At 41.8% G+C, this 288,358-nt stretch overlaps 3 protein-coding genes across 14 annotated transcripts; 1 reads left to right on the top strand and 2 right to left on the bottom strand.

Annotated features, from left to right (window-relative positions):
- Positions 1-52,240: 52,240 nt before the first annotated feature.
- PCNX1 (pecanex 1) lies at positions 52,241-139,053 on the bottom strand. Of its 12 annotated transcripts, XR_008973760.1 has the most exons (37): positions 138,706-139,052; positions 130,654-130,862; positions 125,012-125,117; positions 121,928-121,973; positions 120,920-121,009; positions 117,680-119,377; positions 106,475-106,607; positions 101,651-101,835; positions 94,482-94,572; positions 92,706-92,763; positions 90,375-90,592; positions 89,182-89,335; positions 88,400-88,432; positions 87,179-87,350; positions 83,696-83,806; positions 83,135-83,226; positions 81,821-81,930; positions 80,053-80,158; positions 78,591-78,683; positions 76,943-77,093; positions 75,101-75,242; positions 73,535-73,712; positions 73,026-73,134; positions 72,450-72,579; positions 71,375-71,433; positions 70,482-70,697; positions 69,798-70,051; positions 68,611-68,841; positions 66,520-66,620; positions 65,144-65,294; positions 64,079-64,309; positions 63,426-63,700; positions 61,468-61,709; positions 59,918-60,354; positions 58,357-58,497; positions 54,391-54,680; positions 52,241-53,091 (listed from the first exon to the last, which is right to left on the bottom strand). XR_008973760.1 is itself a non-coding variant. In XM_057421366.1 (36 exons), exons 1-36 carry the CDS (start codon positions 138,856-138,858, stop codon positions 54,540-54,542), a joined length of 7,047 nt encoding a protein of 2,348 aa, XP_057277349.1. In that variant the 5' UTR covers positions 138,859-139,052; the 3' UTR covers positions 53,506-54,539. The 12 variants fall into 12 exon arrangements, 11 of the variants coding, with proteins under 11 accessions (XP_057277349.1, XP_057277351.1, XP_057277350.1 ...); XM_057421366.1 differs by lacking the exon at positions 52,241-53,091 and having other exon boundaries at positions 53,506-54,680; XM_057421368.1 differs by lacking the exon at positions 52,241-53,091 and having other exon boundaries at positions 53,506-54,680; positions 90,375-90,577.
- A 19,980-nt stretch (positions 139,054-159,033) lies between these two features.
- Positions 159,034-216,762, top strand: MAP3K9 (mitogen-activated protein kinase kinase kinase 9). Its single transcript, XM_057421359.1, has 11 exons — positions 159,034-159,518; positions 164,611-165,024; positions 192,039-192,219; positions 199,410-199,558; positions 202,686-202,861; positions 204,927-205,167; positions 206,346-206,468; positions 207,196-207,349; positions 211,570-211,682; positions 212,318-213,133; positions 214,365-216,762. Exons 1-11 carry the CDS (start codon positions 159,218-159,220, stop codon positions 214,844-214,846), a joined length of 3,150 nt encoding a protein of 1,049 aa, XP_057277342.1. The 5' UTR covers positions 159,034-159,217; the 3' UTR covers positions 214,847-216,762.
- A 38,257-nt stretch (positions 216,763-255,019) lies between these two features.
- Positions 255,020-284,653, bottom strand: TTC9 (tetratricopeptide repeat domain 9). Its single transcript, XM_057421360.1, has 3 exons — positions 284,272-284,653; positions 260,838-261,020; positions 255,020-255,846 (listed from the first exon to the last, which is right to left on the bottom strand). The coding sequence occupies exons 1-3, from the start codon at positions 284,636-284,638 to the stop codon at positions 255,767-255,769; spliced, it is 630 nt and encodes a 209-aa protein (XP_057277343.1). The 5' UTR covers positions 284,639-284,653; the 3' UTR covers positions 255,020-255,766.
- Between the last annotated feature and the right edge of the window lie 3,705 nt (positions 284,654-288,358).

Here is a 288,358-nt window from a genome sequence, read left to right as displayed (position 1 = left end):
GGCAGCACAGCACCATAGGAGAGATACAACATATAGCAACATGCAGTCAACAAGAGGCTCTTTTAGACGCTAGGTCTGCTGGGCTCCATCCATGTTGCCAGTCCTGGGGTACCCTGGAGACACCAGAGAGTGGTATCAGGGCACACTGTTCATGTTCCCCTGCACAGGAAAGCAACAAGGGCTCCCAAAGGCCAAGAGGAGCGAGCTCTGTGCCCGCCCACCTCAGGGAACAAACAGAAAAGGGCACGTCAGCCCTCTTGGTTTCTGCTCACATCCCAGGCACAAGTCTTTTCTTTCCTGCTCCTACATGCCACTATGCGGATATTAAAGCAACTGCTCAGAGGCAGCTAGTCAGAGATGCACTGATTTATGTCATGCTAGTGGTGGCAGAAGCAAACTTGGAGGTGGAGGCAAGAGCGATTCAGTGGCAGCATTTCAATGCCAGATTTAAAAATCAGGGCTTAATGTTTCTGTAAATTAAAATGACCTAATTAGTCAATGGGCTAAGAGAGTCTTCCAGCTAGGAAAGGACTAAATGTGAAGCCCTGCTCTGAGGTCAGAATTAGGAGGCTAGCAGCATTCACAAATCTCCCATTACAGGGTGTCAGTGGGTTGAAATACTAAGGAGTGCCTGCAGATATAGGTGCTAAACTATGCTTTAAGCCACCTCCTGCCACAGATCCCAGGGGAGTTCACTAAACGGACCTTCTGCCATTGTCCTTGCCAGGAAGGAGAATTAATACTGTTAACTGAAGTCTACAGGGATTTTATCTGTTTTATGCTTCGATAGTCCTTCATGCCACCTGCCTTGGGAAGGATCTCAGGGAAGCTGCCAAGCTACAGAGCTGAGATTGTGCTTGCGTTCTGAACTTATCATGAATATCTTTGCAGTTTCAGGCCCCACAGTTTTTAGAGGTCACTTATTCAGCATGCCTAGAAACGTAGGGCATGGAGTAGCATTGTAAGAGGCAGCCCATTTCCAGCTAAATCACTGGAAAGTACTCATTTCTTACAACAAAACTCACAGTAAGTTTTCAAATGCCAGACATCCTGGGAGGAGAGGAATGCATGCACAAAAGGGGTATCTGAGACCCATCCTAAAGATGAAGATGTAATAGCAAAAACCAAGGCCAACTGTAGAGTTTGAATGCTCCATGAACTGAAGAGCCATGCCACAGAAAGCCTGTCACTGACTGTTCTGCATAACTGCATTCCCAAATGTTTTCTGTAGCCAATAGGTTACTCCCATTTTGGCATGGGAAGTAATCCGACCCACCCTGCTTCGTGTGAGTGGGGGGCAGCTGGGCATCTGAGTGTGTGACTTGCTAAAATAAGACATAAGCCCTTGAAAAGAGCTTAATATAATCTTTCAGGGGGTTGGTCAAACCTTCTAATGAGGAACTCTTATTTTTTCCCTTGCATCTGGCCAGGACTGTGCTATTACTAATGATGAAAAAAGATCCCCTTCCTTCATCGATTTGTCATCATGGTAAGCATCCAGATAGATGAGATTTCAGGCAGCAGTACAGTTTCCCCAGCCCACGTATTTTTTTTCTTCTCCAGGAAGATACATGAGGAGGATCAGGGAGGAGAAAGTGCTTTTCACTCCAATGATCTAGGAGGGATAAAGAGAGAAACAATTCAGAAACAAAGCTATCCCGGGCTGGAAAGCAGAGGTTTGTCCTAAGAAACACAATGTGAAGAGATCGCTAAACTTCTGCTGAAAATAATGAAAAACACCTGCAGTGCAGCTCCCCAAGGAGGTTAATTAAGTAAGAAAGATTGGTGCTTACTGGAACTTTCAGGCCCGCAGCAGAATTTAACGTATTGGATCTCACATGATGTATTTGCTTGCTGGTTTAGGGAAATATTTTTCCTCTGTTATACTAATTAGATGACAAGATTCATTGACTTCCTCTGTTACCTTGAGTGACTCACATGTATCTATAGCCTCCAGAATAGGTATGCACTTATTTATTTACACTTGCTGCACATCAGTGCCCAGAAAAGCCCATTCCGGTGTTCAGCTGCGTGTCCAGGAGACTGTGCATTCACAGATGGCCTCTTTCCTTGCACAAATAAGAAATATGCAATCATTATAACCCCCTTTTTTTTTATTAGGCCCCATACTTTAACCTTCCCCTCCTCTAAAATGGTGATGTTTGCCTATCTTACAGGCTGTTGGAATCATTTTGAGCATATGAAGGGTGCTTTGCAAATACAGAAAATGACAGTCCCAGCACAAGAGGTGCAGTGTAGAAAGAGTTAACACACACAGTGGAGGAGAGCAAAAGGACAAATGTGCAAGTAAGCAGAGTAATCACACTGCTAATGCATACCTCACTGTTCTGTAATGTTTGCAACATTTATTTGGCACTACTTTTTTCAGTTCACTGTACTGCTGTATTAGCTGATGCTTTCCTTGCCCCAGTAGCCCATGGCAATGCCCCTAGAACATATGTTACATGATTAATGAGATGAGGGACTGGCTGGTGTCATGGTTAGAGGCAGATGAACATCAAGCTGCATGAGTACATATTGTCCTGGTCTGTGACACAGATTTTGTGACATTATTTAAGTAATTTGAACTTTTCAGAGATGGTCAGTAGTTATGTGTTCATTATCTTTCAGGTTCTGACTCAAGGCTTTGAAATTGCAGGAGGTACGGAAAAACTAAAGGCAAAGTAACCTGGAGCTAGAGCTTGCAAAGTGCTGTGAGTCACCAAGTGCTGTGAAACATGAAGTCCTACTGTAATACGAACACTTGAAATCAGTGACTTCAGCCTCTGCTCTCCATTCCTCAGCTCTGCATTCAGGAATTACGGTTCTGCATTCACGAAACACAGGTAGTGCCTTGCCATCTGTGATGGGAAGAGAGAAAACAGATGAGTTAGTGTTTGTGAGGCGCTGTTACTATAGCAATAAGCATCACAGAAAAACTCATGAGGAAAGTAATTGCCTTCAACGTAGATAATATGTAGTCAATAAGGCATGGAGACACACTCCAAACAAGGGAGGGAAGAAATACTGAGCAGCTGCTCATCAAGTGAGCACCATCCATCTTGTGTGCTGGGTGGGGCCAGGGTCCTGTGGAGCGCTGTGGGATCATACAGTTAACGGCGGTCCTTTAACGCACATGTACAGGCATTCTTAACTCTGGTATTTCCAACTTTTAAAGGACTAACTTTGAAATCTTTCTCATGAGGACAGAAAGTGTGCAGTCTATAGCTATCCAGATTATAAAAGTGGAAATTCCATGTTGTAGCATCAAGCTGATACACATCAGCTGGGACACTTAGGTCACCTACACAGAGCTCTGTTACGTAGACCAAGAAATAGACTAACTGACTGCAATAACAATCCCTCATCCTTGCATTGTGGAGCAATGGGAAGGTATCTCGGCTTCCTTTGGGGAAGGTGATTACTTACAGAACAAGATTCTTCACCCGATTTTTTCCCTCTGCCCCTTCTTTCCAAACTGTCTGTGCCCTTCCTTCTCTCCATCTCCTTGCCCACATTTCCCTATGACTTTATGTGTGTTCCTGTTGTCAGCTTCAGCCCCATGTTCTGGCTAATGGTTCTGGCTAATGCCCAGTTTCCCACCTTGTACAATTTTGTTACTCATCCCACACAGTTTCTTAGTTGCCTCTCCAAAATAACAGGAACTCTGCATCTGAATCTTGGCTTCTTGCAAGCTCTGACTTTCTAGCTCCTAATACTTACTATCTTTGCCAAGTCAGCTTCAGATTTCTCTTCCCCATCTCCTCTGATTCAGTTTTCATGACCACCCATGAGTTTCTATTTCCAGAAAATGGAGATTCTTCTAAGAAGTTAATTGTGGCAATTCTGGCTAATGAAAATACGTGGTATTCTGAGATGAACTGAAAGTCACATGTATTGGCAGCGCTGCTAACTTTGACAAATGTATTTTTACATGCTAAAAATACACAAATAAGTCTTGAGATCAACTCCTGTTACAGGGTGTTGTGGCAAGGGCTGCGTTACAGCAGTTTTCTGTGATTTTTGGTAGGCTTCTTTGAATATTATGAGTGTGAGGAAAATCACTGCAGGCACTCAAGTAATTAGCTCTATGTGGGTTTCCTTAAATACAGTTTCAAGGAAGAAAAGTGCTTTACTAGAAACTGCAAACTACATAGCTACATTTGTTTTTGTTTCCTGATGGAGAGTGTTACCTAACGCTCCCTGATTTGGCTCCTAAGAGCAGGCTGGTGGTGAGGTGAAAGGGGAAGAAGTGTCCTTGTGACCCAAGCCTGCCTTCCACCTTCAGGATAAGTACCTAAGATGGTGAGCTTAGCCAGACAGGGTGCCAGAAAGTCCAGGCTCTCACAGACATAAGGGATGCTTAGTGAAGGGCAAGCACAGGGTTATTCTGTCCCCAGGACACTCTCTAGAAAGCTGCAGCTTAAGGACTTCTTGAACTTTGCTGTACCTGCATTCACTGAACTGCCCTTGATAGACTTTTCTACCATAAATCTAGCCAAGATAGTTTTTTGGTTGGTTGGTTTTCCTCCCTTTTGTTTTTTTTTGGTTTGTGTTTTTTTTTTTGTATTCTTCTAGGATTGAGGGCAAACTGGAACTCACAGCCACAATTAACATGCTGTGGGAGAAAGCATTGCTCTCTGTGCTTCTTGAATGGGCAGATTGGCTTGGCTTGTGCTTCAGTGTGCATCATAAGTGAAAACAAAGTTGTAAACACTCAAGAGGTTCAGGGCAAGAGGGATGCAGTGGCCATGAACTCACCGGCCTCCCTTGTATTGTCACTGATGTTCCGCTACCAAAAGATAGTCCCAGGTCTTCTATCCCCAGGCCTATCACCATTTTGCTGGGAATTGCTACTTCTCAGGGTGTTGTTTCTAAGTCTGAGACTCTTGGCTTTGTGCAGTCTCCAGGTCTGCCTGTGTCCTCATTCCCCCATGATCTTATATTGATCTTTCATTCCCAGTCCCAGAAGCACTACAGTTATCGTCTGGACATCGACCTGAAAAAATGATGAGGATGTCCACCATAATGACTAACTCATTACAGCAAAAGAGCAGAGAAAAAAGGGTGCTCATAAGTGCAAAAACAATCTTTTGTGAATGCTTCAAACTTTATTTACATCCAGCATATTCTACGACTCTATGATTCTATATCCAATCTGATGCTTTAGTCAGGGTGCTGGAGGAGCAAACTGCCAGAGTCTCATGTAGCTGTTCCAGCTGCCAAATTCATTTTTGCATTTTACAGCTAACAATCAATCATACACTACTGAGTTGTTAACTTCTTTTGTTTAGATCATTTGGATAATTAAAGTACCATGAATTCCATGGTGTCAGCGGGCCTCAAGTAAAACTCCTGCTGGCTCTGCAATCTCTTTCAGGGATCAGAAAATAAACCAATGAATAACACTAGAAGGACTCCAAGTAACTCATATTTTATGTTTCATGTTTTCCTAATGACAAGGTCATATAGTCAGCAGTGTGATCAATGCAAATACAATATGCCTTTGGAAAAAGGCCAATGTCTGCCTGTGGAAAGGGCAATCAAGGGAACTGTTTGGTAGCTATGCACTTTATGGGTAGACAGCAGAGGTCCCAAAGCTCTACCAAAAGCAGCAAAAGACCAGTGACTCAAGCTGCCAAGTTAAAACAGCAAGTTAATGGCAAGTCCCTGGATATGTGTGCATGGGCATATCCTATCCTTTGAAAGCACATCTCTCTGTCACACATACTGCATTTGTGTCAGCATCATTTTGCTCTGGCTCAGAAAGCCTCTCCTCAGCAAATATCTAGAGCTACTAGTTGACATGCACATGGCCATGTTAAGCCTGGCCAATCACTGCTATCTCTGATAAGACACTGGCGAAGAAGAATAAAACCCCACAGATGTTAAATTGTGTCAGCTTTTCCTAACCACTTGATGCAATTAATTCTTCAGACTATTTTTGGCTGAGTCTACAAAAACTACATTATGTGTCCTTATTGCTTGTTCTTTGCTTATTGTGTATACTGCATCTTTCAAAATCATAGACAACACACAATTGCTGCAGCACACATGACACCCTCTGCAAGCAAACTTGCTGCTTTTCTTAGTCCCCTCTGTGGCTTTTGGTGATTATGAGTACGATGCCTCTTTTTTGTCATCAGGAGTCTGTCCACGTGAAGAAGATTTTGAATGCAGCTAAGATTCACTTTTCAAAATGTGGATAAAATAAAAGCAGCTGATGACAAAGACAAAGCTAGGGAAAAATAAAGCAAATCTATAGTGAAAAGTAACAAGCTACAGAAAGATGGACTGTGAAATCCAGCAGAGCTCTGGGAAGCCTCTGGAAGCAAATTAGGAGCTTCTGGTCATTTATAAGACTGAGTAAAGGACATCAGTGGAATAGACCGAGGGGATTTTTGACTCTTGCATTGTCATTAATAAGACTATACCAGCTCAGTCCTTGGCTCATTTTTTTCTGTCCTTATGCCACAAAGAACTCACAGAGAATATAAGGAAGCAGGAGCACTACCCCCACACTGCAGCGGGACAGAGCTCAAGTTTAATGAGCTCTGGTGACCTTAAAATAAGGACTCAATATAAAGGCACGGTTGAGTTTCTGAGTAAATGAATCTGTGCAAGTAGACAATATTTGTAATCACATCTGCACACTCCTGGCTCTACCACTGACCACAGGCCACTAGAGTGCAATTACACGTTCGCATGCTACAGCAATCGATATGCTCACACTCTAAGGGCAGTCCCTGAAGTCCAACATTTTTACAGCCTTGTTGACCTCAGGGCCAACCAGCTGCGTGCCTGCGCAACACCAGCTCCCTGGGGCTCCTGGGCAAGATGGTCCCAGCTCCCAGCCTCAGCCACAGCATATACTGCTGTGCTCTCGCTACAGGGAGCCAGCAGAAAGCAGCCAGGGCAGCACCTCTCACAGGATCTCCAGCTGTCCTTCTGGGGAGGACTCAGCTTTTCATATTTGCTCAGTCACCTACAAAATCAGGCACTGGATGCCTGGACCATTTTCACATCACTGTTTCTCAGCTGTGGGAAGGCTGCTCACCAGTTGTTCAGTCTCCTCTTTCGACTTCAGCCCTAGAGATTGTCATTAAAAAAGGGATTATGGGCTGTCTGCAGTGCCTCGGCAGTGCTCCCACAAGAAACAGTGCTCTGCTCTTTGTAGTTACTGAGTGATGAAGTAGTTATGGGCATCTACAAGCAAGAGGTGAAGCTCTAACAGACCTTGGGAAGGAAGCTGAGGTTCAGAGAGAAAACCACCACTGGTGTTTTGTTTTGCATTGTTATTTTAAGGTGAGCTCTGGAGTTGAGAGATTTTAGTTCGGCTGAACAAAAAACCCTGCGTTCTCTTCCCATGCCCTAGACTAGGTAACATGAATTCTAAAAACTCATATGCAGAAATCAGATACAGAAAATTTCCCTCCCTTGTCAAAGTCTCCCTTTTGTCTTTTTTTGATCTATGTTTGTATTTGCCACTGCTGAAACTTACATTCACTGGACTTTTCCCCTAAGTGCAGAAGGCTGAATGAGCCACCCAGGAGCTGGAAAGTGGCCGCAATGGCCATAACTAACACCAGCAAGGTAAAAATCACTGTGACAGTTATAGTTTGTGGTCAAGATGTAGTGTTCAACTTGAATAGGAAAAGAGAGGATGCAAAAGGCTCTTCCTTTGATTAAGTACTGGGTCAAAAAGCTTGGAACTAACGAAGAGTTAACTTTAAATATGAAAAACTGAGGTTTGAGTTCAATTTCTGTTTGATTCTCCCCACTGTTTTTTCTGGAAAGCTAATTTCTAGTCTTTAGCTCCAACACTACTGGTTGCTTTTTCCTGCATTATATGTCCTTTCATATGATTTCTTTTTCAGATGTCTGTCTTCCTTCAGCTGTCTGCAAACTTGAAAGTTCTGACCCTGTGTTGTGGTTTCAGCCAGCAAGTGAGCACCACACAACCAGTCACTCACTCCCCCACACTGGGACTGGGAGAGAGTTGGGAGAGTAAAAGTGAGAAAACGCATGGGTTGAGATAAAGACAGTTTAATAGGTAAAGCAGAAGCTGTGCACACAAGCAAACTGAAACAAGGAATTCATTCACCACTTCCCATCACAGGCATGGGTTCAGCCATCTCCAGGAAAGCAGGACTGCATCACATGTAGTGGTGACTTGGGAAGACAAATGCCATCACTCCAAACATCTCCCCCTTCCTTCTTCTTTCCCCAGCTTTATATTGGATAGTGTGAGACCTGAGCATATGGTATGGAATACCCCTTGGGTTAGTTGGGGTCAGCTGGCTGTGTCTTGACTGTGTCCCTGTCCTGGGTTCAGCAGTAGCAGTCATGTTTTTTCCTTTGTGTTAACTGGTGCAGTGCTGTGTTTTGACTTCTAGTTTTGAGAACAGCGTTGGTGAAGCCGATGTTTTCGGTTGTTGCTAAGTGATGTTTACCCTGACCAAGGACTTTGTGAGGCTCATGCTCTGCCAGGGAGGAGGGGAAGCTGTGAGGAAGCAGAGACGGGGCGCCTGACCTGGGCTAGCCGGGGAGGTATTCCATACCACAGCACGTCATGCCCGGGGTGGGGGGTAACTGGGAGTTGCCCGGAAGGACAGGGGCTTCCGGGTGGAACTCGTTTTCTTGGCCGGTGGTATCGTATTCTCTTCCCTTGTTATTTTTCCCTTATCATTGTTTTAGCTGATAGTAGCGGTGGTGATTTGTTGCTGGACTGTTCTTGTCTCAACCCGTAGGAGTTGCACTCTCTCGATCCTCCTCCCCGTTCCTCCGGGAGCGGGGAAGGGGAGAGCCCCGGTGCAGGGAGGGGGGGAGACGAACACGGACCTTGATTGTTGTCAGCTTGGCACCACTCACTGGGAGTGAGTGAACAAGTTACCTGACTGGGTTTAAACCACGACAGTCCCCCACAGCCTATTTGCTGGTCGGGTGAGATGCATAACAGCCCTTAACTCTGTGTAAGCGCTGCTCAGCAGTACTGAACACACCACTGTGTGATCAACACTGTTTTCAGTACAAATCCAAAACACAGCCCCAGACCAGATACTATGAAAAAAATTAACTGTATCCCAGCCAAACCCAGCACACCCTGATTCTCCCATCCCCATGCACAGAGCAAGGCTCATATGCATCTCAAAGTGATATTGCAAACTTGCATTATTCACTTTGGGCAATTATAGAAAGAAGACAGGAGGAGAGTATGAGATGGACCAGATTGGTCTAAAGTATATTCACACGTTTGTTAATGTTTAAGGGAAACATGGGAATGCCTTTGACCAGCCAATCATCAAGAGGCAGAAAAGCATCAAGAAGCAGGTCTGTGTGTGGAAACACAGGATGGTCATTGAACACACACCTTAAATAGCCAGTGCTGATCCTTCCTGACCATCAGAAAATCAAAGAGGTCAACAAAAATTTCGCTTCCTTTAATAACTGTATCCAGTCCTTTATTAGCAATGGAGACCTATTAGGAAAGTGAAATGGGAGAAGCTTTGAGACACGTGTAACTCTGTAGAATTAAAAACCCAAACAACTCCTATTTTCCTTATGTATCATGAGGGTCACCCTCCAAAGCCAGAGGGGTTTCATGATGTTAGTGCACATCCTTACTCGCGTATGGAGTACCATGCTTACCAGTCCAGCAGATTGCATGCAGAGCCCAATCCAGTAGGAACTCACTCCATCCATCGTGTGGAGAAAGCCCATTTGAACACTTGCAAATTCCATACCTGTATTAAACAAGACAGAGGCATTATGTACACCTGGGGTGTAAAACCTGGACTGTAAAAAGCAGTCCATATGCATGTAAGGATGTTGAAAAGCAAGAAGTGCTTTTCAGATTATCGCCATAGCTAGGCAAAAAGCAAAACATCCATGCTTACATGTATAGCACACAGGCACTGGCATGGCAAGCCTAGAGATACAAGCCTGGGGCTTGCAGCCTTCGCTACTATATTTGGAGTGGCAGACTTTTCATTTTCTCTGACATTGGCAAGGACAAGAATTTTTTGAAGATTCCCACCCCCAACCATTACATCTTTGTTTGGTTGAAGCTGTCGGCATCAGGAAAGAACAATTCAGTCGGGGTATTTGACATGTAATGCATGAAGCAGCTGATAACCTTGAAACTGTGGCCCCTGGAGGCAGCCCTGCCTTGAGAATTAAAACATTCCCACAGGATGGAGATAGGACTGAGCAGAGGGAGGAGGGTTGGGAGCATTACTGAGGAGGAGTATGGTAAAAAGGCCCAGGCAGGACAAAACAAGGTTTTGCAGGGAGGAACTGCAGAAGATAAGGATTCTGTCCCCTGTAGGCAACCCTTCCCACAGATGTGTCTTCTGCAAGGGTGTTTTGTACATAGGTGCAAAATGCCAGCCTCCTTCCACTGTTACAGACTGTGGGCCTGTGAGGCAAGAGGCTTGTCTTGCTGTAACTTGTTCCCTCTCTGTCCTTATAAGAATCATAGTATAGTTAGGGTTGGAAAGCACCTTAATATCATCTAGTTCCAACCCTCCTGCCACGGTCAGGGACAAGTAACACTACTTACAAGTAGTGTGTAGGATGAGGAGCAGGCACTTCAGGTGCCTCCGCAGGCTGGCTGAGCCAACCCTGCTCATTACTGCTGTGAGATACTGCAGGGCACCAACACACAGCACCCTCGGCAGGAACACAGCCACACATCCTCTTCTTTCAAAAGCACAAACAGCACATCGCACTCTTAACTGGCTGTGCCAGGGCTGGGGAGTCCTTGGGAGCTCATCAGAGGAGAAGGAAGCGTGTGCATTGCGAAGAGACCAGAGACAAATGAGTTCATGAAGGCTCAGCCGCGCAGCTGCTGAAGCTACAGGAAGTATAGTTAGCAACACGGTTGAAACTCAGCTCTGAATTGGCACAGTGCGTGCCTCCGAACTGGGTGTTTCTTGTAGCAGCTGGCCGTGTTTCTGTCCTATCAAGCCTTCCCTCTGCATGCTCATATGGAATACATCAGCTTCATCTCCTGTGGGTTTCACAGGAAGCCTGATGCAGAGAGCTCTTTGCTGGGCACACAGAACCTCAAGTTACCGCTACAAGGCCAAAGCACCCTTATTTTGTTTGGTGGAAAAATCCATCGGAGAGGGCCAGGAAAACTGTGTGGCTTCTGCAATAGCTTTATGACTCAGAATTTTAAACCATTCTTCCTCTCCACAGGCTCACAAGCCAGATTTTCAGTAGAGCAGGATTGCCACAAGCCATGCTTCTGGCTGCTACCTTTTTGGAGGATCATTTTAAGAGGAAAAATAAGGCCGTAGCAATTTGAAGCAGATTCCCAGTTGGTGGCCACATAGAGGAGCCCACAGTTAGGTCCCAAATCACTACCACTTCTTTCTTTCTCTGGATCCTTTACGCTGCTGAGAGGAGCAAGGAAGGAGAGCTGCAGGATGGTGGCTGAAATCCAGGTCTCAGAGACTTAAAAATTCCTCATTTCAAATTTTGCCTAGCAATTTTGCATTGATTCAGAGTTTGGGCCTTTCCTGGTGAGTGCTGTTTTTCCACAATCCTGAAAAAAATGTGTGACTTTATAAAAGAGTGTCAGACAGGTTTTCAAGTTTTGCTCTTTTTTAATCCCTTACTCCATTTGAAAAACAGCAGCCACCAGAAGAAATGACTAGTTCGGTCTTCAGAAGCATCCGTATATTACCTGATAGATTTTTCAGGGCATTTTGTGCTGTTTTGCTAGGCAAAGGGCTGCAGTTTTGTGCCATTAGTCCTGATGTATATGTAACTATGCAGATACCCACCATACACCATGAAGATGCTTCTGTCTCGTCAGAAAGAGGACTGAGATCTAGGCCAAAGGTGCTGTTTTGCTGCTACATGAGATCCTGGCGCAGCCACAGCAGCTGGTTACAGCTCAGGTCTCCACGTCTCAGGAAGGATGTGGCAGGCTTAGAGAAGAGTGACTAAAACAGCTGAGAGGATGAAGATCCCCTGTATGGAGAGAACACTAAGGCTGAATATGATCGAAGTCTATAAAACCATGGAGCAATAGGTAAAACAGGAATATGGATGTGTTCACAAAACCCCACAATACATGAAGTCGAGGGTGAGAGCGCTCAGTGAATCCCGTAGGAGATCCATTTCAGTTAGATTTTTGAAAGCCCGTCTTTACACAGAGGGTGGTAATCTTCTGGACCTTCTTGCCACAGGAGGGTGTGGAGTCAGACAGCATCAAAAAAGTACGAGACAAATTCATAGCCTCACACATAGATACAAAAAGGTATATATGCACCCCAAATATAACAACTGTGATTGCTGGGAAAGTTCAAAGGGGAGTGAACTACACAAAGAGACCAGGTCCACACGGTCTTATTGAACAGGATCTCCTGACATTGCCAGACACTGGGCAGAGGGCTAGGGAGATCAGTGACCTGACCAGTGGGGCATTCCTCATGTCTTCTGTTTCCCTGGGAAAAAAAATACATTCTAACCCCCACACCACCCATATATGTGTACGACAGGATTTCCATACTGTCCAGGCACTGGCCTGCCCATTAACACCAGAAACAACACATGTAATGTTGATTTCTGTCCTTCTGGAACAGGAATAAGACAATTTAATAACAAATAAATAATTGCCACAACCAAGGCTAGGTGAATTTTGACAGATATCCTACAAATTAAATTGAATGTTTTATTACCAGTGTCCTTAAGGCTTTTAAACTGCCACCTCACAGAAATCTGTTTTGAATTCTTTTCCAACAAGTAGCTACATCAATAGATTCTAACAGATGCCTCAACTGGTTTGTGTTCTCAATGGGAAAATTACATGAGCTAAAAATCAAGGCTTTCATAGTTATGGAAAAATGTAAGTGATATTAGGTTACTGAGTAGAAAAGGATCCTTCGGCAGTCAGACCTTAGTTGAAATCCTGCAATTAGGCAAGGTGGGCTCTTACAAAAGGTCTCAGAGGAAGACATGCCATTCTCACCATGAAAATATGCTTCCAGCAAACAAATTAGAGCCTCTGTGCTGCTGTTGCTGCACAGAAAGTGAAATAAAACAAAGTATTTTGAGTGTATTGGTGAGAAAATAAAAAAACCCAAACCCAAACTACCAAAGCAGATGCCCTTGGAAAGACTTCTAGGCCACAGTCTTTTTGAAGGAGCAAAATGAAAACTAGGAAAGAGTGAAGCAGCCACCCCTGTGCCCATTGCTCTGCTGTTGAAGCATATATAACCATGCAGACTGTGCAGCAGCAGTGTCTTCACTGATTGACACATTTCTAGAGTGTACATTTACTGGAGCTTACTGCACCCTTTCTAGCCACCTTTACAGCAGAAATAAGAGCAACTTCTAATTTGCTCTTACTCGCTTCAGACATCCCACTGGCTTGGGAAGATACAGGCCAGTCCCTCCAACTGCATGCTGCAGGGCAGGAGCTTGTCATTGTTACCTGTCTATCAAATGTCGTCATTTGTTGTTGTCATGACATTTTACCAGTTGTACAAGTAATTAGCTTCCTGTAGACATGGTATTGCCAACCCTAGCAATGTTTAATGGCTCATTTATTAGAGTCTTACAAGAAGCATTGTGTTCATTGCTGTCTGAGCCACTGTGTTTCACCTTGACTCTTGTCCATGTTCAAACAAACTTGGAAACAAGCAATTGAGCTGAGGGGCTCACCACGTCAGTTCTCTGCAGAAGTTTGTCTTCAAGGAAAACCATCAAACTCAGTGCATCTTACTGAATATCTTAACAAGAGAAACCATCATTATAAGCATGGATTCAGCCATCTCCTCCCAAACTTACTCATGGTCAGCCTATTTGTAGCTGATAAGAGCATCCTTCTATCCCTCTGCAATCTCTCTCACACAAATTGACCCTAAAATGGAGCCCAGATCTTAAACGGTATAAAAAGCCTTGTCCAGGCGCTCTGTAGAGGCACAGATTTTGCCCTTAAAGCCTTTAGGAGGCATAAAGTGTGATTTAGAAGCCTGAACCTCACTGACTTTCATAACTTTCATAACTGACTAACATAACTTTAGCATCAAAACCACCTGAAAGTTTCTGAAAATATCATTTATTTGTAATATTTTTAAATGGTAAACTTTTTTTCCTAAATAAAAGTAAGATGATTTCATCTTCATGTGAATTTTATGTTGCAAGACACATCAAACCTTTAATGACACTGTAGATCTTGATTTAAAAAGGGCCAGTTATCAGGTGATATTCTGTGACAGGTTTAATGGAAACAGAGGAAAATGTAAACTTTTGGATCAAAATCAGACAGAAGAATCAGTACATCCTCAATCTTCCAATCAAAGCTTTTATTTGCTGCATTCAATTCTCTATTGCTGCCTATCCCTTCCTAGATAATAAACAACTGCCTGTTTAGCAAGGGTTTACTGTGACATATCTGTATGTTCTGTTGTTATAGAGACTTCTGTAAAATACTTCCCCAAAATTATTTTTAATCAGCATGTTCATTACAGGCTGATTGTAGCACTGCCACCTGCTTCATAAACAAATCAGAACAAAGAAAGTGGGGAAAAAACAAACCCCATCATAGCCTTGTCTTCCTGGCAACACTGAAACCAATGTTACGCACTACTGCTGTAGTAAGGGGTGACAGTAGTCAATCTGTCTTTGCACTAGGTAGTATGACATTGAATTGCTGGCCAGTTTATTCACAGCCCAGCAGAGAAGCAGTTGCAGATTAAATAAATACACCCCTCATCCCCCTAATAAGCTCAAATATCTGCCATCTATCCCAGATAATTCATCTTTGTCTGCTGTAACATACATGTCACCTCTACCCCACTCAGGGACAGTATATACTCATTGTAATGAAGAGGATTGCCTCTGGCAGTTTAATTGCTCTGACACCCCACCTCCTCCTCCTCCTCCTCAAATAAAACACAGTTTCTAATTTTTTTTCTGGACATGCTATTTCAGCACTTTGTCCCAACACCTGGCAGAGGGGCAAGTGCCCTAGAAACTCCCAAGACCAAGCTCCTTATCTTATGCAGTATTTCTGCAGGCTCAGGTTAAACAAATGAAGTGCTCTACAGAGCTGTGGTTTCAAAGAATTCTCTCTATGATTTTTTTTCTTACTTATGATCATATCACTGACCTTGAGTGAGCCTGGCACCCATGACAGCAGAAACACTGCATGGTCTGTATGAGTTCTGCATGCACTCTCCTGTAATACCAGGACTAGCATGAAACACAGCCATCTAGCAGGCTGAAATGCACATTAAGGGCTTTTCATAGCACTTTGGGACTTATCTTTTCTGGACAGCTGGCAGGGAATCCTGGGAAGGCCATGGAGGACCATGGGTGGTCTATGGCAGTAGCCTGCAGACACTCTACAAAGAAGTTTGGTATGCCTACTTGACCATCTAAGCCAACCTATCAAAGCTACAGAAGGGTTTTGTGTGCAGATGGCAGCTAAAGTAGGGCAACACCTGTGCTCTAGATTAAGTTCACAATGCAAAGAGAAACACTTGAAATAATAGATAAAGGAAGCTTGAGAAGCCATATGGTCAAATGATGACAAAGGAACTGGGTGGTGGCATTGTGATTATCGATCGTCAGCCCCACATGGGACATGCTTCAGTGAGTTATAGGTGAGCATTCATGTGGCTTACTTTAGTGATCTGTGGAATGGTGCTATCATGTCTGCTTGTCTTGCAGAGCAAGTAGGGAAGGCTAATTCAGCAATGCAGGATTTGCAAACCTTCTTTAAGCCTTTGGATGGAAGGTGCACTGTCATGTGTGCAACATTTGTTCCCTGTTCTCAATATTGCCAGCGCATATGCATAGGTAGCCTCAGCTGATGGTGCTTTCTGCTTTCTCTGCAGTGACAAATGTCAGTTCCACTTCACTGGTACAGGGTGCTGGCACACTCTGTAACATAATTCCTCTTCCTAACCTGTGCGCCTCAGCATGGCAGGGCAGGCTACAGCGTGAGAGGCAAAATAACCCTTTGCCTCTGGTCCCTCACGCCAGCACAGCCATTGAGTCAATTCCCTAAGTGGTGGGAATCTGACAGACGGAACCACGCCCCAGGACATCACTCTTCCATAGCACATGAGATTGGAAGGAGAAGCTGAGATCTTCTCTGGTTGTACAGAGAACCTCAGTAGCTGGGGTAGTGCTTATCCCTACCCTACTCTCTTACACAAATGAATAACACTCATTTTGCTACCAGCTTAAATTCGCTACTTGCCTGACTTGGTTTGTAGCAATCTCCTGAGGAGATAGTCTCTGAATTTCATGTGATTCAGCAAAGCAGTTCTGTGCTCTACTCAGTACAGCAGAAACAGTCACTGGCACAGCAAGCTGGACCCCTTACTGGCAGGAAGCTGGCTCTGCTGAGAGACCAATCCTGCTCCTGTATGCAATGAAAGGATACATACCTCATACATCTCTGTACAAGGCACCTTCTGCATAGTCCAACAGCAGAATGGTTTTTTGCCAGTGACGTGAAACATCATTATATAGTGAAGAAAGGGATTGTTAAGGATGATTCCTGTGCCATAAAGGGTACAAGGAAATTGGCATGCACCATAGGAAAGTGTTAAACAAAGAGACTGTTGGATGTGCAGGACAACAGGACTCACCTCCCCTGGCTGGTCTATTCATGGCCCTGTGCTACTGTCAGGGCAGACATTCCTCTCCTCCTGACCAAGAAACGGGTATGGCTGCCTAACGGGGGAAAACAGAAATCTTTGGCTTTTAATGTTGCTTTGAGGTCTGAGGACCACAGGACCATTTTGAAAGAACGTTGTCCAAAGGGTGACTGGTCTCTGTGGGGTTTCCTGCCAGACCTCTCCAGGACCACCGGTAGCACAGAGGGTGCAGCTCACTCCACTAATGGTGGTGGTCTCTGAGCAATCCAACGTCGAGATCTTAGCAGCAGCACAAGCACTAGCAGTGTTAGCTCACAAACATCAAGCCCAAACATCCTCTGGGCCACCTATGCCATGGATGATGACACCTTCTGGAAGCAGGCAAGCTTCCTATGAACTTCTGAATGTTAAAATCCTCTTAGAAAAACAAATAGGCTTCAGAGAAAGCCCAAGGGCGTATTTCAGAGCACTTTGGATTTTAGCCTGTTTCAGCTTCTACTGCCAGCTATCCATCTGTCTTCCTAATGTACTTCATTATGCAGCTAGGTAATGAGCCTGCATCTCCTTTACTGGTGGGATTATAATTATGAGGGTACAGGGAGATAAACTTGTTATCTAGGTCTCAGGGGGTAAGGACCATAGTGGGAGTTTTATAATTTTTCATTGAAACACAGTTAGAGTACATATCATTCCAGTGAAGTTATCCCCATTAGTAAGAAATATGTCCCTTTTCCTTGCCATGGGGAAGCTGGACTCTGGTTCAAAAAGCTTGCCACAGGGGCTCTCAAAGGTGATGTTTCACTGACATGCAGTGGGTGTCTGGGATCTGGCCACTGCCTCAGCAGAGCCTGGGAACAGGCAGACCGATCAGGGCCAGAGGAACATGCTTTTTCTATTATATTTTCCCTGCACATTAAAAGGCAGAGATTTTAGATACAGAGCTCAGAAATGCTCCAACTCCAGCAGTCACAGCTTGCCTTTTGTTCAAGTCTGGAAACTACTCAGCTGGCACAGGTGGCTTCTTAACGTCCAGCCAGCATGGACAGGATACAGCAGGATCGAGCTCTGGCCAAGCGCCTGCTCCTTCACGGCTCCAGTTGCCTTCCACTGTTTCCCTTGCTGCCTGAAGGGATCCCTGCAGGTCACATTTACATGGGTCAGCCTTTCCTGGGCTGCTCTGGAAATCTTCCCTTTTTACAAAGCAATGCTAGCAGCAGACACATACACCCATTATCATCCTTTACCATCCTCCACAATGGGTAAAAACAGATCTTTGTAGTGGTTTATGGCTTTAAAAGCTATTGTGCTTTCAGTTAATTCCTTGATTTTAGCTGCCTGAGTCACTGATGACCTGACTGTTTTGATTTTAGCTGCTTTTATTTTGTCTCCCTTGGAATGGCATCACCCTGTGGTAGGCAGTTTACCATCTAAAAGGGCTAAATATGTGAAAAAGTTGTTATAACTTTCAGTCATGGTGGGGAAAGAGGATTTGTTTTATTTTGATGAGTAGTCTAAATATTTTTGGGTCAGATTTTGGCATTTCAAATGCAGGAAGGGCTGCCTTTGAACTCCATTTAGCTAACTGAGAAGTGGCTCTTCTGCTTTATGTCACAGAGGTGTCATCTTCTATAGATTTTGAATAAGGTTTAGGTCTGACTTACTGTGAAATCACAATTTCAGAGTAAGTTGACTGTCAAGTATATTTCTCATGCAAATGCTTGCTTTAGTTTAAAACTAATAGCGAAGCTGATGTTTTAGTAATTTTAAATTTCTCTTTGATTATGAGCTTCTTGTGGTTATAAAAGTCAACTGTAAGATAGTCATGGGAGCACATTTATATGAAGCTGGTGTAGCAAAAACGAAGGGATTGTACGCATGCTCAATTTCTAGAAGCAGCCAAGAATAATAGAAGCTGAAAATTGTCAGCAACTTTGACAATAGAAATCAGAGCCTTCAGGAGATGCATGCAAAAAACCTGTGACTTCCAAAATGAAAGGTTACTCAGAAAAGAGCTTGTTCGCAGTGCTTTTCTCCAGGACACATGCAGGTTGACCCCACCAGCAGCTCAGGTCTCCTGACAGTCAGCAGCACTCCAGTTTCAAGTAAGAGTCTCTTTCTCTTACGCTATAGTGCTTCAAATGGAATTGAGTTTCCTCTAACCTTTATGCTTGATGGAGTGAAATAATGTCCTAATTGTTGGAAGATTGGCTATTGGCCATAGTATCTTTAAAAAAAATAAATTAAAAGGAGTCTGAATTATAAGATAGACAAAAAAGCTTTGACTCAGGCTGGCTTTAATGCCACCAAGCAGACTCAGTGTTAGCTGTGACTCCGCTTTTAAATATCAGCTTGTATCCAGCAGCATCAAAGAAATACCCCCCTCAGAGAGCCCTATTCTGCAGCAGGACCACTCTGCTGGGTAAAACGTTGAAGAACAATGCTCAGGCAGAAATAAAAGGCCAAACTGTTGTGGCTGCATTACTTGAAAAAGAGAAGCTCATGCTGAAAGAGCAAGGGCTGCCTTGGACTGTTTGGACAGGTGTAATTCTGCCATCAGCTACCCAGTGTCATAGAGTACAGTGGTGATCACATTACTGAAGACCCATTTATCCTGTATTCTGTTTTTTTTCATCAGGATAAATGCCTTTTCCTTTTTTTTTTTTTTTCATTTTTGGGAAAATAATGACATTTATTGGTTAACTGGGTTAATAAATAAATGTTGCATACTATGTGTGAGATAAAACCGAATGTTTTATTTCCCTTTGAACCTAGTTATCTCCTCATCCTTTGTACATAATAAATCTGATGTCTAATGACCATCACTCTTCAGGCAGATGTTAAACGTAAACGCCCAGGCCATGTTGATGCAGGCACCCATGTAGCCCGCATTTTTACACAGAAGTCCCACCACTCATGAAGCCCAGGAACCAGAGTCATCCCCGAGAAGTACCTCACATACAGCAGCATCTCTGCTTTACTAGGCTGGCCTAGCATTATGGAAGGCTTGGGATGCCTTACCCAGCAGGGCAGCAGCTCACTCACACACTTGCTCAACCCCTTTTGCAATTACTGTGCAAATTATTTCTCACCATACCAGAGCTTTGTGTGCACTCTAACAAATACCTCACGGCTTTGGTAGTGTTTGCACATTAAGACAGAACTATTTCCACCTGGATGGATAAACCCTGGGCCTTGAAGCTTTTGGATTTTATTTTACCTTTTCAGGCTCATTTCTCATAGGAAGGATGAATAATCCCCACAGTCATTTTTCCCCTTGTTTTTCTCTCAGCTCAGCTTGTCAGCTTGTCTAAGCTAGAAACAGGATCAGCAAACATGCCAGGGCAAGTTCCACCACAATTTCCTTAATCCAATCCAGCAGAGTTGAGCTCCACAGAGAATTACTTCAGCCAAACTGCTTTAGGCCTGTGCCAAAGGCACCAATTGCTCTCAGGACAGAAAGCTCAACAGTGCCAGCACTGCTGAAGTTTGATCTGCCACAGATTTGTATCCTACACCCTTCAGCCTTCCTGTGATTTCCCCTGTGTCCCATCCTTGACTCTTCCCAACCTTTTCCCAGCAAGAGCAGGCTGGAGAGGACAGCCATGCTGTCAGGCTGGCTAGGAACTGCCTTTGGCACAGACCAGGGCTGAGATATTGATGCCTACCTGCCAGTGACAGGCTCACCAGCAGGTGCATATGTGTCTTTTGTCTACCTACACATCAGTGCCATGAGTTATCCTTCACAGCTCCAAGACCTCTGCTCCCTAGCACATTTGTTTAAAATTAGCATATGGATGTAAAAGCTACAAGTGCTTGCATGTGAGGGACAGGCTGCAGAGACGTAGTTGTGTAAGCATAATTTACTTTGGAACATAGGCTAAAAATAGTAAAGCTACATCATCACATTCTTTTACAATGCTTCAGAAGCACTGGAGTGGTGCTTACAGCTGTGACAAATCCCCATTAAAACCAAAGGGAAGTAGGTGAAGATGGAAAAGTAACCTCTGCATCCTGGTCAGTCTGCTAAGCAATACTAGACCAGGGTGCTGGAGCCCCTCACCCCATCTCACTCCACACATCCCCACTTACATGCAGGCTGTAGGCAAGGGTGCTGAGCAAAGTCCCCAAAACCCCACTCTGGATTAGCACCCAAAGGCCTGGTTAAAACCTATCAGCTGAAAGGCTTCTCTGCCTCCAAAACAGGTTTCTGAAGACAGCTCTGTCAGCAGGGATGGAGCCAGGTGTTAATCTGTGTTCCCTCCCAGGCACCCTGACTAATTAGCTAAGTTCACCGGCTGGTGCTCTGGGAGCTCTTACATTTGTATGAAGGTGAAATGCAGCCCTTCAGGAAAGGAAAGGTGGTTGGAATAGTAGGACTGTTCAGACTAAAGCTTTGCTGAAGTTTAGTGTAGCTGAATGCAAAATTGTGTGCATACTCATCCTAGTTCTGGCTTTTTAAAACATTGCTGCCCTAAAATGATTATTCCCATTATCGCTAACTTTCAGTATTTTGTGGTTCAGGAGCCTTTGCAAATGGAGGTGGCTTAAACACACAGGGAAGGTTCCTGCTGCAAACAGCTGACATGTTGAGGATAAGATGATAGGAAGAAAAGAAAGATACAGGTAAGAAAGAGACCACAATGAACTGCTGAGACTGTTCTGTCAGCACACCAGGAGCTGAATCACTGCAAAACATTGTGTGGTAGGGTGTAGAGATGGGCTGAGCAGTATCTTCTTCAGCAGAGCCTGTACAAGGTTAAGACAGAAGCTTTGGCCATGGGAACCTGGGACAGCCTTATAGGGGAAAGCGCTTGGCTGAAAATAAACCAGGAGGGCAATGCCCAGTGGCATTGTGGGCAGTTCAGAGGTGGAAATCAAACTCTCAGTGAGCAATGAAGAGGTAAGAAAGGCCACTCATTTATCTGCTCCCATTTTCTGCCCCTTTGCCACACGTGGAACTGTGTTGGCAGTGCCAAAGTGGATGGAAGTGGGGCTGTGGCTGAGCTGCTCCAGTCATGGCAGCAGTTGTGCTTCAGAATTTTGTTTTCCCCTTGAACACTTGCTGTACCTAAGATAGGTGGACAATTTGAGGACATGTTACAGTTAATTCTTTTTCTGAAGTTATGTTATTCTGTGGTGACCCTCAGCTGGTCCCATCCCGTAAGCAGTATGGGATACTGTTGTAGTGGGGGCGCTTAAGTCCCTTGTTCACATCCATCTCCTGGGGGTGTCTTTACAGCAGGTTGGTTGATGCAAAGGAATTGAATACCATGCTGGGTGTCTGTGCTACATGGACCTGAAGGAAAAACAGGACAGATACTTTCTGGTAAAGAGAGGAAGAAAAGGCTGACAATTCACGTGATGCAATGCTGTGAGGGCTGCAATAAAAAACTGAATCAACATTTCTTTTTGATGGAGCCACGTTCCAGTGGCTAAACAGGCTTTCTATCCAAGAAAAAGCCACACTTATGCTGCAGCTGAAAATAGTGAGTGTACACTTTTATTATCTCATTAACACCCTCTCCCCCATTCCCCATCATCATTTGGCTGCAAGTCTGTCAGTAGGGTGCAATAATGTTCCCAGCAGAAACAGCTGGTACGGAGCCGGGATGTTGTTTGAAACGGCCTGAGAGATGCTGTCGCCATGTGGCATTTATCAGCTGTATGCAAACACCATACTTGAGCAAGGCGGCTGAGAAAGTGGACATATCAAAGAAACATAAAAGCTAAGTACAACTTCACAAAGAGAGGATTTGTAGCTGAAACCTCCTTTTCGGCAGAGATGGAAGGGGAGGGAGTAATAAACAGCCCTGTTAAGCTAGTCTGTTGGCTTTAAACCAAGGTAATGAGGCATGTGGGTGCTTTGACAAGGAGTCAGAAACTGAATTTTGCCACCAATTTGACTTCTACCTTTTTTGTCTCTCTTAAGCTGACAGTAAATTCCTCACAGTCCACTGAGCATATCAAAATGGGGCTCAGGCTAGGACTAATGCCTTTTAAAGTACTACTAGGAAAATAATTCACTTAATTAAATATTTCCAGTTGTGGAAACCACTCTCTAGGCAAATTGCACCATCTCTTCCCCCTTTGCACACACAAAATGTAGAACAAAACCGCATTTGCTCTTTTTCCCGCAACACCATTTCTCCCATTCCTTCCTTCTCAGCTGTCCTTTCTAGGGCTACTTCAACAGGAAGGAAGATTACTTTAGTGATTGGGTCAGAGAAGTCAGAGGGTGAGCTCCTGGCTCTGCTGCCTGCTTGTTTTGCAGCCCTGGACAAATACCCTAACCCCTCTTTGTGACAGTTTCTGCATCTATATGGCCTGGAGACAAGCAGTGTCCTTCCACCACATCACTCTGCTCATTGATTAAGCATGCACAGAGCAGCTTAGGCCTCCTTTGGTAGGAGATGTTAACCAGAAGAGGATTAAGAGTTTGATCAGGCCAGAGCACTGCTGGTGTATTCTTTGGATATGAGATTGCTTAGCTCTCAAACCCCTGCCTTTGGGGAACTGCAAGCAGCATGACTGTAGCACCACACTGAAGGTGCATGACCATACCAAGGAGCCACTGGTGGCCTGCATTGGCAGAGTCCCTGAAGGAGGACAGAAGTGCACAGAAAATGACACCCAGTCATTTTGTGCCAATCTGCCTGACACCTGCGAGAATCTCACTATGAAAGAAAGTCTGGGTCTTGTACAGAGACAAGCTGTATTTTGTCCAAGGGCATGTCTCTGCTACCACTGGTATCTGCTAATTTTTCTTCTTTATGACTGAAAAGTTTCCCCGTCTCTGTACGTTTTGCCTGCCTCCTGCTAGGTACCACCACAAGTATTTACTGATGGTGGCTTGTAAGTGAGGAAGGCACAGCAAGACATGCATTAGATTTGCTGCTCCAGGGGTGCTCCACAGCCCAGGTTTGAAGGCAGCATTAAAAGCACTTTGGGGCACTCTGAGCTGTCAAAGGAGATGCTCACCTCAAACACGCTCACTCCTCACAGCAGGAGAGCTGGCCAGCTACAGCACAGAAACTGCATTTCAAACTGCTTCCTCAAAACCAAGGAAGAAAGCAAAGGGGAAGCAGGGAAGCCACATTTATGATCTGGGTAGAAATTTTACTATCCCCTCCAATGGGAAGGGTGTTTCTGACAGGCTCTTCAGGACACCTGCTTTTTGCTGAGTGCACCTCCCAGCAGTGCAGGCTCTATCACTCACTGGTGTGTTTTGACAAGGAGCCGCATTCCTTCTGACACTATAAACTCTGAAGAGGCCAGGGTGATCTCCTTGTCTGGCCTCCTGCCTCATGCTGGCCACAGAAGAGCCCAAGTTCATTCAAAGCTGAGCTCATTCTACGTGAAAGTTAGTCTGGACCTCAGAAATGAAAAGCTCTCAGAACAACAATGTTCTGCTGTCTGAGGGTAGCAGCAAATATCTGATTACATGCGATATTTCAGACCTGTTTTTATGTAGCTATTAGGAGTTGTCCTAACTCTGACTGTTTCTGGGTGAGTTTTAAGCACATGAATTGATGCCACACACTGCCTCCATAAGCAACATATGAGTCATTTGTCAGATCATGTGAAGCCAGTAGGTGGGTCTCAGGCCAGGTCATAGTGGAGAGATGTCAGCATCGCAGGATGCTCCCAAATATCCATCCCACAGTCTAAACATGTGGGGACCCCCACTTTGAAGAAGACCTTTGTTACAGAGGTTTATGTAACATCTGGATAGATGCCTCTGTTCTCAGGCATTTCTCATCACACTTTCTCTGTCAGTGTGATACCTTTCATTTGCAATGACCTGAAGCTGTTTTTAGGATTCAGTGAGGAAACAAACCTTCTAGTGGCCTCACTGCTTAATTGCTCTCTGTTGCCTTAAGTACTACAGCTAACAGCTAAAATGGACTTTGGGGTGTTGCCTACAGAGCTCTGTAATGGTTTCCTGCTTTTTCTTTCTATTTGCAAGCTATTTTAGGTTGTTCTACCTTTCCTGGGCTGCCCAAGAGGAGCTGTGTTGTGCACTTTCATCAGCTGATTCTGGGAAATGTCAGTAATGCTCTTCTGTTAGTAATACATTTCTTGAAAGATTTAAAAATAGCACAGTATGAAACATTTCCATCTTCTCTCTTCTGAAGGACAACTAAGGGGGAGTTAACTCTTCAGCTTTGCTGGAGCAAGAATTTGTACCACGTACAAGAGTTCTGGGCGTGGAACCAGCTATGGGTGCTGGCAGAGGCAGGGCCTGGTCAGAGCCTGAGCCAAAGCAGGCCCTTGTCATTGCTGGAGCTGCCAAGCAGTGCTGGCTTATGTGGCAGCCGTGTCCGTGCAGGATGTGGCAGGACTGGGCATCTGAATGCTGACCTGGCTCGTTTCAGGTTAGACATATAGAAGTTCTTTACTGTGAGGGTGTTGAGGCACTGGAAGAAGTGGTAAATGCCCCACCCCTGGCAGTGTTCAAGGCCAGGCTGGACAGAGCCTTGGGCGACATGGGCTAGTGTGAGATGTCCCTGCCCGCAGCAGAGGGGTGGGAACTGGATAATCGCAGGATCCTTTCCAACCCAAACCAGTCTGTGATTCTATGATTCCCTCTGCTGCTTTTACAGCTGGCTCAAAGGGCTTACCTGCCAGTACCCACACGGCTGATCATGTTAAAGCTCCTTTCTGTGAACTGCTCCAACACATGCAATTGTAAGATGGAAACTACATCTCACATCAGTCCTATAGTACCACCCCCTTTTGAATCCCTGTTGGAGCACCTCATGGTTGACTTGATCTGTGCCTTGTTTTGTTGGCGTCTCCTTCCTCAGCTGCTCATTTTCTTGTTAACCTCCCCTCCCATCTTGTTTTGACCTTCCAGAATTTTTTCCCTTTTTCTCTTGGTCTTCCACCCCTGCCTTATTCCTTTTTGCTTCTCCACCTCTGACATTCCCTCCAGGGGCACCTTCTACTACATTCCCCATCTGAAGGCAGCTTGAAGGACAGTCATGTATGGTGGTGTCCCAGAGAGCTGCTTGTCAGCAGCCTGTTGTGATAAACCTGTATCTACGTATGTTAGAGGCAGGGAGAGAAGAAAGATCCATTTATCACCAGGGCAGCAGAGGCATATATTCATCAGATGCAGCTCCCCCTATCCATTTGCACTTGCCATGCACTTTTCCTCCTGTTTGTGGGCCCTTTGGGATTACTCTGCTAACCCACAAGGTTGGGAAATAGTTTCAACTATAATATGCAGCTTCCTCTTTCAGATGACAATTAACTTTTTCCCGGTGCCTGTGGACAACCTAGAAACACTTAAGCAACTACTGGTCTTGGCCTGCTTGTGTGAGCACCTCCAGCCTGCCCGTATGGACACTGATTTTCTCCCTGGACACTCGTGTCCTCCAAGCCTCCCTGCTGAGTGGAGCCCCTTCCAGCTTTGCCTCCCCTGTGGTGTAACTGAGGCTTTCGAGCTGCAAGCAGTGGGTGCAAACACACAAGTGCTGATTGCCCACATCATCTGGAGTTGGAGGAACAGCAGAGGTTGACAAGAGTTTCCTGGCACATGGTGGTGGTGGAGGGGTAAAGAGGAGTAACAGTGGTGTGATTAATTACAGATGACTTGTCCTGGTTCTGGCTGAGGTTTAGTGCCTCCTTTGCTCCGTGCCACAGGAAGGGCAGCACAGGAGAGCATTTGCCTTGGAGCTGGCCCCATTGAAATAAATACAAATATCTCTACCAGCCTCATGAGCACCTCTTTTCACATAGGAATCTAGAGGCACATCAGGGTTTCAAACAGCTTCCAGAATGGTGCCATCTCATTTTGGTTTCTTTCTTTTCTCATGAACAAGTATTACTTGTGGTAAGTCACCCTTGCTTTGTCTGCCTGCCCATAACTGCTTTAAAGCACTGATTAGATGGTTCTAAATCACAAGGGATCTATGGTATTTAGAATCCCTCTGAACTCTGGCATTATAACTGAGGTCTTGAACATACTCTCCAGCAAATCCACTCGATACTGGTTTCTGTTTATTCAGCAGTGTTGTATCATACTTACTGAGGCACTTTGATGGAAACTTAAGTTTATTAAAAGAACTCTGGATAGCAGAGCCAAGTTTAGCTGCAGCCAAGTTATTCAGTAAGACAGCAAGTTGAGAAGCAAAGCAGAAGGTAACTCTCACCTCTGTGCTGGTGTCTGGCTTGAGAGCTTGCAACTGCTCCATCTGCAAACACTGCCATGCATGAGGGTCCATCCTCAGCAAGAATGATCTGCACCCACAGCGACGCAGGGCTTCGACCTTACCTCACGTGTAGAAGACACCTGTGTGCTTTATTTATGTCCACCTGAACATAACACTGGCCAAGATGCATTTTCCACCAAATAAGGACCCTACAGACATGAGGAGGAACAGTAATAAATTTTGCAAGAAAACGTTTCATCAGTGGGACAATTCTAAGTTGCTGACGTCTCTCAGAAACAACTTATTTCCCATGAATTTTCAAACAACATTAAGGGTGGTTTCCGAAGTTTCTTGGCAAGCAGCATTGCATCAGTGCCACTCATGGATTTTCCGGCAAGGTTCCTTGCTTTCAGGAACCCAACCAATATTTGCCGCACTTCTGCAGCCCTTCCCTGAGAGAGATGCAATAGTTGGGAATACAGGGCTTTTACACTCACTGATAAAGTGTTTCCTGGGAGATATGAACTTGGGAGGCCCTTGACAACTGCTGACTAAAACTGGCATGGTCCTTGCCATCTCCACCACTCTTTACGGCTAAATATCTGCACCCAAACCTCTCCATTGTAACAGCAGAGATTGTGTCGCTTTGAAGCAGCAGCTCCCCCAGGTCTGTGAAGTGTGTCTCACCAAAGGGAAAAACAAAAGTAGCTATGTCTGCAGTACGAATTTCCTGTGATTTCTGTTTCCTGGGCAATTCTGAAAGAGTTTTTTCATTTAAGCAGTGGAACCAAACCAAGAAGAGCTTCATATGAACAGTAAATCCCAAGTTTTGAGCAGCCCTTTGCATGTTCCCTGCCACACTTGATGCCCTCTGTACAGACAGATCTTCTCAATTAAACTGAAATACTAGCACTTCTTAAGAGGTGGGAAGTACACAGAAAAGGGTAAAATATTTTTAATGGCCTTTTGTAATGCACCTAAACCAAAGTTACCAGGACACACTACAGCCACAGCTTTTTATGAGCACAGCTTCGTTTCCCTGGTGGTAGAGTGTTGTGCTCCTCTAGCGGGTTGAAGTATGTTTAAAGTGCTTCAAACCTGTTCAAAATCCCCTGGGAATGCCATGAACTGGTGGCCTTGCTGAGCAGCCAGGAGGGGACAAATGGCTGCTCCTGGGTCAGGGCACAGCTCCTGTCCTGGGGACCCTTCTTTTGAAGGTTTACTGCACAGCCTAAGCCAAAGTACTTTGATGCTGCCTGCTAGGCTCTTGGGCAGTGTATTAGCAATAGCACAAACTGCCTCACACAGGGAAGTTAGGTAAAATTCAACATTTATAAAGTACAAACAGAATGTCCCAGGGCAGCATAAAATACTACCTTTTTTCCTTTATTGGTACTCACAGGAACAGTTAATGTTCAGTTTGAATAGAGCTGACAACTCAGCTGTTGTTCATCTTTTATCATCTCTAGATTATAGTGGTTGCAAATCATTTGGCTGATTTCTCTTTCTTTCTGTTTTGCAGATGGCAGTGTCTGTGGAACATGATGCCCTTGCAGGCATCTGACTTACTGCGAGGTAGAAAGCCTGAGAACCCTTAGGGATAAAACGACCCTCGATATTAATTGACCTCTATTCATGCATTGATGCACTATGATTTGCACTGTTGTCCCCTGTACAAACCCTCTCTGCCTGAGTCTCTGCTTGAAGACTGTGCTGCTTCCACAAGGAGCCTGCGCCGGTGGTTGTCCAGCATGCGTAAGAGTGTAATTTTATTGCTATGCTATTTAATGTTCACTCTTCAGCTCCAGTTCAACCTCTTCCAGGGTGGGGGTCCAATGCACTTAAGCTAAGGCAGCATGGAATAAATCCACCACTGTAACTTTACATGAAAGGGAACATGCAGAAGCTGTGTTTCTCCAGCTGCTGTCCTGTTTTTTTCCGGGGTGGATAGTGAACAAAGCTGAGCATCTCCTGCAGCTGCAAATGGAGGGTGTTTCCAGCCCCAAGACACATTGAATCAGTCAATGTGCTGTTCTCCTCCGGTGCCTTATTAGCAGTTAAAGACTAAGAAAACACAATGTCTTCCCCAAACATCTGCCTCATTTGCCTTCCTCTCAGCATAGCAACAGCCCCTGCCACAGACTAGCCCTCATTACAGCCACCCGGGGGGAGGCGTAGGTCAAATTCTTCTTGCAAAACGAGCTGCAACCCTGTGATCTTTAATAGGATTATACTGGGGGAAAAGGACAGGACTCAGCCTTGTTATTGCAGAGAAAGTTATGATTCATGGACATCAGTGTACTGTCTGGGGACATCCTGCACACTGCCTCCTCCTCCCATCCAGATCCTTTTGTGTAGAGACATGGGGTTTGTTCAGCTGTCCATAACCTCAGTCCCTGACCCTTCACAGCCACCACTGTCCAAGCTGCCTAGGGCTGGGCTGCATCCAGAGCAAGGATGGAACAGCCTAGTGAGCAACAGAAGTGACTAGCCATGCTCTCTCTGGCTTTGTGTTTTGGAGTTAACTGGCTCTTTAAGTGAATCATAGTACAATTCACTCTTATTTTCTTCTATCCCTATAAAATATAGCTTCTTTTTGCCTTACAGCTCTCCCCTGGATGAGCACCTTGGTGGCAAGATGCAGGCTGGCATGTGTTGCTGCACTAGGGACTCTAGGAGGCAAGTCTGGGAACGATGCCTCCTCTCTCCTGCACACAACTATTTTTGGTGAAACTTACAGGACTCTTGCTGGTTTTGAGGCCCCCTTAGTCAAATTTGGTTGAAATTGGCTCATACATAAGGGTGACATAATGGGTAGTCTGCAAGATTGCTTGAAACTTCTTTCTGTATGAAATGGGTCTAAAACATGTAAAACTAGGTAAAGGAGTGCCGTGTGTTAGAAAGAGGGGCAGATTTACAGGACAGAGACAGAGCATGTGCAGAGGCACATCCCCTTCTCCCAGGGGCATCCTGGACCACCCTCACAACCAAACAGCCCATTCCCACACTCATTTAAAGCTCTTCTGTTTATGGTGGACCTGTACTGAAGGGTAAAGACCCAGGCAACACTGATTCATGCATTTCCACCTCCCACTGTCACTAATGCACTGCACACCACTTAGGAATGAAGACTTGGGTTTTCTAGAAATAGAGTGAAATATAATGTCACGTCATCTGCCTGAAGATTCAGCAGCCCACGTGCTCTCCCACACATGCTGCTGTGAAGGTACCACGCTGGTGCTTTGAGCCGTCCTCAGGCTGGTCCTGCAGTAGCAGATCATATTCAAGCTCCAGCTCCTCAGCAGGAACATGCTTCAGAGACAAGCACTCACATTTACCTGAGGCAGTGATCCTCTCTGCACCTGAGTGAAGCCTGGGAGAGTTTGGGACAGAGGAGCGTCACCAGCAACTTTATCAGGACAGCCTTCATTTTTGTTTTGCAGGATGGAATGATCTTACTGTAACCAAGCCTGAACCCAAGCCCCTGGCTTCTCAATATAGCCCACCCCTTCACTACAAAACACAGAAGCTGGTAAATAAAATTCCAAACATGTCCTGGTAGGGAGAAGAGTTCCAGAAAGTGCCTATTTATATAACCTCTGCAGCGTTCAGATACCATGGAAATCAGTAAAGAATAGTATCCTGGTGAGCCTGTTTCATTGCAGCTTTATGTCTCTTTCACTGCTTGTTATCAAGCTTAAACCTCTACCAGGGTTTCAGCCCCCAGGCTCACCCTGCGTGTAGCCATATTTTGGGATCACATTGCATTTTCCACAAATTTCACCATATTCTTTCTCCCCATGTTCCCTTTCTCTGAGCCCACAGCTCATCCCTGCCCAGTACTCTCCAGGAGGAGCAGCTAGGTAGTGCCTAGTCCTTCCTCTGGCTCCTGCATGGGGATATTTCTGAATACACATTGCAGACTATTTAACATTGAGTATCTCAGCACCACCCCGCGATTCTCTTGTTCTCTCCACTGACACCTTGCTGCTGGCTATCCTTTATTAGCAGGATAATAAAGGCAGTTTTAAAAATTGCCAAGTCTTTATCAGAAGCAATGTGATGGGAATTATTATTTTTAATTGAGACCCGAATACATTTTGCCTTTTCTCATGGCCTCCACTAACCTTGCAATTTGAGATGGTAGATTCATTTAAGATTCGTTTTGCTGGGGCGTCTGTACATTTGTTAGGCTGCTTATATCATATTCTGAGAAAACTTCCTTTTAGACAAGCTTCTGTTGCTGAGAGGTCTAAAGACCATCGTCTGAAAGGGTTTAGTTCACATCAGCCCCCACAGCGGTTCACTTATTAAAACAGATTTCATTTCTGTCTGCAAACTTCATGCTGCTTGTTAAAGACTCCTGCCCACTGCTCATTTTATGTGATTAATCAATTGCAAGCTCCAAACCATGATCCTTTCCTTGCCAGAGTCCAGCAGGATCATCTGATTTCTCCCTGGCCCTGGTGAGTGCTGGGGAGCTCATGGCAGCTCAAGTCAGGCATATGGGCAGCATCCAGAAGACCTGCCTTGGGGAATAAAGACTAGGCTACAGCTTTACACGGCTTACTAACACATTTATCTGATGCCGGAGAGGTCACACATCCTTTATCATCAGCACTTAGAACATTAGGAAAAAGCTTTGGACTGTCTGTAAATATGTACAAAATAATAATTATTCAGCATTGCTGAAGATAGCTCTGTTACCCAGGGAGCAGTCCAATTCCAAAAGCTCTCAGGTGTAAAGAACTATGAAAGAAATACCAGAATAGAGAGGAATAATTTGTGCCTTAGGCTATGAACAGTCACGTTACCAAAACGCATGACAGGTCCTAGCCCTGGGCTTCTGGCCTGCTGACCACAGGTACATGTGTGTTGAAGGGGCAGCTGCACACCCTGCAGCGTGGGAGGGTTTTTTTTGCCTTGCACTTCCCACACCTTGCAGATTCCCAAATGACATCATTGCATTTGGTCCTTGAGCCTTGTAACCTAATCCATGTGCCAGTATCCACAATTATGGATTTTCTTGAAGCAGGTATCTTTGTACCCAGCAAATTTGTCAGGCATGCAGATATCCAAGTTGGGAAGTGACAGAAAGACCCAGAGGATTGCAGAAGGGAAGGCATTTTATTGGTAGAGAGGAGCAGATCACCAAATACTTGGATCCTGAACACAGTAAGGGTGAGAAGTTGATGACAAAAGGAATCCACCACCTCGCAGGCAGTGATTTCGACATATCACTCTTGATTATGGGAGATTACCTTCCAAATACCCAAAGTCCTCTGTCTGTTCTTTCTCTACAGCATTTCAGGGGCTTCTGTTTGAAGAAGCAACTTCATAGGTAAAGATTGTCCCAGCTATCTACTTCAGTGAGTAGTTAATAACAGCTCTGATCTCCTCACCCCTGTGTACTTCATACCCACTCCAAGAAACAAGCATCTCCTCACCATATTCACAATGATCTATTGTTGTTTCTCAAACAATAAAAAAGCAAAAGAAAGCTTTCATGCTGTAGGCAACTGCAAATGCTAGATCATTTGGGCTATTAATCTTCTTACTCATGGATGCTGCAAACATTTAAAGATCTCCCTGGCTAAGCGCCCTTTCATTAGCTCATGTAGCTGGAAGTTAGGGGAGATACATGAACAAACTAACAATGCTATGAATGACTGCAAAGAAGATCTAGGTGGTCTGCTAAAAACAAAGTAGCTTTATTTTGCAATTTCTAATCAAACCCAACATTTTTATTAGAAATTCATGTCCCCATTGACTAAATGTATTATTCCTCAGAAGGAAGCAAATTGCTCTATTCATGCAACACGACTTTCTCTCTTTTTTTTTTTTTTTAACAAGACAGTGAATCAAAGAACTATTTCCACCACTCTGCCTACAGGGCAGATTTGAAGATTTGCCGTGTTGCCTCCTAAATTGATGTCAAAACTTGAATCACCTGCAAGCAGAAAGAGACCAAGGCTGAAAGAGTTAACACTTGCAGCACAGTCAAGCAATGACAGGAAAGACCTGAGAGGGTTTAAATACTATGAAGAGCAAGGAGCCAATTAGCAGAATGGACCAGGACAGAATTAGCATTCAAGGGTAGAGATAGGAAAATGTGGAGCATCAGGAAGAACTTCATGGCAGTGAGATATGCAAAGTTATCTCCTAAGAGTAAAGTGGGAGAAGCTCTACTGCTTGGTACATTAAAAATTAAGTTGGACGAAGCGATAGCGAATGAATGCAAGATAACAGTTCTGCTTCAGCAGGAAGATGGGCTCAAGCTATTTTCATCTTCAGCTCCTTGGAGCTGACCGCTAGCATGACAGTTTCTAAGCAGGAAACAAAAAGTGCTCACACAGCAGGTAAGAGAGCTATGCCTATATCTACCACTAGCTCTGGCAATTTTTAGGCATTTCACCAGACAGGTCTCTGAAGAGTAGGAAGAACCATGAGGGCTGAGTCTGCTTTTCAACTCCATGCTAATTCATGAAGAATCCAACACAAAACAAAATCATAAAGTAAATAGTGTGAGAGAGAAATTCAGAAATAGATGGAAAAGCAAGCAATAGGATATATATATACACACCCATATAATGATATAATTAGTTTAATAGATAATAAGCAGTCATTGTAACATCCTAACTAGAATTTACACCTCTGGACTATTCATGACATTCCCCTAGTTTGCCCTGTAAAGGAAATGTATCATCAATACTTTTTGGTCCCAGACTAAATAAGGCATTTTTTACAGGAGATGTTGCAAAAAAGCCTCTCTGTTGTGATGATGGGGAATTCAGCACTAGGCTGTGATGAGTTCTACCACTGATATCCTGCACAACCCAAAACTGCTTCCTCCAGGGCAACACTGATAATGTAACAGTGGATGGGACTCTTTGCCAAGAATGCTTTATCTCGTCTCTTGCTCAAATCCTTCTGAAGACAAAACTTCCCCAGCTGTGACTAGATGTTAGTCATGCACAGAAACAAGGACGTGACTGAAGTGCAGTTAGCAAAATCACAGCCCACTACAGTGAGAACTTAATACAAGTATTTTAACTCCCAAAGGTTTTAACAGCTCCCTTGCACAGCAGCCAAGGCAGATGCTGAGTTGCAGGGATCTTTAATGTGGTGGTGAGCCCAGAAGCTAGGTGGGAAACAGCGATTGAGAGTAGCTCTCTGCAATCACATGCTGCAGCACCCAGTTTAAGGTATGATGTGACACGATGCAGATCTGACACTGGCTCTAGGACCCATGATCCAAGAGAGACAGAAAGACAACCCTTAGGAAAAAGGAAATTGTTGTGGAAGGCCACTACAACTCATTAAGGCAGCAGGCAGCTTTGAACTGGCACGAATCCTACATAATAACACGACCTACTGGTTTAATGCATTTCCTTCAACAATAGCTGGGAACTATAAGGCCCTGCTGTGCGGCTCAACACATTGTTGTACAGCCAAGTGGATACCTATAGATCAGATTTTAGCAAATTAGGCAATCCATTTACTGCCTATTTCTGCTACTACTGAGACTTTCACAGGGGCAGTGGATGTTGGGAGATAAAAGACAGTGCGTTAGATTTGTGCTGCTACCAAATTCTGTTATCACAGCAGAGAGGAACATCGTTTAGATACTAGTCTGTGTCTTGAGATCTTGGCCACAGTCATCTCAAAGCTGCAGGATAACTTCAGTCAGCAGTAGCATCCAGGACCAGCTGGGCTGACAGCATCACTGACATTACAGGGAAAGGACTGGCCAGATGGAAGTCAGGCCTAACATACTTTATGCTTGGCAAATGTCACTATTAACACTGATTGTGATCACTTTTTACTCAATCCACACTTCCAAGTCTCAGGCTTACTCTGCAATCTTGTTAAATGCTCAGAGGGGAGAGACAGTCACACACAGAGACTCCCTTATGTATTTTTCAAGAAAAAGTCACAGGGCTGTAACAGGAAAATGGAACAAAACTGAAACATTTCTCAGCTATGAGCCCTGGCCAAGCAAGGAGAATTTGAACTGTGGGACAGGCTTCAGGCAATAAGGACACAGCCCAGTTTCATACTTCGTTCAAAACTAGGTTACCAAGAGCATTGGAGAGCATGCTGTAGGCAACAGTCTTGCAGGGAGTCCAGAGGGCAAGCAAACAGAAACTCAACAATTATCCATAAAACCCCTTATTTCAGTTTCCTAAAGCTCCACAAAGCCAAGCACAAAACAAGGTGGCTTTTCTAGTAGAGGCAATTTTGTCTGTATTACATCTGTGCCTGATGTCCTGGAAGATCATCTGGAAGTAGCTGGTACTATGTTATCCATTGGGTTTTCATGGCTGAAAGATTAAAAGTACATATTTGTCACATATATTAACATTCTTATTACCTCTGCCATTAATCTCATTACCTTTCCTGGTTAAGCTATTGCTTTCTTAAGCAGCTGACTGTACCCAATTAAGAAGTAAGCTATGTATATCAGGTTGCATAGGTTGGACTTTCATTCCTTCTCTCAGGAAAGGTGATTTTAAACAAAAGCTTCTATTAAGTGAAGTTGGAAAGAAATTCATCCTGGCTTTTATCTTAATGGTCTTTTGAATGTCACCTTTCCATTTAGATCCTCTTGTGATAATCAGGGGCTTCCCACTGACACACAAAGGCTTTTCATAATACCTGTCCCTTCAGGCAGCGCTCTAATTCGGGGAGCTTGAGTGTCTATAGAAAGAAAAGCAGTGCTTATTAAAAAGAGCACACAAACTTCATCCACTCTGAGCCTTGCATATTATTCCCTGGGGAAAAGGATTTCCAGTTTCTCTTTATGGAAGTGGAGCCTCATGAATACAGAAAACCCAGTGGATCAGCTTGTTAGTCATGCTATGTCTCCTAGCCTTCCTCTAGGATAGGAGGAAGCCTCAATTAGAAGCAAAAAGAATTAGTAAAATATCAGCACAAATGATCAGACATCAGATATCTATGTGAGAGGCACTAAAAAAGCACGAAGAACTTTCGTCTAGAAGGGTGTATCTGTTATGGTTGCACGGCATTGCCAGTCCTGGCTGCAATACCCTCTCCAGACTTCTGCAAACTCTGCATTTAAATCCCTCCTACAAGTATTTTTTTTCCCTGTCCCTCCTACAATGAGAGAACAGTAGGTCCTTACTTATATGTATGTTTTAATATGCCTGCTACAAGGCCCATTAAAAAACACACCCTCACCGATACTAACAGATCTCGTTCTTCATCCTATCTTAACACTTCGGCATCATCTCCTGCTGTGACTTCTGAAAAATACAGCAAGCAGGCAATGGGAGGCAGACAGCAAACCTCACACCGCCTGTCCAACTGCCTGCCATTACAAAAGAGGTTTCTAGGGATTAGTGCTTACCCCAGAGTTCAGTGAGGCAAAAGACAAGACACACATGCTATTCTTTCAAGCAACATTGTGATTGTCATAGCTTCCTTCTATTTCTCTTCACAGCCTAACCTGAGAGGGATTGCTTTGATCATTGCTAGTGGTGTGAGCAATTAATCTATCAGTGGCTGCTTTGTGCAATGCTTTGAAGAACTCTGCAAATGCAGAGCCCTTCATCAGACATGAACTGATGTAGCTTAGCTGCAATGTGATGGTCTGGCATAACACAAATAAAAAAGTAAGCATAGCTGCATGTCAAATGGAAAGATTGAAAGATCAAGCTGAATTGCAATGTAATCCTCATCTAATACTGACACAGAGGCACAGTTCCTGCCTAACAGGGTACAGACAACCAAGAGCAGAGAGTTGCTGATTAAACAAATAGAACACCCCTGATGAGCAGAGAAATACCAAACGCTTCCATCAGCAGTTCATTTAGGCAAGCTCTCAGCACACAAGTAAACAGATGCCAGATGCCCCCCAGAAGAGTGCAATGATATCAAGAAAAATTCAGGTAATGGATGGATATCATTATTATATAAAACCAATCTATTTCCTTGCACCGCTTTAAAGCAATAAGGGAAGCGTGTCTGACACAGAAACTGGCCAGCAAGACTAGGAATGTTGCACTTGCTGCACTTTTGCCTGCGTTCTGCCCATTTCAGTTCACCGGCAAGATTTTCATGAAGGTCAACACAATTTAATTATGTCCTCCTGGCCAGAGAACAGAGAGTTTCCAAATTTGAGCAATTACTTTGGAAAAACTCAAGCTAGCATCACCATCCATTCACAGATCTGTCATTCTTTGGGAGAACCTTATGTAGAGTAGGTACTAGATGATAAGCTAATGAAAAAAACTTATTAGACCCTACCTGTGCCAAGAAAAGAACTGCTCTTTGCAAGGAGAACAGAGCATTTTCTGCCATTCCTGCACAAAGCAATGCATGGGGTGAAGCTGGCCCTGCAGCGGAGTCCTGCAGCTCTTGGGTTACCTTGTCCCAGGCAGTGCTGGTGCAGCTTCAGCTCATCTCTGCACATGTAGCAGGCTGGCCCTGTGGGGCAATGGATATACAGATTTTGGTCTTGCACTGCTCCCTGCACTTTGCAGTGCAAACTGTGCTAGTCTGCAAACACCACTCCATGTCTAGCTGTGCCATGTCCTTTCCAAAAAGGTCTATTGCCAAAGGCTTTCCTTTTCTCTTGATAGTAACATGCTATAAACATCCATTTCTCAGAAGCTGGCAGCAGACTTTGATCCAACCTCAAGTGCACCATTACCATCCTGCCCCTCATGGAGACCCAGGCAAAATATTCAGCCTGATAAGATATTCTTTAGAGGTTTTGAAAGGATTTTTGTGTGATTCTAGATATAGACCCCACAGGTACATGTGATTTCATCATTAGCTCACCCACCAGTGGCATAACTACTACAGGCACTAGTGAGAAAAACACAATCTCAGGCAGTAAACCTAGGAATTTCACAGATGGAAATAAATCATTGCTTTCCAACCTCAGCTCTCAGGAGGCCACAGCTGTCAAATGCCACCTTCAGCATTTATTGACATGGAAGACATCAGCCCAGCTTTCAAACTAGCTGCCACCTTGGAACAAGTGAAAGAAAATGCTCTCACACCCAGACTAAAAGAGATGCAGACTTACTTATTAAAGGAATTGGTACCTGACAGCAAAATGTCCTCTGTTTTTCTTACTCATTGATACTCTGGTTTATTACAAATCATGACAAGAAGGATAAAGGACCATTTTTCCTCTTATACCTGGACCAAAGCCATTTGAATAGGCTTAAATCTTTCCATCAGGTGAAACAAATGCATGTTCATGTAAGTCCCATTTACAGCTTTTAAACATGAGTCCTTATTCTTTTGTTGTACAGCTTGCATTGTTTATATCATGTTTGAGTTAGCCATATAAAGCCTAATAACTTCAATTAAAGGTATTAGATATAATATTTCATTTAAATTGTTGTCAAAATACACATAAATTATTTACAAATCCTAATACAACTGCATGCAAGTTTACTTTCCCCATTAGCAGAATGATATGAGCATTAGCAAACACAAGAACATCTTTCCAGTCTTTGCCTTGCAATACAAGGCACCTGATGCAGTATGTATGCACATGCATATGTAATATGCACACACACTGTATTATGGCATACCTGATACAGGTTAGTTAACAGAGGGTACACGCACTTGAAAATTGTGCAGCGACTAATTACAGTTTTCTGTGTTGCCATAATTCTTTCTCCTCGTGTGTGTCTTGTGAACTCTTAATGAAGCAGAGATCTAATGGGGGAAGAAAAAAATCTCTGTCATTAGAAAGGTGATGTCTGGGGGGTGGGGTGGGTTAGGCTGGGTATTAGGAAGAATTTCTTCACTGGAAGGGTTGTCCAGCATTGGAACAGGCTGCCCTGGGAAGTGGCTGAGTCATCATCCCTGGAGGTATTTAAAAGAGGGGCACTTAAGGACATGTTTAAGTATGTCAGTGCCAAGTTTACAGTTGTACTCCATGGTCTTAAAGGTCTTTTCCAACCTAAACAATTTTATGAATCTATGGCCCAGCTCACAGCCCAGAAAGCCACAACTGTATCCTGGACTGCATCACAAGAAGCATGATCAGGTCAATGGGTCAGCAGGCTGAGGGAATTGATTCTTCCCCTCTACTTAGCTGTGGTGAGACTCCACCTGCATCACTGCTCCATCTCTGAGGATCCCAACATAAGAGGGACATGGACCTGTTGGAGTGGGTCCAGAGGAGGATCGCAAAGATGCTCTGAGGGCTGGAGCACCTCTGCTATGGAGATAGGCTGAGAGACCTGGGCTTGTTCAGCCTGGAGAAAAGAAGGCTTTGGGGTGACCTTACTGCAGCCTTCCGGTACCTAAAGAGAGCTTATTATAAGAAAGATGGGGACAAACTTTTAAAGGGCATGTTGTGATAGGACAAGGAGAAACAGGTTTACACTGAAAGAGGATAGATTTAAACTAGAAATATTTTACAGTGAAGGTGGTGAAACACTGGCACAGGTTGCCCAGAAGGGTGATAGATGCCCCATCTCTGGAAACATTCAAGGATGGGGCTCTGAGCAACCTGATCTATCTGAAGATGTCCCTGCTCATTGCAGCAGGTTGCAGTCAGATGACATTTAAAGATCCCTTCCAACTCCAGCTATTCCATGACTTTATGATTCTATGACTCTGATTCTACGACTGCTCTGCTTATCTCCCTTTGCTGACTATAGAGGGATCCTTCAGGACTACGGATCACTGCTCACTGCAGCAATAGAATGGCTCATGCTGAGCTTTGAACCTCACTGGGTAACCAGATACCCAGCTACTGCTAACCAGAATAATGGTACCTGCAGTATGTACAGGGACATGGGATGATGCGTCCCTCTCTTGGGACTGGGGTAAAGAGGCAAAGCATATGCTATTCAACACAGTCACAGGCTCTCCTTCAAAGATTTGAGTTTTGCAAGTCTTCTATAGCTGTCCTTTCCTTGGGCAGAGGGGTGTCCACTGAGAAACAACCCCTGGTAAGGAGGTTTGCCTAGTGCTCATCAGTGTCTGGTGTGTGTTTATCCTGCTGCACTGGGGCTGCGCACGGAAGCCTTGCGGGCAGTTCTCTCACCCAGCACAGGCTGTGGTAAGTGGGGAAGTTCATTTTGCAGGGACTTTATTTTGTACAGAAGTGAGTTTATGTGTTGTAGCTTGGGCACTTATTTAAGAACTGAGAGCAGTTTTCCTGGGGCAGTGTGCTTGTTGGATAAAGACCTTCCTTAGAGAGGGCGGTTGGTATTACTTACGGCTTGAGCTGAACTAACAGCTTGTTGCCAAGGAAAGAAAAAGTCCCACTTCTCCCTGCCTGCATTGACACCAGCCCTGGCAGCCCTCAGAGCTGGCTCTGCTCCCTGAGCTGGCAGAGGCAGCCTCCTTAAGTCCCAGGGGAACAGAAATCAGGAGCTGGAGGACCCCTTGCTTGGGAGACGGGTCAGAGGGAAGGGAGCAGAGAGCTGTTAGATCACACTGGCTGCAAGATGTAGGTTCCCCCTTGGTGCTCAACAGAGGTGAGATGGAATCTGCTTGAAATGCTGGTCTGGCTTCTTGGTGCACACAAATAACAGGAGAAGTTGATTATAGCATTATTTTCCCACAGGAGGACACCTGCCTCATTCATGAGGCAGGATGGGCCGTCCAATGCTCTGTTTCATTCACTGCACAATATCCAGCACATTATGCAAGAAACATGCCAAGGAGACATATAATAAGAAATGAAGCACCGTTGTAACAAGTAGGCACTTAATGACAAAGTTAAGGAGGAAACCACAACTTTATTTCTGTAAATGCCTTCTTTCTGAGCTTCCATTGGGAAATGTGTCCTTTCAGATGTAGCCCTTAGCACAGCATTTTTTCATAAAGAAATTGTGTCTAACAGAAGGATTTACCAAACCAAAGCAATGCCCAGTTGTGCACAGTTATTTGAGAGCACATCCCTGTGGCACCCTCTATTGTAAGAAACAGTTGGGTCTTTTAGTTAATTGATCTCGTGCTGCTTGGACCATTTAAGGGGGAAGGAGCACTGCCAGAATGTCCTGTAGCTCTGGTTAATGGGCATGAACTTCTTTACATTCATCATCTTGGCACCGCATTTGAAGATCCAGACTCTGAGCTGCAGCGTCTGTAGTGACCAGTGGCATTTTCTGCCCAAGTACTTTTGTTGACCACATTTCAGCTCCTGTAAGTGCTGAATTAACCTATTTCCATGACCTAGAAAAGGCACTTTTTGTGCATACACAGCATTGCTGAGTCTGAAGGTTTGTAGTGTCTCTGAATATTTGGTATTTCTCTTAAATCTCTTGCCTGTGAAGAATATGAGCACCTTAAATTCCATCCAAAATGACCAAGTTTTGATTACTCTGGTTGCAAAGAGAAATTCGCAGCCCAGGTGCAGTCTGTAGATGCAGTAGAAGGCAAACCTTGTCAGGTTGCTTCGCTGCAGGTGTCATTCCCAGTGCCTGCTCTCCCTCCTCAACCACTTGCCTCAGTACAGAATAGCAGTACTGTAAGTGCCCTGCTATTTAAACATGTTACAGTCATCACCTATAAGCTGATGCAGTTTGCATTTAGATAAGTCGGGAAACTGAGGAATCGTGGTTTTGCTTGTGATCCTGGTTTCTTTCTGCACTGATGCTGTGACCTCAGTCTGCAGGCAGTAGTCAGAGACCTTCCAAAAGCTCTCTGTCTGCTCCCCAAAGTTTCTGTCTACCTCCCTGCCTGCACTGGCTTCCAGCCAGCAATGACAGTACGTGCCACTGGTTTGTAACACAGAGGGAGTATTTATAGTTTAGGGCTTTTGTACTCTCTGACATAGCTTAATTAGCAATACAATTTCCTATAGATCTCCCTGTACTTGTGGCAGTGGAGGAGAATGGCAATTACTGCGGAAAGCTAGGGGCAGCAGGGGGAGAGGAAGACAGACACAGACATACCCATAGAGCCATTTCTCTGCAAGTGGTGTAATGAGGAGATGGCACTGAGCTAATGCCAGCAGAAGGGACTGTCTGCAGTGGGTGCATGAGGCAGTAATGACTCATTTCATGTTCGACTTTGAGAAGGTTCCTGTACTGCACAGGAAGAAATCTGCATACAGAAGTAATCTGGCTTTAGTGTGCACTACCAGCACAGCCAGCATTACTGGTACTTTCAACATGAAGAAAAAGGATCTAAACAGTGTTACAACTGTGCCCAGGAAATCTGAACAGCTGCCAATGCCCTAAAACACTCATGTTACGGTAAGCGCCCAAGGGCATATTGTCTAAGAAGCTGAACAAACATGAAAGACCAGATCTGTGCACTGAAACTAGCTTATAGCAAGGTACAATAAGGGAGATGGAGGTTACAAACAAGGAGCAGTGATACAGGAAAGGAAATCCAGAGTAAAGAGTTCCTGAGATGCACCAGTCCTGTGGTGAAACCAGCCCGAGCCAATCCCCTTCCCCTGGGCAGGGCTTTCTCACAGAAAACCTGTTTCATAGAATTGTAGACCCAACCAGGTTGGAAAAAACCTTTAAGATCATCAAGTCCAGCCACAGACAACTGGACCAATGCTGCTGCATGGCCTGTTTGCATCACTCTGAAGGACTTTCTCCTGACCCCTGTGAAGTGCATCGGCTGCAGAGAACCCCCCACTCAGAGCTGTGTCTGTGGCTGTTGCAAGTGAAGGGGCTGTGACTGAAGAATTCAAGGCTGTGAGCTCGATTTCCAGTGCCCCTGAGCATGGCAGCACTTGCAGAGCTGGGCTGATTTCTTGGCTGGCTTCTAGATCTGTGTGGAGCGAGTTGATTCAAATACCCTGTCTCCCCCTGAAAATGAGAACATCTGAAGCTCACACTACATTGGTATTATGAAAATCTTTATAACATGACATATACATATATATAAATTGCTTCCCACCACACTTCTCTCCCATAAGGTGGATAAATCTGTTTTCACCTTTGAGAAGGTATGAAAAGGGAGGTGGAAAGAATTAAACTGATCCAAAAGTCACCATAGCAGCAGAATTTTGACTGCAATCCAGGCCCCCATGCCTCTCTGCTCAGCTCTAACCTCTGCAGACACCTCCCACAGCATCCTTGGCCCCTACTGCAGCAGCTGCCAGCTGAGTCAGAACTCATATTCTAAGCAGTTCTTGCTCAAGCAATTATGTATTTTACACGACTGTTGTGTAATTACGCACACGGCAGAGGCACAGTTCCCTACACTGCCACCCTTCACATCCTCCCAGGTGTCATTTAAAACCTGCGAGGAAAACATTTACAGAAGAGATAGCAAAGGTGAGTATCTGCGTGTTTATGAATGAGAGCGAGCCGGTGAAGCCAGGCTGGTCCCCAGGCATTGTTTATAACCCATTTGCAGGATGGGAATGAAAGCGTAGTTGTGGCTGCAGATGCAAGCACCTCGCAGCAAATCCCTGAGCTGGGCTCAGGCAGGAATGCTGAGCTACAGCTACAATTGTCTCCAAGCTTTCAGCTCACGCAGCCCACGAGCTTTCTGCCTAAATCCTCATGCGATGTCTCCTTCGCTGCAGACATCTCAGGGCATGGCTCTGTAAGGCATTCATTTCAGAAGCTAGTGTATATAAACTCATGCAAATATATATTTATATATATCTATATATAGAATAACGTGCCCTGGGATGTTTTCAGCAAACCCAGCACTGCCCCTGCACTACTCCGAAAGGCCCAGAGACAGGCCACAAGGCTCACCTTGACCCAAGGGCAAGGCTGGGTGGACACAGTCTCTCAGCCTGAACACACTGCCCCGTTAATGCTTTGCACAGTGCTTGCAACAGCCCCCTCGTCTTCCTCTATCCTCCCACCCCTGACCATGAGAACACCTCCAGCAGTGACATGCCAGAGCTGAAGCAGCTTCCTGGGGTGCAGATAGGGACTTACGTACCTTGGACATTTGGGTGCACGTCGGGCATGTAGCTGGCACTTGGGCATCTTTAAGTGACAGCACTTGGGCTGCCAATGGCTTTGGGGGTGGCCAGGCCATGAACAGCCCACAGTGCTGGGGGACTGCAGGGGGTGCTGGGGGAGACGGGTGGGTGGCGTTTTCACCTCCCTTCAAGGCACTCTTTATATAGGTGGTTACATAAAGCTGTGCAATTTGGCTCCTGTTGGGAGGGAAATGCGAGTGTAGGAGTACTGGTGCACCAAACCTGCCTGCAAAAGTCATCTGTGCGGTTTGGGTTTTTTTCCTGTCATTCACCACTAATCTCTAGAACAGTCGCTGCTGTACATTTAATAAAGCAGGGAATCACTTAGCAGTGAGCCATGGCATGCCTCTAAAAGCCCGAGCTGGCAGCCGGGAGATGGCCCCTGCACAGTTTTCCAGCCGTGCCTGTGCCAAGGCTTCCTGGAGGCACCCCCTTCCCACATCTGGCAGACCGGGGCAGCAAGGGGTGACGCGAGCTCAGGGGGGCCCTGCTCCCTCCCCAGAGGAGCCGCAGATACCAGGGGTGACAGAGGAGAGCTGGTGCTGCCTTCCCTCCATCCCCCGTGCTGACAGTTCCTGGGCCACGGGCAGAAGCGTGCACCTGTGCTTCTGGGCTTGCACGGGGTGGGAAAGCACCGCTCCCCCACACTTGACACGTACCCGTGCTCCATGGTGCGCTTCAGAGCCCAGCTCCGCTGTGCCCCGCTCAGCGCTGCCCGCGCCGCTGCTGGCCCCGGCAGGAATGCATTCCCATAATGACAACCAGGTGCGCTGAAAACAGGGGGCGAGCGGCGCAGTGGAACATCACGTGCAGATGAACCCGCAATCGTGCTCCGAGCCAAGTATTGACTACACAGGTCACTGCCATTTGTTATGAGCTGTGAGTGGAGCTTACAGCACAAAGTGAAGGAGTGGAGGCTGGATGCTCACAGCCATTCCCAGAACTCATGCAGGGATCCCACGGCCTCCAATGCCTGCTGCAACAGGCAAGGCCCAGGCACAAACATGTAGGGCCTCCCCCTAATTGCCGTTGGGTTGAGTGCACTTCCTTGTTTAACATCAGTCTTAGCTGTTTATCAGCTTCTCAAATGTAGCAAGTACCTTGGTTTTCTGTATATAAAGAGGGCTTATGAGAGAGACATTTCACCAGGGCCTGCAGCAACAGGAGAAGGGGCAATGGCTTTAAACTAAAAGAGGGCAGGCCTAGACTGGACATAAGGAAGTAATTTTTTACGATGAGGGTGGTGAGGTGCTGGCACAGGTTCCCCAGAGAAGCTGTGGCTGCCCCATCCCTGGCAGCGTTCAAGGCCAGGTTGGATGGGGCTTGGAGCAACCTGGTCTAGTGGAAGGTGTCCCTGCCCGTAGCAGGGGGTGGAACTGGATGAGCTTTAAGGGTCCTTCCGACCCAAACCATCCTGTGACGCTGCCCCATGCAGGTACGCATCCAGCACACTTGTTACGCAGGCACAATCTCCCAGGCGACAGCTAATCCTTACCTGGGCTGGAGGATTTCCATAGCAGATAAAAGACCTCCACGTGCACAGAGTGCCCACTTGACTTGGAGATCCCAGCAGTAGCATCATCCATATGATGTTAGGGCTGCCTCTTCTCACAGATGCTGGCTTCCTCAGTCTAATGCACCCTGCATGATGCCAAAATGCAAAAAATAGAGGTGAAGGCAAACCAGCTCTCAGTGGTGGCTCCTTGTGAGCTGGCAGTGGGCAAATGGGCTGGTGGTGAGGTGTGCTGATCAGCAGGGGAGTTGTGGGGTGGGATGGGGAAAGGCTCAGTGCAGTGAATGCACCAGTGCTGCTGCCCTGGCTATGGTTTGGGTCACCCTCCCTCTGCTCAACTGGCCCTGCAGCACCAACAGATTGTGCCATTTGCCCTGGAAGCAATGAACACATCTCTTCCAAGATGGAAGAGATGTGGAGCTGCGGAAGAGCACGGCTGCAGCTCCAGGGCACATCCAGGTCCCCAGGACCCATAAATCAGATCACCCGGGACACAGCCAGGAGTCATTTTCAGGGATCATTCTCACAGATTCAGTGACAAAAGACAAGACTGCTGCAGGAATCTGCAGCCCAGAGGTCTCCAAGCCTTACACAAAGATGAGAGAAGAGCATGAAACCAGGGTGCAGCAAAGAGGTTACCTTGCCATTCATGGAAAAGACCCTGAGAGACTGAAAAATACAAGCTGCTGTGCTCAGCTGTGGCTGGGCAAATAGCCCCTTGGGCTAATGTCTTTGCAGGTCCAGGGAGGAAACAGCCCCAGTCTTGCTGTATGCAGCATACATTGATGGAACGAAACGCCCCATTAATAGCAAATGAAGAGAAGAGGGGAAGCTGTAGTTTGTAATTGCTCCTAATGTATCAGAGCACTGCTTCTGCCAGAGAGCTGCATTTTGTAACCTGCAGGGGGACAAGCTGCTACTGATCCTGCTTTCCACAGGATGGAATGACAGCACCGGCAGGGAGGGATGTTGTGGATGTTGGTGGCTTCCTCCCAGCGGGTGTCAGGGAACACCGGGGGCCGATCGTTCAAAGCGCTGGTAAATATGAAGCCCACAGGAGAGAAAAGTTAATGTACCGCAGCAGTTCCAGTGCAGGGGGGAGCTGGTGTGCTCCAAACCTCAGATGTTCCCACAGTGAGAAAGCAGGAGGGCTGGAATCGCTACAGCTTCTCCATCCCGGGCAGCTGCTGCTGGGACGTGTGAAACAAGCTCTGCTGAGAAAGTAGGAAATGGTTTTCTACACAGGCAGCATTGATTTACTGGAGAGCATCCCCTGCCTGCAGAGGAGCAGGGATACTGTGCTCTTAAAACAAGGTTTCATCTGCAATTTTGCATGAGAATGATAATGTACATTTAAGATATGCAAAACACAGCAGTGAAGAAAGGGGCCTGTTATGACCTTTTGAGTAGTTTCTAAAACTGGTGCTTGGTAAATCAGAATTGTATTCAAAATCTGTTTGCACTTTTGAGGAATGGTTCACCTAAACACAGGGGAATTACTGGAAAGAGACTGAGAAAATATACTGGAGCTGCCTGCTTCAACAAGTCCAGCTTCCAGAAAGCTGAAGGCAGTCTCTCTCTTGCTGTTTGTTCCTTCCTTCTTCTTACTTCCCTGGCCATGGGATCACTGACAATCAGAGAGAGTTAACAGTTGTTTGTGTCTCTTACTTTCCTTTTGGCATCTGGGAGGCCACTATAAAACAGTGCCCCAGAACCCCAGATCAAACTCATTCATCCCTGCCCTGGTCCATGGTGGGAAGGACACAGATTCACACAGAGCTGGTGGGGCAAAGGACTCCTGAAGAACCACCCCAAGCTTGCAGCGGGGCTGTGCAGTGGCCGGGCACACACTGCCTGATCAGTGCAGGTTTTAGCCAGCCCCTGCCACCTTGGTACCTCAGCATCCCGGGATGGCGGACAGCAGTTCACCAGGACCCACACAGCAGGCAGCACAGCCTTCACTGCTGCCAGAGAGCACACAGTCCACTCCGCTCCCACTTTCCTACCAATTTTCACTGAGGGGTATGGGAGGCTCATCAATATTAATACATGGTGGCCCAGCAAGTTCCCAGGTACCTTACTTCAGACTGTGGGAGCCCCAGATGAAGTGTTCAGCCTCTGCCCTTGCTAGAGGGATTGCTGCCTTGCCTCTTGGCACATTCCCATCACAGGGCTGCTGGGGCTAGGGTTGTATTCCCATCCCGGAAAGAGCCCCCAGTTCTGCAGGGAAGGCCTGCAGGCAGCATCCTCTCTGTGCAAGATTTTAGACTGGATGTTAGGAACAACTTCTTCACCAAAGGGTGGTCAGGCACTGGAACAGGCTGCCCAGGAAAGTGGTGGAGTCACCATGCCTGGAAGTGTTCAAATGCTGTGCAGATGAGGCCCTCAGTGGTTTAGTGGTGGCCTTGGCATTCCTAGGGTAAAGGGTGGACTTGATGATCTTAAAGGTCTTTTCCAACCTAGCTGATTCTACGATAATCAGACAGCCCAGCACTGACAAACACTAATCGCTGTGAACACTGCCATCGGCTTTTGCCGTTTGACTTAGCAGAAACATCTGGGTGGTTTGACAGGGGGTAGAGATTAAACCGGCATAACTGAAAAACAAAGCCCCAGAGGCTCTGTGAACAGATGAGCAAGCAGAAAGCCAGGTGGGGGTGTCAAAGCTGGCTCTGCAATCACCAGCATTGTGCTCCACTGTGTGCTCTGTGGTCTGCGAGCGCGGGGGCAGTGGATGGGCTGCCCCGAACCCCCCCACTACCGTTTCCCCTGTGAGGGCCACAGGGGCCGGGCCCGGAGCGGGGCCTTGTCCGGCCACGGCGGAGGAGCCCGATCGCAGCCAAGACCGCGAGTACCGGGAGCTCGGCGGGCTCCTGCCGCCACCTGCCGGCCCCGCCACCGGCCTGTCCCTCATCCCATCACCTGAACGCGGCTGCGGGCCTGGAGGGACGTAACACTTCAGGCACAGATGTGTAACGGTAGAAAAGGGAGCTGAAAAGGGAGCTGAAAAGGGACGAAAACACGCAGCCAACCTTGTTTGCAGTCGCAGCATGACTTTGTGCGGCAAAGCCCAGGCTAAACCAGACCTCTTGCACATCATTGTAATGGTGCAAACTCAGTGCTTGAGTAATTTGGGTTTCCACCACAGCATTTGAGTGCTCTACAATGGGAGATGGCACTCTGCACTAGGATCTAGGGGAAAAACCAAACCACTTTCTAATGGGCCAGAGCTGATCTAACCAAACTGGAAAACTCTCTGAAGAGATGCTCAACACCACACATGGCAACATTCTGCTGGAATCCAAGTACTTTTCTACCCACGATTTTTTTTTCTCCCGAGGAAAAACAGGGTATAGGATAATCATGGCATTAGAAAGAAGCTGTGCGATAGGCATGATGCTCATACCAACTAGGTGCATGGTTCTGAAGCAAAGATCCTGTTCCCCGTTCCTAGACACAGGCTCACAGAGACACACATGAATTAGGTTCTGCTCAGGCCAAACCAAACTGAGACTATGACTGTGGCTCTGATGGCCCAGTTTTTACCAGCTGCAGGCTGACACCAACAGCAAGGAAGAGCAGAGTATAAATCTTTCTTCTTTGCTGTCCCCTAATCATGCGCTAAGTGCTGCTCCCATACTTGGATATTGTCACTACCGAGAAAAAAAATGCAGCTGGAACCACAGCTGGTGGTTGTAGGCACAGCAGTCACAAACATGATCATTTTAATTGAGATACAGTAGGTTTTAGTTGAAAGGACCTGGTTTTCCTTAAGAACACATGGTGTATTTGTACTCTCCCCTTTCATTCATAAATTAAGGCCTGTTGGGTTAAGTCACCTTGCCTAGTGCAGGCAAGAAGCAAATCCCAGGAGACGGACACTGTTCTGATTTCAAAACCAGGAAAGATCCACTCTTGCAGCACCCAGCCCTGTAACTCACCATCATCCTGACCTTTGAAAAATTCAGTCCTCATGTAGGGGGACAAGATGTTGTAACTCTCTGTACTAGTATGAAAAAGTTTGAGACCATGTACATAGAGCAGCCGAGTATTCTTAGATAAGTATCACTGCATCAGCAAGTGGTTCAAGGAAGTGTAGTGCTGCTCAGGACTTGGCACACTGGTGCAGTTGGCTATCAGATCCAGGACAGCGGAAAGTCAGAAATCACTGATTAGCCCACAGTAGGTAAAATAGTTCCCTCAGAATCATGAAGAATGGAAAATGACCGAGCATAAAGACAGCACAATAATTTCTGGGCTTTGAAAAAAAAAAAAAAGTAAATCAAGAGAAGGGAAATTATGATAAACACTGAAAAGGCTTCAACAAAGACAAGGGGAAAACATTTAAGTATAGAAGAGATGCATGAAAACAGGTATGATGAGGGCAGTAAAATAGGAATAGCTGAGGTTCTCCTTTCTATAGAAAGGTAAGAGAAGCAATTTTGAAGTAAGAGAATCCTTCATTAAAGAGTGATTTGATTTTAAAATAGTGCAAATGACTCAAGAGAAGAGAGTAGTGCAATGACAAGTGAAAAAAGTTTTTTTTTTATTTCTCAGTGTTTCTCCACTGTCAATACTGTCCTTTTGCTGCAACATGTTGCAAAAAAACTCTCTGCCTTTTCCATTTTAAACAGCTACACTATTTACAGGCCATTTCCAGTAACACACGCAGACACATACACGCTCACAGACACGCAGGTATGTATATCCCTATCCCTGGTAAGATATCTGTTTGCTGGCAGAGGCGATACATATTTCCATTGTCCACTGAAAACAAAACCCATCCTCTCACACTGTACTCGCCTCTCCTAACCAGCAGCTCAACGTTGGGTTCCTGGGGACATCTGTGTTAACACACTCAGAAGCCCAGCTACCTGATTGCCATCTCTCAGAGCTGTGGCCTAGGCGTACTGGGATTATTTATTCAAACTGTACATAGCAGAAGTCATAAAAATTGCTCATATTCAGATGTTTGTGACCAAGTGATATATTTATACTCCCAAAAATCTTTTGGGGCAGCCATCTTAATCACCTGTTTTGAAATAGGTGTATCATGCTGGGGTGAAACAAGCCACATGCTTTACCTTCCACCAAGGTGTTATGTACCCACTTTTTTACTAAGGCACCAGTAATTTTACCACTAGAATTTCTGAACAAGTCCAGTGCCACTGAATGTACTGCAAGAGATTATCAAATAGCAAGTCAGACAAGAATAGATGCCTATATAATAGGTATAAAAATCCTTAATAAAATTAAGTACATAAAACCTGTGGTGGTATAACCCCAAATCCAATGAGTTGAATAATATTTGAGTAACATTGTTAATGGTAAGAAATGCAATAGATCCTGCTCCATTCTGTGAATGGAGAGTTCTGCAATTGAAATCATTAAAGCAGTGTCTTTGTATTTTACACTCCTAGGTCTGTGCTGGTGTGCACATTATCAGAGAAAGAATTTGATGTTGAATCCGACTGTAAGGCATCTCTAGTCCCTGCGCACCCAAGACAAAGCTTTATGGCCACTTGCCAAATAGCCATTGGCAGGGACCTGTGCCCCAAGTCTTCATCTTTCACCTCACCCATCATCTAGGCTTCTCAGAGTTCTTTGATTCCAAAGACAGTTGTGAATATGGGGGTAAGGAATGCCTGGTGATGAACTATGCAGCTGACATGAAAATTAAGATTACCACGCAAACATGCCAAATGTCCCAAAGTGGCTACAGGAACATTCAACCTACTTAACTCCTCCCTTACTCTCCCCCCAACTCCAAAATGAGTTTGCAAATGCTGAATCATGAGAGCACACCCCTGAATTCATCACAAGTGTAATGGTGCAAGTGGCACAGAAATCTAGGTGTTGTCAGTGGTGTCACAAACATTTTAGGGTTTTGTTTTAATCAGAACATTTTAAAATATTTCACAGGGAGGTAAAACAGGGAAAGGATTTAAAAAATTAAGTAGCAGCCATTTTTACCAAAGAACATAATCTGATTAGTGGGGGTTTCCAGCATTTTTCTGTAATTTAATATTTGCTTTAGGGAGCAAGTATATAACGCATAGATACCACCGTTAAAGAATTCAGAGATGGAAACTACCTGGAAGCTAAAACAATGGGGCTGAACTGGAATGTTCTTATGGCAAAAGAATATCACATGATGCAAGTGAACAGAGATAAAGCACTCATCCAGAATGGGTTTTCATGAAAGCTTAGAAAGGTCTAACACCACCACCCTACCCCCCCCCCCCCAGTCAGCTCTATTCTGAGCTTAATCTGACTAACAGGACTGATCTGAAAATACCCATCTTTTCCATACTCGCAACAGGAGAAAAATATCATGCATTAAGACAAAGGCCAAAGAAAAGAAAACAGAAGATGAAATCATCCCTATCTAGAAAAAAGGTTTCCACAGACAGATCTGTGGAGTCAAAAGTAAACAAACATGGTTTGTCACTTGCACATAGAAACCAATGACACAAGCTTTGCACAAACCAACATGTAACTGTGATTGTTGAACTTTAAAGAGTTCAGAAAGAAGGAAAACTTCATAAAGTTTCCAAAGCCTTACAGAAAACTGAAATTTCAACTAGGTGGCTTCTGTTGAGCAAATCTGGAATTAGTATGAGCACTATGCAAAGACTTCATAGCAGGCACTTTCCAAGTATCCGAAACAAGGTATTAATCTGGCCACATTGGAATCCACCTCCTGAAGGCAACACACTGAAAGCCTTCAAATTGGAAAAAAAAAGTAGAAAGATCCATTAATTCTCTTTGCCCCTTAAAAAAAAAAACCCATCTTTTCCCCCAGTCAGCTGTTTGCTGATCTAATTCCAGGCAGTTAAACATTCTCTACAGATTTTTATGTTAACGACCCATTAATTCCTATCTATTACCAGCAATGGACACTGTCATTATCTTGTCCTGAAAAGACAGATTGTTCAAACCCAGGGTTAACATACAAAAAGTTGCTTCAGTCAAGTCTGATTTTTTATAAATAAAAAAATCAAAATAAAAAGCTCCCATAACCCCCACAAAACAACAAAAAACACCAGTGCATTTTGACTTTCAGTCATTTGCTTACCTCAAGGCTTCAGTACAAGAAGGAAACCCAGCCTTGTGCAACTAATATCAAACGGGGCCTATTCTCAAACTCCTCTCTCTAAAATGAAGCAGTATTTCTAGTGGTACAGAAAACCCTGTAATTACCGGATGGTAAAGACACAGAATAAAACCTCAACTAAAACTTTCAATTCAAAGTGTACACATTTTCTTAATTCCCGATAGCAACTTTACCAGACTGCTAAAGAAGGTTTATCTACTGTACTAAGTTTTCAGATATGCAGGAGATGAATTCAGCTACACTATAATGTGCAGATATGATAAATTATGTGGAACAGCAGAATTATGTCAAAGGTGGCAGACCTAGAACTGTGCATTTACACCAAGATTGAATTGGACTGCATATGCATAAACCAAACAGTAACACGCAACCGTAAGATGCACAGTACTTTGAGTACATGTTTGCATAGTATATAATGTAAGCAAAGTCCCAGTATAATTCACTAGGAACAGTATCCAGAATTGACTAGCTACCAGGCAAACAGACTTACCCTTTCATGGCTAGATGGCATACAGTGACTTGAGTCAGAATACATATGTTTCTTAGGTAGCTGTTTCTTTTTTTTTCTCAGCCCATATAATTTCACGCTTACATTAGGTACATAACAGACAATGTTCCTCTGATGTCAGAGAAATAATTGCAATAATCTCTGTGCTGAATCAGAAGTCTCTTCTGGTTATGTTACATACAAAGAAGTGGAGGTGACTGGGAAGAAGATGGCTGCTCCCAAAAGCTAGGACTGTGCGCAGTTTCCCCACAGAGTCCTAAGTAATTACAGGTCAGAAACAGGAAACAATCACAACAGGTAGATTTTTTTTTCTTACGGATTAAGAAAAGTGAGTCATAGGAACTGCAAGTCAAGAACAAACCAGTTTCCCCTCTCACACTCCCATGATAGAGTTACTTGTTTCCCTGAATACACACTTTTAAAAAAATACAATAAAACCTAGGATATGTAACACATGAGTAATTCAACTTCACAGTTATAAATACTCAAATTACACTTACATAGAATATATCATCACAGAAAATAAAATTCAAGTCATAGAAAAGAATGAAGACTAAAGGGAAAGAAAAGGCAAGGTGGTAAAAGAGATACAAGTTTAGGGCTGTGCCTTCTATGAAAGCTCTTTAAAAGTTGAAGTAATTTTTTTTTGTTGTTCTTGGGGATTTTGTTGTGCTATTTTTCCCTTCTAAATTGGATAGAATAGAAAACCTTCAATCATCCATGAAGTAATCACAGACCTGTACCTCTCCCTACAAAACTGAAACAACTGTCTCTGCCAGAGAAGAGCCAACAAAACAACAGTCAGCTCTGGGTGTAAAGAAGCAAAGTAGCCAGGGCCAGTGAAGAGGGAACAAATGAAAGGTAGTATTTTAGGATTCACTTTAAAGCTAGATGTGTTGTACAGATTTGAGGTACCACTGCCACCACAATAGTCTGATGTAGTACAGGGATACTCAGGTGCTTTTCTATATATGTTATTTTACCATTTATTGTGAAAAGGATGCAGCAAATGCACTTGTACGAAATACAGAACATAGAACCAAACCCATGGCACAGCCCTTACCATCAACATGTATATGGAGAGGGAGGGGATTAACCCCAAAGGCAATTTAAATAATGGTATTTTATATACTTATATTTATATATATAAATAAATGTTCTCAGCAATCTCAGGGTTGTTTTTAGTGCATTGCTGTAAAAAAATTAGTGCAGTTCTCATTAATGTTTAGCTCATAAGGAATAAGAATCTATACATCTGTTCAGTCTCTTCTTGCCACACCTGAAACCCTTACACTGTTTCACCAAACTGAAGGTTTGTAGTCAATTTCTTTGAAATAAGGTGGATGAACTCCACACACTCTTGTGACAAGACATGGCAATTTTTGGCAAAACAATTAGAAAAATATGAGGTGCTCTGATCTTAGAACTGAAAAGTTTGTTGATTTAAAGCATTACGCAATGCATAAACAAAATTTATAAACAAAGATATGTCTCAACAAATCTATCCTTCATGCAAATGTTTCTTCAGCAGCTAACAACTTAAAAAAATTCTTACACTTGTTTATTTGGGGAAAGGAACTTAAATATGTGTTTCAAGTCCTTTCCTACAACTGGACCGAAGTTTCATGTCCTGGGAGTTGCTTCTTCTGGACCCTTCTCTCTTCTGAACTGTTGGAGAAGGGGAAGTTTCAGTCTCAAAGAGATTTACACTTCAGCCCCAAGTTCAAGGACTCCAGTTTCAACAACAGCAACATATTTATCTTCAATTTGAACCAGCAGGATGGTTTTATCTATATGGGACCGACTACTTGGATCTCTGCTGCAAGGCACCCAGCGGTGAATCACCTGGGGGGAAATAAAAAAGAAGTGTAATAAAATGTGAAGTTCCATGGGAAAACTGCCATATCAGTCATGGCTGATAATTCAAGACCCTTACAGGGCAAAAGGAGCAATAATGTAAGTGCTATACTGATATAGTTGCTCACTTTTCAGGGGCAGCATACCCACAAGGTAAGCTTACCTACTTAAGCCTTGCTGAAGAGCTGCAGCTTACCTGAGAAAAGCCAGCCTTTGATTTGAATTTCATCAGCTGACCCAAATCAGACCAAAGTTCATGCAAAGTGAGTAAAAACTGTTAGAAGTGTACATGTACTGATTTGGGATATTTTTATATCCCAAAGCTGTAATAGTTTTAAAATACCTCAGTATTGTACAGCAATAGCACAATTGTAGTTTATCAAGAGTTGGGTACAAACTACTCTCAAATCCCTTGCCCTAATTCTGTTCACTCTGAATTCAAGGTTGATCTTTTGAATTAAATTATTCAAAAATAATTTAAAATGAAAAAAAATACTGCAGAGAGGAAAGGTTTCAGAAACAGTGCTACAAGCTACTATCCCATACTCCTGGTTATGCATAGAATCACAGAATAGTTAGGGTTGGATAGGACCTTAAGATCATCAAGTTCCAACCCCCCTGCCATGGGCAGGGACACCTCACATTAAACCATATCACCCAAGGCCTTGTCCAACCTGGTCTTGAAAACTGCCAGGGATGGAGAATTCACAACCTCCCTGGGCAACCCATTCCAGTGCCTCACCACCCTAACAGGAAAGGATTTCCTCCTTATATGCAATCTAAACTTCTCCTGTTTAAGAATTCATGTTCTTTGATCTGCTGCTACCAAGGATTTTGCCTGATACTGACCATTAGAAAGCCCCTTTTTCCATACAGGCCCTTGTATGTGTCTGCTCAGCTGCCTCCCTAAAACTACACCTTAAATTTTTGGGTGCCCCAAAGGAACCACAAGGATGTTCCAGTAACATGGTTTTAAGTACTGCCAGCTCCACAGAAACAGAATTCTCAAATTTGCTAAATTCAAGACAAGGTAAGGTAAAAAAATAAGTAAAACATAATCCAGGCCAGGACAGTTTGCAGAGTTCTAAAGATTCAGGTGAAGAAGAAAGGACAGAACCCCACAATTAACCTACATCTTTCAAGACCAAATTCAAAAGGCCCCCATAATCCTCACTAAACCCAACTGACAGCTGGCAGTTTCTCTAATGCTCAGCTTTCTCTACTGCAGGAGATACAGACTGCATTCACAGGAGGAGCATTTCACCTAGGGAAGCAGGGCATCTTCACTTCCCCTTTGTTTGATGCAACAGCGTGATACTCAAGCAGTGTGTTCAAGTCTGACTTCAAAGTAAACTTTTTATGCTGCTGTATGGAGTGAGGTCAGGAATATTCTACCTTCAAATATATAAAGAATTTCCCAATAAAGTCCAAGTACTACATCCTTGTTCAGCTTCAAGCTGGTGCCTCTGTGGCAGCTAAGGGCAGACTCCAAAAAAGCATCAGTATCATGATTCCTTAAAAACTGTGCTTATGGCAAGAGTTGTACATAGATTATTACAACTCACTGTAACCACCCACTCACTTGGTTTTACCATCTCTCCTATTATGGCCGGCATTTACTTGATGCCCCATGAGTGATAACATGCAAAATGATGTCACTAGACAGCAAAGAGGTGGTAAGAATCTCTTGAGAAGGAAAAGGGCTCTTCTGCATGCTACTGCAGGTATCACAGAAAGATAATGCAGAGTATACCTTAATCTCAAAAGTCCTGGAAAAAGTAGATACAATAGAATGAGGACTGCTAAATTTCATTTCCTTGAAGAAACTCTATAATGTCTTTGTGTATTATATATACTGCACACGTAGCAAAATAAAAAGCAAAATTAGGAAAAATGCTTTTTGTATGTAGTAGGAAAGGTTTAAAGAGCTGGATTTCACACTAAGAGTCCTGACATAAGGCTTTGGCTGGTAAATTGCTTGATGAGCAGCACTGTAGCAGGTAAGAATCATTTCTGCCTGTTTGCAGAAAGGACTGCAGCTGCAGGATCAGAAAGGGAAGACTGTCCTGAGAGCTTACGATATGAGTATGTTTAAGCACAGGCAGCTGAAGCAGGCAGTGGAAACTATGTCAAGTTAAATCCTGTCTCTCTAATCACACATAGGATAATCTGGTGCTTTCCCCCTTTCACCTTAGGTCAAAAATGAGCTTCTAAAAAACCCTGCCAGTATCCTGCACCAAAAATAGATGAGAAGCATTAGAACAGCTTCCCTTGTTTTAATTCTCTCTGTAACATCAATCACTACACGTCTGCATGCTGCAACTGCAAAATACACAAACTCATGAAAAGAAAAAAATTGTCCAGTGATATCAGGTAACAGGACGTGTTTTGATACAACCCTTCACATTCACCATCTTGACAGCATGCTTGATCTGCAATAGCTAACAAGGAAATTCCGAAACTATAACATCTAAACTGAACACTGTTTACAACAGCTTTCTACTCGGTACTGACATAAGGCTTTGGCTTGTAAACTGCTTGACGAGGAGCATCGCAGCAGGCAAGAATACAGCTGTAGGATCAGAAAGGGAAGACATACAAGATAACCCTACTATGGTACAGTTTTTTTGTGGAAGGGATTTATTTCCAGGGCTCTTCCTTCACACACGTAACAAGGTAGATTTGGCATATGCTGTATTATCAGCATACTCCCATTTCTTACCTGAGGCTTGCACATACATCCACAGTGATGCAGACCTTCAGAGAACAAAATCCAGCCCCTGAATTAAATTTATAAATAATGCCTCCAATTGAGGTAACCACTCAATCAAAGCAAATTCTTATAAACTGTCAGAACTAACGTGTTCCAAATAAAAACAGTTTTATTGATGAACCAATGCAGAAACAATGTCAGTGACTCTTCCCTTTTACTATTTATCACTGGAAGAATACTGACTAGAGTATCTTTATTGACACAAAGATCTAAAAAACCCCATATGCTTCAGTAAAAACCAAAAAGGTTCAAAGATATAGTTTTTTTTTACCCCTAAAAAGAGCTTTAATCAAGAGACGAGTTTTCTAACTAACGCAATGACTTTTTATAAAACACAGGTATAACCCTAGGAAAAAGAGAGACACAGGTTCAAGTCATAGGTGTTCGCAAGTTTTAGCCACAGCAGATTTCTTTTTTAAGAGAAAGTAAACACTTAGCATGTACCTATAATTAAGAGGCACCTAAAGACAATCTTGACTATCTTCATCAGGATAATTTAAAAACAAATACTGTTAAGCATTCAGTTAAGGACTCGTTGGTAAACTGACCTTCTGTATTTGCCCAAGGATAGACAGTTTAACGAAAGGAAAATGAAGGTTGGATGAATGAGTGCAATGCCTGAGAGTTCATGACAAGAGCTGGAAGAAGGCAAGGAAGCAGAGGTAGTTGACAATGCTTGAATCGTCACCCTGTGTCTTTTGGATACAGCGGCAGTAATATCCTTCTGCTTCAAACTCAGATTCTGGACCTGCTCTTCCAGCAACAGGGACTTGGAGCACAGCTCCTGATCCATCCTACATTTACCTTTGGTCTTAACATCTAGGCAGACTGCCATAGCATCAAGACACTGCCATTCTTAAAATTAGCTTGTCAGCTTCTGAGTAAACTTACATGGCCTTCCATGCCTTCCTGAGGACTCCAGTCTTTCCAGCTGTTTCTTCCAGCTTTTAGCCGTATCACCTCATCTGGCCACTGCAGCTCTTTCCTTTTTGACACGTTGATCCCTTCCAGTACTTGACTGGGATCCATTAACTATAAGTAGGAATTGAGTTTTGACTGTTAGTTCAGCCAAAATTTAAGAGAAACAGATAAAATGTAGCTTTTCCATACTTCCAGAGAAGTGACCTTAACCCACAGAAACTGATTTCTGACCAATTTCAATGGTGGAAATTCAAGCTCCAGGCTAGGAAAAAGCCTGAGCAGCACTGCATTTGGAAATTAGGCTGTGGTTTCACACACAGAGCTGACAATACATCAGGTCACTGCTGTCTGAAGCAGCAGCTCTGGTTCCCCTTCCCACCCTTTCTTTCAGTTACACTGGCTCATGGCAGGGTCTAAGAAGATACCACAACATAAGCATAGGCAGCACATGGTCCAGTAGCAGGGAAGAGTTAAGTGATGATGAACTGTTAAAACTGCCTCTGTCACTTCTTACAGAACACATTAAGAAACACCATCTTGGAGAATTTGCTGTTGGGCTGAAGATCTATTTATCTACCAGCATTGTCAGTTGAGACCCACCCTGTGTTTAAGTAAACTGGCCTTTCCACAGGGGCAGCAGGAAAAAACTCCTGAAAACTTCTTCTTATTTAAGAACAGAGAGAGAACCACAGTGTCCACTATCCAAGGGTGCATGACAACTTTGCCTGTATCCTCCTCCCACTGAGGAATTAGGCAATTTGATAAAAGGGCTCCTGCCTGCAAACAAAAATTACTAAGTATAGACCTGCAAAATTAATTCATTAACTTCACCCACTATGATGCAGTTTAATAAGGATTACTCTACAATGATGTGATACTAGCAAGGAAATCATGTTTGTTATAATTTACCCTGTTAAATCCACTTCTTGATGTTTCTCACTAATATACTGCCAAAGGCATACACGTGGGGCTAATAAAAAGCTAGAAGAGCAAGAATACAAATTTCTGGATTTGCACAAAACGAGTAAGGCTGCATGATTAACTTAGTCAATGGTGTATTGCTTGCTGTTCAGTAAACCCAGACTTGAGGCAATAACCAAAGAATAAATACACATGAAAATGAATAAATATGTATGAAAGTGAAAATTTTTACTTTTGTGGAAGATCTAATTGGTTTAAATGAAAAAAGCTACCTGCTTTCTACTTTGCAAATGAAGCTGTTCAGTTTTACATGTTGTCATGAATAAAGGCAAACTAAGTATGAAGTGGAACTAAGCTCAGTTGACATTCTCAAAGCTGCACTACAGCAAAACATACAAGTAAACAGGGATGTCTAAGCATGCAAGAAGGTTGGTTGTCCAGATATCCTTTTCCTCACATTAGCTCTCCAAATGTAACTGCACAATAGCTGTATACTGAGGCATTCCAGACTGTGTGTGTATTTAGGAAGTAGTGATTTCAATAACATCCAAGGTAAAACTAACAAAAGCATGTGGAAGCATAGGTTAACTTGTTCTTCTTGACTATTCACCTGGATTCTGTAAATAACGTCATCCTTTTTGGCTTGCATTTGATTTGCAGGGCTTGCATTGCCACCTGACTGCGTTTCAGTTGCATTACTCCCTCCTTCTGTCCCTAGAAAGCCCACAAGGGCATGCTGTTTACAGGCTGGGATGCTTTGGCTGGAGCTGCTAGAAGAGGGCAGTCCATGCTGCGTGCTGACCCCAGTCTGGCCAGTAGGTTCCATCTGGTTCACCATAGACAGGCGGGACTGGATGGATGATGGAAGGTTACGAAGGGATATCTGACTGGTGGAAGAGCGCCGACAAGGCACAAAGCCCGTTGTGGATGTGCGAAGAGATGAATGACGACTGCCGTAGCAATAAGATGAATGGCTAGCTACTGAGGCACGGGCAGGGGAATGTCTGACAAGGCTCGACTGCACAGAGTGAGAGCTGTGACTGGTGCCTAAAAGTAAAAGATAGAGAATCAGGAGTTTGATAAAGCCTCCCACACACATTAGACTGCTGACAAACACCTTAGCACTTACAGACAAAACTTCTGGGTCTAATCAACAACATCTGAAACAGCTGTACTGCAGAATATCTGTTGCATTTCATATAGCAGAGCATTTGAATACATTCCCCTCATCTTATTTTGGCATTTCATATTCTGTTCAATTCCCAATCCCTTTAAAACAAGTAGCCTGAAAAACACTTCAGTGTTGCTCTTCCTGCACCAACTGTTTGTTTCTTAATATTACACTTAAGTTTCCTGTACTTAAGGCATTAAGGCAGGTAAATGTTTCAAAACACTGTAAACATTATTTCTTAGTATGCTTGACTAGATGTTCAAAGATTGAGTCAGAAAATTTGTTGGAGCAAAAGCTGTATTTAAACAAGTTCAGAAACATTTAATACACTTGAAAACAGGAGTTGTTGTTTATGAGAATTGGTGGTATTGTTTTTCCAATACCAAGTGCTTGTGGATACCTTCCCACAGTTAACAGACTAATTATTTGTGTAAAAAAAAGTTCATTCAACTAGATGCACTTTCATACACTTTCTGAGCAAAGGTAAAGTTTGGAAAGCCTTTTCTCAGCTTTACTGTTTATCACCTCCCTAGCTACAAATCACTACAGACTCCTGGATAGGATTCAGCTAAAATACTATGGAAACAGAAAATCCATTCTACTGTATAAGTAAGAACTATAACAACACTCAAAAATACAAAGTTTAGCACTTACAGACAATATGACAGAAGCAAAAAAAAAAAAACAACAATGAACCATCCTATCTGTAGAAACATGTTATAAAAGTTATTTAATCTATTTTGCCAGCACAACTATACCCCTACTGCTCCAATCTGTCTGGGAACCTTGCTTTGCAGAAAGCAAGACTGTAGTTTGAGATGAATCCAGAAGGTATTAACACTACATCAAATCACTTTTGCTTGCTTTATCTTGTAACTTAGGCCTGATCCAAAGACCTGAAAGGCCAGTTCTGCCTCTGTACTTGTATAAAGTCATTAAATAATATTGTACTTGTATAAAGTCATTAAAATAAAACAAAGCAACTTTACCCAAGGTGGAGGGATGAGTTGGTGGATGAGCTGCAGGAAGAATTGTCGGATGAGCTGCAACAGGAGGGTGCTGTACTGCTCCAGGTCCCTGCCCTGTAGTTGCATTCCCTCCTCCTTGTGACATGCTGCTCTGAGACTCATTGATAGTTGCATTGTTACTTGTGCAAGAAGCTCCACCTCCAGCATCTGAATCCTCAATATTTCCACCGCTATTGCAGCCAGCTCCACAGCCTTTCCTTAGTCTGAAAACATAATGCAATTGACATATTGTCAGGCCTCCTAATCATTATGATTCTAAGAAATGCCTTATGATGACAGGCAAAAGGCTTTACTCAGCACAATCCACAGCATTCCCCAAAAATCACATAAAACTTGACTTTGTCTCAGAACATGCTTCACAAATATAAATGCTGCTTTCTAAGAGCTTGCAATTTTCTTCATGACAACTATTGAAGTAACAGTAATTTATAGTAAGCCAAATGCTCATATGAAGTAGGTTTTGAAAAATCAAGCCTCTTCTGAAATACAATAGAGATAAAATTCTAAATAAAAATGCTGGTAGAACACCTTGGTTATTTTGTAATAGTTTAGTAAAATTTACGCTCTTTAACACATCAGTTGTGTATTGTTAGACTGCAATAGACTTTGTCTATTCAGATGACCTGAAATGTTAGGGGGTTGTGTTTTTTGTTTGGTTTGCTTATTTTTTCTTTTGAAAGTATTTGGTTTCTTGTTACCTTCAGTAACATACAGTTGTTTGAAGCACATACTGCCATTATCTGAATCGCAAATTCTCATGTGAATTCTGAATATTCAGACAGCAAGTTAGACAATGTTTTCTACTGGATATAATCATACAGGCTTTTCACTGCATCATTTGCGTTAATGAACTTCAGATGGACAAAAAAACCACAGCACATTCCTCCTTTCTTCAATTCATACTTTTTATTACTCTTTTCTTCCTGTTGCACTCAAACAATTGAGCACTCCTTTGTGACTGTATTTGCCCCGAGATTCAGAATCCCAAAGCATATACAGCTTGGCTCCATACACTGTTCTGTGTCATACTTTCACCTGTTATTCTATCCATGTGTCAGACAAGCAGATGGCAAAAGAAGAAAAACACCACAGACAGTAGTAAGTGTGGCATATTCTGGGGTGAAGCAGCACCTTCTGTTTGATGTGCTATACATCTCCAAGTGTAAATATGACCATCAAAACAGCTACACGACTGGCAAGAACCAGCACACATTTCTGAATGCCACACACCGCTGCCACTGTTGCTTTTGGAGCCACAGTCGTAAGTGGCCAGACCTTCAGTACAAGTTCTCATGGCCTGTAAGATACAGCACAGGAAGAGTTTGTACTGGGTTACAGGGGGGGCCATGTAGAGGGAAGATTATATTATCACTCCAGTTACTTGTTCTGGCTCTGACACACTGGGTACTTCTAAGCACTCATGAAATTCTAAGCAGCTAACACGTGTGTTACTATGGATGAGTATAGTCTAACAGCATTAATACTGCATTTGCATGCTAAATATTTGCCAGACAGGAACCCTACCAAACAGTCCTGATACTGTAAAAATGATATTGTAGACTGCAAAAGCGATGGTACTGAAAAAAAACAGGTTGTATTGTCTCTCGTTGTCAGACCTGAGATTAGAACTGGAGCTGTAGCTCTTGCATCTGTATTTTCCGTCCTGTTTTTTTTTCCAAGCTCTCATTTACATAATTTGTGGTGCATTACTTCCATGCCTTGAAATTAATCCTGAACCAAAGCAGTTGCCATATGCTACAAATATGCTTAAAACAAAAAACAAGACTTATTTTTATGTGACTGAATATTACAAAATTAAACTGTGGTAGGCATAGTTAATAGCAGTAGTTACTGAGACTAGTTAATGGAATATGAGAGTACTAACACATAGTAAATGAGAACTCATTTTCTCAGCTCACCTGTGCCATGTAGACACTATGAAGTTTCTGATGTTTCCTAAGCTGATAGCTCCCCCAAGAATCTGCTTCAGCTGTTCATGACTATCTGAATAGGAAGTAGTCAAAGGTGAGACGTAGATTGGGTATCCAATTGGCTGGTCACAGGAGGAGTTGATCATGTTCCTCAGAGCTTGTTTTGCATTTTGGATACTTCCTCTTTCTGGATTACGATTACGCAGGAAGACAAGCTCCTGCTGTTGTCCTGCCCACAGGCCACGCACACACTCCTTATTCACCTGCAAAAGCCAAGTAGAAAGGCTGTGTCAGAAAAGGAAACAATGACCGTGTGCTTTGCTGTACCTAGGTCTCCATGAATTTATGTAATACTGCACTGCAGAACTGCAAGCATTTATATTTATTCTTCACAAAGCTGAACTTTTGGACACAGGCTGCAACAGCAAGAATAAAGCAAATCTAAGAATGGGATGAGAAACAGATATTTTAAGTCAGAAACTGATTTTCTGATTAGATACTTCCACTGTATGAGAAGAGGCAGCCCTAGCAATGACATTGGTAGTAAAAAAAAGCAGTGTTTTGAGTTGAAGTAGCGGTTTGGTATAGTTATTAAAAATACACAACATACCATCACATTGTGAAACATGCACAAGACTTACCTTGATGACCCTGAAACTGAGATACCGCTTATTCAGCATAATGATCTTATATTCATTGGTGCCATCGTCCATCACATGACGCAGAGCAAGGAGGGAGGGAGAATTGGAAAGAACTGCACTCCTCCAAGCAGGGTCACCTTCATGTGCTATAACTAGATTTTCTTCATGGGTTGTTATGGCTTCATAGAGGACAGAAGGATCGTCATACTCATCTGGAGAAGTGAAGTGATCCTGTTTCCAAGAATGCACATACGGTAAGATTTGGTTAATATTTCAGATGTAACTACATAAAAAAAATATCAAACCTTTCACACCTCAAACTCTTAGGAAGCTCAGTGAAGGCAGACCAAAAATTATCAGGTACCTACTAAAGGACATGGTTAAAGATGAGCTCTTTTCCAAACAGACTCATTCTCACAGAGGGCCTATCTTTCAAGTACATGCTTTCTCATACTTGCTGAGGTTAGTTCACAGATGGCCTGGACAGAATTTGTGATTGCTCATCTTTGCCCTCACTTCACTATAAAAAAAATCAATCCCAATTTCAGTTTATTGAAAAATCAACCTCATTCTTACCTAAATCTTACTAATAGCATCAATGAGTAATTCCAAAGTGTCTGTTACTAAAACAATTCAAAGAAAAGAGAACAAGAAAAACAACTCCCATTGGAGGAAAGGGCTGTGCAGCTTTAAACGGCACAATAACCTTCTAAACCAATTACATCTATGTGGGGAGGGGAAGAGTGCAGCAAAATTTCAGAGATGCTGTTCACAAGGGAATAATCTCCAGATGAATATGAGACAGGGCTTGACATTCTCTGAACATTTGATGTAATTTTCAAGCTTTGAGCATAAACTGCATTCCCTTTTCCTCAATATCACCTTCGACATGAGCTATAACGAAACAAAGGACAAGATAAAGATATTCCCTCGTTTTCAGTTGTCCATCACTATCATATGCCCTTCTGTTCTCTTCCTCTTTTTGCTCTCTCCCAGCTTATTTTTAAAATAACGACTGCACAGAAATAAAAAGAACTGCACATATCCTCCTGTGTAATCTCTCACCTGATGTAGCTTAAGTGACATCCGTATTCCAGGAACCACTACTTTCCTCAGCAGTTCCATGTCAGCAAAGATCCATTCATCTCTAATTGAAGATATACGAAAATCACCCTTAAATAGGGCATGCAGGCCATACAAGAAGGATTCCAGATTACTGGTAAGGGGGGGGCAGAAGGAAAAGAAGCAAACAGCACAAATATTAATAGAAATACAAACATACCCACAAGTTCATCACTGACAAGAGCAAAAGATACCAAACTGCACAAAAATTCACATTTTCTTCTCCTTAAGTATAACTTACAGGATAAGACAGGGAGAACATAAGAGCAAGGATGTGTGTATAAGCAAAGCTTGGACAATAGATGTTTATATGCACTGAGCAAGTAATGAATAAACCATACACGCAATAGTCTCTTTACACAGACTAAAGTAAAGAGGAACACTGTGAGGAAAGCCCGACTTTATTACAAACATTTACAAAAAGAACGCTTCTCAGGGAATATAACACCACAGTGGCTCAGTTAAGGAGACAATGCAGCTTCAGTTGTGCATGCTTTAGTATAATATAAAAATCATGACAACTGTCTTACTCAAAGGCATAGATTGCTCCTTTTACTATGCTAACTTAAAAATGAGAGATCAAATATGCTATGATCACTCTTGCTGGTGCATATCTGCAAGACCTTCAAGGGGCAATTGGCTGATATTTAATTAGTCAACAGTTTCCCTGAAAGCAAAGCAGAATAGGTTTCACAGTCAGCACCAAGCTGGCCAAGGGCTTCCACATCCATTTATGCTTCTCTATTTTCTTTTTAAGCCATCACCTCGTGATTTCTTGAAACGTACAGCTACGTTTTACATAGTCTTTCTAAATTAAGTTGAGGCCGTTAATCTGCAAGGAAGAGACTGCCATATGATGACAGAGTTGAGTTGAAGATGATTCTTAGGAAATGCAGCTGCTTGCCACAGAGCCAGCTGAACTGTGAAACTTACACACTATGGCCTGATCTAACTTGCATCAAGACATGTTCCTCATTTTAAGAAGCTGTCCTCTTCACTCTGTTTCCATACAGGGCACATACTTGAAGGATATGGAATTTACTTTTAGAACTCAGCCAGTTTCCATCAGTTATATAACTGGTTCTTACCCACACCAGAATTCCTATCTTGCTCACTAAAACAAACTACTCAAATTCAAGCTCTCCCTTATTTGCTGTTTGGTTACATTTCACGGGCTGATGTAGTACAGGCAAGTTGCATATCTGTCCAGTTTAAGATGATACTTAATATCTTTTTCTTTTCTAAAGAGGTACTGAATACCTAACCTAGGAAGCCACAGGGATTTTGAGGAAGAGAAGATCACAACAACACTTTATTACCTTGACATGTGATGTGAAGCTGTTCCCAATGCTCTCCGCCCCAGAACACACAGTCCATAACACAATGTCACCAGGGGGGAGTCTTTACTTGCATCCAGCGGCTTGTAATAATAGGAAAAAAAAGGAATAGTCAGGTGAACAAAGTAAAAGAATGGCCACAGAAAAGCTGTTCTGCCAGCAGTAAAAAGACCCAAACACATGCAAAGGTACACACACTCAAGTGTTGTGCATGTACTTACCACACCAGTTCTTCTTGCTCAGACTTTCAACAGGAGCTTGGATTTTTTTAAAAAGGTTTTGCAAGTACGTAAAATACTTGCAGAGGCAGACACACACATACTACGTTTGAAATAAGACAAATCCTAGGCTTAACAGTTGCCTGCAACATTCCTCATGGATACTGTGTACCTTGTATGCAAACTGTCAAATAGCGAAACTATGGGGTTAAGACAGTAATATTCTCCCGCAGCAAGTTTGCCGATGACACCAAGCTGTGTGGTTTGGTTGATACGCTGGAGGGAAGGAATGCCATCCAGAGGGACCTTGACACGCTTGAGAGCCGGCTAATGCCGACCTTATGGAGTTCAACCAAGCCAAGTGCAAGGTCCAACAGCTGGGTTGGGGCAATTCCAGGCACAGCTATAGCTTGGGCAGAGAAGATATTCAGAGCAGCCCTGAGGACAAGGATCTGGTGGTGTTGGTCAATGAGTAAATGAACATGAGCCAGTTTCAGTGTGCATTCCCAGCCCAGAAAGCCAAACATTCTGGGCTGCGTCAAAAGGAGCATGACCAGCAGGTCAAAAGAGGTGATCTTGCCCCTTTACTCTGCTCTCATGAGACCTCACCTGGAGCATTGTGTGCAGTTCTGGTGTCCTCAACATAAAAAGAGACATGGAACTGTGGGAAAAGGGGAAGTTTAGATTGGATATAAGGAGGAAGTTCTTTACTGTAAGGGTGGTGAGGCACTGGAAGTGGGTTGCCCAAGGAAGTTGTGAATGCTCCATCCCTGGCAGTGTTCAGGCTGGACAAAGCCTTGGGTGACATGGCCTAATGTCAGGCATCCCTGCCCATGGCAGTTGGGGCTGGAACTAGATGATCTTAAGGTCCTATCCAACCCAAACCAGTCTGTGATTCTATGATATTTTTTGTCAAAAAAGTGGATTTTCACTTACTGGAGTATGTAATTCTGAGTTTTCAGGAAACTTCCCTGGCCTACAGCTTTATTCAGGAAGAACTCAGCCTCAGCTCAAAACCATTAGTAACTGCATAGGGTATATAATGCCCTATATAATAGTAGAATTCATTTAAGTGATTAAACCCGATTTTCAAAACCTACACAAAATTTTTCACAAGACTGTACTTAGAAGGAAGCAATGTTCTTCAGCTATTGTTTGTCATGTGACTGCAGAACATTAAGTCTCACACCTGTTAAAACAGACTTCTAATTAATCTTTTACCTCCAAAGTAAAATTGAACTCTTAAGTCTCAGATCCCAAATTCCAATTATATTCCTGACCCTTTAATCTCATTCTCAAAGGCAACACTACTTTGACTTGACCACATAGGTTTTTGTATACAGTAAGAAGTCACAGTATCCCTCTACAAATGTACTGATGTTTCTGCTTAAAAGGTGGAAGGATATGGAGAGAGGAAAAGGGTAAATATGGGATGATCATTTTCACAAGCCAATAATTTCAGTGGTCCACAGGAACTTTAGAGTATGACCACTAAGAAAGAAGTGGTCACTCTTATAAGCTGGCAACAGATAATCAGTTGGAGTGGTCTGGGGTTTAAGTTAGGGTTGATTTGTAAACACTGATATCCAAGCACAAAAACATCAGTTCTATATTCTTTTGTAGGTAGACAAATGCCTGACTAAGGTTCAAGCTGGTAAATAAAAATTTCATTAAAGAACAGGTTAAATCACAGACTACTTACAGAATTTATTTAAACTCACATCTCAAGAGCAGATCAAAGCGACTAAACTTTAAATTAATATTCAATTAAAAATCTCATTTATTTTAAAAAAGTCAGTATTAAGCAGCCTGCAGGTCAAACCAGAGTGCACTTCCCTCACACATCCATACTCACCTTTTCTCTTCGAGAGCAGCAATATTCTATCCAGTTCAAATATATCATACAGAAACTCTCTCTTGAGATCCCTGCTAGACGGTGGTCATAATCCTCATCGATATTGGGGTTAAATGTTGGGTCTACATCAACGTAATTGCGGTCTGTGCACAACCGCAGTCCTTCCTGCATTGTCTCATTAGCTAACCATTCCTCTAGCTTGGGGGATGTTGTGACATAATAGATGATTCCCTGAAACAGCAGTAGTTAAAAATATGAGTCAGTACTGCAATAAAATAAGAGCCAGCAATCTCAACTGTTTCAACTCATTTGCATTATTTTCTTGGTGATGAACAAACCTCATACACAGTAGCATTTATTTGGCTCACAGATGCAGCAAGTTTACATGGAAAATAATACAGGTTTGCATGCAGACATGTTATTCAAAGACTTGAGATTTTTGAAGCATCCACTGAAGGAATAAGGAAAGGAAAAAAGGATGGGACAGGATTCTCACTGTAAATTTGCAGAAAAATACAAAGGAGTTTTTATCTAGTTAACATGGAGGCTTAGACATTGAATTTCTAAATAATTCCAAGGCCAAGTAAATGACAAGACAGTTTTAACATTCTCATGCTTGGGGAGAGGGGAGGAAGAGTGGGAAAACAACAACTTCTGTGTGAATAAATATCTTGGAAATATTTCAAATTACAAATTTTCAGCTCTCAAAGAGAGTAGCTTATGAAAGATCTCAATTAGTCAACTGATTATCTGAAGGAATCAGAGGCCTGGACGTCCTCTTGCAATTCTAGGACAGGTATTTTTTTGTATTTGAAAAAATAAAGAAAAAACTGGTTTGGACAGCTTCTAAAGACCAACACAGCTTGTCTTTCTCCAGGACAGAACACTCTATTTAACTTCTCTTAACTATTTACAACACAGCTGTTATGTTTGGGTAACAGCTCTCAAGTTACTACTGCAGCTTCAGCTAGGAAGACTACAGTCATTGTCCTGCTCATGCACCAAAGTATCATGTAATCAGCAGGACAGCAAACTGCTCTCCTTTGATGAAGGTATACATCTGTAATAGGTATCACATCTGTGATCCTTATATGAAAGGCACTAGAAGTTCAAGACATTAAGCAGTTTCTAGGTGTAATCCAAATCCAGTCTACCTTCCCCAACGGTTGTACTGATCTGAATCATACCTTCACATAGTAAGTGGTGAGAATTTTCCGGAGATCAAAGACTTGAAGCATGGAAGCCGCACTGTTGTCTGTGATGCTGTAACCCTCCAGAACATACTTTGTCACAAGCACTTCCCAAGCCAGCCAACGCTGCCCAAAGGCAGCATTAAAGGAAAGCATGTGAGGAAGGTGGCCAGGTTCACAGCAACAAAAGCCTTCATCTTCCTCTACACCTTCAGTGATGGCCTCTACTTCTCGTTGCTGGCAGTAAGTCCCTTAGGAGAAAGCAGAGAAAGAAGAAAGAGTTGAACACTTTATATGATTGACTTAATGTTGACATGTGTTCGAAAGTGTTTAAAATACCACCCATCTCCAATTATGTTCCTGTAGCACCAAGTGACCTATCTGCCATTAAACACAAGATTTGGATAGCTTGCTTAATCACTCTAGGATCACATTTTAATTAGGTGTATCTAAGACTCAATTACAGTAGCCATATTGCACTAAAACTGAAACAGAGACTTAGCATCAACTCTGCTAGAGCAAGCTAGATTTCCCCTCATAAAAGACACAGGCATGAAGCAGCCCTACAGCCCCTTTTCAAAGCAATTTCTTTACAGGATGGAACTGGAAGTAACTTAAGTTTCCAAAGCAGAATTCCATTTTTTAATACAGACAGCTAAGGAAAGAGTGTAACACACTCACCTCTGAATTCAAGCCCCCTCAGCTGGAAGGTGACCAAGCCATTTCCTATCTCTATAAGGTGTACTAGTGCATTGAGGTAGTCAGAGGCTAGGATGAAGCAGTCCCCAGTACTATAGTTTCCCCACCGACCCAACAATAAGTCTCCACACAGGCTGTGCTGAAGGGAACGGGTTAAATGTTCATAGAAGATTGAATTCAGGTTGTTATCATCTGAACCTGCAGGAAGATTGGATGTGGGTTATTATCTGAACCTGCAGAAGAACATCAAGCTTGAATGTCAGGTATCACTTCACATTCCATCCTACACTTTTCTTAACATTGTTTCAAGGTCATTCTCTACACACACAACCCCCTTAAGGGACAACTCCAAGTGAATGCTACATGACATTTAGTATTTTTGACCAGTATTTTCCCCTTCGTAACTCCTACAGTTCTACTCTTGCATCTCCCACCCATCTATTCCACACAAAGGGCAAAAGCAAATGAGCACAAAAGTATCTCGGTAATGACTGTGTACTGTACATCACATGACATTGAGAGTCCCTCAGATAACGTTTACCTTTTTAAAATTACATAAGACTAAAAAGCAAAACAGCTTAATGCAGATGCTTGTAAGTAAAGCAGTAAAGCACAGACACAGACGTAAGGGGGAAACAAGAAAGTTATCGGAGTGTCTAATGAATAAAGCAAGAATGAGATAATGGAGGAGAAAACAGCCAAACATTGGGCAGAGTTGAAGAAGATCAAAGGCAAACTAATCATGAACCCTATAAAGGCCCTATAACACCATCCCTCCTCTCCCCCCCAAAAAAACCAACCCAAAACCCCACCACAACTGCTTCACCCCAAAAAACCCAACCCAAACCACAGAAAACCCAGACTAGGAAAGGCACCTGGATTTCGATCAAGCTGTGAAGCCAGTCTTGTATTTGAGTGATCCACACGTTTTGTACTGAAAAAATCATACAATAAAGCATACTTAACACAAAATGTATTACTGCAAGAAAATCTAAGGGAAGAAGTAACTAACAGAATAAAAACTAATAAAAATATTCCCACTGAAAGTTTCAAAAAGTTGTTTGAAATTATTTTATATTCAAATTTGCTGCTCTTCTCATATGTAATAGTATTTTCTGTTTTATGATCCAATACCAAAAAGTTTGCCCACAGTAGGCAGCCATAGAATAATATTTAGCTTTAGAGATAATAAATGTATGCATTTTCTTAGATAAGTATCATAAAGCTTTAGATGTGACAAAGTGAAAAAAATAAAGCAGCACAGCTAACATTCTAGTAGACTTTACTGAAAGGGAAATTTTCAGAAAGTTCTTTCACTGGCTGAAGTTACAACTTTAACTCTGGGAATACTATATTTAAACTGTTCCAGTATTAGAATGGAAAAAAAAAAAGGCAATAAAGCAGCGAAATGAAAGAGTTCTCCACAAATAACAGAACTATCCACTCATCTTGCCCTATGCTGTTAAACATTTTACTGGTCTGATCTCCAAAAATATTGGACTTCAGACAAATAAAACTACAGGAAGGTATAATCTGACATAAAAAAATCTTTTACTACTGATCCCACCTTGATCAAAGATGATTTACTTTAAAAGATATTTATATTGAGGTTAGCCAGTTTTAGTTGTGAAACAAGCAGTAGTAAACACAGGTCAAATACAGTTATGAACTGCCCCTCAAAACCTTCTTGTACATAAATTCACTCTTTTTACTCAAGAAGCTAATGTTGCTAGTATAAAAACCAGCTGCTACAGCATTTCAGAAGCAAGTTCATTGAAAACACTCAGTACTATAAACTGGGAAAACAAAGCAGCACTTGGAGACGTAAAAAGTAAAAAAGGCAAACACACAGCAACCCACCCCTCAAACCAAAATGCCAACAACTTCCCAAAACCAATACATTTGTACAGAAAAACAAAAGGACAAACTTTAAGGTTTTATTTCACCTACTTGTAGTCTCTCTCCCAGAATTTGACAGGCCTGGCATATGAAGTGATGAATATTGCACTTCCCAGAAAAGGATTCAGTGGAGTAGAGAAGAAAGCTGACACAGCTGCTTGGACAAACAACATTGCAGAATCTGTAGGATAACAGAATTAAGGAAAGCAAAGTAACAACTACTATTGTACAAGCTCCTGTGATAGTATCCAAAACAGACAGCAACACCAATTAAGACCAAAATAGTATCTCTAGAATTTTTACACAACAAAGCATCTTTACTGTATTTTCAGCAATAAGGGGAATATTTTGTTTTTAAACATAGAAATAGCTGAAAATTTGGCAGTAGACACTGTGGTCATTCTTTTCCTCAAAATTCTACAGAGGGTCCTCTCTCAACACTCCATTCAAACCAGTCTATAGAAGCATTGTAGCAAGGCAGAAAGCATGAACAGTTTTTGATAAATACTCACTAGACAAACCTGTTCCTTCAGTAGCTTTAGCCCATACCATACAATTCATTACAATGTAACATTCAGAAGTTTTAACACATGACTTCAGGAAAAAGTCTGCACTTTCAAAGGATACGTGGCACAGCAAAGGGCTGGGCAAAAGCATGGAAGGCAGATCCCCATGTGATCTGCCAGGGAGCAATGTAGGTATATACAAACCTCAATTTATAAAAGAGTTCCCAAAGCTACAGGGAAAAAAAAAAGAATAATAATTTAGTGATTTGGCTAAGAATCAACATGCTTTGCAGTACTCAAATATCCTGAGGATTTTACTGGTCACCCTGAAGTTCTTACTGGTCTACCAGAAACCTGGAGACTTACAAAACCAAGTATCTTTATAACAATAAAACAACTATCTTTAACATGCAATTCATTGCTCTACTACCAGAAACTGATGAGATGTTTAGGTCACATCTGCTTTCTCAAGCAAACAAGTGCTTTGGGAAGAGAAGTCTTAGCTGTCTCATAGCATATTGGTTACAGTATCAGTAGGACTGATGTTCTGCAAGTTTACCTATCAATTAGGGCTATCTGATTTCCCTTTTGGGAGACCTGAAACACCTAGAAAGAGAGAGTTAAAGTTACCTTGCTGAAGAGTATGGACATGAAGAAGAGATCTAGCAGCATGGTCTCAGTAAAACTTTTGTAATCAAAAGTAAAGAACAGCACTGTGAAAATAACAGTGACATACTGGCACGTTGGGCTACTGAATGATGAACGCAGTAACTTCAAGCCAGCTATTGTGATCATTAAAGCACCCAACCTGCGTAAGAAATTCACACAAAACAGTTACTTATCTCCTGCCCAAAAAGGCTTTAAAGACCACCTAAATTGTTACTGTCATGCACTGCCAATCTCCTCAAACTCAAGCTTTAGATTTATGTTTGCTTTTGGAGTTTTGTAGGGGGTGGCTACGTGGGGTTTAATTTGTTGTTTTTTTAAAGACAACATCATCTTATCTGTATTTAAAGGCTACTCTCCTCATCTTTCTAACAGTATTCTCAAACCAGTGTTCATGGATTAGCATTATTTATAAGTCTCGCTAAATCAGGAGGCAAAATATCCTTGTACTCTGAACAGAAAATCTGGTTTTTAATTTAGGTTATGAATATTGAGATGTAAAAATGCGAGCACTGCTACAGATTAATCAGCAAGAGGATGTTAATGAACACTGGATTATCACTGTTTCCTCATGACTATACTGCTCTAGTTTATATTGGCAGAACCATGACTTAATGATAAACTTAGTAATATTCTTTTTCAGAGACAGTAACTGACAGATCAAAGGGTTGTAAAAAATAATGTTAATGTAATGGCAACATTCCTTCCAAACATCTTGCAGTGACAAGAGTAATGAACCTAAAGCAAGAATTTAATAGATCCAGGGATTATTAATCTTAAAATCAAAACAAAAAACAGCACAAAACACCTCAAAACAACCCCTCACTCAAAGAATCTCCTCCCTCCCCCCCAGCACTCCATTTTGTGTCAAGATTTATTTTCTCTGAAACACTTCTGTTCTTAATCAATAGAACTTCAAGAAGAGCTACTTGGTCTCTGTTCTTGAAGGCAAAAAATGCAGGACCTATTATTGAACTCTCATTTGCTGAGACAGTCACATACTTGGGGGATTATAACTAAGGCTCAATTTAAGAGGCAGTATGCAATTCCATCTGGATACAGATTATACTCAGGGGCCACAAGGCCTGGGGAATTTCTTGATGAGAGCAGAAAGCTGTAGAGGGGCTGTAAACTGACATACCAACTCAGGAAACATTACACAAGTCATAAATTTGCATCTGACAAAATACCAGAACATATTGCTGCTATCTTGAATTTGCAGTCTCGATATCATAGACTCTGAAGATCAATAAGGAAATTCTGATATCACACTACTAGATAATTCTGCAACCTACAATCTTTACAGTGTATGCTATGAATTGGGTTCCTAGTTTAAGACTGTAATACTCCATTCAATTTAAATCAAAGTGAATTGGTTCTATAAGAGCTTGCAAATAAAGAAAAATTTTATTCGTTACCTTAGTTTAAAGGCAATAGCATTAACTGCCTCCACACTGAGGCCAGAACTCACTATTTAATTTCCCACCACAGAAAACATACTCAGATTACTTGATAGCCTTTTCTACTTACTCAGTATCCAGTTTCTTTGGACTAGCAATATTCTTAGCGCTGCTACTAAGCTCATTGAGGACTATCAGTGGATAGATAACATTCTTCTCTATGAAAAGGAGCCAAATATGAAGTTTCTCAAACCACATAACATGTGCAGCACCTATCAAGATATATTAAAAAGAAGTCAGATTGCACTGCCAAATCCAACTTAGCTAGCAGAATGAAGATTCTTGATCCAAGTGATTTGTGGAGCCAAACGCTAACTGTATTTTCACACTGGACTTGCCTAAATTTATCTAACCAAAATAAAGAGAAGCTCTTGTTAAGCTACTGTTGGCAGCCTCAGTAGAGTTTTTGCACTGTTACGCACCTATACAAAACACATTACAGTTTGCAAGCTACTTGCTTTCTGCACATGGCAGGACACAAACCCGGTTGTCACCTCTTCAGTAATTTCAACATCAATACTGATGAAGCTACCTGACATTACGCATTCTCGCATGCAAAAGGATGTTTTCCAATCATATTCAAACCAAAAGATTTCTGGTTTATGACTACAATATAGAAGAGCACATGTAACCTGCCAACACAGATGTCTTCAGACATCAGAACTTCTTTCAAACTTCCACAGCAATTACAAAATGCATAACAGGATTGCCATAGTTCAAAGTAATGCAAATGTAGATGATGAGAAAATTTATTTTACAAAGTGGAATAGACACATGCAACTGCACATGCCAAGATGAGCCCCAGCAAAAACTGAAGTTCCTTTTCTATGCCAGATGCCATAAGGACTATCAGTCACTGACATGGCATAAATTCTCTAAGCTGCAGGGATCAAACTGGGAAATGCTAAAAACTTATATTTAACATTACTAGATAGGACTTCCAACTTTCCTGAAAACACTGCTACATATGGAAATACTGAAATTAAGTATCAGCGGAAGGGCACCAACTGCAGCTTCTGTAGTTTAACAGATTAAAAAAAAAACACAAAAACCTAATACATACAATTATACTATTGCACTTTTCACTTCTTCCTCCAAATAGTTTAGCATATTACAACTACTTTTGATAATTCTCTGCTTCTGGAAACAGCAAAATGTTTGCTTTTTTTTCACTACTGAGTTACCTTCAAAACTAACTGAAGAGAAAATCACAAGTGGCTTCAGTTGTTTCTAAGCCATTTCTGATAGAAACTTTTTCTGCTTGCTGTTAACAATAAAAACACTGCAACAGTGGAGACACTGCAATCTACCACTACATTTACCCATACTGGACAACCGATCAGCACTGTATTTTCTGCAGCCTCCAAGGAAAGATTTCATGGAAATGTAGACTTTAACACAAGGTGCAAGTATGTGTCTATGCAGATCAATCAGATCTGCAAGAATGAACCCTTCGTGTGCTTTTCAATTAGTAGGCACCTTGCACTACTTTCTGTTCTTAAACAGAACGATAGCATTAAGAATCAAATGCATGCAAAGATCAAATCTCTAACAGCATTCACCATACCTAATCAAAAACTTACGATCTTGAAGAAATGCCTAGTGAAAAACACTCTGCCTTCATGAAAATTAAGGCAATCATTAGAACAAGCTTTGCAACTTAAGATTTTGAAGACTGTGCTTTAATGGAACTGCTTTGAGACAAAGTTAGCACGTCTAATACATTATCAACGTCAGTTAAGAGATAAATATCATGGAATCGAAGCACAAGAAACTAAGATATTTCTAGATTAGATGTCATTAAACGCTCAAGAGGTAAGAATAATAACAAAAAGATTAAGTGCATCAACAGGCAACTTGAGTTGGTCAGCAACTACAGCAAATACAAAAATGTGTCACGAATGATACTTACTTCGGACTTCAAACTGATAGTATTCCTTAGTTTTCAGCAGTGGGTGAGAAAAGCAATGCCAAGGAAGTTGCTTTCGGAGTTGAGGCAGAACATAATGGGTCACAAAGCCTACCGTACCCACCAATGCATAGAGAACATAACTTAAAATAGGCTAAAAAGAAGAAACGAAGAAATTAAGGTTTGTGGTTTATAAACAAAATCATACACTAATAATGTAACACTGTTCAAGCATCTAGGCAGGCGCTCCGGGTAATAGTATGTTGGTAACCTATTTGTTCATGAGTAGCTGTACTACCCACTTTCAAATACTTAGTGAAAATCTGTTCTCCAAGCATTTCTTATTTGATCTTAAAGTAAAAATAGTACACCAATCTTCCTTCATAGGCCATTGCTTCTGACCCATCTGCATTGCATTTTATAAATGATACACCCATTATCCTCTAAAGGCTGAACCCAATTCACATTTTCATCTGCTGGATAAAAGGAAGTATGAGCCTAAGGAAAAACAAATCATTAACCTTCTATTCTCTTGAGAAGGTGGTGCATAAGAAGCCCCCCACCAAAACCAAGCTCTTTCACAGAAGCCACAAAATACTGCTGTATTAAAGTGGTATGAAGACTAGATTTCACAGTAACACTTCCTAGACATCAAAATTTTCTCTAAATTTCTGGATATATCATAACAAAATTAGACTTGCATTACTTTGTTATAAGATCTTGATTCAGAAATTCTGTGAAGCTTAAGCCTATAGAACTGCTGAAGAGCATATAGCCAAGTTTTCCAAACATGGAAGAAAGCAACATTTGGGAGGAACGCGGAAGTCCAACCGTACAACAGAAGAGATATTTTCCTTAGAAGAAAAACTAGTACTTCTGGTTCAATAGGACACTTCACCTGAAAACCTGAAGCTAAACATATATGCATTTTAAAATTAGTTTCTTTAACTGCAGGCACCAGCAGGGGAGTAAAATCCTTCAAAAATAAATGCAGGAAACTTTAATTTGCCTGACAGAGGGCTGTTCATAAACTGATAGTGCCATTACAGGAATACCAAAACAAGAAATTCAGTAACTGCAATGCTTTAGGCAAATGCCTTTCCTTACAAACACAGGATTTGGTCCCATGTTATCATTATCACATAGGTGTCATATATACACATACAAGTATCTGAAGCAGTAGTATAAGCTAGACTAATAAACTCAAAGGCTCACTGAAGTCCTGTAAATAACTATTCTAGTAAAGCAGGACTCCACTATTCCATAGTCTACAAACATCCACATGAACATGCAATTGCCAAGGCAAGATTCAGGCCCTCAGTATTGAAGAATTAAGCCTTCTAGACTTTTTAGTTTCATTTTTCCTTGCTCCCAAATGTTCCTGACATGATTTAATTGAGATAGATGAAGCAGAAGAGGACACTGTGTTAGTGACTGAAGTAAAAATCCAGAATATAAGAAGACACTAGAAAAGAGCAGAGGAGTTTCTGAGCACATAAAACTGGAACGTGAAGATGTACTTGTCACACAACATATTTAAAGACCATATAAAACTAGTCAGGAAACCCAGTACACTACCAGGAAAAGCTTTATATCACATTGGAGTATTTATATGTAGAAGACAAATGCTAGACATGATGTAAAACCTTACCTGTAAAACTGTAAATACCGTACTGACGTGAATTGCAAAATAGAGTACACCAATGACTATACATACAATCAGGTCAGACTGTAATCGTTCACTCTGCAGAGCCAAAACAAAAATAATTTTAGAAAACACCAGCTTTGCGTTCTTCAGATTCTTAATGCCCATCACAGTTACACTGAAAATGAATGAAGATTTTCTAATGATGGCAGTGTTAATTCGTTCAAATGGAAGTTCTCAGAAATTCCAGAAAACAAATCTTACAGCTAAGAGCATTAGTTCAAATGAGTTAAGTGGAAAGACGAACAACCAAAGTGGGGCAGGAGAAGTTAACACATCCATTATATTCTCTCTCTGATTCTGGACTTCGAGGTGGTGTTTGATCCCATCCCTTACAGCACTGATGAACAAGCTGGAAGGACTAACATAATTCCCCATTTATGATCCAATCACTGCTGACACTATGGAGCAACTGGGAACTCTGGACATCAGCTGCCTTGACAGAGCTAACAACTAGGCAGAACAAAGAGGTTCTTTAACACTTTCCCCTCCTCCTTTGCAGAAGCATAAAGGATAGATTTGGAATAATCCTGATAAAAAAAGTCTAAACTTTCCATTACCCCTAAAAAGCTAATACAAGCTCTTGGCAACAGGCAAAACCACAAAATGTATAAATGCCAGGCTCAGTCACAAGGGGGCAATATGTACTTAGGGCCACTCCAACATCTCCAAGTACAGACATCAGCATCTCTAAGTTTAGACATACTAAGCTTCTTAAGTCTTTTACTTGCTGCTCCACTGTGTTAAGAATAGTGTTTCAATATTATTTCCATAAATAGAGTGAATTTGTATTAAAAATTCCAAGTACATGCTAAAGTAATTGGAACAGGTTACATCTGCTTCTTAAAAAAAAGCCAAACAAAAAACAAACAAATGCAAAACAAAAACCAAAACAAACAAAAAGCAAACAAAATCACCCAACAATCAACCTCCAAACAAACTACAAACAAAAAAAAAAACCACAAACCAAAAAAAAACAAACCAGAAAACCAAAACCTCACATCACTTTAAACCAGCTTTCTGCTTCTGGATCAGCAGGCACAAAGCTCTTGCTCAGAATTACCAAACATGCTGAGTTAATATAGTTTTGCCACCACTAACTTCTGCACAAAAGCAAGTATCATTTATTACCAGTGAGCTAGAAGAAAATTGTCTATGATACTTTACTGACTTCACACTAGGGAATGATAATTCCAATTCATTCCTCCTTCTAAATAACTTACATTGCAATATAACATTGTACTCTCAGTGTAGTACATTGCAGATTTAAAGGAAATGCTCTGATAGCCATTCTAAATCAACACCATGGTAACTAAGTATTGTTAGCTAAGTAAGATCGAGACTGATGCTATACAAGCTAACATATAGTAAATGCTTAGATAAAAATAAAATTAAAAAGCCTACTTACCACAGAATTTCTAAGCTTTTCAGGTAAAGGATCTTTTACTTCAGACAGAGGATCCTCAGGGTTTTTGTCTTCAGAATTAGGAAAAAATTTTGATTGCACTAAAGAGCTTAAAGACACAAAAAGCAACTCACTGAAAATCATGTACTGTTCTATTTGAAGAATATTTTAGATGAATAATAGAGTCAAAACTTCTATTACAAGCTGACTACAAGAAAAAAAATGATTCTGGCCTATGAGTGCTTTCACAGAGCTGAGCAAATCTACACAGATGAGCTTTCAATTTTATAAAAGAATTAGTTCACTGGTTACATGCAATGACCACCCTTAAAGTTGAGCAGCCAGATGTTGTTCAAACAGCACTTTCTCCACTACCAATGGAGTAACTGAACACATACTGAATTTTAAGTACTTATGAAACAAGACTTCAGTTCATAAATAACTGAAATATAACTTGGTGAAAAGTTTAGAAGTGGTCTATTTGTCAACACCAATTAGAAAACCAAGAATTCCTTGGTTTAAATTCAAACTTCAACAGCAGCAATAACCAAAAATCTATACCACCCTGATTAATTCATGAAGTATCCATGCTGACCAACTACTAAATTCTTAGCAGACATTGCTGGTACAAAGGCCCCAGAAATTTGCATTTAAGCTTTCAGAAGACCATATGCAGCAGTGTTAGCTGTACTTAAGTGTCTTACAACCCCTCAATGGGATTTTTTTTCTTACAATAGCCTGTGTGGTACAGAAATATGTATCACTTCATTTCATGGACAGGAAGCTCACTACAGAATGAGACAAATCTTCAAAGGCAATATCGCAATACATTGCAAGCTTAATCATGCCACATCTAAACGGGTGAATCTGCAGGCTAAATAAGCATCCAGCCTATAGTACTTGAAAAGAAAACAAGAACAGGTATCTATGGACAAGAACCTCATATCAAAGGACAAGGGTTAGCCATCCACCCAAAGATAAGAAGTCTCCTTCTTTGTGAAGACTCACAAATCGTTAATCTCCCTGTTCACAGAAGAGGCCCCTCACTATCTACCCCAGACTACTGCTTATCAAGTTCATCCAACATTAGGGCTAAATTTAAATCCAAGTTCAAGCTCTGCCTAGCCCAGGTGTGTAACTGAGCCTCTATTGGCTATTCTATGGGAGGTGTTTCTCCTACCGGAATCGTTTTGTTTTACACACATAATTATTAACTGAATCCCATGAGATCAATGCTCCTGCTCAGAATGGCAACACGAATACATGTTTCCCCATGCTAGATAGGAATGCTCATCACCAAAACAGTTGCTTGTTTTACACCAGAGATGAAATTATTTGAACAAGTGCTCTGAGCACACATTCAAGATAAGAACCCAATAATGAATTAAGTGAGAGAAGCAGTTCTAAACATCCACATGGGCTTCAGCTTAAACTGCGACTTTGTGCACCTCTTCAAATACAGAATGGGTACAGGTTGCTCAGCAGAAACACACCAGCAGAAAGATGGCACCTGACTGGCATTTTGGAGACAATCAGCAGGCAGTCAAATCAGATTTTCACATGTAGGTGATTTGCCAGAAGGCAAAGAAAGGTTGCCATTAGAGGAGGAACTGGGTGCAAAATTTGAGAACTTCTTTCTAAGTACTGAATCAATACAATATTTTTGATAATGCTGTTGACTACTAGTTCAAACAGTACCAATATCCAATATTATAAATAAGGTTCCCTTGCAACTTGTTTCTTCCCTGGGGAAGGGACAAAAACTACTTACAAAAGTACAGAAGGGTCACTACTTTGTCTGCTGAGATGATATGATATTGCCACTAACAAACCACAAAATATGGAGAAGAGAACTGGAATATGCTGCCCATCCCAAGAATCCTGGAGATAGAAATGAAGTGTTAATAAAAACGAGACAAAGTATACAACACTTATCTGATATACAAAAATCATGGATAACATAGTAAGAGAATGGAAAAATTAACACAATTAATTTAATTCCACAAAAAATGGATCAAGCCTTTCAGTACAGAAACACTGTTAAATGTTTACCTAGTTGGGCATATTCACCTATGTCTAACTCCCTTTAGCCTACCCTATCTTGATTATTGAACAGTCATCCATTTTCATACCCCTTAGGAATAATTTTCTGCATTCCTTGAGACCACAGGTTTAGAGTTGCATTTAAATCACTTAATTTTGGAAGTTACATGTTTTCACTTGGATTTTTTTTTCCTAATGTGCTGGATTTAGATTAAACCAGGGATTTGTTTCCATGATCTATACTGGATCTGCAAAGAGAAAGTGACTCTTGGCTAAAGTTTATCTTGAACACGTGTTCTTAAAAGGCTAATAAGACAAACATACACACTAAAGGTGACCTGCAGGTGACAGCATCACAGGAACACTACCTCTAGCAACTTTTTACTCTGACAGAATGGAAGAAAGCCAGTCAATTCTAAGTTGGAAGGCACATATGCTGTAACTAATTGTGAACCAAGAGCATTTGATTATCAACACATCTGAAATCAAAGAATCAATACCACACCATTTCCAAACAGAATGGCACTTCAAGCAAGGAAAAACAGTTGGGTTTGGTTTCCCCCACCATCACATTTACCAGCTAACTGTACCTTTTAAGATTACACACATCTTCACTTTGACACTGCAAACAATTTCCTGGTTTCTTTTCAAGTAAAGATTAATTTTGAAAAGATTACTTTTCCCCAGTGCTGCAAACCAGAAATAGTCACAGGAGCCATTTTGAGACATTAGCAAACCAATACAGCTGTGGTAGAAACAAGCCTCTTAAGTGATTTTCTGTCATCCCCCCCCCCCCCCCGAACAAATGTAGAATCATAAAACATGATGGTAACTGTCATGGTTTTGACCTGTTAGTGCACACACATATCATACACCTTTTAGAAGTAAAAAACTGTTTTGTTTCTGCATTGCATCTCCTTTATTGGTATCACAGCTGAGCAAGTCTAAAACCCTACAAAATCAGATAATATTTCCAATTTTCTATATAATTAAGTATCTAAGATAATATGAAGTAAAGAACCAACCCTAAAATTTTGCTCACCTTCAGGGCACCATAGCAGAGCCCATACAACAATGCTACTGCCACAATACTACAGATAAAACTGTAAAGTGCTGCAAGCAGGCTTGTGGTAGCTGAAAATAAAAAAGGAAAAGGAAAAGTAGACAGTGTTATGTAATTAGATTAGAATACAATCAGATTAGAATACAAAATACTTAAGATATTAGCCCCCTAGTTGCAACACCCCTCTGACACAGAAAGCCCACAGCAACTGCTTGTATTGTTCCCCCTTTTTTTCCATAAAGAAAAACCTATGGGGCTTTATATGCCTCGTCATTTATTCAACAGCATTACTATGGAAATGGTTAACTGCAACAAAAACCAGCTGAGAAGGAAAGTACACTTTTTGACAGACTTACTAGGACAGCAATTTTAGTTTTCAGTAATCAGAAGACCTTTAGCCTCTTAAAAAAATAATATTCTATGTTTAGATGGTAGGAATAAAAAATATTTAGTGATTACACTATTAGTAACTACCCCACTGATCTGATGGCTGCCCTTAATCTAATGTTGCTGTCACTGACACAAAAACACACCACTCACCATTGCCACCGAAGACATGAATATCCAGCTGTTCACAGAGATACATCACAAATGTATTCACCTGAGGCAGGAGACCAATGAAGAATACTATGGGAAAACATAGTGTAAACACTATGGAAGAAAAAAGTTGAAAAAGTAAGTATGAAAAATATAGCAAGATAATGTCATCTTCAATTCAAGTTCTATGGTGTCACACACACCACCTAACATCATTAAAGGACTTCTATAACTATTTCTAAGGAAAACATCCATTACATGTATCTTCACTCCAGTGACTCAGAACTTACTGAATGCAGAGGTTGCACAGATCAACAGTCAAAAGACTTATTGCACTTCCCTTTTAATCACTGTAGAAATGGACACAGGCCAATTCAGGCTTTCCATTTTAATTTCACAAGCATCAGCCGAGAGTGTTTACAGATTAGAAGATTTGTAAGCTCTCACTCATTGCAAATGAGTGCTTATCCGAGCCTAACTGCCTGTCTGGAGTTACAGGACTAAGGAGTAACACCAGCCACATTGACGTAAGAGAGACCAAGCATTTCACCCTGGGTTTTCTGCCACTAAGAGCATCTGAATTTCACTCTTTTTTCCCCACACCACCTCTGAAAAGTTCTGATCCTAAATGACTTTTTTCTTTTAAATAAAAGGAAAAACTGTATGAACCATTAAAATGTCTGCAAATTACAGGATTTAAGAATGCAAAGAGAAATTAAGGCCACTTAATATAGACAATGTTATGTCCCAACCTGTAATAGCATTTATTTTCCATTTCAGGAATAGAATATGAATAAATAACAATCTTTTACACAACTGTTACGTACTTCAGATATAACTCTAGCAGCAGCACATTCTATGTTCTAGGTTCTAAAGAATAAAAGGATCTAGCCATGAAAATAACCCTAGCAGGCAAAATCTAGCAGTTTAGGTAAGAATTTTATGACCTCGTTAACTTGTAGCTGCCATGACTAGAAGCAGCAGAATCACAAGCCTCAATTTTAAGTTTCTAACTTTATATCCATAGAATGGTTGGATACTAAAGGATACCACTTTTGAAGTATCTACAGTGAGGTAAGTAATTCTGATTTTCTTTTCCTACACCTCACTAAACTTAAATAACTAATTTAAAGACATGCAGGTTAAAGGCTTGGGAAAAACAGAGTTCTGCATCTTCCTACTGATACAAAATAGGGAAAAAAAACAAGGACCAGCTACTCAGGATCTGAAGAAAATATTTTTCAGAATTCTGTAGTCAGATCTTTACTCAAGGACACCTACATGTGAGGCAAAGCTTTCTCTCACTGAGAGGTGAAAAAGTATTGTGAAGGCCTGAAGTTGAGCTACCTTGGGTTGATGGAAAACAAAATTACAAAACAGATCTGCGAATAAATAATTTAGGGAGATTAGTCCAGTAAAAACCCAGTATTCCTGATTTAAAGTCTGCAACAGAATCACTCCCTAATGGGGACCACATAGGTAAAACCAGATCATCATGAATATGGAACAGACTTAGAACTATAGATCAATATGTGGGACAAAATAAACTCATGAAATTTATACCAGTCCTCACTTGTCTGTTGGCAAGGACACAGCAATTATGTTATCTAAACGCAAAGTTTGCCTTGCCCTGCACCTGTGCTGTTTGAGTAGCTATGCTTGGGAATGGGAAAAAAGGCAGCTGAGATTTCTACTTCATGCCAACAAGGTACGTTTGCTAGTAGCCAGCTTGCTTTGCAATATACACACAAAGCTTTTTAAACAGTTTTACCAACATTAAGAATTGCTCCAAAGGCAAGGGCATGCATGTGTGTGTGTGGGGGGTATAGGTTTTTGCTTTGACTTAAGAAGTGAGAGGTGTTCTGGCAATCTTTTTTTTGTACTAGTAGAACTGCCAAGAAACAAAGAATCTAAGTTGGTGCAAGATACCAAAGAAGAACGGTAAAACAAAAGGCTCAAAAAGCACTCAGAACTAAACAGCCTTAAAAATTTCTCCCAAAATGGACGCAACCTGGTGAAGACTTCAGCACATCTTTTTAAAGATGGATAAGACTTCTATTTAGAAGTAGGTCACTTTCACATTACAACACACCACCTACATATGCACTATGGGGATACGGATATACATTACAGCAATGACTCAAGGTGGTTAACGGAAGGGAAAAGCCTTCTGCGATTGACAAAGCATAAACAAGGGGAAATGAAGCTAGTTTTATATCTTGAGTCAAAAGTGTCTATAATTAAGCATGCCAGTACATGAATAGATCCATAGTCTCTAGAAAAACACCTTTGGAAAGGCCTGGACAATACTCTGTTCATAAGTCATTTAGACCTTTTCTGTCTGGACATTTAAATTTAAATATAGATTTAACAGCACAAAGTCAAAGCGGCAAAACAACACATGATACGAAATTCAGGATGTTCCTAAAAAAAAAAATCAAGTAATAAAAACTAATTCACAATAGTCTCTAATTCTTATTAAAGAAGAAGAAGAAACAAGACCAAGTGTTAACTTTCATTGGACAGAAGACTGTCCAAAAATTGGAGGCAAGCAATCATAACATTTAACTGCTGTAGTCTTTTATACACAGGTGTTTTGGTATGACTGAAGAGCAAGTGTGCTCGATTTAGGTTAATTCTTACATATTTTCTTACCCTCCACAGAGGTGATGCAGAGAGGATTACCCAAATAACTTTGCTCCATTAAAGAATATGCCCAAAAGTGCCTATGACAAGATGTTCTTCCAATCTTTGTGTTCTCTCTCTCTCCTTTCTTTCAGGCTCTGCCTGAGATTACTTAGAGTTTATTGAAAGTAGTAACAGCTACAACAGGGGAAAAAAATTTGGGGTTTTGAGGGTTTTTTTTGGGGTGTGGGATGGAGGGGTGTTAAATACCAGCAGTACTGTGAATGCACTGTGCTGTTCAGAATATAAGAAAAACACTCATACAGCCCAGAATTATATTTTTGCTGACCGACCTGATCTGAGAAGATACATATTAAGATCTGTGGACAGCAAAATTGTGTCCATACTGTTCTAGCTGACTGCTAAATAGCCTGATTTAAAGGAACTCCTACTCACTTGCCACAAGCCCCTCTGAAGAGTATGAAAGAGTCCAAATCAAAACATTTAACTACTCAGCAGCTATATCCAAACAAAGTAGCATATCTAGATACAAGAAACAATGGAAGGTTCAGGGATGAAGATACTAGATAGAGCTAAAACTTTTTCTCCCCATGACAATTACACCAGTTGACACTTCTGCAGTTCTTACAATACAGCTGTAGAAGGGGGGAATTTTCCAATAAACTTCAGCAAAGCTAAAATTACACTTCCCATGGAAACTAAATGACTACATTTAGAAAAGTGATGATACAACAGTATCATAACAAGATGCTGGGGGGTGAGGTGGGGACTGCTGCTGTGGTGAAGTAAACAACTCAAAACTGTTAAGAAAAAAAAAACACTAAACCCAAAGCCACTCACCTATAACTAAGTCCCTGGCTGACAGCAGCAGCAATGGGTTGGTGAAAGCCATTCCATACAACCTGAATCTTGTTGTAGATATGTTTCTGCTGCCATAATCCAACAGCCAAATAAGACCACAGCATAAACAGAAATATACAGGCCTACTATAGGCTATGATACGATTATGACCCTGTTTAAAACAGAAAAGAGAACATTTGCTTCATAATTAGCAGGAAAAAGTAACTGATACTCTTCTGTTACAGGTAATTTTGGAATCAAAATTTAGTCACTGCTCAACAATTAATGTCCTGTCACATCCTTAAGTTTTGTTCATAAAATCCTTAATGCATTGCACCGCAGTGATGTAAGTCTTTTTTGTGTGGCTTTATAACAAGGACAACAGTTATATTAAGTTAGACTAAGTTATATTCACCCTTATTCTCCATTAAGTTTTAAAGCATGTTTTTTGCAATACTAAATGCCAGAAAAAGTCTGACTAGGCTTCATAAGCAAGAGAGAATATGTAAAGTCTGAAAAAAAGAGCAATAAAAGTTCATTACTCAGATATTGTTCCTGCAGGGGTAAAGAGGGATATATATATCTCTGTATTTGTGTGTTCATTAAAACATACAAGTTACCATCAAAAATAATATTACTTGCTGCAGAGGAATAATATCCTAATAAGAGATGAAAAAGAATAACAAAAATATTTTTTCTTGGCAATCTAGCAGATGCATAATAGAATATAAACATATTGTGCAACACTAGCACATTAACATTTCCATGCTCAAATGTTAATGCTCACTAGAGTATTGCTTACTCAGCCTAAACAGAGTGAAAAATGTAAGTCTATGTGAATACTATGTGAATGATCTACAAGACCAGAATAGAACATCAAAGCTGTGTCAGTTGATACCAGTATAGCAAATTTCAGCGTTAAGAATACTTCTCAGTATAACTGCTTGAATACTAAAGATTCATTAAAAAAACTACGACAAACAGCTCTATAGCAAAAGCTGGTCTTAAAACAGGGAGGACATGACTTGCTAAATACAAACATTGGGGGGGGAATAGTATCAGTTCCCTTCTCACACACTAAGGCAACATAAGCCTCTTGTGCCTTATGAGAGGGCACGTAAGAGAAATGCCCAAAAGATCAAACCAAAAAGATCAATTCTCTGTGGAGTTTCTTAGTTCTCTCTGCAGGGTTAAGTGCAGCAGCATATGCCTATAACTCACATGTCGAGGAGAAGAAGAATCTGGCTGAACGCTCTGAAACCAAAATGGAAAGAGGAAAGTTACCCAATCTACAGGTAAATGCATATACGTCTTCCCCCTCCCTCCAGCTTTCTTGATTAAAGTTCTAATAACATCTACAACTAATTTCACAATTATCAAACCACAGTACATCCTTTGAATACCACAATGCATCAAACCATAAAATCTGTTCAAAAAGTATATGTCTATCACCAAAAGCAAGTTTCTGTTAAAAAAAAACAACTAATTTTTAAAACTTGTATTTTTAAGCACAAAAATATTATGCAATTTAATTTTAAATCTAATGTCCACCCTAATAGTCTAATCATAAAGAAACAGACAATCATTAAATTACAATTTTCTAAAAAACCTTCAAGATTCTGACTAAAAATATGCCTAGATATAACTGCTTAATATGAATGCATTGAGGTGTATTCACTAATAAAAAAACCAAAACCAACACAAAAAAAATCCCTTCAAGTTTAATTTGTAGGATTTCAGCCAGTAAGAATATGCTCCTCTTTAGGAAAAGAATAAAACGCATGAGAACAGCAAATAAAGAGTTGTTTAACAAACATAAACAGAACCATTCTAGTGCAGTGACCTTCTACAACCACCTATCAAACTTTCCATGAAACTGAAGTTTACTCATTTCTTTTTAAATCGTAAGCATGCAGGTTTTTCCATAAAGCAAACCTAACCTGCAACACCCAACAGAGGTTATTGCTATTGTTTATATAAAGCAAAGATAGAAATTAAAATACCTTCAACAGTGAGTACTGACAACTGGCTATTACCAGGCAGAACTGGAAGACCCAAATATCCTTGAAAAAGCCCTCTATAAGAAGTACGGAGCCCAGAAATGCAACTAGAATAGCTAGGATGACAGCTAACACGTTTTCAAGGATCTCACGATTCCTGTATTAGGGGGAGATTAAAAAAAAAAAGGAACAACAACAACAAAAAGAATTAAAAGCTAACTATATCTAGAAAAAAAGCTGCAAGGGAACAGTTACAGTCAGAACTTAGCAAGAGTTATGATGCTGGTAGCAAAATAGTTAAGAATAGATCTGAACTTGCATTGCCTATACTCGCACACTGTCCTTTAGCAAAGCTAAGAGCTACCAGGATTTCAACAATAGCTGAAAGCAATTAGTATCTTATGGAACTGATTTTTAAACAGCAGAAGACAACTTCAGCAAACAACTTCAGGAATAATTCAAAGGCTCAACCAGAAGAATGGTCTGTAACATAAATCTACATTCAAGATGCACACATGGTGACTACAAACCCGTGAAAATATACATGGTAGCTTATCTGCATATAGGCTGTCATTCATAATTTTATAACAAAGAAGCTAAAAATACACTTGACTAATATATTCCAAGTGGAATAGAGATAATTCCGTATGATTTTGGCAGTGCTTAAGAACCGAATATTCCTGTTTATTGCCAAAATTTAAATACCCTATATATTCCAAAAGTTCGTAATTTTTTTTAAATGGGGTCACCTCCATTTTTTTCCCCTAGGTAAATGCAGCAGGGACAACAGATTGCAGTGTTCAAAGGCCCTTGGGAATAATGCTTTGAAACAACAGGTAAAATCTCTCTACTTGCTGAAGTAATGTAAGTGTATGCCAGGTTCTAGACCCTTTCAATTAGTTTTTTGGGGTTATTTTCTAGCTTTAAAGAATCTCTCTTTTTTTACCATTCAAGCACATTATCACCTATCCATGCAAAATGAGGCATTTTCTTTTTTCCTTTTTTACATCACCAGAGAAAGAGGGAAAGTAGCAACTGTTATTTTAGAAAAACTGCATTTTGTATTATTCTTTCATCATTCAGAATATAGTAAATGAGTAAAATTCTCTAAGGATATATCTTTATCTGGATTACAGGCTAGTTACAATTTTTTTAATCATTACTTTCTGAGGTCTAGTAAAATATGACGTTCTCACCTATCAAATAAAGCCAGAAGAGTTAATCTATCAAAATTGATACTAATCCAAAGCTTAGGCAGGATCCAAAAGCGATAGTACTGCTTGACTTTTTGAGCTGCTTCCTCTTGAGGTTGCATGTGGTCCTGAAGGTCAGGGCTCAGGTCAATATCTTGCTGCTCCAGGAGATCTGTATCCATAGTTAGCAGCCTGTTCAACCTGATCTGAGGAAGAGAAAGCTAAAAGAAAGTCAGTATTAATAACAGCTCATTTTTATTATATCACTGTATTCTACTGTGAACTGCTTTGGAGAAAATTGCTAGAATTATTTAGTTTCACTTTTGAGAAGTTTCCTTCTTAAACAGTATCAGTTCTCAGGCTTTTACTTACTTCTCCTGTCCTTATGGCAAATGAATAGCACCAACAGCAAGAATTATTTCCATACAACATAACTGCTTGGCTTTTTAGCATATGCCTTATTTCAAATGAAGTACGAACACGTCTTCCAAGTACATTATCCCATTTACTCCAAAAACTTCAAATTTGAAGACAAGTAAACTGATATGTGAACAGGAATAAAGTATACCACAAAAATAATACAACACTGACTTTAAATAAACTGCAACACATTTCTTCAAGTTAACTAACCTGCATGCACACCCATGCTGAATGGTTGTTTCTGCAGGACAAAGCAATATATGCATGCATCAGTGGTCAAACTCATGACATTCAGAATACTGAGAGACAAACTAAAAAAAAGCTCTGCCCTAACTACTTAAGTACTGTTTATCATCAACTATAATTCACTTATTTTGTAGTTTGTCACTCTAGAGTTCTTTTGAAATCGCAGTAGTAGCAACAACCAGAACATCCAAGAAGAGTGCCCCAAAGCTTAAAAATTTACTACAGTATGTATGTGCCATCTAACCTATTTTCTTAGTTTCATTAAGAGGCCAAGAGACATCTTAATGCGCTGCCCTTTATACCATCACATCATTAAACCATCATTTAATGAAGGAAAAAACTCTCAGTCTTTTCAGGCAATTTTAAATAGTATCACCTTTAAGTGTGAACATTAAGATAATTGTAAAAAACCCTTGAACATCCAAACCCCTAGAAAGTTTAACATTCAATTTTTTTCTTCGATTTTTTTAATGACTCCTTAAAGCATTAATGTACTTTAACTTTGCTCAGCCACCTTTGCCTTCCTAGAAAAATACTAATAAAAACCACAAGCAGGAAACACTGCCTTCCTAAAGGCATTTCAAGAATACAAAACATACTATCCAAGATAAGCTGTGCCAAAAAACAGATGCTTTTTTGACAGCTTTTAAAAAATTTGGTTTCTGAAAAGGTAGAAGCACCATAATGTTCACCAATACTAATAATAAATTTCAGCAGAAAACTTCTATCAAGACACATGGGCTAAGCTTTTACAAGTATGAGTTTGCCTTAAGCAGAATCATTCCCTTCATGCTAGCAAACCAACAGCACAAGAGAGAAAATGGAGCCTCTTTTTAGAGGGCTACATTTTCAAGGGGGATGGTGAAAAGCAAATTCCTCTAGCAGACACCAGGTACAAAAAGCACATTCTTGATCAAAAGCACAGTCAGGCAAATGAAGGCCTTCTCTTCCTCTGCCAAATGCTGAATTCCTATTTCATTTTCCCTCTTGATTAGGTGATTAGGTATTTCAATGCACTTTGGTTTCCTAGTTTAAGGATCATGATCATAAGAATCATGACCTCTTGCACTAACCCAGCAATGTAAGACTTCAGAATTAATTAAGATTGCAGGTATGCCTGAACTTTACAATAATATAAAAGGCTTGAGATCACAAAACTGAAGAATTCTAAAGCTATTTATGGTATTTAACAGTGTACACTCTGCCTTTCTTCCCAGTCACTCCTGCATATGAATTAATTCTGTACAACAGATTCCAATAACAGATTTTTAAATTCCTTTCAGGGAAACTTCTGGAGTTTCTCTGGACAGAACAAGAAATTTATTCTTTCTGCTGACTGCTGACCTTAGCACAGAAGGAAGGCTCTGGCCAAGTTATTATCTCTGGAAACCCTTACAAGGTATCTCAGAACAATTTCCATGTGATTTAGAAAATAACTATGCTTTAGATCATAGAAAGCCAGTTAAATTTTAAACTACTATGCAGAAAGATGAATTTGTATGCATATATGAAGACACTGGAACAATACATACTTAATCTTCATCTAAACCCAGGCAAAAATTTTTCTTAAGAACAGAGAACTACCACACAAAATGGTTAATCAGTGCTATAAAATTTGAAAGCCTTCTGATTTTTTGCATGCTTTAAAAATAAAGATGAAAAACTTACTAGATCATGTGGATAAAAGCGAACTGAGGTAGAACTCGATACGTGAGAGTCCGTGTCACTATAAGAACAGGGGAAAGACTTCAGATTATAAAACTACATTTTATTTCAACAGGCCACTCTTAATTTTCTAGTGTCCCAAATTAATTTTGACTCCTTGCAAGTTCTAGCTAAAAATATTTAAGTTTTCCTTTCAATCATGTTTTAGATACAAGTATCCACTTAGTCTTGTGTATTATGGTAACTTCTGTAGCCACAGCAAATCAGGAAACTCTTTAACCTTGGTATAATTTTCTCAACACCTAGTCCCAGAGTTGTCCAACAAGGATTAGCATGATAGTAATTATTCCCCTTGGGGAAAAAAAAAGAAAAAAGTTTTATAATCTGTTAGCTACTGACATGCAAACACACGTAACATCCCTAGAGCAACACAGAACCCTCTATGTGTTCACTTACAGAGTTTATGTTAATTCAGTACTGTTTTTACCAAGGTCCCCAGACTGCCCAAGATAGTACATACTTAACACAAGTATACTGCATTACTTAAATAGCTTCTGAAAAACAACTGTAAATAAAATTTAAGCCTCTGGTAAAGAAGAGCAAAATTACTTTGCAATTTCCATTCAACAGAGATGAGGAGAAATTTCTCTTACTGTACGGGGGTCCATATCCAACCACTGCTTTTTTCCCCAGTTTTGGATAGCTTTTGGATGTTTGTTTTCCATGTAAAATCACATGGCTGTAAGACTTGTATCAAATTTATGCAACTTTCCTTCAGTTCCTTGCCTTAAGATAAAAACATTCTTTGTTATCAATTTTACTTCACTAAAACCCAAGTATTCTCTAAAAATGAGATCTGATTATTTGGATGTGGCCAGTTTGTTTCTTCCATTAGTACATGTAACTTCGTAACAGCAGCCATCAGCAAAGCCATTGCATCTAGAACATGCAAGCAGTAGAAGGCAGGCATTGGCAGCTTTGTGCAAGGAAGACAGAACTCGGTCAAAGTTCAACTCTACAAAAGGCACTTGCACAATTTCACAAGATTTGAATATAGGAACTTCTATATCCATTGCTCTGTAATTCCAATAACTATTCCCCCTACACATAGTAGGAATCTGTGGCATTTTGCATGACAATAGCTTCACAGTGTTTCTATTTAGTGAAGCGGATTGCAGAGAGACAGGAGGTTTTGCATTGTTTTTCTTTCTTCTGCCTCCTGTCCAAGGGCATCTTTCCAACAGCAGACGAACTTTCCAGTCTATAGCTGGCTATTTCAGCTCCAAGTCAGATGTCAACCTCAGGCATGTTAACACTTCAATGTATTGTTTCATGCCATCTATGAACTTGAGAACAAATTTTATCAGTTTACATTTGCTTCACAATTGGAAGTTCATTTCTAAGCAAGTGAAAAGCCATTATGGTCAACAGCTACCTACTTTCCCAAAACCTGGTCTAAATCCTTAAAGACTTTCTAAAGCCAATCAAAAATGCATGTCAAGTTGTTTATCTGGACATCTATTGCTTAAGCAATAGTAGTCTTTATTTTCTGAGCTTTATTTAAGTATCGAAAAAAAACCAACAAAATCCACAATAAAACCTATGTAGTTAATGTCATCTTCTCATAAAAATCACTTGGGTTTCAAAAGTAAAAGTATATGGATAATATTCTGTATTTTATTTCCAGTAGTCCATACTAAATAACCTTTTAAAATTAAAATCAAGTATTTGGTTGCAGCAAGACAAGAATCATCACTCTTGACTGGCCTTCACACACACCAGATGTTCGATGCTCTTCTTGCAGCTGGCTCAAAGTTCACAAGTGACATGTCGCAGCCCCCTGTCTCGTAGAGCGTAGAACTGAACTTACCTGTTAAAGAAAAGGTCAAAAGCCAGTCAGAATTTCATGATGTTTCATCCCACTCATGGTAGTTTCTACTTCACTTACTACTGAGGTCAGTTTAGACATCTAAATTTACATCAGTGTCAAAATATAAAATATGATTACACATTAATGTGTCACCAATGCAGACAAGACATTAGCTACTCAACTCTCATACCATTTTATGTGACGCATATATAGTAAACTGCAGAACTGAACTGAATTTTAGGAGTCTGTATTTACAAGATGTCACCATCAACACAACAAAAGCACATTGTGAGCCTTTTCCCCCATCCCCTTAGAAGACTAGGCAAACAACTTGCCATGACCATCTTCAGTTCCTCCTCATCCCTCTCACCTGAAGTAGAGCAATCAGTAAATCCTTCATTATCAGCATTAAAGAAACATGACATTCAGCTAGAGATTCCTCAAGTGCCCCGAATAAAATTCTTGAGGCACATGTATCTATTTGAAAATAAACACAATGATTGAAAAAAAGTGGCTAGAGAAGCTTCCTAAGTTATACCTGTAGAAAACTTAAAAAAGGAATTGTAGGAATAGTTTACTCTGAGCCAGAAGCACATGCTTCAGTGTAAAAACAGAAGACTGAAAATGAACATCTCAGATAATCCATTTGGAGTTACTAGGAATCCATTAACCATGATCTCCTAAAGTTGTTATTAAAAACTTGCTGAATGAACAATATCAAGCTATTCCTAAATATGTAATTTGCAAAAAAAGCCAGATATTATAACTCCAATGATAAATTACCTTACAATGTGATGTTTTACAGTGCCCATCTCCCACAATAGCCTGATCAGAGAGAGAAGCATTGTAATTTCCCCTGAAGGCCAGGTTCAATATATTGAATTGAATGCAGGAAGCTGATTTTGAAATTGTCATCTCACATGAACTGTTCTGCCAACCTCTCCATCTCTTCTAGCTGAAACCCCTTCTTAAGCCATAATGCAAAGCATGCAATATTTTCAGATCTGCTTACACAAAACAAAAAAAAGAAATCCTACTCTGGAGCATCTGAAGGAAAAACTGCAACTCTCGCTGCACATCTTACACCCCTTTCTTCTTCTGTTGATATAGGATAACAAGCAGATCAAGGAGAAATGCCTAACAAGATCAGAGCTTTGAGCCTTTCTGCCTTCTGTAAGGGCATAACCTGTTTCTGATATTGTGGGGGATTTTTTTTTCTTAAACACACTATGATCCTGCTCAAACTCTCTTCAGACCCACAAACATTCATGTCCAATACAGATGTGCTTGAAAGTGAGAAGGTTAAACACCTCAAATTGGATGATTAAAACTAGTGACACTAAGGAAAGACACCAGTATGTTGAATATATCTTTATAAAGCTTTTTACCCTCAGAAGGTGCACTTCAGGCCAATTAGACCAATACCACATATGTGCTAAGACCAATTATTCTGTCAGGTACATAGTTTAGGAGTCACATACAGTGTGTGTCAGAGCTCATTAACACAACAGCTCTCAATATTTAATTATCTCTGCTATAGGCCTTTGTAGGGAAACACAGGTTGAAAGCTCACTTGTTAAAAGACTTTCTTCCTCAATAGTTAAGGTTTTAATTGAGTGCTTTAATTAATAACTTTTGGGTTTTCATGCATACTGTAGTAAACAGTTGTTACTATTTAGAATTTAAACTAGAGCAAGAAATTAGGAATCTTCCTTACCACAACTAATAACAAACCTTAAGTTACACATAAGGTCTCTTGACTGCATCAGTAAAAAACCAATTTCAACAGCAAACATGAAGGCATTAGAGAACACATTTCAGATTCTCGTCAGGACAAAATTACACATAAATTATGGAAAAAAAAATCATCTGGGCAAAAAGTCCTTAAGAATCCTTAGAATTAAACTTTCAGATTTTAAAATTAATGAAACTTTAGTCACAGAAGTTAGAATATGCTACTTTCAAGATAAATCTTTGAATCTGTCAAAATTTATAGCAGCAATACAAATACAGCTGTGGTGGGATAAAACAAACCCACTTAAAGTTAATAGAGAGGTAGCAAACAGACAGAACACTTAATTCCAGTTGTTTTTACACAAGCTGCAAAACAGGACACAGGTTTTACCATACTTGCAATTTACTCCCCTACTTTATATGGGCTTCCTTCAGTTAGCTGTCAAGACAGGCATGGCTTCTCAAGAAAACAAAGTTGCCTGCCCCTTTTTTTGTTTTCCTTTGATTTTTTGGTTTATTTTTTGTTTGTTTGGTTTGTTTGTTTGTTTTTAATGTAGTATGTTGGGGTTGGTTTGTTTGTTGTTGGCTTTTTTTCCCCAATCAAAAAGGCTCACTAGAAAAACCTCAACTCATCCAAAGTAGAAAAGATGACAGGACTGTTCAGTGCTACTGAGGATGCAAATCCTAGGGTATGACTGGATATCCTATAGCTGAGCTCTGAAGTCCCATCAAATAATTTTTAAACTGTGAGATAACAGCAGCTTCCTCACAGCACAGACTCAAATGAAGCTTCTCAATGCTCACAAGATTCAGTATCTATGGATACACCTAGCAGTTTTAGTTACCTTAGTCATTTTCTGTCCCTCCCATTCCTAGCTCTCCCACAGTGCTCTGAAGAAGCTTAACGTTTTCCCTTTCTCCTCTGAGGACTGTTATTGTGAACAAATAGCAGACTCAAAAGTTTACTTTACAAATGAAGAAATACAGCCAATAGCATCTTTATCCACTGAACAGAAATGCTTGTAACTCACCTCAGCCCCCAAAGTGAGGGCTGTGAATTCTTAGCAAATTAAAGTCCCCAAACAATATTCTATTTGGATCAGGCTACAGAAATAACAAAACAAATTCATGCATACTCAGGCACACAAATCCAAAATGCATCTTCGTTCTGACAAGAAAAGACAAATGCACTTCCTTTGAAACAAGTTTTCTTGTTTCAAAAGAAAAATATCTCATCACCAAGTCCAGAGACAATCACACAAGAGTTCATGTATTAACTGGTGTAGCCACAGTTACAGGAATCAATGAGAGCACAGGCTGAAGAGCTTACACAGATGAAACCTGGAAGACAGCCACTCAGGATCCAAATAAAATGGTGTTCTGATGGTTTCTTCAGCTAAGTTACTTTCAGCATATTTCCTACTTTTCCATCTAATAAAGACTACTTTGTTTCAAACCTCTCAAACTAGTTCTGAATGTTGCTAACAGCTGACATGGTGAAGTCTGCATCATCATTAGATGAAGATACAGCCATCTACTACTTGTAGCAATAGTTTTGAAATCCTAGTCAGCCAACCCAAAGCCATCAGAACTGGAATACCATGTAGCACGCAAAGCGCTATCATGTCCCAAGGTCAGAATTTTACCTTCAGCTGCAGTATGAAAACTTAAGAGTTTTCGGTTAGAACTTCTAAGTTATTGTATTTGACAGACTTCATATAGAAACAAAAAATTACAAACTATGCAGAATTCTACAGACTACAACAGGGGTATCTTCCATAGGAAGAATGGGAAAGTATTTTCTACCTGTAAGCTTTGAAAATACTCCCCCATCTGTCCCAAATAAATTACGCCTACTTCATTATAAAAAAGCATTGAGGAACTGATTCTAAATTGGTTTTAATCAAATAAGTAATCAGTAATTTAATTAGTTTTAATGAAATCAGTAATAATTTATCTTTAGAGAAAATGTTTTTGTCTTTAAGACCATCCAACTGCTTTTATCAGTTAAAATACTTCAATAAATCTGAAAGATTATTGCTTGCATAAAAGTGACACAATCCAAAGCTCAGCACGGCAGGGTAATTGTATTGTAGAACCGCAGATGACCAGTTTTCTTTAATTGCAATCCCAGTATTCCTTAGATTAAAAATAAAAATAAAATAAATAATGAGCTAGCTGAGGACAAGAGGCTGTTATTTCATCCCAGTTTCAGAAACAGGGCATCTGTTCTAGTGACTCAATACATGACAAATGCACTAACTACCTGACAAATTCTAAACACCTACAGCCCTCACTGCAAGGACTGAAAAGTCCCACACTTCACCTATGTGTCTCAAGAATCAGTTATCACTGAGAATAAAAGACACTAGCACTGCCACACTGTTCTCTGAAGACTGTCATTCACTTCAAGTCACAGTATACATTTTGTTGCTTGCTGGACTCCTATTATATTAATTTTGCCTATAAGCATGGCTCTTGGCTTGCCACCTTTCCTTTCTGTCCTGCATTCCTCCTATTATTAGTTTCATGCTTACTGCTTCACAGTAAGCTTCTTTTCCATCAAGTTCCTTCCCCACACCCCTCATAAAATAGCAATGTAATTAATAGAAATCTTTCTACTTCAAGCCTGGAAGACTAAAGATAACTCCTCAAAACACCTCTTGCCTTATTCTCAGGAGAATGTCCAGTTGAAGACAACCATACAGTTACCAGATTGGATGTAGGACAGGCATGATAGACTAAGGGTCACCCTTTGTAAAATAAGCCACAGGAATCAAGTTGACACAAACCTTTAAAACAAACAAAAAAATTAACATTGTGCATCTTGTTAAAAACGGCAGCTTGACATCCAACATCTAAGTGGAGAAAGAATAGAAGCAGACACTGCATTGGTGTACAAAAAAAAAAGAGGTCCTAAATGTGGGGCCTCTTAATGTAAATTAACACATGCCCTGTTTGTCTTCCAGAAAAACTGGAAAACACTAACAGAATTTCATTAAGAAAGTAATTTCTCACATGCACTGTACAGAGACACATAGTATCTGCTGCATGTCACTGGTACCTCCTATGGAAATCAGGTTTTGTTTCCTTATCTTTTCCCCAGCCTCTATTTTTTACCCTGGGCAGTTGCAGTGATTTCTACAGTGACAAGAAATTAGCTGTATTGCCTGCATTGCTTTGATCACATCAGAGTAAAAGTTAAGAAAACTGAAAACTGCTACCCTCCACCACCTCCAAGTCACACACAATCTACAGTAATGTGTCATCTTTCACTGTGAGGTTTTTTGGACAACACAGCAAAAACAGCCTTAGACTTAAGGGAAACAGCAAGAGTGTTCATCCCTGACTGACAATAACAAAAAATTCCAGCCCAAAACAAAACCCCAAAAAGCCACATACCAGTTACAAGGAAAGATACTCTTGTCAAGCCTGATAATGGAATCATGCCTGTGAAAGTCTGCACCATTTCACCAACTACTTTACCAAAAGATAGTACCTGTCACACAAAGCCTGCTACACAAACTAGAAAATTTTCCTAAAGCAGTAAAACCAGATGTTGCCTGGAATGGCTGCTTGCACTCATGGAAGGTTTCTAAACAGATGCTCAAAACTTCAAATCAGAAATAAATGCCTACTAACATCATATGTCTAACTGATCAGACCCTGGAAGTTTAGTGCCTCCCAAATGCAATGTGCTGCACCTGTAAATATGAACACAGTACAGACAAAATTTCAGCAGAATTCAGCTATACAGATTTCTGAATATGTTCCAATGTACACCAAGTGCAAGGAATATGCCTTTTTAGAGAGCCTGAAAATAATGCTGAATGTCTTAAGTGTCCACTTTGATTACTATAACACAGTATAAATTCTTAAGTAACTCAGACTTACCTAGATTGTGTATTAAATCTTGAATTCTATAAAACTTGACTTTCCTTTTTAGGTTAAAAAGAACCAAATCCTTAAATACAGTAATGGTAGCTTTAAGGATAATTCTCAACATTAACCTTGGACAGATACAGCTTGTAGTCCTGAATTTCAGAGTTATATTCAAATACTTCGAACAAGAGTCCACATTATATAAAGAAATTTGCACTTTTGTTTGATAAGCTTTCAAACTTCACAGACACATACAAGACTTGAGATAGAAGTTTCAAATCTTCTATCTAGTAGAGCCACAATCAGATTGTGTATATCACATCTGTTAAGTTTCATAAGACATCTCAGAGATTGACAGGGATGTTTTTAATTTTGCTTATATTCAATGTTTCCTTATACTGCAGCTAGATGGTACAGATGAATGGCAACTTGTTAGCCAAATTCATATTTATAGGGATATCGCAGCCTGACAACTCCAAGTCTTCCCCACTAGTGGAATTACATGATAATTCACTTATCTTTCAGCATAGTATGGAATGAAACAAATGTTTTGTCAGTGTTCTGAGCTAACCTATACTTTTAGGTTACTACAGCTGACAGATACTCAAAATACTGTCACTAATAACTGTCAGTTCTAAGTATACCCATTTTAATAATTTGAAGAAGAATTCCATATTAATACTGAAGTCATCAGTAATTCAGGCCATTAACAGAAAGTTGCCAAGATCCCTGCAGGAGCTTTACCACATCTGCCCCCAAGTTACTGTGCCACAGGAGACCAGTCACTTCTTCTGATCATCTTAGCTTCCTTCTCCCTAGCATTTTTATTAGCTACACAGAAGTTATAAAATAGTTAAGAATACTACATAAAATAAAACCATGAAGAACTAAGGGGCACTGTAAGGTTCCATGAAATCATGATATTTGATGTAAGAAAGAGTCCAGATTTTCTTCCAATCTCAAGCTCCTAAATTAAAGTGTAGAGAAAAAATAAAGTACTCATTCACACAATGATTTTTTTTTGGTTGAACAGCAGCTAAGCAAGACTTATCTGAAAAAAAAATAAAACAAAAATCAAGATTTCCTAGGAACTGTAACATTTTTTTTTCCAGAAACCAGAGGATCCCCAAAGTTGGTCACAATCTCTGCTCAACTACCTGTGACAATGCAAAAACACTTATGCATTACACGTGTTACATCATTCAAGTCATGAAAGCTCTCACAGCATCACTACTCGTATCTATGCATCCTCAGAGTATTTCTCATTGAGCATTTGTTAAAGAAAGTTCCTGGAAAGGTGACTATGAAAGGCAAGGAATTTATGAGCAATATGGCTTCCTAAGAAACACAGCTGCAAGATTCAACATCAGAGCTAAGCTCAGCTGCCTTTCCCCGCATTATTACCAACACATGTGCCGCATTACAACTTCCATGTCACCAAGGTTACATAAGGCCTGCATACCAAGTTCATCGTGCAAACTGCTACCACCTACAGCAGATGCAGCGGCATGTGATGCTTCTAAGTGGACACTCCCATTTCTCACCAGCAAGGAGGCGCTAGCGCAGAGCACAGGTGCCTGCGAAGGGGAGCGGGACTGCACTCTGACCTGGGAGGAGGGCTGCTGGCTTTGCTGACCATCTTGAAGGCTACAAGAAAAGACGGATTGGGGACACATTACCGGGAAGAAGAGAAAGATAGCTAGAAGTGAAGCAAAACAAGACTTTAAAGAGGAAAACTTGCAGGAGTATAGCATTAAGAACCCACTTACGAGGGTTAGGATAACCCATGAATTCCATATCACAGTATTTGGACACTAGTTACATCAGTAATCTAGAGATACAGTTCTTATCTTACTTCTTAAAAGCAGTACTGCTAACATCTCCCCAAGTCACCATAAAGTAGTATACTCTTTCAAGCCTTAATTTGTGGGAGGTAAAGCAAATTACTGGTTCTTAGTCAAACTGTAGACTAACCTGAAGTATCACCAACACACAACAGTGACTATCCCAGTCTTCTCATGGTAGTTAGAGACTTTTTTGCTCATTTAGCCAACCTGATCAGCTATTTAATTGGCTTTGGTTTTTTTTTTGTCACAATAACATCACCTTCTTATTACTAACCTGCACTCTAACTAGAGTCTTTAAGCTTTATCAGCAGCCACAAACTACTACCACAGACCTCGTAGATGACTGTAGTTAAAGCATTTGAATTCAGAAGCCTATAGAATGTTTATAATAAATCATTAATTGGCAGAAGTTTTAAGTCTATTTGAAGTTATTTTGACAACACAGCAAGAACTTCATTAATCAGTATTACTACTGCAAAGAAGTTATTCTATACTCACACATACTTGCACCTAAAAAACAGGTTTTAAAAGCCAGCTTGGGCTCCAGAAAATGTGTAAGTTCATAGCCACATGGATTGACAATGCTTGAAAATGTTAGTTCTTCTCTTCACAGCCTTCTCATTGCAAACCTATTTTACAGAGCTATTTTTTAATAGCTTAATATTAAACATGGCTAAGTATCTGAAAATATGACACACTTATCTATATCACATCCTACTTTGCAAGACTAGGGTTTTTTTTAATCCATTTTGTGCAATTTACACACTGTGCATGTCACAGTCAGTAGCTGTGGGACACAATGAAATTAAGAAATTTTTTAGACAAAAGAATTTACACTTTAAAAAGACCATGGAAAATATCTTAAACACTTTTCAAAAGAGTATCATCTGGTGCTTTTAAGATGTCACTATTTACAGCTTGGTGCTACAATTGCAAGCGAGGCAACTGAGAAAGTAAGAGCATACTAAGCACCGAGGTGTTACATCTCACGTACTTGCTTTCCAACAATATTTTCTAGAACATCTACTTTTCATCTACTGGAAAACAAAAGGATTTAAGAACAGGTCTTCAGAAAAGCTCATGCAAAATAAAGCAGGCATGCACACTGCTCGTTAAGTAAAAAAATGCAATTCATTATTTATTCTATTATAACAGATCTTAATCTGAACTTTAAATTCAGTGGTTTGCTGCTGTATGCATGGCTCTCAGTAAGCTACATGGCAACAAAAGCCCTAAGGAAGCTCATATATGTGGCCAGCCTTCATAGTGTCCCTCCAGTATTATCAGCAACACCAAAACAATGCTAAACAATACTGTTTTCCCTTTAGTAGCTATGTATCAAAAGGTATACTCAAAGTTGCCCTTTCAGTGGTTTTCCATCTGTCACAACAACAAACCCAAAACAGGCATTGCACTGATTTGTAAAAGATAAATCCTCTGCCTGATTAGTTAATTATAAAACTAAAATTCTGCTTTGGACAATCACTTAACAGATAGTCCTCATATCAGACACACATGCATACATCATTGACTACATAGGATGCATACTTAAGTACCCAAAACACTGTTGACATGTAGGCAGGACAGAAGCAGGGGTGGTTGGTTGTTTTGGGGTGGGTTTCGATCTTGTTTTGTTTTTTAAGTTGCCCAGCAAAGAACTCCTGTGTCTAATTTGGCATCAGAACAGCAGAATTTACTAGATCAGGTTTTACTTAAGTGTCTACCATTGCCAAACATTCATGCATATAATACCATTGTTTCTTTTACTAAACATTCCACAGGGGAAATGAAAATTAATAGTAATAATGGGTAGGAAATATTTATAAAAGCAAAAATTAGGTTGAACTCCACAGGTTCTAAAGTAATATCCTCACAACATCCAATATTATGCCAGAGTTAGAGATTAGGAGATTAAAGTTTTGCTGGCAATACAAAAGGAGCAATATTAAGGCAACAAAATATGGGTGAATCTAATGCTGTTAGAAGTTTAACATCTGAAAGCACATGGATTAGCGATATTAGGAACTAGACTGAGGCAGCTCACCACTAGCATATACAAGTAATGCCAGTACAGTTGCAGTGATACTTGGTTACAGCTGGGGAAAAACAAAAACACAAAAAAAACAGTAAGAAAACCCCTCTTTTTCTGTATTTCATCAGATTTCTTCCTTATGCACATTATTCTAATCTTTCAGGGTTTCTTCCTCCAGCAACACATAGAATTTACACTAAAATTAGGCTACCCATATAAAGAAAAGCTTTCACACTACTCAGCTAGAAATCAAACAGTATATATACAACATTTCAGGTATATTCCACAGTTGGTAGTTTATTGGTAGTTTAAGTGGAATTTATGTCAAACAAATCTGAAAGCACTGTGGTGCCTGGCTGGACTACATCAATTTAACTCTACTCTAAAGGACAGATATTTAGCATCACAAACAATGCTTTGAGAAAACTGACCTCAATAAGTATTCAATTCTGAGCATATGTTTACAATACATGTATATTTATTAATGTGCCATTATGTCAGAGAAAGTTTTCTTTGGATTTTTATATGTAGAAAGTAAAAAATTTAGATAACCAGAAGATACATAGAGAAAATACAAGTATTTGATCCACTCTTTCACCCTTGCACATCTTGTCTGATTAAAAAGTTGCTTTCATCACTTCAGTTTCCTCATGAACTCACAATGAAGTCCAGTTTAAGCCACAGGAACCCTAATGACTGCAGTAGTGTGTAAAAAATAAGGCAGCTGTAAGCCTCAGTTTAAAACAGTCTGTTATTTAAAACGGTCCTTTATTTACCCTACTCCCTACCTATGAGCAAGAAAACTCATTGTTTTCAGCCTAATGCACAGTTCAGGATCTATGATTTGTCTGCACAGGCTCTTATGAATGAATACCCAAAATTATACTACTACTACCCTGCTTTAATAAAAAAAAAAACAAAAACCCACAAACAAAACCCCACCTCCGAACAAAAAAAATCACCCACGAAAAACATCAGAAACAAGTTTAACAGAGAATAAGCAAGTGATCTAAGAGAATGCATAGTTTTGGCATCCTGCACCACAAAGTAAATCACTAACTTGAAGTTGAACAAGCCAGGTTCAGCAACACGACCAAATTATGTGAATCAATGTGACTGCTGCTATATACTGCGCTATCTACTAGAACCACAGCTAAGTAGTTTAGTAGTTTCAGTACTTGATGTGGCAGAAGTAAACCTTTCATTTGTTTAATTTTAGGCATCATTCTTGCAATCCTCCTGCCTGAGGAAATCTTACAAAGTTAGTCCTTTGTTATTTCAGTGGTGACACAGAAATGGCACAATTCCTTACCCATCCCCTATTATAAAGTATTTTTTTTATTTGCTCAGTTTCTATAGCTTTTTCTAGTAAGAAAAATTATGCTAGTATTCCTGAAACATAAAGACAGACTGCTCCTATTTATTAAAGATAGCTTAACATATGAAAAGGTCATTAAGCATACACAACACATACAATTATTCCTTTGTATTCATCATATAACTGGAAGAAGAATTATTTTGATATATTGGGGGGGGGATGTTCCTTCTTCTACAGGTATTGCTCTGCTAGCCAGATCCTCTAACACTGTGGGCAACCACAGGACTGAAAGATTTAAAAAGCAAACTTAACTTACTGTGGCTGCTCCTTCTACTGCTGTCAAGCTGACAGACCAGAGCTGCTGTATGTAGCATATAACTAGGCTCAGTATTGTTAACAAATGTGCCAGTGAAGGTTGGGACTCCTGGGATACACGTATACAGTATATTTTATGCATCTCTAAGGCCTGCAAAGTGCCACATGACTAAATTTTACACTGTGCACTCTATAGCAAAGGCATCACTATTAATCTTCATTATGTCCCTTCTGCTGTAAGAAGCTGCAGGATAGTCATACAACAGTTCACCTTTATTTTAGATTTGGAACCTCTGCAGAAGCACTTTAGCTCCTTATAATGTTCTGCTTTTGTTATCACACTTCTCTCCACTATCTACAGATGTGAAAAGTGATTACAGTCCTAGTCCCCAGTGCATACTTTCTTAAAGAAAAGAAAACCAAAAGGAGGAGAGGTGAATAATATTTTCTTGGGTATTTCCTCCTTGCTTGAAAGTAAAAGTTTCTGAAGTTTTGATGAAAAACACTGAATCTAGGTTTGTTAGCATTAGTTCTTTTTGTTATCCATCTGAAATCAGCTGTAACATGTTAGAGACTGGCTATCCTGCTCATTTTGAAAATAGTGCCACATATACATGCAAAATTCAACAAGCCCACAGTGACATGCAGTGACAGCTCAAGGAGGTTATGGTGGGGAAGGAAGTAAAAAGTGTGTTGCTGGCAACACTGGTGGGTATGGGGAGAAGTGGTCTGCTGCATGCATGCTAAATATGGTGGAACATTTAGATACCCTACCTGAGGGGTGATCCGATGAGCAATGTAGGAGGGGTAGGGTTACTCCCTGCATTGTGCCGGCGTCGTACTGCCTGACGCCTAAATGTGCTGCGTTCACGACGAAATGTGACAGTCTCCTCGCTGGCTTGTGCTGCTGCATCAAGACAGACTTTAGGTCAAATAAGAACCCATCCTAATTACGTACACAGTAACTTAAGACTCCTTCCTTCCCCCTGACCCTCCCCAAGTTAATGAACTTGACTTGCAACAACAGAAGTAGCTTAGACACTATTTGAATAACCTGACTCAAGGCAGGATCACAACACACAATTATTAATAAGAATCTGGATGGTTGGGGGGTGAGGTGTGTTCTTGAGTTTACAGTTCATTTCCCTCCTACCCCACATCCAAATAGGTTGCAAAAAAGTTAGATATCCCAAATCTCTTCCATTTACACAAGGCAGGAAGAGACAAGACTAACATCACCTCTATCTCATTTAATAGATAATTAACAGAGAAGCCTAAAGGACAAGAAAGGTTGTCTGCCACTCCTCACCATAATATTCTCGCCTCAATTTTACAACTTCTGCCAAGCAGGTAGCACTGACGTTAACCTCATAAAACCTCCTCAGGGGACAAAACAGAGTTGCTTTTTCCTTTTTCCTCATATGCACCAAGGGATACATATTGGTCATTTTAGACTAAGTTACACTATTATTTGGAGGAGCAGGGGGTTGTGATTAAGTGAGAGAACAACTTTTGCAAGCATTTGTAGTTTTGTTATTTCAACTCCCCAACCACAAAGAAATGCTTTTGTCAACTTATAAAGCAACACTGTAAAACATTTGCATGTACTCCAGGGAGTCCAAAATTTTTCCACAGATTGACCCAAGAAATCTATGTGTGTTCCCTAAACTTCACAGTCTGAGCAACTTCAGCTCTGTACCGCTTCATGGTGTGTCTACAATCGGAGTCTTCCTCCTGAACCAAGGAAGCTACTACCCAATTTGAACGCAGAGCACTGGAGAGCTCAAATGAATGGGTCAGAGAAAATAGGTTTTGGCAGGCAAGTGAAGTAAGAGGATAAGGGAAGGGGAAAAAAAAACAAAAAAAACAAAAAACAACCAAACCACACTTGACATGAAATCAGTGCAAAAGTAGAATCGCAATCTTGAAGTGGAAGTCACAACTTGGTAGCCAAGAAGCCTGTTACTAGAGTGAGAAAACTAAGGACTGTGTCAAGCCAAAAAAAAAAAAACTAAAACACAAAGCAGCAATTATTTTTTTTTATGGCACAAAGACCACAGGCAGAGTGATCCATGTTTGCTTTTCAAGTTACAATATTCCTATTATTAAGCTTTCAAAACTTACCAGCAAAGACTAATGCTGGTCTACAGGGAATAGCAACCTATAGCAACCTACTACTGCTGCTATGTATTACTGCCATTGCTCAGAAAATAAAGGCTGCATGGAAGAAGAGTAATTCCACCCATGAAACAGAGGTTATCAGGTGAATACTGCATATGAAACGTCAAACCATAGTTTGCTTTAAGAGCTAAGAAGCTACATGAAGACCAATATTGCACTTTAAGACCAATGTTAAACTTATAAGCACTTCATTACCAAAACAGCAAAAGTTAAGGACACCCTGAATTCAATCCTCTTTTCTGGAAAACTCTGGGATAGCACACTTTCTCCTTACTCCAACAACTGTTTTTGTTATTCTAAGAAAGAGTAGATGATAATTCTCTTTCAGTGCATTTCAGGAAGAAATAAAGACATTTCTCTTGTGCTTCAGTATACAGCTTTTTATGCTTTGTTTTAATACACAACCTAACCTGATTTCTTCAAGGATTTCTTTATAGCTCTCGTATTTAAAGTACTGGGAAAGATAGTATGAATCCTTACTTTAAGTTATCACACAAAAGGTCAGAACTGCCCACTAATTCTGGTTGCCAACTTGTAGAGCTGAATTTTTCCAGTGCATACATCAGCATTTAAAAATTCACATATTCAGAATGCAGCTTCCACAGACTTCAGATGCAAAAACAACTCCACACATTTCTCCTAATCAGGCTACAGTTAAAAACCACAAAATAAAGAACAGCAACTAGCCTTAACTGAAATGTAAGCTACTTAATTACCATTAGGATGGTAAATATCAGCATTACATCTTAATTACCATTTGCAACTACTTAGCAGCAACAGCATTCAAGAGCAGTTCTTCTGGCAGCATAGTTAACACTGACAACATCTCGTTTTCTTTTCGTGTCCTTTATTCAATGAATATCACCTTCTGTAATAACTGAAGCCCAGGCTATGGAAACACTAGAGGTCCTTCCTACACAGCTCCAATTCATCCCTAAAGCAAGCCTTCCTCAAGCACTGACTGAGACAGTGTTCTGTGAGAAAAAAAGAGGGATATAATAATATTTGAAGATTTAAAAAAATAAAAATCAATTCACATACACTTGAAGATTATATTCAAGGCTGCACAGGCAAATAGTTCTGTTATTTATTTATTTCACTTTAACCTTTAAGAAAAGTAAAATCAAAGTAAATATTAAATAGTAGATATTAATGTAGATTTCTATCTAATCCACCAAGGAATTTATTTATCTTTCTGTTCAGTGCATACCATCTACATATGCTCTTCCTGAATATAGGTGGTAGAATTCAGGATCTAAGCAACTTTAAGTTCTTCTGAAATGACTGCAGTGCTTTTCAGGCCAGCAAACTCCAGCCTGTTAATGTTATGCAATGTCTCAAAAAGATACATATTGAAACCATAACGAAGTAAATTAATGCTCCTAAATTATCCTCTATCATGCTCTGAAAGCAGTTTAATCATGAGGGAAACAGTTTTAATATAACTAAGCTTTCTTTAATGTTTAAAAAGAAACATAATGTTTTCATGTTTAAAAACAAAACCACACAAATAAATCTATTCCTGTACAGAGACAGTTACAATGTATCTTTAGACTATCACTCACACTCCTTTGGTGCTACTTACGACCACTTACTCTAGACTCCAGAAAGGTTAAGATCCAACTTCTAAACCCATGTACAAAATCCACATCTAATAGGGAAAGATAACATAGGTTATACTTCTACAGTTCCTGCTTACTTTACGTAGATCAGGAAAAGGTGACAAGCCTTTCAGCTTACAGTGTTTGTTGAAGTCTGTTTTGGTTTTCTGTTTAATCCTGCCTGAATTTTTATGTTGAGACACTACATTAATATCATGAAATTTAAGCATAAATTTCTTTTGCACATCGTCACATGAGTTTGAGCCCTCAACATTACCTGTCCTCGGGAACAAAAAAAAAAATTGCATCTGAAGTTCAAAGTGGAGAAGTTAGAAACACAAACCTGCTTCCCAAAGATTAGTAAGAGATGGAGACATAATGGCAACTTTGTAGCAAACTTAACCCTCCCACAACTACTCCTAGATATAATAAATCTAACCTCAAAGAGGAAACAATTTGACTTTTGTATTTCTTAATGGAACTGTGCATATGAATACATTTAAATTAATTCTTTTTCTTCCCCCTTTCATTACACTGAGTGGAAAAAAGCCAAATTAGCAATTACAAACCTATAAAGTCACAAGGATACCATTTCATCATCACGCATTTGGAATGTTACTTTCCTAATTGAAGGACTAAAATTTATTGGAGAGAAAATTCTACATTAACAAATAATTCACATCTTTTGCCAAATGGCTGGAAGCATCTGAACACAGGTTGAACTACGCTGCCCTCAGGTTATGCCTTTCCAAATTTTCTCACTGTACTACACAAGTGGTTTTGATGTAAGCTTCTGGAGTTCAAAGTTTTAAACAGAAATGAAGACCCAAAGTTTCACACTACAACTACACAATCTCTCTACAACAACTAGCTTTCAGAAACATACAATAGAAATACTTGCTTTCAAACAGAAACATTTATACATACAAGCCAAGACATTTACATCATCACCCCGTAGGTATGTACCACTGCTTCTAAGCCAAACTGTTAAGATGGAAACCGAGGAAGCACGAGATTAAAAAGCAGAATTTCCAAGTTTTACTGCATCGACAAAACCCATTTAATTTTTTCTAGACAAAGATGATAAACCTAGTACCTCAGATAAATCATTGCCAAGTAAGAAGATTGCTTGAAAGATGTAGTATGGAGGTAATACAGAGGTAAAGTATCCACATAGAAAACCAGAGTTCTCAGGGTAAAACTGCAAACTTCAGTCTGACTAAAAAGAAAGCCAAAAAACCAACCACACACACACAGTGGAAACAGTGTTGCTAAGTCTTCTCAGGAAAGGGGAGTAAGGGGAAGTTAGAAACAAACACTGGAAGCCTAGATGGTTTTGAACATTAGGTTAAGAATGGTTAAACATGTGCATGGAACCCAAGTGATGCTTGGACATGCCATTTCTTTCCCTGTCTAATGGGAAATTGTAATCCAACTATTTTCAACCACTGGTAATGACAAACCTTACAAACTCTCAATGAAATCCAAAATTACTTGTTTATGGCACATGCATTACATATAAGCAATAAAATCTCTCTTCCAACATTGAAGATACTTTGCCAAACCAAATAGTTGAAATTTTGTTCTGTATTGAGTATCTGCATCTCACTTGAGTTCAAAACCCAAGAAAAGCCACAGTCCACATGCATTTACAGATTAATACCACCACTCTCCTCATGGTTTATACATTTGTAGTTGACTCTCATGTGCCCTAACACTTAAGATACCCAAGTAGAAAGGAGGAGTCAGGTTAGTCCGTATCTTCAGTTTACAGTTATTAATTACCATGGATTATGTACCACCATAAGACTTACAACTTTTACTTCTCTGATGGAAAAGCAAAGTATTGGCTTGCAGTGTTATAACTTAGTGCGGACATGTAATGAAAAAATATCACCAATACCAATTTCTGAAGAATGGAGATGTGGGCAGCAAAGGACAAACAATGAAGAACAGAGCTGAAAAAGATATAAAGCTAAAACCTTTTGATAGAAAATAGGGCAGAGGGAAACAGCACACAACTTCGGAAGGAAAGCTAGACACACACACAAAAAGAGAAAAACAAGGGAAGTAAACCCCAAGAATTCAGTGCTGTGGTTGAGTGTCTGAAGAAAACAAGTTTGAGACTAGGCCAGAGGAATATTTACAATTACACCAAACCAGTCACTACAGCAACCCAAAAAGCAAAACACTATGAAGCAGGGAATAAGCAGGACAATGAAACCATTTGGTTTGAATTTTAAACCAAACATTTTTACAAACCAGCTTGATAGACCAATTTCTATACTAATGCCAAAGATAAAACTAGGAAGCCCTGGTTATTCTACTTCACTGTAATTCCCACTTGAATTATTTCACATTTAAAAAACACTAGGTGTTACATGGACTTCTTAAATACGATGCTGATGGACTTGCTGTCAAAGATCTAAAGCTATGACCTAACCTGATCTCCTGGGCAATTCAGTCCCTAAATCCAGGGATTTGGCCATCAATTGCTGCTAGTATGCTCATACAGCAGGCAAAAGTTCATAACCTACATAAATCTTTCTGAAACTTAATTCTGACATTGTATTCAGATTTATTCACCTTTAAGGAAAAGACGCTTTAATCTTAGAACACACAGTCTTTCCAGCATAAGTGGTACTCTACGTATCATACACAGAAAGTCACATTTGCTTTGAATGGGTTCCTATTAACTAGAACTCTAAATGTTAATTAATAGCCAACTTGGATATATCCTGGAGTTACATCTCAGCTACATTTGGCAGCAATGTGAGCACTTCCATTACAGTTCAGAGAGCTGTAAGAACTATCTCGGCTCTATGAGTAACAGCAAATCCAGGTACAATTACAACGCAGCATGAAACAAAGTGGCTTACAAACTTAAGTTAGCAGATGCAGCTTCATTGATACCAAGCATTAAAACTGTTTATTCAAATCCTGTTTGAGATAAATACTCGGCAAATTTATGAACACCACATACTACTACTCAACAAAACTGAACCATTCTTTCCAAACTAAAAATAGTGAGAAGTAGCTGCACAAGCATTACCAATCCAAGCCATTTAAGTAACTTACACCAATGCAAAACATTTTAAGAGTTACCACTGGTTTCTTTGGGAGGCTTGAGAGAATTTAACCAGGGTCAAATTTTACAAAGTTTTACCCAGCAGAAAACCAAACAATTATATAAAGTATATTTTGCTTAATTTTTGGTATATGCTGTCACGCTTTGGTATGCATTTCTATCAAGTACCCTGAATTTCTCTTAAGCAGCCCTACAGAACTTTATGTAGAGTATCTACTACTCTGTAGGTGACACATTAAAGGAATGCATTTCCACAAAGTGACAGGAAGCCTCTTACCACCAGTACTCAGAACTTTTGCCAAGCAATTACACACATCCCTGGCTCCCAACAGCCATACTGTGAGTTGGACAAAACTTGAGGTTTTCGTTTGTTTGCTCCCCATCATCACCTTTATGGAACCACAAAGTATCAGGAAAATGGTAATTACATTGGTCATAAGTCATCTAATGAAAGCCCCTGTGTCATCCATAAATACTAGAAAGGGGGTAAAACAGCCAGGATAAAGTCCCCATAGAAAATACTAAAACTGCATATAGCTTTAGTAAGTAGTGATTAACAATTAAGAGATAGATGCAAGATTCATTCCAAGTGTTATTTCACTGTTAGTTCCAAAACTGCAGAATTCCCTTTCGACCTCACACATCACTCCTAATGCTGTTTACATCTCTAAGTGTTCTATGGCAACACCTCACCTCTACCGAGGTCACAAGATTTCCTAAGGCAGAGGTAACTCTGTAAAACTCAAACCTTTGCACATAAAAGCTGTGACAGAACAGCATTATGCTTTCAAAGACAGGTACTGGGAAGGACTAACATGAAAATGCTTGAACCAAATACCATTTACAACACCGATAATTAACATCTAGAAATCAAATAATGGAATACAGTTGTTTGATTCCGATAAAGAGCCTCATATAGGAAAGAGGTCCTTTCCTCTGGCCAATCTGCTTTATATGATGCAGTTACAGGAGAGCTCCTGCTGAACACAGAGATAGCAAACATACACAACACCAGATTACAGTACCTTTATATGGTTTTCAATTTCTACCATTTCTGAATTTTGAGAATTTCTCATGCAAAATTGTTTGATTTAGCAGTTTGAATGTAAACAGAAAACAAGACCAGAAGCCCATCTTCCATAACTGTATTAATTTCTACCTGCAGAAAACAAACTAAAGCCAACAAAAGCATTGAACAGCTCTACAACAGGCAAAACAAACAGTGTCTGTTGACCACACACAACATGAGCATAGTAGGAAAGAAGTGAGACATTTCTAACAGCTGACATGACCATTGGCTGCATAGCAGTGAACAGAACTGCACTTGTGAGAGGATACTGTCTAATGATTACAGGCAGATACACTAAGCACAGACATACAAACACATGCAGACTGAAGATTAAACAGGTTTCCATGTGCCATATGAAACAAGATTGCAATCCAAGCTCACAAACCCTATTTTGCCTGCTTGTAGAGATGCTGCAAACCACAAACCACAAAGGAACAGTATGAACTGTTACTTCAACATCACTATGCAATGCACAGAAAGAAAAAAAAGCATTATATTACATGCAGTTTTTTGTGTTTTTTTTTTTACAAAAGACTATGTTATTCAAGATCTTAAAGTCAATAGAGAAACATTGTATTACAACAAGCTCTAAAAGAAGACTAGCAACTTAAAGAGTGCATTTTTTACAGTAAAACAGAACCAGGGAGAATGCTTGATTTTTCAGGTCAGATACAGTTTCACAAAACATCACTGTGTCATAGATGGGATTAAACTGGTTTTTTTTTAAGTCTTTACTAACAGCAGTCCAGGAATAACACACATATTACAGAAGCCAGGCACAGGATAATACCAAGGTAGTATTTCTGAAATACCACTGGACATCTAAAAAACTTGATTTAAACCATAACTCATCAATTCACTAGCTACTTTTAGAGACTGAGTTACAAAAAAGGGTAACATTCATAAGACATCTTCCATTTTTCTCTATACATCCACCACATGTATTTAATAACAATTTTCAAGTGCCGTTTGTCTGCATTTTAACCAACTGCAATTCCTATCCAAATACACAAGTTATCTTGTAAAAAGTGAGTCATCCACCACTTCCTGGCATAGTCAGAAGTGAAACTGCTAAGCTGTATCTGCTTTGTAAAAGATTACTAAAGGCCGTATCTATTACGAAACACTTCAGCAGTTAGACAAACAAGTACGAACGTACTTTGCAGTTTACTCCCTGAAGATTTAAAGATAAAATTAAGTTACAATTACTGATTCAAGTCCTATTTGAAAAATAGAAACTGAAAGCTGCTACCTGAAAAAAAAGGAGCATGTATTAATAGGAGTCTTTTGGTATATCTATGAACTGCTTCAGAAAGTTATCATAAGCAATCACAGAAATAAATATTAATATAAAATAATCCTTTCAGCATGAGGTTGGACAAGACAACTTCTAAAAGTCCCATCCAACCAATATCCTCTGATCTTATGAAAATCTGAACCAAGTTTATTCCATTAATGCATTTGCTATATGTAAATAACATCTCAATTTTCTCAAATAATTTCTATACACATGCACATTTATGATACATATTACACTAAAAACATTGCCAAAAGGTGATGACAACCCAATAATGAGAAACACTGAATAAAAAGCAACTTCAAAAACATAAAAAGCTAAAACATTTCCTCTGATCTCTACTAGTCACAGGTTAGCCCAAAGAAGAAAGCTACAACAAAGCTATAGCTGTTACAAAACTTGTAATATAAAGTGTAAATTTGGGGGCAAAAGCATCCTTCCCTTCCCCCCCCAAAAAAAAAAACAAAACCACACAAACAATCAAACCCCCACAAAAGAAAAAAACAGTAGAAATGAAGGACAACATGAAGGAATTATTCGGATTGATCATGAACAGATAAAGTCAACAGATTACTGGCTTGATGCTAGATATGACTGCATAAATATTTAAGCAATGCTAAAGAACAGTGATGTTTTTGATCTGCTTTCAAAAATGCAGAATGACATTAGTTTTTTATAATCATAAATGAAACATCCTATTCTATTGGTAATAAAAACCGTAAGATACAGCAAGTGTTACTAATCATATGTCATCAAATCTGGCAAATTAGTATTCAGATTACTTCTTAAAGTCAGCCTGAAAAACATAGACAAGTAATACTTGGGTCCTTGCCATTTATTAAAAATACTAACAACTTCAAAATGATCATTATGTAAACAAAGCTTGAAGGAGAAACTTAATAGTCCAGCAAGACAGACAGGAGACTTTACTGCTTAAGCTGCTGTAGATTTCTATCCATCTTCAAGATTGCTTTTAAACATGTTAGGGTTGGTCTTTCCCACCATTTCACTCTTTAAAAGAGGAATCTAAGTATTTGGCAATATATAGCATCAGTCATGCACCAATTCTTTCAGACTACTGGCAACCAGTGAGCGCATATAAAGTCTTATATATAAAGGTAAAGTAGATTAATCCTCCTTTCAATATAAGGAGAAATCTTAACAGTTTTAAACTGTAATAACACAAACCAAAATTAAGTAATTTTAAATCCGCTAAGGAGAGCGGAGTCAAAACAGTAAATACATAAATTAGACCTTTTACTTGTCAAATTAATCTCAGTAGACATAAAGGGGACCTATCACTTCAACGAAGCTTAATAGAGTGTATTAAATGTTTAGCTTGCAGTTAGTACGAAGAGCAATCTGAACTCTTTAATTACAGCTACTGTAACTCTGTTACTACAAATAACAGAAAGTACCAATATATGCTTTTTCTTTAAGTCAAGGCATCTAAATAGGCCTGAACTAATTATAAACCAAATCTGATCAGTAATCAATACACTGAACTTCAGTATAGCATGCTACTCCCCACCCCCAAAAAAAGAAATTAATTGTACTGATTTTTAGAGTTAGCTCTTATGTCAGTGGGGAAAGGGCTATTGATCATATCTCACCTCACTGTGAGCTGGAATCCTCTCAAGATGGAAGAGTCACTACACTTTGCTTAGGCAGTCTAAATAGCAAAGACAGTAAACTTGCTACAAGTTCTTCAAAACATCTGTCTTGATCTAAAATAGTTTCACGAAGCACTTCTGCGCTTAGCTAACAACATCCAGATTATATGGTAGGTATTTCCTCCTCAAACAATCCCAAAAGTCAGAATAAGGTAATTAGCAATATCATATGCTCTGAAAAATATTTTAAAACCATTAATCTTCCATGACACAAAAAGCCTTCTAGTTAAGGCACTCGATACAGCTAACCAAGAAACACAATGGAACACCATAACAAGTAATAAACAAAAAAACTATTAAAAGCTCCAAAAATCTGTATTAATAACAGTTACTACAGGTAGGCTTAGTACTAGCATTACACCAAGCAAAATAATAGTTACAGAAATGAAGATGAAACTATATTCCTCTCTCCAGCTCAGGAGACTTGTGTTCTCATAATGAGGACAAAAAAAGAAAACGATCCCAAAGTAAACAACACTGTCTAGCCAACAATGGCTAAGCAAAACCAAATCCCCAGGAAGAGTTCAGTTCACTAACTAGACCATCGTAAGAATACATATTTCAAGGCAGCAGGGTAATGGTTTGGGGTTGTTTGGGTCTTCCTGATGCCACCCACCTCAAGCCATGCCAGAGTTCATCTAAGAGGCAGCAGCAATGTCAAACAATCACTTCCATGTTCACCATTTTCTAAACTGCACAATCTTTCAAACAAAAACAGTCTCCCTTTTACTGTTAACTTTTAAGATAGTACGCATAATTTGAAGTTTGAGTAATACAATGGAGCAGGTCTGATCTCACCACAAATAGTAACTTTAAGATACAGTTCTTATTATGGGTTTGTAATTGGCAGTCTTTATTAACATCTCTACCTATAGATTTCATAACATTTTTTTGACTTGAACTCCCATTTCTGCGGATCTTCCCACAGATTATGAAGGAAATGCTTTGTCATTTTACTAGACAAGAAGGAAGAAACAGGAAGATGCTTAACTATAGCTGCAACTCAAGTCACAGATACCAGACTTATAAACAAAACATGGCAAGGCACTTCTGGTAGGTCATTTACTTACCTCCACTTGCTGATTCTTGCTCATCCCCTTCAGGAAACGTAGCCTGGCTCGGTAAGCTATTCCTAGAACGAGTGACTGACTCTAAGTGTGAAGCCCTTCCCAACAGAGATAGCTCATCTAGCACCTCTCCTTCTTTGGCTTCCAAATCAGATTTTGAAGTGGTTAACTGTTTTATGTTTCCCGGTGCCATTAAACTATTTGGGTCATTTAAACAAGCTACAGTACCACTGTCCAGGCTCAATACTCTGGCACGGTTCTTGGCACTGTTTGTGCTAGAAGTCCGGCGTGTAGATCGTTTTTTGCTAATTCCTTCAGAGCTTACATGGGTTTTGTGAGCATTTTCAGGCTCTGTGCCCCCACGTTCTTTAGAAATGCATTTGGTCTTTAGAGCACTGTACTTTCCCTCAGGAGACTGGCATGAATGGGAGGTGGTGCTGGAAGAGCTATCACTGCTGAACTGGTGAGCTGACTGCATACTTGAAGTCCTGCTTAAGTCACTTTGATCACTGGAGTCCTCATCGTGACAAAACACAGCACTGTGAGGTTTAGTACCAGATACACCTCGGAAAGAGACGTATTCCCTGTGCCGACTTGAATCAAAACTACTAGCCCGCTTTTTTCCTGTCCTTCTCCGGCTAGACTTGTGGGTAGAGGCTGTTCGATGTATTAAACTAGACGATTTTGGTCGAACATCTCCCTCTTTTTGTTTTCCACTTGTTTCTTTAGAACCTCTTGAATCCACTAACACAGCTAGTTTCTCACTCTGCTCATCTCTTTGTTCAGCAGCCTTTCCAGGTGGCCTGTCAGCTTGTGTAGTCAGTTCATTGGCATGTGGGTTCTTATTGGCCTCTTCTGAAGCAGAGGCACCAAGACCTTTTTGACTGCGCATCTCATCAGATGCATTAGAACCCTTTACCTCTTGAACACCACTGATAGTACTCACTTCCACAGCAGTCCTTTCGCTACTAGTCCTTTTGTCAGTAGTAGAACTACTGTCATCTGAATCAACACCACAGTCCTTTTTCTTACCATCCTTTTTTTCTTCCCTAGGAGACTCCTCCTCATGCTCTGACAACACACTTTCTATATGTGTTGAGCTCGTATGTTCACTTTTATAGCTACTGATGGTACTGTTAGTGTCACGATCGGTCCCACTGCAGTAGCTTTCTGTTGAACCACTGCTTCTAGTACTCAGGCTTCTCAAACTGTCCACACTTTTGTCTGCTTTCAAAGATTTGCTCTTCCCACTCTTAACCAATGGTTGAGGGCTGCTACTTTTCAGAATGTCATCTAATTGAAAGACTCCCGAAATGCAAGAGTTCTCAGCCAAGGACTCTCTCGATCCAGAAGGGGGCTTGGAAGCTTCTAATTCACTGACAGGATCTAGTCCTCGTTTTTGCTGATAGAGAGGGAAGTCATTTAGTGAAGCATCTGGAAAAGCAACAGCAGAGCTAGAAGTCCTTGGTACACCTCGTGGTCTATGATCCTTCCTATAGGAGTGAGAATGCAGAGTTACAAGCGAAGCTACTTCCGTGTCACATGCACTGGCTTTAGACTGGTCCGCAAGCTGGTTGTTCGAGAGGCACACTTTGTCACTGCTGTCTCTTGGCAAATCCTGTCCAGAGGATAATGAAGGTTGGATAGAGACAAACGAGTCATTCGACACGAGACGAAAAAGCTTCCGATCTGTTGCCAAATCTGTTTAAACACATTTAAAAATATTCATGTAAGTTATAAACAACCAGTTGTAAAGCAAATTTTGTATCAGATAAAGTAAATAAACTGACAAATTCATTTGCAAGTACTATGCACTACATTACCATTCAAAAGTCTTCCTAGCACCTGAGCAAATCTGATACTTTGTATACATAAAAAAGAAATCAACACCAGCCTAATCTTAGCAGCTAATAAAAGACAACACCATTCTGACAAGTCCAACTTCTCTATTGCTTGTGTGTCAGAATGTTTTTATACATCCCAAAGTTTCTTAATTTTATAAGTGTACCCTGCATTTTGCTTTACTTCCTACATACAAGAACCTGTTTGTTCCACATTAACTTTGAAATCACAAAAATACCAACAAAACCCACCTTTTCTACCAGATACCAACTAAGCTCACAGTTAGCAAAGATGCAGACACTGGCACAGGTCCAGTGGTATTAGAATGAGACTCCCTGCGAAGTTAGTGAATTTCACTACCATTAAAACCAGTGTTGTTAAAACAGATCATGAGGATTTGCTGTTAGCTCGTGTCAAAGATACTAATTCTATTACCCATCACAAGTAAAAACGTCCACCTGCAGGTATTACTGAAAGTCTACTTTCCTTTCTGGTACTGTCACTAAAAACAGAAGATCTGGAGGCCAAGTTAAGTTAGTACAAACACTAAATTTTAGTAGAATGTATTGGTACATGTGTAACTTAAGAGGCTTCACAAACAGTTCTGTTACAGAGCTGAAAGTAGTAGAACACTGCTGTCTAATACAGCACCATGGCCACCTATAATCTGGTATTTTAAACATACTTTCTGCACTGAATAATGTAGTAACTGAAAGGAACCCACCAGTCTGATTAAACTGGCCAAAATGAACTATAGTATTCCTAGAGTTAACTTCCTGCTAATCAGCAAGTACTCTAAAATCAGCAAACAAAATAATTTCCCTACAATTTTATGCTTCATTTTAGTCTGAACAGACTTTTTCCTGGCAATAAAGGTACATGAAAAATGAGATCTGAAACAAAATTTGACAACTGAAGAATACAAACTAGCAGTTTCCTTACAGCCTAGCAAAACACAATTACAAAACTCTTGTAGCTTGCACATTAGAAGCTTGTAACGCCAAACACAGAACTCTATGCAGCATTATTTATTTTATAGAAAAGCATGCCTGACACATTTGGTTATACTGGAAACAAAAGCAAATTAGTCTACAGTGAAGTCCATGAACCCCAGGCCAATTTCAGTACGAGCAAGATTGTCTAGGGACATGCAAGCTAGCTATCTTTCAGCAGTAAGGAGAAAGTAAATACTTATTACCTCCTGGAAGATGGCAGAACAATAAACACACAGCAAAAGTATTCAAGCTATGCATCCCAGGAACTTAGATTAATTAAGAAACTGAGAACTTCAAGATCCCCTTTCTTAGTCTCTATCAACAAATTGCATGAATTTACTGAGCATGTTAAGCAAAGGGGTTTTGGTAACAAAATACCATGTTTAATATGCAGAAGAAATTTTACCTTGTTCTTCACTTCCTTCTTTACATAGGCTAGAACTCTGGCCAAGACTTAAACTGATATCATCAGAGGTCTTGGCAGTGTCAGTATCTCCTGTGAATTTTAAGAAAGAAGAGTACTAGTGCTCAAAATATTAACACATACATCTACATGCACCATAGATCTCCAACCTGTCACAAAAAACTGTTCATTTTGTGTCTTCATCCAAAGGTAAATAACAATTACAAGTAACCCAAATTCTCTTATCTGTCAGAAATAAGTATTGCCTACTCTGTTTCTTTTATTATATACATAGGAAAGTTTTCATTCAACTACACAGATCTTGCATGAAGAACTGGAAAAGTACCTTACACAGAAGCCAGTGGGGTTGCTGGCAAAAATTAAGGGTACATTGTAATAAAATACTTGTATAGATAAAAAACAGTAAGGAAAAAAATCAGGAAGGTAAAAAACCCTCATCTCATTTTCTTCTCTTATTATTAACTTAATAAATTTGCAAGATAGCAAGTCTGCTAATTACAAATAATTTACCTTTTCACCTCAGAGAAATTCATAAGCCTTATACTGGACAATAATTGTGCTAGATACCAAGCAACCAGAAATAATCAAGTCGTGGAAATACAAAACAAGAAGGGTGACTGGCTGCCTAGAACTCAAAATAGCAGGTAAAAGTCCACTCAAACAAGCCCCTTCGCTCTGCATTTACAAATAGAAAACAAAAACCAAAACTGAAACAAAAAAACCCAACCTACAAACAAATCAACCAAAAAAACCAACCCCAAACCCTGTTGTTACATGGAAAGCAAAAGATAGATTACATGATATTCTCTCCTAGTATTTTACACACATAATATGCAACAGCAAGGAAGATTTCTTCCAATTAGTAAATGCTGTACTAAGCTCACAGAAAAGTTTTGAAAACATACAACCTTGTTTCCAAATACCTTGTAAGGAACAGTGATCTGAAGTGCTACTTGCAAGGTAATTTTAAGAAGCAGGCAAAAATCTCACCTTTGATGGTTGCTGCTGTTCCCAGACGTGATAACCCAGATCCAACCTAGAAGGAAGAAATTATGTAAAAAAGCTGTGAATTTTCATGAACTACCTAATTGTTGCCTATTACTGCAATGCATGCATTTGTCTATACACCTAGCAGAGATTTTCAAAGACACAAAAATATCCAACAGGACAGTACTGTGAAATCCTTCCTGACTCAGAATATTTCCACTGCAAACAGAAACAAGGCATTTAAGTACACACCCAACTATATCACTACATTGTTCTGTTTTATAGGTAGTGCACAGGAGATTTTACTATGCTAATTTTAAAAACGGTTTCTAATCTAGAAATTTTCCTTGAAAATACTTAATGTGGAAATAAACTACTGGTGTGGTAGTACACTAACTGCTGTTGTAAAGCTAAATGTTTAACGCAGTGATCACAGTTACCTAACAAGCTTAAAGAAAATACCATGTCTACCTGCTCACATAGTAAACACCAAGCTAAATGCAGAAACTGCTCCCATTGGAAAAGATACATTTTTTTTTTTACCAGGATTAGCTTTCAGGTCTGTCAGACTTGATGAAATAACCAGGTAACCACAGAACCTAGTGTAGTACATGGAAAGCTGCAGCAGCATGAACAGGGGATAGGCAGTATGATCCCCGCTGGCAGCTGAATAAACTTAAATCAATTTAACCTAATCATTTTACTGTATCTTATTCCTCTCCCTCATTCCTGCAAATGCAATTTTTCTTTTGAAGACAGTTTCCAAGGACACAGATTAGTTATCTCAAAGCAAGTAAAGTGGTTGGTGGAAAACTGCAATATTCCTTGATTTATTCTTGGATTTTAGCTACAATCACATTTCAAATTTACAGTATCTGCTTTTCAGCCATGTTCAAAGGCCAACTAGCAGGCATGTACCTCCTCATGTGTAAACTAGCAAGCTGCTTAAGTTTACAGTCTGCTTTTTTTATATACATCCTGTAATCTGTACCAGACTATTTTGCAGACATGCTAAACAGAACTTAGTCTTTCCTTCAGTAATATCTGCAGTATCACCTCTCTCAAAGAGCTCTGAAAGGCACACAAAAATGCATGGGTCAATTAAACTCTCAGAAATAAGACAGAACAGCACTCAAAGGCAAAATCTGAACCCAAGATACATAAAAATGATTGCAATCTGACTTTTCTGTATCAGGATGCTGCTTTTCAAAAATCCCTAGTTTAAATGACATTAGGGAAAAGAGCATAATTCTACTACTACTTCTCTGTAAACAGAACATATTTCAGGTAATCTGAAGATGTGTGCAGATTTTATTCAGCCATACTACAGAAGAACAATGGCTTTGCTGCATGTAATGCAAAAAAAAAAATCAACCAGAGCTTATTTAATGCATTTTCTTTATACAGACACGGTAATTTTTCCATGTTTTAACCTTTTCCCCCCTTCAGTAACATGCTCTGCTGAATGCTGCAACTGAATACAAGTGCATCAGCATGGAAAATCTATCAGACACAAAAAACTGACCCAAACCCAGATGCTTACTGTTCACATACCCTTTTGATGCTACAAATTCAAATCACAGGGTCTAGTGAGCACTTATTTTATCAACATAAACACATTTTAAATAATCTATTTCCTTTCATGGTTGCTTTAACTGTGTTACAATGTCAGCATTAGAGCACATGGGAGACAATACAGAGCTTCTTCATATGCTTTAACATTAAAACTGTTATGTCTGGAATAAGTTTCTTTTTTCCAAAGACCAGTCAAAGAAACACAATCCCCAGCCTAGTTCTGCCTTCATACAGGGACCATTGCTTTGTATCCCTGTAAACACTACTAAATACCTGCTCTCTTCCAAGGAGAGAATCTTAGAGTATCTGTGCTGCGTAACACAGCATTATTCAGATAAAACACCAACATTAGCATAAGACTGCACTACATTATACACTGCTTGTTCAGAGAGCTAATTAGAAAGATTATAATACCACATCAAGGATTTCCATGTAATTCAAAAATAGCTTATGCATCTCTGATATGATGCCGCATTGCATAGTTTCAACATAACTATTTTGTCTGGCCAGGACAATCAACCTGACTTCCCGAAGAACTGGTAAAAGAAAGGTGCCATGACTGGGTAAACATCACAAACCAAACAGAAGGAACAGCACACCGGCACTATGGAAGTTCAATGCATAAATTTATCAGACATAAAGGAAACAAAACAACTTCCCCAGTTAAATTACAAGGCAACTAGAGCATAATGAGTTGCATTAAAACATAACAGAGCCAAGTTCTTCAGCACTTCCATCTGGTGTTCAGCAGCCCTTACTTATTGCTTTATTCTCACCCCTTTTGAGACGTCAAAATTGTGATAATTTTGCAGAGGTCATCCTAAAACAAACAGATTTAGTCTTTCCATTTCTATCAGGTTATCTTGCTTTGTACTTTCATAAATTAAAAATTTTGCCTGCAGAGTCTGAACTGTCTCAAACAATAACTTTCAGAAAGCCATTTAGCTTTGCAGGAGGTAATCAGCAATGGATACATTAACAGAAGACTCCTTAAATTCAGTACAACTGCAGTTTGCCAATCAAGCGTCTAAATGACAGAGAAAACAAAGCTAAGGGAGGAAAACAGAGCTGGAACATAAGAATGAAGTTTCAGCTTGAGCTGTCTAATTGCTCACAGATACTAAAAGAAAGAGGAAAGCCCACCACAGAGGGCCTTGGTACTTATCAGACCATGTTCTGAGCAGTTTTCATTTACTAAATCAGAAGAAAGCTAACAGCAAAAGGGAGTTCTTTCTGATGGGACAGTAGGTTGCCTTATAAAACCCAGCCATTCAAAAAATGCAAGATGGGAAAAGCAAGAGCTATGAAGCTCAGAGAAAGTAATGCAACCCTAATAAAGCATTTAATAAATACAGAAAGGTAAGCTATTTATCCTGAGAAAATTTAAAGGAAGTAATGCAAGAAAAAAAAACACAACAAAAAAAAGGCAACAAACAAACCAGCAAGGATTACTCAACAGCTTGCAAAGCCAGCAGTACTGAAGCAGCAATTGCAGTAGCTTTTAATTCTTACCTGGTTGTTTGGATCTATCCCAGCATAAGAATTTCGTGAACTACAGCCAACAGGGGGAGTTGCTTCTCGTATGAACTCTGACATCTCAATCCCTCCACCAGGATCACTGACAGAAACATTAAAAAGGAAACATAAAAAGAACATTAACCTACCAGCTAAACTGGATTTTGTCTGTTGACACCGAGTGAGAATTCAGAACAATTTTTAAACACCAGGGGCTCAAATATATCCCAGTATCTCAAATGAATACTGCCCATTTGACACAGGAAGCACAGTCAGAGCTGGAGCACCCTATATACTGTCATAGCAGCTGCTGCCTCATGAAGTCCAGGGTCATCAGCCAATACAAACCATGAAGGCTTAGGAGCTGCAAAATATTTGAAATGCTGACATATGAAATTCTCTCCATAGGTACTTAATGTAACTTTCAGATCATCTGTCAGATTGCAATACCCCCCCCAATTAAAAAAAAATTACAAAAATCAATCAATAGAAGGACTACTAAACAGAACTAAATAACAGATCTAAATAGAGGGTAATTACTACAAATCTTTTCAATAGGCTGGATCTTGAAGCAGAAACAAGGATGGGTTAAAGACAACTACACACTTTCAGTAAAGGTTATTGGAAAGGCAGAGACATACAGGGTCCTGGTATACTCCATGTCTGTTTCCCTTCAGATAATTTACAGTTCCTACCAAGAAATATTTTGAGGTACAATACGCATTATCACATCTACTAATTTTACCCTTTCAAAAATAGTGATTATTGGTTTGAAGGTATTTTCCAGATCAATATTACCAAATTGAAATTCAACATAATTTAGCTTGTCAAAGACATTTATGAAACAAATCAAGTTGGACCAGTCCATTAGGACACCAGGGTGTGAAATGAGTTGGGGACTACAACTCCAGGATCTAGCCTGACACTGTTTGTTAACTGCAAAGAGGGAGAGGTTGAGGCATCCTTTTTCCTCTCTTTCAATACAGTTCTTTTCAACTGTCTTGAACCAGGAGACTTCTGAACCAAAGTAACTGCAATGTAATTTGAAACTGACCCTCTTAGCTCCTTTCCTAAAGTAAAGGGTTGCCTCCCAATAATCAATGATACAGAGCTATGGCAAGTCCACTCCAGCATTTTGCTGGACAAAGAACATATGCACAGCTCTTCTCCAGCTGGACTAAACTAAAAGATGAAGCTCCTCTGGAAAAGTGGGCAGAAATGGACAGAAGCACTGCAGGACTTAATAGACAGCTAGCCTCACAGAAGATTCTCATGCAATAAGACCAACACCTAATAATTATTGTAATATAGGGACATCAATCTAGAAGATTGTAAACAAACTGTCTGTAGACTGCAAGGCCTGAAGCATCATTCATTCTACAGCATGTCAAGCTATTGTCATGTCAGAGACGTAAAGGTAGAATCTTGGGAACCATTACAGATCATACAGGAGGTCCCTAAACCTTCTTTCATCAGAAGAGATGACAAAAATCATACAGTCCAAAGTTAAAGACTAGAATGAAAAACTCACTTAACCATTAAGTTTGGTGTACATTATTATAACAACTGAAGATACAACAAAGAGTGGCTTTCACAGAAAGGTTGAATTCCTTTCCTGTTTGAATAAAGTATGTCCCATGAAGCAGAAAAATAAGTCAATGCAAACAAACTCTCATGCACAGAACTGGGTAGTTAGGGTGGGAGAAGGAGGTGATTTTGTCTAAAAGTGAACCCAATGCCACCTTTCCCCTCAGAGCTGCTATATTCTGTGACAGCACTCACAGACTTATGGATGAACAAAAGCTAGTAGCAACAACAAAAAGCAGAAGCAGAAAGCACAGATTTCTAGAATTATTCATCATACGCACAAGCATCTGGACTACAACAGCACATAGACTCCTTTAGGAGCTATTTTCTGCTACTCTTCTGGCCATTCCCTTCTACTGTTAAGTACTACAATCAGTTTCTTACAGTTTGCTGGTTTCATACCTTAGAGCAAGTGCTCAGTTTGCAAGAAAAAACCCGAAGTTACTACACAAATTGAGATAACTGAATAAATTATGTCCAGCTCTCTGCAACGGAGATTGCTTTGGAAGAGGCATCCAGAGACTGCATAAACCAAATTAAAGCTAGTATTTCTAAAACTAGTAACTGTCCTATCCAAAATTACTACCTCCAGTTGTATTACATAGGTATGTCAAAGACTAAAGGAAAGTCTGAAGAGGCTGTAAGCCTACATAAATTCAGAAGTTTAAAACTTGACTTTGGCTGATTGACTGAAGATTCCCATATTTGGACTAGAACTTCCACAGAGTCTGGAATGAGTAATTTTGATTTCACAACAAAGCAGTGGAAGAGTTTCGTTTTCTTCTAAACACCTTCTTCTGTCCTTAATTTCCAACTAAACCAGCAGGATAACTAGTCAGGAGGCTGCTCTCAAAACACAGAAGGACCACAGCATGTACTGCAAATGCCAGACTGACAGCTACAAGTACTAAGAGAAGTTTTCTTTAAAGCTTGAATCACTGATTACACAGTCAAAAGAGCAAAACAACTTCAAGCTCAAGAACAGGTCTGCCAGTCACAGAAAACTGCAAGAAGAAACAGCAAAAAAGTAGGGCAAGAATTGTAGAGATTACTTTTTAGCAGTAGATTGTACATAACTCAAAGATACAATATTCTTCAGCTGGTAGCTTTATTTTCTAGAAGCACACATGAAATTCATGTAGCATCATGATTATAGTTCGCCCATGCTGATGGAGACTGGGAATAGCAGTCTCACCAGGTTAATGCTTTATAATTCTTGCATCAGTGACTACTATGGTTCAAAGTAAGAAGCCATATTCATATCCCCAAAAGCAAAACTGAGTTCAGGTATCTAAGCATGTCCACTGATACCCAAAGATGACACTTGCACTATTCCTTCTGCTTCTTGCATGTGATCAGGAGCCTGTATCCCCACGACTTGTTTTCATGAAACCTCACAGAGGCATTACTAACATCATTCCCTTAAGTATGAAAGCAGCCACTGCACTAGAAGCTACAGAAGACAATTCGCATTCCCATCTCAAAATTAAGACTAGCTTCTTTCAAAAACATGAACTAGAGAATTTTAGCTTTATAACAGAAGATGAGGAAAAAAATATAAATAATCCATTTCTTAAGGATCAGCAGGCTTTTCTTCACTGAAGCATGCCAAACTCCTATAAACAATTAAAAACCTTGAGTTTGCTCCTATTCACAAATCAATGCAAACCAAAGATAAATGAGTAGCTCATGTAAACCTACACAAATGACAGTATGTAAAATACATGAAAGCACCATTTTGCTGATAAGCATCTTCAGGAAGAAAGAAGATCAGTTCCCTGAAGCTAAACAGTATCCTGAACAACTACTGAACAGAAACCAGACTACTGCTTATTCCTTTAAAAAATACTAATACTCATACCCAAAGTGGTCTCAGGGAGGGTACACATGGTGGGATGAAAATTCTAGGACAGCTTTTCACACCACACTATATATATATTTAATATCATATGCTGTAGCCTAAGCTACCAAAAATAATATTCTGATCATGTAAATATTTAAAGGTAACACATCTCCTTGGAGCTCCCCTATATCCATTTTATGCTATGGGAACAGAGTTTAAGGAGAAAAAAAAAACCTACATATGCACTTTCTTCTGAGACAGTGGTTTTTGTTGCTAGCATTTCGATTGAACTTACTAAGAAGGTAACAGCTCAATATTAAACACTCACTCTGCATCCCCTCTACTGGTCTGAATGTTATCCCAGAGTCCTTGTAAGCTTCCAGGCAAGGATTAGTATATACTGTACATCCCACTTACCAAAAAGTAACTCCGTAATTTCTGCATTGACCTTGTTCCCAGTTCTAGTTAAGAGACCTGAAAGTGGGAACAAGGATCATATAAAAGTTAATGAAACTTAGTTGGCAAGCAGGACACACAGCATCAAACTAACCTCTACTTCTGAGCTCACAAATGCTTATAATGTAGTAACTTGTCCCATGTCAACTGCTCCGTAAAGCAAAACGGAACTTCTGAAACATCAAGAAGTAGTTCACAGTACTAGTAGTAAAAAGTCCCTTGTTAAGTCTTGGCTACCATTTTGGAAGCAAAAGCTACATGGCTTAAAAAAAAAACACACCAAAAAAACAAACCTGACCACAACATATCCAAGGATCACACCTGAAACATGCATTAGCAAGGTTGCATTGAAACAGAACAGACCACTAGGTTACTTTCATGAGTTTTACAATGCAGAATAAGCATTAATATACATTTAGGCAAGCATTCTGCCAAAATAGCTCATTGGTTTTAGTAAGGTATATGGTGATCTAAATGGAGTCATAATTAAAGTCAGCAGGTTCAGTTACCGAGCACAACACGGAAAAAGGAGCAGGTTATAAAAGATTGATACAAGAAGTTACTATATAGCAACTTTAAAGGAATACTAGACACTAGGGAATTTTGCCAACAGTACCCAAGCTGAGAGAACACAGGGAGCTTAAGACGCATCTCATGAGAAGCTATCCCATATGCACAGTGAAGCACTAGGCTGAGCAATTTAAAGAGCATCACTTTAACACTTCCTTTCTTTAAGCATTCTGATAAACAGACTTAAGAGGCTTCTTTCAGCTGCATTTCCTTATTGTACATTCCTCTTTTTTTTCCTTTTGATTTTTTAAATATACATACAACCTTTTCCAAGTCAGGACAGCATTCTAACTGCCTCACTCTGGCTACTACTACCACCAGAAACTCACAGACAACAGAAAGGCTGTCTTTAAAAGCTAAGAATTCGAGGCTGACTTGTTTCATGCAGTCTAACTCTTAAGATCACCCCAATTATCTGGAGTCAGGCAGAGACTTTGATAATAGAGCTTGTAACATATCCATAGTCTGATCAGACTGGTTAGGCTAGCCTTGCTGATGAGTCATCCTTTGCACTTCTTTCTCCAAAAAGCCTGGTCAGAGGAGAAAAAAAAACGCTCTGGACTTTATGCTGGTGACAACAAACATTTGCGGAAAGGAATCACCTCCTATTGACAATACTTCAGAACTGTCATCGTCATTACTGAGCTGAGCAGTTCCAGAATTTCCAAATTCACAGGACAGTATTCCCCTGAACTAAGGCTATGGGTGGTGTCAAGCATTGTATCTGACTCCTGCTTTTGCAAAGCTAAGCAAACCAAGACCTGATCAGACATTCCTTTTAGTGATACAATACTCATTCAGCATGTAGCATGTGGTCTCCAACAGCTAGAGTTTAAGTCTACTGCTGAAATAAGATTACTTGTACTGGTTGTGTTCATTAAGTATTTAGTGACCTAATCAGCACACATTTTCCATGCTATTGTTTCAGCGCTTCCAGCATTTTCAATATTGTTCTGGAACTCCTCTGGAGGAGGAACCAGGAAATTAGCATGAATTCATCATTTCAAACCTAATACATAAATAACTCTGCTCTTAAAGACCAGACTTAAAGTCTTTCAGAACTACAGAGGTCTACATCTACATTCCTCAGTATTCATTTCAACCACCACTCCAGTGACACATATGACGAAGACAGGACTGTTTATCATTTGAAGCAGTATACCAACATCAGCTGACATCTTACCTGGGCCCATTGCTGTCTTTCCTCTTGGCTGAAACACTGCTTTGTTCTGTTTTTGCTCCTCTGTCCATATGCTCACTGGCATTCCTCTCAACAATTTCTCCCTCATCCAGTGCCCTGTGCAAACGGTAATTCACCATCTTCAAAACAATAAAGAGAGCTGCTATCACCGGGCAGTAGACAGCTACTATCATCATGGAAGAAGGAAGAGCCTTTCAAAAGAGAGTAAGAAACAATTAATGAACACAAGGTCAAATGTCCATGAAAATACATTAAGCCACACAGAAAATACTGAACTTACTAAAAAAAAATGAAGGTTTAAACACACACTCCCTACAGTCAAACTGTGTGGAGATTAATAGAAGTCCAGTAATACAGAAAAAAAAAGGAACAATTGGACTAAAAATGCACCAAAGCAGCATGCTAAGTAGACGTATCATTGGAGAACCCAATTCAACTCTTTTTCTATTTTTCTAGGCTATTGGAATATAATAGACGAGGAAACCTAGAGGTAACAACTAGTAAAAAAATACTAGGCTTGACACAAAATCTTGTTATGAATAAAAAAAAGGGGAAGATTTTAAGCAATTTGAAAACTAAACCAAGCACAGGGTATGACCTTATTTCAGGGCTAGTCCACAGCACCAAGTCCATTTTTGAAAAACCCACGCAAGTTTGACAGCATGGTGCACAGGAGAAAATCTGTTCAAGTACCCAACACAGAATCTGTTTTGACTTAGCTTGTCAGCTTCCAACATGACAAAACATTGCATGACAAAACACTGATCGGTCACAAAAGCCAAGATGTAGTCTACTTGCATACAAAAAAAAAAGGCTGCTTACATCTGTGGCTCACACATTTGAGCAGCAGTCCACAATAACCTGCAAGACCACACACCTCAAAGATTCTTTGTGCTAGACTATTACAGGCCCATGGAAAGGCAGCCAATGAAGATGTTCTGAAGACAGTTTTTCAGCTATGTTAAAGGTGGCCAGAAGCCACGTGAAAAACCTCAGTCCCAAATTCAACTTTTGAAATTTCATTCAGTCAAGATTTCTCATGCAACTTTTGCCAAGGCCCATAAGGTTTTTATAGATCAATTGCTTGACCAACAGATATTAAGTGTGGAATAATATCTACTTAGAAGCGTTCACAGTACTAGTTAAACTTCGGATTTCACTTCAAGTCCTTCACCCCTCTAATTCACCTTTATTCATACTTATAATACGCCATTTCCCTACGCTGTCACGAAACAATGAGATAGGTATTAACTCTTAGTCTTCATCCACAAACAGACCATTTTCCTACCAAAAGGAACAGGAGCCTCTTCATATTTTGTTGTGTTGTTACTGATGGTGTAGTTTGATATAAAATTCTAACAGCTGTAAGTTTATGCATATACACACAGGCATACAGCAATCAGAATTGAACAGCATTTGTTACCTAGCATGAACATTAATTTAGTAAGCAAGAATAAATGAGATGTCTTTTTAGACCTCCTAGCCTAAGGAGAATGTCAGCTTGTTTCATACACCTTGTCTCCCTCTCTAGACAGACCATTGCAAGAGCAGAGTTTTCATGGCAATTAAAGCCCCAAGCACAACTTGCAGAATCATAAAAGGAATATGATTGGAGAATAAGACAGAGCCCTTGCTATTCCGCACCTAAAGCTAGTTTTAGCCATTTAAAAAAAAAGATCTGATTACAACATTAATATTTCTGTATTTAAGAGCCTTATTAGTCCCAGAAGGAATGGCAGTGCTCTTCATACAATTTAAGCTGCAAGTTTAGCAAAAACTTTGTTTGAAGAGATCTCCAAATAACAAAATATCATACTAATAAAGGGGATACAAGAATAACCATTTCTAAATATTGACAGCTGGCTGCAGAACAAACCAAATCCTTAAACCGGCTGCTCACTTTTTGACAGTAAGCAAAAACAAATAATCAATATGACATTTCTAAAGCCAAACAAGCATAAATAATTGAGTCTGGAATCTATCAGAAGGCAGTTACTTATTAGAATCCTTTTGTTAAGTAGGTCAAGTTTAACCTACCTTTTCCTCCAAAGGAAGTGAAGTCCACACCTAACATAACACCCGAAGCAGGAAAGTCAAACTAAGCTGAGGTGTGCCAACTTAAAATTTCCATGCCAAGCTGGACAAGACCTTAGTGGACAGAGAGATTCACTTACCAAGCACTACCTCAAGAGGTTAAAGAGGAAACAAAGTTTTTCAAAAACAGCATCAGTAAGCTATCAGGAGCCACAATGATGCTTATGGCATCAATACAATCCCTGCAGAAACACTAAGAGCTTCCTCAAGAAATGCAGGTTTTTCACTTCCAAGAAGTTCAGAGACAGCTAGCTCCCTGCAGACAAGGGCAGGCTTGTTACCTTTGGAAAAGAAGTATAAGCTTCCTATATGCACTAAGCAGTCTACCTGATCACAAATACAACTTCAACTATCCTCTCCTTTACAAGTACCTGTGTTCAGAAGCCATTATCAGAAGAGTCGGCTTGACATCAGATGACTAAAGCTAAACTTAGTCTATAGAAGATGTGCCCATACTTTTCCATTTTGACAGCTCTTCAATTTCTCCCCTCTACTCCATCAGCACTGAGGTCACACAACATATCCAGTTTATTTTGTGGAATCCAAAATCTACACATCCTGTTCTGCAAAGTAAAGCTTTGAGAAAAACTGAGGAAGGCAGCAAAACACTTGTAGCAAACCCAATAAAGAATTAAAGCTTGCTTTTTCCTCACATCCTGTTTTCACAGGATTGCAAAAGGCTAAAAACAAGATAACTTGCTACTTTTCATTCTTCAACTCCTCTCTGGAGAGGGTATATACTCTGGGAATAGAAGAAATCTTCGCACATCCACCATACTCTGCCATCTGATCATGTGCTACTCATGGTACCAGCAATTCATCTGCATTCCAGTCTCAAAAGGAAGAGTTACTGCAACCTAACCTAAAGCACTTGTGCCTTCTCTATTTTTCTTTGCCAAAATTGAAAGCATTCAACTTCCACTTAGGGTCTTCTCTCTACAAGCAAAGACAAGTTAATGCGAGATCAGCATTTTAAACTGTGCCTGACATTTTGCCACATTTGAGGGACAGGTTCTCACCAGCATAACTGAGTATCCTATACAATACCATCTTCACAATTGTAATACAAACCTAAATCCTACAGATCTGCAACTACATCTCATTTTAGTTCTTTCCACAAGTAGCAAAGCATGTTTATTAGGCACAACAGACTAAAAAAACCTCAGGTTAGAGCTTGTTAGCAGACACCAGCTGGCTACAAGTCTGTAGCTGCAACAGCATTTCAGAGAACATCCCATTTTACTGCACTTATCTAGCCACTTCCATTAGCACCAAAGGAAAACACACACTTGAACAGCAAAAGTCGTAACTAAAGCTCTTACAGGAGAGAAAAAAAGAGCTAGACATGACCACACAAAAACTGCCTGCTTTAATTACACTCTGCTGAAAACTTCAGTCATCTAATGGCTGAACAAACCCAATCATTAGATAAACTCATAGCTGGAACTATTTCTCTAAGCAAAGTTAATCAGTACTCTCAAAGATAGAGGGGAAGGATACTGATTTTTCTACCACCTTTCCCCTCAGGAGTTACTTTCCCAATTTAAAACTTTCAAGACAATTTATGAAAACCACACTATACACATGGACAAAAGTAAGAATGCACAGCTGGGAAGTGGGACTGTTTCTTCTGAAAGCTGCTGGCTGCTGTTCAGCTCAATTGTATCACAACACACCTTTTGTGAAAGACTGGGTAGAAAAATGCTTTAAGCACTCCTAGATTACAGTGGTCAACCTGGAACAGAAAAGGAACCTCAGACCACTAGTTACAGGGCTAAGATATTCCCATTTGAACTTCAAAGGTCACTGTATCTTGATTCAACATTTCAAATATATAAGTGCCAGAAACCACAAGGAATTTCATTGATCACAGGCTGTGCTACATACTTATGAAAAAACAAGGGCTATATGGGTCTTGCCTAATCACAGCTAGCTTTAGCTAGACACTGCACATACAATGAGGTTTCCAGATTGTTTTCATAAAGAGAGATGTTTAGGTGTTACCTGCTGAAAACATTCATAGGAAAGTCTCCCAATCAAAATAAGATTGCAAGTCCTTACATAAAAGTGATATTAATCAAACATTCATTAAACAGCAACAGTTGTCTTCTAAAATACTTTCAAGTTCAAGCATTCTGAGACCAGTATTTTTTAGGAACATTCATACTGGTAAAGAGGAAAGATCAAGAATCAGCAGATGGCATTTGTCACCATTTCTTTGTTTGTGAACAGTCAGAGCCCTGAAGAACTGCTGTTATCAGAAGCACATTCAGTTACAAGTTATCTAGTTCTCGACTGAAACCTTAAAGTGTACCAAGGATTCTCATTACATATCCAACTTAATCTAAGTGTTTAAGAAACAGCACCTATTTCAGAAACTTCACTGGAAAGAGACTTTCACATGAAGCTACATTTATATGACCTATTTGTGCAACCATGTACACAAGTCAGGAAATCAAATGCCTATTAAGTGAACTGTTGCCTAAATGAGCTTGACTTTGACAGACAAGTTCTGTAGATACATACAAGCCCATAACCCCAAGCAAGGTACAGTCCCTGGCTCCTCTCTAGTCACTGGCAAAGTTCCCAAAGTACCGGTGCCAAGACTTCACCCCCTCCTGTGCACGTGGTGGGGCTGAAACAGCATTCCGACTAGGGGAAGCGCTTTGGCAGTCTTTCTTCCCCTCCCCCTTGCAGCACTGATGCTTAACACAGGCCTCTGCATTCAGGGCATTTTTTTTCCAACTCTACCACTATGTTTTACAACCTAGTTGTAGAGTTTCCCCATATTGTAGCACGTTTTCTTTTCCCGAGTTTCAGACTAGCGTAAAAACAGGGATGAGCTCTTACAACATGCACAGTTTAATCTGTTACTGAATGCAGATATTCAAACAGGATAGATTTAACTAGTCTAGAAAACAGTATTTTTGTACACATGCTGCCAAGCCACAGAACCAAGGGTACAGACTCAAGCAGCTTCATTCAAGCAGCTATTTCTCTTCCTCTACACCAATTCCTTCATTACCCTTTCTTTTTTGCCAATTTTCCCACAAGGGCAGATTAAGTGTATGAGAAAAAAAAAAACAAACAAAACACACGAGAAGAAAAGTATCTGAATCTGCAATACAGATACATTTATGCATATGTCTGCCCTTCACACAGGGTACAGACCTCACTTCCATGTGCTCAGAAGGCAGATGAGGGACTAAGGAAGAAACACTAGCTGAATTCTACTGCTAATTTCTTTGGTTGGTTTGCATCATGCATTAAACACATCAACCTTAAAAAGCACTGGTATACACATGCAAAGAAACACACAGATTTATGGCATCACTTGCTGACCACAACTACTACCAGATTCCATTCTGAAAATAAAGGATAAATAGAAGGAATGCACAAATTAAAGATCAGCAAGGTTGGGTGCAATAAACTAAGTCTTTAAGCAATAAATGCATGTGAATTACCATACTCAAAAGAGATTAAGTGTTCCATTCCTGCTGGGGGTTAAACAACATTTGCAAAAATGTTATTAGCTTACTGTAAAACGCACTCAGCCTCTAGTTCTTAGGGGATCTTTTGCTGCCCCAATGCATCAAAGTAACACTGTGCTCTTGGAATTCCTTATGTGAGGAAGTTGTATAAGTAATATAAAACCTGCCAGCATTCTAAGTCTTTCTATATACACCTTGTTTTTTAAACACACAGGGTTGTCTGCCAGCTAGCTAGCATCTGAAGCTAGCTTAGAAACTCCCTCCTACACACCAGTGAGCCACACTCTGAATTCAGATTATGGTTACCTAAGACTTTTTAGGCAAGTTCTGTTTATTTATGTATGTCCTACAGCAATGCAACTTTTATTGCTTTTCATTCTGAAAGAGCTTAAGAGATGCTAAAGAGCTAAGATGACCATCACAGTTCTGCCTGTTTAGTTTATGTCTAGACAACACTTCAACTGCAGAGGGTGGAAAGAGGGAAAACGGCCAAATATGATTCAATCTGCTTCAACTTGTGACTAACCTCCCTACTTATTCTCAGGGAAGTTGGCACTTGTTGTTGCATCTTTAACTTGTCCAGAGCTATGAAGCAAGAGAATTTAACTTCTCTGATCTCCACAAAACCCAGATCAGTCTGCTTCTACCTGTCTTTTTCCCTTTGCACAGGAAAAGGGAAAAAGCAACACTTAAGTTTACCACCCCACAGTATGGCCAACTGAAGCCTAACTGTCACTTTAAGAGGAGCAAGAGACTCAAATGCTAGTCCAGATTTATCAGTTGTGAAAAGACCTATGTACAGTACAGATCAGCCCCCTTCAGAAGTCTCCTGAGCATGCAGGATATAGCTCACCACACCTTTCTGAACAGCTCTCTCAGCAAGGCACTACTAATTAAACAGACTGTCAAAGCAAAAGAGCAATACTTCTGAAAAGGAAAAAAAAACCCTACACTTGAGACCAAAAGGAATGCTGAACAGATAGAGATTCACAGTTTTTATACAGAGGATCTGCCTACCTGAAAGTTTTACCTAGCTGTTGTCACATTAACTTTGGTTTTAAAAGCAGTTTGTCTCAGCCTGCTGTTTCCTTGCCAGCAGTCTGAAGTTCTCAAACAAAAAGCCTTGGAGCTACCTTTTCCAAGACATGATAATATGAATTAAAACCCAACTATACAGGGCTGAAACCTCCTCTTCCACATGAGCTATTTCTTAGTCCGAAGTGTTTCGTACTGCAGTCTTACAACTTGCTTTTTAACAAAGCAAATGCCTGACCCCAGAGGTCTCCATCTCTATACTCAGCTATAGCAACTATACTCACATACAGCTTTTCCTCCAAGGTTTCATTCACTAGCTCACATTTTTTCCACAAGGCAGTTTCTACTTTGACACAGAGCTGAACCTGGCAGACTTGCAAGTTACATTCTATCTCATGTGCTCAAAACTGGCCACACCTAACAGGCTCACACCTTTCTATTGAGAAATCTGAAGTGAAATATTAGTATTTCGTAAATTACACACAAAAGAAAAAGCATCAGCCAACAGGAAGCTACCCTTTCCTCCCATTACTGATCATACCTGTCCTATATTTGTTTCCAAGTCCAAATGCCAAAAAAAAGTTTCTAGGTTTAAAGGTTAGTATTCCAACAGCTTTGACTTAAGTGCCCGATACAAACATGAGTTCAACAGGAATTCTCCCAAATAAAGTACACTGAAGTGTGGACACAAGCAAAAAAGCTAAAGTAGCATCTTATCAGTAACACCGAGTCCAAAATGCTGCCAGCCAGCACACTACACTATAGCCAAATAAACTTCCCGATTATGGACCCTGAAACACATAGCTTCACCAGTCTCATAAGCCAGAAGAGAAAGGGATAAAGCTGCCAGCCAGAAATATTGGCTGGATTCACCAGCTGCTACAGACGCTGTGCTTTTTTTCTGGACTACCAGCAGACCTGCTGTGGAAGCCAGTAGAGTTATGCCCGATTTTTAAGGAAGTAAAAAAAAACAAACAAAAAAAAAACAAACAAAAAAACGAAGGCCAAGTGCCAGGGATCGAAGCCACACCGCTCCCGACGGGCCCCGCTAGCACCCACCCACATCTTCCCGGTAACACGTCCGCGCTTCCGAAACGCCGCAGCCTCGGGCGTATTCCGAGGACCCGCCTCGATTGCGGCCGCCGGTCCCGCCGCGGGACACCCGGCACCGCGGCGGGCGCGGGCCGGAGCAAACGACAGGCACCCGGGCCCCGGGGCGGCCCCGCTCTGGGCGGCGGCAGCGCCGCGAGCAGGGGGCGCGCGAGCGACGGCCCCGCTGCCCTTCCCGCTCCTCCACCCCCCCCACTCCCCGAGCTTCCCCGCTGCCGCCGAGGCGCGCTGCCCCCCCGTAAGGCCCGCCCGCCCCGCGAGCCAGGCCGACACCGCTGCCCCAGGGACGGCTGCCTGCGCTCACCATGTAGAGGGTGAAGGGGAAGCCGAGCAAGAAGAGCCACAGGTAGAGGTGCAGCGCGTTGACCCCAGCGCCCTGGTGCGGGTCCTGGTACCAGCCGCCGCTCAGCGCCGCCCACACGCCCTGGCGCAGGATCTGCAGCACCTGGGAGCCCATGGCGGCCCCGCTCCGCCGAGCCGGCCCCCGGCTCTATCCGCCCTGAGAGCCCGGGCAGAGCCGCGCACCGCCCGCGCTCCGCGACAGCCCGCACGGCCGCAAACACCGCCACCGCCTCCCCAGCAACGCCGCCGCCATCTTATGTCCGGGCCCCGGGCCGGCCGCCCGCCCCCGCGCCGCCGATAGACCGGCAGCCCTTGCGGCAAGGGACGCCCGCCCCGCGCGCTGCCGCCGGGGAGGGACCACGCGGCGGGGGCGGGCACGGGCGCGGGCACGACAGCGACTGCACCTGCGCGGGAGCACGCCGCCGAGAGGGGCACGGCCGCCGCAGCGCCCCCTGGCGGAGCGCCCGCCTGGTGCCGCCGCCGGGGTCACCCTGAGGGATCCGGGCCGCCTGCGGGGTGGTCGGCGGGCCGGGGCTGCCCGGAGCACGGGAACACGGGGTGGCGGGTTCACGCCTGCGGCCTGGCCAGGGTGGCTCCCGGGCTGCACGCCTTGTCAGGTGCTCGGGAAAACGTAGGGAGAAACAAGTGTCACACAGGGGGTTTCTTTGACCTCTCTGAGGTTCTCCTTCCTGGTGAGGCATGGTGGCAGGGGCCATAGTCCCATTGTATACTTTAGTTATTTAAAATTAAATCAAAATATCAACCTCACTGTTTCCAGAGCCATAGAATCATAGAATCAGCTAGGCTGGAGAAGACTTTTAAGATCATCAAGTCCAACCTTTACCCCAGCACTGCCAAGTCCACCACTAAACCATGTCACTCGAGGGCCTCACCTACATGGTTTTTGAACGCTCACGGGGACGGTGATTCCACCACTGCCCTGGGTAGCCTGTTCCAGTGCCTGACCACCCTTTCAGAGAGGACATTTTTCCTAACACCCAGTCTAAACCTCCCCTGGCACAGCTTGAGGCCATTGTCTCTTGTAGTGTCTCTTGTTACTGGGGTAAAGAGTCCTCCCTTTTACTGTCACATATTTTACCAAAACCTTTACGGATCTGTCCCCACTAGAGGGTTTGGTTTGTTGTTTCTGCACATACAAAGCCAGAATCCCACAGGTGTATTAGGAAGGAGAACACGACACAGCAGGCCATGGGTACACCACAAGCTTTTCACAAAGTGAAGTCTCAGCTTCCCCATCCACCTGTTTTTACAGGTCAGTAGTTCACCAAGTCCAGACTTTTCAAGCTTTCCCATTAAATAAGCACATCCCAAAAGTCACACATTGAGATAGAAAGGGACAGATTAGGGAAGGAGTTTTCAGAGTGCTCTCAAGCAGGAGAAAAGGGGAAGGTTTCATCCTTCAAAACCTATGGATGAGTAACACTGAGGATCCCTCACGAAATTACCTTCTCCAGTCATATTTGGGAAGAATGAGCTTTGAGGGTATGTGATGATGCTGTTGCCATGGTGGCAGAAGGATCCCACACGGGTTCTGTCCTGAAAACAACTTACTGTGCCATTCCAGCAGATATGAGACGGGGCAACAGCACCTTCTGGGTCTCTGCTGCAGAGATACTGCAGGAATGAAGCAACCCAAGCACTCAGTCATGACTCATGAGAAGCATGCATTTGGGCTGGTGTTTTCAAGAGGCTGCATTCATGCCACAGTCTCCAGTGTTTTTCTCCCTGACAGCGAACCAATGGCAGCATTTGGCTATTTTTGGAAAACCAGAAGTCAGAAGTGACTGACTCAAAGCAGATGTAGATGATCTGTTTTTTGTTTCCCCAGTGGGAAAGTAGGGAGAAGGGATGGACACAAAACCCGGCCATGGTGGCTCTCTCTCCCCAGTATAAACAAATAAACTGTTTTTAGCTTTAGTGTTGCAGATAGTACATTTGGAAACACAAGACTGCGAACAGTATTTTGCAGAGGAGCCTTTTTTCACTCTGTCAAACAAGATTGAGATATGAAAGGAAAAAAAAAAAAAAAGAGGGCGAAGGGAAAGAAGAGGGGATAAAAAACAACAGAAAACCTGCAGAGGATTTGCATGGATGGAGAAGGGCATTCCCTTTATCCTTTAGGGATAAAGCCAAGCATGACAAACCTCACCAGTTACAGTAGGCTCAGAAAAAAAATGAAACTATGAAGCCTGTTTCAACTACATTATTTGCCAAAATACCATTAAAAGCTAAAATTACAAATACAGCTGTCAAAAGATTAAGTGTTTTGGATGTGTTATCTGTAAATATACTGTGATACTGTAATGATGAGGATTATGAAGCATGCTTTCTTCCATCAGCTGTTTTATGAATGTTACATAAAAGCCGTTCACTTCTCCACAAAAAGGAGGCAAGAGGGATAACATTCATTAATAATGTGTCTGAAGGCTGCAGTAAACGCTTTAAAAACCTTTATGTTTCTGTTTAGGAGCCATTGATTAAATCTGGGCAGATTAGCCTCAGCCTCATAGTAATGATTCTCATTAAACAGTACCCCTGTGTGAGAGACTGGATGCTGTGGAGGCTTATATGGTTACTTCCCCAGCCTCACTTCTAGAATTCATCAGACCAGCTACCAAGTGACAGAGGTTTGGAGGGGTGTGGGTGTGTGTTAAAGCAAAAATGAAACCAAAGAAACAAAGCATGAATATTACAATAACCTACTTTGGTACAGTTAGCACAAGAGCACTTCATCATGGGATTTTCTGGTCTGCATCCAGCAGAGTAAGTGAAAGAATATCATGCGCTTGGGAGGATAATTAAATTTCATTGCTTAGCTATTTAAATGACACAAAACTAGGAAACAATATTATTGGAATCCATCTGCACCTGAAGGCAAAATTGATAATAAGCCCAGTCATAGGCATTATTAACAAAGAAAAAAAAAACCTATTATTAGCTTTTAAGGGACACAAACGTATCTGGATGGAAAACAAGAACAATAGACTCAATTTATGCATTGAACCTGTGCAATGCAGCAAGTAACTAGCTTATCTTCTGCACTCCATTTTTGCCTTACAGTACTTCTTTAGGATGGGTGTTACTGTCTGTACAGGAAAAGAGTGTGCTCTAGGAGAAATAGAGCATAACATCGGTGAAGAGTGAACAACTTGAGATAAAATATTTAAGAGAGTGGGCATTGAATCACAAGATTGGAGATCAACCTATTTCCACCAGCATGTCTCGTGTAATTTTGTAATGCCAGACTAAGGCAAAGAAGTCAGTGCTACACAGGAAGAGACCAGCTTGAAACTGTAACTGTTATTTCAGCCAGCCAATACTTAAATTGAGTTTTTCCACACATTCTTTATATAATTGCACAGTCAAGTGTCTTCCTTACCACTGCAGGCTATTGGGGAAACTCTTGTGGCAAATTAATATTATTGGCCATCTTAGGTATGGATAATATTAAAGATATGGCTGTTTTACTTGGACATGGCTAAGAACGATCTTGTAATCATATACAGCAACATCTTTCTTTACTTTATGCCACACTCCAGTGGATTGAAAAGGCATTTGCAAAATCAGGGTAGTGCTATATGTGGTACACAGTAGAACATAGGTTTTACTAAATATTCGGATAAACTAATCACAGTTTCCTGACAAGCCTTATGAGCACACTTTTAACATGTGATATCAGAAGAACATGAAGTTCATCAAAAAGGTAACAAAACACTGAAGCCTGCAAAAAAATACTTCAATATGTTGCCATTTCTAAGAATATTATTGCGGCATACTTTGCACCATTAGTAGAACTTTAGTCTCTCTTCTCATTCATGGGAATGAAGTTTTTCACTTTCCCTTCAGGCATCTTTTGTGTGATACCCAAAATTATAATTTCTAAATTGGTTATCAAGAGAATTCCTATGCTTTATGAGAACATAACTTAGGACAAGGGTTAAACAGAAAGTTTCAAAGAATATTTATCCGATATTGGGTGAAATTTATTATGTCCAGGAACAAGCTTATGATTGCTACTTCCTTGTAATTTCTCATTACCGCAATTGTCACAGTATGACAACAGTATGAAGTAAGTAGCTAATAAAACAATCATCAGTCGAAAATAAGAAAAGCACCGATTCACTCGCTTGACAATTACAAGGGTTAGCAGTTCTCTTTCCATGCTGGATACGTTTGTTTTCAGAATAAGATTGACAAACTAGGCCTTGGTGGCTCACTACGAATGTTTATTTACTTATTCCTATTGATTTCTTGTCTCAGGATCTATAGTGAGACAGCAGCATTTCAACCCCAGTTTCTGGATCCTGCTGACACACTACTTATTGTGGATTGGATACAAGGTCCAAAGCAGAAGGTTTGGCTCCAAGAAGAAAAGAAAAAGACAAAAGTCAATTTTCTGTGTAACTTATCAGCCTAGGAGAGAAGTGCGCCTACCTTTTGATTTCCTGAGGAAGCAATAGTTAAAATATATACTTGCTATTTAGGCATTAAGAATCTTTGCCTAATTTTAAGTCTTGATTTTTCCCCCACAACATTCCCCTGTAATTACAACCTGGTTAAAAAGGAGTTTATCTGAGTTCAGAATGTTGTCATAAATGGTAAAAAATGTGTTTTATTCTCTCATTATCTCATATGAGAATTAAGAAGTAGGCTTATTTACAAGGGTGATAGAAAGTAGAAATTCATTCTACAATAATATTTGTTAGCCTGGTTTCACTGTAAGGTAGATAATCTTCTTATAAATCCTGTCAGGAGGTTGTGCTAGATTTGCTTTTAATTACAGTCGAGTGGCTTTCAGCAACTGCAGGACTCCACAGAACATGTTGCCACCATGTTAGCACCTGGTGACAGCTTACCTACTATTTGCACAGCTTTTAAACAAACTTCTAAACAAGAGCCAGATCCTTCCACAGACTACACTCCCTCTCTAGCAGGGAAGTCACATGAGATTCAGCCTTGCATGCTAAGGGATTGCTATGAAATTACTCTGTGAGGTTCAGTCCTGTGTATTATCCCTACTCTCAACTCAAATACAACCTTTAGAAAAAGCAACTAACAGGCTCTCTAGAGTTTCAATACAGCTCAGGCACAGATTTAGCATCAGGAAGGTTACATGGTAGGAGACCACCTCTCTCTGCTGTGCTGGCAGGATCATTGCACACAGCACATGATGCAGCCTCAGCTGCATGTCAGGCTGCTCCCCGCACCACCTTTATCACAGCCCTGGTACCAAACACGCTCCTGGATCCACCTGCCCTTTCGGGATACACCCTGCCCAGCAGCTTGTGGGACAGGCCAAATCATTCCCTCTCTCTCAGCTTGGGAGAGTATAGTTCTTGCCCTCAAAAGCTGAGAAAGAGGAATAAAGGTTTGGGGGTTGTTTTGTTTTGCTTTTTCTTGGTTTTTTGTTTTTTTTTTTCCAACTATCCCTATGACTAATACAGTTCTCTGTAGTACTTCACAGTGCTACTTAGGAAGAGATCAATTCACTGGGTGGAGGATGACAATTACTGATCAGAAAACAGCTGAACCATGAAGCTCACAGTCCTATTAATCCTGCCCATGCAGTTTCTCAGATGCCAGCTACACCTTCTGAGTATGTAAGCTCTTCTGATGTGCTCTCTGAGCCCTGTGGTTTTCTCAAGACAAAATAAGCAGACCAAAGTGAGATTCTCTTCCAAGAAGAGCACTTACATAAGTATCTTATTATTAAGGAGTGCTGAAAGGGGAAAGCCGTTTAAAATAGATCCATGCAGGCAAAGAAATCCCATGACAGCTAAGAAGAAAGAACTCCTACCCACTTGTTGATAGCAACCTTCTGTAAGTTGCCACTAGAACAACAGCATCTTCAATTCCACTCCTTTTCTTTGTTGTCTAGAAATTGTCTCTACACAGCTTTCTTCTGCACATTTTTGGCAGCTACGTGGGCCAAGATCAATTGGAATGGCTTAATGGTCCCATTGCTGGAAACAGACTGCAGTTTTACAAATTAATTACTATTAATTTTCCTCCTAAGGATAGTTTGGTTAGTGTTTCTAAAAGCATCATCCGCTTTCATATTACAGGACCCAACTGTGTGAATGTGTCCATACAGAAATCAAACACAGAAGCATCATCAATGTCCCAGTGACCACAAGGTCTCTCTGAAATAGAGGAATTTGCTAGCATTGCTGGTACAAGAATTGTCTGAAACTACCATAGAGATGGAACATAATAAACAAGGCTAAAATTAGAATATTCAAACACCCAGCTGACAGTATTCTAGCAACATTTATACCACATTCTTTAAAGTACAGCACAGTGGTGCCTCACTGTAAGAAATTTCTACCAAACAATGATTCATGATACCATTGGGGTAGATTCCTGTTTAAGATCTTTGTTCACGGTTAAAGCTCTTTGTCTGAAGTAGAAAGCTCCCATAGCAGTGAATGCGTTCCCAAGACCATCTTCTCAATTTAAAGGATTTCCTCTCTCTTATGGCTCTTTTTAGCAATTTTTCTAAGAAAGTTAGGCCTTTTGAATTGGTCAGTCCCTGTCTAGGAAAATGTTTCAGTTTAAAGTACATAGGCAGAGGCAGAATTATAAAAAATATAAAATGCCTACCTATTTCAGTGTAATGAAAAGAGGCCAAAATTAGGAACCCTCAAGGAGGAAATGTGGGCAGGAGTTGGAGAATAGTCTTAAGACAGCTGGTTTATCTACAGGGAACTGTGGGAGTCTGTGGGAATCTGACTAGTGTCATTGCAAGGTGACAATGTTGTAGGGGATCTAGGTCAGAATTTCACACGACTGGATTTCATACAAGTACAAGGGTCTGCTTGGACAGATGAGTTGAGAAGCCATGCAGGCCTTGGCAATCCCTAGATCTTGCTTGGATTTCAGCTTCATTCTGAATAAACAGAAAACGAACTTTATATTTCTGTCTGATTTCAACTCCTTTGCCAACTGTGTATGTAAGACTCCTCACTGAATACAGCCTTGTCTGCAGTGGAATATGGCAGTGACTGTGTGCTTTAGTAGGAGGTGTGAAGAATAATTTTGACATTCAAGACTATTGGAAACAGTATGTAATTCATTGCCTCGAGATGGAATGTGGCCATAGTTAACGACCTGAATTTGAGAAAAGAACTTCAGGATCTCAGTTTTACATCCCTTTTGGAAGGTAGCATCTCTAGTTCACACGCTGCTTCAGTACCAACATAGGTCAGTCACAGCAGAAGCAGTGCTATTTTTTGAGCAACGAAGGTTTAAATTCCCAGTGATGTTGTATGGTTCGTACTGGCAAGAAATTCCAGCTGCCTTGCAAGATCTGCCCCTTCCTGTATTCTTTCTGTTCTGTGGAGGCCTCCCAGATAAATAATGAGCAGGTCAGACCTGCTTAGGGTAGAAGATCTGATGAAATCATGCCCTGAGGTGTTGTGACTACTATTTTTGTATTTACTTGAATTGGCAGTGCCTGAAGGTACAGTTGACAGATTTCAGAATGTGAAAGGGGGAGTGCCCTTAAACACTGCCACTTTATGGCAGATCTAAAGTAACTTGGTTTCCAGCAACCCTTTAAAGAGCTTTTTAAAAAGAAAACCCATATGAGCTACCCAATGAGTAACATTCCAGGAATCACAGAGGCACAGACTCAGGCTGTCGCAGATAATCTTTCCTTTTTCTCTGGGCCATATTTTCTCTAAGCACTAGCTTAAGGAAGCCATCATCCTACAGCCGTACTACTGCATGAACCAAATGAAATCAAGGGTAAGTACAGCAGAATGGGAGCAGCCTGAAGGAGGTGTGATGCGAGCTTTATTAGAGAGGACATATGGCTTTTAAAGAAAAGGTCTTTGGCAGACAGCTGGAGGTGGCATAGTTATGCATCAGGAAAACAACAGCAGCTACAAAGATCTTCTCCCTCCCCTGCTGGCTGAATAGAATTGTTGCAGCCATTCAATGGGCAACTGATTTTAACCTGCCCTCCATAAACAGCATTTCATGTTAAGCTGATTTAGGAGGAAGCTCTTAGTGTAAAAGAAACTCATAGCTATACAGAGACACACACATTCAGCTCAGCTTCTCCTTGCAGCCCCAACTTTCAGGTAGCTCTTTGCTATAGACAGTCCCTGTGAACACAGAGAACACATATGCAGGGATATAGAGCCCTGTGTTCATGCACATGTATAGATACACCACAGGTTTGAGACAGCATAGTTTTTCCTGCAAATATTCATTCAGCTGCATTAGCTGATAGGCCTCAGCTTGTCTGTACATCAGACTGTGTTTCACTTTTTACATTTATCCTTGTGCCCGTAATGTCTGTTGCCAGGATTCTTTGCCTTCATCCCTGCAGATAAAGCCTGATGATCCTTACCTCCAGCAAGGGCACAGTGGCACCAAACTGAGTAGGGAACTATGTGCAGCCAAGAAAAGTGGGTTTAAAAATAGATTAACTTTGTGCAGCTTGGTGTTATCTGTTAAGTGGCACTGATACTAACACATGTGTTGGATATATTTTTTTAAATCTGAATGAAAGTAACTTGCAAAAGAGGGATCCTTAATTCCTTTGAACAGATGCTAAAACTGTTGCAAATTGAGTGATTTTCTCTGGTTCACCACATAAACCATTGATTGACAAAGCCAGCACCCAGATCTTCCAGGTCCTGATCCGTTAAACAGAGTGATGTTCCCCCTGTAGGGACTGTCACAGCTTTGTAGAGTCAGTACTAGACAAGTGAGGTTTTTCTTGGTTCAGAGACAAGGCAGTGGGTTGAAACTAAGTCTATTCATTGCTTTATACTTATTTATCAAATGAGCTTGTTCCCCACTTCATATCAGGAACAAATACTTACTTAATAGCAAAGTAGCAGTGTAGTTCACAGATCAGAGAATTGCAGGCAGATTAATTCCAACTCTCAGCCAACCTAAAGGTTTTTCTATAAGCACTGATTGTTGGCCCATCCCTCTTGTGAAAAAAAACCCACAGGAGATGCTTTGAAAGGCTGTCTCTATGAGCAACCCTTTGCAGAATTCCTTCCTGACCTTTTGCTCAGGAGTGAGGGATTTTGCCTGATATCATGGAGCAGGGTGTAAAACCCTCATGGCAGATTCTTGGGGATCTTCAGGTATCCAGGGGCATCTGTGTTGCGCATGTCCACTTGCATGGATGCCTTGCACAGTTGCTAGGTTCTTGGCTCCAGAGCACTGTCCATACTAATAGCATTAGTCTATCTATTTCATTGGTGCATTCTTTATCAGTCCACAGCATGGAAAGATATATTCAGCCCCTTGGGAAATCTTTGATGGATTAAGCAATGAAAATGAACAGGGAGACAACTGTTAGAGAGCAAAGGAAATAGATATAAGTGTATGATGCTGATGAAAGCCCTATATTTCTGACCACATCTGCAAGAGAAACATGTAACTTTCACCTTTTCATAGGCCTTCCCAGAACAGCGATGATGGCAAAATGGCCTGGAAACACTTTTCTGGTGATAAACAATAGAAATGATCCAACATTAAAAATAACTCTAAAGGAAAAAAAAAAAAGTCAGAAACAACTTTGAAACAAAGGAAGGGTGGAGCAAGCAACCCTTTTGGAGAGATTTATACTCTGCTTTGTGCTGCTTATTGAACCCTGAAATGCCAGTGAAGGTTGCATCAGAAAGCTGTAAACCATATGCCTATAGCTATTATGTACAGTGTTGTAAGCATTATACAAATTAGTGAGCCTCTTACAAATTTTTTGGATGCTGTAATTAGATTTGGAGTGATTTATCTTTTTGTCATTGTTTCAGCATATGACATGACATGAAAAGAGGAGGGTTTGTTGCAAACAGCATTTTAACCACAAAAAGTTATTTTGCAGAAGAAAATGTACTTCCAAGATTTAATTCAATACTGAGTGTTACACAAATCATGTGAAAAACAGTCTTGCTGTGGTAACAGCAGAATTAAGCACAGGTGGCCGAAGACTCTTGGACTGAATTTTGAATTTCTGGTATGTACTGCTGCTTTGCAGTTATGTTGGTAGCAATGCAACTAAATGCTTTCCTGTAAGCTTTAAATGGCGTCAGCAAAACCGCATACAACCTGATTCTTCTTTTTAATACAGAAAGTCTGTAGGATCCGGGTCTTACAAGTAAACAGTTCAGAGCATATAATAATCCAACTTTTCACTAGCCTCCCTCCCTTCTGTCTTACTCCTTACAACAGACCTGAACAACACATACTTTCTCAAAAAGACTTCTGTGTGATTGGCAGGCCTGGTAGGAACTTCTGTCAGATGCTATTGTCGAGTGTGACCAGCAGGTTGAAGGAGGTGATCCTGCCCCTCTACCCTGCTCTCATGAGACCCCACCCACAGTACTCTGTCCAGCTCGAGTCCCCAGCACAAGAGGGATGTGGACCTGTTAGAATGAGTCCAAAGGAGGTTCACAAAGATGCTCAGAGAGCTGAAGCACCTCTCCTATGGAGACAGGCTGAGAGCTGTGCTTATTCAGCCTCGAGAAGACAAGGCTCCAGGGACAGCTTAGAGCAGCTTCCAGTACCTAAAGGGGCCTATAAAAAACCTGGAGACGGACTTTTTACAAGGACATGTAGGGACAGGACAAGGGGCAATGTCTTTAAACTGTCAGAGGGGAGATTTAGATTAGAAATTAGGATGAAATTCTTCACTATGAGGGTGGTGGGGCCCTGCCCCATCCTTAGCAGTGACCAAGGCCAGGTTGGATGGGAGCAACCTGGTTTAATGGAAGGTGTCCCTGCCCATGGCAGCGGGTTGGACTAGGTGAACTTTGGAGGTCCCTTCCAACCCAAACCATTCTATTATTCTAAAACATCAGCTCTAGACTAAAAGTGTTTAGTAGGAGTAGGATTGATGACTCCAGAAAATCCATCAAATCAGCTAGCTAGAGTGACCTTCAAGGAAACTCAGGAGGAGGTGTTTGCACAGACAGTGCGTGTGGCCTTGTGTAGTCTACAGGAAAAAGAGACATTTCATTACTGACATATAACAGCTCATCTTCTTCCCACTGATAAGATAGAAACAGCCATTGTCTTTGTGATCTTTGTAATTCTTTCTAGCACTCTCTATCCAAAATAAGGGTAGAAGTGTGCTGAGAGTTAGTCAGTCTGTGTGGGTACACACCTGGAAACTGCAATATTCTCTGAATGGGTCAGTAGCAGGGCTGAGGAAAAAAACAGGAGCCCTAGATGTGCATGTACAGTTATATTTGCATTAAGAATTATTCAGACTTTAAGAGAAAATAAATTAACCTGCATTACTCTATGGCAGAGTTTTTAAAAAATAGAAACAAGATTATGTCCAAAAAGCGTGTGCTTCTTTTTTTCTCACTCTTACAGCACCCTCAGGATTTTTAGTGGCATGGTAAGTCCCAAAAAAGATTGAAAAAGGTGCATTGGAGGTTGAACAGGAAAGAACTGAAATCAGCCCCAGTTTCAGAGGATGAAAGGTGTTCTTCTGATGGGGAAGCTGGAAGAAAAGAATCTGAGAGTAGTATGAAGTCTGGACCATGAGAAAGGGTCTTCCAGGGAGGAACTTGGTGTTCCAAGGGGAGCCTGTGGACTACATCTTCCAACCTCCTTAAGGACCTAGATGAGGCTGGGTTCAGTGGTGTAATTTGTAATAAAATGCAGGTAAAGAGAGTTTATGCTTCTACTGAGGGCAACAATGAGACCATTTCTCATACATGCTAGGAGCTGGCTAGATACAGCTCTATTTTCAGTGCTATACCCCGGACTGGGTTTACTGGCTGTGGGATGTAAGTGAGGTCTGGCAAACTCCCTCCTGGATGGGTGAGAACTCACCAGATGAAGTGCTCATGAGGGAGATGACTCATGCTGCCTCATTCCTTCACTATTACGCAACTTGCTTTTTTTTTTCAGAGTAAGGTTTTCTTCCACATTCTTTCTGTGACTCTTTTTTTCCCCTTTCAGTCAAAGCGCCTGCCTTTGTCATGATTTCACCCTGAAACGGGCAGGGAATTCAGTAACAGCCTGGCAGGGTGTCAGAGGTCCACTTTCTCAAGGGGAACAGGAAAAGGTAATAATGGTTTGAGGAACTGGAAAACAAATATGTCCTATGTAGACTACAATTGTTTCATCTATGTGAATAAAAACAATGAGCTGTGAGCCCTGAGGAAGCAGTGTGTGGCTCCAGCAGGACTCAAAATAGCCCAGGAGAGAATTTCCTCATTTTGAGCCACAGAGCAGAGGAGGAGGAGGAAGAGGAGGAGGAGGAGAAAGAAAAGGAGGAGGAGAAAAAGGAGGAAAAGGAGGAGAAGAAGGAGGTGGGCTGCCCGGCCCAGTGGCACCACTGCCCCAGGTGTTCACTGAAGGCCACCTCAGGGAGGCAGGATTGTTACCATTATCAAGCCAAGGAGTTTATCTGGAGTTAACTGAGACCGATGAGACTATAAGTGCCAATTCTGGCTCCTGCTGGTGTGGTGATTTCAATTCTCCTTCATTGGTAAGAATGACCAAAAGTATGTGCAGGAAGGTTACTGTAAATGTCGTGTCATGGCTCATGTCTCTGGAGCTGGACTGAGAATCATACAATCATAGAATCACAGACTGGTTTGGTTTGGAAGGGTACCTTAAAGACCCATCTAGTTCCAGCCCCCTGCCATGGGCAGGGTCACCTTCCACTAGACCAGGTTGCTCCAAGCCCCATCCAACCTGGCCTTGAACACTGCCAGGGATGGGGCAGCTACAGCTTCTCTGGGCAACCTGTGCTGGGGCCTCACCACCCCCACAGGGAAGGATTTCTTCCCAATATCCAATCTAAATCTCCCTTCTGTCAGTTTAAAGCCATTCCCCCTTGTCCTGTCACTACAAAAAAAGGAGAGAGGCTGCCCAGGGCTGACACTGCAGCTCTTCAGCATGGGTGACATCCCCCTGACTTAACTATAGTGAGATCTGCTGTGTTAGAGATCCTCCTCCCCAGACTGCTCTGGAGTTTGCTAATCTTTCCTTTCATTATTCATGGAAAGACGTTCTGGCACAGTACTGACAAGTTATTGATGGATACCTTCTACTAGGGTTAAATAGGCATAAATTGCTATCCTAAAATTGGGTAGAAAGGAAGCGTATTTCTTTGCTGGCAGTGAAGCAGCTAAGCTATAGTAGAAAGGATGAGACAACTGTGTGAAAATGGGGAAATGAACTTTTTGTAGCCATCAAATTAGTCTTACTGTAACATATTTTACATATGCATTAGAATAATATAGGCAAATGCATCCTAGGTTTTCATGAAGCTTATTAGAAAATGGTGGGTTCCCTTCAGTGTTTCAGTCCCACAGGGTACCTGCCTGCACTCCCAGGGAGGTGCTTGCTTATGTTATTGCTTTCTGCCCTCCTAGGTTCCCGTAGGAGCACGATGGAGTCTAACAAGAGTAAATATTGTTGTAGAGTAATGGAAAGGCTCTGCTGCATGAATTTGAGGTGGATGCTTAACAAGTATTAAAGCTGTGAATTATGTAGCTCATTCTATGAGTGCTTGTTCATCATTACCCTGTTCCCAGCTAGCTTGACACGAGTTACAGAAAAATAGATTAAAAAATGAATCTTGAGAATGGCAAAACCTTTTCCTGTGACTCTTTTTCACACCTGCTCTTCCTGTAAAGCCAAGTATCTTACTTGTTTTGAATATAGGGGTCAAAGATCACTTAAAGAAATATCTGATTATTACTTATCTGTCCATAAACCTTGTAGGTAGAGTCTTGCCTGAGACCTTTTGGTATCAAAGCTGAGATTTTCAGCTTCCCACTCAGTGATATGAAATTTCAGATTCTACCAGCAGCAAATACAGACGATTTATATATGTGCAGAAAGCTTGTCATTCATACACTAATAGGTCTTATTCCTACAGGCCCTTTCAGCAGCATAATTTGGAGGGGAAATATCACACCATAAGAAAGGAGGAGGGATGTACCCTTCAGAAGTTAATTATGTTTAATGTTATCTTCTGAAAACTGCTCAGGTACCATTTAGAGTCAAAAGAGGCTCACCGGTCTGTAGTCTGGGACTGATCTGTGTAGGCTCACTATGAATCATGCTTCATTCTACAAAAGCTTCAGCTTTACACTGAACTGTGCAGTTCTTTAACAGCATGCAAGAGCAGAACCCAGCAATTGGGACTGCCAGTGCAGGAAAGGGAAGAAAAAAAGTAAATAGATAATGCAAATTAATTCCAGAGTGTAAAGGCAGGCTCCTTGAGATGGTTGCAATAGTGTAACATGAAATGCCTCCTCAGTGGGTTGATGTCTCTGGCTGATGTCTATGGATCTGGTGCTGCCAATACCAAGAGATGGCATCGTAATAAAAAACATGATGTGTCTCTCTGCCCACAGCTAAAAGATTGAAACAGAGTTAGGCCCATTTCCATTTAAGTACAAGGAAATCCCCTTCCATTTGCCTTATGAAATATCGAACTTCGTCACCAGGCAAGAGTAGACTCTGTGGCAAAATCAAGACAGAAAATTTTTCAGTACAGCCACACATTTTCTGAAAGAGGCTCCTCTAGCTAATTCTGCTAAGGATTTAAACTGTGATTGCAAATAGAAGGAGACAGCAGGCAAGTGTTGCCTATTCCCTTAAGACTGCATGGAAAAGAACAATTACTACTGTACTGACCTAGTTGGTCTTATTTTAAATTGAGGTTTATTATTCTGAATAGTAAGTTAATTTACTAAATACAAATTAGAGAAAAAAGACATCAGCCTGAATCAACCTCAACCAACCCAATCTCAAAAACATGGATTACTTTACTCCAAATGAAAGGCTATCTATTTTACATCCACAACTTCGTAATGACAGATTTAGCAGAGTTATGAATTAGGTATAAAGCTATGATTTGGATATGAATGCTTGTATCTAGTGGATGTTGCATTTGCATGTTGTAGGAATAAAGTTTGCATTTTTAGTCTGAGTTCAGATGCAGGATTCTTCATTTTTGCATCATGTTTCTGAAGCTATTCAAGGGTGGCTTAAGCAACCTGGTAACTGGCCCAAAGGCTTTGACTAACTTAAAACCTAAACAAAACCCTGGACTAGCTAATACCTCATTTTCCATCTTGTTTTTGTTATTCCAGACAAAACCCCATTGCCCTCACAAACAAGGGAGACTTGGTCATTCCTCAGGCAAAAGGCTTCAAACGGGAGCTGAGGTACGTCAGGCAGTGCAGAACACTTGGAGTCAGTGCTACACCCTCTGCTGGCTGTGGCATTGAAGGGGACTGTGCTGCTGCTTCACTTCTCCCAGGAAACATGAAAAGGAATATCAAGGCTACTGGCACCTATAAAGATTCCAGAAACGCGAAAGGTTTGCTGTAGCATCTTTGCTGAACCTCAGTAGGAGTATTTGCATTGCACTAATCTCAGTTCCTCTATTTAAATAAGTCAGATTTTTGTTCCACATGCTTGCAAAACTGTGGATTGAGATAATACACAGTATGCAAATGTTAAGTCATTACTAAGCCAAACATAAACATTATTTCTGTTGACTGTATATTTTTAAGTGTAGGCAGAAGTCTCATTTGAAAGTCTTTCTTTGTTTCATTTTTCTTACAGGGATGCTTATATGTGTATGAATGCTTCATGTTACATGTTAAGTTATACTGTGACCTGTAATAATGGTCATGTAATCATTGCTATTTATTATCATACCAAATTCAAACTAAATTTAAAAGCCAAGTCTGCCTGTAAAATTTACTGGAAGCTCCCAGATTTTGGCCCAAATTTCCACTCTCCAGTGTTTTCAGTCTTCTTGTATTTTCCAGGTCATCTGCTCTATGGAGAAAGAAGACATAGCCATCTGGGAGATTAGCATATATATTTTATGAAGCAGAGTAGAGCTCTGTCTTTTACTGACTCAGATGCTAAAGACCCAGATTCGCAGCCTGACTCCTAGCTAGCAAAGCACAGTTCAAAAAGTTTCTGTTGCCAGTGGCTTACCTGTCTCCCCTGCATGAAGAACAAACCTTCAATGAAGTGATATTGGTAAAATAGTACTGTTCTTAAGTGGGAAAAACCAAACAGTCCAGCTTTACAGCCATGAAGAGAGGCAATTTATAATGACAGAAGAACCCATTTGTCATAAAGTTTACATTGTTTGAGTAGAGATTACCAGTAAATGATCAAACAAATCTATCTACTGGCATGAGACAACTCTCCAGAGTGGTGTATATGGTTATATCAGTGAATATAATCATGGAATACAGCTGAGATATATCTGAAATGTATGAAAGCCACATGAGAGCATTAGTGCTGGGTTAATTTAAGATAGAATATAAATTACCATGGGATGTGAAAGGAGCTGCATTAAGCAGGTGTGCCAAGAAGCATCTCCTTTATCTTTTATTCTTTCTTACTGTGCTGATAGAAATGTACTTTCACTGCAGCTGTAATCGGAAGTACAGTGGTTTTCCAGTACTGCAGTGTAGTTGGACTGTGTTGGTACTTCTGGTACTTTCTCTTCTTTCTGAATATTCCTCTTCCCCCTCTAAAGAGCACAGAGACCAGGAGCCTGGAGTGCCAACATTTAAGTATCCAGTGTAGATTTATAACTATGGATGGGCACAGTGCTAACATGTTGTTACAGAGCTGCTAAGTCCAGTAAGAGAGAGGAAAGGCATTCATTGAAAAAGAGAGCACTGGTTCAGAAGGATGCATAAACATCTAGAAGAGACAGAGCAAAACTGAGATGATTGCCCTAAATTTATATGAACAATGGAACTGAATAAGCAGCATATTTTCCATTGCTTGTTAAAACAAGGCCTGGGGATAGACTGGCCTTTTTGTTTACCCTCCAATAATTTGTTGTTAGGTTTTGGGTTTTGGTGTTCGTTTTTGTTTTTTTTTTTTTTGTTGTGGTTTTTTGTTTGTTTTTTTTTTTTAATGCAGATGCATAAATGAGCCTGAATTAAAATCCTTGTTCTAAGGGTCCCAGTTTATAGGAAGTCTGAACTTCATTCAGATTATCACCTGCATTTTGCAGAATGGACTCTCCTTTTTAAACATATTATAACAAAATCTATATCCAAACTTTAGGAAGCAATAAGTGTGCATTCAGACACAGACTTTGAGAACTGGATCTGTTATATTTATAATCTAATTCCCATTATTCACATCTGCTGAATAATGATGGGAAAATATGCAGACTTATTAGAAAATACACAAGGAAGACACATTCAGTGTAGCATTTAGGCTGTATGATCACCAGAAAGGTGTGCACCACTTCAAATATCTTTATGTATCTTGCAAACACTGAAATGTCGTCTTTCACAGACCATGTGCAGACAGTCTTTAGTGTTCTGTTCTTCTGCCCTTTCCCAGTTACTGAAATACTAACTTAACATTTACTGACTCTTCTATTTACCTTGATCCTAAGAACAGCCTTCCCAATCTGGTCAAATCTTTTCATTCAGAAACCAGGCTCCGAGATTGCTGGTAAAAGATGCCAAAATAAGTTTGTGAGAATGGGAAAATCCTATCCTGGCTTTTCAGAGGATTTCCCAGGTGCAGGCACTGGCTGCTCTGGGCATTCTGAGCCAGTCACACCACCTCTGTGGAAACAAACGCATCATATGTTAAAAAAAAAAAGGGAAGGAAAAAAACCCAAGCAAGACGTGTTTGAGAAGCAAAGCTGGCTGAGTACTTCAGTATCAACGCGTTCCACCAGATGGCAGGGTTCTGTCTCGGCAGGTCACTACAACAGCCAGCCCGAGCCTCTGCAGGAGTAATTTTTCTCCTATCATAGTTTTCACCATCGGCAACACAACTCTTTGCTTTAAACCTGTCAGTGCTCTACAGCATGATCAAAATAAGTGTCAAACAGATGAAAGGCACGAGGCCTCTATTTTGTTATGTCTCACTCAAATTTTTATACTACAACTTTAAAGGCACAGTATTTGCATATAGAGTAGTAATTCCCCATTGTGTGAAATAAGAAAATATTTTTTTTTCCCCTAAATAAAATTGTACAGAAAAGTAAGTGACTGTTGCTGGAAGAGCCAGGTCTGCTGTCCCTTTCCGTGTCCTGTCCTGCTTCCTTATGTGGTGCTGGCTTCAACAACTGTGCCTACAGTCCTAACGCAAATCAGATCAAACTAAGAGCTGATAGAGAACTCGCTGCTTTAACTTGGCGGCTTAGTTTCCAGTTAGATAAATGAGCTGGAGTGACTCTACAGCCATGCAGTCATGTCTGCTGCAATCTGGAAAGCAGGTCAAGCATGTGACAAGGGGCAGGAAAGTCCCTTTCAGCAGCAGAGTAATATTGGATAAGCTTCCACTAATTGTGAAAACACATCCTTAAGTAACAAAAGAGTAGTGAAGAGGATGCATCCTCAGTTCTGCCCTTACTAGAGAGGGGATACGGAGATACAGGAGAAAATCTAAAGCTCATTTCTTAGGTTCAATTAAAAACCAGTGCTGCAGCATGCCTAGGTCTTGCATGCGTCACATTGAAATGCCAGTTCCAACCTCAACTACATGTATTTTGCTCTTTATTTGGAAAATAAGAATATTAATATAGCAGCTCTTTCCAGAAAAGGTATTTTTGGGTTTCTATCAGAAATAAAGGCTGTGAAGTCTGGGGGGAAAAAAAAAAAAAAAAGACTTACTAACAATTTCAGTTCCCTGCAGAATTCTCTGCAATACTTAGTATTTAAGTTTCAGCTGAGTGGAGGTGTTTCCCCCCATAAAACCCAGACAAGCAAATTAAAATGTTTCACAAACAACAAAAAGGATTTTGAATGACTTCTTAAACTCAGAGCACACTAGTCTTTAAATCTTCATCTCTCTTTTTGAAGCCTAAATCCTGGTGCTTCCAAAGTGCATTAGCACAGTGCTAATACAAGGATAGATACAGAGCCTCACTGCACAGATCTTAAGGACTAGCAGCAGTTACTCTGTACTTAACATAAAACAAACACCAGGGAGTGGAGAATTTTTTTAAAAAACTCCTTTTGCAGATAACTGGGTAACTCCATTTTTAATGTGCTAAAGAAAAACTAAGCCAAATACTTTATGTAAGTGGGAAGACATCATGTGTGGCCAGGGTACCTGGGATTCTCATTTTGACAGAGGGGAGATTTAGATGAGATCTGAGGAAGAAGTTCTTCACTGTGATGGTGGTGAGGCCCTGGCACAGGGTGCCCAGAGCAGCTGTGGCTGCCCCATTCCTGGCAGCATTCAAGGCCAGGCTGGATGGGGCCTGGAGCAACCTGGTCTAGTGGAAGGTCTCCCTGCCCATGGCAGGCAGTTGAACTGGATGAGCTTTAAGGCCCTTTCAAACCCAAACTGTTCTGTAAATCTGTAATTCAGCATTAGTTGGCTTCATTACCATGAAGCACAAATAGAGACTTTTTAATTCCTGTTTTGTTATTGAAAAATGAATGAGGATTGTAAAAACTGGAGTTAAATAGTAAGAAAATCTCCTTTTGGTATCACTAAGTACGAGCAGGTTCTATTCACACCCACACCACCTGGTCTCCATAAACTGTAAACACGCTGGCAGCAAGTCACTTGTGCTGTCAGGAGCAAGCAGAACGCGCTCTGGTGTGCATCCCACCGGCAGCGCCCGGCGGGCCAGCGCCGTGTTCACCGCCTGCAAACCTCACCCATACCTGCGCTTCCGATGCGGGACAACGCGCGGTAACAAAACAAAGACTTTCCCGACCCCAGCCCCCGTTCCATCCGGCTGAACCGCAGCTATGCCGGTCTCTCGGGGTGCAGCAGAGCCGCGGCGATGGCCCGGAAGGGGCGGGCGCAGGGCCGCGGCAAAGCAGCGCAGTGTCCGGGTAAGGCCGGGTAAGGCCAGCCCGGGCCGGGCCGCGGAGCGCGGCGGGTCGGGGGCAATACCCTCCCCTCCCGCTGCCCACCCCCACGGAATCCCGCCCACCCTCGACCCTCTCCCGTGTCATGCCCCTTTCCTCAGCCAATGAGAAGCGGCGCGGAAGGGGGAGCTTGGGGCGGTCACTGACACGAGTCCAATGGGAAGCGCAAGCTCACCGAGCGGTGACCAATGGGGGACGACACCGGTGAGTGCGAGACTGAGAGGCGAGCTGCTGGGCGGGACGGGGGCGCGGCCGAGAGCACTCAATCAGGTGAGGGCGGTGTTGACGGGCGGTAGCGGAGGCCAATGGCGACGAGGAGGCGGAGCCCTGCCCTTCCCTCCCGCCGCCGAAGCTGCCAGAGAGTCAGGTGGCTCCGGGATGCGCGGCCGCGGCGGCAGGCGGAGGCGGCGAGGGGGGAGGCCCGGCGGCGGCTCGGCGGCACGCGCTGCCTGCCCTCGCCTCTTCCCGCGCCGGGCTGAGGCGGCCCCGCACCGGGCGCTGACCACCCCCCCAGGCGCTGGGCCGCATGAACAATAGGCGGCGGTACCGGCTCCGTCGCCCCCCGCACTGCCCGGCAGCCGCGGGCGCCTCCCCCTATGGAGCAGCCTCGCCATGGAGCCCCTCACAGAGCTCAGCCAGGAGGGCGCGGGCGGCGGGGAGCCACCGGGCGACGGGCCGCTCTGGACCGCCGTCTTCGAGTACGAGGCGTGCGGCGAGGACGAACTGAGCCTGCGGCCGGGGGACGTGGTGCAGGTGCTGTCCAGAGACTCGCACGTGTCCGGTGACGAGGGCTGGTGGACGGGCAAGATCGACCAGCGCGTCGGCATCTTCCCCAGCAACTACGTGAGCAGCGGCGTGCAGGGGGGCGGCCCGGAGCTGCGGGCCCGATACCCGCCGCCCCCCGCTATACAGCGTAAGGCGGCCTGCGCCCGGGGCGGGGGGGCTCGGCGTGGCCCCTCGCCGTTTCCCGGTGGGAAGGAGAGGGGAGGAGACCCGGTCCCGGCACTCCGGGAGACCTGGGGAGGCGGGACCGGGCCGGGTCGGCGGGAGCCAGACCTGATGGGATGGGGTGGGAGGAGAGCCCCGACCCTCCTGAGCTCCTTGACGGCATCCGGGACCGCCGCTAATGGGGGGGGGAAGGAGCAGCCCGGTGGGGAGCGGCCGCGGCGAGGCGATGGGGTAGGGTACAGCGGGCACCGCTGTGGCCCTTGCCGTGGGAGCGGAGGGGGGATGCGGCGGCTCGGCCCTTCCCACTCTGGTGGTCTGGTCCGTTCCCTTTCCCACCCGCAGCCGCATTTCTGCTGCTCCAGTGCCCTTCTGCCTTCAGGGCCAGCTCTCCTTTCTGACCCTCGCTCAGGCGTTAGCGTTTCGCTGGCGCCGGGAGCAGTTTCCCATTGTTAAGTGCTGTGTTTGCAGGGACAGAGAAATCTTCACCAAGTGTAAGAAGCTTGGCGGCTGAGCGGGGGAAGGGGGGGGGGTCACCGGGGGCTCTGCTGATACCCCGTTAGGAATAATACTCTCAAAAAGAGGTTGCTGTGTAGGCAGGAAGCCACTGCTTTATGCAGTGTTGTTTCACTGCTAATGCTTGTTCAGTATCTTCCTCTCTCCTAACCAAAAGCTCGTTATTTCTGACTTAAAAATTCCGTAGTTGGCTTGTGTTACCAGGTTCCTCCCTAGGCCTTTGCTATCTTAATAATTCTTTATAAATACTGTGAATGGGTTTTATCCAAGTTTGGATATCTGGGCCTACCTGAGGGTTGCTTGGTTAAGTTGTGATACTGAAGGCACAAAGGGATCGGTTTGTTTCTGTGAACTTCGGTGCAGTTTTGAAGCCTTTGTTGGAGACAGAGAATAGGGACGTTTCATCTCTACATTTGTTTTAGCCACTATGGACAATTGTGGAAAGAGAAACAGTGTGGAATGACTGTTTCTAGATCCTGTTTATCTATCTCTATTGACAATTCAGGCAAGAGTAAAGCCTATTTTGGAGGGGCAGAGAAAAATCTTCAGACTAGTAGGCTTTTCTAGAAAGGAAAAGGAGTAAAAAGATGCTTTATCCTATCTAGGACATACCTCCAAGGAATACAACTAATAGCTTTTGTCTTACTCTATGTTCTGATTGAAAACATTTAGGTAAAACCTCAGTGGTTTATAGTATTGGCCTTTGGATTGTGAAGGGGCTAGGCTGGGCAGTGGTGGTGCTTGCATTCATGCTGTACTAGCATAGGTAAATTATTCCTCCCCCCATGCACTGTGAATGCTCATTAGGTTTTGCCTTTGAGATAGTTAGGAGAACCATTTCTACAGAAATTCCTGAAGCCTCAGCTCCCCTCCTGTTTTGGCTGTTAGGTGCAGGTTTTGGATTCTCCTGCCTTACTGCACTTGCTATGGTTCGGTAGTTCAGGAACAGTTGTCAAGTTGCATCTTCCCATTTTAGTGGCACATCAGGACCAGGCTACTTCTGTTAACTCATCAACCATATGTTCATGACGGTAGAATTTATTGCTCCTCAGTAAGTTTTTAGTATGCCAAAGTAGTTGCTTTTAAGAAACAATGCAATTTGGACAGGGGATAAAGCTGGTTGGATTGAAGTTTGATGTTAAAAAACCCTTTGCAAGGAATGATACCTACTCTTAGAGCTGGTGATGTTAGTTTGATAGTTGTTGGATTAACAGGCTTATTGTCTGTTATCTTATTGGGCTCTGAAGAGCTGAAGTTTTGCAGGAGTTAAGCAAGGTGTCATTCCAGATTTGCACTGTGGCACAGGAGCTAATTTTAGTTGCTTTCCTAAAGTTTATTTCATGTCTGCTGAAGGCTTTGGAGTGTAAGTCCTAGAGATTCTGTTCCCACTGAGAGCTGTAGTACTATAACTAGTAATTGCATGCTGTCTTCCAGCCATTCACGTAGCGTGTTTGAATCTTAACCTCAGTGAGGGTACCGTGGATGATCAAAGTAGCCTCTTAAGGCTGTCAGTGGTGGGCCAGCTTGAATGACCCTCATCTGTGCTGTGGGCTCTTGCATGCTACAGATTGAATTAAATAGCTTAATTGTATGGTATAATAAATGCAGATTAAACAGCACCTACTTTGTACTACTTGCCAAGATGGCCACTGGCTCATGGTTTACAGGCTCTGTAATTCCTTGTCAGTCCTCAGAGGAATGATAGCACTTCCGTTCTTAAATTCTAAAGCAAAACATGCATATTAAACATTCCATTTCCCTTACAGTCCAGTAAGGCAGGTCTTCCAAATTAAAAAGGAGTTTAGAAAAGCGGTTAGGCTGTTTAGAAGGCTGGAGAAAAACAAGTATGTTATGCACTGATGTAGCTCTATAACTAGGAAGCTGAAAGAAAAAAAAAAACACAACCAAACCTCAAAAAAAAAACAATTCAGCACAAAGAGCCCTAAAAACCTTCTCCAAAAATGAAATAAAACTCTTGTAAGGATGAGGGGTTGTTTTCTGATTAAGCTACCCCTGAGGGTAAGCTGGCTGGTCTGCTTTAAAGAAACATACATTTTCAAAGTAAAGCTAAGGTCATAATTGCAGATAAAAGAAAACTTTCTTTGCAAAACTTGCAGTGTAACACGTTAAACTCATTTGGAAGCAGTTTCACCTTCCAGATTTGCTCTAGTTAATTTGTGCACCCGGCAGGTGTGCTGTCCACACTTGCTGAAGTGGAACAAAGGGGTCACAGCAGACAGAAAGAGTTTTGCTTGCTAGGTCTTAGGTTTTCCTTTGCGGGCCCCGGTGCAGGCAGGGCCGCGCGCTGCGCTCTGCTCCGGAGCTGTCCGTTCAGCACCGCCGCGCCGGTGCCCCGCTGAGCCAGCGGGAAGTGCTTGCTCTACGTGTCTTCAGTGCCTCCTGAATCCATGACATACATCAAAGCACTGCGTGTGAATACCACCCGAGTGTTGTGTGTCGGGAGTTCAGGGAATGGCCTTTCCGTCAGGCATCGTGGCTCACATGCTTGTTCATTTGCTGTCTTTTAATTGTCCTCGTCCCCAGGAGCGAGTTAGCATTCGACCGGTGCTGAAATTCTGATTGAAGGTGTAGGACTCAGTACCTGATTTCTTTAGCTCTTTTGTCTGTGAGAAATACCAGAGCAGCTCCTTTTGTGTATTCTCAGTGGCAGAGTAGTCTCATTTGTGGAGTTAGTGTCATTATGGTCTTGTTCTGTAATTTCAGTGTTTCCAGTCAGAATCTTCTGCTTCATCTTTTCTAGTAATCTGTAGTTTATGAGCATTTGAACACCAAGGCTGCTGCTATAGGGGTGCAACCTTCTTTGTTGTGTAAATCTTTGAAGTTCAGACCATTACCCAAAAGATGTACTCACAGGAACAGACAAATTCTTCTTGTGTTCTGGACTGGAAAGGGCCCTTTCTCCTTTTGAAGACTTTCCTGGTCAGCATTCTGTCTAGCTTCCCATTAATCTGGTGTTCATGGAACACTAGGAAAAAGAGCACAGGCATCCTTATTACACTAGCTAAGGTAGTGTGTGTATTGGCTGTACTGCATGGGAAGGTTGATGATATAATCCCCAGATGTAGTCAACTCCTAGCTCATAGGTTTGACTAACCTATGAAAGTAAGACAGGCTTTTACAAATCATGTTCAGGGAAGATAGAACTCAGTCATAAAACCCCAGAAGTCTGCAGCTGTTTGTATCAACTCCATACAGTTTTGTGACAGTGTCTTGTACTTTTACATAGGCATTTAATTAGAGTAAGGGAAATATTTTATTTAAGTGGAATCTGACCTGCTCCCTTGCCTTGTATGACTGTGTAATTTCTTTTGAAAACAGTCGAGAGTTCTGTGTATACAATCGATAACTAGAAAACCCAGTAATATAATGCAGTACTCTGTATTAATACCTACATCAAGTAAGTCCATTACAGACTTAATTTCCTTTCTGCTAGACAAAGTAGAGGAACAGATGTCAGATTTGGCATTTCAAATGCAGGAAAGTATTAAAAGTCTTGGTGAATTTCTGCTTAAATCCTGGCATTATGGTATTTTTTTGTCAGAGCGAATAGCATCAATGGTGTCTCACCAGTGGCCTACCACTACTGTAAATGTCAGTATGTGGATTTCCCATTCTGTATTTGTCAGTATTGAATAGGTTCTTTTGGCCATCTGTGAGCATAAACTGTGTACAGTTGTGCAGGGTTCATTTCCTTACCACTTGTGCTCCAGATGAAATTTATATGCTGAATTAAGACATCTGCATATGTATATTTTTACTACACAACACCACAGAGCCATCAGTTACTGTGACAGCCTGTAAAGTATAGCTGTGAGTGCATGGGAATGGAAAATTACGATTCTGTTATTTCATATAGTTTCTGTAATGCAAACGTAGTGGGCATTAATCAAAACAAGGTTTTTCTTCCTGAGTATGCAGAGCTAGCAATATGTGGTCTGATCCATCTGTTTGTCACACTAGTGTCAGTAATGCCAGAATTGGTTAATGAATCTGCTATGCTTGTAGAAGTGTAGAAGAATGAGCGTGATTTCGGAAGGACTGAAAGATTGTTAGTGGCAGCTGAATAAGAGGCATTCAAATAAGGGACAAATGCAGGAGCAGATGCTTTTTGTGTTAAATTTTAGCTGTGTTGCATTAAGCACTGTATAGTGAAGTCAGTGGGTGTTCTTACTTTTCTGGAATCTTGTAATGTCACTGAGGGGCTGTTAGTGTTAGAAGGGATTAAGCGTGGTAAGAGGAGGCTATTTTACTGTGTCATTTGCCAACATTAGGTCAAATTCATCACCATTCACAGTGAGTACTTCATACAGGTTTTATAATACTGCAAGATCTGTTTACCATATTGTTTGTCAATGTAAGATTGTCAGAAGGGACTACTGCTTTCACTTGTATTGTTTTGGAGTGAAAATTGGCCCTTCCCGCAAGGGTGAGGCTGGGCAACCGGGACCTTCAGCTGAGCCAAGGTTCAGACTGCATAGTTGCTAAATGTTTACTTTTTTTTTTTTTTTTTCCTCTTTTCCTAGTCCTGGAGATCGACTTCTCAGAGCTTGTTCTGGAGGAAATCATTGGCATAGGGGGCTTCGGAAAAGTGTATCGAGCTGTATGGATAGGAGATGAGGTTGCTGTCAAGGCAGCTCGCTATGATCCTGATGAGGACATCAGCCAGACCATTGAGAATGTCCGCCAAGAGGCCAAGCTCTTTGCAATGTTAAAGCATCCCAACATCATTGCCCTGAGGGGTGTGTGTTTGAAGGAACCTAATCTTTGTTTAATAATGGAGTTTGCCCGTGGTGGATCACTAAATAGAGTGTTATCTGGTAAAAGGATACCTCCTGACATACTAGTGAACTGGGCAGTACAGATTGCAAGGGGAATGAACTACCTGCATGAGGAAGCAATTGTTCCCATAATTCACCGTGACCTGAAGTCCAGCAACAGTAAGTGCTACACAGTGAGCAGCCAGGCTGCTGGGATACGGTTTTGGAAAGAAATTGTACAAAGAACGAGGGCAGTAATGTTAACTTGGTGATCCTTTCTTGTGAACCACTGTATCCTCTAATTCAATGCCAGAGGGGTTTATTTTTTCTACGTATGGTGTTACAGGCCATTGGAAATGTGTAAATGCTTTCACTTTGTAGAAGCAACTTAAATGATTGGATGGAAGACCAGCTGGAAATGTAACATACTTCTGTAGTAGTTCATATATATATATATATATATATATATATATATATATACAGTGTCTCAGTTTTATTGCATTTCAGCAGTCTCCTGTATGTTGAAATGTCTTGTTGAACTTAAAATGTTTACCCTCCCTCCACTTTTTGGAAGGATAATTGCTCCTTTGGAAAGATGAATGCTTTCATTTTAGTTGGTAGATTTTGCTGTATAGATAAGATGCAAGCCTATTTTCCATGTGGGAGATTAAACCCATCCCTTCTGAATTGGATCTTACTTTATCCCTCATAGAGCTGGTGTTGACAGAAACATTAACTCAGGTAAATGAAATGTCCTTGCACACCGAGGACTTCAGCTGTTGTTTGTGCTGCTTTACATGGGATGAAGCTGACCCGTTAGAGCATGGGGACTGAACTTTGGTAGTTACTATTCTGGAAATTATGGCAAATATCCATAATTACGACTATTCTGTAGTACTAATAGCATTATTGTCTGCCACTTGGGTATTGTTTTTGTAGTGTGTCTGTTTTCCTAAAGTTAAAATTGCCTTGAAGTTAAACACATGCACCGAACATTATTGAATAGTGTGGGAGCAAACTGCTGCTGTTGTTTGAAGATCATCATCTCCTTTCCTGATACCTGCGCGCAGCTGTTTAGCCTTTCTCTCTGCTTGTCTGTGGCTTATTGGTGAGAGCAAATCTGTACCTGCATATTGGCTGCAATGGTTTAGATAGGTATGTTAGTATAATTTTAATTTATGGCTTGAGTTAATAAAGATGCTAGGAACTGGGTGGCTTGGATGCAGGCACATGTTCTCTTTTGCTTAGAGGGCAGTAACATCTAGCAAAGAGGTCTGACAGATGGGAATTTTAATATCTTAAATAGATCCACTAGAACTAGCATTAACCATTACAATCATGTAAATTTCCAGGCCTTGCAGAATCCTTCTATGTTTTTTTGTCCTCAAATCTTGGGGCAGTGAACATAGTTTGTTATGAAGGAAAAAAAGTAACTCTTATAACTCTTTTATTAGTGAGTTTGAAATTAGGAACTAGGAGAGCTTTCAAATTACTTTCTATGGTGTTATTATTACACTATTAAAGTTTCCCTTTTTTCAGAATAAGGCAATCTTAATGTCTATAAAATATTTACTAATATCTAAATAGTTCCCTTACAGATGGCAGTATATACAGGCATATGGATAAATGCTGTAAAATGAAGGATTGATTGGCTTGGTTAATGGATGACTGGCTGTATCTGTGAATAGTAATAAATTATTCCCTCCAAGTGTTGCACCTTTTCTCCTTACTTAAGAAAATATTTACTTGCTTATTTTGCTGACAGGCTCTTAAGACATTATTGTTTAATGTTGTCTGAACATTTTTTGAGGTTTACAATGAAAGTTTTTTTTAAAATAAAAAGCTGCTAGCTCTCGGTATTTCACTGTTTTATTTACACTAGATACTGCTTGTTGTAAGAGGGAAACGTCAACCAGAGAACCAGCAACTAGAGGGGCACCAGTGCACAGTGCCACTAACCAGACACAGATATGGATGCTAGAAAACATCTGTACTGTCAGCAGCAAGAGTAAATGTCTCTTGTCATGGTGAATCAGCAGTCTGTAATTGTTCTGCACTGTAAATTGTCAGTGAGAAGTTGAAGGTATTGTTAAATATGTTAGTAGAATTTTTCTCATTTGGGAGGGAGGAAATAAAGGGAGAGGAAGAATGCATGGGAATGCCTGTGGAAGGATTCAAAGACATCCTGTTTGGAGGAGAGAAGTAGAGAATTTATGTGGTGGTCTTGACCAAAGATACCATCAGATCTAGTACAGAAATGATGGTTATAGGAAAATTCTAGTCCAACTAAGTCTGCAGCAAGCAATATTATATTTGGGAAACTAAATAAAGGTAGGAGCTGGTAGTGGAGGGAAGGACTTCAGGTATTTTAAGGAAAATGCCTTGGTTTGTAACCCTCTTTTGAAATAGGATGAATTAATAGCCTCAGATATGGGCTTGACATATTACAACAGCTGTTTAGTTTGGCAATACAGAATTCTTCATTCTGTGCTGTCTGGTGGAAGAGATATTTTAAAAAATGTGTACTATTTTAAACATTTGAAAATACATGTTATTTTCTGGGTGTATCTGTAAAGCAAGTATCATTAATACTAGATTATGACAAGGGTAAGAGCTTTGGAGGGGGCAAGGGGGTGAGGGGAACTGATGGTCTTTTTTATTTGGTTGGATTTATTGTCCCCAAATGTGTGTATTAGCCATAGATGCAGATAGACTTAACTTGTTATGATAAACAACTTTGGACTGCCCAAGTCATGTCTTTCCTGAGTACTCTGTCACTGCATTGCTTCAATCCCTTATATGTAGTAAGCATCTTGGAAATTTCTCTCCTCTGTTTTCTATGAAAAGGTTTTTACTAGTTTTGTGAAGGTGAGTGGGCTAAGTGTGCACTTGCATTGTGATTTATATATGGCTTTATTTGCATTTTCAGTGTTTTTCTGATTTACTTAGTCTTCTCAATATCTGTGGATAACTGAGATCAGGTTTTGTTGTTAGCTTTGTGTCTGTAGTTACGAGTCTTTAGCATTTACTTTTGTTACCCACTGACCAACAGATAGATTGTAACGTGTCTCTGGAGAAGGACCAGCTTCTGCTTGCAAGAACTTAGGAAAGATTCGTGCAGACTCATTTCTTTCATGTACTAAACATCTAGAAGTACTGTAGAGCTGTCATTGGAGCATCAGCTGTATTGATCTTCTGATTGGTACTACCTACATTTAGTAACAGATAGCGATTCTCATGCATCTCATTTTGCCTTCAACACCAGCTGGGACCTGCACTATTCATCTGAAGCTGCTGGATGAGTTAGTTTGGGAGGCAGAGAGTAAGATGGGGGAGTGGGAAGGAACAGAGTTGCCTTATTTAAAATCAAAGTTTCTACTAGAATAGAGGAGAACTGAAGACCTGCTTTCAGACATCTGTCTGTATTTTGGCAGATACAGAATGCATAAAGGCTGTACTTCATGATGAAACTTCTCAGAAGGCCATGTTACATTTTAAATGGTAAAATAAGTCAGTTGGGAACCTGAATACAAGTCTAAAATTACCACCAGGATATGGAAGGAAAACAAAACCCTTTTTAATCAGAATTACTGCAGCTTTGTGGACTCAAGTAGGAGGTAGCAAAACAATGCTTAGAATGATTCTCAGCATTTCGGATGGCATGATAAAGAAGATAAGATTTTGATTGCTTTGGAAGGCAATTTCATCTTGTAAAGGGCTGAGCTTCAGGAGATTATTTGAAGATTCCAGGAAGTGTCTGTTTCTTGAGATTCTCATCAAAAAGCACTCTCCAAACTGTCTGTTTTTCATTTTCCTGTAATGAAAAGGTAGACATTTTGTCTGTTCAAGCATTTCTCTTCATTTTTTCCCTCCTTTTGATTATCATGACTTTAAGTTTAATAGTAATGCATTTAGCATGTAATAAGATTGGCCTGTACATTTTAAGTACTACGTTCATTGGAGGCAGATTTTTATTGTAAAATTTACAGGTTGAGGGTTGCCCACTTCGTTGCATTGGGGGTGCTATCAGGAAATGAGTACGTAAAGATCATTACAGAACAAATTGAACACCTGTGATTTATTTTTAGAGTCCCTGAAATCCTTTATGCTGTCAGTTCAGTTGACAGTGTTGTTCAGTAGGAGAGTGTTCCAGTGGTGTTACCAATTCATATGTCAGCTGTATAACTACACAAAAGAAAGATAACAACCCAGAAGAAACTTTGTTGGCTCTGTAGGGAGATAAGTTTTTCTCTTTTGGCACTGGATTCAAGAGAAGAGATTCAGAGCAGCCCTGTGGAGAAGGGCTTGGGGGTGTGTGCTTGCAGCTTAAAAAGCCAACTGTATCCTGGGCTGCATCAAGCAGGTCGAAGGAGGTGATCCTGCCCCTCTACTCTCTCTTGTGAGACCTCACCTGGAGTATTGTGTGCAGTTCTGGTGTCCTCAATGTAAAAAGGACATGGAACTGTTGGAACAAGTCCAGAGAAGGGCCACGAGGATGATCAGGGGACTGGAGCACCTCCCGTATGAAGACAGGCTGAGGAAGTTGGGGCTGTTCAGCCTGGAGAAGAGAAGGCTGCGTGGAGACCTCATAGCAGCCTTCCAGTATCTGAAGGGGGGCCTATAGGGATGCTGGAGAAGGACTCTTCATTAGGGACTGTAGTGATAGGACAAGGGGTAACGGGTTCAAACTTAAACAAGGGAAGTTTAGATTGAATATAAGGAGGAAATTCTTTACTGTAAGTGTGGTGAGGCACTGGAATAGGTTGCCCAGAGAGGTTGTGAATGCTCTGTCCCTGGCGTTGTTCAAGTCCAGGTTGGACAGAGCCTTGGGTGGCGTGGTTTAGTGTGAGATGTCCCTGCCTATGGCAACGGGGTTGGAACTAGATGATCTTAAGGTCCTTTCCAACCCTAACTATTCTATGATTCTAAGAGATGCAGTTTATTCCATATAAAAATTAATCTGGCAGAATCCTCTCTGGCTTCTTTTACTTCCCTTCATCTGGTGATTGCTACCCTTTCCTTCTTCAGCTGCGTGTTGGCTTCACTGAGCTTATGTTATGGAATTGGTAGTAGGCCTCTCCCAGTGTGAAGGCTCCTAAATCATCTAAATGCTGACCTATAGGGGAAAAAAGACATTAGGAATGCCTGCTGAAGTCAAATCACTATGTTCAGTACAGCTCTTAGAGTTTTCCTTCTTCTTATTTCTTACTTGCAATTTGAATTTAGTTTATGTCCAGAGAAAGTTGCTTGGTATATAGTGCTTAGGATCAGAAAGGGGCAGTCTTTTTGGTTTTGGTGAAGAATTGTAAATAATGAAGCTGGTTCTGTTTGTTTCTATGTGTCTGTCAATGTTAGGTATGCCAGCATTGCTATAGGAATAATGCCAGTTAACTAATGCTGCAGAGAACTAGTAAAAGCATATTTGCTTTTTTTGACTGGCTCAGCAAAATACATTTGTTATTTGCACTATGTTGAAAGATTTTGCTGAGGGTGTTCATGCCATTTAGCAAAGTGCTTTATAAAAGTCACCATATTGGTGTTCCACAAAGTGGCACAGAAGATTAACAGCAAAGTGGCATAGCCAAAGTCAGAGAAAGAGGTAAGGACAGAGCTCAAAATAAACCCTAACAATTCTGATTCAGTCAAGTCAGTAGTTCTTCCCTTCTTGTTCTTTGAAGGCATTCACCTCTCCTACTTTTTGGATCACCGACGTAAGCTTGTGGTGTCCTGAGATTCAAAGCTCTAGCTTTCTTAAGAAATTCAAACTCTGCTGTAGCTTTGCTTATTTATTTTATGCAGTTGTTAAAGCTTTTTTCTGTTCATGAAAGTGCTAATAGAGTTGACCTTCACATGGTCTCTGGACAGTTCTTCCGAAGACTTAAAATATTCCTTGTTCCCTTTTTTCTTTATTTTTTTTTTATTATTATTTTTAAAGTATAGGCAGAATTTAGAGACAGGAATTCTTTGTGACTAGTTCACATCCAACCCAAGGACAACACAGAACTTGAATTTACATATCAATCTCAATAACATGATCAGGTATCTCATTCCTTGTTGCTGTATTCACTTCCCAGTCCTTTTATAATTGACATTCTTCTGTTGGTCTTTACACAGAAGGAAAAGTACTTAATGTAAACATATTAGTTGTAGAGGAGAGCTCTTCCAGGGTCTGCTTGAAGTATGTTGGCAGACGAGTTTGGAAGTCTGCACTATTATTGCTGCTGCTGGTACTTCAGTGTAATTTGCTGACTAACTCCACAATGTTGTACCTTCTATCAGAATGGATTTCCTTTGTCAGGGCAATTAGACAAGTGTGAGTAATGCTTTATGTAAAGTATAGTGAAACTGTCTCAATGGCATTGGATCTGAACGTTTTACACTGGGTGAATAATTGATCCGGCCTTAGTTGGGTGGCTCTTTGCCCTTGAAGAGGAAAGTGTTAAAAATGTGAGGATAGTTATTTTTTTTGGTGGTGAGTCACTAAACTTCCTTTTTATTTATTTATGTATGTATTTTAGAGTTAAAATGTGTGTGGAGTAGAAATCAAGCCTTTCAAACAGCCTGAATATACTCCTACGGCTGATTAAAGATGACTCTCCAGGTTCTGCCCTCGGGCAATTATCTGATGCTATGGGCATGCTATACAATATTGCTAATGGTGCATAATTTCTAGTTCTGGTTACTCTGCTTATTTCTCTGTCTCCCCAGAGTATCAGCCTTCTGTGTGGATATGCTGACCACTTGCATTGTGATTAAAAAAATCCAAATAACTAGTATATTTTTGCATGTGATGAGGTAGTAATGCCACAACATTTGTGGAACAGAATGAAGATATTATACCTGAAAGTGATGACAATTTTTAGGCTGTTGAGACCCAGGAATTCACAGAAGTAGAGTGACAGTTTACTTTGTCGATTTTTTTTTTTTTTTTTTTTTTTTTTTTTTTTTTTTTGGTTGTATGGTTTTTTTTCGTAGCTTGTATGAATTAGTGCAACTACTTTGCTCTGAGAGGTTTGACAGATGCTTTCATGTTGCAGTCTGATTTCCAGTATGTTTTAGTAGATTCTTCAAAGTTGCAAAATGAAAATACATCTCCTGTAAGTGGTTTGGTTTTGCGTTGATGTCTTCACTGTTAATTGCAAGTCAGAAAGACTTCATGGAACATGCTTGATGTCCACAAGAGTGCTTTGGTGTTCTCCTGCCCACACCAAATAGCAAAATGACAATTTCACAAATGGAATCCCTTGTTTTCCTAGATAAGAATGGAAAGAGTTCTTCTCATTTTTAAGAAGTGAAATTGTGTCTGTTACTTTTAAAAACCTAACTCATACCTTTTCATATCTTTTTGCCACTGCATATTTTTTTTTCTGCAAGGTTCTTTTCTGCTCCTAAGAACAAAATAACCCAGAGTTATGACACTAAGCATGTTCTCGAAATTGTGCATATGGAACCATAGAACAGATACGAGGAGACTTAAGCACCATGATGCAGGAGGTGTGCCTAGGCATCTCTGTGCTGCTCCCATGAATTCACTGTCTGACCATCTGTGACAGAGCTGGGATAAATCTGCGTTCTTCTGAAATTTCTAAGTAGCAAGTCGAGTGAGAACAGCCTTGTTATGGCATTTCCAGGAAGCTAGAATAACTTTTTCAGCTCCCCCACCCCCTTTTTTTAATTGGTGTTTCTCCCATGTCAATTATCTTAATTTGGATTTTGAGAGATTTTTGTCAGCAGTTTCAGTTTTTCTGTTCTCATCAAACAATTTCTTCAGAATTTCAACATACCCAAAGCAAACAACCTCACTTTTGAAGCATCAGAAGTTAAGCACACTCTTGCTCTTTGAAGTGATGATTCATCACCCAAGATGGTTTCCTTAATTTAAACCCATTTTGAAGATGGTGCCTCTTCCCTTACGACAAGACAAGGAAAGCCTTAAGCTGTTGGAAAGAATACAGGATATAGCACATGATTTTAAGTAGATGCTTTTTGGTACATGTTTATTTTCTCGTTCTAGGAGAGTTTCAGTTAGATTGGTGTGACTTAGATTTCCAGAAGGATGCCAGAGTTCACTGGCATAGCGGATAATTGCTTCTTAATTGTCTGACTGCTGATGGAAAAGTCACTTCAGTATTCCTCAGACCTGAACTTTTTGCAGATATGAGGAAGAAATAGTAACAGAACCTCATGCATTTAGAAGAGAAACTATCTCAATGTATAAGGATTTATAATGATGTTTTTTGGTTTCATCAGTGTTTCTTAAGATCAGAGAGAAGAGGACTCACATGCGCAGCAGTGAATCTTTGGGGCCTAGCCTGTAGCAGGGTTGTTCTGGTGGTAATGGCAGCAGGGTGCAGCATCCTTCAGGGTCCTTTTCAGAAGGAAGTACCCTGAAGATAGACAGTCCTCCTATGAGCTGTTCAGGTTACTACCATACACAGCCCTTCCACTTTGCTTTCTAAAAGCATTGTCATATTACTCAAGCATTTATTCTAACACCATTTTGGTCTGCTTGTTTGTATTACAACTTGAAACCTTCATTTAAAATGTGAGCATGGCTTCAACCTTGCTGATTTATAGACTTACTGTTTAGATGTGTAGCAAATGATAGTCATTGTGCCAATAGCTCCATTTACTAGTAACAGGTAAATATTTCTATCACTAAGATCTTGCTGATCACAACAATTGCTGTGCTTAAACTGGGGATTCCTGGGTTGTTCTCGAGGCACTATAAAGTGGTAGTATGGATATTTGCTGTAAAGAGGGCAGTGGGATGTATATGAACCAGGCCGCGTGGTCCATCCTCTTTGACTATGGGCCTAGGAAAAAATGTTAGAGAGAATAGTCCTTAGTTGGTTTTCATTTTGCATTGTCCAAGGATCCTGAAAATAAGGAAATCACATAACTTTGATTAATGGAACTTGATATGCCTAATTCTGCTTGTTAAAGCATTTTCAATCTTGCCCTTGGATTTATTGATTTGCTTTTTCTTATTTGATGTAATCAGTCACATAGCGTGTGGTTTTGATATGATTATGGTCATCTGATACCTGGGGGATATACTTAACGCTTCACCAGGGTACTGTGTAGTCACTTTAGTGATCACTGAGAAAGCTGAGTCAGAAAACCAACAGAAATCTAACACATCAAAAAGTGAACAGTGTTCTGATAGCTTTACTGCATGAGCTGTTATTTTGCATGGACTTTCATGTGCAACAGTGCAGGACTGCCCTCTTTCTCAGCAGCTGGCATCTTGTACTGCTCAGCTTAAGGTAAAATTTGGCAGTATTCAATCAAGTCTGAATTTCACTGTTGTCATCTGTAGTTTGGTGTTGACTGTGCATCACAGAGCCCTTTTAATATTTGTTCTGATGAATGGAAATACACTTCTTGTCCTTTTTTTAAGGTTTTTTAGTTACATCTGATTTAAAAAACAGGACAAAACCACCAACCAACCAAATCACCAAAAAACTCCCTCAGCTTCTGGTGTGGTTTTTGCTGCTGTCTGTGAAGTTTTTGTCTTCCTTACCTTTTAGACTGAGGAGTACCAGCCTGTTTCAGGAATGAATAGTACTTGGTGTTATTGTCTGTTTCACAGGGATGTCTTAGCTGAAGCCAAAGCAAAACAGTTTGCGCTACTTTTGTCATCATGAATTTCATGGTTTTATTTGCCTGGAAATGGCTCCCATTGAACCAGCATTATTATTAAATCTCTTTTCAAGCAGTCTCTTGAGCAACAATTAATGTATGTCTTTCATGCAATTCTGCTCATCTCTTTCCTTTTTTTGTTGTTGCCTAATACAGTTTTCTATTTGTTGCAAGCTTTCAAACTGATATGGTCTGGCTAAGCATTGTGTTGGGTACAGATGAAGTTACATTTTTTCCTTAGAGCATTTAGCTGATTATGAGGAGTACAGTAATCCATGCCTGAGCTGGAAGGTTGTTCCAGTGCAAGCAGTATGGCAGGATATAGTCTGAAACCAGAGCTGTTCCATTTTCTAGGAAACTCACCTGAGTATTCTCCAGGAGCGTTCAGTGAGTTTTGTACCAGATCACTAAAATGATAAGACTTTTATCAGCTTGGCTGAAAAAAGGTGAAAGGATTGATTCTAAATATATCATGGCTGTGGAGGCCTTTCCTATCCCCTCCCCCATTATGCATTAGCTCTTTAGAGTTAGTGAACTGCACAGCTTAAAATCCAAGAACTGCTGTGCTGCCACATCCATCACCTCCTCTAGGTTGATAGAAGAGGACAGTTGGCCAGCTTGGTGGATTTGCTGAACTCTCATGTGCACTCAGTAATTAAAAAGCTTTTGCTTCCAAGGTGTCTTAGTTTTATTAATGTGTAGTTGCTGGATGGTTAGTAATAAAAAGGGGGAAATACTTGCATGTTACTCGGGACAGTATTTGTGTTCTTTGGTTTTCCTTCTAATATATGAAATTTTGAGTGAGGTTTAAATTCTGTGCTCTTAAGGATCTTGTGAAACACTCAAATATTTGTTTGTGGTGCATAAGACTAAAGATGCAGCCCTACTGAAGTGAACGGCAGAGTACCCAACAGAAGGTGGGTAAAGGCTGCATGCAGAGAGCCCGGACTCAATCCGTGTGCAGATCTGTTAATCACTTTAAGTACTTTGAATGAAGGATCAAGAGCAGATTGCTTATTATCTGGATACTTGTGAAGCAAAGCTGTGCAGGCTGACTAAGGAAGGTAGAGCTAAAATTGCAAATTAGATTTTGGCAATCCATTACAATATGAGGTCTCATTTTGGAGCAAGTTTTTGAAATCCTTTCCCAAAAGCTTAGTTTTGTCCTGAAGGCATTATGCCAGTGTACTGCCAGTAGGACTTAAAAAAACAGAACACCTGGCAAGCTTGTCTCCTTTGCAATCATGATGCTTTTTTGATGTGTTAGATAAAGTGTAGCTAGCATTTGGCTATATGAGACCATGACACCCTGACAATGCAGCAGTATATTAAGGCTATATTTTTATCTAACATCTGGTATTTACCACCACCACCATCTGAGCTGAAATGTATCTTGAGAAGTTTTGCTTACTCATGGGAGGGAAAAAATGGGATTGGAACAATCTCGATAAGTTCCAGAGAGGGACTTTTACAAGGGCCTGTAGTGACAGGACAAGGAGGAATGACAGAGGGGAGATTTAGATTAGATATTAGGAAGAAACTCTTCACTATGGGGGTGGTGAAGCCATGGCACAGGTTGCCCAGAGAAACTGTGGCTGACCCATCCCTGGCAGTGTTCAAGGCCAGGTTAGATGGGGCTTGGAGCAACCTGGTCTAGTGGAAAGTGTCCCTGCCTGTGGCAGGGGGATGGAACTAAACAGTCTTCGAAGGTCCCTTCCAACACAGATCATTCCATGATTCTGTCAAGTTCAGTGAAGCCATCTTGTATGCAATAGCATTTTTGTTTGATCAAAGGACACTTTTCTCCTTCAAACATAGTTTAAAACCTATAGGACTATGGTTAATATTTGCTATTGCTATAGTACCTTCTAAATAAAAGCCCTGAAGATTTCACAATGCATTGTGTTTTTTCAGAGTAGAAGGGAAGGGGTGAGCAAATGTCTGCGTGGTGCTGAGTTACCGGTTGGGTCTAAACCACAACAATTTAGAAGGCAGTCAAACAGATTTGGACAAAGCAAAGATTATACCTAGATTGTGAGGAGATGAGTATAAAAAAATACCGTAAACTGAAATTGGCCATCCCAGTTGTGAAATTCCACTGGGTGTGTGTCAGGGAAGAAATTCAAAATTAGGTGTAGGATTAATATTTTAGTGTTCATGGACCCTTCGGAGTAGAAGTTCTCAGGAAGAGCCTCCAGAGCACTCCTACCTCAGAGAACTTTATTCTGTGGTCTGAAAAACAAACCCATAGAAAACATAAGGGGTTGAATGAGGAGATTCTTGTGTTCAAGATGAGGTTTCCTGTAACAGATTGGCTTGGTTTTGGACACATTCTGCCATGGGTGGGTGGGAGAGTCTGGATCCTGTGATATTAATCAGTCCTTTTTTCCTTTCTGGCATACTGTCAGCTTCAGTAAGCCTTTAGCTGAATTCTGAAACTTGTGTAAAGCAATTTTTTAATAAACTTGGAATTGTTCGGAAATGGAAATATTCTCAGTTTCCTTTAACTCTTGCACTTGAGACTTCCGCTGTATTGCAGGAAGAAGTTTAATGGTAGTGCCTCCTCATACAGGTCTGGATTGTCGTGGTTTAAGCCCAGCCAGTAACTCAGAACCACGCAGCCGCTCGCTCACTCCCCAACTTTCCTGCCCCCCTCCACTCCTGGAGGGATGAGGAGGACAATCAAAAGAATGTGACTCCCACAGGTTGAGATAAGAACAGTCCAGTAACTAAGGTATAACACAAATCACTGCTGCTATCACCAATAATAATAGGTAAGGGAAATAACAGGGGAAGATAACTGGGGAGTCTTTGGGGACTCCAAATACCTGCCTTCCATCTCCAGTGCTTCCAAAGCACTGGAGGGGCCCAGTTGACTAGATGCTCGCCCATACTGTCCCATACACCCTGCCACTCATGACTGTCCAGCCTTGGAGAAAATCTCTTGGTCCACCTATATCATGGTCTAACCCTAGACAAGACCTAAACACGACTCCACTTAACTTTCAAGATCAGACGAAATGGTTGTGGATAAAACACAGTCTGTATGTGTGCCAACATGCTGATCCTCATCACAATCAGCAGGCAGGTCTCAGGGGTACCCAAAGGCCATTCAAAACCTTCAGAACTCTCAAATGATGCTGCTGTACTTGTCACTGGCGCTGGTGTAGCTGCTGTGCTTGGAGCTGGAGTAATTGCACTGTCTGCTGTGGTCGGAATTTGAGTAGCTGCTGTACTTGTCGCTGGGGTTGGTGTAGCTGCTGTGCTTGGAGTTGGAGTAGCTGTGTTATCTGTTGTAGTCAGACTTTGAGTAGCTGCTGTACTTGTCACTAGGGTGTGTGGGAATGTCTCACTCATAGGCTGACCACCAGAGGAGGGGAAAAAGGATGTGTAATATAACAATTCTGTTATATACCTCACAAAGTATAGAGGTGGTGACCACACTGGGAACACAAGCCAGAGCAGTTTCATGATCAATGAGTCTGTTGTATTGCAAGTCATTACCATAAAGTATAGTGAAACAAGAACCTTAGCCCAAGCCCCCCAGCTGATAAACACTGAGACAGCAAATAGCAGTTGTAAGTAAGGTAGGACATGCTGAAACTATGAGATCAAGAGCAACAACTTTGAGAGCCAATAAATCAGCATTGTGACAAGTGACTATTAATCCGGAACAATGAATGCTTATCACAAATATGATTAGACACATTCCGGTCAGATGTTGTTATCTCAACCCTTCGTGCCCCACATTGGGCACCAAAAAGAACTGTCGTGGTTGAAGCCCAGCCAGTTACCCAGAACCACGCAGTCTTTCTCTCACTCCCCCCCTCCCCCCCTGCTCCCAGAGGGATGGGGAGGAGAATCGAAAGAATGTGACTCCCACGGGTTGAGATAAGAACAGCCCAGTAACTAAGGTGTAACACAAACCACTACTGCTACCACCAATAATAATAATGATAAGGGAAATAAAAAGGGAAGAGAATACAACTGCTTACCACCTGCCGACCGATACCCAGCCCCACTCAAGCAGTGATCCAGCCCTTCCAGGTAACTTCCCCCAGTTTATATACAGGGCATGGTGTGCTGTGGTATGGAATACCCCTTTGGGTAGTTTGGGTCAGGTGTCCTGTCTCTGCTTCCTCCCAGTTTCCTCCTCCTCCCTGGCAGAGCATTCAACTCAGAAAGTCCTTGGTCAGAATAAACATTACTGAGCAGCAACTAAAAACATCGGTGTTATCAGCATTGTTCCCAGGCTGAAAGTCAAAACCACAGCACTGCATCAGCTACTAAGAAGAAGAAAAATGACTGCTACTGCTGAGCCCAGGACAAATGTTTGTAAATCCTACCATGGAAAAGTCTTGCAGTTTTTACAGCTGAAACCCTGATCACGTTTTGCATTTAAGGATCTTGGAGTGAAAAAACATTAATTGATTTCTGTAAAGGTTTACTCTGTTCTTTTCTTTCTGTAAAGCTCTTGCACCTGGGGTTTGATGGACTAAGCATCTGATACCTCTCCTGAATTATCTAAATGGAGTAAGTGGATGGGCAGATGCTTATCCACTATCTGACAACACTTTTGCCGTTTTGCATTTTGGTAAATGAAACCATGGTAAGCTGTTCTGTTTTCAGGATGGAGGAGGAATTGTATGTAATATTCCTACCCACAATGAGTGCTCAACTGCAGCAATGGTCTTTTACACTCCAACTATGACAGGGTAAGCATTAGTTTCCCAATTTGAGGCTGCCTCTTGACCTTATTGCTGTTGAAAACGGTGATTGTAGAGTAACAGATGAGCAAAGGCCTATGGGAAAACAAATTTGTCGCTGTAGGTGGTTGAGTTGCTCTGGGCTGATCTGCAGAAACACCCACCTGCAGCAGAAATGCATGATATTAGAATGAAATATTTCCATGCCAAGTAAAATAGTAAAGTTGACATTTATCCAATTTGTAGTTCTTCCTCCTGTCACTCTTACCCACCCATCACCATTGCTGCCATTTAGCTCTTGGACTAACCAGGAGAGAGTCCAAGCTCTGTCTTGGACTGTAACCAGCTGATGTGGCTCTGAGGAAACAGAATACAGCACGAAACAATGAGTAAGGGCTCTTGGGAATGGGTGTGAGTGGGATGTAGTTGTGGGCTAAATCCTCTTACTGGAGTTTTTTCTCATGTCTTGATGTGACTACTTTACTCATTCCTGGAAACTTGGAAGGCAAAGCATTCAGCCCACAGCAGTGCTAACTTTGGTGAAGACTGAACAGAACTACTGAAGTGCACTGACACAGATATTCAGGTATTTCCACTACCTTTTGGGTTTTTCAGGTCTTCTCTACTCTACATCATCAAGTCCTGTCTGACCAATTTGGTGGCCTTCTCTGGTGGGGCTACAGAACTGATTCATAGGGGCAGAGCAGTTGATGTCATCTACCTGGACTTGTGCAAAGCATTCGACACTGTCCCATATGACATCCTTTTCTCTAAATTGGAGAGACATCAATTTGATGGATGGACCACTCGGTGGATAAAGAACTGGCTGGATGGCCGCACACAAAGAGTTGTGGTCAATGACTCAGTGTCCAGCTGGCGACCAGTAACGAGTGGTGTCCCTCAGGGATTGATGTTGGGACCGGTCTTGTTTAACATCTTCGTCACTGACATGGACAGTGGGATTGAGTGCGCCCTCAGCAAGTTTGCCGATGACACCAAGCTGTGTGGTTCAGTTGATACCCTGGAGGGAAGGAATGCCATCCAGAGGGACCTTGACACACTTGTGAAGTGGGCTGATGCCAACCCTATGAAGTTTAACCATGCCAAGTGCAAGATCCTACACCTGAGTTGGAGCAATGCCAGGCACAGCTACAGGTTGGGCAGAGATGAGATTCAGAGCAGCCCTGCGGAGAAGGATTTGGGGTTGTTGGTTGATGAGAAAATGAAAATGAGCCGGCTTCAGTGTGCGCTTGCAGCCCAGAAAGCCAACCGTATCCTGGTCTGCATCAAAAGGAGCGTGACCAGCAGGTCGAAGGAGGTGATCCTGCCCCTCTACTCTGCTCTTGTGAGACCTCACTTGGAGTATTGTGTGCAGTTCTGGTGTCCTCAACATAAAAAGGACATGGAACTGTTGGAACAAGTCCAGAGAAGGGCCATGAGGATGATCAGGGGACTGGAGCACCTCCTGTATGAAGACAGGCTGAGGAAGTTGGGGCTGTTGAGCCTGGAGAAGAGAAGGCTGCGTGGAGACCTCATAGCAGCCTTCCAGTATCTGAAGGGGGCCTATAGGGATGCTGGGGAGGGACTCTTCATTAGGGACTGTAGTGACAGGACAAGGGGTAATAGGTTCAAACTTAAACAGGGGAAGTTTAGATTGAATATAAGGAAGAAGTTCTTTGCTGTGAGGGTGGTGAGGCACTGGAATAGGTTGCCCAGGGAGGTTGTGAATGCTCCATCCCTGGCGTTGTTCAAGGCCAGGTTGGCCAGAGCCTTGGGTGGCATGGTTTAGTGGGAGATGTGACTGCCCATGGCGAGGGGTTGGAACTTGATGATCTTAAGGTCCTTTCCAACACTGATGATTCTATTATTCTAAGTTGCTGTGTCTTTTTGGTAGCTTGCAGTTAGGGCTTCACCTGGGACTTCCACCACCCCTGGTGTCTCTAGGTTCAGGAGCTTCCTTTAAGCTAAGGCTAACTTGAAGTACCTTCATAATCAGATTTTCTTACGTTTCTGGCAAACAAGGCTATGATATTTTCTTCAGATTGTTCTTCCAACTGTTTCAAAGCACCGCTGTCTACCCTAGCATGCTAAAAACACTGTTAATGGTAGGCTCAGTGAAGAATGGATAAAGCTTCAAAATATAACAATAGAACCCATGAGTTAATGTTGCTTTATGACTAGGTGGTAACCCTGCTGTTTCATGGTCTGCCTAGGACTGTGGTGTTTAAATAAAAAAAAAAAATTGCAGGTATTCTGGCACTAAAATATGACTGTACTGTCTCAATTTTGGGAAAGTTATATGGAAGTTAAATGTGAAGCCGGCAACCATCCATCAAGTTAGAGATATATCCTGGCCTACCACAGGCAACAAATCCAGGTTTTTTAACCCTACAGTAGGGAACCTTGTCTTCCAGCCTGCTCCCTTCCGTATTTCTTTCTGTATGCTTTCAGTTCATATTGCACTTAGTCCCTCTCTTACTTAATTCTCCCTTCACTTAATTATTGTAACCATTTTTATCAGGCTCAATGTTCATTTGCTAATAGATTTCTGTTCTTGTGTGCCAGGCTTACTGAGTAGCATCACTTGGTGTGAACCCTAAGCTGGACCATGCAAGAAAAAGTCTTGGAGGTTTTTTTGCAATTTCTTCCATGCTTCTTAATACATACACTTTGGACTGGGAAAGGGAGCATGAAGTTGTTGATACAGCAGTTGTCGTGAAATACGGAGGCAAAGGGCAACTTTGGTGCTTAACTGTTGTGTGGTATTGTAATGTAATCTTGCTTTCCTTGGTATTTTGTCGGTGTCAGGTTTTGCCTCAGGAAGTTCTTTATTATAAATTGGGAATACAACAGCAGAGTAGTTAAAGAACCTGAAGCTGGTATGCCTGGCTGTTCACACTGTTTTGTGCAGTAGACAGCAGCCCATTTCCTCTATCTTTGTGTGTAACAATGGGCTATTTTTGCAGTGAGTGATCACACTGTAGTAGTTCCTCCCTGAATGTTGTGCTTCAGAAGCGATGAGTCAGTTTTCAGCACAAGTGAAGGAGTATTCTGTTCAGCATTACACTGTGCAGATAAACCTAATCCTTTCTCTAGGCTGAGGAACCAGGAAAAGGCGATTATATGACTGTATTTTGCTGCCTTGTCACTTAATTTTGACAATGAGCTGGAATGAGGAGCCATTTTCTACCAGTTCTTTGGTGTTCCTAGCAACTGGATCAGCATGGGTTAAAGTGTTTATTCTGCTCTTCTTGCTCTTTCCCACTACTTTGGGTCACCAGAGACCAAGAATTGGACAGTTCTAACTGTCCAAAAGTGTAGCTGAAAACTAAAATAACCCTCCCAAAAGAAAGAAGAAAAATAATCTGACGGTGTTACTGCCTTTCCGAAGTTTGTGTTTGTGAGAAGAGGTTATAGCATGTTTTCTGGCTTTGCTGGTGTAACTTGAGGGGAACAGCAGCTGTTAATTTAGTTGCCAAAAATTTTTTTCTTCATTTCCCTTGTGAAAACTTTCCTCCTGTGAAAGTAATCTACTTCTTTAAATTATCTTTTCATGCATTCTGGAGGTAGTATAGTGCTGGGTGAAAAACAGGAGGTGTATTACTGAGGTTTTATAAAGTGATCAACCTAAAACCTAAGTAAAGCTTTATCATGTTTGTTTTAGTGATTAGATTGAAAGATTGAGTGCAGATGGCTTATCTGTTTGTGTAGGGTAGAGGAGTGTGTTTGAAAGAAAAATAGATGGGTTTGGGAAAAAGAAAATTAAAGGAAAGGGACAGAAATTTTTATATTCTGGCAGAAGGAAAGAGGTCCAGACCATCAGTGCTTCCACCATAATTGGAAAGAAGAAAGAACATGTAATACAAATAAGTTAATCAGGAAAAAAAAAATCAACAGTGCAGTTATTTGCATTGGACCACTATAATAAAGTTGAGAATATTCCCCAAAGTTCGTGCAGCAGTTTTAAGCTTCTTACTGCAATGACTAAAGCAGGAGCAATATGGATATATTAGATGTGGTTTACATGGCCCTCTTCTGATTTATTAAAATGTAGGTATAACTAGATCAAAGGATATACAGCCTTATACCCATGTCTTTACCTTGGCATGGTGGATTTGTGTATCTCATCTCATGGTACATGCAGTAACAAAATTTTAAAGCTGCAGGTTTCGGTGTTTCTGCTGCAGTGATTTCTCCCTCTGAAAGGACATAGATTAGTCCTAGGTACATGTATTCCCAGTCCTAAACACACCAGTGCAGGTTCATGAGTTCCTAGTGGAAGTTCAGTGTTCTAACATGAAGCCCCACTTTTGGAACTTTCCTTTAACGTCTTGTTAGACCAACAGCAGCCTTAACTCTGTCCTATCAAATAATCCTGCACTAATGCCCCACAGAGCAGCTATCTCCATAATGACTTGTGATGAATGACAGAGAACTGAAGATCCAGTAGCAGCAACTACATAAAGGCTGAAAGATATAATGGTTTCTTAGAAATCTTAATCAAGTTACTTTTTTTCATTGCTTTGAATGCTAAAGAAGAGGGTTTTGTCTTTCTAGTAAAGCATAATTATGTGGAATGGGGGCTAGCAGGTGGAAGAGACGAATGTTGGATACCGTTGTGTCAGTCATACTTCAGTGGGTCTGTTTCTGTTGGGTCTATTTTCAGTATAAATGTTTGTTTAAACAGCAAAAGCAGCTGAGTTGGCCCTGGCCCATTCTTCTTGATGTCACTGATACACAGCTGTGACTCATGATACTGAGAATCTCCTTTGGGATCTGTTACCACTGGGATCTGTGTACTTCTGAAGACTTGGTTACTTTCAGTAAGGCTGACATTGGATTCTGTCAAAAGCCTGCTAGCTATTAGTACACATACAGAATGATACTTAAACTGAAGAATGTAAACAGGCTTCACCCAACTTCAAGAAGTTGTACCACTTCCAACTCTGCTAGAAAAGCTTCTAGCTCAAATCACAGACAAGGGTAGGAGGATTTTGGGTACGTCATCAGTTCTTCTCCCCATGCCTTGCCAACCAAGAAACCATCTTTTAATGGTACCAGCATTAGCTGAATTAACTCCCCGTTACCCTTTGTGCAAATTGAGACTGGAATGAGAAACTCCAGTTGTATCAGGGAAATCTCTAATGACACTTCTGTTTCAGCATCTGATGTTGCCTACTAGCTAAAGAGGATTAGACACAGTGAAAGATCTGGTTAATGGTCAGCATTCAGTGCTGCAGAATGTACTGAAGATGCTTTTTGTGAACTTTGAGTCTGTTTTAGCTCTGGCCCCTTAACTATTGCTTCAATAGTCAGAACAACTAAATAGACCATATCTTAAGTAACTGGACCTATTCTTGTGGAAATTTTTATTGCTCTTCCAGAATACTGTGATTTGGAGGGGGTAAATACCAGGACTTGTGAACTAAGGATGATTATCTGATAATATGCATCTCAATTGCTGATTTCACTCATGGCAACAAGGACAAATTAAAGGATACAAGTAAGAGAGGCTGTTTAGTAGCTAGGATGGTCTTACAGGCCTAGGTGCTGCAGTTAGTACTGTGAGCATGATGATAATTGTCCGTGAAGTATCTACAGCCCAAGCATAGGATATTCTAAATCTTCAGAGACTGGACTACCAACTGCCACCTATAGGTCTGAACTACTCAGAGATGACTGAAAATGCTGTAAAGTTAGTGATGAAAGGAACCCATGCTGCGCTGCCTTTCCTCTTTGTTACTGAAACTTGTTTTGTCCTCAGCAGAAGCCAAAGCATCACGTACGTGGAAACCTGTACTGAAAATATGTTTGCTCATCTCTAGCAATACACGGTTGTTCGATTAATTGCTGTAAAGTCAGGCAGTAAGGACTACACCAGACTGTCTTGTCAAATGATCTTTGAATTCTGCCTTACACTATTCTGCTAGTTAGTCTTGTCATCAAACCAGTAAGCATTGATTTATTGCTATTGGTTACCTAACCCACCCCTTTGTTTATATGGTGTCCACTTATTTCTCTGTGCTTTTCAGGAAACCTCACAGGAGTCTGAAATGAAAATATTCACAGTAATTCACAGTATGCTAGAGATTGGAAGGGACCTCAAAAGATCATCTAGTCCAATCCCCCTGCTGGAGCAGGAACACCTAGATAATGTTACACAGGAATGTGTCCAGGCAGGTTTTGAATGTCTCCAGGGAAGGAGATTCCACAACCTCCCTGGGCAGCCTGTTCCAGTGTTCCGTCACCCTCACTGAGAAGAAGTTTCTTCTCAAGTTTAAGTGGAACCTCTTGTGTTCCAGTTTGTACCCATTACCCCTTGTCCTATCATTGTTTGCCACTGAGTAGAGCCTGGCTCCATCCTCGTGACACTCCCCCTTTATATATTTATAGACACTAATAAGGTCACCCCTCAGTCTCCTCTTCTCCAAACTATAGAGACCCAGCTCCCTCAGTCTTTCCTCATAAGGGAGATGCTCCACTCCCTTAATCATCTTTGTTGTCCTGCGCTGGACTCTCTCCAGCAGCTCCCTGTCCTTCTTGAACTGAGGGGCCCAGAACTGGACACAATATTCCAGATGGGATCTTACCAGGGCAGAGTAGAGGGCAAGGAGGACCTCTCTCAACCTACTAACCACCGCCCTTCTAATACACCCCAGGATGCCATTGGCCTTCTTGGCCACAAGGGCACAGTGTTGGCTCATGGTCATCCTGTTGTCCACTAGGACCCCCAGGTCCCTCTCCCCTACACTGCTCTCTAACAGGTCATTCCCCAACCTATACTGGAACCTGGGGTTGTTCCTGCCCAGATGCAGAACTCTACACTTTCCCTTGTTATATTTCATCAAGTTATTCCCTGCCCAACTCTCCAGCCTGTCCGGGTCTCGCTGGATGGCAGCACAGCCTTCTGGCGTGTCAGCCACTCCTCCCAGCTTAGTGTCATCAGCAAACTTGCTGATAGTACACTCAATTCGCTCATCTAAATCATTGATGAATATATTAAATAATACTGGTCCCTGTACTGACCCTTGAGGCACTCCACTAGTTACAGGCCTCCAACTAGACTCCACCCCATAGACTACAACTCTGGCTTCTCTCCTTCAGCCAGTTTGCAGTCCACCTCACTACCTGATCATCCAGACCACACTTCCTCAATTTAGCTGTGAGGATGCTGTGGGAGACTGTGTCCAATGCTTTGCTGAAGTCAAGGTAGACCACATCCACCGCTCTGCCATCATCCATCCACCGTGTTATTTCCTCATAAAAGGCTAAGAGATTGGTCAAGCATGATTTCCCCTTGGTGAAGCCATGTTGACTGTCCTTCATAACCCTCTTATCCTTGATATGCCTTAAGATGGTACCAAGGATAAGGTGTTCCATCACTTTCCCAGGGATGGAGGTGAGGCTGACCGGTCTATAGTTACCCGGGTCCTCCTTCTTGCCCTTTTTGAAGACCAGAGTGACATTTGCTTTCCTCCAGTCCTCAGGCACCTCTCCCGTTTCCCAAGACTTGGTAAAGATCATGGAGAGTGGTCTAGCAATGACTTCCACCAGTTCCCTCAGCACCCACGGGTGCATCCCATCTGGACCCATGGATTTATGGATGTCCAGATTGCTCAACTGATCTCTAACCCATTCTTCATCGACTAAGGCAAACCGCTCCGTTGACCTGACTTCATATAAGGTCTCAGGGGTACAGGGCTCTTCAGGACTGCCTACAGCAGAGTAGACAGAGACAAAGAAGGCATTCAGTAACTCTGCCATCTCTGTATCTTCTGTCACCAGGGCACCCATCCCGTTCATCAGTGGGCCTACATTGCCTCTGGTGTTAGTTTTGTCTGCCATGTATTTGAAAAAGCTCTTTTTGCTGTCCTTGACCCTTCCCGCCAGGTTTAAGTCTAAGGATGCCTTAGTCCTCCTAGCTGCCTTCCTACATCCTCTAGCAGCAGCCTTATATTCCTCCCAAGTGGCCAGTCCCTCCTTCCATGACCTGTAAACTCTCCTCTTCCACTTGAGCATACCCAGCAATTCCCTATTTAGCCACGCAGGTCTCCTGGCCCTCTTCCTTGACTTCCTACGTGTCGGGATGCTCCGATCTTGAGCTCGGAAAAAGCAATCCTTGAATGCCAACCAACTATCTTGGGCCCCTTTACCTTCAAACAGCCTTGCCCATGGGATTTCCCCTAGCAATTGCTTGAAAAGGCCAAAGTTTGCCCTGCTAAAGTCCAGGGTTGCAAGTCTACTTGCTATTCTACTGGTCCTACCACACAAGATCCTGAATTCCACCATCTCGTGGTCGCTGCAACCAAGGCAGCCCTCAACCCTTACTGCTTCGACCAGACCCTCCTTGTTAGTGAGGATGAGATCCAGCAGCACTCCTCTCCTGGTTGGCTCATCCACCATTTGCAGGAGGAAGTTACCATCCATACACTGGAGGAACCTCCTGGACTGCGGCTGGGTTGCCGAGTGGTCCTTCCAGCAAACATCAGGGAAGTTAAAATCCCCCACGATGACCACAGCCTGTGACTGTGAGGCCGCTCTCAGCTGCCTGTAGAAGGCCTCGTCAAATATCCTTAACACTTCTTGTAAGGCAGGAAAGATGTTTTCAGATAATATGGGGGAACCTCAGTAGACATTTCCATTTCAAAGAAGAAAGACTGGTCTTCATCATAACCTAGATAAGAGGAGGCCCAGTGTTTAATTTTTACCTTTGTATCTCTCTTAAACTCAGACCTAGCATGTCTGAACTGACTGTTGTCATTCAAAACTTGCTGTCTGCCTGTCTCTCAAGACATTACATAGTGGGGTCAAATCATTATCAGTAATGATTCTTGAGAGTACTTATGGTAATAAAATTACTAGTAAATTCTCAGTGGTTGAAATTACACATCTAAATCACATGTAGCTGTATCTGGATGACTGCCTGATCTGGGCAAGGTCTTGCTAGGTGATACCAAGGCCTATTTGGGTCATACTGCTTGTTGTCTCAGCTGAGAAACCTTGAGATATGGAAGAGTTCTCTTGCTAGACAGAATTCGTTTGAGCTGTCATTAATTTCTCATTGTCAAATGCTTATTTTCCAGAGGAGAAGTTAAAAATCTGTCAGGAATATATAAAAATGTATGTGAGCATTTATGGATTATTGCTTCTATAAGCACAGGTGTTGAGGATAACCCTTCATCTAAAGATGCTAACAATTTTTCATGCTAGTTGAAGACACTGTGCTTTGCTTTGCACTTGAAGTGTGTAAAGAACACGGTATTGGTGATTTGCTATATTAAGTTGTTTCGCTGTAGCAGTTGGGTCCTCAAAGCTGTTATAACGTGTTTTAATTCCCCTTTTGAATGTATTTGTAATACCTGGCTTGCTTCATCAGTCCCTTTTCTACACTGCCAGTTGGCTCTTACCCATACTACTTAAGATGAGCTTTTAGCCTCTGTTACAGTGGGAAAAGATGCTTTTCAGTTGTTAGGAACAGTAGTACATAGCATACCTTCATCTACAACTTGGCACTGCATGCACACAGGAAAAGATCACTTGCATGGGCCATGCTGAAACAGGGCAATGGGATCCACCAGCTGACAAGCTGACGCACATTCTGCATGTTTCTGCTGACTTGGCTCTTGTTCTTCCCTAGTTGCCTGAAAACTAGGCCCAGTATCTTTGCTGTTAAACAATTCATCTTTTTTAAGGCTGGGAATGTGGAATATTTTCAATTCGATTTTCTACCTTTTGAAAAACCTTTTTATCTCATGCAGAAATTTTAAATCAACACACCAGAATAAGAATATTTACTGCCTTGGTTAGATTAGCTGTGTTTTTTGATGTAGTTGCTCTGTATTTGTGTCTGAATTCTTGTTAGGCTGATCACTCGGCTGCTCTGTCGTAAGTGATCAGATCTGTTCAGAGATGGAGGGGAATTTTAAATCTAAGTGTAGGAAGTATGTTGCTTATTGTGGTAGACTAATGAGTTGCAGAAGAGAACTTGCACTCAAAGTATTAAAAAAGAGGTAATAACTGGTTGTAAATAAAGCTCACAAGCAAATGAAACCATGTTGATTAGCATGAATGAAATGCATTTGCAGTGTCCTAGCAACTTGGCTTGTGTTCTCCGTGGAAGAGATTTTTAAGGAAGAAACTGAAAGGAATTAATATTTCACCTGTTTATAAGATTATTCATTGAATCTGAACAAACACAAGAGGGAGAATCAAGGTTTTTGGTTTGAAAATCTGACAAATGGGCTAGGGAGATTCCTAGCAGTTACGAGTAAGCCTGTTGATATTGACCACGATAAGAACTGAAACAGATTCTGGAAAGATATACGATTCTTAAAATTAAGTTTTACAATTTTGGATTGCAGGATTGTTATCCCAAGCAGTTTTTACAAGGAAAGAGGAGGGGTGCCAAGGATGTAACTAAGGAATCAAGGACTTGCAAAAATTCCAGCTCTTTCATTGTCCTTCCTTGTGGTCTTTTGTCATGGTAATTTATATTACTTAGTGTGCATCTGACAAAAGAACAAGTTCATGGATACAAAAGATCTGTGTAAGTACTAATTATTTTGTTAGAAGCTAATACAAATCGAGGTAATTAGATTTAAATAACCTCTTGCCAGAAAGGTAGGTACAATTCAACTGTGATATCTGGTGCTCTGTCTTGTTATTGAGCTCATTCAAATAGAATATGATCTACCTTGTGAACAAATTTGTTTGTTGCTCATTGTGCTTGTGGAGGAAAGCAAAAAAAACTCTAAAGCCATGCTTGTTTGTTTCAAAGTTTTGTTTTGCCTTTACAGCTTCATGGTATATTTATATATTACTGTAATTAAAATTTAAATTAGATTTTATTATTCTGCCAACTCTGTAGGCAGAGTGCATACATGCTAGAAGAAGAAACTTGGTATGTGTATTCCAAGAGGTTTTTACACTTGCAGTTAGTGAGTGACTTGTTAGCAATTTCTCTTGGCAGTCCTTCATCTACTAGAAAGAAAGAAAAAAGGCTTGCTAGAAGAAGATGCACAAAGGAAGCCTTCTGTTCCTGTTTCTTGCGATGGTTCTGTTCTGCACTGAAGTGTGGCAATAAAAATACATATACTTTTTCATAAATGAGAAGAGTAGTAATTATAGGCCTCAAACTCCTCCTCCTTCTGCAATTAGGGAAGTGGAGCATTCAGTAATGTTAGAAAGGAATTTTGTAATAGAAGCAAGAACCAAGACCTTAATCGTGAGTCCAGTTCATTCACAATTTGAGCTGGCCCACGAAAGTCTTGAAGTAGTATTTTGTGAATTCTGAAACCTTGTAGAAAGAGCAGCTGATTATTATTATTTTTTTTTTTTTTTCAGAGAAAAGACTCTTTAAGATTAATGAAAGTAAATGCAGTATTTAACATTTAGATGTGTATAAATTACTGTGCAGAAGGGTTCAAATAACATTTTGGGTTCTATTTCATGGGATATCCCATTTTGATTGTTGGAGGAAAATATGAGAATGGATATGAGATTATTCTCCTCCCTTCCCCCTTTCCCCTCAAAAGCTGTGTTAGCTGCAGACTGATACTTGAGTCTTTTCGTGGACTGCTAAAAATAGTCATGGAGATGATTTTTATATGTACTGTAATTTTTGCAATGTTTTTGTCTTTTATAGGTTTTGTTATGATCCATGGTTGGTTGTTTGTAGGCTGCTTTGTTTGTTTGGGGTTTTCTTATTGTTACTAATTTATTTATTCAGTTTGTGCACATATACATAGAAAGGGGAAAATCCACTCTTGTTTTCTAAGAACCTTTGTCTGCTAAAATGAAAAACTGAGTAACTGCATAATGACGGTGTATTAGTGGTTTGATGCCTTTCACTGTGAAGTCATTGTACTCATGGCAATACAAATATTCTTTTCTTTGTGGTTCTTTACAAGTAGCTGAAAATCATTCCATGGCTGTGTTACTTATGGAAGTTTAATAGTGGCCTATTATATTCTGCTGCTTGATGTTGCATTGCTGGCACACCTTTTGTGGTCACTTTACGTTAAGATAAGGAGAATAATGAGGTGCTGCTAAAGCGGAGTGGATACTTCTGGCCTCTGGTTTACACTCATTTCGCAGTGGGATGACAGTACAGCTTTCTGGCTAACGAGGAGTATTTATACCAAAGTATTCCTGAGTTCTGCCTCCTTAAGATTTTTTAAAAGTTCTTGGGAATAGACTCCTTTGCCATTGAAACACGGCAGCTTAATTAATAGTTTCATATTGTTGGGGGGGGAGTCTATAACGTGGTGGTGTATATGAAGTCTTGAACCGGGCGTGTTATTGCAGGTCATCTAATTGTGACTTAAGAAAAAAACAAACAACTGTGTACATAGAGCTTCCACTACTGACACGTTTACATGAAGAGTATTTCCAGCCTGTGTGTGTATGTGGATTTAAAAAAATAAAGTCCTCTAAGCAGTTCAAGAAAAAGATGCTATTACTGGCTTGCTGAGAGAGGATTAATTAGGAAATGTTTTCCCTTATCTGGATTTCTAGAAGTTACAGTGGTTCACTTCCTCTTAGCAGAGAATTATTGTGCAGAATGACACTAGGCACTATATAAAATTATCATGTTGTTATCTGTTTGTTCTCTGGGGCTTTGTATTTTGGTTAAATATGAAGTTATTTGTTAGACAACAGATCACTTGTCAGATAGAGGGATCAGCTTAAAATAACTTTTAACAGTGTGGTATGTTTGAATAACAGAAAGTCAGGGAGAATCTTGAAACTGGGGAGATCTCCAGGAGTATCTTTTTTGTATAAATACTAGCTTTACTCTGCATACCTTTTATTCCCCCTCCCCCCCCCCCCCCCTTTCTCCAGTACTGATACTCGAAAAGGTGGAAAATGGAGATCTGAGCAACAAGATATTGAAGATCACGGATTTCGGCTTGGCCAGGGAATGGCATAAAACTACCAAAATGAGCGCAGCTGGGACATATGCCTGGATGGCTCCTGAGGTCATCCGCTCCTCCATGTTCTCCAAAGGCAGCGATGTGTGGAGGTATACATTTGGCGTTAAGTGATTGGATACTAAGAAGTAACCAGACCTGCCAGGAAATGTCTCTTATGTTTAAGGATGAGTAATGGTGAAACAAATACTAAAATTCAGGTCTTAAAAAAACTTTATCCATCAGCTTTCCATCTATCAGATTTTCAGACTACTTTACATTGCTTGTAAACTTTATTTTTTTTACTGTAGGAAGTGGTGAGCCAGCTCCTGCATGCCTCTAAATTTTTGTTGTTCTATAAATTGACATTCAGATTACCCTATGATTCCCAATTCCCTCTGCTTAATCTAAACCAAACTTTTTGTGCTTATTTGGCTATTGACTGACATAATCAAAGGCCATAAAACTGTGAAGTACTTAAAATTACTATTTTTTTACTGTTTTACCGGTGGTAAAATCATTTTATGGTTTTGGTAATAGTCTGTCACTGGTGTATATGTACATAAACACACGGTAGTTAGTCAAATTCCCTGTGCAGTTTCAACATGGATACGTTTTTCACTTTCATAATAACCTTAGGAATTATATCCACTCTTCTAGTCTTTCATAATCATTCTATAGTCATTCTATTTCATATAGAATAGTGAATCTCTTCTCTAGGTCCATCTGAGTATGTAATTCATAAGATGTAATTTGCATGTATAGATTGTCTTTCCCATTCATGCACCGGGATTTTTGAGAGTAGGAGTTACTTTGGTGGAGAGGGGTATAAGGGTCAGCCTATAGACTTCTAGAAATTGAGTTTGAATATGACCATTAAGTGGACTGGTAAATCCAGATTTTGGTAAACAGCTGTAGAACAATGACTTTTCTGGATGCTGTGTGGCATAGAATTAGTACTGAATATCTGAAATGAATAAAGTAGATGGAATTTTGTTGGTGGAGGGAGAGTTACTGAAATGTCAGGTTGCCTGTCTTTAGAGCAGTCAAATATTGTTGCTGGCCAGTAATGCTCCCACACAAGTATGTGCATTCTGTGAAATCTGCCAGGATAAAGAAATATTCCAGCTGGCAGAATTGTCTGGTTCTTATGGCAGGGATTCGGTGTGGGGAGTTTAATTTTCCTCATCCAATTTTGCTGATAGATAATATATTGCCTTGTGATAAGCCTGTGAACTTGTATTTTGTGCACTAGTGGTGTGGATAAAATTGACTCTGTAATTAAATGTGGTAGCCTCTGTAGTTAATCTGAGACAAACTAAGCAAGGCTTTTATTCTGAGCAAAGTCTGGCAGAAATGAAAACCTCAAGGCTGTGCACTTTTTCTGTGCACATGATGACAGTACTGGTTTGTACACAGCTTGTCAAGCTCAAACCTCAATTCTTTCTTCTCTGAAACAGTGCTGGGAATGGCCTTTAAAGGATAACCTGGGGGAGAGGAAGGGAAGGGGGAGACAAATTCCCTGTGATTGTAACTTTACTAATCCAGGCATGCTATGAACAGATGGGTAGATGTTCTGTACCACTATGATATCATTTTAAGAAAGATAAGACATAACAGGTCAGTTGGTGATTTTCATACTGGTAGGTCAAGTGCCTCTACACCTGTGCAAAAATACCAGTTTGGTCATTGACTTAAGGACTGTGAATCACTTTAGGATTTAAGGATTGTAAATAACTGAAATTATTTGTTAGAATATTTTCAGAATATTGTATTTCTATTTTTAAGATTCTTTCCTAATTTTCTCTTTTTATAGTTACCAGTCTTCCCTTGAAAATGGGTTGAGTTTCTCTCAGTGCTCTTCCTTACACAGAGGGTCATCTCCATTAGGGAAGCTGTTATACTGTCTCTGAATAAGCTTTCTCTCTGGTGGCCAAAACCTTAAATCATAGTTAAATAAGCTGAAAAGAACATGGTGTTTGAGGCATGTATACAGAGGACAAATACTTGCCTGTGCAGTCACTACTGTTATGTCAATGACTGAAGCACTAGATTTTACAAGGCGGTCATGGTCACGTAATAAATCCTGTCCCCACCCAAGGATGCAATTTGAAATTCTTAACAGGATGAACTTTTCTATTCTATTAGGCTTGGCTCTCCTTTTGTCCACTTCAACCTCTTGGTTAATCACTGGAATAAAGGGAATTTTTTGCCTGACAACCTTACAGTTAGTCTGTGCAGCATCAACAAAATTGGCTGTCTCTGTCTGTTAGCATTCACAAACCCTTTTATTTCAACACCTTTCCTTTAAAGCTTATTAGAATAACACTGCTGGTTGAATTGCTGCCCAGCCTTTTAACAGAAATCTTGTTCTGCTTTTGTTCTTGCTGCACAAACAGGTGAAGAAGATGCTGAAGATGTTTGCCAGGACTGAAATCGCCAATCTTATCATAAATAACTGCTTCATGCAATTCCTTTCAAAATATGTATCAAGCTCCATTTAAAAAACTCATTTGTCCCACTCTAAAGGAGGGCTGGCAAAAATTTACAAGGCTGAGGAATGTTCACACATGCTGGTGTCTGTCAGCAGGGTTGGGCCACTGCGAAGCTTCTTGATAATAACAGCACTTGGTGCATCTTGATAGAGAAAATTTGTTGCTGTGAGTTCTGCTGTGCTGCACCCACAAGCTTTAGCTATACAGTAGAAACCTTGTGCTTATATTGTGCAGAAGACAAAGAAGCTACGGTTTTATTTAAATATGTCAGTTTCTGTAAGTCTGTTTGTGTTTGAGAGTTATGCATTTGCTTTGCATTTACAGGGGTGAGGAGGTAGCGCAGATATTGCAGTTTGTCCAGTACTGTACAGTAAGCAGTAGACATATAATTCAATTTTCTTTGTCATTTTAACTGTTTAAATGTATTTCTTCTTTGCTGCACACTTTGGTTTTCGACTTGCGCTGCTTAAAAGGTAATCATGTTGTCAGTATGATTGGTATGCAGAATGTAAAGCCACTACACAACCTTCATCTGAGTTCCCTGTGTTCCTCAATTTAGATGTTTTGAAGATGTATGTATTCTGAGACCAGTAAAATAATTAGGAATTTAATTTTCATTTAGGAATGGAATACCAGAACTACCTAAAACATCTGATTAGCAGATCAGGATGTTTCAGTGGTGGGTGTAAGAACTTCAGTCACTAGAATATTTCATTTGAATCAGGTGTTGGCAAGCATTTCCATCTACACCTTACTGTGTGCAGGCTTCTGTAGTCTTCTTTGTGTAATGAAGCACTGGCAAGACTTCAGTACCTGGCAGATAAATGCTGACTAGCAATGTTGATACAAGCTCATGTGGGACAAGTGTTGCAAGTGACTGTTGTGAAATATGCAGGACATGTCCGCTCTGGAGCTGCCAGTCTGATAACAGTCAAACTGCTAATTGTTAATAGCCGTTAAAATGTAATGAAGTTTATTTCTTAACAAAAGTAATGTATTAATGTTCTGGTTTCTGTTGTTGCTGGTATTTCCTTATTGGGCTAATAGTTCCTTTCTCATGGAAAGTGCTGTACCTAGGGAGATGGTTAAGAGCAACCTATGGTACAAAAACTTTTGAGCAATAACAGTGAGAAGAAATTATTGGTTTTTTGTCAGTTCACAGACTTACAAGGGAGCTGGCAAAATCACATGTGAAATCCTGCAAGACCTTCAGCCTTCTTTCTGAAAATCCAGTCTGTAGGATTGGACTTGATGTTAAATGGTTTAAGGGATTACTGGCTCACTGGGAGATGGTTAATTATTCATACAGGTGTCAGTTGACTTGGATGCATGGTCAGCATCACATAGTTCATTTTGTAATTAAAGCCCCCAGATTGCTACCGTGTGCTGCAAGAATAAACGAGCTTGATAAGTTTTGATTCCTCCCTGTTGAGAGTGAGGAGAGGCCCTTGGTTCTTTCTTCTTATGCCTTTTTTTTTTTTTTATAAATCTCTCTGTCTCTGGCTTTTTCCTTTGGCATTCCCAAGCCTCTGCTTGAGGAATTAATGGAAACCACTTGCTGTTTAATCACTTGGGATGATTGTTGTTCATATGCCACAAAGCAGTGTTTCCCTTGTTCTGCAGAAGCAGTATTATCAGCAATGAACTGTAAGTACCTGAGGAAGAGGTGGATTCAGCTTTGTCAGAAACAAAGTGACCTTTTCTGCAATCTGTCCATTCCTTTGTCTTTTTAAAAATTACCCCACTGAAGAAATGCTTTGAGCACATCAATAGTGCTTTCCTAACCATCCCATTACAAAACCTGTCTAATACATGCTTTATTCAGGACTAGTGGTAAAGTAATAACAAAACTCTTTGGTACCTTTTCCTGCCTTTTGAAATCAACACTTGCTTCCAAACCGGAGAATAACATGAAAAACCAATCAGATTTAGACAGGCCAAATATATATTCAGTACAGGATTCCTTTTCTTTGAGTCTTAGGAATCCTAGGAAGACAGAAAGGAAATGGGAAATTCTTAAACTCCCATTTATTTATTTATTTCAAATGAAGCTCTTGAGAAAGAGCTGAAAGAAGAGAAAGAGTCAAGAACTGAGAATCTTGATGGAAAGAAACGTGCTACCAGCAAAGGTGGGATCTCTAGTGACTGAAATTCCATATCTAAATAGGAAAAGTAGAGTTAAGCTTGTCCAACAGCAGCAGTTACAATGAACTTGATGGGTTGGGGGGAAGATTGAAAGGGTACAGGTTGCAATGAAATAATGAAAACTTTGGTTACTCCCAAATGGTTAAGGCACTTGCTGCTTTGAAACAAGAAGAGATTAATCTCTGAGCTTCAGAATTTGCTGTTTCATGGAGCAGCTATGCAGGGAGCATTTAGGAGAAGCAGCTTTTCATTTGGTCTTCAGGTGTGCTTAGGAGAGGCTTTTGAAACTGTACAATGTGACTGTGATCAAAATACATGTATACTTATATTTAATATCTTTGCCAGACCAGTTAAGAAAAATCAGTCTGTTACGGTAATGTTTAATATGAAGGATATTAATGACAACATTGAGGAATTTTGCTTAAAAACAATAAAATGAGAACATGGAACATGGTTATCTTTTGAGAATGCTATGTTAAAGCTCAGAGAAATGCACAGGAAAGACTTTAAATGAATGAAGAAGACAATGTAGAAGAGACATCCTTCAAAAGGAAGAACCTGTATTCAAACGAGAAAAAGTAGGCATGGACTTAACTGCCGGCAAGTTGAATGTAAAACACTCCAGAAAATTAAAAGTATTTTGAGGAGAGTCTTATGAAAACCATAAGAACAAATAAATTGCTTTCAGATGCAGCACAGGTGAAAACACTGCAGGAGAACATATGGCGTACAGGCCACTTAGTGACCTGTGTCTGCTGTAATGGAACAAAGAGGGGCTTTTTAAGCTTTTTAAGATTTCTCTTTAGGGAAGCTGAGCTAGAGGACATCTCATGCTGAAATACTGTCCACAGAGGTGTTAAAACTGACTGATAAAATGGGCAGTAACAGTTTGCTGGAATTTACAGTGACACTGAAGATTTCTACAGGAACATGACAGAGCTGTGCTGTGTAATATGTTGCTTAAAGCTGCCTTAATGCTAGAGGAAGTGGAAGGCAGCAGACATGATGACAGGTCTTAAGAGCTTCCTGAGGATCAGCAAGTCTGATTTTGAGTTCTGCTAAATGGTAGAAACAGCACTAAAGAGGGAGGACCTGGTGGACATATGAGCGTATCTGGGGAAGAGTCAGCTTTTGTTAGCAGGAAATCAGATCCTGTGAAAAAATGGGAATTCTTGAAGGAGTTACTGAGTATGTGGACAAGTGGTAAGATCGCTTATGCTATATTTGGTTTAGGAAAACTTAAAACAAAATCTTTCTTCAAAAGCTTTTAAAGAAAGTGAATTGATGGGGAAAAGAGGACAGGTCTGTTTCTCATCAGTTAGTTCTTAATTACTAGAGGAATAAATCAGTTTTCTTGGGGAATTATGTGTTCAACATAATCATAGGTGATTAGAAAAAAAACAGTAAATGGCTAGGTAACATTTGCTGATAATACCAAGTTATTAGTGATAAGAAAAGTTAATCTGCTGCAGAGAGCTGAGGAAAAGTTTTACTGTAATGAATGATAAAATAGATGAAATGGTAATAAATACAAAATAGTACAGAGGAGAGAATTTCACATGTACAGTGATGGACTCTAAATTTTACTATTATGATTCAGTAAAAAGATATTGGAGTTACTGTGGGTAACCTAGCTCATGTTGTAAGGAGTCAGAAAGACAAGTGGCAAATTAAAATTTAATAGGAAAGAAAGAAGAAAACAGGAAATACTGTGCCTCTCTGTGTATCTTTAAAACTTTGTGATTTTGGTCATTCCAAAAGAAGATGCTGAGTTCAATGAAAGATATGAAATGGCTTCTTTCAGGAAAGTAACTAGATTAGGATTTATCTAGAATAGGATTTTGGGAGCTGGAGGGAATATGATTTAGGCAGGATGTAGTAGGAGCCTGTGAAATCATGGATGGCATGGAAGAAGTTGATAGGGAATTTACGTTCATTCTTTCTTGTATTGAAAGAACCACAGGGAAGCAAATAAAATTACCTAATGACAAGCCCAAACCAAACACGTGCAATTATTTTTTGGTAATGTGTCATTAAATTTGTGGGGTTCACTACCACAGAACATGGTAAATGGGTTCAGAAGAGAATATGACAGGTCAACGGAAGAAAAAACTGTAAGGCCACAAAGTATGAAGCTGTCTCTGTCTCAGGTTTCCTAGAAGCAGAGAGAATATTCTGAGGATAGGTTGTTTATCATATACCTGGGGAAAGAACAGTCCTGGAACTATTTCCTTAACATCATAGTTAATATTTCATAGAACATTTTAAGGACAAGTTGATTCTGAAGAAGTATTTTTCAGTTATTTTTAACAATCGCAACCCACCAAACAATCCTCCTTCACATTTTTGAGAGTTTCACTGGCTTCTGATTTGAAATTTGCTAAATTAGTCAGGTTTTTGTTAATGTTTTCCAGACTGTTCCTGGTTTCCAGAGAGAAAATTATTTTTGCCTAAAAAGCAAAAATGGCTATTTCAGTCTTAATAAAAAAAGCAGGTAAAATAAGGCACTTTACCAGCTTGGCAGCCATGAGGAGCTTGTCCAGTAAACTGCTATTTCTTCGTATACCAGACCCGCCCTGATGGGTTCAGGTACTTTTTTGTTGCTTAACCATGAATGTGTTAAAGTCAAATACCTATTGTCTTTTCTGTTTTCTTCCTGGTAGTTACGGTGTGCTGCTTTGGGAGCTGCTAACTGGGGAAGTACCATTCCGAGGAATTGATGGTCTTGCAGTAGCATATGGTGTTGCCATGAATAAACTTGCCCTTCCAATCCCTTCCACCTGTCCAGAGCCTTTTGCCAAACTCATGGAAGGTAAGCCAGCGGCGATGTGAGTATGGTTTGTGCTGTATCTGGAGTGCCGTTGAGCACTGTCTCCTTGTGTTTGGCTTTATTCACTGGTGCAGGTTATGATGGGAGCTAGGCTTGACTGTTAGTGTTGCTGTGACAGTTACTCTATTGCAAGGGTAGTATGTGAAAGTAATTTCCCTGCCATTTGTTGATCAGCTGGCTTTGTAGGAAAATGGGGGCTACTGCTGTTGTCATCTAGCTTCTTGTTTTCTAGTACTGAAGACTCACCAACACCAAAACTTACCATATATTGGTCTAGTTTGAAGTCTTCAACTTTATTTGAAATTCATAGCTCAAACATCTTGCTAGGCAGTGTCTGGTTTGGAATGAAACTTTATCCTACTGACATTTCAGGGAGAGGGTTTAAATGCGGCTTTGACATTTGAAAACAACCCATATTATCAGTCAGAATGATGTGATTTTCTGCTTTGTGTGTGGAGATAGTTCATGCCCAAAGTAGGCTATATATGGAGGAAAGTAATATAGGAGTTTGTTATCAGAGCTTCTGTAGTTATTAAAAAGGATTCTGTGAGGTAGCTTTTGGGTGTACCTATGTGACCTGCTCTGCTGGCTGTTGCAACTACTTATGTATCTCCTGAGCTTCAGTTGTTCGTCCCTCCCTCCTTCCTTTCCTCTCTCTCTCACAGTAGTGCCTTTAGTGTGTTTTTCAATGACCTTATTCCCAAGTTGCAGGTATGGTAGCTCAGAAGCAATATAAAGCAACAAACTGCATCTGAAAGGGTTAATGCAAGTACAAGCTCAGTGCTATACCAGGGCAATTTATTTTGACATGGTTCCCTGAAAATGCCCTGGATTTGTTTAAACATAAGTAAGGTTATCTGCTGCTGGGGTTAAAAATAGTGCCCTCTATTGGGAAACTAGGGTAGAGACTCATGGCCAGTGCTTGAACCCAGCAGCACAGGGGTGCACCCACGTGGCTTTGGAACACTAAGCTTCTGCGTGTGCAGGGGGAAGAAGAGAACAAGAAAACAATTACTTTCTGCCCCTTCACCAAAACTGTTTTTCAGACAGGTTGTTTCCCATCTCGGGTGAACTCTTGTTTCCCTAATGCTGCTTTTACTTTTGAATGACTGCTCTGGTGGTCTTTGCTGAGACAACAGAGCTGAACTTTCCCTCCTTACAGAAAAGACTTGTATATTACAACTGTCCTCATTAGTGCAAATAATGGCAAATCTAGGCCTGGGAAAGTAAAAGCCACAGGCCACCTGCATAGTTATCCTGTTAACTCATTCATTCATGCATTTGGCTGGCTGTGGCGTTTTGTTTTACTTTGGGTCACATTTGCTTTGCCATGCTTAAAACCTGGGTTAAAGAAGTAGGAATTATGGCACTGACAGTCCAGCTGTATTGCACATTGCCACTAATTAGTCAGCAGCAGGGGACCTTCAAAGTGCTCTTTAACATCCTCAGTACTCTATTTTGATAAGAGAAGCAATTTTGAAATCCATAAACACAAATGTGTTCCAGCTTATGCCTCCTGGAACCTGACCAGATGCTTAAATACCTGCATTTTGATACCAGCAGTTTTGAAACCGAAGCTCCCAAGTGCAAAATCTCAGTAATGCTAAAATTAAAGAAAAGACCTGCAAAACCAAGCCTCACCAGTTGCACGGATTTTGTGAAGTGTTATTTCGTTTTAATTACAGGCCCTCCTTGGTGTATTTCAATCCATGAAACTGATGAATGAAAGTCTTTTAAGACATCACCAGAATGTTTGTAAGCATGTTTAGTTTTTTCCAGCTCTAAGGTCCAGGAAACTTTAGAAAATCTTTACAATTCCTGCCTCATGCTGCAGTAATGTGTATCTGAAATCCAGTGACCCCTTAAAGCAATGATAGCGTGAGCATATTGAGAGACGCCCATATGTTAGTTTCTTCCATTCATGAACAGAAACTGTATTCCTTAGAAATATGCTTGATTGCTAAGCTTTTTCTGTTTGGTTCTTCTCCAATTTTGGCATGCAGGGGTCTACCAGTGCTAAAGAGAATAAGGATACTTGTTGAGCAAGAACCTGTGTAAGTGCCAGTACAGGACAATATAGAATGAGAAAGCGATGCTTTCTGCAGGGGTAGAAATAACAATGAAGTGAGAGGGAGAACTGAATAAGTAAGAACATTTTGACTTAATGGCTTTTTAAAAAAATGTTATTAATGATTTTTGTAGCTTGAGATGTTGCTTCATACCATTTTCTATTTCAGTTTCTGTTTTCAACATTCAATTCCCATCACTGTAAAAGGAGTACCTTTTTGTACTATTGCTAGTTGAGTTGCCTCATGTGGTAAGATAGGACCTTAAATTCTGTGGTTTTAGAGCTCTGTAACTGGGTAAGTTATTACATTAGATTGTAAATGAAAAAGCTTATTTATCTGTGGTTTCTCTTAAAAGCAAAATAAAAAAGCCTGATCAAACAATTTTCTTTCAAATAATAAAGAACCCTTAAAAATAAGAGAATTGAAAATGCACTATTTGATGTCATTATGTGCTTGAATCTGCTGTTTTTACTCAAGGTATGCTTGATGCCCAATCTGCTTTACAGGAGAGATGTTCAGTTCTGTGGAAGAGATTCATAATGACTCAGCTTAATATTAGTTTGGCATTAGAGGGAACTCTGATAGCATATCCTGCAGTATGGCTGTTAACATTGAAGTGCAAGTGTGATAGAACAATTGTTTGCAGGTCTTGCATAGTATCTCCAGTCTGTGAGCACATACAACTTAAAGCAAAATATTTAAAGAAATTATTTATGATTTTTAATATATATTTGAAAATGTAACTTCCTGTAAAATTAGTAAACTTCTATTTTATGTGGCATATTACTGCAGTAGAACCTAGAGACCAGGTAGTTCAAGATCTTAGATGATGCTGGGTATTGTATAAACATGAAAGCATGAAATCTATACTTGACTATGAAGGTACAGTAGTCAATGCAAGTGGGAAATGGAAAAGATGAGGTAATACAGATAGTGTGCATGCTACTCTTAGCCACTGGGGATCAGTAAAGTACTACTCATCTTCTCAAACCTCCATACTAAGAGATGCTTAACAACTGCTTGTCTTTGTCCTATTCTAGATTGTTGGAACCCTGACCCACACTCACGACCTTCCTTTGCCAGTATCCTAGACCATCTCACCGCCATAGAAGAGTCTGGGTTCTTTGAAATGCCCAAAGATTCCTTCCACTCCCTGCAGGAAGACTGGAAACAAGAGATCCAAGAGATGTTTGATCAGCTCAGAGCTAAAGAAAAGGTAAGAATAAGTCCCAAGATCAATGACAGGTCACGGTGCAGAAAAGGGAAGAATCATGAGTAAAATAAATACCCTCATGCTGAGCTGCTACTCTAATACTGTAGTGAGCTTCCATTACACACTGTGCAAATTGCTATGATGAGTTGTCTCCATTATTTAATGCATCTGATAGCTATTTCGCTGTTAGATCTTAATTGAGAAGCCAAATGATAACTGTAAACAGTAAACGCAGGGAAGGTGATTTCAACATATATACTCTAATAAGCATTGCAGTTTTGGTTCTGTGAGGTTTGTGTTTTCCAGGTTTTAAGCACAGCCAAAGTGGATAGACTATAGTAAGCATGAGTGCTGCCAGGGGAATGGCATAATAACTGTTACAGTTGAAGTCCATCTGGGTAAATAGCAGGAAATAAAAATACTAGCAGGAATAAAAGGAATTGTGACCATCAGTCTCCAAGAGGCTGATGTGAAAAGCTGAAGTTTTCTTCAAGCATACTTGTGTAAAGCACACCTTGCTGCATCTATGTAAACATAGATGGGTCCTTGCAGGGACTGTCTTTGCAGTTGTTGCTATGAAATACTGCAGTGGAATCACTAATAATATTTTTATAAAGGTTCATGGTCTCTTGCCTAAAATAATTTTGTAATAAGCAACCAACTTGATTTGGGCTCAAAAGTTGGACTTGTGAGGCAGAGAGAAGGAACTTTATATATCCTGTTCACCTCAGGAATGAAATGCACTGAATTTCACCTCCATCATGATGGGACAGGTAACAGTGACATCACTAAAAAAATTTAAATAATCTAAGGTAAAATCTGTCTGTGTTCTATCTGAAGATTAGCTTCAAGTCTTCAGTTTTTAGCTCTGCATTGGCACTAGCCAGCTGGAGATAATTATTCCGAGTGCTGAATTCTTTTGTCCTTGTGGTAAGAGGAGTGCAGTAAAAAGACATTTTGAGATCCCAAGGACAGTTTCAGTTGATTTATTTTGTCAACAGGGGAAAAATTGGAAAGTTTGCCTTATGCATCTTTAAGCCTAAGGCGCAGCCATGCTTGCTGGAAAATGATGGGAATGGCCTCCTGATGTTTTCCTCATTCATTTTTGTTAGAGATGTGTTTTTTGCTACTACGATGCATGAGATGGCAAGGTTATTTTTAAATAGTCTAAGTCATTACTGAAGTTAATATAGGTACTTATTGAACAGGAAAGCAAAGATTGATTCTTTTGACTGTTATGAATAAATCTTCCAGAACGGGTTCCCATATGCATGATACTCTTCAATGGCTCTCATAAGCATGTTCATGTTAGATATCCAGAGTATTTTCTCATGACAATGAATTTAGGACTCAGTGCCTTTGCACAGAATCACAGTGTGGTTGAAGTTGGAGGGACCTCTGAAGGTCATGGAGTCCAAGTCCCCTATTCGCACACAGCCAGCTAGAGCCAGTTGCCCAAGACTGTGTCCAGATGGTCTGAAAGGTAGGAAACTCCACAACCTCTGTGGGTAACCTGTGGCAGTGTTCAGTAATGCTTATGGTAAAAAAGGGTTCAGAGTGTATCTCCTGTGTGCCTATTGCCTCTTGTCCTGTCACTAGACACTGCTGAAAGGAGCCTGGCCTATCTTCTTTGCACCCTTCCCTCAGGATTTCATATACACTGTAAGATCACCTTTCCCCCCACCCAAACCTTCTCTTTGCTAGGATAAACAGACCCATCTCTCTTAGCCCTTCCTCACAGGAGACATGCTCCAGACTCTTAATGATCTTCAAGGCCCTTTGTTGGACTCTTCCCATGTCAGTATCTTTTTTTCTGGAGACCCTGGAACTGGACACAGGATTCTGCGTGCAGCCTCACAATGCTTATATCCATATTTTAATACTGATAGGAAGGGTCTTGAATGGCAGGCACAGAAGTTCTTGAAGATTGCTTTTGGCTTTCAGCTGGGCCTTTAACCAGTGCTGTGAGCACAGGTCATTGCTGCTGTATCTTCAGAATATATAGTGTTAGTCTTAACCCACAGGTCACAAGGTAGTTTTTTGTTTCTCCTTTCTTCTCTCCCTGCAGGAGCTGCGCACATGGGAAGAAGAACTGACTCGTGCTGCTGTTGAACAGAAGAACCATGAGGAGTTGCTACGAAGGAGGGAACAGGAGCTGGCAGAACGCGAGATTGACATCCTGGAAAGGGAGCTCAACATCATTATCCACCAGCTGTGTCAGGAGAAGCCTCGGGTGAAGAAACGCATGGGGAAGTTCAAGAGGAACCGGCTCAAGTTAAAAGATGGCAATCATATCAGCCTGCCTTCAGGTTGGTCACATGTTAGACTGTGTAAGGTGAAATGGGAAGAATAGTTGAACCTGTTGGTTTGGTAACTCCTTTCTGCTGATACTTACACATTAGGATCATAGAATCTAGAAAGTATTTGATGTACCTTGGGAAAAACATGTGTCTTGAGATCAAGAAACTCTAGAAAATATGATCATCTTGTGGCTAGCATTCCCCAAAATTCCAAAGATAAAGGACAGAAGTAAGTTTGAGTTATTACATGTTTGTTAGTCAATGGCTGTATATGGTTCATGGTGAAAATGTTGGTGTTGCAGTTTAACAATTTGATACTCAAAATGATCAGTTTAAGAAAAGATGTACATAAAAAATGATGGAGGTTCTTGCATTAGTAATATTTTACATAATGCTGCAGCAGAAGCCATAATCTACTGGATTTCTTGGTGCAGGAATCTTAAAATTATCTAAAAAGTCAATAGCTGTGACACTACAGCCCTACATTGCTAGTTTCATAAGTGAACTCATATTAACACACAAGTGACCTCTAATACCACCCTTCTGGAAGAAAATGTTATCAGTGGGGTGTCATGGAAGTCACTCTCAAGAAAGCAAAGATGGTGATTTTCAGAAATACTAAGTCCTTATCATTCCTGCTGTGGATTCTTTATGGAGATTCAAATTTGTGAAAGAACAAAAGCGTTGGTTTTGTAAATCACCTGAGGTTCATCCATCATTACTTCAAGGATCATGGCTTACGCTATATTTTGTGTTTTCTGAGAGAGGTTGGCTGTTCAGAAGAGCAATGATAAAATGTGCTTGTTAACTATGCTTTTCTTCAGGTCTGTAAACACATACTGCTGGTGGTTTTGCTTAGCTTAAACTGAGAGAAGATGAAAGGAATTTATCCAGGGATATACTTTAGCTTAAATGTCAGTCAACGCATGGGGATATGTGTGTGTATGCATCTCTCATATACACTATGATGGTATGTTTTTGCGAGTGTGAATGCACATCTTTGTTCTGAAGTAACTGTATGTACAACAGCAAAATAGCTATTAACTGTAAAACTTCATTTCTACATAGATCCTGTAATTTGCACTCTTCAAAAGCATGAATTATTACTTCATTTTTCTTATATTAAGCAAAAGAATTTTAACTGTCTTTCTGTTTTTGTTTTGATTTTTTTTTCTTTTGGGAAGCAGATTTTCAGCATAAATTCACTGTGCAGGCTTCTCCGACGATGGATAAAAGGAAAAGCTTGATCAGTAGCTGCTCCAGCCCTCCTGCAAGTCCCACAATTATTCCCAGACTCAGGGCCATACAGTGTAAGGAGCTCAATGTAGTATTGAATTTGGGAAATGTGCAGTCTGTCAGCGTGGTCAGATGCCAAGATTCCATATCTAGGACAGGACTGTAAAAAAACCGTTCCTAAAATGTTTGCCTTGCATCCTGCGTGTATGCATTTGCAGAGAAAAATGGAGTGTGTTGGTGATGGGGGGGAAAGTATCTCCTTCTTTGGAGTGCAAACCTGACTTACCCATGCTCTTGAAACATTGCTGCTTATATAGAAAAATACATTGCTTGGGTGTACTAACTTGCAGAACAGATCTATGAAACATTATTGAGGTGGATTAAGTTACTTTTGGAAGGAAAGAAGATCAAGGGCGCTTGTCATGAAAATAGTTTCCCATAATAAACCAGAATTAGGCACACAAGCATGTTTAGAAGTATGAGAGGGATGTTAATTAATGTGTAGTGTTTGTATTGGACATCACAACACTTGTGTGTCTGGTATCAAACTGGTGGTTCTAAAAGAAAAACCAGTGATGGCGTAAAGCTATAAAGCCTACTTACACTAGATTTGAAGGGATGTGGTTCTTAGATATGTGTTGATAAATGGTCAAAACTATGGGAAATAAGCCTGAAGGGGTGTTTTCATTACTATTCCTGTTCCAGCCTATGTTTTATTCTTTATGTTGCTTTGGAACCAATTCTTTAAGTTGTATATCTTTTTTTCTTTCCCATTTTCCACTGTTCTTCCCACCTGTGAAGTGACTCCTGCTGAAAGCAGTAAAACATGGGGACGAAGCTCAGTCCTTCCAAAGGAGGAAGGAGAGGAAGAAGAAAAGAGAGGCCAGAAGAAAAAGGGACGCACCTGGGGACCAAGCTCACTTTGTCACAAGGAGCTAGGTGCAGGAGAAGATGGGTAAGAGAGAGCCTGGAAGCAGACTGGTTTCTAGATTCTAAAATCAGTTATGAGCTGGCTCACAGGAGATTTGCCTTTCCTTTTGCAAACACTTTCCTTTTCCAAACTTATTTTCTGTACCAGGGATATTGGAGATTACAGTACTGCACTGCAGTCAGGCCCTTGCTAGAGGTACAGCATTGACTGATGTTTTCACTGTCTGTTGTTACCTTGGTATGTGTACTTGTAAGCAGTAGAATTTCCTGGCTGTACAAAACTGTTTCTCTAGTAGCTTTTCTTTATTTCCAGGCTCAGCTCCCTGTAGTTTCATATAATAGCTGGAACTACTTCTCCTTTACAATTCACAGCTATGCTTTTCTTGTCCTAAATGCTGTTATTTGAGGTTCAACAAGGCAAAGTGCTGAGGTCCTGCATCTGGACCACAGCCCCATGCAATGCTCCAGGCTTGGGGAAGAGCTGCTCAGCAGACAAGGACCTGGGGATGTCCCATGAAGCTGAATGTAAGCCAGCTGGTGCCCAGGCAGCCAAGAAGGCCAACTGCATCCTGGCCTCTATCAGAAATAGTGTAGCCAGCAGGGCCAGGGACGTGATCTCTCCCTGTACTCAGCAGTGGTGAGGGCACACCTGGAATACTGTGTTCAGCTCTGGGCCCCTCACTACAAGAAAGACATTGAGGTGCTGAAGTGGGTCCAGAGAAGGGCAATGAAGCTGGTGAAGGATCTGGAGCACAAGTCTGATGAGGAACAATTGAGTGTTTAGTCTGGAGAAGGGAAGGTTCAGGGGAGGACCTTATCGCTCTCTACAACTGCCTGAAAGGAGGCTGTAGTGAGGTGGGGGTTGGTCTCTTCTCCCAAGTAACGAGTGATAGGACAAGAGGTAATGGCCTCAAGCTGTGCCAAGGGAGGTTTAGGCTGGATATTAGGAAGAATTTCTTCCTGTAGAGGGTGATCAGGCATTGAAACAGGCTGCCCAAGGCAGTGGGCACGTCCCTGGAAGTGTTCAAAAAACCATGTAGACGAGGCCCTCAGTGATATGGTTTAGTGATGGTCTTAGAAGTCCTGGGGTAATGGTTGGACTTGATGATCTTAAGGGTCTTTTCCAACCTAGTCGAGTCAATGATTATTTTTAAAGTATCTGGTAGAGCCAGGAACGTATCTTCTCTTTGGGCTTTTGAAAAGGACATGTAGCTGGAGTGACTATATCCTGAAAGTGATTTTTGCAGAGATCTATTTCTATAGATTCTTATCTTGTGGCTTGTCTTTTTGTGTGTGTGTCTGAATTATTTATACCAGGACCCCAACGGATCATTGCTGAAATGCTGCTTTAAACATAGGAATATTTTGATCTTCTAAGAGGTTTGAATGTCTTGTTATTTTTAGTGGAATTGGAAGCTTTTTCCCCTGCTAAATTGACAGTTTGTCTCCTGCCATATTTTTTAGCAAGGAAAATAAAATGGTTATAATTTTTCTTTAAAATTATGTCCTCAGGTGTGAAATTCTTGGAAAATAGATGTTTACATAATGCATCACTATTGCAGTCCTCTGCAAGAGGGCCTGGATCTGAGTGTTCTAATGACATTAAAATGTTCTCCCTCAAAGGTACTCTTGACATGTTAACAGGGCAATGTGGGGGAAGCTGCTTTGACTGCTGCCTATGCTTTACCTATTGTCATGCTTTAAAATCATTAATTATATAAAAGGCAGGAGATCACTGAAGCTGGTAGAAAAACATTTCTACCTGTATAGAAGTCACGTTCTTAGAATTCTGGGAATAAAGCTCTTCAGTTTCCTGTTCAATCTGAAGCTCTGAATTGCTTTTGGGCACAGACAGCTGGAGGGGAGTTGCTTGCTAACCATGGTTGCTCTTAAAACAATGGTGTTCTTTCTACAATTGAGATGTTGGGTAGTATTCATCACCTTTTCCAGGAAGACTCAATGCAGCTATAGCGTTTTGCAGAGTATCTGAAACATGATAGTGTTGCTGAGAGGGCAGTGTGGTTAACACATAAAATGAACTATGGCTTCTTGCCGAGATTATGCAGGCTTAATTTTAAGGCCTGCACTGCAGACTTTAAATTAAAGAGGGCAGAGCTGCAGTAAATGTGAGTGACTCAAAAGATTGAGTGCTTGCTATTTTTTCTATTTTATAATTCTAGTTTTAGAGGGTAGGGGGGTAATGAGGTAAAGTGAAGAGCTAAACTTAGGATAGAAAAGTCCAATTCAAATCTTCTTCATGACACTGTTCTAGTAGCAGCAGTGCTACTATTCCAGCTGCTTTCACGACTCTGATCAATGGAACTTGAATCTTCATCTTTTTTATCACTTTCCATGTGGTCTCCACAGAAGGCAATCCTAAATCTATGCAAGAATTACATTGTGGGAATTTCAGTGAAATTCTCTAGCATGAATAAAATGACCTGTAATTAACATCAAGTAAAGGCAGTCATGAAAAGATTATATAGTGATTATTCACTCTTCTGCATTTATCTTTGATCATAATGAATATGCACAGCAGCAGAAGGATGCTGTGCTAAATTGCAGAGACTGGATGAAGCTTTATGTTGGACTAGTGTTGTGACAGTCCAGTTGTGATCTTATGCTATATTCTCAAGCATATCTGATGAAGTCTTAATTGTCTTTAAACTGGGCATTGACTATTCTCTGGCTGTTATTGTGGCATGGGTGATTTTTACCCTGTTTAAGTTTTCAGGCTGGTGGTGCTACCAATTTTACAGAAGGTGACACTAGATGTGGGCTAGTCATAGTTCTTTAGCAATGCTCTCTTAAAATCTTGCAAGCTAAATAGGGGTGAGCCTGAGAATAGACACATTTTATTCATGACAGTATTGTATTAGTGCCTCAACATTACAGAATATTACAGAATGGTATTACAACACTGGAGGTGCAGTCTTATAGTTGTAGGGAAGTTTTTTGCAATTTGCTGAGCAAATAAGCCTTGTCACCTTAGTACTCCTAAAGAGAGGTGCTTTTGACTTCCCCATAGAAAAAGGCAACTGAGAAGTAACTCAACCATAATACAACAAAGAGAGTAATAACCTTCCTGTTATTTAATCTAAATAGATTACAGGTAAGAAGTCTTCAGGTTCCTGAACTGTTTGTGCTGGTGTCTGAAATAGATAGTTTTACTGCTAATGTTTGCAAATCATTCCAGTTGCTTTTTCCTTGGAGCAGCAACAGGTAATATTGCTGTAGTAGGAATGTACTCAGCATGTTTTGAATTGTTTACAAATGCACACTACTGTCTAATTTTTAAGACGATGTCCTGTTATCCTCTGGACAGGTTTTGGGGGCCTACTTGTAACTTGGGGAGGAGAGAGAGAAGAAATGAAAAATAAAAAGGAAGGATGAAGATTTCATAACCTTGAGGCAATCATAGCAGGCCTTGAAAGTTTTTTGGTAGCTATTTATCTTTCTGTTCAGATTGAGCTGCTTACTAGAGTTGTTTCTGATGTCATGAAAGTACCACAGGGAACAAATAGGTTGATGGTAGTGAATACCTATGAATACTAATAAGCTCAGGTACCTAGTGACATACTCTTAAATGCAGGTGACATCAGTAAGGATTTGGGTTTGGGTTTTTCACTCGTTTGTGGTTTTGGTGTTTTTTTTTTGTCTGTAAGTAAAAGAAGCAATGACATGATTTATGATTTTAATTACCTGCCTTTCCATAATATACTTTTAAATGTCTGTACTTCAATGAGGTGTTTTCTTTAGAGAACAAATATTGGGATTTACAATACAGAGGCATAACTCCACTGTTACAATGACTTGAGCATATTATTGTCCCAGTGAGTGATCTTTGACTTCCATCATTCATTTGTATTTCACATGGAGATGTTTTTGGAGTTATTCCCCTCCTCCTGCTGAGCACTTTATTTTTTATCTGCCATGGTAGGTTTGCCTTGGTTTAAAAAGAAAGTGTTCCATCTGATTTTTTTTAGTGGTGGTTTCTGTTATTCTGCATTCATGGTATCAGCAGAGGGCTTTTGACTGCCATGGTGTAACGAATGAGGGAGGGACTTTTTTACTTTTCTTGTATTTTAAGGTGCTGTAAAGATGTTGCAAAATGTCTTGCTATGGGAGGAGTTCAAATATGTGTAGTTAAGGTGGATTCCTGCATACTCTATGTAGAATATGGAAGGGGGAATGAAAATTGGTTGTGAACATGGTACATTTTCTCCCATCGTTCTACTGTTTCAGTCTGAAAGCTCTGGTAGAAGGATACAAACAGTGGTCATCGAGTGCACCGAACCTTGGGAAGATCCAGAGAACTGCACCTGCTTTTCCAGGTTTCACCAGCTTAGCAGAGATGGGTAAAAGAATTCCCTGGACTTTATATTCTCATCTCCACTTCCATTCACATCTGAATGACCCTCTCTTTTCCTGACCTTCACCCAGTACCTTACAGCAATGTTTTCATTTAGGTGGTATCCGGTTTTCTTTTATTCTTTGTGAAATAACTTTCTCCTTTTTAATTTTCTTTCTGTTTAGTTTTCTGCTTGTGCCTCTTACCTGTCAAGGAAACCAGCTTCTTTCAGTTCCCCTCTAGCTCCATGCTACCTCTCAGTTCCATTCTTGTTAATGGTATTTAGATGTGCAGCATGGTTATACCTTCACTTGTAAGGAGAGATCCTTGTAATTTTCCTGCCTTTTGCTCTTCACTCCCAAACATATAATTTTACTCTAGAAATAACTGAGGTGTAACTTGTTTCTGAAATACTGTTCTGCAGTTGATCCCAAACACTTTGGTAGTGTTTCCAGTTATTTGTCTCAGTCTATGGGCTTTGGAGACAGTAGCCTGTGAGTATTTGGCACTTGGAATGATGCTTGCAATGAGGACAGTTCTGTCTTCTGAGTGAAGCTTATTTTCATGTATATTTGTAAGGAAGTGAAATTTGCCAGTGAAAATGTGACATCAATGCAAAGTCTGTTTTCATTTGCTTTTCAGATGATGAAGACAGTGAATGCCTTAATGGGGAGGGCAAGGTGCACCCTTCACCTGGGCACAATCAGTCATACCTCTGCATCCCATTTCAGAAGAATGAAGACTGGGATGGCCCTTCTAGTGATGCCAATGAGGAGTCCACCCCTGTGAACTCTGCTACTAGTACCCCACAGCTGACACCCACCAACAGCCTCAAACGTAGTGGCTCCCACCACAAGCGATGTGAGATTGCATTGCTTGGCTGTGGAGCAGTGCTAGCTGCTGCAGGCCTGGGTTTTGATCTGTTAGAAGCAGGGAAGTGTCAGCTGCTGATTGAGGAGGAGCCAGAGGCACCCAGGGAAGAGAAGAAGAAGCGTGACAGCCTTTTCCAGCGAGCTGGACGCCAGCGCAGGAGCACTAGTCCACCTTCCAGAAAGATCTTCAGGAAAGATGATCCCATGTTGTTGCTAGGCGAGCCATCCACATCCCTCACCCTTCTGTCCCTGTCTTCCATTTCCGAATGTAATTCCACCCGGTCCCTGCTGCGCTCAGACAGTGATGAGATCGTGGTGTATGAAATGCCTGTCAGCCCAGTGACAGTCAAGGCTCCCATGCCAGCCATTACCAACCCACTAGTCAATGTCCAGATCGAGAGGTTCAAACAAGACCCCAACCAGTCCCTGACTCCCACCCATGTGACGCTCTCTTCCCACACCCAGCAAAGCGGGCACAGGCGCACACCTTCTGATGGGGCCATCAAAGGGAGCGGACTAGTTGTCAGTGGGTGCCCAACCAGTGGATGCCCTTCCAGTAGCTGTTTAACTGGAGCACTGGGAGCAGGTAGGTTTTTAGCCATCTTCCTTTTCCTCTTCAGAATAAAGACCCAAAGAGTATAACTGTTTATTCGGGAGTAAACATGTTGCTTACACAGCATCCATTGTGATGGTCAGTCCATAAGATGAGCTTATAGGTGCTGCCTTTACACAAATGATGAACAGAATAATACAGTAATGGTCTCTGTTCCAGCATCTCAGCTAAGGAACTCTCCTCTCCTGTGCTATGAAGCAGAGTGTAGTATTGTTTCTTAGATAAAGATGGTACCAACGTACAAATGCTGTGCATTTTAGCAGTTCCTCAGTATTCCATATCCAATGCCTTTATACACTTGTTTGTATTGCTGTTATAATATCAAAGTAAATTCTGATCTTTAAGGCAGTGAAAACAGGATCTCTGAAACAGTTTGGGGCTATGCCACTATTGCTCCAAGTAAAAGGGATCTTCCTGTGTAGGCAGTGTTCTCACTGTTGCAGTCTTTAGGAGTGGCTATGACTTGATAACTTAAAAAAACCCTTTCCTGTTTTCTTGCTCTAGTAATTCAGAGGGAAAAAAAAAAGAACTAGAATAATAAATTAAAATCTGATTTAATTAGACTTTTCCCAGAGGTAAAACAAAATGTGAGGTTGTCTGTTGAATGGCAGTCTGCAGTAAAATGTGGGTTAATGCAACTGAGAATACTCATTAAAATGGTATTCATGAAAATGTAAAAGTTGTGTTTATATATAAAAGAAAACACCATCCCCCATCCCTAAACAAAAAGCAACCAACAAGTGCCCACAGTAGGTGGTGTTTATTGAGTCTTCAGGAAGTTGGTACTGCTCACTGCAAATAGGTGTCGCATACCCTGCTGTGCAAGTGTCTCCCTGATCCATTCAAGTTGTTGATGGGTAATGTGCCCTTGGAAGGATTTGGAGAGTCCTCACCTCTGGTAGGAGGTCAAACCCATGCTCTTCAGTCTGAGAACTAAAGAAAGCAAATGAGAGAATGAACAAAACTTGTTGCTTGTGCTAGGCCAGTGTCTTGCAATGTGTTGAGAACAGCATAGGGTTAAAGAAGACAGTTACTTCAGATTGGTGTGGTCCTGAAGAAACACAGTTCATAGATTCTGATTGGAGGCTTTCTGCTTTGAAAATGTTTTAGTAGTATACATACAGTAAACTAAGACCTGTTGGAACCATTTAGCAGTGACATCTAACTTGTTTCCTTCTTCTCTTACATCTTCTGTTTTGGATAGGTGTATTAAAAACACCTAGTCCAAGTAGAGATCCCAGTGAGGTCCCTCGCCTGCCAGACCCCAACCTTGTTTTCCCTCCAGCCCCGAGACGATGGAATGCACAGCAGGACCCCACACTGGAAAGACCCAAGACACTGGAATTCCTGCCTCGGCCACGTCCTGCAGCCAGTCGGCAGCGGCTTGATCCCTGGTGGTTTGTATCACCCAGCAATACCAAGGGTGAATCTTCTGCAAACAGTTCAAGTACTGATACTCCAAGCAATCTGGACTCTTGTTTTGCTAGTAGCAGCAGCACTGTAGAAGAGAGACCTGGACTGCCTGCACTGCTTCCTTTCCAGGTGGGTCTTCCTGTAGAGGAGCGGACACTGTTGGACATAGATGCTGAGGGGCAGAGCCAGGACAGCACCATTCCGCTATGCAGAAGTGAACTTAACTCACAAAAAGCTGCAGCATATGAACTCAAGCAAGAATTCTGGTCCTAGTATGAAATCCACTGGGGACAGTGAGCCCCTCTAAATTCAATCCTACTTTTTGCACTGAGAATGCACTTTGAAGACAGATGAGATGGAGGGATGCTACAGAGATCATATGGTGCTGCCTCTGCTGAAGATATGTTGTTCGACTGCCTGCTTTTTGCAGTTGGATGAAACTTGGCAGCTGTGAGCTGCTGACTTGCTGTGGGTTTTTTCTGTAGTCTTCCCTGCCCTCTTATTGCAGTTTGAATCTGCAATGAGCTGAAATTATCATATCAAAGTCCTTGTTACTAACCTTGTAGGATTTGGCACTTGCAGTAAGTATATTGATATCTATCCTGGTATTAATCAGTATTTTCAAAACTCAGTTACTACACTGCAGCAGACATCAGTGTTTGATGTTTTCCCAAGGAATCCAGGACAGAAACAAATATCTGGAGACTACATTCTCTAAAATGTGTTCAGATCATTAGACAGGCCTGGGAATCATGGTACCCCCACCGAAGGAGCAGAAGTAGCTATCTTAGACTCGCTTGTCCTCTTTTGCTCATGTGATAGTGCAGGGTGGAACAGACTGCAGAGGAAGGGCATGGCATTCCTACTGATGGCGATTTTTGAGAACAAACCAGCTAGACTGTTGGGAATGAGTAGGTGTAGTTAATCCTGACTTCAAGGCAGGTTGGATGGACTTCATTGATCTCTTGAGGTCCTTCTTGGCCCTATTTTTCTATGATCCTGTGCTTTCAAAAAGCTGAAGGTTTATGGTATGGATGTTAACTCTAGCTTTCTTTTTTGTTTAAACCTTTGGTTCCATCAGCCTCCTTTTCCCACCCCCTGTATCCCAGGCTCATAGTCAAGCTGCTCAGCTTTGGGAAGGGAATTAGCAGGAACTGTTTCTTTAAAGCTGTATTGGCTTGGTTGTGTCCTCTCATTTGTTTTTTTTTAACTTCCTGGTTTTCCTCCTTACACTTTTTAGGAGTGGCCCTTGAAACCCAAGACTGTTCTTCTGCACACTGATAATTGTTTAAGGCTCTTTGGAAATTGAGGCTTGTTAGTAGTTGGATTGTGCAAACAAGAATCAGAACATCTGGATTCTGTTTTATTTTGTCACTGTCTCACTGTGTGACTGTGGGCAAATAATGTAACCTCTGTGCCTAAATTTCCCCATCTGTAAATAATAGGAAAAATACCTACCTCACAGGGGGAGGGATTGGGACATATGTAATAGATATAAAGTCCTTTGAGATCTTTGAGTGAAAGGCACTCAAGACATGTAAAACTTTATTCTTGTTCAGATATGTAAAAACTCCTAACTGGAGCCAGAACAGACCCATCTTGAAGGAGGAAGTCACACAAACGGGGTGTGCCTGTGCTCACAACCTTCTGTACAGAGACTGCAAATGTGTATGTGCCTCTGCAGGTGTATCTTACTGGCTTTAATGAGAGCTTCACTCTTCCCCCATTTTGGCATTATAAATAAGGGATGTGGCCTTTATATGAGCATAGTAGGGTAGTCTGCTTTATTGCAGGGTACAGCATATCTGTTCACTCTTTTTGTAGGGATCAGTGCTCATTTTGCTAATCTACTGACCATCTGGGTACAAATAACTGATTTGACAGTGCTGCCAATGCAGTCCTCAGCCTGTTAGGGCAGTCCATGAAGGCAGTATAGCCGAATACTTTCTCAAAGCTGTCAGCGCAGAGAACCTGTGTGCTTTAAATGTTTATAACCTGATGTTAAAAACCAGTGTATGTGGGGAGGTACTGTACTTAAGGGTCTTTAGGTCTGCTTAAGGGCTAAAACCAGCATGTTGCCATTAGTCAAGCACACCTTTTTTTTCCAAGCATTTACAGTATATTTTGCTGTAGAAAGGTAATACATTTCTTGTTTATCACATTCCATGAAGTGTGTTTAATGGCAGAATTGCCTTGCCTGGTGAATGCTCCAGTGCTAGCCTTAATGGTGCTATCCAGTTGCTGAAGCTGGTTAGACTGTTGCCTGAAGACAAGGTGTTCTGATGTGGAGCTAATATACTTTAAAGAGAAAACACCTTAAACTGCTGACGCTTCTATTAAATGTAGACCTTTGGCATTATTGATTTCTTAAGCATTCATCCTTTCGCTTTCTATTTCTGAAAACTCAGTTTGTGATGTAGAGACCAAAAAAAGGTAAGCCCTGCCCAACAGATGGTTAATTTGGATTATGCTATAGAGAAAAACTCAAGGTATGACAATTCAGAGGCTGTGTCAGAGGGTCATAAAGGAGGAGATTAAAACTATCTATTTTTCACACTCTCCCTTACCATTTTACCATCTGAAACAAAACTGGATCGGCTGTTCTGAAATGTAATGTTTTCTATCTAAAAAGTATCATTACAAACATCATAGAAAACATCATTTAAGACATCACCCGGAATAGGTCTGTTTGAACAGAAAAAGACCTGTTTACTTGCATGGAGTGGGAGGTTACTTTTCTTATCACATTAGTTTACTCAGCCCACTGAACTTTAGGATAGTTGGCCAGTTACTTTTACCAAGTCAAGGATAAGGTTTCTGTCAAGTCCGCAGCAGACAAGACTGCTGTAAAACCAAGTTGTCCTGTCACCTCTTTTGCTTATGGAAGTTGAGGATGAAGCATCAAAGCCCCTCTCCCCTCTCTCCCTTTTAGGTAACAACTTGGTGACACTGGTGTGTAGCTGACCCATTACAAGTACTTTGCTCTGAAGACCATCTTCCCAAATACCAAATAGACATTGTTACATCAAGGGAACTAGGTAGGATAGATGACAAGGAGTCAAGGATCCAGACCAGGGTTTCCAGCCTAGATACTCTTACACTGACAGAAAGACTAGGTAAAAGTGTGACATTTGGTGTCATGGGTTTGTTTTTTTTTTGTTTTGTGGTGTTTTGTGTTTGGTTTGCTTTGTGGTTATGGGTGTGTTACGTTGTTGTTTTGTTGGGTTTTTTTGTTTTTTGTTGGGTGAGGTAGTCTTTGAGCATCAGCCCATCACTCTCTTCCAGCTGGGAGCCCTGTGGCTGCCCTGAGGTATCAGGCAAGAGGAGTCTGCTGCAGAACCAAAGTTATTGGCTTTAGCAGGTGGTGGGTATTCTCTGGCAGGCAGGGTGGGCTCTCAAGGCAAAGATTTGTCAGGTGCTTTACCTTATGTATCCCAAAAGCTGCTGCAGCTGGTGCCCTGAGGCCTAAAGGCTATGTGGGTGTTAAAGCTAGCTGCTATCCTCTCTGTATCTCCATCTATTCCATCCTGTCTTGATTTCCCTTTCTTAATCTGTTGGGGAATTCCTTCGTAGTTGTTGGAGCTGAGGTGCTCCAAATCTCCACTGTAGACACTGAGAACATATGAGTCCTTCAACTTACAGGTCTTTTTTTCTACTTGTTAGTATTCCTGTTTGTCAGGGAGACAAAAGTTCCAGAACACTGTTGATTGACATACCCTTCCTGCAATGCTCTTGAGGAAGATGGTGAAAAACTTTCTATTAAAACATTTTAATAAATATATTGTTTCTTAAATAGCTGAATATTTTTTTTTCTGAGAAAAAAAGATAAAATGAGAGCATAAAATCACAGAGCAGTCATAATGACAAAAGAATGGTGTAAAGTGTATTTAAGTAATTACAGGGCTCACAAAGAGGAAGTGACACATTTTTAAACTGATAGTAATAGGATTGTTGCTGAGAGAAATCTTTCTGGTCTGGAAATGTATTTTATTTTAAATATTCAGCTGGCAGTATATAGCACTAATTTATATAACTGATGTGGCCGTTTAGGAAATAGAAAAGAGTTTGCCAGCCGTTCAGAATATGCTGTCTTTGTAGCATGTTTGTTTTTCCTACAAAACTTCGGGGAAAGCACAGACATAGCAACCAGTGCAAAAAAATGACAAATTCTTTGATGGAGATGATGGAAACTGCACAATGCTCTGTTTTGCCAGCAAGTAGGTTTCATCTCCTTCCAGTCCTTTTCAGAGGTGCATATGTAACTCTCTGTAGGTGTGTTGGTTATTTTTTTTTCCTTCAGGTTATTATTATGATGGGTTGATATTCAGCATGGGGCCAGGAACCTCAGTGAAAATATTCTTTTTGTAATGGTTTTCTAACAAAATGACTATTTTCAAAGTGGAAAGGCCTGTTCTGGTTTGGCATGCTTTTATGATGAAGTGTTTTTCTAGGAATGGGAGTAGTTGCCTTCCTCTTCATAGCATGCTGTTATCTTAAGACTTGATGGACAATACTGTGTAGAGATATTACTTGGATGTGGCATGAAACCAGATACCTCTCATTCTGTTGAAGGTGAAGCAGTAATGATCAAATAAAGAAAGGTCTTTGCCATCTAGAGTGTTATGTTAAATAGAAACTTACTTGAGTCACCTTTCTATATTAAGCTTAACTTTTATTTGAAACTTAATTCATCTCTGTGGGATGAATATGGGAGCTGAAGTCCCATTAGATGTGTGAAACCAAACCTAATACTGCGTTCCAGAATTCAATGATAGCCTGTTACTTTTGTAAGTAATATTAAGCTAATTTTAATGTGTTTGTTTCTTTGGTTTTTTTTTGGAAACTTTTCTTCTTGAAAAAAGTGCTTATTGTTTTCTAACCTTTTCTATGTGTTCTAGAAATATTCCCAAGAACTCTTACCAATTGCATGGCAAATAAGGAGGCTTATGTCTTGCACAGTGATAACAGGTCATCCTTTTGGCTTCACTTTTTTCAGTATGAAACAAGGACTCCTACAGTTGGAAATGAAGATTTCTGATCCTTAATCATTCCCCTGTAACTGCAGAACAGTTTCTTAGCTTCCATATTTATAATTCACTTCAGGCTATAGTTGGGTAAAACAGGACATTAAGAGTGAGGGGATAGGCATGTGTTAAAACATATTTGCAAACAAGCAATAAACATAACATCTATGTGCAAAGAGAACCAAAACATGCTGGCACAGAAGGTAATTTTCAGGCTTCATAACCATGGTCGATCATATAATTAAGATAGCTTTAGGAAAGAATGCATTCTTCTGTTTTTCTGAGTTTCCTATTGTAAGATGAGATTGTGTTGGTTTGCACAGCCAGTGGTATTGTATCCAGCTGGACAGAAAGGATCTTTTATCTCTTCCTTTTTCTTTTTTTCCCTACTTCCAATTCAGGTTGTGGTTTAGATTGTTTTGTTTTGGTTTTGGGGATTTTTCTGTGTGGTTGACGAGCAAAAGAGTCTTAAGAAGAACTTATGTTTATTGTTTCCTCAGCCCTACTTTCACAGTTTTGTGAGGCAGTATGGAAATGCATTTATGGCTTATTCTGCTGCTCCCTGTATTGAACGCAGTGGTACGCAGTCAAATGCTGCAATTAAAATGTGCATTTGCTTTTGTTTTTTTCTCATGCTCAGCCTTCAAGCAGCTTTGCCATTGGTCAGAGATGAATACAGCTTCTGAAATGACCTACATCAGCTTTATTTTTGAATGCTAAGAGAAAGTCATTCCCAGGCCGAGGTGTGTGTGCTTGATTAAAAGGTAAATTGCCACTGGTGACTGGGTGGTGAACTGATGTAGCTACCAGAATTATTATTGATCATACCTAACAGAACTGCAACTGGAAATTCTTCAGCATTTCATCAGTTTTGTGTACAAGAAACATAGTTATCTTTCTCTGTACAGGAGTGAAAAATATTTTTATTTTCTTTTCTCCTTTGGCTCTAAATGACCAGGAACATTATTTTCCTACTGAGAATGGCTTCTTAACGCTGGTTGTGGTTTATTGGTTTTGCAGGGTTTTTGTTTGGCTGTTTTTTTGTTTAAGCCTGTGTAATACATATGTATGTGTTTGGTGCATCCTGTGTTTCCAGGTGCCTTCCATCTCATGCCTCCTTGCTAGGGCCTGAGGTTGTTTTTTGGAGGAAACTCCCTGGTTGAAACTTTTAGTACTATAGCGTTCTTTGTCACACATCAGGCCATCACACACCAGCATTGTAAACATTTCATGCCCTCCCATTTAGTGATGTGCATACACCCTTGTGGAAATAAGTTTGTTATCTTTCAATGAGAATTCTGCCTCTATCCCATCTTTATTGGTTATTAGTTCTTGCTACCATAGTACTTGCAGGCCTAAGACAGAAACCAATACGTGTTTTAGGTGTGCTTTCACCTAAAAATGTTTCCAAGCTGGAAGTGTAAGACACAACTGGGGGAAGTGAAAGCAGAGGTTGGCAGAAAATAGCAAATAAAATAGTGAAATTATCCTTCTTAATGTAATAAGCAGAGGACAGAGGGATAGTAGCTGCTTGGTCATCTATTGGCCATTGTAGGTAAGTTGTGCCCTAAAGAAGAATTTAAGGGATGTGTACTGGGCTGGTTGTTCTATTTTATTTTACCCTGAGCTACCTCATTTGTAGAGACGAAATGGGAAGAAATTGTAAGTTTTGTAAGAATTGCTGTAGGTTGGCAGTTGAGGCTGGAGTGATGGGAGGACAGAGGCAAATACTTGTATTTGGCTCTTTGACATGCAAATTCCTGATGGAAAAATAAATCCAGCAATTCAGTTTTATAAGTTTACACTTGCATTTGCTATGTATGTCTCCAAAAGAAACAATAAATGACAAGGCAGGGTGTTCTCTTGATGGTTTCCAACCTGTGGAGGAGCTGATTATCCACAGACCAAAAGGTGATTTCATATTGGTCACTCCTGCTTTGAAAACAGATCTTTTAAAAAATAATCTCATGTGCTCTTACAGTGGACCTGCACACAATCAGGATTGTTCCCCTGTATTTGCAGTTTTGTTTTCCTAATGTATCAGATCTTAATACAGCTAATAACGTGCAGACAGCCCAAAATTGTTAATATTAAGAAACCATGACACATTTTTAGTGTGTAGTGTAATAGTTACAAGCTCAGCTTGAAGCAGGCTATTGTTAGGTCTGTAACTGATGGGTGAGATGGATGCATAGCTGGGAAAAGGGGGCTTAGATCTGCAGGAGGAATGCCAAAGTTTTATTTGCTTAAAATAAATTAGTTGAACAATGATCGGGGGGGTGGGGTGGGGTGGGGGGGGTGGAGGAGAGAGAGGGGAGTCGAGAACTTCATCATCTAGAAATACTCTTCTAGGATCTTGTCCATGCTCAAATTTTAGCTTGCAGGATAGCTACTGAGAACCTCCATTGTGTTCAAAAATTGTTGGCTGAAATCCAAAATAAAACCAGAATAATGCATTTTATATATGCTATTTCAGAGTGATTGATATTTTCTCTCTGTTCTATCTTGATTGTTCCAATTAGCGTTTTCTCAAGAACAGATGTTGAGATTGGATAAAGCTGACCTCTTCTTGAAGTGAGACATATGGGTCTGGTAAAGAAGAAACATGGTTCTAGCCATGTCCTGATGCTTTTGTGTCTTGCTCTCTTGGCAGCAGAGGTTATAATGGAGCAGAGAGACATGCTGCTGTTTTTTCCAAGCTTCATTGATAAGAATGTTACTAACAGCAAATTTCATTATATATAGATGAACAAGTTATTTGGGAACCTTTGTACTTCATTTCACCTCGTTGAGTTTTAGAACAAACCTGGCTTCTGATTACTGTTTGTCATAGCTCTGAGTGTTGTACAGTGAGCTTCTTGAGTTCATCTACATCTGGAGTAGAGCTGAGCTTCCTTGGGTTCTCTGGAATTTGTGAATGTGGCCACTTCTCAGCTTGAGTAATGTATTTTCTCCCAGGCCCAGTTGGTGTCACTAAATGAGTTGTTATCCTCAACTGATTGCCCAGATATTCATAGCAGGCTTGTTCTTCTGTCTTGGGTGCTTTAGTGAGCAGCTCTTACAAAGTCAACAGGGTTAGCATTTGTATCTGAATAGGGCAACTAATACTTCTGAGCTGAATTTCCACACTGCATCTCAAGCAGATGTTACTGCGTTAGTTCTGCCATTGCTCTGTTTTGAAGGTTATCTTGACAACCATAACATCTAGAAATCTTAGACTGTAAAGAATAAAGCCACAGCAAAAAAAAAAGGAAGGAAAAGAGTTGAGTTTGGACAAAGGGTAAAACCCGTTCTTTGTGCAACATAGGTCTCTTTGGAGGATGGCTAAATTCCAAGTGGAGAATATATGTAGATCCGTTTAAAGTCAGTAGGCACCCATGTACCTCATATTTGGCAGTTATAATAGCAAACTACATAAAGCCAAGGACATCTAGTAGTAAAAGTTTATATTTAGGGGAATTAACTTTGAAGTTAAAAGGGAAGAAGCCTCAATTCAAGAAAGCTGTTCATCACGTACTTAAACATCACTGAAGTCAGTGGAATATATCTGTGGATCAAAATGTACAAGACCCCAGTTCAGCGAAGCTCTTTTAACCTAAATTGGGGGATTGTCCTGTAGAGATTAATGGTGAAGGACCAGGCTCTGTATGTTGATTGTCAGAGGAAAGAGTCAGTTTACCTGAGGATGGAGGTCCTTCACAAGCCTCTGGGTAAATGCTGGTTTGATTGCTGACTCTTGTGGCCTTTCCCTGACTGCACATGCCATGCCTCTTTGACTGCTAGTTCTAGCCACAAATAGGGTAAGCTTTGAGAATGTTTTCTGATGCAGGAAGAAAGAGCAACTACTTCTGCATTAGTGTGTTGCCAGCTGTAAAGGGGCAGTAAGTGGTGCATGGAGGTTGTATGTGCAAATGTCAGTTTAACCTGAGGCCTTTTCTCAGGTGTTTTTTCTCATTTTAAAAATGCATCCCTCCAGGATGATGGACAGATGTGACAAGTTCAGCAGTGGTCAACATCCACCACTGTTACTAGGGTTCTTGTTTGTCAGCTGCTGGCACAGCACTTTGTGCTGGTATATATGATTTCTTTGTCACAAATTCAGGACAAGCTGGAAGTATCTCTAGATGATTTTTTTGCCTGACTTGAGAGGCTTATATGGACTGGGCAGAGCAACAGTGGTGGAAAAATCAGGGAAAATACCTGTGCTTTTAACAATGTCTCTTCTGTGGCTTTGAAAGTCCCAAGAATTTCTTAGCCAGAGAATGTATTTCCTCCCTCTTTTTTATAAGCTACTTCTTTGTTTTGCCTTATTAATTGTGGATCTGCTCCTGCTTCTACTTAAAGCCAGATGCAAAAATCAGTGACCTGACTTTCCTAGGCACAATATTGTAAATCTGAAGAACCAGGTGAGTAGATTACTCTAGTGTAAGATCATGCCCCCATGTCTGTTCTTTTGAGATGTGGGATAGTTCCTGCTTGTGTTGAAATCACTGTGTGGAGGGTGTTGGGTATTTTATAAGGAACTCCAAACTCTGCAGGACTGGGATTCATCTTACAGCTTAACTATTTCATTCGGGTTTTGGAGACCTGTGTATGTCTTCTCTTCTGTTCATGCTGTTCAAAAGTCTGTTGCTATGGAAGTAGCACCTGAAGATAGTTTTGCCGAAGAACCTGCAATGAAACTGTTGCATTAGCAAATGGTAATGTATGTACCCCAGAGTTGAGTAAAATAACGGAGGCCACCAAGTTTTTCTTGTTTTTGTGATGAAATGTTGTCGAATTAAGTGATTTGTTGGAACTTCCTTTAACTTCTGTACAGCAGTAAGCTTAGAGGAAAAGAAGATTGCATTATTTTTTAAAAAGCATTATTTGTGACCCGGACTTGTTGCCTCTGACCCTCTTGGGCTTAAATAGTTAAATTATATTAATGTCCAGTTTGTTTCACTGTAGGTAACACATCTGCTGAATACTCTTGTGCATAATCTACTGTATCTTTCCTCTGTTCTGTGTCAATGTATTATGTGTATTTGGATTACAGTTCTTTTTTTGTATTAAATTATTTTATGTTATAGAACAATATTTAAGCAAAGCAAAGAGCTAATGAAAGTTGTTGGTATTTTGGGATTTCTTTTCTCTTTGCTCTTTTTTTGGATGTACTGTAAATTGTAAACCAAGGATGCCAAGCAGGCTTGGTTCAATGGCTGAAATTATTGTATTACAGTGTAATGCTGATCTAGGCCTTGTCTCAACACTAGAGCACACAGACTTGAATAAAACTGTTATAAAAGTGATCGTATTTAGGCCTCAAGTTCTTGGGGTTTATGCTTCAAATAATTTTGAGCAGATATTTGGAATAGCAGTGGCATTCCTTGCTCTGAGGAATTCAGAGTTTCTCTCAGTGCCACAAGAAGTTTATTTTTCTTTGCTAGGTACCTTGGTCCTGATCAGCTATTTCAGCTCTGGGTCCATCACAGGGTTTTTGAAACCCCAGACAGCTTAGTATCAGTCTTGGCACACAGTACCTGTCTGCTAACTCTGTCCTGGCTTTTCTCTGAACAGGGTAATTAAATTCTTTCTTACTCTGTTTATTAAGGATAATATTTCTGTTAGCCTAAGATTTTTCTACTCTTTATTTAGTATCTCATCCAGAATATGAATCTGAATGCCTGGATCTGGAGCTAATGCAGTAACACATTTTGCACATGATGACATTTAACAGATGGTTTAGATTCACTGCTGGTGCTGTGCCTTTGTCCCTGCCACATCATTCAGTGAGGCACAGTTGCTTGAACAAGGATCTTTCCAAGCTGTGTTCCATCTACTGTTGGTGTGAAAGCCGTAACAACGTGGTTTTGAGTCCTAGGTTGTGCCTTTGCTTTTCTTTGCCACAAGCCATCATTTCACATTTCTCTGCTTTAAGAAATGTAGCCGCACTGATGAAGGATGATGTACTAAAAAGAACTTGTTGCTTAATTTCCTTTTAAAAGAGCTTTATCTCTATTGTGAGTATGTGTAAGTAACCCTTCACCTTTCCAGCAGATGAGGACAGTGAACAATGCATAGGTAGACTACCTTGTGTCATATATTCCATTCAAACTGCTATAGTGATGTTTTTTTGTGACGAACTGGGAGGAGGGCGGATAGGCAGTCAATTAAGTTTAGTTATAGATAATAGCATGCACAGTGAATCGCCTTTTAAAACTTATTTTTAACAAAAGGTATCTCGCAATGTTTTATCTTTCAAACTCTCTTTCCCCTCCTTCTTGCCAGATCCTGACTGCCTGAAACTAAAACATTTCTACCTTCTTTAATGTTTTGTGGAGTAGGATTTGATCCTAGAAGAATTAGGTTTACTAGCTGAATTTCATCACCTGTTACAACCACAAGGTTACCATAATGTTCAAACTGGCCTCATCAGGAAGGAAATATCTAGATGCATCATAGCAGATAAATTTCTGCCAGCAAATGCAGCCTCTGCAAAAAACAGTAGGAACACAAAGCACTGGGGCAGAACATAGAAGTACAACATGCAGGTTTCTAAGCAGGGAAACTTCTAGCAGAGACGCCAGGGTCAGCATGGGTGCAGAATGAACACAACAGCAGATGCTTCAGGCTGAGTAACTTTAGTTTGTCATTTGTTGGCAAGGAGGCAAGGGTTGGACATACAAATTCTACAGCACGTATCTTGTGTAGGCCTTTAGCTGTAAATACACCCAAGTGAAGAAATTGTGTATTGCTGTATGTTCCTTGGGTGACACATGCTGGAATAATACATGTAAGTGGTGATCTGAGAGCCTGTTGCATTCCTTGTTGAAACTTCCAGTAGATTTCCAAGGCTAAGCAAATGAAGGGGAAAGAGGGCAGGCTTTCCTATGCAGCTGCAGCTCACATAAGAAATGAATCATAGACTGGTTTGGATTGGAAGGGACCTTAAAGTTCATCTAGTTCCAACCCCCTCCCATGGGCAGGGACACCTTCCACTAGATCAGGTTGCTCAAAGCCCCGTCCAGCCTGGCCTTGAACTTGGATGGAAGTGAAATTTTGACATGTTTGGCCTTCTTACATGGAAGCAAAGGTAGAGGCAGTCCTGCTAAAACTAGGCCTAACACGAGCCTAATTAATCTTAATGAAAAGCTTGCAAGCATATTGGGATCAGGCTCAGTCAGCTTTAGGAATAGTGATGGAGTGAACATGGCAACAACAAACATCAAAGTATCTTGACAAGGGTTAGCAAGCTTTATCTTCATGCTTGGATACAATTGACACTACAGTTTGCTCTGGCAGGGAAAGAGGAAACAATTGTGATGAAGGATGAGCAAAGCCCTAGGGCTTTCAAGTAGACTCCAACAGACTTTGTGGGTCTGATGCTTAATCTCAAATCTTATTAAATGGCATGTGATTTCCTTTCTGTTAAGTTCTCATTATTTTAACAAAGAACAAATCCAAGTGGAATGAAAAGAGGCAGGATCATCTGATAGCACTCCAACACAAAGCAGAACAAAACCATAATTGCTTTACTAAATATAACCAAAGCTTGTACTCTTCATTCCTATGAAATTTGCTCTGAAATTTATTTCTTTCTCCCAGTATCATGCTCTAGCATCCTAATTTTAATAACTAAGCATGGGCTTGAATATCCAAAAGAAAAAGCATGAATGGGGTTACCTGTGACAGATTGCAGCCAATATTAAAAGAACCATCTGTTACTGATGCAAATGTCTTGAGCCATTGTGTTCCCCAGTGGGACCCTGAGCCAGTATTTGGAGAACTGGTCATTGTACAAAGAGCTTACTATTTATGCAGCTGTCTGGCATCTCTGGTTTTTGTTATCTTACTGTGGTTTTATCTGGCTCTTTAGTTTTTTCCACAGGTACCCCTAAATCTGGCAGGACCCAGTTAGGGGTGTAAGAGGATCTTTTAAGCTGGTGTGCATTCCAAAGGGGTATTTCTCTTGACATGGCATGGTGATGGTTTGTGACTGGAGAATCTGGGTCAAAGGAAGAGGCCTCAGATTGGCGGGAAGGGAAAGAAGGAAGCAAAAGGTGGGAAGTTTCTTTATTCTTGTCTGTCTGCAGAAGGGAACGATGGGTGGACCGGGAACCAGCACCGAGGAGAACGTGGGTCAGAAATTTGCAGGGATGCTACAGAAGATGAGAAACAAACACAGCTGCTATAGAATAGGAAATACCCTGGCTGATGCCTGATCATGTAGTGATCATAGCAAAACAGTACTGCTTTCAATTGCTCTTGTCTCAAAGGTCTCTACATGCAGCACAGTCTCCTTTTCCTTCTCATCCTACATCAGAGCCCTCACTTAGCACAGGGGCTGCTTCTCTGCACTTGTCCAAGACTATCCTGCCTCACTCACTCAGTTCAAATTTCCTATCTATCTTCCACCCTGTCCAAAGCTTCTGTTCATAGAGGCCTCCTCAATTAGCCTTTTAGGTCCCTTGCCTTAAGGTCTCTGTACTTGCTTCTATTGCCGTGCCATCCTCTCCTCATGGGTGAATGGCTCTGTGGGAGTAGAAAAGCAAGCCAAACCTGAAACACTGAGCTGCTCAGGGGGATTTTGAAGCCAGAGAAAGGAGGCTTCCAAGCAAGGCCAAACCTAGAGTTTTCACACCCTAGCTGGTGCGAGAGAAAGAATTTGCTTCTCCAGTTTTGAGGGTAGGAAGAGCAGGGTGGATGACTAGAGTGACAAGAAGCAAGTACGGCAGCAAAGATAGATGCTCCATCACCAGCTTCAGGTTTCAGCCCTGGCCAAACTGAGTGAGAGCCTTGTCTCCGTAGGCCTAGTTATCTCCCTGCATCTTCTTCCAAAGAAGCAAATGTCAGTGGTGTCTCTGGGCAGGAAGAGCCTTTCAGACAGGCTCTGTAGCACGGTTGTAATTTCTGCTACTTTTACATTTATTATTTCTGGGGTGGTTTCAGGACTATCTCATGTCAACACTGAAAGGATTTTAAATTTAGACCTGCCCAAGGCAAAACCAAATAAATTCCCACCTTAGGAGGTATTGCACCAGCAATGTTGCTAACTGGTGAGCTCATCTTCAGGTACACAGATGTGGCTTTTTTAATTAAAAAAAAATAATTATTCTGCTCATAGAATCACAGAATGGTTTGTGTTGGAAAGGACCTTAAGGTCATCCAGTTTTAACCCCCTGCCATGGTCATCTAGTAAAGCCATTCATATATTCCTCCAGCAATTGAAGGCTTTCTGAAGAGCCTGTGTATGCCATTGCTGCTGGTGGCAATTACCTTTGGTGGTATCAAGGTTATACCTGCAATGTTTTGGTTTCCTTAATTTTTGTGTCAGGGAGCAGCAATGTCAGGTGCTGCTCTGTAAGGGAAGATGAGCTGAAGCAAAGGGTGAGAGCGGGACAGTGGCCTCACAAAGGCAGTCCCAGGGTACCTGGGCAAGATGAACAGGGCAGGTTTACTGGTAGTAATTGGGGCCAGTCACAGTGCAGTGTTGCCAGATATGTTTGTAGGGATAAGGCACGTCCAAGGCTGAGCCAGGAAGGCAAGAGTGGGCATGGGTCAGTAAGGTACTGGCATGGCCATAATTTAGCTGAGGCAAGCAAATGTGGCTACCTAGTGATGGGGAGGAGGCTGTGATGAGGTTTCTTACAGCTCTTGTCCCAGCATCGGCAGTGTCCAAGGCCACAGAGCTGTACCCCTCTGAGCTGGCCTTGAGCCTGAGCAGCCAGACCTGTAGAAGGTTTGGTTATGGAGGCTGTTGGGTACTTGGGGGGGAGGAACCTATTCAATGACAAATCCATTATAATTCATAATTATCTTGGTTTGTGCTTGTCCAGTTCTGCAGATCATCATTGTAATCCAGTGCAGCTAGGGGAAGAGAGGACAGCCAGGACCCAAGAGCTTTCACCACTACTGGGGTTTTGGAAACCCAACTTTTGCTGAGTCTGATGGAAGCAGCAGCTCCTGCAGCCTCAGTGCAGTGTCTCCAGTGCAAACAGCTGAGATTAAAAACCATTCTGCTGGCTTTCTCCTCCTCCATGCAATTTTCCATCTTTATAACCCAAGCTCCTTCTCTGCAATCAGATAACTTTCTCTGCAGCACTCTGTCATCACTGTGTTTGCCAACCGATTTCTCACCTGTATGCAATTCTGACATTAGGGCCATGCTGTTCTTGCAGCCACATGTCAGCTCTTCTGGGTTAGCCTAAGTATTTTTCCCTTCGCAAACTACATGAAAGGTAGGGCAGCCACTTTTGTGTCCCTAGAGATTAGACATGTACCTTCTAGCAGTGCTATTTCAAGCAATGTCCACCACTCCCCTTCTGCTTAGAGACATGGATGAGGAATCAAAATTATCCATTCTTAATTCTGGAATGGCATCACAGCAACTTATGCTTCAGGGTTCCTCAACTTAAAACAGCCATCACAGAAAATGTTGCCTAACTCTTGATCACAAATTCTTACCATCCAGAAAATAGATCTGTTTAAAAAATGTTGTTGCACAGTGCAGAACTGAGTGTCTGGAGAGCTGAGGAATTTGCTGCAATAGCCTGCTACTTACACAAGTCCTGTCTGGATTTCTACCTACACAGCCTTCAGGATTTAAGTAAGTGCTGCCTAATGTGTCTCCAGAACAACAGGGCTTTTAGGACTAGGGAAGGCCAAGGCAGAAGCTGCCAGCAGAGTCTTTGAGCATCAATAATGTTAAATACTGCATGAACAACTACTAAGAGTGTTGGAAAAGGTTTTCCTTTCCTCATCTAAACCATGCAGTGGTTGGTGACAGGGAGCTTGCAGACAAGCTTAATAGAATAAGAGCAGAGCTCTGGAACCATGTGGCTAAGGAAATCTGAGGGTCTGACCAGCCCTGTGCAACCTCTGATTTGTCCCATCCAACAAAAGATTCTCCTCAGGGCTGTCTGAACAGCTTCTTTTTGATGCAGTTCTTTAAGGTCTCAGACTGAAAGACACCAAAATGACTTTAGGGTCATCTCAGACTAGAAGTCTTAAACTTGTGGCAGGCCCTTTGTAAACTTATTCTTCTCCAAATGTTTTGGTGTGTACTGAGATGTTGCCTGTATATATCCTTAACAAAACCAGCTGAAAACTAGACATGTCAGTCAGCAACATCCCCATCAGCATCCCATTTGTGACTGAAGCACTATGCCAACCATGACATCAAGTGCCATACACCTACCTAGTCCTATGACTCATGTAGCCATATTTGCTGGTGGATCTGCTTTAGTGTGCTAATGTTGGCTGCTGAGATCCACCACAGGAAAGCAGGCTGGAGCTTGGGATGTTAGAGCTGGCTAAGCATTTGGATTCATCTCCCCAGTGTGTTTCCCACATGCCTTGTCACACCCCTCCCTTAATGGCTTTTAGAATGGGGATGTTCTCAGGCAGTGCAGTGCCCTCAGGAAGTGCAGCACACCAATGCGTTTCCTTTGCCTGCTGTTTCCCATGTCTGTGACAGCATACTGTCCTGGGTTCAGCAGTAGCAGTCATTTTTCTCCTTCTTAGTAGCTGGTGCAGTGCTGTGGTTTTGACTTTCAGCCTGGGAACAGTGCTGATAACACCGATGTTTTTAGTTGTTGCTCAGTAATGTTTACTCTGACCAAGGACTTTGTGAGGCTCATGCTCTGCCAGGGAGGAGGGGAAGCCGGGAGGAAGCAGAGACAGGACACCTGACCCAGACTAGCCAAAGAGGTATTCCATACCACAGCACGTCATGCCCACTATATAAACTGGGGTCAGTTACCCGGAAGGGCTAGAGCACTGCTTGGGTCAGGCTGGGTATCGGTTGGTGGGTGATGAGTGGTTGTATTCTCTTCCCTTGTTATTTCCCTTATCATTATTATTATTATTGGTGGCAGCAGCAGTGATTTGTGTTATACCTTAGTTACTGGACTGTTCTTATCACAACCTATGGGAGTTACATTCTTTCGGTTCTCCTCCCCATCCCTCTGGGAGCAGGGGGAGGAAGGGGGGGAAGTGAGCGAGTGGCTGTGTGGTTGTGGGTTGCCGGGTGGGCTTAAACCATGACACACCCGTGACTGGGAAGTCATTCTCTGAGGGCCTAGGTCCATGTAGGTGTGCAGGGGACTGGCTACATAGCCATGGGTGAATCAGACATGCCCAAATTATTTTTGGCATTCTGCTCTGTGTCAGTCTGACACCAGCCTCCTGTCCCTCAAAGACTTCATTCAACCTCATTTACATGCGAGTCCCTGCCTTTGGCTTTTAATGCAGCTCAGTGACTGTACCATGTATATGTTCTGTGACAGGAACGAATAAGGTATGGCATCAGGCTGGAGTGTGAGGGTTGTGTATTAAATTTAGAGTTAAAGAGACAGGCAAAACCCATGGATTTGCACATGCAAGGTGTATGGGATGCTTCCCCGGTGGTGCTAAAGCAGGGATTAATTTTATCCTCACAACACGCTGGGAAGAAGTCAACACTTGATCTCCCTGAAAGTCACCATATGGCCTGGCGAGTTTCCTTCCTTTCTAGAAGGAAGAGTTTTGGCGAGCACAGTGCTGCTGCAACTAGGAACCATGCTTAAAATAACACCAAGGCTCCAGCTCAGATTGGTAGCCTCTGGCAGCTGCACTGTGGATTGCCAGGAAGAAACTGTTTGCATCCTTAGACTGTAGAGGATGTTCCTACCAGTGCAGAAATACTATTAATTGCTAAGTGGTTTGTGCTATGACAGGCAAGTGAGGACGTGGGTTTACTGTAAAAGGGCAACCCAGGGTATAGACAGCAAGGTTGTGCTGCTGCGATGATGAGTGACTCAGGCTGTGATGGTCTGTGTCCTGCTTAAGAACTTGAAGGACAAAATTTGCTGCAGTGACTGTTTCATTTCAGTACTTTAATGCCTGAGAACACTCACCACATCTGCGCCTCAGTGCTGCGCTGTGTCACTGACAGGACAAAAATAAACCAGTTTCTTTTACTGCACGGGCAGCAGACAATGTGGCAAAGAAGCCTTGCTCAGACAGGTCGTTGGGTTTGATTTGCTTCAGCTCATGCAGTGACCAGCAGCCACTGACAGGCATCCAGCACTGGGTGGCTCTGTGCTGTATATATAGATTTTGGTTCCCCCAGCCAGTCACAATACGGAAGCCACTACCCCACTCAGCTGTTGTATACTGAATGATGTTTTACCTGGGCATTACAAACAGGGCATTGCTCAGACCTGCCTCTGGCCCAGCCACACGGTTACTTGTTAAACCCCTTTGTTAACAGACATCACCCTCCGTTTTCCTCCTTGCAAGAAAAAGGTTCCTGCTCCCCCTGAGGGGAATGACGAGGATAGAGACTTCTCTGTGGGAGCTGGGGTCATCTTGTTTGGAGCATTTTCCTTTGCTGTTAAGTGTGATGGTGGTGTTGGGTTTTAATTACAGCTGATTACATGCTCTTTTTAATCCTCGTTGCCTTGCTCCTGAGCGGAACTGAAGGACACTGCCCAGACAGGCTGAAGGCATCCATCCCAGGGCTGAAGATCCTTATCTCTAACACTGTGCAGCAGCTTTGAACAGCAGCAAAAAGTGGATGTGAATACTACAGTGTCTATCTTGCATAACCTTTGTGGAGCTTGTATTGGAAGACGCTGAGAACACATTTGTGTTTTCTTTCCCATTTTATGTTTTCAGATATAATCCTTACCCCAGTACCTCCTCTTTCAGAGTACTCAGCCTTTATTTTAAAATAGATTCAGGGTTTCTTGCATAATTGGTAGCTGTCTCTCATGTGGTTCACATGGTGCCAGTTCAATGCAGATGAAAGGGAAGTGGGATGAACTATGCTAGCAGGTGGCAAGTCACAAGGACCCCACAGGTGTCACAACTCCCTTTCTGTCCAACACCCCTTGCTACTTGTCAGAGATAGCTGATGTCATGGTTTAATCCCAGCCAACAACTGAGCACCAGCCACTCACTCACTCACCACCTTGGGATGGGAAGAGAATCTGAAGAGTAAAAGTGAGAAAACTCAGGGGTTGAGATAAAGACAGTTTAAGTGAAAGCAGAAGCTGTGTACACAAGAAAAGGAAACCAAGGGATCATTCACCACTTCCCATCACAGCCAGGTGTTCAACCATTCCCAGGAGAGCAGGGCTCCATCTCGTGTACTGGTTACTTTGGAAGACAAACACCATCACTAAAAATGTTCCTCCCTCCCTTCTTCTTCACCCAGCTTTAGATTGGATAGTGTGAGACCTGAGCATGACACTGTATAGTATGGAACATCCCTTGGGTCAGCTGTCCCGGCTATGTCCCCTTCCAACTCCTTGTGCACCCCCAGCCTGCCCGCTGGTAGGGTGGTGAGAGGGAGAACAGCCCTTGGCTTGGGTGGGCACCTTTCAGCAGTAACAAAAGCATCCCTGACATCAACACAGCTTTCATCACAAACCCAGAACATTGCCCACACCTGCTACTGTGCAGAAAGCAAAGCCAGCAGAGCTGGGGAAAGGGCCAGGCAGCAGCCTCACAGCAGATCTGGGCCATTTGCTGAGCCTCACTCTGGAGCAGCTCTGGCTCTTCAAAGGGTCACACAGCTGCATACAGGCTGATAAAGAGCTGGAAACAGGAGTGAGGCTTAAACATGCCCATGTCCCTGATGACTCTGGCTGATAGAGAGGTTTGCTAACTGTTCTCCTGTCAGGATCCACATGCCTCTTTGGCAGCTGAGAGATAAAAAGGCTTCTGTGGATAGAAAAGAAAACATCCAGAGCTCCCATCTGGGTTCTGCAGCTTGAACCTCACCAGAGCAGGGCTCACAGGGAAGAGATGATGCTATAAAGGATCTGTGGGAGAAATAGTCCTGGCTCTGGCCTGTGTTGCCTGGGCAGAGAGGGGGTGTGTGCTCAGTCCCTGCACCTTGCTGCTTGTGTGGAAATTGCATTTAATATTTCACCAAGGGCTCGAGTTTTGCAGCAGGTGTTGAGCTACCTGCCAGCATGCAGCTTGTGCCTTTAAAAGCTGCTAAGTGATGGCTTTCTCAGGTGCTGCTGGGCTTTCTGTGCTTCCTGCAAAGCAGCCTTACACACAAGTCAAGAGCGAGTGGTCAGACAGAAGTATGCCTGCACATCCCAGCCTGGTGGCTGAACACCACGAAGCCCTATGTCCCTGTGAGAGTCTGGGAGTGATGAGCTCCCCACATGCTCCCTATAAACCCTTCCTCTCCTCTTGATTCTGTGTGTACCTGTTCAGTTTCCAAGTTTTGCACGACCTCCTTAGATGTGTTTCCAGAACCTCATCTGCTAGCACTCAGTTTTGCAGCCTATGTGGCAGGGCTTTTTTCTGTATTTTTGTGTGGATGAGATACCGACAGGTGCAGACCACATCTATTTCCAGCTGAGCTGACTTTCTGCATTTATAGGCACCAATCACAGGCTGGTAACTAGGTACAAAATAATAACCAAGGTGAGCATCTGAATATCACAGAATTGGGCTTAGCTCTTGCAGCTATTTACATGTAATCCTGTAATGGCTTTTCAGGGTTTTTTTCTTCTGTTGCTCTCTATAATGGCTCAGCCTTTTGTCCCAAGCATAGCCTAGGGCTTGTGCTAATTTTGTCTGGCAGTGAGCATCATCATTCAAATGCAAAGTTATGTACAAATTATGTGCTTTCATTTCCTTTCATCAGAATGTCTTCCTGGGCCTTCTGGTTTCTGTAAGTTGTTCACTTGGCTAAATTACCTCTGTGAGCTCTGAATTGCGTTTTGGCTCCCTCACACATCTTTGAGGTGGTAAAAGCCATAGCACATCTCAAATCCAACTCCTGCTGTCTCTAGACTCAAGGAGGGAGCCAGATAAGCGCAGATAGTTGAAGCAAGTTGTGCTCCTCCAAGGAAGGGAACAGCACGCAAGCGTCTGCATGAGGATGGAGCCTCTCACGTTGTCATTCCTGGCCTGGGGTGCAGGAGCTGGCAGAGTCAAAGGAGAGCTGTGAGCTGAAGGACAAGAGATAACTGGAACATGCTGCAGGCAGGAAGGCTCAGAGCCAGCAGCGGAGTGACTCTGTCAGCAAGGATGTGAAACCACGGCAATGCACCGCCATGACCTTTCCAGCATGTGGCCTGAGCATCAGGGACACAGATCAGGGACGCTTGGCAACTACACAGAGTAATTGTGGGACAGGCATTTCTGCGTGCTCTTTTCCTTCCCTTTAAATATGTTATGGGGAAGAGGATCACCACCTAGCCGTCTTTCCTGTTAGAATTGCTTTCCTAACACCCTCTACACGTCTCTGGGTGCAATTTAAATGAGTGCACATAATAACCCAAAAGGAGGAAAAACTCAGCGGAAGAAGAATCTGAGGATGGATGGTATCTGAAAGGGGCCTACAAGGACACTGTGAAGCGACTCTTCAGTAGGGACTGTAGTGATAGGACAAGGGGTAATGGATTCAAACTTAAACAGGGGAAGTTCAGGTTAGATATAAAGAAGAAGTTCTTCATTGTGAGCATGGTGAGGCACTGGAATAGGTTGCCCAGGGAAGTTGTGAGTGCTCCATCCTTGGCAGTGTTCAAGACTAGGTTGGACAGAGCCTTGGGTGACATTGTCTAGTGTGTGATGTGATCTTAAGGTCCTTTCCAACCCAAATCATTCCATGAGTGTGAGGTGTCCCTGCCCATGGTAGGGGGGTTGGAACTAGATGATCTTAAGATCCTTTCCTACGCAAACTATTCTACGATTCTATGGTGGGAGAAGGAAATGGGTAGAACTGCCTTTTGGGGGTGAAAGAGCTGTGATTAAGATCACAGGAAGCGCAGACCAACTTTTTTGTGTGTGCATTTAGCACCTTAAATCCAGGATCTTTGCAAACACTGTTTAAATTTCCAAACAAGCCTCTTCCATGTGTCATTGTACAGTTCAGAAATGGAGGCAAAAGGAGGTTAAAAAATCTTTCCTAAGCTGCAAGCTCTAAGCAGAACTGAAAGTAGAGCCTGGGAGTCCTGCCTCTTAATTCTCTTCTCTGACCACAGCTCTCTTCTTCGATTTTCTACAAGTGTTTTTCACTTGAGGTACACATTAGCTTGCTTTCTTGGACAATTGCATTCAGTTGTTAGCAAAGATAATGATATTAGAACAAAATGGCTGGATATCTCTAGAGGTCTACAGGGAAGCACAGGATGCTCCAGTAAGAGCAGCAGTATCAGGAAAGTGATGAATGCTATAGCTAGGTACTGAGTAATGTGAAACAGGAGTGAGCCTTTTAACAACCCATTAAGAAGAAAAAATGGCGTAGAGATGTTGAGGCTATTTTTAGTTTTCAGTAATTGTTTCCTAAGAAAATGCTGCATTCTATCCAGAGGATCAGTCAAACATTTTGTTGAGTTTTGTGGGCTTTAGCTAATAAAAGGGAAGTTTTGACAGAACGATAAAGCATTTCTCTTGGTCAAAGCTTAAAATATACAGTGAGTGTCAGCATCTTTCAGTGGTGCTGTACTTTATACATAACAATCTCTGAACAGGAGTGCTGAGCCCCTGTGGTTCGAGCTGTGGGCTCCATCATGCAGGCCACCAGAGATGCTCTCTGTGCAGTTTAGCGTCCCCAGCTGTGCTGTGAGTGCCAAGGTCTCCCAGCCCTTCAGAGAAGCACATTTGGCCTCCTGAGCCCACCAGACCTGGGGATTCAGCTGAGTGCTGGTATCTGTGGTAGATGGTGGTGTCAGATGGCTGTTCTCTGGCACACAGTCTGGTGTGCAGGGCAAGGAACCCATCCATAACATCAGTGAATCCTGAGGGGACCCAGATTATTTGAGGATCAGAGTATATGGGATCTTTGCCTCTTTCAGTTTTCACTGCATGTGCTAATATTTCTGAACCCTTGTTCTCACACTCTCTGGTCAAATAAAAACAACCAAATCTTAATGCCAGAAGCTCTTCTTCCCATTTGCCGTCTATTTTGCTCACATTTCAGAGGGGCAATCCTCAGCATACAGGAGATGACTCTGAAAAAGTTGGTATTGGTACCTCTGCATCAGTGTGTGCAGACAGGGAGGCAGGGGCTGGAAGGTTGCCATAGGATATATAGGGACAGGATACAGATGGGTCTGAAGGTTTGTTGAGGAAGAACCATCATTTTTGCTTTGAGTGCCCTCCTGAAGGCCTCCTGTTTGCCTTTCAAACTCTTCCTACTATAGTTTGACCATTTGTCCAATGTTATGGACCTAAGACGACTAGACAAGTCTGGGCTTAAAGGGTCCTTTTCAAGGCAGGTACCAGTCCTTCAGTGTACTTCTTACAGTAGCCTGTTACACACCAGTGCTGGTATTCTGGGGTGGATGCTCAGAACCTCTTTTGAATAAGCAATACTTTAGATAAATTCAGTGGAACTACTGAGGTTGGTTATACTGGGAGGTAGAGAGCTATTTAACTGGGTATCTCAAACTCCCGTTGCACATATAAGCTGGGCACATATTTTAATTGAGAGCATCTTCCTTCCTCAGGATTCCATGCAGCTGTAGTCAGACCTGCAAAAAGAACAAAGCTGGGTGACACCAGCATTTGAGGGGAGAGGAAAAGTATGCAGATATGAAATCACACTGAGCTTCAGGGGACAGGATTCAGCAATCTCCTTTTGCAGATGTGACAAGGTTGAGGGAAATAGAAAATACTTCTAAAGTGTGTATGTGCCCATGCATTCATGTCCATTCCCACACATGCACCCCATATGTGTGTGCTGGGGGAGGCATCTGCACCCAGCTCAGAACAGCACATCCATTCTTTACAGCTTCCAAGAGGGAGTTACAGCTGGTGTCACAGCAGCCAGCTGAGAACAACCCCAGAACAACTGTGGTAAAATCATGAATTAAACCCGAAACAAAATCTCTCCTCACTCCTAGTGATATTAACACTCCGAGTAACACTTGCTTATTATAGAATACAACTCTAAAAAGGCAGGTTACTTTTGCCGATTATTCTACACTTCAAGAGAATATCCATTTTTAGTCTGTAAGACTTGATTTAGATTAAATGTGATGAGAAATGAAAAAATAGAAGTGAAGCATTTAGCTGCTTTCTGGATCATGCTGCAGCAGTTTGCTTTCATAAAATGGCAGGTCCTCCTACAGCTGCAAAGGTGCAGTGCAGAGATGCTACAAGCTAAGATGAATTCACCACATCTCCCCCCACTCCTGCTAAGCCAGTAGGGCTCAGACTGAACTCTGGAAGTCAAAAATGCCATCATTTTTTGTGATTGTGGATTTCATACAGAGCATGAAGTCTGGGGAGGAGGTTAAACCTGATAGAAAGTTCAAGGTACCCCTGTAAGAAATACCCCAACAGTGGAAGGAGAGCTTGAAGACATCTGCCTTAGGAAGAGAAGGGCTCTCACAATGTAGGCAAAACAAGCAAGGGAACCAAAACATTTCTGTATGAATGAGGGATGCTCTGAGAATGAAGTAGTCAGGCTTTCTGCCCTCAAGGCTGTAGGTTGCAGCATTTCAGTAAGTACAGCCAAGCTAGGATCAAACATATTCTTTTTATTGCAACAAATGACAAGACATTTTTTCAGCTGGCATTCAATTACTGCACAAAATAGATGGTTGAGCATAAGGGGGAAGCTCTCTTTTTAGATAAAGCTACTCTTCACTTGGGACTCCTGTCATCAGAAAATGTATTTGTAGCTGCTGGATATCCTGCTCTCCTGCTTTTGCTAGCTTTTTGGGTCTACATCAAGATTGCAAAGATACAGGCTTAAAAATATCTCTGAGATACTGGATCCAATGTCGGACTAAAGCAACAATGTACCACAGCATAGGTAAATGATGTATAGCTCCTTTCCAATGCTGCCACCTTTCTAACAGGAAACTAAAAAAAAAACTGTTCCTTTTCTGCTAAATTTGTGACCTGTCAGTGGCTGCCGGATGGAATCCACTGGGACTTAGAATTCCACTGTCCCTTCGTCCTCGCCCTCCGCCACCCCAGCAGCTGCCACCAGCATTCCCATTCATCCTGGGAGCCAGCCACCAGCCTGAGGAAAAGGTTTCTTAACACCCGGTAGTGGAGTCCTGCACACACGGCTGCTCTCCATGGCTTTGGCACAGGCTGAGGCCTGGCAAACACTATCAGGCTTCTCTTCAGATTTGTCAGTGGCTCCTCCTGCCACACTGAAGTTGTCTCTGATTCTCACAGTGATGTTTTCATGCTTTGGAGGGCATGCTGGCATTACCTGCCTGCACACCCTGCTCACCTGCTAACCCACCTCTGCCCTGGAAGAAGGCTCCTTATCATTAAAAAAGGAAGGGATTAACCCCTTTTGGTTATTTGATTTTGCTCACCTTCCTTTTCTTACATATATAGTTGAGAGACAGGGGATGTCCAAAACCTCCAGCTCTCAAACAACATTCCATTATCTTCTCTGCAAACCTGCTAGGTCAATGGTGAACCCACAGCTAAGTGGAAGTGTGGATCAGGATCAACAAGTACAAAGGCAGTGCTGATCAAGTTAGATCAATACTTATCCAAGCAAGCAAGCCACGTGTAAGCTTCCTTATATGAGTGAGGTGTTTTAAGTAAGATCTCCAGAAAGCGGTATGTGAAAGAAAACTAACGATAAATCTTTCCAGTGATGGGAAATACAGAGGTTCTTGAGTTCTCTCTATTGCTTGTGGGACTCAGCAGTAGAAACTGGCATAGAGTTTGCATGGAATTGGATTAAGCTGTTTTAGGTATCTCCTCAAGCCAAATCAGATTATTCATTGTAGTTATCCTGCAAGTGTATACACATGTGTATGTGCCTGTCCCAGAATATAATGAGAATTTCTGAGATGGTAACAAAAAATTCGCACTGCAAAGTCACTGTTTATGTTCAACCTGAAATATTTTGCTCACTGCTGGTAGAGCCAACTCATGGGAAGTAGCCAGTTCTCCAGCCTCTACATCTTGTCAGCGTGGCTTCACCACAACACAGATATGAAACAGTCTCATCTGCAGCCATCCTGAAAGACAGATGGGGGAGTTATGGCTTTGGATGTCAAGGAAATGAAACTCTCACAGTGTTTCCTGAGGGGCTTTATGGGCAATGGTGTGATGAGCCAATTTTCAGTTGTCTCAAAGGTGACTGTGAAAGTGGCATCAGACTGTTTCTGGTTTATTCTTTCTCAGTGTTGCTTCCCAGTCAGATGCATTCAGTCTGCAAGCAAATATTGTTTTGTATCTCAGTGGCAGGAAGGCACCTCAGAAGGTGAAAATTTGTTCAATCTGTCTCTGACTACTACCAGCAATATGATTTCTACTGTTAATGCTTAGGTGACCAGATTATGGAGCTAAATCAGGGTGTTGAAAAGCTAAGAGCTGGTTCGCTGCATTGCTGAGTCTACCTCTGTTCACTGCTGCTGTATTAATTGCTCCAGGCAGAATCTCACGGAGAGTTGTTTGGATTCTTTCCTATTTAAATACATACACACATAGGAATAAATGGATGGATTCTCATCCTGCAGAACAAACCTGTGCCAGCTGAAGGGCTTTTTCTTTTTCTGATATCTAATCCTTTCCTTTGGCAAAGTAAATAATGAGACACTTCTACAGATCTGATTAAGCTCCAAGTCCCTTTTTAAATGACAGAAGATCAATACTATTACTAAATCTATTAACCAGTTCTTCACAGTTCAGTTCTGCTCTCTCCAGGATATATGAGAAAGAACAGAAGGGTATTTTGGCTATTATAAAGAAAATGCATGATAAAGACTCTTCTCATGTTCCACTTTCTCCCCCTGGCTCCAAGCCACCTGTATCTTCCAGGCTTCTTATCCCTCGAATCTGGCTCACAGGCAAAAACTAGCCAGAGACCTGGGATGCAGGAGGGGCTTTTGTCTTTCCATTGCCTAAGCCAGGCTTGAATCTGTCAGTAGTATCTGAAAATTCTGTTTTATGTTTAACTCTGATGCCAAGTGAGCTGAAATAGGTCTCAGTTTCCGGTTTAGATTTGCTTTATTGCCTGTTTTTTGCTAGTACACTAAAAGCTTTCACAGTCCCTGAACAAAAATTGGGGCAGCACAGCTCTGTGCTGGGACAGTTTTGCAGCAGGTTTTGAGGTCTTGTATCCATTTTCAAGCCAATGATTGACCATATGTCAACACAGGATATAACTTTAGGGTCAGGAATTGTTTTTTTTCCTAAGCCAGAGCAGAGGGAGGTTTCCCTGTGTGATCTGATGAAGAACAAAATCTTGGTGCTAGAGCTCCCACACTGTAGGCTGGGCTCTGTCAATGCTGGTATTTGTTTTCAAGCAGATCCTTGACGTAAGGAATCTCCTTCCTGTATATTAAAAACTCTTGCAGAAAGTTTTGGTGTCCACAACATGGACATCTGTGGAGAACAAGAGCTCCGCCCATTCCTCCTGTCAAGAAAGACAGTATTGATGTGACAGGACAGTCACAGTCTTACCAGAAAGGTAAGTACCAAAACAGCTGTGGACACTGATTCTCCTTTCCCCACCAGAGATAGTCCCCCCAAATCAGGTAGTCCTTTAGAATCACAGAATAGTTAGGGTTGGAAAGGACCTTAAGATCATCCAGTTCCAGCCCCCTTGCCATGGGCAGGGACACCTCACACTCAACCATGTCACCCAAGGCTCTGTCCAACCTGGCCGTGAACACCGCCAGGGATGGAGCATTCACCACTTCTCTGGTCAACCTGTTCCAGTGCCTCACCACCCTCACAGTAAAGAGTTTCTTCCTTATATCTAACCTGATACCTCAAAGGTTAAGGTCAAAGTGCTACAATAATTCAGAAAATGAAGCATGGAACTGGCACACATCCATGCTTGCCCATGGCCTGACGTCACCGCCAGCCAACCTGAGAGCTCCAGCTGTATCCTGTTCCCTGTAACCACTCTATAATTGTGCGGCATTTTTGTTCAACAACTCACTGGCTGTTTTCCACATCAGATGAATTATTCAGCAGCAGACTGTGTGCTTGTTTCTAACAGCAGTAGCAACTTCATGCTCATAGAGTCCCTTCAAAAGTGCGCTGGAAACATTATTTGTTGTATTCTTCTCTTCCACACTCAGCAATAGAAGATGGGGTTAATTCAGTAAAGTGAAAAGTGAGGCTCAGCACTGCTCTCTGACATGGGCCAAGTAAAACAGAGCTGCAGAATGGGGGGAGAAGTCCATCTTCTACTGCTCTACACAACTTTTTTACCCTTCTGAGCTACTTTGCAGCAATGTAGCCATGTGCCAGATGCTCAGCTTCTTTAATCATTATTTCCTTCAGTGCCTTGGGGAGATGCTGACATTTGTCTGAATCCAGCCCACATTGTCCAGCTAAATTCCCATGGATTTCACATGGATACTTAACATTTGTTTAGATGTCTTTAGCTCTGCTGTCTTAGATGTCGTAAATGTCTTTAGCTGCTGCTATCAAGAATGGTGTTTGGATTATGCCCTTTCTGGGCAGAAGCTGAACTCCACTGAGTTGTGTTAGGAGGACAAGCTGAGTTTGTACATGCAAGAAACTGTTCAGTGAAGGTGGATGCTACATGTCTGTGCTTGGTCACTTCACCTGCACTTCAGAGACGCTTGTAACCTGTGCTTGCCTGAAGATCTCACATAACAGTGTACATGGCTGTTAAGGATATAAGCTATAAGGATGCTGGGGAGGGACTCTTCATTGGGAACTGTAGTGATAGGACAAGGGGTAAAGGGTTAAAACTTAAACAGGGGAAGTTTAGATTGGATATAAGGAGGAAATTCTTTACTATTAGGGTGGTGAGGTACTGGAATGGGTTGCCCAGGGAGGCTGTGAATGCTCCATCTCTGACAGCGTTCAAGGCCAGGCTGGACAGAGCCCTGGGTGACATGGTTTGGTGTGAGGTGTCCCTGCCCATGGCAGGGGGGTTGGAACTTGATGATCTTAAGGTCCTTTCCAACCCTAACTATTCTATGATTCTATGGCAGTTTTTTTGCTATCACTGATTGATAGTCCTGGAAACTCAGGGGCCTGCAAGCAAGGATTTGGGCTCAGCAGTTAACACCTTTTAACATGAACCTGGGCATGAAGCCCACAATGGTTAGGGAGTTCTAGTCCTACAGCCTGGTTTGATGTGGCCAAGCAGGTATGGATTTGACACTGCTCTTGCCACAGGTTTTCCATAGAGTATCAGGTCCACATCAAACTGGCTTTGCCCTGGAATTAGACGTTCAGGGTTTTTAGGAGATCACTAACACCATTTCAAGGTTTTCAGAAACCTCACACTGCTTGTGACTGGTGTGGAGGCCATTTCTCCAGTGTTCGTTAAAGAAGGAAAACCAGGAATGTGTGCATTCAAATCTATGACATACCAAACCAAGTCCTCCATTGCACACACTTCCTCCTGCCAGGAAAGAGGAGACAGGAAGCCAAACATCCAGGGTGTCTTTCTATATGATACTGAGCTACTCACTGCCTGTGAGTACAGGATCTATGAAGAAGAGAATCCAAACCACAGTCTTCCTGGAATCTGGATAAATATTGAGTAATGTTTTCCCTCTTCTCCCCTCCCCTGTCATCTCTCATCTTTAATCTTCTGGTTTTCTGTTCATGGCCAAGTGCATGAGCTGCTAAAAAGACAAGACACCCGGGAGAGCAGGGAATTGGCCTGCACTGCCTGTGACCTCTGCTTGGAAGGTTTCAAAAGAAACATGTATCTTCTGTATGAGCAGGGAATACTGGGCAAAGAAGATGTGGGATGCAGTGAACAACACACTAGCTCTTGATTTTTGTGCCATTATTCTTCAGTGCTCCCTTCTTGCTCTGGCATTATTAATCCTACTTGTTTTGAATGATGTGAATGTGCTTGGCTCTGCAAGGTAACCTGAAACAGCAGAAGGAGTTGCCTTCCCTGGTGGAAGACAGCTGTGAGTGATGTTCCCAACAGACTGTGACTCTCAACTGACAAGTAGTGTTTTTCTTGGCTGATAAAGCTCTGCAGAGCTTGTGCAGCTGAGGAACTTCTTAGCAACACTACAAAAAGGGAACATGTCTATCAATTTTCTCCCACCCAAAGCTGGTACTTTATGCAGAATCTTACCTTTGCTTTGCCTTAAAATTTGGCCACACATATCCTTTAAAGAGCGGAGAGATGCAGATCTGTTCTTTCTGTGGGAAAAGAATTCTGATGTCTGATTTTCTGGAATCTGTTTCTTAATCAAATAGGATGCAACTCAGGAAGGAGTGTTGGCTGCAAAGATACAAAAGGACCTGATGGTGACAGAGCAGAAGAAGAACCTAGTTCATCCTCCTGCAAATGGTGGATGAGCCGACCAGGAGAGGAGTGCTGCTGGATCTCATCCTCACTAACAAGGAGGATCTGGTTGAAGCAGTAAGGGTTGAGGGCTGCCTTGGTTGCAGCGACCACGAGATGGTGGAGTTCAGGATCTTGTGTGGCAGGACTAGTAGAATACCAAGTAGAATTGCAACCCTGGACTTTAGCAGGGCAAACTTTGGCCTTTTCAAGCAATTGCTAGGGGAAATCCCATGGGCAGGGCTGCTTGAAGGTAAAGGGGCCCAAGATAGTTGGTTGACATTCAAGGACTGCTTTTTCCGTGCTCAAGATCGGAGCATCCTGACACGTAGGAAGTCAAGGAAGAGGGCCAAGAGACCTGCGTGGCTAAATAGGGAATTGCTGGGTATGCTCAAGTGGAAGAGGAGAGTTTACAGGTCATGGAAGGAGGGGCTGGCCACTTGGGAGGAATATAAGGCTGCTGCTAGAGGATGTAGGAAGGCAGCTAGGAGGACTAAGGCATCCTTAGAATTAAACCTGGCAAGAAGGGTCAAGGACAGCAAAAAGAGCTTTTTCAAATACATGGCAGACAAAGCTAACACCAGAGGCAATGTAGGCCCACTGATGAACGGGATGGGTGCCCTGGTGACAGAAGATACAGAGATGGCAGAGTTACTGAATGCCTTCTTTGTCTCTGTCTACTCTGCTGCGGGCAGTCCTGAAGAGCCCTGTACCCCTGAGACCTTAGATGAAGTCAGGTCGACGGAGCGGTTTGCCTTAGTCGATGAGGAATGGGTTAGAGACCAGTTGAGCAACCTGGACATCCATAAATCCATGGGTCCAGATGGGATGCACCCGCGGGTGCTGAGGGAACTGGCAGAAGTCATTGCTAGACCACTCTCCATCATCTTTACCAAGTCTTGGGAAACGGGAGAGGTGCCTGAGGACTGGAGGAAAGCAAATGTCACTCCGGTCTTCAAAAAGGGCAAGAAGGAGGACCCGGGTAACTATAGACCGGTCAGCCTCACCTCCATCCCTGGGAAAGTGATGGAACACCTTATCCTTGGTACCATCTTAAGGCATATCAAGGATAAGAAGGTTATGAGGGGCAGTCAACATGGCTTCACCAGGGGGAAATCATGTTTGACCAATCTCTTAGCCTTTTATGAGGAAATAACACGGTGGATGGATGATGGCAGAGCGGTGGATGTGGTCTACCTTGACCTCAGCAAAGCATTTGACACAGTCTCCCACAGCATCCTCACGGCTAAAATGAGGAAGTGTGGACTGGATGATCAGGTAGTGAGGTGGACTGCGAACTGGCTGAAGGAGAGAAGCCAGAGAGTTGTAGTCTATGGGGCTGAGTCTAGTTGGAGGCCTGTAACTAGTGGAGTGCCTCAAGGGTCAGTACTGGGACCGGTATTATTTAATATATTCATCAATGATTTGGATGAGGGAATTGAGTGTACTATCAGCAAGTTTGCTGATGACACTAAGCTGGGAGGAGTGGCTGACACGCCAGAAGGCTGTGCTGCCATCCAGCGAGACCTGGATAGGCTGGAGAGTTGGGCAGGGAGTAACTTGATGAAATATAACAAGGGAAAGTGTAGAGTCCTGCATCTGGGCAGGAACAACCCCAGGTTCCAGTATAGGTTGGGGAACGACCTGTTAGAGAGCAGTGTAGGGGAGAGGGACCTGGGGGTCCTAGTGGACGACAGGATGACCATGAGCCAACACTGTGCCCTTGTGGCTAAGAAGGCCAATGGCATCCTGGGGTGTATTAGAAGGGGGTGGTTAGTAGGTCGAGAGAGGTCCTCCTTCCCCTCTACTCTGCCCTGGTGAGACCGCATCTGGAATATTGTGTCCAGTTCTGGGCCCCTCAGTTCAAGAAGGACAGGGAGCTGCTGGAGAGAGTCCAGCGCAGGACAACAAAGATGATTAAGGGAGTGGAGCATCTCCCTTATGAGGAAAGACTGAGGGAGCTGGGTCTCTATAGTTTGGAGAAGAGGAGACTGAGGGGTGACCTTATCAGTGTCTATAAATATATAAAGGGGGAGTGTCACGAGGATGGAGCCAGGCTCTACTCAGTGGCAAACAATGATAGGACAAGGGGTAATGGGTACAAACTGGAACACAAGAGGTTCCACTTAAACTTGAGAAGAAACTTCTTCTCAGTGAGGGTGACGGAACACTGGAACAGGCTGCCCAGGGAGGTTGTGGAGTCTCCTTCCCTGGAGACATTCAAAACCTGCCTGGACGCATTCCTGTGTAACATTATCTAGGTGTTCCTGCTCCGGCAGGGGGATTCCACTAGATGATCTTTCGAGGTCCCTTCCAATCTCTAACATACTGTGATACTGTGATACTGTGAGCCAAAGCAGTCTTGGGAGAGACTTGGACATGAGTCAATGATGCCTTGCTAGAGCAAAGAACATGTAAGTAGGCCTATTGTTTATAGGACTTCCGAAATCATGCTTCTGCTCTATTTTGTGATGGAATGCCACATCTGGAGAACTGTTCTGCTTGCAGCACTGCACACCAATTAAGATGTAAACCAGCTGGAAGAAATCCAGAGGAGAGTGAGAACAAGCAAGGAGCCAGAAAACTTGCTGAGCTGCAGAAACGCTGATGGAAGCTGAAAGATCAGAGTCCTGGAGAAAAGCCTTTCCCAAAGACCAGGAATTGCTGCAAAGTGAGTTATTTTTTAATCATTATCTGCTGTAGTTGAAACAAAAGTAACTGATTTAAATCACTGCAAAGGAGACCTAGTTCAAGCTTTAGTAAAAAGTCTCTTAATTTTCCATCTATGAAGGCAGTGGTATTTGGTCATGAAAGGCTTTTAAGAACAGGTTAGATAAACATCTCCCAGGAACAGTTTAATCTGACCTAATTACCTTAAGGCAATGGAGTGAAGTAGACATTCTCCTGAAGTTCCTTTCCAGTCCTCCAGAGAAGCTGAGCCCCTTTGAATCATGAGAGTTCAGTGAAATACATGGATTCTTACAATTTGCCTGTTGATGTCTGGAGTTCTTATTACTCAGGTTTTAAAGGGCTTTTAGAAACAGAGGCCTACCTCTACCTCAGGATGATAGTGCAGTCCCAGCAACAAAGACTGTGAGAGTCAAAACCTGTGAGAGTTGTTAGCAATGGGGATGTGCCAGTCAGAGGTCAGCCCTGGATCTGTGAGCTTGCAGGGCTGATGTGAGAGCCTGGCCTCTAGACCACAAGTGGGTCACATATCTGTTCTGTTCAGCTGATGCTGAGACCTGGATTTCTGTGAGCATCCTGGCTCAGCACACCTCACTTAGCCAGGACCCTGTGAGAGGGCTCAGCTTGGCTTGCTAAACTTATTTCAGGGAATGGGCTTATGTGCTCTCCCTGAGTCGATGCTCACAGCTTGCCAACGGGCAGCCGAACATCAAAGATAACCTACTGAATTCAGCAAGCTGTTGATTGGATCTGATTCAGCACCAGCAAGATGCAGGAGACCAGCTGGGAGTGAAGGAATATGCCATTTGCATGTGGCCATTTTTCTAACCAGAAGCTTGTAGGAGGTAATACGAAACAACTGGGATTTATCTGATGCCAAGAGATTTGCTGTAACCCAGTGCTGCTGCTGTGTGAAGTGGGGGAAGTCTGCAGAGTCTGCAGCTCTATCACCAGCTCTCTTCAGGGAGCTGGTACCTCAGTCCACCCAGCACGTGACTTTCCCCTGAGGCTGTTCCAGGCTATACTAGGCTGCTTTCTTTGGGCTGCCACCACAAAATGAGAATAACACTGGCAGCCAGACTGGCTGCAAACCATCCATTGTTGGTTAAGAAAGTGAAAATCCTTTGTTCCCAACTGTAAATTACCCAGCTGTCTTTCTAAGCAGGATCAGAAAAACACTTAGTCCATCTGTTTCATTCTGGGCAATCTGAATACGTTTTTTTTTCCCTAGTGGCCATTAAAATATGTTTTAATTTTAGTATCGTATGCTCAGCACCAGTTTCTGTTTAGAACAAGAGTTAAAGGTGCTGCTGCAGGTGGAATAAGGTGCAACTGCATCTAGGTTTGAATCACTGCTGAAGCAGAGGCATTGACAACAAAAGTTTCCCCCATCAAACTGGAACAGTAGCCTGCTTTATGAACAACTTTGGCAGAAAGGCTGGAATCTGAAGTAATCATGAAAATCGAACTCCCTTATCAGCCTTGGAAAAAAGCTTTCATTTGCTTTGTTTCAAGCCTCAAAATAAAACTGTCCCCAAAACAAATAATGAAGGTGGGTTACCACTTCCAGCTAATAGAGGTCTTAAAATGATGGCCCTATGCATGTTGTGCCTATCCCTCTTGCCCCAGTTCTGCTATCATGAGTTGAAAACCACATTAAGGCAAGATAGTTGGTCTGTCTCTTGGCTCACCACATGGAAAGCAATAAAAAAAACAAAAGAAAGGGATCAGCATTTAAAGGTCCAGCATACAGCCACTGTCTGAGGTCTTGTCCTTGTGTCCTCAGGAAGATAAGGGTCTCACTTTTCCTCCTTTCACCTCCAGGGTCAGAGCTATGGTAGGGTCTGGTCAATCAGATGCCTGAGTCCTACTTGGCACAAGTCCTACTTGTGTCATGGATATGAAGACTTGCTGCCAGCTCCAACTTTTAGTTTTCCTACCATGTTCCATTTCTCTATTTCCTCTTTCTCTTGTGTTTCAGTCCTTATTGTATATCCCATTCCAAAAATCCATCCTCTGCCCTGGAGTCAGAGCTCCTGCCAGGCCCTTCAGAGTTTCAACTATGGTTGTCTGTGTCTCTTTTCTCCTCTGTTCTTTTTCTCACCTGAACTGTCCTTTGGGATACCCTCATTCTCCTTTCTCATGCAAGGATCCCAGGCTGTGAGTTGGGTCTGCACGAGGTTGGACGAAGCCTTGGGTGATATGGTTTAGAGTGAAGTGTCCCTGCCCATGGCAGGGGGGGTGGAACTTGATGATCTTAAGGTCCTTTCCAACCCTAACTATTCTATGATTCTATGATTCTGTGATTGATTTGTCATGAGACTTTTCACTCAGGCTGGTTTTCACATTCAGTGAAACTCCCACTTCCCTTTGGAGATCTTTTCCCTCCTCTCCCTCCACGGGGAGCATGTGTAAGAAGCTATGTTCACTGCAGATTCATGGTCAGATGAATGCCTGCAGAACTGGAAACTCAAATAAGCAGTAATCGGTAACCAAACGTTTACCCACCTCTCATTTCAAGAGAGTCAAGTTGTCAGTACGTCAGGATTGGTTGAGTTAGACTAGGTGGTGCTGTGGGGTGGACTGGGCAGCAGGATGAGGTCTGGTCCAGCTCTGTCTTGTACATTTCTGCCTTTGGGGCTGCACCCCACAGTCCCTTTGTACACCACACACACACACACACACTCATGTATGCATAGACTGAGGAATACCTCCATAAATGCTGCAAGCAAAGTCTCTGCTCAAGATGATTTAATATTAAATCTAAATCTTTTTCTTTTCCTTTCAAAGTGTTGTTTTTTTTTTTCCGGGTAGAGTTCTTTATGGAAAGCTTTTCCAACACCTTCAGTGCTCATACCTTGCATTTTGCACCTCAGTATTTCACTGTAGTTGACACCAAACCTTTGTAGTACTGAGGTAAGCTAGGGTCTGATGCAGAATACGTACAGTTTCAGATTAATCACAGTTTTGATTTGTAGCTCTGACAATAGAGAAGAGAACATATGCTCATATGCTTGTTAGCTCAGCTCTGGGGAGAAAATAGTATAACAGAGTACACTGGTGATTCACCCTTCCTCCGAGCTTATCTCCCATCGCCCCCATTGGCTGTGCTGAGCAACAGGGAGATCTGAGTGCCATGTGTGACAGGAGTCTGGGCATGTATAATCACTGTAGGTCTGGAGCCAAATTCTTCTTCTTATTCCCTAATGCCCTTGGAGTTCCTCCTGGCTATGTTATGGGTTATTTCCTCACCAGTGATGGGGAGTTGCCACAGGTTCATGCTCCCCAGCAGGCACAATGGAGTGAAGGGGAGCCCTCTGGAAGGAAACAAAAGTTGTGGAAGTTAGTTTTGCAGAGCTGCTGCTATTTATAAAACTTGGCTGGCTATAAATGAAGGGGAAGGAGGTAGAGCCTGTGAAGTCAACCCCTCTTGGAGAGCAGCTTCATTCTGCCACTGCCATAGTTGAATAGGGCCACACGTGCCCCTTATCTGTCCGTGTAACACAACAGATGCTTTCTATAGAATAACAAGTGAGCATAGCAGGGTAATTTCCTGGGCACTTACACAGTCTATTTATTTCCTGATTCCCCATCACAACCACTACTGGAAACAGTTGCTGTAGGCACATCTCTCTGAACTGAACAGTTTAAGCTGGCCCCTTGCTGTGACAGAGGGAGCATCTGTATCTGTGAGGAAACAGAGGGTTTTTTCCCTACCTGCATCTATGGGACCACTTACATCTTTTTCCACCTCACATGTGCCTCAAAGTCACACTTTGCCACTGGCCTCCTCTCATGTTCTTTTCAAGTATCCATGAATTTACCTTCCTCCAACTGTAGCTGTCAGAGGAGCCAGGAGGGTGACTTGTTTTTTCATTCCCTTCACTGAGGAAGCATGGAGGCTGTTGGTGTGGTAGTAGAGCCCACAGCATGCACTTAGTAACTGAGCAACTGCTACAAAGATAACTCAGAACAATCTCTGGAAACAATCCCATACCAGGTGCAGTGATACGAAGTCCTACTAATTTGTATGCAAACCTATGGATAGTATTAAGGAACCTGATAATTTACTGCACCCTTCCAAGCATCCCATCTGGGTGGCACATTGCCCCGCCACTGTCTCTCCTTATTTAAGTAATCCCAAGCCTCTAAAGTACTGTGCACAGCAAGGAGTTTCACAGCAGCAACCTGGGAGGAACAGCAGTGTGCTTCAGGGTGCAGAAGGAAATGTGAATAAATGAGCAGAAAACAGGGGTAGTCAGCAGGTCCTGTATGAATTCGGTTTCTATTTCCCCTTTGCCCAGTGCATACCTTCCCCCTTCTCCTGTACCTTGTAAAGAGAAAAGGGAAAGGGATTTAGCATAAAGAAAACAGTGCAGACAAAACCTCTGGAGATCTCCTGTGAAGCATAATGAGAACACATCTGCTCCTAGGCCTGCTGGGCTGTGGCTGGGGAGATCATTTACACAGCTGAAGCTTGGAGAGAAATTCTAGGAAAGCAAAATGGAGATGTAAGGGTGGTGAGACACTGGAATGAGTTGCCCAAGGAAGTTGTGAATGCTCCATGCCTGGTGGTGTTCAAGGCTAGGCTGGACAGAGCCTTGGGTGACGTGGTTTAGTGTGAGGTGTCCCTGCCCATGGCTGGGGGGTTGGAACTAGATGATCTTAAGGTCCTTTCCAACCCTAACTATTCTATGATTTTATGATTCTATGATTCTATGTATGGCTAAGGGGACTCAAAATCCTCCTCTTCATCTTATGGACTCCTGGGTTCACTAGCTATCAAAACCTTTGCCTTCCTGTCCATTCTGGAAACCAGTCATACCCACTTCTTAACTTAAATAAAGACTTCTCTGTCCAGGCCACTTTTGTCAACTGCAATGGTTAACACATCTTCGGAAAAATTCTGCAACCAGAACATGTTTGTCTTCTCCTCACACTTCCAAAAATGATTGCGTGGAGGAAGGAAGCCTCCCCCTGTTTTGCTCCCTCCAGCTGGAAAATCACCTCTAATCTTACTGCCTTTTTTCCTGCTGTGCATCCTGCCCATTTAAACTGGATTTTGTTATGAACTGTAAATAATGTGGCCACACATTTGGTTACTTATATTTTCTAGCTTGGTTCTCATTCTGCCCATTAACCTGGGTTTGGCTTGTATTTTGCATCCCATGGTCAGCTCACCCCTCTCTCATTTCATCCACAGTTCCTTCTTGCTGTGCTACACTTTGCCTGCTATCTGCCCTGTTGTTCCTGCTGTTTTCACATGTAGTTGGTGAACAGTCTCACTTCCCTTTGCAGTGGAAACATCTTACCCTACTGGGTACATGGAGGGGCCTGTGTTGATTTCCACATGTACAGCAATGTTGAAGAATTGATGCTGTCTCTCTCCTTGACATGTGCAGGGCCCCCACCTGAAATTTTGTCCATGTGTCTCTCAAGCTCTGTGTCACTGTGGAAGCATGCAGATACTGCACAGTTGGCAAAATAGTCCCCCTTTTCTTTTTGGTGACTTCCTTCTTCAAGCTCCTGGTGTGAGTGTGGGCTGCTTGCAGGTACTCTGAGTGCCAAGGTATGTAAGGACAACCGCTTAGGTTGTTGTGTAGCACCTGGAGGCTCTCTGACATCTTTTTCATATGCACACTGACAGAATTCTCTCTTCCCTCACGCTTTGCCGTGCTCCTGGAGGAAAAGTGGCTGAGAACTGAGGAGACTACTTTGGAGTCCGCTGCGCCCTTTTTATACTAATGTATACACGGGGCAAATGCAGTGACAGTATGTCAGTGAAGCCATTGTGAGGGCTAAAATTGTTTCCAAAATTGTTTCCATGGACCTACATTTCCAGTGATGGGAGAATGCCCTTTCTCTTACATTAAGGTCATGACTAACAAGCCTGCATCTCCTTGCCTGAGCTTTCCTGGGGCAGAGACTGCTTGTGTAGGTGGTGTCCTGTCCTGTTGCATGGCCTGCAGGATGAATCCTCATTTCAATCCTAGTGGAGACACACACAGCTGTGGAATTTACTATCATCAGCAATATGAAGTAGGTGGGAGTCACCTCTATTTGAATTTGCTGTGTGCTGTGATGTATTTAGGGTATGGATTGCATTGCATGAGGCTGAAAACCAGAAACTTATTAGCTCTGTGTTTTATACAGTACCAGGTACATCTTACATGCACCTAAGCACACCTCTGCCTAACCTCTTTTTGTGGTCTAGTTAACATTCACCTATAGAATTGCCCTCATTTTTCCTCTTTAACTTGACTGCTGTCCTAGCAGCACCTGTAGCCCCTTTTATCACTTAGATGTGTACTGGTGAGCAGAGTGCTTGCTGTTTCTAGCACGTATGAACCATGCTCCTTCTGAAGAAGGTGACTGTGCTGCCTCTGGGATGCAGTCCTTTCCTTCACAGGGCTGTACACAATGTACCCAGTTTTGAAAAGCAGCTGCTTTCCACCACCTGAGGAACATGAACCTCTGGTGCCATCTCAGGTAATGTAAGTTTCACACAACTGATGTAGGTCTGCCTGATCTCAGAGACTTATACGTCACTTTAAGATGGTCCCCTCCCCGCCCCCAGCGTGAGCTGGATGTGTCCCTGCCCTAAGGAATATGTTTTCATTTTTTTCAGGGATGATGGCAGAAATTTGCCTTTTCTCTTGATGTTTTTCTATCAACTCTTTCAAATTTTGGCTAAAGAAAAATGTGGCAAGATACCAGAACTGGAATGTGGGATGCCATAGCCAACTATATGCAGATACCACGTCTGTTGGGATCAAAGCATGCAGCACTTGGCTGAACTTTGCCTGTTCAGCTGTCTGTGTTTCCATGCTTCAGCTGAGGGCCAAGTGAAGTATCTCTGCGTACACTCACTTCACACTGACCACCATGGGATGAGACCATTCATGTATATCCTGCAACTGGGAGCACGTCCCCATGGGGCACTGATGGGGCAGGCACATTGGAAATGTGTTTGTGGCACTTTCTGATCTCATTATTGGCAGTTTCAGAAAAGGACCTTTGAGCCAATGAGCCTGAGCTCTTAGGGGTGATCAGACTGCTGGAGGAGGTCTAAACAGGCCATATGGGCTGCTGAAATGGGCTCTGAAGCTGTTGGCCCTGCCCTGTCCTCCCCTGCCAGCACCATGTTCTCCTACAAAATCAAAAATAGGACATAGGAAGCACCAACACAAGGTGGGAGATTCAAGACCTCAATCCAATGTACTAGTAATACTCATCACTGTATATCACTGTACTGTTAATTACAAACATTAACTAATACATCCTCACAACACCCCTGCAAGGTAGGGAAGTAGTATTATCCCCGGTGTAAAGACAGGGAAACTGAGGCACAGAGAGGCTAAGTGACTTGCCCAAGATGACACAGCAAGGCATTGGCAGATCCACAATAAGAATGGAGATGCCCCTTGTTCCCCACCCCATGCTAACCCCCCTAGGCAGGGGGGTCTGGACACAGGGAACTCAAGAGGTCCCTTCAAAAAGCAATGCCGGGACTTGTTGCCCATTAATAATTTTTATTTGCCTTTAATGAATTATTTCACAGTTTTTCCCTCACACTGTACACCACACTCTCACAGTCTGTTCACTGTTCTGTGGTAGCCCACAGCCTTCTCCTCCGGCACTGGGACAGCTCTGCAGGGGTTTTGTAGGGTGCTCTGTGCTTTCATTAAGAGGATGTTTAGAAAGAGTTTTCACTGGCATTAGACTGGGAGCATGTGAGCTCTCACTGGAGGCAGATAACACACACTGGAGAAGCAGGCACAGGGAACTGATGGTAAAAAGGCATTTGCCATCCCCTATGAAATGACCGGTGACTCTCTTGGTTTCGCAGCTCTTCCAAGCTCCAGTGATCACTCAGAGCAGGAACTGTTTGTCTCCAACTTGCCTGGTCAGGAAGTTGTTGTTCTGGGGGTTGCTTCCTTAATAGGTAATAGGCAGTCAGCTCAGGACCACAAAGGTCCCCAGCATGGCCTACTCCAGGTGTGTGACACTGTCTTGGAACAAGGCTGGCTGTAGCGGTTGTGCTCTCCTGCCACGGGGAAGGGGTATTACCATGGTTGGCAAGCAGCCGTATCCAGTGTCTAAGTCTTTTGTTTTCCAAACTGGGATTCAATGAAGGTCAAGGGCAAGTGGGTGGATGAGGAGATGAGGATGAGGCAGAGCAGACAGGAAAATCCACCAAATGAGCTTCTGGGAAGGAAATGTTCCACCTTGGGCACTTCAGCTGATGCGGCTTCATTTTCACAAGGCTTCTTTCTCTCTCTGGGAACATCTGCTGAGCTTCATCTCTGTCAGCTGAATATATCGTATGACATTGGTATCTGCAGGGAAAGAGCACACACATACACATACACATACACATACAGTGGTTACAAGTCCCTGTGGAAGACAGACACACTGTACCTTCATCCTTTGTGCATCACCTGGGGAGCAACATGGCTTCAGCACTGCCTGCAGAACAGCATTGATTGGAAGGGGCTCTGAACCAAACCCTGCAGCTTTGGTTTTGGAGAACCTGGTCTGATTTGTGCTTCCCATCCCTGTTGCTCACAATTTTGCCTCAGCTAGTTTTTACTTTCTCTCTGATCACTGTTGGTCAGCACAGTTGAACTCGCACACTCAAAACTATCCAAGTCATCCTTGCCTATTCTTGTGGAACAGTATCTCTGTTGGCTTCCCTTCCCTCAGTGCCTGCATGCAAGCATTTTGTGTAGTTACACTCTGCTTTTTCACCCTCCTATTCCTTTTACAGCCTATTTCACTCTTCTCACATTTTTCTATGATGAGTTGAATTTGAAAGATCATCCTTCACAATCTCTTTGTACCCTTGCTTTCCTTAAATTTCATATTTGGAAGTCCTTCCACCATGACACTCTTATCTGCATTTTTGCCCTATGCTATATGCTGCTAACTGCCTTGTCTGTTCTACCTAATGAAGTTCCTAGGAGCAGAGAACCCTTTCATCCCTTTAGAGACCTGTGCAAGTGGTAAGCTGAGCCCTCTTTTTCCTTCCAGTGTTTCAACACATCAACACAACACACAGAACATGTGAGTTTTATTTTACCTCCTGGCCTCATCAATGAGGGAACCTGTTCACCCTGTGGCACAGGGGGATCTAAACAAGTATTCGTCTCCAGACAGCCCCCTTGAATCCGCAGTTGTGGTCAATCCTTTCTCAAATCATGTTGGCTTACTACCATGAGAGTGACTTCCCATGCACACAGCACCCACATAATGATAAATCCATGTGGTATCAGAAGCAAGCAAGCAAAAAAGTAGCTACTTTCACTTTATGTATTGATTTTAAAATAGATCTTTTGTCACAGCTTTACTCAGACAAACAGCCAGGACCAGCTTAGTCCATTATTAGATCTTCAGAAACCAATTTGAAGTACACTGCAGACCACAGTCAGAGGGCAAGCTTGTCTCCTCATCCAAACCACACCACCTAGGGAAACGAGAGGTGCTTGAGCTTTCAAAGAGATGGACAAATTACTGGTAACATGTCCAGCACTAGCAAGTGTGGCTACTGCACCCACCAAAGCAATCGTGGGTGCAAAGTTTCCTTTAAACATGAGTTTCCTTTAAACGTGAGTTGTGCCTTCAGCCAAAGACGAACCTGTGGGAGATGGATGGGTCTCCCCTCACACAGAGCAATCCATAAATGTGCCATGGTGTAGCAGGGGGCTGTGGCAATGCTGCTAAGACCTCCCTGCTGCATCTTCTGCAAGTTAACTGCCTCATCCTGGTCAGTCCCAAGGGTGTGACTCAGTGATTAAGTTACTGGCCCCATGAGGGGCATTCTTACTGAGCCAAGAAGTTCTACTGTTGCTTGTGCCAGACAAGCTGCAGCAGTATCCTGGGCTGTTCATGCAGTAGCATTTCATACAAGCCCAGCAAATTCTAAAGCAGCTTTGTAAAGAACAGAACTGGTTTTAGCTGTGCATCCTCCCTAAGTGAAGACATTTGGCTGAAGGGGTAGCCCTGAATTTTAGGCCTAAAATAAAATCAGTGCACGTGGCAGGCAAGTGGCTGACTCCCAGCAGTGTAAAGGCAGTACTGGCAGTGGGGGTCTTGCTATGCTGCCTGAGCCTCCATGCAGCCTCTCTGCTCTGTGCCCTTCTAGGTTTTGATGGCTCTGGGTACGCATCCCTGCTGCTGAAGTTCACACGTTGAACGTCTGCCTGGTACAGGTGATAAGTGATAACTGCGCAAGCATCACAGGAAACCACACCTGCCTGGGCCTGCAGACAACGCCTGGCTGGGGTGGAGGTGGGTTCAGTGCATAATTGGGGAATGAAAGGTTGCTAACTCCCTTTGGCTTGCAGGTAAGGGAGCTAGCTGCTGATGGCACAGCTTCACTCACTTGGGAGATTCCCACACGCCTGGGAAGCCAGGAGCAAAGGAAGGTGTAGCCTGATAGAGTGTGGGAGATGCTCCCATTGTGAGCTAATTATAAATCTCCCAAGCAGGTTTTGGCTTGTTTTGCTTCCTTTTTGAGGGCCACTATTTCACCAATGAGAGCAGTACTCTGTTAACAGAAGTGGAGCCCTGTCTTTGTCAAGTCTTTTCCATGAAATAGTATTGCATCATACTAGCTCTGCCTGCAGAAGTATTTCAAAGCTACATGTAAGTGTTAATGAAGACTCATCTCTCAGTGAGGAAGAAGTGATCCCTTCTGCTAATGTGGAAATAACAGGTAAGGACAACTCAGATGACACGTCAGATGCATACAAAGAGATGCTGGCAAAGCTGCAACGGGAACATGTCTCCTGGCTCTTAAGACTGTGCCTGTTCTTGTGCAGAGTGGCCTCTTGCCATTTTAAAGGTCATTTCTGCTTCTTCCTGTGGCCTCAGAGTCCAGTTGCTTATCTGTGCTGCACACACCGTGGCCTGGATTTTGTTCCCAGGACTTCTGATTCACAGGGGTTCAGGAAGGCAGCTCCTGAGGTCGGCTCTGAGCCCGCTCTATGCAGCATGGGAAACCTGGCTTGTATGTGCAGTCCATGTGATGTCTGAACACCAGCTTTCAGCACCGGGTCAGCAGCAGAGACTAACTGGGTGCTCGATGCTACCAGACCAGCTGATGTTCCAGTCAATCTCAGTCTCAATCTCAGTCAGTACCTACTGACCAACAAAATGTGGCCCCACCAGTGGAAAAGAGCTGAATGAGGCTTGAAGGTAAGGAGTACGTTTGGCTATCTATGCTGCACCAGCCTCTGAACAGAGAGTTCATGGAGGGCTGCATGTACATTTTGCACAACTTAACAGTGGTTTCCCTCTCCCTTAGATTAAGGAGGGTTATACAATTATCTTGTGTTATTCCCATTAGTTTTTGTGATTTTTGTTTGGAGATAGCGTAAGAAATCAGCCCAAACCCAACCTTTACCCAGACAGTAAATAGCCATAAGGGATTTGCTATGGCAACACCCCTTTAGAACAGTAAAACTCTTTGCTAGCTAATTCCTCTTTACCACTTAAAATCTCCCCTACCAAAGAGAATAACTGCCAGTGATTTGTGCCAAAATCATTCCTTATCAGAAAAAAAAAAAAAAACACATAGAACATGACTGTAATAATAACCAAGTGATTTCACCAGTGAGCCTAGTGAAACCTCAGATAAAGGAAAACAATTGCATTTTGCAGATGGAGACGCTGAAACTGGAGATGCTGGCTTACTCCAGATACAAAATAATTCTTGATAGTGTTACCTGATTCCTACTGCTGTGTTTTAACAGCCACATCCTTTCTTACCATACGTATTCATTTCTTTCCCCCTGAATACCCTTCAAATTTTCCATAATAATAAATAAATGGGTTTTACTGGTCTAACAATAACAGTGAAGAGTCTCTGATGCAGAGCTGAAGGCCAGAACTGTTTTCTGTATACATTAAGGGACTTTGGGGATACTTTCTGGTATGTTTTTGTAGCAAGCTGTGGTATTTGAAGCTGTTGCTGTTGAATAAATTAGTATTTATTTCAAGAAGCAATGTGGAATACCAAATAAACAGTATCACGTGGTGTGTGGGGTGGGGGAGCACAGAAATATATATTTTAAAAATGGATGCAAAATAGTTCAGCTAAAAGGACTTTTTCACATCTGAGCCTAGTCAGAACCTCAAGGTTAGGACAACTTCTATTTTCCACTGACTATTTTTCTCCTGCATAGGCTTCTCCATTTCCTGGTTCTGGCAAGGGCTGAAAGCAGAAGGGTGCACTGTAAACTAAAATAGGTTAAACTGAGCTTTTGAGCACATTTGCTGAGGGAGTGTGGGGTGTACAGCTGTGCTGTCAGACTGCCTGGAGCCCATGGCCAAGCGCAGCAGATGGGACCAAGCACCCTTGTGGAAGAGGAAGGAGATCCCAGAACACACCTAAGTGCACCCTCCGCGCTGCTGCTCCAGGGCACAGGCACCACAGGAGCCCTGCAAGGCCAATGCCTGTAGCATTGTTGAGCACACTCAGCTCTGACAGCCTTCCCTGTCTACTCTAGCGCAATGAACATAAACTGCACTGTGCTCTGCCAGGACTCAGGCTCACTCCTTTTTCACACACAGTTCTCACTTTTCTCTCTCAGGTTTAGGTGGAAAAGCTGCACTCTGGGGCTTCCGTTTTCCTTCCTTATGATCCTTTAATTTTTATCTGAGTATTACAAAATTCCTTTCTTTCAACAGAAATGGTTTAAACCATAGTGTGGTTTTATCCCGTTAGCATAAAGCTAAGTTGTTTGAATGTATAATTCCTTTGCTGTCCCAAAATGAATTGCTGGGTTTTGACACATAGATGACAGATACTTGAACAGGCAAGCGGCTGATTTCACAGCAAAAGTTGAAGTGTCCTGATAGATGCTTTGTGAGTAAATGTCTGTCTGATCAAATACTAGCCCTTTATTGACATGGTGGAAGGGATGGCTATTGAGAATTAAAAATATTCTCCTAGCTTTGCTAAGGAGAAAAGCATTTTCTTGGAGTTAGAAAATGTAATGGTCAGGATACACTCTTCCCCATCCAGCTTTCTTCTTCAAAAATAAACAGCGGAGGGAAAGAGAGGCAGGATCAGCTCCACACAGGCAGCATTCCAGCAATACTGTCATCTTCCAGGTTGTGCTGCAGCCTCAGCAATGGTTAACCTTTGGGCACTGAAACCTTGCTGCACTACATGAGAGTGCTTGAAGGGGTGTAGAGCTAAGGATACAGTGAGTCATGCTCATCCCTGTGGAAATCAATGCAATTGAGTCAGGGACACACTAAGGCTGGTGAAAAGAAATGCAAAAGCACTGAAAGCAAAGCCACATCCCCGCTCCCCCGATACCTGTTGGCTGGCGGGATCTCGCCTCTTTCAGGTAGTAGAGGGCCTTGTTGAAGTCACCCAGGTGGTAAAATGCCACTCCTGATCGATAGAGCGCCTTGAAGTTCTCTCCTTCTTTCTGAAGCACTTTGAGGCAGTACTCCTTGACTCGCTCATAGTTCACCAGCTCGGCCTGGAGGAGGCAGGCTGCAGGGGATGGGGATGATGGGCAGACAGGCAGACAAATGGGAGAACATTAGTGCTGTATTTCTTCCTGCTCCTGCAATTTGCACGGGGGAAGAGAGCAGCTTAGGTGAGGGAAATGACTCAGCTCTGTGATTCAGAAAGGGTGCAGTCATAGGGATTGTTTGCCAAATCCAATTGTTTGCAATTTAAATACCAATGCTTCTATTTTTGGCACTGCAAAGTGAAGAGATTGTGTTTGTTCTGGGGTGGGGGAGGATGTAAACTTCCCTCCATAGAGCAGGAATACTGTATGGTCTCGTAGCAGTGACTGGCTACAGTTGTAGTAAAATCACCTCTTGGACTGAGGGCTGGAGCTCAGGAAAGCACAAAAAGGCAGTCAAACGGATATCTGACAAGGGAAATGGGGGCTAAACTGGATTGAATTTTGTATTTGGCTTAATCCAAGACTGTTAGATTTAGATTTACAAATAATATATAAATGCCTTTTATCTAGGGGGTCCTGTGTGGAGTTTTGCTATAGGAAATGATAAGGGGCTCTGCTCAGCTGGAATGTGCTGCTGGCGAACTAGAGACACCTGGAGCTGTAGGAACAAATGTGTTACACTGTGTGCTTTCTGCAAAGTATTGCAACACAAGTTCATCCCAAGAGGTTAGTTCTGCAGATTTTTTAAAGGAAAAGGTAAGCACCGTAAAGAAGCTGAGGACTCTGTGTGCTGCAGGATAATTGTTGCATAAATGTCAAGGAGCTGAATAAAATTCACATAGTGAGTTTCCCACAACTAGGAGCAAAAGAAAGATGAAAAGGGGAGATCCTTGAGGCAAGCTTTACAGCCCTGTTCATGGCTTTGTGTAGCACTTACCCGTGGGCTACACTTCGTTGGGTGTACTGAGCATTGAGAATTGTTTAGGGAATACTGACAAGAACAGGACACGGTGCAGTCACATCTCTGGGGAAATGGACTTGCCTATGAGCCCACCTGACGCAGCAATCCAAGGCAACTTTGGGAATGACACAACCCGGGGAAGGCAGGCAGGATGCCGCTGCAAGGATCAGTTCAGAGGCTGGCAGTGACAAGTGCCAGCACATGGAGAGAAATTTCCCATGGCAGGTGGTGTTACTCAGCATGTCTCTGGCAAGAAGGAGACTCACTGCTCCTGGAAATCCAAGTTGTCACAGTTCAGGTCTCACCAGTGAAGACAGACTTCATTTTTTGCATGGTAACTGCAGCCTGCAGCTGAGAGGATAGGATGCTGGGTCAGAGATATGACCATTCTTGATCCCCTTCACCTGCACCCCTAAAGTAAGCTCTGTACCCTCTCTGTACCTCACTTCACGTTTCATGAGCAGGAGGTTGGCCAGATGATATTCAGAGATTCCTTCCAACCTAAATTAGTCTGAGTATATGAATCAGTTAACACGGACAGAATGCATTCCTAATCCAAGTACACATTTAAAGCTTAAATAGCTAACTGGGAACAATCATAAACAGGCTTTTATCAGTAGAGAACTGATGGTACAGATGTATTGAGCAAGGACTGCAAAACTATCCCCACTGCAGGTATGTTTGTCTGAGTGACACAGTAATTACCAAAAACAGCTTTGTCCCATTTGCTTTAATGATGGACTCTCAATATATTTTTAACAGCTCCTGCCATTAGAGTGCATAGGTATTTCAAAGGCATCTGATTGCTTGCTTATTTGATTGCCGGTTGAAACACACAGATGTTTCTAAGCTTAGCAGCATTTCCTTATCCAGAATTTGTCCCTTCCTATTTGTCAAACATTGATTTTTCTCAGTTTCTAATGGAGCTTGAAATGACTCTGCCTTGTTTTCCTTTATTTTTCAAAGCTATTAAAAAGATGTGCTGGCTCCACAGCCCTGGAAACGGGATTGCTTTGTTTATCTGCTGACCAGTAGCATGTACAGCAGTGGCAGTAGCTTTCTGCATGCTGCCAATCTGATTCAGCCTTTCACGTTCTGTGAAACTGCTTTTCAGAGAAACTGAGGGGGGGTGGATTTCAGTCTCTCTGTTCATTTATCACTTTGTGTTTCCAGTCACAGTCATAGAAAGGATTCTGTGAAAAATGACAGGCAGCCTATTCATGTGTATTAACTCAGTAATTCCATACTGGACTTGCTTCATGGATTGGTTTAAAAGAAAATTTTCCCACACCCTGTTAACTTGTAAACCCAAATGGGCTCCCAGATACCCAGCTGGGTTCTCTATGTGACTCACAGTAAAGATTCTGCAGGGCATCCCCACTAGCCATGCACACAGCAGAGACAAGTCAGTACCACATGGCTAGAAGGAGAGACGTGTGTTTATCTGAACAAAGCGAGCAGATGGATGTGCATGAAACAGTTCTGCTGGAAGAGTTGGCCATTTGGAGAGCCAGCGCTGAAAGAGGCTGCTGGAAAATGAACCTGGAGGGAGTATCTCTCTTATAAATATTTAGATGTGCGTGCTTTCATTCTTGGTGGACTGAAATGATCTTAATGGACTGTGATTCAATGCAAATATTGAGGCTGTTAGTAACGCAGCTTTCAGAAACGGAAGAGACATGGAACCCTTGTACTTCCTACTTAAGTCAGGGGAGAGTTGTTTTGAAAACATGTTGTTTTCCTAAACAGACATGTGCATCTCTGTCTGGGAGTGTTTGTTTACCATACCGGCACTTCATCTCCCTCCTCAGCTCATAATATCCTTTTGAGGAACAAAAGAGTGAATCCTTCTGAGGAACAGAGCTCAGTCAAAGAGACTGAATCCAGGAGGTTCCTCACACTTTCTTGAAATTGAATGGGCTTGATCCCATACAGCACCATTTGTAGAAGCTCTCTGGTGATTAGAAGGGTATCCTTTACTTGTAGATGTAAACCTACAGTTACCTGTTCTCTATCATTGTGATACAGCATCTGGTGGCTATTATCTCTGCAGCTCAAAATGTAGGGTTGTCCTGCTTCTCTGCACAGTGAGATGGTTCTCATCATACTTGGTCGTCATTCTCAATTTGGCAACTGATTTATTGTGTCAGCTTAAGTGATAGGTAACTCCTAATTTTTAAAAATATGTATGTCACATGGTGATGAAGAGTCCCTATCTGATGTAAATAAGCCATAGGAAGTTTGGCTGGTTTTCTTCGTAAGAGAAGTCTTAAGCCTGAAATCTAATTTGTGGACTCAATCTATGCCAGTCAGTTCCATGAGATGCAGCAATTTGAGTGATGCAGTACAGATCTGGTACCAGTAGATAATTGTACTGTTAGAGCTAATTTGTGTGGCCCTGCTCAGCACAAGGTTAAGTAAACCTGATGCCAACCTCATGAGGTTTAACCATGCCAAGTGCAAGGTCCTACACCTGGGTTGGAGCAATCCCAGGCACAGCTACAGGTTGGGCAGAGAAGAGATTCAAAGCAGCCCTGCAGAGAAGGACTTGGGGGTGTTGGTTGATGAGAAAATGAACATGAGCTGGCTTCAGTGTGCGCTTGCAGCTTAAAAAGCCAACCGTATCCTGGGCTGCATCAAAAGGAGCGTGACCAGAAGGTCGAAGGAGGTGATCCTGCCCCCCTACTCTGCTCTTGTGAGACCTCACCTGGAGTATTGTGTGCAGTTCTGGTGTCCTCAACATAAAAAGGACATGGAACTGTTGGAACAAGTCCAGAGAAGGGCCACGAGGATGATCAGGGGACTGGAGCACCTCCTGTATGAAGACAGGCTGAGAAAGTTGGGGCTGTTCAGCCTGGAGAAGAGAAGGCTGCGTGGAGACCTCATAGCAGCCTTCCAGTATCTGAAGGGTGGCTATAAGGATGATGGGGAGGGACTCTTCATTAGGGACTGTAGTGATAGGACAAGGGGTAACAGGTTAAAACTTAAACAGGGGAAGTTGAGGTTGGATATAAGGAGGAAATTCTTTCCTGTTAGGGTGGTGAGGCACTGGAATAGGTTGCCCAGGGAGGTTGTGAATGCTCTATCCCTGGCAGTGCTCAAGGCCAGGTTGGAAGAGGCCTTGGGTGATATGATTTAGCGTAAGGTGTCCCTGCCCATGGCAGAGGGGTTGGAACTAGATGATCTTAAGGTCCTTTCCAACCCTAACAATTCTATGATTCTATGATTCTAAAACAAAGATTAGAGCACCTGTAGACTCAAAATATGTCATACCTTTAACCTTTACTAGTAGCTATAGTTAGTGATAGGTGGGAAGATGTAACTAAATCCTGGCATTTCAGGGATCTGGATTCTGTCTTATTGCACCTAGAATTATTTTTCAATTCCAGAGTATCTTTCAGGTAGGTATCTAGGTTTGACAAGCATTAGGGAGAAAAGATCCATGACAGCCCTCTTCTCCCAAAGCCTAATTACTTGTTTAAGAAATGTCACTACATTTCTATACTGATCGTTTTTGTTTGTTCAGCTGCAATTAGTAGCCACTGGTGCATTACTAGCCACACCTCTGCTACCGTGAACAGCTTGTGTTTCCTTGTTGCACTGGTACTCTGAGACTCAGATCAAGTCACTCTTTCACCCTTTCTTTAATAGCCTGCATCAAGAAGTGCCTGCAGTCTCTCATTGAAAACCCCATATTTTTCAGCTTTTCTCATTTTTATAGCTGTTCTCTGAGCCCTCAAAATGAAGTTGAGCTGGAAGTGCTGTCAGCATCTTACCAGAGAAACCTCTTTTGTGTGAATACCTCTGTGCGTTATGCAAATAGCTCAGTTTGGCCTGAACTTTTGGCTTCTAATTTTGTCTGAGCTAAGAACTAAGTCTGGAAGTAAGATGTAAGGGTTTTAACATGGAGATTTTGAACAACTATGTGAAGAGCCCTGCCTACATGGCAATTTTCATCAAAGGATAAATCTGCATGCCAGAACAATCCTCCACACGTAGTTTATACCAGTGGCTAAACTCCCCCTGTAGGCAAGGCTCAAGACCTACCCATGTACAGAACACTTGGGAGGGTGAGCCAAATTACCAAACAATATGCTAACATATCCCTACCCTGTGGCATGTTCCTTGGGCATAGCACACTGTGTTAGTCATAACAGGAATTCCATTTGCTGTTGTTTTGGGAGATGAAGATGTCCTTGCTCTACAGGAATATCTTGGGTTGCACATTCATGGTCCATGAACTCCTGGCTTGTTTGCAGTCACTCAGGTAAGCTTGTAGCACTGCATGTTTTTAAGATTGCCTTGGTCCGTCTGATGTAGGAAACAGTCAGTTGCTTGTAATTTTACTGGTCTTGTAAGTTTTTGGACTAAAATATTCCATGTGCCATGACTGCTTTAATGTCTGCTTGTCAGCCAAGACTGACCGGGTATTTTTGAAAAACAGCCCAGGGAAACATACCTTATTTTTCCCTTGTTAAAGATCTCTGGTGACTGTCTCTTCGGATTTGCCTCATGCCCTCTCATCCTTTGGCTTTGCAAACTGAAATCTGGCAGATATAATTTGTGTCAAGCAGGTGCCTTCTGTTATCCCTAGGGTAATCTATAGCTGGCCAACTAATAACCTTCTGAAAATAAAACCAGTATAGGACTGCAGATAGTTCACTGTAGAGATGCTCTAGAATTTGGTACCCATATCCTTTGAATACTCAGTCCACCCTGGGTACAATCTGAGTCAGGAAAAAGCAGAGATTTGGAAATTGAGAGTGCAAAAATTTCTCTTACTGGCTCACTGGTCCCAGGAAGAAAGAAGAGCAGAAAGTGGAAACCAAGCTGAGAGAGTTTGTCTCGGTTATGACAGAAAGACAGGGAGACATGCTTGCAAGGGGAGGAGACTGGAGCTGAGAGCCATGGGGGGACAGAGGCACAGAACTGTTGGTGTGGTCAAAGGGGTGTATGAGTGGGAAGTTGAGATCTTTTGTGGAGGCAAAGTCTGAGAGGAGAAGGGGAGTTCAGAGTTTGGATCAAGGTGCTAAGGACATAGGCACAGTGCAGCCAGCTCTGGGGACCAAGAGGAGCATTTACAGCAGTGAAATCCAAGCAGAGCAAACTAATCTCCCTATGTGGCAAAAGCTCCACTAGCAGATCACTTAACCACCATCACGTCCCTACTCTGAATCATCTTTTTCTCTGCTGACTATACATATCAAGGGATACTAACCTGCAATGCTGAAAGCTAGCCCTTGAAATATTCCCTGGAGACTGGAACAGGTATCTTATCCAAGAGCTAATAGCAAGTCATCTGTTTGAACCACTCTTCATATACCCATACGGAAGGGTCTGAATCCAAATGACCTTGGCTTTCCTTTTGTTAAGAACAGCCTGGAGAAGAGAAGCTTCTTGGAGACCTCATAGCAGTCCTCCAGTATCTGAAGGGGGCCTACAAGGATGCCAGAGAGGGATTCTTCATCAGGGACTGTAGCAATAGGTTGAGGGGTAATGGGTTCAAACTTGAACAGGGGAAGCTCAGGTTAGATATAACAAAGAAGTTCTTTACTGTGAGGGTGGTGAGGCATTGGAATGGGTTACCTAAAGAGGGGTGAATGCTCCATCCTTATCAGTGCTCAATGCCAGGTTGGACAGAGCCTTAGGTGATATGGTGTAGCATGAAGCATCCCTGCCCACGGCAGGGGACTGGAACTAGATGATCTTAAGGTCCTTTCCAATCCAAACCATTCTCTGGTTCCAACCCTTAGACTGAAAAACAACCACAGCCTGTATTGATTTGTTTAGTTGCAAAGCAGAGAGAATTATCTAAACCCATTACTGCTTAAATCTGAAGTGAATATTCCCTCTTTACTGTATCTATTCTTGTCTCTACTGCTGGAGCTTAGCCTATGTGGATTATTACTCCTTAGTGATTGCTAGGTACTCCAACCACTACAAACTCAATGTGTATTTCACAAACTGACAATGTCATTCCCAGAAATAACCACAATTAAACTCTGCAAAATACTTTGCTTTCTGATATGATCTTGCCCTAAGTATAGCAGCCATTACCTTGCTTAAAATATGTTTAAATTGCAGGAAGATGGTGCATGTTCTTGCTCTGGTTCTACTTTGGAAAACATGATTGATGCTTTGATATAACTGCTTCAGGCCTTTATTCAGACATTTGATTAAGACCTTTATATATCTTTGAACAGACTTTATTCTCATGTCTTTAAGACTTGAAATAATAGGGCAGACTAGGAGAGTTTCATGCTTCCAGTACTTCAGAAGGCTTGGCATCGCTTATAGTGATGCTCTTCTTCAGAAAAGTGAAAACGTGATAGTGACAAGTTCTGGTTTGATGTAAGTGTTTGGGAAGAAAAATCATTGGAATATAACAACAACAACAACAAAAAAAAAAGAAAACGGGGGAAAAAAGGAAAAAATATTTGTCTTTGAATAGACAGCAATCTTTTAACCATGTTATAAATGGATGTATCATTAATCTTTGCATGCTGCAGTCTGTGTAAATGGTGTTTACAAAGAGCAGATAGAGCTTGCAGTGCCCACTTGAAGAATCAAAAGGGATGCCATTACCACGTGAGACTGAAAATTTCACCACTGTTTTAGTAATCTAAATTATAATTAATTTTTCAAATAAATCAGGCAGAATGTGCTTCATAATATGATGCTGAAAATGTAAAGGTTTATCTTAGTTTAAAAGTAAATTTGGACTTGAACTACTGTGATTTTAATGTACAGCATAAAAAGATCTGGACTACTGGAATGTGTATCCAAATTTCTCTGAAGTTAAAGTTCTTGATCCTGAGTGTGCAGACTGCACAGGTTATATGTGGATGGTACAGCCCAATCTTTAATTTACACTTTAACCTGTGTTAAAATTTTTAATCCAGATTGGCACTAAAAGGAGCCATATAACATGCAGGAGTGTAAGAAGCCCACACAAAGGGAACAGAGCAGAGGTGGTAAAGCATCCATATCTGCACTGAACTCCATGTGTGCTGTGCCTTTCTAGAATGCAACCCAGCATTCCTCAAAAGAGGATATTTAAAGCTTTTTTATTTTTTCCAGAGAAATGCTGCATGCAGTTTCACTACTAGGCTGAGACACTAATTAGGACCTGCAGTTTCCAAACAATCTCTTCCATGAAATATTTCTCTTCTCTCTCTATAGTCCAAGCTTGCAAACAAAGAGGATTTTCTGGCTTCTCACCAATATAAAGCTAATTATAGACAGCTTGATAATGTCTGGCAATAATCTGATCAGCTGACTCCTAGTTCCCGGACAACCTTAATGGGATGAAAAGGGAATATCAGAATGTCAGTACAGCTTTACAGCTAGTGGCTCTCATTTATTCCTCTCCAGATACCAAAAATGCCTAAACATGCCCGTATGTTTCTGCTTGCAGGGAAACGTGTGGAAAATTAAAATCCAAACTGTACGACAGGTTGTCTCTCTCCATAGGGAGGGATTAATGCTAAATGAGGTGTGGATCCACAAATGTTTGGAGAGCCCAAAGAAAGCCACCTTTTCCAAGCAGCCTTCCCCTTCTTCTCAGCCTGTCTCTCAATTTCTAGATACCAGCTGTTCCTCCCCATCTTGCCTGCTTGGCCATGCTTTCCTTCCAGTATATAGCATGGTCTCCTTCAGTTCTCTGCTGCTCCCAAGTCCTTCATACCTCTTCCAGAAGAAAGACTCTGCCTCCATGTTCCAATTAGCTTTTCTAGGAGAGAAAGACTCTCTTCAGTAGTGACTGAAGTATGCTGATGCTTCCACCATCATGCATGTGAAGAGGTATCTAGCAGTTCTCAAAGGAGCTGCTGAGCCTGTGTGTCAGGCTTTTTGTGGCTGGCAGCCCACCCTGGGACTCTGCCTGCTGCCATCCCTTGGAGAGCATGGGGCTGACAACAAAGAGATAAGTAACAGCTAATGTGAGCTGTCAGAACACATCAGTTTGAATTTAGTCTATGATAGGTTGATCGATCTTGAAGATAAAGGAGAAACAGTAGACATTGCGTATCTTGGCTTTTACGCTACTCAAATGACAAATTTTAGTGACATTTTCTTAAGCAAATTGAAGGACCACAGTCTAAATGAATAGACTTAATTCTGTTAACAAAGTGAAAGACAATATTAAATAGGGTTCTGCACTGATCTGTCCTAGGCCCCATGGTATTTGGTATTGTCAATAAAGACCTAAATGACAGACTGCAGACTGTCTCATCAATTTGCAGATAACACCAAGATGTGAGGAGCTGGCATATGTTGAAAAACAGGTAGAATTCCAAAGAATCCCTACAAACTGGTCATGTCCCAATAAAAATAGGATGTAATTCAACAGGGGCAAGATGAATGTCCCACAATTAGGCAGGAAAAAAAGACCAAACAAAACCCACTGTGTAAGTATACCAGCGAAACAGTTAGAGAGTGCAGAAGACAGAATATAACACCTCAAGAAAACAGTGAGGGAAGATAGGCTAACAGTGTTCATATATGTAAAAAGAACAAAAAAAAACAAAACCCAACCCTGTAATGCAAAGAACAGTATATTCGGGATGCAATCTGTTCTTCTTGTACTCTGGAAGTAAGAACAAGGCTGATGTTTCAGCTAGGAAGAACTTTCTAGCAGTGAAGCATTGAAATAAACTGCTTGGGGAACTTGTGAAGGATCCTAACTTTACAACTGTTTAAGAACAGCTTAACCAAATGTTATCTGGGACCTGTCTTATCTGTATCTTTGAACCACACATGGGTATGGATGGAAGACTCTCAAATTGTTCAGAGCTGCTCAGCTCTGCAATTCTGTTATTGACTGCCCTGAAACACTCAGAGCATGAACAGTCCTAAACTCTCCTTGACGGCTGGCATTTAGTGCTAATTCCTATCAGAAGGTCCTGTTGGAGGACATCGGAGCAAGATCCTGGCCAGGCATGTGGATATGTTAGCATTTAAGTAACCTCTAATTTCCAGGACTGCAGCTCTTTAGAAGTGTTAATTATTTTGAAATTATTATTTCTTAAGCTACTTTAAGGCAAATTTGTGGTGATTTATGCCTTTTTTTTTGGGGGGGGTGGGGGGGGTGGGGGTGGTGTCACAAAACAGTGATATAATATTGCAGTTTTCCTTCAGAGGAACAAAGCTTTACAAAGTAAGAAATTTCAGCAAACTTTTCATGTGATCCTCATAGCTTCTGTTTTGAAAGAGTATTTTGACCTACCACTTCCTGTAGTTACTGGTCCTTCAAATCAAAACCAAAATTACTGAAAATTCTTAGCTATGGTACTATTAAAGAAGTAACTAAAACGTATATGTCAAGCAAACAAGAATTGTTTGCGGAAGCCAAAATCTGCCCCCAGCTGCATACCAGCAAATCTTCATTCTACCAAAATGAAGGGCTTAAGGTGGATCTGATAGTAGCCTTCCAATATCTGAAGGGGGCCTACAAGGATGCTGGAGAGGGACTGTTCATCAGAGATTGTAGTGATAGGACAAGGGGTAATGGGTTTAAACTCAGATCTAAGGAAGAAGTTCTTTACTGTGAGGGTGGTGAGGCACAGGAACAGGTTACCCAAGGAAGTTGTGAATGCTCCATCCCCGGCAGTGTTCAAGGACAGGCTGGACAGAGTCTTGGGTGACATGGTCTAGTGTGAGGTGTCTCTGCTCATGGCAGGGGGGTTACAACTAGATGATATTAAGGTCCTTCCAATCCTAACCATTCTATGATTCTATGATCTTCATATTGTATTGTCTAATCTCCATTCCTTTGATTTTCCCAGCAAGAAGAGTAGGAGTGAAGTCCTAGCAAAGCACTAGTAGAGCAAGAGCTTCAGTCAGCTTTCAACTCCTAGATCATTTTGATTCTATAATAGCCATAAATACTAGCTCCTTCTGAAGCCACATTAGAAGAGATGGAAGTCCCTTCTGTTTGTTTTTGCCAAGGCTGTTACTGTTCATCTGCCAGGTTAAATCCCCTGGAGGTTTTCTCCTCTCTGACTTCATATTTGACCTGTCAAAGTACTCATGTAGTCCAGTCTCATCCAGCCAATATGACTTTTGCCTTCAGATCTACTGTTCCAGTTGCTGTTTATTCCACTGCCTTTTCCCCCTGTTTGCTTTTGTTCACCTTGTGTTGCTTTACTTTCTCACTGTGGTACCTGATCTACTTCGTAACCTTTCCTCCTCTGGCCTCCTGCTGCTATTGACACCCACTGGGGGAATCTGGTCTATTGAGTTGTTTTCACAGGGGAAAAGTACATAGAATTTTATCAGAGATCAGCAACATTAGATGGTAACGACCATCTGGTAGGTGCCTGGATTTCAACAGCAGTCCATCTCTAACAAGTGCTGTCAAATATTTTATGATTCTTACTAGAACATATTACACAATGAAATTAAGGTCTTAATGGATTGATGGGGTTTTTTTTAAACCCATCTGAGACAAGGAGGTGATTAAATAGGGAGAAGCTTTGAAGGAAGTGATGGATTGCAAGCTGCCTTCTCTACTGAAGGGTAAAGCATCCTCTGCTCAGTGGTTCAAACAACTGACAGCAGGACTATGAAATGCAGCTGGAACAGCTTGAAGGCTCTCAAATGAAGTCACTGACGTTTGTGCATGTCACGACTGCCTCAAGCCTGGCTTACTGCAGCATGTCCAGTCTGGGATGAAAGATTCACTTTATCCTGCACCACAAACAAGGCATGATGACATGGCTGTATGACATCTGTGTGCTGTGCCCTGTGGCAGCTCACAGTTCACCTTCTGGGACACATGAAAGAGCTGACAATTGCAGAGTCTGCTAAGGAGTTGAGAGCAGGCTGTCTCTGAGCCACCTCCTTGTGTATTCATACCATGTATAACTGATCGGAACTGAAATGCTTTTGGTTTTCCCTTGAACCTTGCCAGATGAGACTTTTCAGCTGGGGAAGATGGTCAAATGGCAAGAAGGAACATTTCCTTCATTAAAATAGTAACACATTCATGTGCTTTATCCAGATTCAGTGTAGCCCCAAGCCTTTCATTTTAATGATGTTTTGAAAAAGAGAGAAACCTTTATGGCCTCTTGTGGGAGGGATGGAGCGGAGAACCGACAGAATCAAAGATCAAGAGGATGCCCAAGTCAACTGTTGTCTATCTGACTGAATAGACATAGCTATAAAACGAAGTTCTCAACTTCATTTTCTTCAAATAAATGCACTAAACAAGCTTACAGAAAAGAGTAGTTTGTCAGGAACAGCACCAGTTGATCCTGGCTATGTCAGCGTGTATCACCTGGCTGAGCTTTGACAGATGATGTAAAGTGAGCTTAAGCATCACCCTTTCATGTAGATGGGCCTCTAGCGTTCTTGACTCTTTGCTGCCCTCCATTTGTACCTTATAAACTTAGTACCATTGAGACATGTACCTCAAATCTAGCTGGCCAACAGGTTTGAAAGTTATTGAGAGGGGAGGACTGACAGGCCACAGGAAACACACTTGTCATGACTAATTTCCTTTGGAAATCAGGCTGAAAATGAATGAACTAAAAACCAGAGGGATGATTCAGTGTATTATTTGCTTGAAAAAGTCAGGGGTTGAACTGTGCAGGAGCAAAAGCCAGTCCTCTAGTAAGATGTCTCCTCTTTAATATAAACTGTGGTAAAGTGCTTCAGGTAAAGATCTCTGGTCATTCACAAACCCATCATAAACCATGTCTGTGCAATGCATTGCTGGTTGTGCAAGAATTCTAGGCAGCACCTATATGTGATTTGGAGTACACTGAGGGTAACTTCCACCCCAAGTAGAGAGCTTGTTTCCAGGCACCAGGAACACCAGAATCATTGCACTGAATCAGGCCACTAATAAAATTCCCTCTCTTGACTGTGCCTTTACAGGCTAGGGAAGATGAAAAAACAGTATATTATGTGGTGGCTAAAGAAGGTGAAATGGGTTGCCCTGACAAGCATGTTGGTAAGACCACTAGTAGAATACCTCAGGAATTAAATTGAGAATTGAGCTTGTTTAATGTTTTGTTAATACCCAATGTAAAAGTAGGGGTGCCCTACTGACTGTGAAGTTGGAAGGTACTGTCAAAAGGGACAAGAACAACAATGTGACAAAAAAAGAACTACATCATCTAGTACACAGCAGTAAATTTACCTGGGATGGAAGCTGGTAATCCAAATTTAAGACCATGCTCTTTGGGACTACTAAGACTTTTTGCTAGATTGTGAGCTCATGAGCTGGAAACAACCAAAGAGGAAAAGGATGTGAATATGCTTGCTGATCACAGGATGACTGAGTCATTTATGTGACATGGCCATGGAAATGAAAATCCCAGAGAAGTTTATTCTGAAATCCAAACCAGTTAGCAGTGGTTATCAAGCATGAAAATATAATATTTGCTTTACAGTTCTTATCCTGTCTAATACAGTAGTGAATGTTCTGATTAGTTATGTGTCTAAGCCTTCTTTTCTAACCTTATTAGGTTCTTTAATGCCATGACACCTTCTGGCACTGTACTCTCAAGTTAATCAGCCATGAGTTTTAAAAATTATTTTGTATTAAACTATTAATTCAATTTACCTCCACCACCACGTACGAGCAAAGCTCCTGAGCTGCCTCAGTTTGAGCTCTGTCACAACAGAGAATGTAAAAAGGAAAATGAAAGCATTTTCTTTGTACTTCCAATATAGGTATCTATAGCACAATATCTTCTGCTGTTCTGGTTTCCTTGCAAAATGAATGCACTATCATGTCTTAAGCAATTAATCACTGTAAAGCATTTAAGAGGATAGTAATCTAGGATTTGAATTACGTTAGTATTAAAAAATATGGTGACTAAAAGAGTTGAGGCTTAACTTTGCATCATGCAGTTTGATGAGAGAATCATTGCTACAGGCATTGGGCAGAGATTCTGATTTGATTCTTTTTGAAACACCACACAAGAAAAAGGTGCCTTTGCAGAACAAAGGCTAGGGCTGACTTATGATGGCTTTCCAGAGCATCATAACAGACTCCTTCCCTCATCCTTCTACTTTTGCAAGATAAACTGGGTAAGGTGATGACCTCCCCAGGTAGCTCCCCTTTAGGAAAAGCTACTGTCATTCCACAGATTTGTTCTCTGAAAGAATGGATAAAATATAATTCTGCCCTCTCCCTCTCTAGGAGCAAGAGTTGAGCCAGAATGTGAATTCTCACAGCTTCTTCCCTGCAGCTGGTTGAAAGATCTTTCTTTATATCATAAAGATGCTTTTCATATCAGGGTGAATTTGCGGATTAGATGCTAGCTGTAGAGGTAGCACAGCCCACACATCAGCCCAGGAATAGCCAAAGGAAGCACTAAAGGTCTGACATAAATGCTGAGTCCCAGACACTTCCTCTGTTTTTAATTTGCTTCCAGGAGTAAATTTCCTCTCCCACTCACTATACTGGGGAGTGTGGGAAGGATACCCCGCTGCTTGTTTTGTATTCTCCTCTCCATCTGCTTCAGGTAGCAGTAAACAGCTCTGCTGCTCATAGTCGAGAGTTAAGTCTTTCCAGTTGGAAAAGACCTAGGATAAGCAGCATCCAACTGGGCTGACCTGAAATGAGGCTAAGCCTCACAGATGCATCAGACGGGTAGCACATTTCCACCACTACCTGATTAGGTTCTCCCTGAACCCTCCTGCTTTACACAGTAAGATGATTTACAGCAAGGTACATAGCTCACTTGAGTTTCCTTGAGTAGGAAATGAGCTGTTTAGATGTCTCTGATGTGGCCAGGCCAGAATAACACCAGAAGTGTGAAAATTGATAGCTGTAATCAGGGCATCACAGGAGCTTTGGAATGAAAATTTGGGAGTTTGGTGGCTCTCTGCTGGCTGACCCAGGTGCTCCTTTCCAGCAGCTCCCAACCAACTAGATCGACAGCTGGATTAGCAGAGTTTTGCTGCCTGCCACTCTGATATGAAAGGACTTGCTGTTGCCATCAATGCAGAATAATCTACATGACAGCCCCCTAAACTGGCAGCAAGTAAGTGCAATGGGCAGTGCTGCTACTAAAGACAGAAAGGCAATACTGAACAGTGGCTAGAAAAGTATTTGTTTTAGAAGGGCAGAGATTTGACCTGTCAAACATGGATATGTTGGAGAAGGAAAAATGTTGTAGCCTTGCAATTAACAATCAGTGTCCTGCATCCTGAAAGGCTTATGTGGCAGTGTAAGAAAGGTGTTCTTTCCACCTAGGGACATGTACAGAATTGCAGTTCCTGCCTTGTTTACGGTACATATAAGTGAATAGGATGGAGATGTCATGATAGTCAGGAGCCTGGGACTTGGGACTTACCAAGCAATCCTGGGTTCCTTGGCAAACAGATCCACAACTGTTAGAGGTACAAACAGCATGAGATTGTTTGTTTCCCACACCTCAATTTCTGTTGGGAGGCTATTGCAGAATGATTTAGGGATGGTGACTTACAGGTTGGACGAGGCCTTGGGTGATATGATTTAGCGTAAGGTGTCCCTGCCCACGGCAGGGGGGTTGGAAATAGATGATCTTAAGGTCCTTTCCAACCCTATGATTCTATGTGGCTTTCAGGATTAGTATGTGGTGTTGTGATGGGCAAACCCGTGATCATGGCTACATAGGACAAGCAAGAGTTAAAATTCATGCTCCTGATCAGAGAAGTTGTTAATTTTATCAAGATGACTGACAAACGGTGTGAAGATATGGAATATAGTCACATGCTTGAACATGTACACGCTGTTTTAGAGAGGTGCTCCTCCATGTTATACATAAACAGGTAAACAACACCAACAGACTGGCTTCCTGCAGGTGTCACAGCCAGAGATGGGCCTTGAGGAGAGCCAGGAAGAGAGAGAAGGTCCAACCTGCACTAATACTGCAGGCAAAATCAGCTCAAAATAATCAGGCACAACAAGGTGCTGTGGCACAGAGTATGAGAACAAAGGGGATGAGAGCACCTCACTGGAAGAACAGAAATGGGGGAAGTCTGTAAAGGGACAAAATTTTGGGAAGTCAGAAAGCCTAACTAAGTGCATTGCAACTGGAAGAGCAAGTACAGGAATTCAAAGGGTAAGGGCACGGTCTGCATAAGCAGCCTTGCCTCCTGAGCTGGGAACTATGATGGAAGAACAGGGTACATGGGACAAAGCCAAGGAGAAGCAGATGGTGCTATCCAGCCTATGAGCCTCAGGGTGATGTTGTGTCAAGAATTTTGGAGAGTGGGGAGAATGGAGTGGGTTTTGAAGTTAAGAGCGTGACATTAGCTATTGCCTATGGATAGTAACAGAGGAGGTCTGGCACATCAAGGTATGACAGCTAAAGATCATAGCTCCCGGCTGTCACTTCTACATTGGGTTATCATGGAGAGAAAACGTGACTGTACCCAATTAATTTCCATGAATTGTCTTAGTATTGTTTCTAGTGCTGTCCTAAATTCCAAATGGCTATGCTGAGACGGACTTATTTGCTCCTACCCCACTTTCAATGGTAGGCATTCACAGCTGCCTTGGTAAGCCTGTAAGAACAGCGTCCTACCACCACCTCCCAGCTTCACACAAGTAAGTATGTCCCAGCTGAAGTTACCTTCAGCAATTCCAGCAAAGCTTCCAGAAACTGACTCTACAACCTTTGTTAAAGAGAACAGAATAGTAACACTCCATGCCATCACAAGATTTACCTGCATTCATCGATCAACGTCCTAAGCTGTTTCCTACCCAGGATGTAGTGCAGGAATGAACAAAAGGAGACAGATTCCTGAGCAGCCATTTGTAACAACTTTCTAGTTAATGATAGTTAATATTGACTCTTTTTTAGAGCATTTTTAACTCTGTGTTAGTCTATTATGTTAGACTTATATGGTTGCCTGAGTAATCTGGGAACGATTTTTAACAGTAATCTTTCTTCTACATAATTTTCTCATCCATGAAATAAAAGGGAAGAATATAAATAGCCAGTAAATTTCTCAAAACTTCATTATGTATTTTCTCTTTCTTCATTTTGTTTCCTCAGTCTCATAGTCTTTTGTTTGTTGTTTTCCATGAGATGGCACAATGTCAAGAAACTGGGACCTGGCAAAATTTAGACCTCCCCTTTTATTTATACTGTTTACTTTTACTGTTCCTTTCCTCACAGCAGCTTCTTTAACAGGCATGCATTAGATCTCATCCTAAAATCCTAATGTGAAAACTTCTGATGGCCCTTCATTCTCGGAGCACCAGTTGCCCTGCTCAGAGGACACTGATGAGGAACTGGAGAGGTACTGCTGAACTGGGAAGCAGTTCTAGGAGAAAGGCTGGAGAAAACAGGTCTGGAGTTGGGTTAGAAATTCCTGAGTCTGAGGCCAAGTGAACAGGAAGAGCAGAAGGATGCTCCATGTGCTGAACCATGCAGAGGTGGTCCAGCTCCCAGGAAAGGAGATAACCATGAAACTCATGAGTGTATTTCACAACAGACTAGGAACCAGCTTTGGCTTTGTTTTTTTGAACCAGCTGAACCATCTTCAGCATAGCACTAATGGAAACCTGTGTAAGAGCCTGTGACTCGTTGCAGACTTTTGCTGGAGGACACTCTAGGACAGCATTTCAGAAGAGGATGGAGCAAAGCTGGCAGCATGTGCTGCTACAGAACTCTGAGAAAACATATCACTGTTCTCAAGGTGGAGAACAACCAGTACTCTTTAGATAAAAACAAATTAACCACCACTCTGGTCTTGAAGAAGCCTTGTGATTTTTGGTATCTCCTGCTTCATCCCCCATGGTAAGCTGTAGCTAGACTTGGATGGATCTCAGCTCACCCAGAGTGCAGCTCCTCGGAGCAGTCTGGCCAGCAGATCTGTACCTTCTCAGTACTGTTTTGTTTCAGGCAAATGGTGACAAGGTCAGCTGGAACAAGCTCTCATCATGCAAAGGGGATTTAACGTGGTAGAAGTGAGTGCAAAAAAACCCCACCAGAGCCTCAAGTTTTGAAGAAGCTTGGGAAGAATAGTGATGTATATAGAGGAAAACGCATCTCCTGCCTCCATAAGAGGGACATTATCAGACATGTATCACTTAAAATGAGCTTGGTGGCAACTTGACATCCTTTCTCTTCATCCCTCCTCCTCCCCTAGTATCTGGATGTATTTCCAACCTATCCTCTCAATGTACAAGAAAATCCCTCAACAGAGAGAATTTTGGTCTCCAAAATTAAAGGTAAATATTGAGCATTTCTGAAGAGTAGCTCTTGACAATGGCTCTTCAAATCCCACTTTTTTCTTAAGTACGTCAGGGTTTAGGCCTATCACTAAAAAACCCACACATACTTATCTGTGTTTATTCTCTGCTGCAGTGTCACCTACCAGGAGCAGTAATTACATCAGGCCTGTAAAACAACATACTCCCATGCACTCTGGCTGACCATAGTGTTGGGAAACTCCCCCCCTCAATCCATGAAAGTGCAGACCTGCTCTGTTTGTTGCTTTCTTTCCCACTGCAGAGCATCCTTACAGAGGGTGTTTTTTGTTGATGCAGCGCATAAAAACCCCTTCACATCAAGCAACAATCCAAGGCTGCTTTAACACCCACAGCACCATGTGTCCTGGTAGAGTCTGTACTTGTTAACAGCTATATACTGAGAGGGGATTTTAGCAGAGACTCCTTGTCAGGAGTCCTAGTGGGTGGTCAGTGGAGACAAGTTTTACCAGCTTTTCTCATGTTTAGTTATATTTCTGCTTGTATTAAGTGTTATAAGTATTTTTACTTGGATTTCCCAGTGAGATTGTTCACCAAAGTCTGTGCAACTGGTGACATTTGGGAGCTAGCTACCAGGGGTGGTTAGGAGGATCCTACAGTGCTAGAAATGCCATGTTTTGTGGGACTGTGACTATGGCCTTCACATAGTAATGAATGGTACCAGTGCACACTTCTGCCAGTGTAGAAAAATCTCATTATCCAGGCTGAGATGCATCTTGCATGGCTACACTTTTAAATACTCTGCGCAGGTTATGTGTGTGCTCCTGCCAAGACCCCTATAGTACACTAAACACACCTGAATGGGGATATAAACACATTTCATTTGCATTCATGTATTTAACAAAGCCGTTCAGTAACCCCACAAAGTCATAAATGCGGAAATATAAACTGAGGTTTGAAGAATGGAAAGATCTGGTGAAGATACTACAACTGGTTAGAGCAGAAGGGGAAGATTAGAAACCCAGATCCCCCAGCACCACTCCTGCTCCCCAGTTCTCCCTCTGATTCTGTTTCTCCTGCCAGGATTAGCTCTTGCATTTCTGCCTACTTAGGAAAACCAACAAAGGTTTGCTTATCACACTGCAACACTCCCTCATGAGAAAAGGTTAAAACTATGCTTACTCTTAGCATTTTACTGCTTTGGCACGACTAGGACTTGTTTTTCTCTGCAGAGCAGACATAGCCCTTTTGACCCTGTAAACTTTTAGGCAATACTGTTGGAATAAAATAATCATTGTGTTCCATGAGAGTAATGGTTGCATTTGTAGTAGGTAAATAATCCCTACCTGCATGCATTATATAAAGTATTTAAGCTTGTTCTAGACCAAAGATACTGAAGGAGTAGAAAGGCAACTAAGACCTGAGGGATATTTGGCCAGTCGCTTTTCTGTAGGTGTTTTTTATACATTCATCTTCTTTAGAAAGAACGTGTTTGGGGGAAACCCAGTTGAATGCACCATCAGGATGAGACTGCGGTCCCTGTTCTTTATTTTTCAGTAGGGCTTAGTGAGGGAAAAAAAGGTCAAGTGACTTCCTCAAGGTCAGAGACCATCAGTTACTGAGTCATAAAGAAAGGACTGTTTGCCTTACAACCCTGCATTCATTCTGCAAGGCTCTATGCTGCTGGTAGGCTTTATCTTTGCCTTCCCTAGCAATTTCTGGGAGCCTTGACCATGCTGCTGCACTTGCCTCTGGTGACCTTTACTGGAGACACTTGTGGTAAGATGAAGGAGTATCAGCAGGCCCATATAAGAACATGGTAGGCAAAACCCTTGGAGCTTAAACTGAAGCCTAGCTAGCAGCTTAGTGAAAGAAATATGAACAGTACTGCCAATGGCAAGCAGTGAATATCCTGATTTAAAATGTAAAAACAAAAATAAAATAATGAGAATTCAAAACCCAGGATCTGGGATCCTTTGAAATAGGCTAAATAGTTTAGGTTTGGGGGTGCCACTGAGCTCTACAACACAGGACTTCACAAAACACACTGAACACTGTGGGGCTCCAATGAAAGAAAAGAGCTGGCCACCATACCTCACGGTAAGAGAACTGCCTGCTGAAGATGCTCTACAAAAGAAGTGCAGCTAAACACCATTCTGTGTGCAGGTTTGTGCCTAAATTTACATTCTGTGAGGCAATACAGGCACTGACAACAGTTTACTTTGCCCACATGTTCTTACTCATATAATCTGTCAGATTAAAACAAAAAACAACCCCAGCCTTGACCCAGGAGATTGACCCAAATCCCCTTTGGGTGCATGTTTCTCACCTACTTCTTTGGCTAAATGCATATTTACGTAAATATAGTTGATGCCCTCCTCTGACTGGTATGCTGCTTCTAAACAAGTAAGTGTATGTGTGTGTGTGTCTGTGTGCCTGTATGTGCGCATCTGTATCAGTAACACAGAACATCTCTGACAGGTGGATGTGTGGTGGCCACATGACAAATGACAGTTCAAAAGCAAGGTGGGCTTCTTAAATGCTAAGCTTAGAGAGTAAGTGGAGGTGCTAAAAGAACTTGATAACAAGGACACTCGGATGACAGCTGCTAATGCTACTGGGTACATATCAGAACTAAGGGAAAACTGCTTTCTCTAGAATTAACATGTAGTGCTGCTATGCTTGCTGCACTGTGAAGATTTATTTATTTTAAAAACAGCTCTAGGCACCCAGTCAGTGTTTAGAAGCAAACCCCCCTGCTCACGACAAATAACACTTTTGCTCACGACAAATAACACTGATTTCAACCCTAACAGTATGTGCTGGTGCCCCTACCCACTGTGTGGCTTCTGCTGCACCACACTTAGAAAATAAAGTCATAGAATCATAGAATAGTTAGGGTTGGAAAGGACCTTAAGATCATCAAGTTCCAACCCCCCTGCCCACTGCTCCACCTCTTGAAGTTGCCATTAGAAAGACGTACTAATTATTGTGACATTTCTGGGGAAACGCCCTCCCCCCTCTTCCCTTCAGACCTGAATTCATAGATGCTCCTGCTAGAATCGGAGCTCTGGGACTGGAATAGGAGTAGCAATACTGCAGTTCCAGCTTAACTGCACACTCCCCTCTCCATCATACAGGGGATTTCTTCAGCACTGCTTGCAGACAGCCCAGCAGACACACATGAAGCTACACATTTCTGAGACAAATGCTGTTCTCTGCTTGGTGCATGCCATCTACTGAAAACATGTGACAACTGCCTGTGCAAAATGACAGCTTGACCTGCTGTGAGGTTATCTCAGGAAAAGCACTGCTTGCAACTCCAGGGTTAATTATGCTCACCTCCTCCTGCGTTCACACTGGTTAAATTTAGGGAAAAATCTGTTCCAATCTACGTTAAAGATGGAGCACGTTTCTCACACTGATTGCTATTGCTGACGAGATCCAATACAACCAACAACAAAAAAATAAAAATAAAAAATACCCCATATGCACCCAGAACAATAAATAGATGAGCTGGACAATGACCATTGCACAGGACAACTTCATCAGCAGGAGCAGACGCATTCCTAGCAAGTGGAACCTGTGTACCCAGCAGAAAGTGCCACAGAAACAAATCCCATCCCTCCTCCTTCATTTACCTTCTACCTGCCACATCTTGTTTGTATCTAGCAGAGATATTGCCTGTGAGTACTTTTTGAAGCCCAGGAACTCACCAAGCTATAATGTTCAGAATATTATAGGCTCGTTGCAGAACCCTGTACAAACCAAATGATCCTTACCAAATATAACGGATTTTTAATAAGCCCATGAACAGGAATTTCGAAAGAGACAAAATTACAGCTTTGCAATTCTGGTATCGCTTTGGAATCTCACCTGCTTCTCCCTCCATGCCATTTCAACAGGCTTCTGAAGGAACGGTATTAGAAAACATGATGAAAGGGAGCTAAGTTGTGCCCCCCATTACATTCCAAAAGACATACCAAGTACAACAGAATGGCATGGATTAAGACAAGAGAAGATGCTGGCTTGGTATTTTAAACCATTTGCTTTATTCTGCACCTATTTTTTAGCACTAGACAACAGGAAACAAAGCTAACCAACTCTGTCTAGAAGCCCAAAAGCCAAGTGATGGTGACTGCTGACACACTAACATCCTGATTTTCGCCATTTTTTCCTCCAAGGATATAAAGGGTAATGAGTGACCTGTTATCCTTCTGGAAAACAACAGAGCTTTATTAAGGTTGACATTTTGTGCACCTTGCCCAGGTTATGAACGCTCTCCTCCCTGTACACACCTAGGCATGATTTCTTGTTTTAGAGATGCTTTCAGGCTTGGAAAGAAAAAAATCCATGAGATGCTAGGGACCAAAAATAACCCCTGATCCTGCAGCTCTTGCTTGGGCAAAGACCCTTGAAGTCAACAGGAGTCCTGTCTTTGTAAGGACTTCAGAATCCAACTACAAAGTAGTTAACCCCCCCACCACTGCTCCCCTCCATCTTCCTGCAGCACTTGTTCTAAACAGATAGCAGGGAGCAAAGGGAGCGATGATCAAATGTCTACTAACCACAGTGATGACTGGCAGCTAGCGTGAAGCCAGGACTACATTTGCTTTCAACTTTCATGGCTAAGAGGGAAAAAAATTCTTTTTATATCTAGTACTATTTGGAGCTATTGCAGTGGCGCCCAAACCCTTCCCCTTCCTTACATCAGATGTGGCAGAAGGAGTCTTCCCTCCCTGTAATACTGTTAATTACAGGCACCCGAACGGGAGCTGCGGTGAAGGCACTGAAGGACATCTCGGGCTGAGGATAAAACGGAGCCCGCAATCTCGGCCGGCCCACGACCCACAATTTCTTAAGTCTGAGCGTCCCATGGCCGCGCCGTGTCCGGTCCGCCCCATCACCTACGGCCAGGGGCAAGGCACGGGGACCAGCCAGCGGGGAAGGGCCGGAGCCGAGCCCCAGGATGAGGGGCGGCCGAGCCTGAGCTCCTCACCCAGCCAGCGCTACCTGGGGCAACTGGCAGCGAGAGGGGCACTGGCAGCCCCTTCTGCGCCCGGCGTGAGAGCAGCGATGAAAATGGAAGGCAGAGGAAGGAAAGGAGATGAAATGAGCAGAGAAGTGAGGCAGCGCTGCTCTGCGGAGGGGAAGGGAGGGCTGCCGGGGAAGGTGTGGGGTCCCCGCCGCCCCTCGCCCCGCTGACCTGCCAGGCTGTTGTAGCAGTCAACCTCGATGGCCTCCACCGCTTGCCGCTGCTCCTCGCTGAGCCCGGCAGCGGCGGCAGCGGAGGGAGGGCGCTGCCCGGGCGGCTCCTGGCTCAGCAGCAGCAGCAGAGCCTTGAGCTCCAGGAGGGCGCGGTGGTACTTGCCGATGGCCTCCCGGAATTTCTTGTCCTTGTAGCACTGCGCCCCTTCGCTCTTGAAATCCAGAGCCCGCCCGATGAGCTCGCCCGGCTCCGCGCTGCCCGCCGCCGCAGCCCGCGGCTGGGCTCCCCCGGCGGGGCCGAGCCCATCGCCCGCCCCGCGGCCGCCGGCGTTCAGCTTCCCCGCCGCCGGGCTCGCCCTCTCCATGGCCGCGGCGTCGCCCGGCTCCCGCGCCGCCCTACGCGGGCGATGCCGCCGCGCTCCCGGCCTTGCCCCCGCGCCGCTGCCCGGCTCCGCCGCCCGCTCCCATCCTCCGGCGGCCGCCGCTCCTCCTTCCCCCCCGCCCCGCAGCCCGCCCTGGGGGCGCCCGCCCCTGCCCGCCCCCGACACCAGCCGCCCGCCGCGGGCACCGCCGCAACCCCCGCCCGGCAAGGGGGTGCCCCGGCCCCGCTCCTTGCGCCGAGTGTGCGCCCGGCCGCTCTGCTCCCAGGCCGGCCAGACCCACAGATCCCCCCACCCCGCTGCCTGCAGCCGCCTGTGTCAGAGCCTCTTCCCCTCCCGGTGCCTCACCCCGCTGCATCTTAGGGTCTCATGTCCCTGTCTGCAGGCTGGGATCCCATCTTCTCCATTCCCCTTCTCATCCCAATTTCCCTTATCTCTTGCCTCTCCCCGATCCCACCAGTGGCCACCCACCACCTACAACTGCTCATGGTGCCTCAAGGTGTTTTGCAGTGTGTAAACTCCATATTGCAGGGCAAACAAGTGCAGAGCAAACAAGCCTGCTGTGTCCTCTGCAGCAGCAAAGGCCCGGCAACTGCCCCAACACCAGCCACTCAGGACTTTGATTTTCCTGAATCAGATTTTCCCATGTGCTCCCCAAAAAATGGGTCGATGCTTGCTGATGCCTGGAGCGTTTCCTGGTTTGGGGGTACAAGTAGGGAGTTGCTCTCCTCGCACAGACAAACAGCAGAAGGACTGCTTGCAGCACTAGGCATTGCTTTCTTAGGCCAAACACCATGTCTGCATTATGTATTAGAGCAGTTTGATGTATTTTTGGTGCATTGTTTATCCAAGATATTTTGTAGGTCATACTTCGTGCTTACAAATTAGAGGATGGATGAAAATATAATGAGTTTTTTTCTCAACACTATATTGAGAGGCATCTCTTCATTACATGTCACTTTTACATGGCAAAGCTGCAGCTGTGGCACAGTGTGTTCAAGCTTCCTTCTGCAATCAGGAGGACATTTTAAAATGGAGTTTCTCTATGAGGTATGTCCAACCTAGTGCGACGGCATGTGGTGGTGCAGTGCTGGGCAGACTGGGATAGCCGTGCAACACAGCTCCGTGTGAAGGTGTTAATGCAGGTCTGGAACTGATGCCTGGAGAATTCCTTGTCAGCAGGGCTAAGAGCATGGGCTTTATCCATCAACAATGTGAGTCCACTGCTGCTAGGTTTCTAGACCTTACTGAAGTTGTGGTCATGGTGTGATACAGGCATACATGTACTCACTTGAACTTAAGAGACATCCTCAAGGAGAAGCAAATAGCATCATACTTGTGGTAGAAGTATAATTTTTGGAAATACTTGCTTGAGAGAAATTAGAGCTAAGACATTCAGCAATGATTACATGATTTCAAGAACTTTGATTTCCAGGTGTCCTACGAAACACATCTTCTCAAAATCTGCATGGAAATGGGTGCTTAGCATTTTCAGGTACCTCAAGCCAAGAATAAGACAAGTTACTTGCAAATCTTCCTCAAATTATGTGTGATCTAGAATCAGGAAATCCTGGGAGGCAGGTGTGCTGGTGGTGGGTATTAGTCACAGTTGCTAGAGTGAATTTGACGTGTGGGACCTGAAAATTAAGGAAGGAGAATTCCTGCTGGGTCATTCTTTAATCTGTCTGTTAGTCATATTGCACAATGTATGTTTAAGTCACTTCGGAGGTTTCGTTGTACCATTATTGATTGCTGTTCAGAAGAATTCACAAGGACGATGCATGTCTCTTGTGCTGAATCACTGACTTTGCCAGAGGAAAGGAGATTGACACAGAGGTTTAATTTCTCAGACCTGAGTAGCTGCGAAAGCAATCAAAGAAGGAACTTGGAAGGTGGTATGGCAAAGTGACTTAGGGAGTTAACATTGCTTCCCTCTTTCTTGGTCTAAGCACATGGACATACATTGTTGCCCAGAGTAGTGGTGGATACCCCATCCCTGGAGACATTCAAGGCCAGGCTGTATGTGGTTCTGAGCAACCTGATCTAGTTGAAGATGTCCCTGCTAATTGCAGGGAGTTTGGACTAGATGACCTTTGAAAGTCCCTTCCAACCCAAACTGTTCTATGATTGTATGATTCTATGTATGGTAAAGGAGTCACTGAGACATCGATGACTTTTCCTTCTCTCATTCTCCCCCCTCCCCCCCACCTCCCCCAGTTCATTAGCCTTCAGGAAATCTTGGAGATTTATTTATTTGGTTACTAGTCAATAGTGGATGTTTGAAACAAGCTATGCAAAGCTGAAGGTTTCTTACAGAAGAGTCTGGCAGTGGTCACTGCCAATTTGGGCGCAGATATGGTCAGAGAAGGTCACAAAATATTGACAAAACTGTGTACTCCTTCGTTATGAACTATACCAAACATACTAAACTGCAGCTTAGTCACAAATGCTGCCTAAGCACCCAAAAGAGTTTTCCATCTTTTAGTTCTTCCAGAAATGTCCAAGCTCTCTTCTTGACAGATTATTGGTGAACATGAAGAGGAATGTCATAACTGTGTAAATCCCAAAATAGATGACAACGGAAGTGTTGGTATGATTGCTGTTTGTTGGCCAACTTAGTCTCTATGCTGATACCAACATAGTATCCCTCAGCTGAAAGCAGCATCTCTCAACCAGAGAATTTAAAGCTGTCATAATATTTGTGCAGGATGACTGCCAAGGGTCAGTTTATCCCATCAGCTCCTTCCTCATAGAGAGGAGCTAAGTAATGTGTTGGGTGTACTAAATACATCACCACATTAGTCATAGATCACCACGTTGACTGTTCTTGCAAGGGACTGCTTTTGTTTCTTTTTCAAGGGAAACATGGTGCTTGAGGGAAACCATGAGAAACTATCTCCTTGATGTGATGTCCAGATCTAAGTTTCAGCTGCCTAGGACCCAGCTTGAAAACCTGTCAGGAACCTGTCAGAAAGCATCACAAAGAATAGTTTTATATATTATATAGACAGAGTGTACTGTTAAATAAGGCACATATTCAGATAAAATAAAACCAGTTTGCAGTCATTATCTGTATGTCATGAGATGAGGTCATGGTATTGGTCAGTATTAGCTGTCATGCCTGTCTTTTGTCCAACAGTGAGGGGTTTTTGGCCACAGACGAAGGTGCTTGCCTGGCTCATTCTATAATAGATGGGGTGTGCCGGTCCGTCTGGATGCGACCAGGTGCCCTGAGTGTCTAAAACTGTCTGGGTGTGCCTGTCTCCTCCTCTGCACTGAGATTTCCCTAGCACATTCCAAAAATGTACACTTGCATTGCTCAATTACTATTATTATTATGATGATGATTATGCAGCAGTCACATGCCTCATAGGGATATTTTAGGATCAGTGACTCACTAACCCGTAACTTTCTGCTCAGAGGTTACCTGAAGAAAATCGTCTTTGCAGGGTCCTGTTCATGGCTAGGAGATATATTCCTGGGTGAAACTGTAAAAACTGAGAAAGGTGCTGGAGACAGAGCTGTGAGATCTTCAGACTCTAGCTGTGATTGTTTCTGTCTACCTGAGAAGATGATGAAGTTACAGGCAGATAGGACAGATTTCATACATTTCAGGACAGATACATCTCATTGCAGGACAGTGCTCTAAAGAAACTGGAAAAGCATATGAGGAGAGCTGAGGAGGCTGAGCACCTGGGCTCTGGC

The sequence above is a fragment of the Pezoporus wallicus genome, unplaced genomic scaffold (genome assembly GCF_028554395.1).
Source record: "Pezoporus wallicus isolate ANWC-B61680 ecotype Strahan unplaced genomic scaffold, APGP_CSIRO_Pwel_v1 contig_2144, whole genome shotgun sequence".
Classification (NCBI taxonomy): domain Eukaryota; kingdom Metazoa; phylum Chordata; class Aves; order Psittaciformes; family Psittacidae; genus Pezoporus; species Pezoporus wallicus.
The sequence above is the reverse complement of the archived record's forward strand: the minus strand, read 5'-3'. Positions and strand labels throughout refer to the sequence as shown.

Bases quoted from the DNA above. Each gene is read 5' to 3' on its own strand.
- MAP3K9 (XM_057421359.1), top strand. From the start codon at position 159,218: ATGGAGCCCCTCACAGAGCTCAGCCAGGAGGGCGCGGGCGGCGGGGAG. The intron at 192,220-199,409 runs GTATACATTTGG...TCTTCCTGGTAG, and splicing joins AAAGGCAGCGATGTGTGGAG to TTACGGTGTGCTGCTTTGGG. The intron at 207,350-211,569 runs GTAAGAGAGAGC...CTACTGTTTCAG, and splicing joins CTAGGTGCAGGAGAAGATGG to TCTGAAAGCTCTGGTAGAAG.
- PCNX1 (XM_057421366.1), bottom strand. From the start codon at position 138,858: ATGGGCTCCCAGGTGCTGCAGATCCTGCGCCAGGGCGTGTGGGCGGCG. The intron at 125,118-130,653 runs GTAAGATGTCAG...TGTTTCTGTCAG, and splicing joins AAAGACAGCAATGGGCCCAG to TGATCCTGGTGGAGGGATTG. The intron at 63,701-64,078 runs GTAAGTCTTGTG...TGGCTTTTGCAG, and splicing joins TCAGTTTCAGGGTCATCAAG to GTGAATAAGGAGTGTGTGCG.
- TTC9 (XM_057421360.1), bottom strand. From the start codon at position 284,638: ATGGAGAGGGCGAGCCCGGCGGCGGGGAAGCTGAACGCCGGCGGCCGC. The intron at 261,021-284,271 runs GTCAGCGGGGCG...CATCCCCTGCAG, and splicing joins CTGCTACAACAGCCTGGCAG to CCTGCCTCCTCCAGGCCGAG. The intron at 255,847-260,837 runs GTATCGGGGGAG...CTTTCCCTGCAG, and splicing joins GAGATCCCGCCAGCCAACAG to ATACCAATGTCATACGATAT.